This window comes from Typopeltis vanoorti, chromosome 2 (assembly GCF_054136105.1).
Source record: "Typopeltis vanoorti isolate ZY-2024b chromosome 2, IOZ_Tvanoo_1.0, whole genome shotgun sequence".
NCBI lineage: Eukaryota > Metazoa > Arthropoda > Arachnida > Uropygi > Thelyphonidae > Typopeltis > Typopeltis vanoorti.
The window spans coordinates 132,973,893-133,262,250 of NC_143550.1; the positions used below are offsets into that span (position 1 = coordinate 132,973,893).

The 288,358-nt window shown below is 36.4% G+C and overlaps 1 protein-coding gene across 3 annotated transcripts; it reads right to left on the minus strand.

The window, feature by feature from the left end:
* Positions 1 to 27,266: 27,266 nt before the first annotated feature.
* LOC150109444 (ribitol-5-phosphate transferase FKTN-like) lies at positions 27,267 to 198,876 on the minus strand. Of its 3 annotated transcripts, XR_016549824.1 has the most exons (8): positions 198,488 to 198,876; positions 143,739 to 143,972; positions 128,484 to 128,752; positions 105,809 to 106,068; positions 95,565 to 95,704; positions 83,895 to 84,019; positions 38,112 to 38,404; positions 27,267 to 27,493 (listed from the first exon to the last, which is right to left on the minus strand). XR_016549824.1 is itself a non-coding variant. In XM_090408350.1 (7 exons), exons 1-7 carry the CDS (start codon positions 198,614 to 198,616, stop codon positions 38,194 to 38,196), a joined length of 1,368 nt encoding a protein of 455 aa, XP_090264476.1. In that variant the 5' UTR covers positions 198,617 to 198,876; the 3' UTR covers positions 36,518 to 38,193. The 3 variants fall into 3 exon arrangements, 2 of the variants coding, with proteins under 2 accessions (XP_090264476.1, XP_090264487.1); XM_090408350.1 differs by lacking the exon at positions 27,267 to 27,493 and having other exon boundaries at positions 36,518 to 38,404; XM_090408361.1 differs by lacking the exons at positions 27,267 to 27,493; positions 198,488 to 198,876 and adding an exon at positions 186,140 to 186,183 and having other exon boundaries at positions 36,518 to 38,404.
* Positions 198,877 to 288,358: the final 89,482 nt, after the last annotated feature.

Here is a 288,358-nt window from a genome sequence, read left to right on the forward strand (position 1 = left end):
CAACTATCTTTTTTGTGCAAAATAACCAGTAAATGGAATACAGAGGGTACTAAAGAGCCAGCTACTTCTACACAACTCGTAAGTACCCATAGTCCTTCATATCAGTTATTTTTCAATCAAAAAAACAGCCACGTGAAAGCGCCCGATATGCTTACCATGCAAAGTAAAGATGGCGACAAACAACGAAAGATTACTTCTAGTCCCATCAGCGTAGCGCAGCCGATAGCCAACAAACCGAAAGACAATACGAAGTGCCGCAGTTGTGAAACCAAAGATACCGAAAGGGAAAAAGGTATATCGTGCGATTTCTGTTGCAACTGGCTACATGCTTCCTGCGTGAAAATAGATGAACCGGCGCTCAAGCTTTTTATCGAACTGAACCAGCCTTTTTTCTGTTCGATGTGCCTTCCTTCTATTAAACAGCTGCTGAACCTAGGCAAACAAGTTGAAAATCTTGAACAACACCTTAATAACATGATCGATATTTTCTTGTCCAAAATCCGAAAGCTGGAAACAAAGCTCGAGATACTTGATGACCAGTGGCCGATCGCAAGTGCATCTGTACCTGCTAACGAACACTGTGATTTAATTGCATCAATGGTACACGTGTCGCTAGAGGCCGAAAACAGGACTCTCAATGCCGTTATTCTAAACTATCTGGAGGAAAACGGTAAATCTTTAAAAGAAGAAGTTAGCAAACTAGCAGGTGAATGCAACTTCGATCCCAGGAATATCATCAAATGTCATCACTTCAGCCCTATAAACAAAAGAAAGGACGGAACAAACTTTCCACGTCTTGTGAAAGTGATCTGTGATACACCGACAAACACTTCCAAATTAATAATGACGATAAATAGCAAGCTAAAAGACAGTTGCCCAAATCGCGTGTACGTGCTCGACCTGACTTAACCTTTGAACAAAGACAGCAACTCTGAAGACAGCTAGAAGAAAAATGCCAAAATGGAGATAACAGCTGGACCATAGACTACAAACAAACCAAACTAGTTTAAAAACCAAGTGACGCCACTAGTAGCCCAGTATGCAGGCACTGCATAGGGAACGTGCAAGCCCCTTACGGTCAAAGCCATGCCCCACAGACCCTTGCATATCCACTACACCAACATCCGTGGTCTCAACTCCAACCTTAATAGCGTTCACTATCATCTACAGTCAACCAAGGCACCATCCAACTCAACCATCCAAACTATTCACTATTTAACTCCTTTCGACCCAAGGGTGGTGTGTGCGCATATACCACTCTGACATACCCTGCCAAAGAGCACCTAACCTAGAATCATCCAACTTTGACTAAAAATATCCCTCCCCAACTCAGTAAAATTCATCCACTGTGTTGTCTATCGCTCTCCCAGTACCACCAACCACTCCGAGCTCTTTAATTTTCTCTTCTCAAAAGTTGATTTCCTCCATTCCCACTATTCTAATAGTGAAATCATCCTCCTAGGTGATTTTAATGTCCATAACATCAATTGGCTTTTCTCTTCCAGTTATACAGATCCTGCAGACAGAGACGCTGAAATATTTGCCATCACCAACGACCTTACACAAATAGTTCACAAGCCGTCCAGAATACCAGATAACCCAAATCACTCCCCAAATACCTTAGATCTCTTCCTTACCAATGGCCCTTCCAAATATACAGTGAATGTAGTGAGCCCCCTGGGTAATTCTGACCACAATCTTGTGCTCATCTCCTGCCCCATGCAACAATGCTTACACAGTCACACCAGCACAAGAGTAGTCTGGCACTATAAGAGTGCCAAATGGGACAGCCTCCGAGACTACTATGCTTCATTCCCATGGTTGGACTATTGTTTGCAGTCTTCCAATCCAAATATATGCACTGAACACATCACCAAAGTAATCCTCACTGGCATGATAACATACATTCCCCACACCACTCTGAACTACCATCCCCTATCCAAACCCTGGTTCTCCAAAGATGTGCCAAGGCTGTACTAATGAAAAACCAGGCATACCACAACTGGCTCAAATTAAGAACTCCATCCTCCTTCAGTGCCTATACTGAAGCTCGAAACAGATGCAAAAAAAAAAATCATCAATGAGTCCAAAACAGAATTTGAACAGGAAAAAGTAAGTGCAAAGTGTAAAAAACAGGCTTGCAGCCTGTCCTAGTGGCAGGCATGCCTTTTGGTCCCTTGCCAAAGCAATTTGTCGCAACTTTTGCTCTACACTACTCCTGCCCCTATCCTATGCCGTCTGTATACACTATCTTACTCCACTGGTATATATATCCCAAAGCTGGGAAATTGACCTATATTCAACCCATTCCCAAAAAGGGAGACAAATTGCAGCCATCTAACTGCCGCCCTATCTCACTCACCTCAATCCTATCTAAAGTGATGGAGAAAACCATCAATTCTCAACTACTACTCTACCTTGACGGTACCCAGCTGTTAAGCGACCACTAGTACACATTCCACCAATGCCGATCAACAGGTGACCTGCTCTCGTATATCACCCATCACTGGACATACCATGGAAAAATTTGGCGAATCCCAAGTAGTTGCACTCGATATCTCTAAAGCCTTTGACCAGGTCTGGCACAAAGACTTACTGAGCAAACTTCCATCATTTGGACTATCTCAGGACTTCTGCAGATGGATTACTAGCTTCCTGTCTGGACGCACACTATGTGTAATGATAGATGGCTCCCTATCCTTCCATTATCCAACTAATGCTGGGGTCCCACAAGGTTCAGTTCTCTCACTGACCCTCTTCCTTCTATACATCAATGACCTTACTTCAGTTGGCCTCCAACCCAATACACAGTTTTGCAGATGACAGCACAATGCACTCCTCCCTTTCATTTGAAAAACCTTACCCTACGCAATTTACTTCAACCCACAGAACATCAAACACAACTTCCCTTAACACAGACCTCCAAAACATCCTCCGATGGGGCTCAGATAGCCCTCGTCAACTTCAACACTAGTAAAACCCAGTTCTGTCTTATTTTCCACAAAAATCCCACAAAAAAAAGAACCATTTTTCCCCCAGCATTATTTTTGATAACACTCAAATCCCCCAATCAAGATGAAATTTCTCTTCTCAGAATTACCATGACATCAGGCCTCTCCTGGTATAAACACATCACAACCATTGCATCCTCAGCTTCCAAAAAACTAGGCTTTTTTTCTTTCACTCAAGACGTTACTTCACTTCAAAACAGCTGTTAACCTTATACAAATTGCAAATCCGCCCAGCTATCGAATACTGTTCTCACATTTGGAGTGGGGATCCTAAAAACTCCCTCAAAATGCTTGACTCAATACAGAGGAGAGCATTTTATTATTATTAAATTGTACATATTTGGTCTGATGTATTAAAATAAAGAACTTTTATTGTTAAAAGACCAGAAGATAAATGATAAAATATACATAAAGCCAACAAGTTTCACTAGCCACTGTCTACAATTTTCAAGGCTGAACTGGTGAAAACAAATGCATTAAGTTACATGTAAAACATACACTTTAGTAACTGTTAGGCCGTTACATTTGTTCATTCATGTTCGATGGTGTGCATGCATTCGAATGCTTCAGTCAGAATCTGGTACATGACCACGTATTGTGTAGTTTTTTGCATATTGTAGTTCTGTTGAACTGAGAGAGAGAGATGAGATTTTTCCATATGTCTTTAAGAATAATACCTTGATTTCTATTTAAATTATTGCCTGTGCGTAGTACCACAGCTGCTTCTTTGAAAGTTCTGTGTCTGTAGTCATTCTCGATGTAAGGCATAGAACTGTTTTTCCAATCTATAACATGATTTGATGTTGAGAAATGATGAGCTAAACCAGATGTGATGATTCTATTATGATTGACATTCCACACATGTTCCTTCTGTCTTATTTCAAAACTTCTAGAAGTTTGACCATTGTAAGAAAGACCACATGTGCATGGAATTTCATATACTCCAGGACATTTGAAGAAATGTACCTCATCTTTGGGTGATCTTATTTTTAAACCAACTACCATGATCAGATAAATCTTAAGATCACCCAAAGATGAGGTACCTTTCTTCAAATGTCCTGGAATATATGAAATTCCATGCACGTGTGGCCTTTCTTACGTTGGTCAGATTTCTAGAAGTTTTGAAATAAGACAGAAGGAACATGTGGGGGATGTCAATCATAATAGAATCATCACATCTGGTTTAGCTCATCATTTCTCAACATCAAATCACGTTATAGATTGGAAAAACGGTTCTATGCCTTACATCGAGAATGACTACAGACACAGAACTTTCAAAGAAGCAGCTACGCACAGGCAATAATTTAAATAGAAATCAAGGTATTATTCTTAAAGACATATGGAAAAATCTCATCATCTCTCTCAGTTCAACAGAACTACAATATGCAAAAAACTACACAACACGTGGTCATGTACCAGATTCTGACTGAAGCATTCGAATGCATGCACGCCATCAAACACGAATGGTCAAATGTAATGGCCTAACAGTTACTAAAGTGTATGTTTTATATGTAACTTAATGCATTTGTTTCACACCAGTTCAGCCTTGAAAATGCTAGACAGTGGCTAGTGAAACTTGTTGGCTTTTTGTATATTTTATCATTTATCTTCTGGTCTGTTAACAATAAAAGTTCTTTGTTATTATTATTATTATTCAGGCCTCCATAGATTCAAAAGACTCATCAATGGGAGGTCCCCCCCCACAAGAAATCTATCATACCACTCCTTGAACTCATTGACCGTTCTCGCTCTCACCACTCCATCAGGAAATGCATTCCATGGTGCAACCACCCTCCTTGCAAAGAAACCACTCCTCACCCTCTTGCTCACAGTTTCCTTTCGTACTTTCCATGGATGGCCTCTTGTCATCACTCCTTCCCACTGTTCAACCAAGCGAAAGAACTCCCCAGTGTCAACCCTGTAACCACCTCTCAACAGTTTAAAAGTCTCAATCATAATCACCTCTCCTTCTTCTAGCCACCAAACTTTGCAGTCCACATTCCCTCAGCCAATTCTCATTGTACAGTCCTGAAACCATCTTTGTTATCTGCCTTTGTACCTTTTCCACAGTTAATTTATCCCCTTCAAATCCTGGGGATCAAATCTGAGCACAATAGCCCAAGTGTGGTCTGATCAGGGTCTTATACAACCGAATGATGACTGTTTTATCTTTGCAGGTCAGTGTCCTCATTATTGCAGCAATCCTCTGTCACCTTCACCACCTTTGCAATATGTCCCCTAAATTTCAGGTTTCTATCAATCATCAATCAATAACTCCTCCCATAGATTATGCAGTGTCCCATCGATGCTTCCCCAAACCTCAAGACCTTACATTTTGCTGCATTAAACCGACACCCCCATACATTTGTTTGCCGATCAATCTAGCTTATTCAAATCCTCTTACAGGGCTGCTGCATCTGCACTATTACTAATAATCCTTCCCAGCTTCACATCATCTGCAAACAACTGAATATCCTTCGCAATCCACTGACAATGTCATTGATTTAAAGGTTAAACAATATATAGGTCCCAGTACTAAGCCCTGTGGGACCCCGCTTGTAACCCTCTGCTTCCTTGAAACTGCCCCACCATACACAACTCTCTGATATCTATCGGACAGCCAATTCTGAATCCAGTTGACCAATCTGACATCCAGACCCACGTGATGCAACTTAAATATCAGCTTATCAAGTGTCACCCTGTCAGATGCCTTCGCTAAGTCTAAGAAAATGGCAGTATATGCCTTTCCCTCAAAGGACATTGTTGACTCTCACAGATAACATTACCCTCATCTGCCCAATGCTGTATACGGTCCTTCACTACTTTCTCCACGATCTTACTAACTACTGATGACACACAAACTGGTCTATAATTAGACACTTCCAGTCTGCTACTGCTCTTATGCAGTGGCACTATCTTACCTTCCTTCCATTCCATGGGCACCTTTCCAGCAGCCAGACTTTCATTGAAAAGCCAGGTCAAAGGCACTGCAGTTCCCTAGCACATTCTCTCAAAACTCGTGGTGAAATACCATCCAGTCCCACAGCTTTACTGACATCCACAGTACTCAATATTTGAAACACACACTCCTCCTGTCCATCTCTTACCACCTCACTCTCCCCACTTTCACATAGACGTTTAGTCTCTGCAATTTGTATATTCTACAAATATTTTCATGGAAAATGCTGATCTCAAACAACATCAATAATTCTCCCACTCTGTACTAAACCCATTGGAACACGTACAGTCACCTCCCAACATCCCTTCACAGTACACCTTGAAAACCACAGAACAAGTTTCTTTTCCTCCTCCTTCATCCCTGCTACTGCTGTACCGTGGAACAGGCTACCCCCCCCCTGAGGTATTTCCCAAGGAATACAATATACAGGCTTTCAAATTACATGTTAACAAGTTCCTCCTTTCCCAACCCACTACCCATATGCTGTACTAAAGTACTATAGGTTGACCAGCCAACCTCTCGTATATGGGTCCAACATAAAAAAAAAAAAAAATTAAAAAAAAAAAAAAATTCTGACATAAGAATACATACGTACATACATACTACTCTTAATTGTCTCCTGGCACTAATTTCAGCCACACCACTCTCACAACCACTGAAACCAGAGATAGTGATATCAAACTCGCCCAGCTTTTCCCGTTGTCCACATTTCATGCAAACATGCACTCCCTCATTTCTTTTTTGCCACATTTTAAATTGATGGAAACCCATACATACATACCACAGGCACAACATACAATAAAATCTTGTTCAATACTGCACAAAATATAAACTTGGAATGGCATGGCTGGGAAACAGTGAAGGAGTAAATGGAAGTATTGTAGCTGCCATAATCAATACGCATTACAGTATATATTCACAAAACTAGTTTATTATTATTATTATTATTATTATTATTCAGGCCTCCAAGGAGTCAAAAGACTCTCGAGGGAGGTCCTTCCTAAGACATAAAGTCTGTCAAGACTCATCGAGGGGAGGGCCCCCCCCCCCTGAGAAACACAAAGTCTATCATACCACTCCTTGAACTCATTGACCGTTCTCGCTCTCACCACTCCATCAGGAAATGCATTCCATGGTGCAACCACCCTCCTTGCAAAGAAACTACTCCTCATCCTCTTGCTCACAGTTTCCTTTCGTACCTTCCAGGGATGGCCTCTTGTCATCACTCCTTCCCACTGTTCAACCAAGCGAAAGAACTCCCCAGTGTCACCCCTGTAACCACCTCTCAACAGTTTAAAAGTCTCAATCATAATCACCTCTCCTTCTTCTAGCCACCAAACTTTGCAGTCCACTTTCCCTCAGCCGATTCTCATTGTACAGTCCTTAAACCATCTTTGTCATCCGTCTTTGTATCCTTTCCACAGTTAATTTATCCCCTTCAAATCCTGGGGACCAAATCTGAGAGCAATAGTCCAAGTGTGGTCTAATCAGAGACTTATACAACGGAATGATAACCCTCTTATCTCTGCAGGTCAGTGTCCTTCTCATAATAGCAGCAATCCTCTGTGTTACCTTCACCACCTTTGCAATATGTCCCCTAAACTTCAGGTTTCTATCAATCATCAACCCCAGATCTCTTGTCTCCCCTACTTCCTCCAGTATAACTCCTCCCATAGAGTATGCAGCATCCCATCGATGTTTCCCAAACCTCAAGACCTTACATTTTGCTGCATTAAACAGACATCCCCATTCATTTGCCCATCTATCTAGCTTATTTAAATCCTCTTGCAGGGCTACCACATCTGCACTATTACTAATAATCCTTCCCAGCTTCGCATCATCTGCAAACAACTGAATATCCCCCTGCAATCCACTGGCTATGTCATTGATATAAAGGTTAAACAATATAGGTCCTAATACTGAGCCCTGTGGTACCCCACTTGTAACCCTCTGTCTTCTGGAAACTGCTCCACCATACACAACTCTCTGATACCTATCAGACAGCCAATCTTGAATCCAGTTGACCAATCTGACATCCAGACCCATGTGCTGCAACTTAAATATCAGCTTATCATGTGGCACCCTGTCAAATGCCTTCGCCAAGTCTAAGAAAATTGCAGTATATGCCTTTCCCTCATCTAATGTTCTTGTAACTTTATTATAAAAGGCTAGCATATTGCTAAAACAAGAGCGTCCTTTCACAAATCCATGTTAATTTTCACAGATAACATTACCCTCATCTGCCCAATGTTGTATACGGTCCCTCACTACTTTCTCCAAGATCTTAACTACTGATGACACGCAAACTGGACTATAATTAGACACTTACAGTCTGCTATCGCCCTTATGCAATGGCACTATCTTACCTTCCATTCTATGGACACCTTTTCTGCAGCTAGACTTTCATTGAAAAGCCAGGTCAAAGGCACTGTCAGTTCCCTAGCACATTCTCTCAAAACTCATGGTGAAATACCATCCAGTCCCACAGCTTTACTGACATCCAGAGTACTCAGTATCTAAAACACACTCTCCTCCAGACCTCGAACCAGTCCTATCCCTCTAGCATTAAAACTGACTCCTCTAGGATGAAATAATCCAATAAAGTGTTCATTGAACAATTCCACTATGTCCTCTGCATCAGTCACTCTATTTCCATTTTTATCCCACAATATCATTCTTCCACAGTCATTTCTCCTCCTACTGGCCACATAGCTAAAAAATTCCCTAGGATTTTCTTTGGATCTTAGGCCCAATCTCCTCTCATATTCCAGTTTCTCCCTCCTTACCACACTAGTCACTCTTCTGGCCTGTGTCTTATATTCCTCATGCATCTCTTCACCTGTCTCCTTATATCTCTTCCATAGCCTCTTTTTGGCATGCAATTCCTGTTTAATATTGTTTGTCATCCACTTTACTCCAAATTGCGTCCTCTTCTTCACTCGTGGTATACAACTTACCATTGCTGATAACAAATATTCTTTCACAATTTCCCACGCACTAGTGATATCCCGCCCTTCCAATTCCTCCCTCCATGAAACTTCCCGAAGTTGACGTCTAAGACTATTATAATCACCTGCCTTATAATTCCACATAAGTTCCCGTCTCTTTGATACTCCTGCATGTCTATTCATTTTCCAAGTCAACACCATATGGTCACTCTCTCCAACTGGTGGGAGAGACGTGAACTCAGTTATTATCAACTCTTCTGATGCTATAACCAAATCCAAAACTTTTGAACCTCTTGTTCCCTCTGTTACATGTTGCCTAAGACATTTGTCCCTCAAGAATTCTAGAAATTCCATTCCCCTATTGCTACATGCATCTTCCTCTCTCCAATTTTTACTACTGAAGTTAAAATCTCCCATAACAATCATTCTTCTTGCACTTGCCAAACAGCTGTATAAACATCTCCTGATCCCCATCCTCTGTGCTCCTGGGTCTGTAGCAATACCCCACTAAATATCCTGTCTTGCCTACCTCTACCTCACACCATACGCTCTCAAAATCATTTGTCTCACTTCCTTCCAAATTCTCCACTCTTAGAGGACATAGGTCATCACTTATCATAAGCAGTACCCCACCACCACCACGCTTTCCCTGCCTATCCTGACGAAAAATGCTATACCCAGCGACTTCTATCCTGTTGTTATATCCCCTTCTGTCAACCACGTCTCAGTGATCGCAATAATTTTTGCCCAGGCTGATGCTATCATTCCTCTCCCTTATTCCGGATACTCCTGGCATTAGTATAAAGCATATAAATGCCATTGTTTCTATACCCAGCATTATCCCTTCTAGACTCCACTGGGCTCAGTGTTACCTGACATTGTCTCCCTTCTCCTAAGTATCCATTCCCACAAGAGGCCACCCCTGCTATCATCCTCCCTGGGACACACTGACTCATTCAAACTCAAAACTTCAAAATGCAGACAGACTACTCTCACTCCCAAATAGCACATGCTAAATTCACTTTAAATTTATACTAAAATCCCTAATAATTAATATAGCACACTTTTTTCTTTCACCTCTTATTGCACAACATCTAGCTTGCATTCTAGCACACTGTAGATGCTTTTATAGTGTATCTCTTCCATAAGACCATTTGTTTTAAATGCAAAAATCTCTATTTTTAAGTATACTATTACTTCTATACTCTTGTTTTACTGTTATTTTCTTATACATCTACATGGTGTCAGGGGCTCATAGTAGAAGACCCGTACTAATCATTATTTACACAATACCTATCATATACTTCTCCTTGAACTCATTCACTTACAGAGCACTTACATCTTCTTCTGCCAACCTATTCACATCATACTCCAAGTAAAATGTAGTCCACGTACACAGTATCACTAAGTAGCTATTTTCTTTATCCATCTTAATTGTCACTTTACTGTAATTAGTGAATTACTAAAGTCCTACTTTTCATAAACCATGCTATCCTTCTTTCTCCCCCCCACCCCCCAAATCACATTCCTGTGTGCCCATTCTAGCATTATGCCATTTACCAACATCTCCATTACCTTAACCACCACTCCTAAGACACTTATAAGTCTATAATTTGCTACAATATCTTGGAGCACTTTAAGTAACAGGGTTATTTTGTCTTTCCACTCACTTGACAGCTTTTCAGAGCTGAGAATTAAATTAAACAGCTTGATCAGAGAGCATTTATATATGTATATATATATAGAGAGAGAGAGAGATCAATATAGATATATTGATGCCACACACATAAAGGTCAGAGGACCTATATAAGCATATCAGTGCTGTGTCGGGGATATATAGGTGAGGATTCAGCTAGAAGTTTATTGATTTTTTTTTGAAGAGTTACAGGAAGTTTTGAAGAGCCTAAGCATCTCCAATTCATCTCTCGAATCATTCAGTATCACATCTGACACTGCATTATCTCCACAGTATACCCTTGCAAAATGATCACTCAGTAATTCAGCTATTTTGTCCTTTCTACTAAGTTGTAAATTATACTTACCAAGAAATTCTTGGCAAAGAATTCAAGTATAAGCAAAGTCTACACATGAAGTATCTTCACGACTAGGCTACTTGTACATAAAAACTGTTGACCTGATATCTGTTGCTTTATTATTCCATAAAGTAAAACACATATTTCCATTTTACATGTATACTGCTATGCATTATAAGAACAGCCACAACCCAAAATACTTTTGTCCTTTATTGAAGTCTCATCAGTGGAAGCAAAACCCGGAAAAAAGAAGTACATCATCTTTTTACTAAAATACTTTAGATCAGAGATATTATTATTATTATTACCCCAAGACCCCATGGAGTCAAAGACTCATCTGAGAGGTCCTTTTATCACAAACACAGGTCCTTTTATCACAAACAAGGCATGGTATGATGCCTTGAACACATTCAAACTCCTTGCAGACACCACACTCTCAGGCAAGGCATTCCAATCATTTACAACTCTGCACGAAAAAAATCTGCCTCTCACTCTCCTACTCACACCCTCTTTATACAGTTTCCAGGGATGACCTCTAGTTCTCCCCCAATCTCCCACTATTTTCTGGATTGATCCTATAACATTGATCAGCATTGATCCTATAACAACCTCTTACCAACTTGTAGGTCTCTATCATATCTCCCCTCTTCCTCCTGTCCACCAGACTCTGCAAATTACATCTTCTCAATCTTTCCTCATACTCGACATTCCAGAGGTCAGAAACTACCTTAGTCAATCGCCTTTGGACCCTTTCCAACATCTCTTCATCCTTCTGAAAACCAGGTGACCAAATCTGGGCACAATAGTCCATGTGTGGCCTAATCAAAGCCCTTATACAAGAATCTCTCCGTACTTCTACACTTCGCAATTTTGGCAAGGTGTTCCCTAAATTTCAGATCCTTATCCACTATCACCCCCAGATCTCTTATTTCTTCCACCTCCAACAATATATCCTCACCAAGCATAAATTCTTCATCCCATCTTTGTTTTCCAAATTTTAAAACCTTACATTTTACAACATTGAACTCAATCCCCATTTCCGTGCCCAATCACTCAATTTATTCAAGTCTTCTTGTAGGGCCACAACATATTCTCTACTCTTCATGGTTCATCCCAACTTTGCATCATCTGCAAACAACTGAATATCTTCACCTATATCGTTAATATACAAGTTAACAGTAATGCCCCCAAAACAGACCCCTGAGGCACTCCACTAGTGACTTTCCTTTTCTTGAATATCGCTCCCCCATACATAACTTGTTGATACCCATCAGATATCGCTCCCCCATACATAACTTGTTGATACCTATCAGATAGCCAGTCTCCATTCCAATGCACTCATCTAATATCCAACCCCCATCGGCTCTAGTTTGACTATCAATTTATCATGAGGTACTCTATCAAAAGCCTTTGCGAAATCCAAGTATATTACTGTCCAAGGAAGCAGTCACTTTATTGTAATAAGTAAGTATAATACTAAAACATGACCTCCCTTTAGCAAATCCATGCTGTCCATCAAAGATAGTACAATTGTTGTCAACCCAACATTCTCGTTTTCACAAGTTTGGATTCTAGTTCTCACATGCTTCTCCAACAACTTAACTACAACACCTGACACACACTGATAGGCCTATAGTTTGATTCAAAGTATTCTTCAGTAACCCAGTGATCTGATGAGGTGCTTAACCCACTTTTGCTATGTATCCCCCTATACTTTAACTCCCTATCCACTAACACTCCAAAGTCTCCACCTTCAATTTCCACTGATGTGGTATACAGCTAGTACTCTTTTCATCCCAAAATGCATAACCTTACACTTTGCCATGTTAAACTGACATCCATTCTCCTTTGCCCAGTCTGCCAATCTCTTCTCGAAAGGCTTAGATGTTGGTTATGCATTTTTTAACTAAGTAATTTAAGGAAATTACAACGTCACTAGGATATACATTAAAATAAATTTTAATATACTTCGATATTTCGGCAACGTCACGTTGCCATTTTCAAGAAACTTAAGAACAAGACACGTGCATGCAGGCACAACAAACAGTAAATGAGGAAGGAGCAGGAAGCTATTATTTCTCCTAAAGTTCTGATGTGCCCCCTAGTAGGCAATGTTGGTATTCTTGGGCGATTGGGCTGAAGGTCTTCTGATGTAGGTTTCCCAAATTTGAGGCAGTCTCATGCAGCCAAATTTGTTGAGGTTCGGATTGTTTCTTAGGGCTGAAGCTGATTCCATGAAAAGCCTTTCATACTTGCATTTACTACGGTGTACTATCGTGGCTTTCTTCCACCATATTCTATGGCAGGTATCCAGTGCATGGTCAGCAAGACCAGAGTGGCTGTACTGGTGAAACTGGATGTAGTCCTTGTGTTCTGAAATTCTGATATTGGCTGTCCTGTTTGTTGTGCCTGCATGCATGTGTCTTGTTCTGAAGTTTCTTGAAAATGGCAACGTGACATTGCCGAAATATTGAAGTACATTAAAATTTATTTTAATGTATATCCTAGTGATGTTGTAATTTCCTTAGATTACTTAGTAAAAAATCTGCCAATCTCTCCAAATCGTACTGAAAAATTTTGACATCTGTATTAACTATTGCTCTACCCAACTTTACTCCATTGGCAAATAATTGAACAGTTCCTCTCAGATCCTTGCCTATATCATTAATGAACAAATTAAACAGTAGCAGTCCAAGAACGGAACGCTGCAGCATGCCCCTAATCACAGGCATTGTTTTGGATTCTACTCCTGAATAAACTACTCTCTGACATCTCTCTATCAACCATCCATCTCACCAACCCTATATCCATCCCCATCTGCTGCAGTTTGCTGATTAGAATTCCATGTGATATCCTGTCAAAGGCCTTTGCAAAGTCCAGCAGTATCTCTGTAAATCAATTACCTTTATCCAACTCAGCTCTCACTGTATTATAAAATGTGAGCAAGTTACTGAGGCATGACCTACCCTTCACAAAACCATGCTAATCCCCATTGACCAGCTTTTCCAATACTTTGACAACTCATGATATGCTAATCGGTCAGTGATGTGTCTGTTTTATGCAATGGAACTATTCAGCATTCATTAAAATCATGCTGCCATATACATTCTTTCTTTTACTTGCAGTATATCAAAAGAACTGTTTGAGATTCTCTTTAGCCTGCATTGCTAACTTCCTTACATAATCTGCTTTTGCCTTTCTGCCACATGTGCCTGCAGGTCACCTTTCTCCTTAAATTCCCTCCATAATTTTTTTTTTCAGCTCCAGCTTAATGATGATATTCTTTCATTTAACTCCCACTTGATTTACTCTCCTGACTCTAGGTATGCAGTCTGCCATTAACTCCCTCAAACATTCCTTTACCACTTCCTATGCACTATCAACATCCAGCCCTTTCAGTTTTACGTGCCGTAGCACCGATCCAAGCAATCTCCTAAGCTTGTCATACTTACCAGCCATGTAATACCACGTCTTAACTGAAAATTCCACGCATTTAGCCGCCTCTCAAGTTAAGACCATATAATCACTCTAACCAATTAGTGGCAACATGGTCATATTTGTTATAGAACAAATTCTCAGATGCAATTACAAGATCGAGCACTCTCGAACCCCCGGTATATTCCAACACATTGTCTCAGGTAATTATCCCTTAGTAACTGCCTGAATTCCATTTCTTTCCTCACATGTCCTCCTCTCCTTCCAATCTATGTTCCCATAGTTGAAATCACCCATAATAATTACCTGTCCTCCACTCATTGAGTCTATTTGCCGATGCATACTACACTCATCATCTTTTCCATCCCCTGGTCTATAGCAGCATCCAGCTGTATATTTTGTTCTGCTGGCCTCAGATGTGCTATTTTTACTGGCCTGCAGTTGAACCTCTACGCTCTTTGGTTGCAGTTAATCGGCTATCATCAGTAACATTCCCTCCCTCCCCATTCTTTTCTCTCTGTTCTCCCTGAACACACTGTATCCTTCACATTCTATCCCACTGTATCATTTTCTATTAGCCATGTCTCACTAATGCCAATAACTTTTGGCCAGGATGAGCCAGCAATACCAACAATTCCTCCTGCTTGTTTTGCATGCTCCTGGCATTAGTGTAAAGTGCAAAAGTCCCTTAGGTCCACTGCTACCCTGACTCTTTATGCTAACTATCCCATTCTGATTGTTACAGGTGGTACTAACTTAGGCATATTATACACATACTTACACTCAACTACCTCAATGATGTCTGCATATCTACTCAACAACTTCCCCTCCCCCCCCCAAAAAAGCTCTAGTTTCCGAACACCAAATCCATTCAGATGCAAATCATCCTTCTTGTATAAGCCCTTTTGCTCATCAAACTAACTCCACACCACTCCTCCTGCATACCCTATGCATCAAGGCATTCACTATTATGGCCCTCCTCAGCTCTGTTCTGTCATACACGGCCACAGACTCATTATCTGAACACTCTCACTCTTTTTATGGACATCTGGCTCATCAAACCTCACAGATCTGGCCTAGCACAACACAGTAGCAAAAGGATCCAATAGGAAAATACCAAACTATTATTACAGATCCATGTATAAGCATAAATGTCTATACAAAGAAAGTGCTGAAGCCCTACTTCATTGACCTAACCTCAAATGTAATGAATGCTTTACCATTCCTGAAGTGTAGGAAATTGTTATCTTTAACTATGTTAAATAAATTTGTATTCATAAGTTCCAGTTTTTAAAATCAGATTATCTAATTTTCTTTTCAGCTCAATAGTTTTGATCCAACAGACACTAGACACTATACAGTATATATATATATAGAGAGAGGAATTTCAATGTAATGCATGCACTCTGTTTCTTTTATTCCCTTTCATTTCTGAATTTTTTTCCTTATTTCATCATTTTTAGTAGAATATTCTCTAGTTCCTAAGTCATATCATCCAGTGATGTATGATTATATGTCCGCAATTCTTACTTTTTTTTTAAGAAGTATAATTAATATTTACTTCATGACTAATATATAATTAAAAAGTGTTATATATTACTATGTTACATATAACTAAAAAGTGTGCAAAATGTGTGCACAGTTTTTAGTTATATGTTCCTTGTTACTGATTATTCAATGGCTACTTTGTATGTGACAGCATCATATCTGAAACAATGTACACTCTATGCTCTTATACTATAATTATCTTAAACATAATGCAAACTTTTACGTGAATAAAAGAAAAGTTATAAGATTATTTTCATTAATAATTTAGATTTAATTAACTTAATAAATTCACATAATTTAAGAAAATAATTTTAAGTTATTGAATTATGAATTATATTAAAAACTAGGCATGTGTTTTTTTTACATTTTTCTGGAAAATGAGGCAACCAACTGTTGTGAATCTACCTTGTTTTGTGTTTTAATGAATTGTTTTGGTTTAAATTCCACAATTATTCTAAATTTCTTCAGAATACATAAAAGTTTGTATTCCCCAAACAAATGAGGATGTCTGCAACTAAAAATAAAAAAAAATTGAGAGTGAAAATTGCATATTTCAAGAATGATGGGGGGAGAGAGAGTATTTTATTATTATTATTATTAACATTTGACCTCCATGGAGTCAGAGACTCATTTGTGGGAGGTACATGCCACCCTCCTTATACAGTTTCCAGCAATGGCCTCTTGTTCTACCCCCCCCCTCTCCCATTCTATGAAAAATCTCTTCGATGTTGACCTGATAACAACCTCTTATTAGCTTATATGTCTCAATCATATCCCCTCTCCCTCTTCCTCCTATTCCACCCTCCTTATACAGTTTCCAGCAATGGCCTCTTGTTCTACCCCCCCTCTCCCATTCTATGAAAAATCTCTTCGATGTTGACCTGATAACAACCTCTTATTAGCTTAGATGTCTCAATCATATCCCCTCTCCCTCTTATTCCACCCTCCTTATACAGTTTCCAGCAATGGCCTCTTGTTCTACCCCCCCCCCTCTCCCATTCTATGAAAAATCTCTTCGATGTTGACCTGATAACAACCTCTTATTAGCTTATATGTCTCAATCATATCCCCTCTCCCTCTTCCTCCTATTCATGACGCTCCAACTTACATTCTCTCACACGTTTCTTTTAAGGTTACACGGTGATCGGCACTCATATTTGTAGATTTAGGGACACAAAAACAGACGTGCTGAACAGATTATTTTATTAATTACTAATAAAATAAAACTCGACATTTTGACCTCTATATCGAGGTCATCATTGGAAGAATACAACTGTATAAGGAACCAAGCTACATGTTCATGCCTTGTATACCGGTAAAACTAAATCTACGTAGTTAATAAATCCTTTTTCCTAGCCTGACCTCTAGTGATAAAAAAAATATATATATTATAAATAAATAAATACAACTACAATAAACTGCTAAAGTCCTGATGTATTAATATTCTTCTGGATAGTTCTGATTGTTATTAAATGATTTCTTTCAGTTGCTGTTGAATGTTCAAAACATTTCACCAGGTTGTCTTCTTGTAGTGGGATTTTTCTAAGGTTAGTTTAGGATGTTATACAGGTTGTAGATGTTCTCTCAGTCTGTCTTCGTGCTCCACATTCCAAAAACCACTGACCACCTTTGTGAATCTTCTCTGGATCCTTTTCAACATATCCTCATCACCAGTGAAACCCAGCAACCAAATCTGTGCACAATAATCCATATGAGGCTTTATCAAGGCCTCTCTATTTCAGTATGTCAAGGTCCTCTGCATCACTGCGATTATCCAATCTGGCATCTTCACAATTTGTGCAATGTGGCTCCTGAATTTCAGGTCCTTGTCCACCATCACTTCTAGATCTCTCATCTCTGGAAAACCATGCTTTTTGATTTGTTCTCAGAAGACATACTGGTTTACATTAGACAAAGTATTTCAATTATACAGGAGAATGCAGGATGACTTTAGTAAAGAAAAATAAAGTCACAAACCAAAGGAATATCTGAAGTGGGGTTCCACAGGGCTCAGTACTGGGACCTATATTGTTTAACCTTTATATTGACATTGTCCGTGGATTGCAAGGGAATATTCGGTTGTTTGCAGATGATGCGAAGCTGGGAAGGGTTATTAGTAATAGTGCAGATGTAGTAGCCCTGCAAGAGGATTTGAATAAGCTAGATAGATGGGAAAATGAATGGGGATGTCAGTTTAATGCAGCAAAATGTAAGGTCTTGAGGTTTGGGACACATCGATGGGATGCTGCATACTCTATGGGAGGAGTTAAACTGGAGGAAGTAGGAGAGACAAGAGATCTGGGTTTGATGATTGATAGAAACCTGAAATTTAGGGGACATATTGCAAAGGTAGTGAAGGTAACACAGAGGATTGCTGCAATAATGAGAAGGACACTGACCTGCAGAGATAAAATGGCTATCATTCCATTGTATAAGAATCTGATCAGACCACACTTAGACTATTGTTCTCAGATCTGGTCCCCAGGATTTGAAGGGGATAAATTAAGTGCAGAAAGGGTACAAAGGCAGATAACAAAGGTGGTGTTGGGACTGTACAATGTTAGTTATGAGGATCGGCTGAGGGAATGTGGACTGCAGAGGTTGGTGGATAGAAGGAGGAGGGGTGATATGTTGAGACTTTTAAACTGTTGAGAGGTGGTTACAGGGTTAACACTGGGGGAGTTCTTTTGCTTGGTTGAACAGCAGGAAGGAATCATGACAAGGGGCCATCTCTGGAAGTTACAAAAGGAAACTGTGAGAAAGAGGATGAGGAGTGGTTTCTTTGCGTGGAGGGTGGTTGAACCATGGAATGCATTGCCTGATGGAGTGGTGAGAGCAAGAACGGTCAATGCATTTAAGGAGTGGTATGATAGACTGTGTTTCCTAGGAGGGACCTCCCTCGACAAGTCTTGATAGACTTGTGTGTTTCTTAGAAAGGACCTCCCACGATGAGTCTTTTGACTCCATGCAGGCCTGAATAATAATAATAATAATAATATTGCAGTCTAGTTGGCCGAGTGGTTAGCACGTCCGCTCTCCGCCCCAAAGGCTGCTGGTTCGAATCCCACTGTGGGAATGGATGTTTGTGATTGTCCATGAAAGTACTAGTGGCGGTAGTCTGCGGTAGATGGCGTTGGTGTTAGATGAAGGTTGGTAGAGTAGTGAGACAAAGAGTTGTAGAATAGATGCCCTCCCTTAATGAGTCTTTGGACTCCCTGGAGGTGTGATGTAATAATAAACATATTTACATTTGTAACAAAAACTGAAAAGGAATCTGTAATCACCTTGTTTGCCATTCCTGAAAGAATAGCTAAGGCAAAGAAAATATTCTCTGACAGAAATTTAATTAAAATTGTGCTGTTGACATTGCTATAGCTTTTAGTGAAAATGAATTAGCCAAAAACATTTTGAAAGTTTCACTTTCACATTAAACTATAGGCCACCATGTGACCCAGCTGGACAATCATGTTAGTGTAAACTATAAAAATTGAGTTAAGCCTGCTGTTATTTCTGTGGCATTAGATGGGTCTGCTAATGTGTCTGATACTAGTCAAGTGCTAATATTTATTAGAAAAGTAGATAATACCCTAATGCCTTATGAATTCTTGAGTGAAATGCCCATGACATTAAAAAAGGGGCACTGCTAAACGAAAGCAGGCAAAATAGCCATAAAAATAATAGTTTTTAAGAAAAGTAACATGGAACTTTTCCCAGAAATAATACCTAGGTAATACCTTTTCCAATAATAATTGATCTGAAGTTTTTAAGATTAGCTTCATGACATGAAATGTAACTAACTTAAATCCACTATCGTTGTAACTGATTGATCTGAATGTGTGACTGGGGAAAACATTGGATTTGCTGGGGAAAAAAAAAAAAAAGCTGTAATCAGATCTCAAAAGTTACATTGTATACTAACAAATATTTATTTAGAAAATTTAAAGCATATTTAGATAAATTTGATGCCAGATATTCTTACATGTTTCTTCCCAAATCCATTCCATCGGTTGAGTGCTGTAAAACTCAACCAATAGTGTTTAGTGAGATTTTTCAAACTTCAAAAAGAACATTATTTCTTTTCACTGGAAGAAATAAAATGTGATACTGATCTAACTAATGGTCTCAGTGGTGTTGTTTGCCTTATCTCACCAGGTTTGTTAACTGATGTCACATGGTATTTGAATATGTTAAATATTGCTATACAAGTGAAAGACAAAATATCCATAATTTAGTCACATAGCTGATTTTCGTAACGAACTGCCATTGTTAAAATCAAATCTGGAAAGAGCCAGTTTGATTCACTTCGAATCCTGCAAGGAACTTTTTATGAAATGACAATACCTTGTAAAGACTATAGATTTTAAAGTATTTGTTCCACAGCTTTACACTTATTAGTATTTATAAGAACTTTGATGACAGGTATAAATACTTTAATGAACTCAAACCAAGAATACATCTGTTTAGCAATCTATTGAATGTTGACATTGCAGATGAATTCATTAGTTTAATCAGAGACTGGAGCAGATTTGTTTCAACTCTTTTCCACTGAGAAAAGAGTTGAAACCAAACTAAATATCTTGTTTGGATATCCTAAATATCCAAACAAGATATTTAGGATTAAAAATTATTTCAATGTTTGGAAGTACTTATACATGTGAGTGGGCATTTTCTGACATGAAATACATAAAGTCAAAACACAGGAACAGTGCAAATGACTAACTCTTGAACAATTGCTTCGACTTTCAATGACAAGCAACAATTTTTAGTGGAGTTTAATCATCTACATTTCTCTCATTAATTTCTTTTTAATTTTAAATTTCAATTGTTTTAATATTAATTAAGAGCTTAAAGGTAAGATAAATTAAGCAAGACATCTTATATTTCAAAACTTCAGCCTGTCATCTAACCCTTAAAAATCTTGGCCTGCAGTTCTGTGGTGTTAGACAGCACTGGTCTAGGTCATACTGAGAACACATTAATATATCTTAGCTAGATGAAGTCTTTAAAAGCATACTCTTGACATCCCCATCTATCTGGCTCATATATATATATATATATATGTTCCCAATTTAGCCTAGACATATTCTGCTGTGACTTATCTGATATGCTGCTAAGAACTTTGCATGCAAATCTTTTATTTTCCAGAACTGACCAACTTTTTGAGTCTACCACGATGTTTCTGAGTTTTTAATTCTTTCAGACAGCTTCACCACATGCTTCCTTGACTGAATTAGCCAATGTTTAGTGTTGTTTAGATATTGCTCGAGTGTAAGATTTAGTTCTTTTCAAAAACTTAAATTTTTCTCCAATAACATTTGTATATTTCAGCCAGTGTATTTTTGAAAGCTGTTCAAGCTGATTTTTCTTTTCGATGTCATACTCATTTTTATTCTGCTTAAAATTAAATGGCGATTTTCTTATATAGTGAAACCTGTAGAATATTCATAACTATAGAATAACACAGATGCCACAGTAAATAATTTTTTTATTATGTAAATATTTTTGTCTTATGTATCATAAAGACATCATCAGTAAAATTATCAAAGAACTCATTCCTGTATATCTGAGATTCATTTCTTAATCTGCTGATTAGTCTCCAACAAGAATCATCTTTTCCTTATTCTTTGTTAGCTTTCATTGATTTGTTATGTCCCGTAATCCTCTGTATCGAGCCTTGATAAGACCCCATCTCAATTACTGTGCCCAGATCTGGGCGCCAGGGTTTCTTCTTGATGGAGGAGGTGGAGAGGATCCAGAGGCGAGTGACCAAGATTATAGCAGGTCTATGAAATGAGCCTTATGAGAACAGGTTAAAGATTTGTGGGTTGCAGAAATTGGTTGATAGGCAGAAAAGGGATGATATGATTGAGACATTCAAATTACTGAAGGGGTTCTATAAGATTAATTCAGAGGATATTTTTCAGAACAGGACTGGTGGTGGGAGGACTAGGGGCCATCCATGGAAACTGGGCAAGAGTGTGGTTAGCAGGGGTGTAGAACTAGGTTTTTTACTTGGAGAGTAGTGAATGAGTGGAATAAACTGCCAGAGTCTGTTGTGGGTGCCATGACTGTGAATGAGTTCAAGGCAAAGTATGATAGATACTGTGTGGATGTTGAATAGTTGTTCTTGACATGATGTTTAGGGCCTCGGATGAGTCTAAGGACTCCTTGGAGTTGCCCATAATAATAATGTCTCGTTTGATAATTGTGCTACTGACGATGTCTTATGAGATATAAGACAAAATATTTACATAAAAAAAAAAGTTATTTACTGTGGCATATGTGTTATTCTATAGTTAAGTGGTGATTGCTTCTTGTTCAAAAATCATGAATACTGTTGTATCCTGTATCAGTTTGAAGATGGTCATTATCAACGATAAAGTAATGTATAAGTAAGTAATCTATAAAATAATGTTGCCAACCTAGGCTGGCCTAGTGGTTAGTGTATCTGCTCTCCAATTAAAAGGCTGTGGATTCGAATCCTGCCATGGGCATGGAGTTTGCGATTGTCTTTGGAAATACTAGTGGTGGTAGTGGTCGGTGGTGTTGTTTCGGTCAGTTGGTGGATTGAGTGGCAGAGACAGAATTGTAGAGCAGGTGCCCTCCCTCTATTATTATTAGACACCTCCAGGACTCCCTGAAGGTGTCTAATAATAATAATGAGACTTATATGTGAAATTGTACACATCTGTGCATTGGTGTTAATAATGATTAGTTCAAGTCCTGAATAGAAGAGATATCCAGCAGTTGGATTACATTATTAAGGAAGGTGTGAACAGAGGGGTGAGGAGAAAGTTCTTTGCATGGAGAGGTGGAATGCACTGCCTGAGTGTGTTGTGAAAGTAGCCACATTAAATCAGTCTAAAGCACGGTTGGATGAGCATTGTGTGCAATAGTATGTACCTCCCACGAAGAGTCTCTGACTCCATAGAGGGTCAGATATTAATAATAATTAACTTTTCTCCAAATTTTTCCAACTCATTTCTGTATATCTGAAATTCATTTCTTAATCTGTTGATTATCTCCAATAAGAACCATCTTTTTCTTATTGATTGTTAGCTTTCATTTCTGATGTTAATAAAGCGATAGAATTTGATTACATATCATGTGTTTTAAGGGAAGGTTCCAGGAAAGAAACTAGCAGTAGCATTGGCATGCCTGTTTAATAAGTCTTACAACAGCAGCAGCAGCACAGGTTCCAAGAGAGTGGAAAGATGGTAAAATTATTCCACTACATAAGGGACTGTGGCTACAAATTACAGCCTTACTTATCCTCTTCACTTCCTGCAGAGCATAGGGCCTCATTCATTGTTCTCCATTAGACTCTACTCATTGCATCTTTCTTGATCTCTTTCCAGGATTTTTCCCATCTGTTTCATCCCTGCTTCAATTTCTCTCCTCCAGGTTATTGTGGGCATCCACTTCTTCTGCTTCTCTGTGGGTTCATTCTATGGCTATTTTTGCTATATCCTTATCTGGGTTTCTGATTGTGTGGCCTTTCCACTTCCATTTTCTTTTTATTATTTCTGTTTTGATGTCAGATTGATTTGTTATGCCCCATAATGTCTTGTTTGAAATTCTATTCCCTGTATTTTTCTAAGATATCTGTTTATGTAAATCTGCAGTTTATTTCAATTCCTTTTGGTTAATCTCCAGGTTTCAGAGTCTTTATATTTGTATTGAAGAGTCTTATTTTTGTCTTGAGATTAATTTCTTTACTTATCCATATATTTCGTTGTGTTAAAGACAATTTGGGATTCTTGTATTCTTTTCATTACCTCTTTTATTCCTCACCAATGATCCTAGATAAATAAAAGTGTCTACCTGTTCTAGTGGTTCTTCCATAAGTTGGAGTATTAGATTTTGTTTGGGATTAATCTTCATTATTTTGGTTTTCTTCGGTTTATTTTTAAGTTGCACTCAAAGCTCCTAGATTTAGATTATCTATTTTTCTTTGCACATGTTGATGCTTTTGAGTTAGCAAGCATATGTCATCAGCAAACTGCATGTCATTTATTTGTTCATACGCAGTGCATATTAATGCTTTCAGAGCCTCCATAACTCAGTCGGTATAGATGAAGCCCTTTTTTTTTTAGAAAGACCCCACCCATGATATGAGGTACTTTATTTAGTTTCTTTCAACTAAAGGTGAGTTAGCCAGTCTCATACAGTGGTAGAGGGGAATTTTTTCACCTGGAAACTCAGGTATTTCATCCATCAGAACAGGCAAACTGGCCTGTGAACACACTGATCTGCAGTCATAAACCAGGCTTTCTGCCTGGTGGTTTCTCTAAGAGAGATTTCACCAACCTGCATTATTTCCTCTGGCGATTCTTCAGCAGAACTAATCCAGTTTCTCTCAATACTTGAGGTTTCTGTAGCAGAAGATTTTTGATGTATTGTGGTTGCTACCACAAGTACAACCCTCCTACTTTCTCGTGTTGGCTTAGAACTGGCAGTTTTGGTGAGAACTGAGAAATATTATCAGAAATGGGTTGATAACAGACAGTATCATCTGCGATTGTTAGCATGGGTTTGTTAAAGGGGAATCATGGTTTACTATTTATAATAACAATGTGACAAATGCTTTAAGTATACAGTGGTATACTTAAATTATGCAAATGCTTCTAATAGACTGGCACATGACAAGTTATTGTCATGTGCCAGTCTGAACTGAAGCATATTGGATAACAGACTAACGAGTAGGATCTCTAACTGACTGTCAGATATGTATCGGAAATTGTATCAGTATCCGGAACGAGGAAAGTCACTAGTGATGTATGCAGGGATCTATATTATTATTACACCCTCCATGGAGTCCACAGACTCATTGTGGGAGGTTCATTCAACTGACAACATATTTATCATATAGAATCTTAAAGTCCTTAAACTCCTTGCATTAGTAACACATTCTGGTAATGCATTCCGTTCACTGACAATTCTCCATGTAAAAAATCTACTCCTCACACCCTTCTTCACCACACTTTTACATAACTTCCAGGAATGACCTATGGTTCTTCCCCTCTCACCTTCTACTCTTTTCATAATCCCCCCCCCCCCAGATTAATCTCATAAAATCCTCTCAGTAACTTAAACGTCTCTTCATATCATCTCTCTTCCTCCTATCCACCAAACTCTGCAATCCACATCTCTTCAACCTCTCTCCATAGCCAGCATTCCAAACTCCTGATATTGTCTTAGTCACTCGTCTCTGGATGCTCTCCAATGTCTCCACATCACATCGAAAACAAGATGACCAGATCTAAGCACAGTAGTCCAAGTGTGGTCTGACCAGTGCCTTATACAGTGACACAACCACTTCTTTATCCTTGCATGTTAGAGTACTTCTTTTCATAGCAGCACTACGATGTGCAACACTAGCAATATGCCTTCTAAACTTCAGTCTACTGTTGGACCATCACTCTCAAATCTCTAATCTAATCCACTTCCTGCAGTATGGCACCATCGATATAGTACACAGTCTTATATTTCTGCACTCCAAAATGCAACACCTTGCACTTATTGATATTAAAACTACAACCCTACTCTTTTGTCCAAGTAAAAAGTCTATTCAGATCTTCCTGAAGGGATTCAGCATCAGCAGTGCTACTTATAATTCTTCCCAACTTTGCATCATCAGCAAATAACTGAAGATTCCTAGTCAGTCCACATGATATATCGTTTACAAACAAGTTAAACAGCAGGGGCCCAAGAACAGAACCCTGGAGCACACCACTGGTTACCAGTGTTGCCAATTTAGCTCTTTTGGAGCTAGATCTAGCTCTTTATTTTCTTACCTAGCTCCAAAATTTTTAATCTAGCACCTAGTACAAATCTAGCTCCTTCAGAACTAGTTTCAGCTCTTTTCAGTTGTTTTTATAACTCACTGTTAAAGAAATTGTTTTAAAAGTTGACCAGATGTTTGTATTTGATAAGAAATTGTATTGTAAGTTGGTGTGAGCATCGCACACGTTTCAAATGCATGATGACGTCAGTCAGTCACATGGCCCAACAGTCTGCCATTTTATTGCCTTAAAGTTGATAGCACCGCTACAAGTTAGTCTTTGCATAGTGTTCTGATTGGTAGTTATGATAGCGAGTGGGAAGTTTTCAAAGACTGATCGTAATTCGTTGCAGTAAAGAGTTGTATACTCTTCTTCAAAAATGAGCAAAGAAAAAAATAAAGCTTACAAGCAAAAATTTAGGAGGGAGTGGTTACAAATGGGAATGTTTAGTAAATGGTTGTGTGAAGTTCCTGGTGACGCTACAAAATGCCACTAAGTTTTGCAGATGTGATATAGCTGCTAAATATTGTCAGCTTGTAAAGCATAGCGAAACTAAGAAAGTTTCTTGCTGCAGTTCCATATAAGGCTGTTCCTGTTACAAATATGCTTGTGAAAAAGTCTGATGAGACCACGAACTTGGAAGGTAGGTTAGCATTATTTCTTTATTATCACTCATCGTTCAACAGTTACGATCATCTAGTAGATCTTTGCAAAAATATCATCCCAGACAGTCATATTATGCAAAAGGTAAAAATGCACTGAACTAAGTGCTCTGCAGTTGTAAAGAATATTCTAAGTGAGCATTTTGAAGAAGATCTAGTTGCAGACATTGGAGATGAAAATTTCAGCTTGCTAATAGACGAATCAAATGATATCACAATGAATAAGATTTTAGGAATGGCCATCCCACAGTAAGTCTCAGACTACATGGTCAGATGTTAATGATAATAATTAAAAAACATTGTCTACTTCTTCTGTACAGAATTGTCTTGTTATTATTATGTGACACCTCCAAGGAGTCCAAAGACTCATCGAGGAAGGGTACCTACTCTACAACTCTCCATCTCCACCACTCCATCCACCAACTACAATGAACTGCAACTACCACCGTCATCATCTACACCAATGCCATCTGCCGCCCACCCACCACTAGTATTTTCACAGAAAGTCACAAACATCCATGCCCATGGCAGGATTTGAACCCATAGCTGTTTGGCTGGAGAGTGGATACACTAACCACTTGGACAACAAAGCACAATTGTACTATAAGCCAGTATCAGTGGCTAAATTTTCCCATTTAGAAGTTTGTTCTTGAAATTGTCTGCCAACTAAAACTAATAAGTCTACTACTCGGTTCTCTTCATTCCTTTGACTATGTGGAGGTCTCCTCACAATTATCTACATTTTTTTATTCATAAGCAAGTTGCATTTAAGCATATCTATGGTAAACTGTACAACTGCATTTTGTAAGCATACATCCAAGTCCTTAAAATTCATTTAATGAGAAAACTGTGCATGTCTAAATGTAGTTTTAATCAGTCCTGAACTCCTCTTATATAAGTGATATACATATTCAACCTCACACTGGTGGTCTAAGATGTTCCAAGTCACTTCTTATCTGGCATACTAGATGTACGTTTTCCTAAGCTTCTTTTGCAGATGTTCTTGATGATGGTCCCTTTGAAACACTTGAAATTTCCCTAGACCTGCATATCTTTATTTTTATGATCATGGACATACACTCCACTTATTCTTGAGAATCAATTTCCAGTTCCTGGAAGATTTGTGGAGACTGAAATTTAGATTAGCACAACAACTTCGAGATATATAATTAATAATACATATAACATATCTTTTCAATTTCAAAAATATCCAGGGATTATTATTATTATGTGACGCTTCCAGGGACTCATTGTGGGAGGCACTCTACTCCACTCTATGACACACATCTAAAAGTCTCTCGTAATGTTTGTGTCACAGTAGCCTTACCTCTCTTCTAGAATAGCCCTTTCTTTAAAATTAAGAGACAGTGGTGGAATGAAAAACTTTTTTTTTCTCATTTTAGGACCAATTCCAAGTTCTTTACTTCCAGCAGTTTTTGGATCTCTAGAAGCAATTGATATCAATAATGGACCATATAAAGTCCTTACATATGACTAATGGATTGAAGTTATGATTGCCTCCAAGTCAGGAGATGCTGGTGAAAATAATTATCAGCAAGGTCAACTGCAAAACATTTAATACAAATAAATAAAATTTTATTTATAACTACATTCTCTTGCTTTTGCATAATAACTTCTACAATACTGTAACCTAATTATGATTAAAATATTAGTTGACATGATAATTTAGAACAGTAAACAATAAAATTTTATTTATGACTACAATCTTGCTTTTTATAGCTCTTTAATAATTTACAGAATTTTGAGTAACAAATATCAGTTGACTTGGTACTCAACATTTAGAGCAATAAGGAATAAAATACATAATTTAAAGGAAACAAAGAATGAAGTGATATTCAAGAAATGATGGGCATAAGATATACTACAGGGTAGCACATGAAATGCCAGTGCATTGAAATGTTTCATAAAAAAGTATTTATTGGAAAAGAAAAACCTTCCTTTATATAATTTTTACATCTTGAAGGTGTATACCAATGTTTAAAATACCCCACCCCATGACATATTCTTGACGATCTTGTGAAAAGTGAACAATCTCAGTTTCATTTCCATGAAATTAGTAAACTACTTCAAGAATCATTTCCCATTCATGAATCTATCATAAGAAAAATTCAGGTGTTCAAGCTGAACCTAAGAGGGTGGCTGGAAATGCTTATAGGTGTGCCAGGATTATCATTATTATTACTATGTGACAACTCCAGGAAGTTCGAAGACTCATCGAGGGAGGGCATCTACTCTACACCTGTCTCCACCACTCAATCCGCTAACTACATCAACATCATCTACTGTCCACCATCACAACTAGTATTTTCACAATCTCAAATATCCATGCCCATGCATGGATTTGAACTCTCAGCCTTTTGGCTGGAGAGTGGATACGCTAGCCACTCAAATAACCCTCATGGATATTTGAGATTGTGAAAATACCAGTGGTGATGGTGGACAGTAGATGATGTTGGTGTAGTTGCGGTTCGTTGTAGTTGGTGGATTGAGTGGTGGAGACAGGTGTAGAGTAGATGCCCTCCCTCGATAAGTCATGTGCATAAAATCAGTACATTTGTTATACTTGTGATGCCATGTTACATAAACTTTGGGTATTCAGAGACAGCAAAGTCGCAATAAAAAGTCATTCTAGCATAAGCAGGTATCAACTGAAGTTTTACAGGTTCCTTGAAGAAGCTGGATCCAATTAAACTATGACTTGGCATTTCTTACTATATAGTCACTTTCAGGCCATGGCTACTTTTTCCATGAAATTAGTGGAATATTCTTTTCCCCAAACATCAGGTGGTTTGTTCACTATCTTGTCTAAATGAACCGTGAATAAAAGCCAAGCATTGTACTTTTTTCTTCTGATGTGGTGAAATGAATTTTTTTTTTATTTTAAAATAAAATATGCTAACACTTTTTTAATTCCCAGAGGAAGTAGATGAAACCATTTAGCCCCAACTAACTTTCAGAGACTAGCAGATAATCTCATTGCCACTTAGCAGTCACAGAAAGCTGGTGCCCAAGACTCTCAGTGATTTTAATTGGCATCCAGTGATTGACTTACTTGGGAACTGGTCAAAGAAAGGCTATGAAAAAATTTGTCTGGTTGGCAACTGTGTTGAACCACCAACTATGTTAGCAACTAGTTGAATGGAATGCATTGCCTGATAGTGGTGAGAGCGAGAACAGTCAATGAGTAGTATGATAGACTTTGTGTTTCCTAGGAAGGACCTCCTGTGATGAGTCTTTTGACTCCATGGAGGCCTGAATAATAATAATAATAACTAGAATCAAACTACAATGGTCTTTCTTTGAGTGGCTTAATACTATGGATGCAAACATCATTTCTACAGGCCACTTTTTTTTTTTTTTTTAAATCTTCTGATGCTTTCATTTCCCAAAGTGAGTAGGTAAGGTTCTTTTATTCCTAACTTCTGAAGACTAGTAAGGCAGCCACTTTCTACCTTTAGCTGATCACAAAAAGCTAGTCTAAGACTATCAATGATTTTAATTGGCATGCATCCAGGGAGGAGAGTACAGATAACTGCTCCATAAAATAGTTTTTTTTTTTTTAAATCATATTCAGGTTTCTGCAATACTGAAAATTTGTTCAGTGTTTTCATATCTTTATGCACATTACACAGATGGTTGGCCTCCTCTGTAATGTGCCTAAAGAGATGGTTGGCCAACAGGAATTAGCAAGTTGTCTCTTGAGATATTGCTAAGCTTAAAGTTTTGCTCTAGGAGTTGGGAGATGAAGGATATGGGGATGTGGTCAGAAAATAAGGAGTTGCAGCTCAAGGAACACATTGAAAAGCGGTTAAGACTAGCCAAAAAATTGCTCCATAATGAGAAGAATGCTAACAAGTGGGGATAAGGGTTCATAATCAGGGACTGTTGATATTGACTTTATGTACATATCAAAACTCATTTTATATTATCACTGTCATCCGAGCTAATTTTCTGTTACCTATAAAAGTTTCGCATATACTTCACACATGAAAAATCATGTTATCAGGCTGTGGTGTGCCAGTATCGGTAAGTGGTGATATTATTTGATCTATTCTACGTTAAAAAATTTAACCCTGAGATGGATAAGTGGCTGATAAACAATAAAAAAAAATTCCTGCGAACAATCAGAAACAGACTCAAAAAAAAAGGACAGTATTTCATATTTTACCAGAACAGTCTGCATCATCTTCAGAACCAAACGGTAAGAGGCAAAAAAAAAAAAAAATGTAATATATGCATTTGATTTTTGCAATATTCGCTGTGTATGTTTTGTATTGAATATAAATACAATAAATATTATAATAATATATCTCTCTATTACGATTTTTTTTCGAGAGGGGCCATGAAATATTTTAATTTTTGTAAAGGGGGCCCTGACATCCAGAAGTTTGGGAAGCACTGGTGTAAATGACAGAAGTAGTTGTTGGAAACCGAGAGCTGTGGAGTAGGTGCCTCCCTCGATGAGTTTTTGGACTCCCTGGAGGTGTCATATAATAATATATAAGAAATATAAAAATCATTGAAATAAAACTATTTAATTTTAATGGAATATTTTTTTTATTTCAAATACTTATTCAAAGTATATACATATGTATCTCTCTTAAAGAAAATAGTGTCACTAATAAAACAGAAATTCAAAAAGGCCCAAATACACCTGCTGCATATGGTTATTACTTAAATTTTATTTGCCAACACTTTCTGACAGTAGCCACATTCTTTTGTGTTATACTGGAATTAAATCACTTCCATCACTTAAAACACTTTGGCCATCCTGTTCATGCCGAAACATTTTCTTCAGTAAAAGGAACTAAATTTCTGAAGGTTGATTTTTTATTTTTTACCACAAACTCGCTAATTAATCATTGGGATTCTGTTTTGACTAGATCTTTGTATAATTCTGCATATTGCACCATATATGACTTTTAAACTGTTCATCTCATTCAGTATTTGGATCATGTGTAAGAAAATGACTTTGCAATTTACTAGCCATTTGAAGCCCTTCTTTAATTAATCCTGCAGTGAGTGGAATCTCATCATCACTTTTTTGTTTTTCATCGAGATTCTCAAGGACAGCTTCTGTTATTTCATCATCCCTAACAGCCTTGTCAATCATTAATTCTTCAATATCTGCAGATGAAAAATCATCAAATCCTTCTCTGCCAACTGCGTGTGCTAATCTGATGATATTGGGATATTCAGTTGTATGCAAAGGTACAGGGTTTTTCTTTTTAACACATTCTGGCCAAGTAGCTTTTAAAGTTGATAGTTTCAATTCTGATAATGCCAATTTAGCAATTTTGATGCAATCCAAATAGAAAATTTCTTCCATACATCAATAACCATCAGTAAATTACCTTTATCTAGTTTATCCAAAATGTATTGGACTGTTCTTCTTATGTAGTAATTTTTGAAGGTAGCGATCTCATCCTGGTCTAGTGGTTGTATTATGTGGCAGAAAACAAAATTCTGCCACATAATACAACCTGATTTAGAACACATTTAGGTGTTCTAAATCAGGATCGCCAGGTGTATTGATCAATAAAACTTTAAAGTCCAGATTTTTTTCCATCAAATAGTGTTTAACTTCTGGAACAAAAATTGATTCTGGAACCATTCATTAAAAATTTCTTTTGTAACCCAAAAGAAAATTGTTCGTCTTCCAGTGCACTAGTAATGTGTTAAAATCTACACCTTTCATTGCCACAGTCTTAGGGCTCAATTAATGAGTAATGGTTTTAATATACGATCTCCTGAAGCGCTGCTGCAAAATGATAGTCACACAATCCTCAGCTGCTTTAAAGTGCACACTTTTGTGATTTTGCTATATAAGTTCTACTTGACATTTTTTCCCAACAAAGGCCAGTCTCATCTGCATTCAGAAGTGTTACCCCCATTTTCAATAATTATGAACAGTTTTGAAAGAAATTCCCTTGTTGCCAACTGATGTGCAAATGCAGCTTCTCCTTTTATTTTTACATTATGAAGTACGCATCTTTTGAGAAATTTTGTAAGCCAACCTGTGCTTGCAGAAAAATCACAATTGTTGTTTGATGTTGTTGGCTCCTTTTCCTGAATCTATTTGTACAACTGCAATGCTTTCTGTTTGATGACATTTCCGTCTAAAAGGTATTCCTTTTTGTGGATAATCTTCTATCCATATCACTAGGGCCTTTTCCTTCTTCAAAATTTAATACATACCTGTATAATTATTGCAGAGACAAAACGTCATGAACAAAACACAAGATGTGTAAACATTTCGAATTGTAAACAAGAAATGATTGTTTAGCAAACAGCTTAACTCCTTCCAAGCAGCTTTACATAGGTAGGTCTCCCATATCAGCATAGCACTCTTCTGCTTCCGGGAACCAAAGGCAAGTGAATATAATGGATCGTGTGTTGGCTTAACTTCGGGGAATCTTAATTACAAAAATTTATTTATTTATTTTTTTTGGTGTTGCCACAGTTATTTACATTCTGTAACGTAGAGTAATCCCTGATATTTAAAACATCAAGGGGGGGGGGGTCCCAAAATTCAAGTTTAAGTACATGTGTACTGTTCTAGGAAATTATAATTATAATGAAAATACCCTTTTGAACAGAACTGAATTCAAACAGAAATTTTAAAAATAAGTGCCATTTGAACTGTGTTAAATCAAAATATACCATGTAAAAATAGAATTGCTTTTGTTTTCTAAACAGTGTTATCTCTAAATCGTGTAAAAAAGGCCGTGTAAAAAGATAATTACCTGTATACTACTGTGTATCCATTTCTTTTGTCCAGTGAAGCTGTCACCTTATTGTAATAAGTAAGTAGATTATGATTAAAATATGACCTCCCCTTTAGCAAATCCACGCTGTCCATTAAAGATAATACTAGTTATCAACTCAATTCTCGATCCTGGTTCTCACCAGCCTCTCCAACACTTTAACTACAACAACTGACACACAAATAAACCTATGATTTGATTCTGGAGCTCTTTCACCTCCCTTATGGTGCAATCTTGCCTTCCTTCTGCTCCTTTGGAACTTGACCCACTGTAAGACTCATATTAAACATATATGTCAAGGCAGATGTCATCACCCTATTACATTCCTTCAAAACACATGGTGATGTATTATCAAGTCCCACAGCCTTATTAAAATCAAGTTTGCACAATTCCCTATATACCTCTTACTTGCATACAGTCAGTCTCTCCTCCTCATCATCAACTGCTCTCAAACACTCCATGATGTCACATTCATAAGAATGAAAGACCTTTATAACTGCTCATTAAGTATCTCAACTATATCTTCCACCATTTTCTCCAATCAATGTCATGCTTCCATAATCTTTTTTTTTTTTTTTTGCTGGCTACATATCATAAGAACTCCCTAGTATTCTTTTTGGCTTCATTAGCTAACTGCTGCTCATACTTCACTTCTGCTAGCCTTACCAACCAAGTCACCCTCCTTGCCTGTTCTTTGTCAACTGCATGGAATTGATTATTACCACTTCTCTTATGCTCCTCCATAATGCCTTTTACCCCTGTATTGCATGCTAATATCTTCATTCATGCATTTCACACCTACCTTATTTAACCTTCTGACCCCTTGGAATGCATTTAGACATTACTTCTATTAAGAATATCCTGAATATTCCCCAAACTGCATTGATCTCCTTTCCAACTACTTCCTCATTCCATGCTACACCTGCAAGCTGTCTCCTGAGCCTCTCATAATCACCAGCCTTGTTAAATTCACACACCTTTTCTTGCAGAGATTCTCACACTATTGGCAACCATCCAAGTAATCATTTCATGGTTGTTCTCACCTACTGGAGGGTGATTTGACACCTCATTTATAATTACATCCTCTGATGAGAATCCAAGACCCTCAAATCCTCGTGTGCTTTCTGTTTCATACTGGCTGAGATAGTTGTCCCTCAGAAACTCAAGAAACTCGTTTTCTTTACTTCCAATTGCTATCTCATCTTCCCAGTCTATATTGCCATAATTAAAATGGTCTATAATGATCACCATTTTTCTTATTTGCTTGCCTAATTTGATTATACATTTCATAGTCACTACCATCCACATTACCAGGTCTATAACAACATCCAACTAAGTATTTCATTCTGTTCACCTCTATCTCACATCATACTGCCTCAAAACCACTAGCACTATTTTCCTCTTGCATCTCTACTTTGTATGGACATAACTCTTTCTCTATCATCAATAGCACTCTTCCTCCCTTTGTACCTTTTCTATCTTGACGAAACACATCATACCCTTCCATCTCTATTCTAGTCAGGATGTTGTTCTCATCTAACCATATCTCCCTTATTCCAACAATTCTTGGCTGAACAGACTCAATTAATGCAACCATTTCATTTGCCTTGTTTCTTACACTTCTAGTATTTGTATACAAATATAGCAGCTCATTCCTGGATCTAGTTCCATTGATACCACTTATTTGATGTGACTTCTCCATGCTTAACTGAAACCATTTCTTTTTTTTATTCATCTTAAAACCTTCTTCAAATCCATCTGTTTTCCCTTGATCCCAGGTCATCCCCTTCCCTTTTTTTTGACTACACATGCATTCACATCCTACTCTAGCATCAACCTTTCTCATGCTGTGTTCCCCTGGCCACCCTGAGCCTTGCCGTTTCCCTGTCTGTCTTGCACACCTGTTCTCTCATTCTCTATACTCATGCCATTAACTTCATTCATAACCACCTTTTCAATCTCTGCTGTCTTTCCACTTGATCAGATTAATTCTTTGCACTCACTTCTCTACCTTCCAGCAGCTGTCTCTCAAAGTGACTCACACCAAAACCATTGAAATGCAGTCCATCACTCTTATACAGTTCACTTTGTCCTTCAAACTCATTCCACACATTAACAAACTGTACTCCCTTCTCCTCACACTGCCTCAAAACCACTTCTAACATATCATTCATAATCCTTGCTCTCCACCTCATCTCACCACTGTCATACCTGGGTAACAGCTTCCTATCACACTATTATGTCTCAACAACCTCCTGATATCCAATCTGATGTGTTCTTTGTTCCCAGTCAAGTCAAGTCATTTGTCTCTATTACAACTACCAACTTACTCACTTACTTCTCATATCCAATGCTTCAATCACTCTACTCATTCTACCTCCAGGAAAACAAACCTTTTGCATCCTCTCATCCTGCATACCTTTAATAATTGAATCACCATACAATGCCATTCGCAGGTCTTTCGTTACCTCTTTTATACCAATATTATTTGTTTTCATCATAATTTTCACTCTTCTATACGTATCTCGAATTCTCTTAACTTCATTCTGCATTATTTAATCTCTTGCCTCATCTTAACCAACTCAACTTTCAAATCTTGCATCATATTTTCGCTTTCATTCACTCTCTTGATTTTGTTGCCAGTCACACACACTTGTGTGTAGTCAATGCTGCTTACCATCTTACCTTTAACTTCACATTGTTTTTTAATTTCTGCTACATTCATATCACTTTTGACTTTCTTTCCATCATTATTAAGTTTCTCAAATTGCTTGTTCTCTTTTTCAAAACTTTTTTATAATTTTTTCGCTACTCTTTTACACTGTCCTTTTCTATCTTCATCGCGGCATTCTTGCTAACACTTTCAATTATCACCATATTAGTACTCATCAAGTCCTCATTCAGCTCACACTTTGCACGCATCCTTCCATCTGCCTTAAACATCCACAATTTATCTATATAATTGAACAAATACATATAGCATACCTCACATTTCACGAAATGACTGAAATCAAAATTAAATTCCTGAATAATGGATAAAGTGAATTATACAAGTGAATATTATGCAACTGAATAATAAAAAATAATATATTCCAAGTTATGGTAGGTAAATAGTTTACATAGTATGTTCTAACTATTCTATCAAATAGAATTTTACACAGTATGTTCCAACTACTTAATCAAAATAGAATGTTTCTTATTCTCTTCTGTAGATTTTACTTTTAAGTATAAGGAAAGGAAGATAAGAGTATTATATATTGCAGCAATAAATAAAGATTTTTAGGATGACTAGAAATTTGTTTTACGATGACTAGAAATTCATTCATTTTGGTACCTTCAACTATTTATTTTACAGATTTCCATTCTCACACCATTAATTACTGTGCTTCTTTTACTACATGGTATGAATTCATTTCTGCATTGTACATTGGAAGTAATTCATAGACACATAACTAATTATTTATTATTATTATTCAAACACAAGATTCATACTGCTTTAGAAATTAAATCACACGTTGATATTTTATGAGATCAACAAAGCTTGGCAGAATGAAATTTATCCCAGAACCTTTCTTATGGCAAATAATTTAGTATATCAAGTGTTTATCTTTAGTATGGTACTTGAAGATATGAAATTTATTAAACAAGTGAATAAAAAGAAATATTCCAAGTTATGGTAGGTAAATAGTTCACACAGTATGTTCTAACTACTCTATCAAATAGAATTTTATGAATATGTTTTAAATACATGACACAGTATGTTCTAATTTCTGAAAGTTTTATGAAATAATTTGTGAAAGTTTTTTTTTTATAATTAGTGGGGGAAAAGATGATTTTTGAAATTAACAGTTTAATATAATTTTGTTTTGATTAAAAATAAAATAGAATTTCAGGTTTTTTAATACCTAAAGAATAGTCAATGCTAAATGAACATATTAGTGAAATTTATAAATATAACTGACAATTCACTATTTTATGAAACTCAAATACAGCAATTAGAATTTACTTGTGTTCCAAATAATCAAGTTATTCTTAGTTTCTTTTGTCCACAAATTCGTCATGATGCATCTCCATAAATTTCATTATTACCATACATAAGTTTATTTCAAATTCAAATAGCAAAATACAAGCTATTAAAATGACAAAGTTATAATGGAGAAAGCAAAATCACCAACTAATGCAAAAAAATGCAGCAGGCAGGTTCAGCAAAGGTACATTTGCAATAAGACTAGAAGAACGGTGAAGATAAAAGGAGGACATGCAGTGTTATTGCATTTAAAGTAAAGTATCGATTTAGGCAAAAGTAATGTAGCCATGGAGGTGTTTTCATCACCAAAGACTGGTTAAAAATATTCAGAAATCTTAGCTATAGCTTAGCCTAGATAGTGACAATACACACTGAAGTAGCATCTGCAGATTGCAAGGCAACAGGTTTTTTTTTTTTTTTCTGCTCTCCCACTTGTTTTTAATCATGCAGCTTACTTTCTCATACAGCATGCCTTTGACAAATTTTGAAAATGTTTCATTTACATTATGTTGATATTTTCTAGGAATATCATCACAATGTAAATGAAGAACTGTCTATATGATTTCTGTCATAATCACAAAAAATAAACAAAAATATAAATAGCATTCAGGTCACCCTATCATTATTAAAACTGATGAAATATCAGGATTTACATAAATATCAAAATAAATCACAGATAATTCTTATAAGAATATTAACTATGCAACTATGACTATTAAATAAAAATATTGAAGTACGCAATGAAAATAATCTTAAAAATATAAGATTATTTTTATTCTTATTCCGAACTTCACATTAGTTGATGTCATTTTTGACACTTGCAAAAATTGATTGTTGAAAATAAATGAAAATTTGAGTCATTTCAGTTATGTTACATAATAAATACTCTATGTAATTCAGTTTTGTGCGCGTTACCTCATTAGCAAAATATTATCACAGCTTTGTTGTCTACTGTGCATCTTGACATAAGGTAATTATTTTGAGCTTCATGTATACCCTAAAGAGATTGATATGAGTGTTCTTGTTCTGCATCTGTCCACTTTTTCCTGTCTTCAATATTTAGCGCTGAGGAATCATATCTCCATTTCTTTACTGGAACTCTCCAATTTCCATATTCTGTTTCTATCACAGCTTCTGGTTTGCATGGTACATGCACTTTTTCACCCAACAACTCTGCAGAACATAGAGTAAATAGTGGATACATGTACCTATAAATAAAAAAATTATTATTCCAATCTTTAATACATGTTACAAGCTCTTGTATAACTGAAAAATGCTATTCAGATGTTCTATATACTTTAATAAATTAAATACATGAACTAAATCCTTTAGATTAATAAAAAAAAGAGGACTTTATTATGTTGAATTTTTTCTTCACAATTATTCATAAGACTATTACACTTTTTTTATCTAATCTTTGTCAAATTTCTCAAAACATTTTATAGATAAAATAAAAAACATCCCTATTTTTGAAGAGGATATACTAGCAAGCCTGGACATTACATCTCTGTTTACTAACATTCCAGTGGTTGAAGTCATCAACATCTTAGACAACTTGTTCCCAAGAAACATCACTACTTTGTTCAATCACTGTTTAACTTCTAACTATTTTATTTGGCAAAAAACGATCTACAAACAACTCACTGAATTAGCTATGGGTAGCCCCCTCTCACCTCCTTTGTGCTAACTTATTCATGGAAAATCTAGAGAAAAAAATCTTAACCCAGATCATTCCAAAACCGAAAATTTGGTACAGATATGTAGATGACATCTTTATCATTTGGGATCATACGAAAGAAGAACTAATGAATTACCTCAATCAAATCAATAGTTTCCACAATACCATCAAATTCACATTAGAAATAGAAAAAGATAAAAAAACTGCCTTTCCTTGACATTTTAATAAAGAAACAATCCAATAATAGTATCGACCTATCTGTATACAGAAAACCTACAAATACTGGACGTTACCTCCATTTCAACTCAGCTCATTACATAGCTCAGAAACTTAGCATTATCCATAGTCTCAAGAAAAGAGCTATACAGTATACGACAGACAAGGATGACCTACTAACGGAATTAACCACAATATCCAGAGAACTTTCTTTAAATGGTTACCCAAAAAGACTCTATAACAAGATTCTCTTTACTGATATACCACATCGACAACATGATGACGTCCAATACATCAGTACAATTACGATTCCTTTTGTCAGCAACCTTTCCAAAAAAATTAGCTAACCTTTTAAAACCACATAAGATCAGAGTGGCATTCAAACCAATCAACACTATTCGGAAATTTTTAAGATCACCGAAAGATCCTCACCCATTCTACAAGTACTCTGGAGTATATGATATACTTTGCTCATGTGGTATTAGTTACGTAGGTCAGACCTCTAGAAGCTTTGAAACGAGAAAGAAAGAACACATAGGATATGTCAGAAATAACAGACAAGACATTTCAGGCTTTTCATGCCACTTTGCCTCTACTAACCATCACATTGAGTGGGACAAGAGCCTTATGCCATACATAGAAGATAACTACCATTCAAGAACCTTTAAAGAAGCAGCTACAGTCGCCCGTAAAACTGAAAACCTAAACAAGAATCAAGGTCTAATTTTAAAATCAAGGTCCCAGAAATTTGGAAAACTTTTATCAGATCATTAAACATCAAAGAAATTAACTTTCCGTCATGAGCCATAACAAATAAATCATGTTAACGAGACGCACAATACCAATTTTTTGTATGAATTAGAACCATCGGTTATAACCTAGTCTGTAACCTTCATTTTAGCTTACTAGTTTGTATTCCCTGAGGATGCCAATAGAAAAAGATTGGCGAAACATGTAGGAGGATAAAATAAAGCTACTTGACAAAGATTAGATAAAAAAAGTGTAATAGGACTTTATTATGTTTTCAAGTGAAAGAAAAAATAGTTATAAAAACTATTGGACTATAGTTCTCCAATTTGGACCCCAGGATTTGAAGGGAATAAACTAAATGTGAGAGGGTGCAGAGGCAGATAACAACGATCGTATCAGGACCGTACAATGTTAGTTATGAAGACAGGTTGAGGGAATGTGGACTGCAGAGTTTCGTAGATAGAAGAAGTGTAATAGGACTTTATTATGTTTTCAAGTGAAAGAAAAAATAGTTATAAAAACTATTGGACTATAGTTCTCCAATTTGGACCCCAGGATTTGAAGGGAATAAACTAAATGTGAGAGGGTGCAGAGGCAGATAACAACGATCGTATCAGGACCGTACAATGTTAGTTATGAAGACAGGTTGAGGGAATGTGGACTGCAGAGTTTCGTAGATAGAAGAATGAGAGGTGATATGATTTTTATTATTATTATTGTTATTACATGACACCTCCAAGGAGTCCATAGACTCATTGAGGGAGGGCACCCACTCCACAGCTGTCTGTCTCCACAACTCAATCCACCAACTACAGTGAACCGCAACCACCATCATCTACACCAATGCCATCTATTGCCCACCACCACTAGTATTTTCACAGACAATCGCAAACATCCATGTCCATGGCGGGATTCAAACCCGCAGCCTGGCTGGAGAGTAGATACGCTAGCTGCTCGGCCAACCAGGCTGGGACTTTTAAACTGCTGAGAGGTACTTACAGGGTTAACACTGGGGAAGTCTTTCGCTTGGTAGAACAGGGGGAAAAGGAGCGAGGACAAAAGAAAGCTGTAAGCAAGAGGGTGAGGAGTGGTTCCTTTGCATGGAGGGTGGTTGAACTGTGGAATGGATTGCCTGATAGAATGGTGAGAGTACAAATGGTTAGGATGGGCCTCCCATAATGAGTCTTGACTTCATGGAGGCCTGAATAATAATAATAATAATAAAATTACTAATTAATATAACTGAATTTAAAAACTGCTCAGGTATTAGTTTTATCTTAACATTTGGCATTACAATTCTGTGAGACTGTTACATTAGTAGTCACATATACAGTGATATCTTGTGTTAGTGTCAACTACCAGAACTATGTAATTATACCTTCACTTATTCAACCCTTAAATTATCCAATTGCTCTCTGCTGTGGTTGGATAACTGAGGGATTACAATAACACTTTGTACTAACATTGCCTTTTGTATTGTTATTGAATTTTTTTAAATTTATGTTTGCTGCAGTGTGTGTGTGTGTGTGAAATGGTCATTTAAAATGGCTAAGATGGCACAAATCTTTGCCATTTCAAATTGCAAAGATTTGTGCAAGGAAATCAAAACAGGTGAGTGAATACATAGGAAGCAGCAGTGCCAATTATGTGGAAAGAGTGAAACAATATAGACAAAAGTCAGGAAAATGTTAATATCAGAAGAACAAAAAGGACCTCATGAGAGAAAGTACACTTACATGGAGTCTTCATAAAACCAAGTATAAGATCACACAATAGTAGAAATGTCAGGCAATTGAAAAGAGAAAAAAAAATTTATGATAATTCTATAATAAGAGTACTTGAGATTGTGAATAAATTTTATTTCCACAGTATGAAAATTAATATTTGTGAAGTTATCAGGATGCAGAGGGTAAAGTAAAAGAATGAATTCTTTTGGCTGACACTAATGAAGTTTGAAATTTTTGTGTATAAGATAAGATATGAAAGGGTTACTGGAAGAAGCACAAAAAATTAGGGCAAGAGAGAGTGAAGATTGTAAGCCTGCTGCCATGCTAGGATAGAGATGAGTTGAGGAGGAGGGAGGAGGGCAGTGATTGCAAATGAATCAGTGCAAAGGCTGTACACAAGGAATGATGTACACTTTGTAGACCTATGTATTGAATTTGTAGGACAGAAGGACTTATATAATGCTAATAGATTGTAGTTAAATGGATTTGGAGTTAGGAGTCTTGAGAAAGGATTGTTCACTGAGAATGAGGAAGTAAAAAGAGAAATGAGAGCTACTGGGAAGAGGGAGCTATAGGTACCCATGAAATGCGAGTATGAGAATGACCAAAAAATATGGAATCTGTTCTCTCATAACTGACAAAATTAAATGGATTAGTCAATACAAGGTGCATAGTATTTTCAGGAGGGATAATCAGAATAGGATGGGAAAGTGGTACTGCTGATGATAATAGATGAACTGCATTCAAAAAAAAAAAAAAGGTTAGAAGATCATTGGAAAGATGGATATAGAAGTTAGTTCATTTGATGTAATCTGGTGTGAAATAAAGGTCAATAAGGAAGAAATATACAGTTAATTGTCGTTATGGAACAAGGGTGCAAGTGAATATGTGAAAGACATGCATCTGCAAATTTGAATGATTATTATAGGGAATTTCAACTGTGGAGAAGACTGGAAGGAACAGAGATCACATGGAGGAAACAAAATGGATTTTATTCGCCTTCTAAGAGATAATTACTTGAAACACAAAATGTGATGAAGGGGACTCAGGATTTGAATGTACAGGATGTAGTCATAAGATCAGTCCATAACCAAAATTGCTTCTGACATTATTTCCAATTAAGAAGAGTGGCATTAAGATCTTGACATAGGAGGCTCCCAAGTAGAGCCTTATGTGGAATTTTCCATTAAGAAGAGGTATGTGTGGAGCTATTGTGCAGGTGACTGTGACAGATAAAAATATGCTACTGGGGAAGCATAGCTTTGTGAAGTGTAGATTACACCTTAGTAATTTAGTAACTTTTTATAACAGAGTGATGACTGAACCGGATAAAGAGAATGACAACACAGTGATACAGCTGGATTTTGTCAAACACCTTTGTTTGAATATCCTTTCGAACAAAGGTGTTTGACACCTTTGTTTGAAAGGATATTACATGGAACTCTTACACAAACTGAAACAAATGGGAATGGATATGAAGCTAGTGATGTGAATATAAGGATGGCTGAAAGACAGTTACCAAAGAGTAGTATATGAAAGAGCAGAATCTAGGAGACAGCAGGTAACTAGTGGTGTGCTTGGACCACTACTGTCTAATTTGTACATAAATGATATTGGAAAAAATTTGTAGGAAATATTCAGTTGTTTACTGATGATGCAAACTTGGATTATATAATAATTAATCAAGGCAACAAAGGATGTGCACAGATTTAATCATCCAACCGGCCATGACGTGTATATATACGTCAAGGTTACCATGGATGTGAAGTGCATATTAAAATTAAAATATCATTGATATTACATTAAAATATATGATGGATACGAAGTGTAGAGGAGTTATGTATTTTATCCATATTGATGGTGACGGGATAATAATCAGACAGTACAGGCAAAAAATAATAGTGCCAGTTTAAAGAAAAGTGTAAAGCTATGCATTTTGGATGAAAAGATTACAAGCTGTGTACTACACGGATGGAATTGTACTCCAGGAAATTGATGAAGCTAGGAATTTGAGGTTGTTTGTGGATACAGAGTTGAAGTTCAGAGTTCATATTGCAAAAGTGATCAAGGTAGCTCATAGCACTTGGTTATTGAAAAAAAAAAACACTAACAAGCAAAAGAAGTTATCATTCATCTTTATAAAGCTTTGATATGGCCATATCTGGATTACTGTGCTCAGTAATTCTCTGAATCATCTGGATTTCTTGGGAATGAGGAAATGGCAGAGAGAATACAGAGGCAAGTGAACAAGATAGTGAATGCTTCTCATGACAACAGATTTGAGGGATTGTAGTTGCAAAAGTTGATTCACAGGTAGAAAAAAGGTAGATAGGATAGAAACACTTAAGTTACTAAAAGGGTTTTAAAGGATTGATGCACAGGAAAAAAAATTTTCCACACTCGACCAGAAGGAGCAAGAACAAGAACTCTGTAAAAGTGTAACACAAGTATGAGGACTACATTTTTCACTTAGAACATGATCAGATCCAGAAATGAAGTGATAATTTGCCGTATTTTAGTAATCATGTAAATATGAAGTCATTTTACAATGAATTTTTACATACTGTTATTGATTTTAAAACAAGGAAGGATTAATAAGCAAAAGAGATTTAAAAAAGAAAGAGGAAAGCAGATAATACTTTTTTCCTCTTTAGGATAGTGATGAAATCAAAACAGAGCTCATGTTATTTCCTTCATTTATTTGCAGTATTTTTTTTTTTTTTTTCGCTGAAATAAACAAAATGAGTAAAATGATGAGGAATGGCCAATAGAGTATTCCTCTAAGAGGCTCCAGACTGAGTTGACTGATAAGCTACCACTTCCCACCCATGAAACATTTACATGATTGTATGTACATTTAAGTACATGTGTGGCTTGATTAAATGATCCTTTTCTAGAACCAAACATCAACTTTAACTTATTTCCACCTCAGCTTGGCGTTGTATGGCGATTCCATTATTAAAGGTGTACTGGATGAGAGGATGCACAAGGTATATTTTCCAGGCAGTAAAATGAGTAGAGTGATTGAGGCATTGGCTATGATGAGGGAGCGAGCAAAGGGGTTGATGGTTTTAATAGGTACAAATGACTTGATAAGGGACAAAGAGCATATCAGAATGGATATCAGGAGACTGTTTAGACGGATAAAAGAGAACAGTGTGACAGGAAGGGTAATAAGCATGCTGCCTAGGTATGACTGTGGTGAGATGAGGCAGAGAGCAAGGATTATGAATGATATGTTAACTGAAATGTGTGAGGAGAGGGGAGTACAGTTTGCTAATGTGTGGGATTATTATTATTTCGGGCAACTCCAAGGAGTCGACAGACTCATCCAGGGATGCCCTAACATCATGTCAAGAACAACTATTTGACATTCACACAATATCTGTCATACCTTGCCTTGAACTCATTCATGGTCATAGTACCCACAACAGACTCTGGCAGCTTATTCCACTCATTCACCACTCTCTAAGTAATAAACCTAGCTCTAACACCCCTGCTAACCACATTCTTGCCCAGCTTCCATGTATGGCCCCTCTAGTCCTCCCACCACCAATCCTATTCTCAAAAATATCTTCTGGATTAATCTTATAGAAACCCTTCCGTAATTTGAATGTCTCAATCATATCACCCCTTTTCCGCCTATCAACCAATTTTTGCAACCCACAAATCTTCAACCTGTTCTCATAAGGTTCATTCCACAGACCTGCTATCATTTTGGTCACTCGTCTCTGGATCCTCTCCACCTTCTCCCCATCAAGAAGAAACCCTGGCGCCCATATCTGGGCACAGTAGTCTAGATGGGGTCTTATCAAGGCTCGATATAGAGGAACAATAACTTCTTTGTATCTGCTTTTTAAAGTATTTTTCAGCAACCAAGTGATTTGATGAGCTGATTTAGCCACTTTTGCAATGTGCCCCCTAAACTTCAACTCCTTATCCACCAACACTCCCAAATTCCTGGCCTCAATCTCCTTGAGTACGGTTCCACCAATGTGATATACTGCTGCTAATCTCTTCACTCCAAAACGCATAACTTTATACTTTGCCACATTAAATTGACATCCATTTTCCCTAGCCCGGTCCTCCAAACTATCCAAATCATCTTGCAAAATTTTGACATCCTATGCACTCGCAATTGCTCTACCCAACATTGCATCATCTCCATCATTTGCATGGAATGAGTTTGAAGGATGAAATGAACTGTATGGGAGCAATGGACTGCATTTGAGTGGTTATGGTGTGAGTCATTTGGAGAAACTGCTGCTGGAAAGTAGAGAAGTCAGTACAGAGAATGAAGCAGATAAAGTGGGAAGTGATGTGGAAGAGCAGGAGAGGTTGAAGAGGTGGTTATGAATGAGGAAGTGAGTGGCATGAGTATGGAAAATGAGAAGATAGGTGTGCAAGGGAAACAGGGAGGCTCAGGGTGGACAGGGGTACACAGCGTGAGAAAGGTGGATGCTCCAAGAGGATGTGAGAGCATGTGTAGACAGGAAAGGAATGGGATGACCTGGGATCAATAGGAAACAGTTGGAATTGAAGAGGATTCTAAAATGAATAAGCAGAAAGGGAAATGGCCTCAGTCGAGCATGGAGAGATCACCTCGAATGAGTGGTATCAGTGGAACTAGCTGTAGATCCAGGAATGAGCTGTTGTGTTTGTATATAAATGATAGAAGTGTAAGAAACAAAGTAGATGAAATGGTTGCACTAATCGAGTCTGTTCACCCAAAAATTGTTGAATAAGTGAGACATAGTTAGACGAGGATGACATCCTGACAGGAATAGAGATGGAAGGGTATGATGTGTTTCATGAAGATAGAAGGGGTAAAAAGGGAGGTGGAGTGTTATTGATGATAGAGAAAGAGTTATGTCCATAGAAAGTAGAGATGCAAGTGGGAAATAGTGACAGTGGTTTTTAGGCAGTATGGTATGAGATAGGGGTGAATGGAATGAAATATTTGGTTGGGTGTTGTTATAGACCAGGTAATGTGGATGGTAGTGACTATGAAATGTATAATCAAATTAGACAAGCAAATAAGAAAAGAGTGATCATTATGGGTGATTTTAATTATGGCAATATAGATTGGAATGATGAGATAGCAACTGGAAATAAAGAAATTGAGTTTCTTCAGATTTTGAGGGATAACTACCTCAGACAGTATGTAACAGAGAGCAAGCAAGGATTGAGTGTCTTGGATTTGGTCATCTCATCAGAGGATGTAATGATAAATTAAGTGTCAAATCACCCACCAATTGGTGAGAGTGACCATTAGGTGATTACCTGGGTGGTTGCCAGCAGTGTGAGGACCTCTGTAAGATAAGGGTATATGTGGAACTACAAGGGGGGGAGGTGATTATGAAGAGCTCAGGAGACAGCTTGCAGGTATAGCATGGAATGAGAATCCCCATGCAATGCAGCATGGGGATTTTCAAAAACTATCTAATAAATGCAATGTTTAAATGTATTCCAAAGGTGAGAAGGTTAAATAAGGTAGGTATGAGATGGATGAATAAAGAAATTAAGTATACGATACACAGAAAAAGGATATTATGAAAGCAGCATAAGAGAAGTGGAAATAACCAATTCCATGAGGACTACAAAGCCCAGGCAAGGCAGGTGACTTGGTTGGTGAGGGTAGCTAAAGAGAGGTATGAACAGCAGTTAGCTAATGAAGCCAAAAAGAATCCTAAGGAGTTCTTTCGATATGTATCCAGCAAAAGAAAGAATGATTATGGAAGTATGATATTGATTGGAGAAAATGGTATAAAGACAAATGTTGCAGAAGGTGTATTGGAGATATTTAATGAGCTGTTCGTAAAGGTCTTTCAATCTTCTGAATGTGACTTCATGGAGATATTGAAAGCAGTTGATGATGGGGAAGAGAGACTGGCTGGTAAGTGAGCAAGCGATGTATTGGGGTTGAGAAAACTAGATGTAAATAAGGCTGTGGGACTTGATAATATATTACCATGTATTACGAAGGAATGTGGCAGGGAGTTGACGCCGGCCTTGACATATTTTTTAATATGAATCTTGCATTGGGCCAAGGTGTGGAAGGAAGGCAAGATTGTGCCACTTCATAAAGGAGGTGATAGAACTTAAGCATCAAACTATAGGCCTATCTGTATTTCAGGTGTTGTAGTTAAGTTGTTGGAGAAGCTTGTGAGAACTAGGATCCAGAATTGGGTTGACAAGAATGGTATTATTTTTGATGGGCAGCACGGATTTGGTAAAGGGAGGTCATGTTTTAGTAATCTACTTACATATTACAATAAGATGACTGCTTCCATAAACAAAGGAGAAGGATACACAGAATATACTTAGATTTTGCAAAGGCTTTTGATAGATTACCTCTTGATAAGTTGATAGTCAAACTAGAGCGGATGGGGTCAGATATTAGATTGGTACATTGGACTGGAGACTGGCTATCTAATAGGTATAAACAAGTTATGTATGGGGGGAGCGATATCTAGGAAAAAGAAAGTTACTAGTGTATAATAAATTTAGTTTAATCCTTTATCCAAGTGTAAGCAAACAAAGTTTGCATCTGAAAATATCTTCAGGACTGAGATAAGGTGGTACATCCCTTGGCAACTCGTAGCAAAGGTAGATCAAACTCTCATCACTCCTTGTCTCAGTATCTTCCATAATGCAAAGCACATCTCCTTGTGGAGATGTATACTGCTATGCATTAAGGGAAGGGCCACTACCCAGACTGGTTTCGAACGTTATTGAAGTCTCGTCAGTGGGGGCAGACCCAGAGTGGTGATACTAAGCCAGAAGCATTGGAGAGGTCATATGTACCTATACTGAGACAAGGAGTGATGAGAACTCGATCCACCTTTCCTACAAGTTGCCAGGGGATGTACCACCTTACCTCAGTCCTGAAGATATTTTCAGGCCCAAACTTTGTTTGTTTACACTTGGATAAAGGATTAAACTAAATTTATTATAGTCTAACCAAGTGCAAATTAAACTTTCAACATCTTTCTCTAAATCCAAAGTAATTTAATAATAAGGTGGTACACCGGTTGTTAACTCGTGTAGGTAAATATGACCTCTCCAATGCTTCTGGCTTAGTATCACCACTCTGGGTCTGTCTCCCACTGACAAGACCTAAATAAAGGTCGAAACCAGTCTGGGTAGTGGCCCTTCCCTTAATGCATAGCAGTATACATGTCTGCAAGGAGATGTGCTTTGCATTATGGGAGATACCGAGACAAGGAGTGATGAGAGTTTGATCCACCTTTGCTACGAGTTGCCAAGGGATGTACCACCTTACCTCGCTCCTGAAAATATTTTCAGGTGCAAACTTTGTTTGCTTACACTTGGATAAAGGATTAAACTAAATTTATTATAGTCTAACCAAGTGCAAAATAAACTTCTAAAGTTACTAGTGGTGCCTCAGGTATCTGTTTTAGGGCCATTGCTGTTTAACTTTTATATTAATGATATTGGTGAAGATTTGGATGGAGATATTCAGTTGTTTGAAGATGATGCAAAGTTGGGATGAACCATGAAGAGTAGAGAAGATGTTGTGGCCTTACAAGAAGACTTGAATAAATTGAGTGATTGGGCATGGGAATGGAGATGCGAGTTCGATTTTGCAAAATGTAAGGTTTTACGATTTGAAAAACAAAGATGGGATGCAGAATTTATGCTTGGTGAGGATATATTGTCAGAGGTGGAGGAAATAAGAGATCTGGGGGGTGATAGTGGATAAGGATCTGAAATTTAGGGAACACATAGCCAAAATTGTGAAGACAACTGAAAGGCTTCTGGGAATGATGCGGAGGACACTGACTTGTAGAAGTAGGGAGATTCTTGGTCTGTTGTATAAGGCTTTGATTATGCCACACATGGACTATTGTGCCCAGATTTGGTCACCTGGTTTTCTGAAGGACGAAGGGATGTTGGAAAGGGTCCAGAGGCGACTGACTAAGGTAGTCTCTAACCTCTGGAATGTCACATATGAGGAAAGATTGAGAAGATACAACTTGCAGAGTCTGGTGGACAGAAGGAAGTGAGGAGATATGATAGAGACCCACAAGTTAATAAGGGGTTGTTATAGGATCAATGCTGGAGAGTTGTCAATGATTGGAATGCCTTGTCTTAGAGTGTGGTGTATGCAGAGAATTTGAGTGTATTTAAAGCATGGTATGATGAGCTGTGTATGTATGATAAAAGGACCTCCTAGATGAGTCTTTGACTCCATGGGGTCTTGGGTAATAATAATAATGAGCAGGGTGCACAATGAAAATGCAACAAAATTGTCCACCACAAAAATTTTCACAAACATTCATTATACAATAGGATTCAAACCCACAGACTTCTGGCTGAAGAGCAGTTGTATATACTGTCCATTCTGGCCAATCAAGCTGGGAGTATGTCGTCAGAGAAATGAGTCCTGGTTTTTATTTTTTAATTATTTTTATTAGTAAATACTAATCCTTTGGCTACTTTTCTAAATGTTTATATGAGAAATATATGATTGCTGCACTACTTTTTAACCTTGGTATCTCTTCTGGATCTGGCTCCCACTGATGAGACTTCAATAAAGGTCAAAACCAGTCTGGGATAGTGGCCATTCCAATAAATCATTGCATTACATATGTCAAAAAGAGGGTGTGTTTTGCATCATAGGATACTAAGGCAATTGATGTAAAGTCATTAGCCTCTATATACAAGTAGCCCACTCATGGAGATACTTCATGCATAAACTTTGTTTGCTTAAACTTGGATAAAGGATTAAACCAAGAATATAATTTCTTGGCATCTTTAATTTATGGTTTAACCAAGTGAAAAGACTTTCACTATCTAACATAGGATGCGAGATCTAATAAAAGCATGCTCCACCTGTGTGGCTGAAAGAATCATGCAGAATGTAGTTTGTACAGAATGTACTGAGTTGAACAATAGAATAACAGGACAGGCTAAGTTGTCTGTATGTAGTAGTGCACAATGTTTATGTTCAAATTAAGACCACAAATGCTAGTGAGGTAGAAGTGTGTTATTTGGAATGATTAAGCATTAGAGAAGAATTAAAGAGCAGGAGTATGCAGTGTGAAAGACTTATAAAAATGTTTCCTTTCTTTTAGTGTTGATTGGTGAACAGCATTCATTTTAAAAATTATGGACTTTACAAGTGTTATAAATGACTATTTTAATTTCCCGACATTTTGACCTTCATATTAAGGTCATCATCTGGAGGATATAAAAATATACAAGGACAAGCTGAGTTACATTTCACACAATAAGCTAAAGAAACAATGATTTGATCACCGGTTATTCTACTGGCATGACCTCTAGTGGGAAAAATTAAATTTATTATTAATCAGATTAATTGATTATTTAGAAACTACATCAAAGCTCAATTCTGTTTAAGATAACATGAGAGAAACATTCTTTCTTATAGATAGTTTTCTTACAGTAACAATGATATCCTGCTTTTAACATTACAATTGTTATATTAGATTTAGGATTCTGGATTATCTACAGTCCTGTTTATAGTTAACTCTTAGGGAGAAAGGTTCCGTGGGTAGAATATGTACCTTCCATATGCTTGCGATTTTTAGACCATCATTAATGTTGAGATTGGAGTGGTTGATAAGAATCTCACAGGCTTCCTTAAATTTGCATTCATACCATGTTTTGGTGTGATGTAAACAACTGGTGCTTTTCCAGTCAATTCTATGTAAAGTGTTCAGGGCATGATCAGAAAGGCCAGCTTCATCATGGTGACTTTACATAGAATTGACTGGAAAAGCACCACTTGTTTACATCGCACCAAAACATGGTATGAACGCAAATTTAAGGAAGCATGCAAGATTCTTATCAACCACCCCAATCTGAACAATAATGATGATCTAAAAATCCCAAGCATATGGAAGGCACATAATTCTACCCATGGAACCTTTCTCCCTAAGAGTTAACTATAAACAGGACTGTAAATAATCCAGAATCCCAAATCTAATATAACAATTGTAATGTTAAAAATAAGACATCATTGTTACTGTAAGAAAACTAAAAAAGAATGTTTCTCTCGTTATCTTAAATAGAATTTAGCTTTAATGTAGTTTCTAAATAATTAATTAATTTGTAATTTTATCTGTATTTTTTTTTTCACTAGAGGTCATGCCAGTAGAATAACTGGTGATCAAATCATTGTTTCTTTAGCTTACTGTGTGAAATGTAACTCAGCTTGTCCTTGTATATACTTCAGATGATGACCTTAATATGAAGGTTGAAACGTCAGGAAATCATCATCATCAAATTCCTGCCACCTCAAGGGGTGTACAGGATATGACAGTACTACATGAAAAAATTACATCATTGCTAACTTCCTATCTACAATTTTCCTCCAAATCAGTCTGTTACTTGTCAAGACTCCAACATGATCAGATCTTATATTTCTATCGTCTAAGGCACTTTGTACCGTATCAATCCACTTATATCTTGGTCTTCCTCTGGGTCGTTTTCCTGCCAACCTGGCAGAGAACACTTGTTTTGCTAATCTTTCCTCTCCCATTCTATTTAAGTGACCATACCATCTGAGATTAGCTCTGCTAACGCATTCCTGGATGCTGACAATGTCAAGTTCTTTCCTAATATCCTCATTTTTAATATGATATTGCCATTGATGCCATCTGTTCACACCTCTAACCTTTCTCAGGACTCTCATATATGCGGTCTCTAGTCTTTGGTCAAGTGTTTTACTTCTGACCCAGCTCTCAGATCCATAAGTTAAAATTGGTTTGAACACAGTCTTGTATACAGCTAATTTAGTGTTCCGACTAATTTCTTTCTTATTCCATATGAATTTATTCAATTGACTTCCCACGATACCAGCTTTGCTGATTCTGTTGTCTATTTCTATATTTAGTTTACCATCTTCAGTAAAAATTGTGCCTAAGTAGCTGAAATGTTTTATTTGTTCCACAGGTTCTCCATTCACAACACAGTTGACATTTTCAATGATTCTGCCTATTTTCATTGTCTTTGTCTTTTTATTGCTGACCTTCATACCATATCTATTACAACAGCTATTCAATTTAGTCAGAGAATCTTGCAGACTTGTAGCGGATTTATTTAGAAGTATAACATCATCTGCATAAAGCAAAGAGCTGACATTAACATCTCCAATTTTGATATCAGGTTTAATACCACATTCCTTCATAATGTGATCCATATAGATAATGAATAACAGAGGGGATAATGTACATCCTTGTCTCACACCAGATTTAACATTAAACCATCTTCCTGTACTTCCTTCAATTCTAACTGCTGACTCACAACTCAAATAAAGACTAAGTATTGCTTGATATAATGCCCCATTGACACCATATAACTGCAGCGTATTGAATAGCTTCTCTCTTGGCACCTTGTCATATGCCTTTTCAAGATCGACAAAACTTAAATACAGATCTTTGTTATATTCCCATGCTTTCTCGACTGTTTGTCGTAAAGTGAAGATCTGATCCTGAAAGCCTCTGTTTGGCCTGAATCCAGCTTGTTCTTCACCAAGCTTTTCTTCCACAATTCTTCTCAACCGTTTCTCAAGTATACTTGCATAGATCTTGCCAGGAACACTCAGTAGGGAAATACCTCTGTAATTCTCACATTCAGTTTTATTTCCCTTTTTATATATGGGTACTATGAGAGCTCTACTCCAATCATCGGGAATTCGTCCCTCTGTCCAGGCTTTCTGAACTATGCAGTGCAGCCACTGTAAGACTCTTATACCACCATACTTCAGCATTTCTGGTCGAATATCATCTACTCCTGCTGCCTTTCCACATTTCAAGCCTTTGATGGCTTTTTCTACTTCAAGTATGGATATGTATTCCTGACTGCATGCCTGGTCAGTGTTTTTTTTATCACTGTGCTGTCATCACTGCTTGTTTCATTTAGCAGTTTTTCAAAGTAATTACTCCATACTTCAAGGATATCTTTTTCTCCTGTTTTCCTTTCACCTTTATCATCTCTAATTCCTTTTACAGCACTCTTTCTTCCATTCCTAAGCTTCTTCAACAACCTCCAGAATATTTTGCCACCTTCTTGATATTTATTTTCTATATTCTTGCCAAAGTCCTTCCATGACTTTTGTTTAGCTAGTTTTACACATTGTTTAGCTTTCTTACATTTGTCTCTGTATTCTGTAAGAGTAAAAGCTGACTTATTTGCCAGGAACTGTTGATATGCTTTCTTCTTTTCCTTCTCTGCCTCTTTAACTTCCTGTGTCTACCAGGGAGTTCTGATTTTTTTATCCTTGCACACAACCTCACCACATGCCTCTCTGGCAGAAATGTTTCCTTCAGAGTTTGCCACTGAATCTCCAAGGTTTGATTCCTGTTCTCAAACTCTTTCATTTTCTTTTCAATAATATTTCTGTATTTTAGTCTACAGTTCACATCTGAGAGCTGCTCAACTTTTATTCGCTTTAAAACTTTCTTACATGTTATTCTTTTCAATATGAAATTCAATTTTATCCTGCTCAAGACTAAATAGTGATCACTTCCAATTTCAAATCCTCCGTACACTCTGGTGTCCTGCAGCAGGGAGAAAACATCACTATCAACAATAACATAGTCAATGAGACTTTTCTTATTCCTAGCCTCTTCTCTCCATGTGAATTTGTGCACATTTTTATGTTGGAACATGGTGTTAGTAATAACCAGTCCATGTCCTGAGCTGAACGTCAGGAAATTAAAATAGTTATTTATAACACGGTTGTAAAGTCCATAATTTCTAAAATGAATGGACTTGCAGAAATGATCCCCCCCCCCACACACACACAGAGTACTCAGTATTGTGGTGGCCAACAACGGTGTCCTCTACAAACCACTATGATTGGCCTCCCTCCCTCCCTCCAGGATTAATCTGGCAGAGGAAGTGACAGCTTGCTGGATTATTTGCTAACTGATCAGAAAGCTTCCTGATTATCATTATCATCATATATTTGGTCCCATGTACCATCCAACAAAGCTAGTTGTTTTACAGCTGTACCCTTATAGGGGATGGGTGGGTGGCTTGGATACCTATGGTGTGTTTGGCATACCTTTATAGAATTATACCCACAATGCATGTAAGAAGTGGGAAAAGGTAGAAACCAAAGAACCTGGTCTGGATACCAATCATGGCTACAGCCACTTCAGCAAACAAGATCATATATTTCAGAGTGGTGAAAGTAACCATCTAGATATCTAGTTGGCATTTCTTCCAACTAGGGAAAATATGCATTTGAGAGAGCAGTACATAGCAAGTATAAGTTCTGATTGTTAAAATGAGCCACACTGTGAGAAGGGGAGGGAAGGTGAGGTTGGTTATATGTTGCATATTACCAGTTTAACCACTTAATAAGGTTACATATCACTCAGAAACTACTGTTTAAGCAGTAAGATATACTTTTATCTTTTCATCAAAAGACGAAATCCATCTGCTCTGATACAAAATGTACTAAATATACTACCATATGTCTGTACAAACTTTCATATTATAGGGAAGACTGAGAATCAGCATCCATACGAAAAATAACATAAATGAATAGATTTGGAAAAATGCTTACAGACAACATACATGGAACCTTACATTATTATTATCCAGGCCTCCATGGAGTCAAAAGACTCATCATGGGAGGTCATTTTTAGGAAATACAAAGTCTATCATATCACTCCTTGAACCCATTAACTGTTCCCACTCCAACCACTCTCTCTGGCAATGCATTCCAAGGTTCAACCACCCTCCACACAAAGAAACCACTCCTCACTCTCCTGCACACAGCCTCCTTTTGTAACTTTCAGGGATGGCTCCTTGTCATTGCTCCTTCCATTCATTCCACCAAGTGAAAGAACTCTCCAATGTCTACCCTATAACTGCCTCTCAACAGTTTAAAAGTCTCTATCATATCATCTCTCCTTCTATCCACCAAACTCTGCAGTCCACATTCCCCTCAGTCGATCCTCATAACTCATATTTTACAGTCCTGAAACCAACTTTGTTACCTACCTCTGTACCCTTTCCACAGTCAATTTATCCTTCAAATCGTGAGGACCAAATCTGAGAACAATAGCCTAAGTGTGGTCTGATCAGGGCCTTATACAACCTTATATGACCTGCAGAGATAACCCTTTTATCTCTGCAGGTCAGCATCCTTCTCAGTATTGTAGCAATCCTCTGAGTTACCCTCACCACCTTTGCAATATACTCTGAATTTCAGTTTTCTATCAATCATCACCCCTGATCTCTTGTCTCCCCTACCTCCTTCAGTACAGCTCCTCCAATCGAGTTCTCATCCTCCCATCAATGGGTCCCAAACCTCAAGACTTTACATTTTGCTGCATTGAACCGACAACCCCATTTATTTGCCTATCTGTCTAGTTTATTCATATCCTCTTGCAGGACTGCCCTATCTGCACTATTACTGATAACCCTTCCCAACTTCACATCATCCACAAACAACTGAATGTCTGTCCCTTTGCAATCCATTGACAATATCATTGATATAAAGATTGAACAATACAGGCCCCAGTACTGAGCCCTGTGGAACCCCACCTGTAACCTTCTGCTTCCTTGATATTGCCCCATCATACGCAATTCTCTGATACCTATCACTCATCCAATCCTGAATCCATTTGACTAACCCGACAGTTAAACCCATGTGCTGCAACTTAAATATCAGCTTATCATGTGGCACCCTGTCAAACTCCTTTGCAAAATCCAAAAAAATTGCAGTATATTCCTTTCCCTCATTAACTACTCTTGTCACTTTATTATAAAAGACAATCATATTACTAAAGCAAGAACACCCGTTAACAAATCCATGTTGATTCTCACAGATAACATTACCCTCATCTACCTAACAATGTATATAGTCCCTCACTAATTTCTCCAAGACCTTAACAACTACTGATGACACACAAATAGACCTATAATTAGACACTTCCAGCCTGTTACTGCCCTTATACAGCAGCACTATCTTACCTTCCATGCCCTGGGCACCTTTCCTTCAGTCAGACTTTTATTGAAAGGCCAGGTCAACGAAGCTGTCAGTTCTTTAGCACATTCTGTCAAAACCCATGGTGAAATACCATCCAGTCCAACAGCTTTATTGGTATCAACAGTACTCAGTATTTGGAACACACCCTTCTTTTGCACCTCTAAACCCTGATCCTGCCCTATCCCTCTAGTATTAAAACCTCCTCTAGGATGAAATACTCCAATAAAGTGCTCATTGAACAATTCCACTATGTCAGTCACTCTATTCCCATTTTTATCCTGCGATGTCATTCTTTCACAATCGTTTCTTTCACAATCGTTTCTATTGGCCACATAGCTAAAAAATTCCCTATGATTTTTTTTGGATCTTAGTGCCAATCTCTTCTCATATTCCAGTTTTGCCTTCCTCACCATTCTGGTCACTCTCCTGGCCTGTGTCTTATATTCTTCATGTATCTATCCTCCACCCCTCTCCTTGTATATCTTCCATAATCTCTTTTTCAACTGCAGTTCCTGTTTGATATCGTTTGTCATCCACTTTACACCAAATTGTGTCTGCTTCTTCACCCGTGGAATACAGCTTACTAATGCTGCTAACAAATATTCTTTCACAATTTCTCAAGCACTAATGATATCCTGGCATTCCAATTCTTCCCTCATGGAACTGCCCCCTAGTTGATACCTAAGACCACTATAATCACCCACCTTATAATTCCACATACGTTCCCTTTTCTTTGATAAACCTGCATGTCTGTTTATCTTCCAAGTCAAAACCACATTGTCATTCTCTCCAACTGGTGGGAGAGATGCCATCTCACTTATTATCAGCTCTTCTGATGCTATGACCAAATTCAAAACTCTTGAACCTCTTGTTCTCTCTATTACATGTTGCCTAAGACATCTGTCCCTTAAGAATTCCAGATATTCCATTTCCTTATTACTACATGCATTTTCCTCTGCCTAACTTATACTGCTGTAGTTAAAATCTCCCATAACAATCATTCTTCTTGCACTTGCCAAGCTCAACTGCCTAAACATCTCCTGGTCCCCACCCTCTGTGCTCCCTGTTGTATAGCAACACCCCAATAAATATCTCGTCTTGGCCACTTCTACCTCACACCATATGCTTTCAAAACCATCTGTGTCCCCACCTTCCAAAGCCTCTACTCTAAGAGGACATAAGTCATCACTTATCATAACAGTACTCCACCACCACGTTTTCCTTTCCTATCCTGCCACTTCAATTCCGGTTATCATATCATCCTCCGTCAACCACGTCTCAGAGATCCCAATAATCTTTGCCAGGTTGATGCTATCAGTGCCACCAATTCATTTCCTTTATTTTGGATACTGCTGGCATTAGTATAGAGCATTAAAATGTCACTGCTTCTATACCTATCATTGTCCCCCTCTCGATCCCCCTGGGCTCACATGTTTCCTGACATCATCCCCCTTCTCCCAAGCACCCATTCCCACAGTCCTGAGGCCATTCCTGCTACCATCCACCCTGGGAATTCTAGTTTCCCTGCATTGACACACTGACTCGTTCAGAAAACAACAGTCTTTCCAGATGCCTTCGTTCTTCCTCATTCAAATGCAAGCAGTCTCTAGCATACATGTTGTTTATTATTTTAATGGTATAATAGAACACAGAAACTAAGTAAATAATTAATTTATTAACTTGATGCTGATATTTCGCTGGTATTATAACCAGCATCTTCAGAGCACAAAAACACTGTTTGTCACAATACGTGAGACTAAAACAACATGGTGTACTTAAACAAAATTGTAGCAGCAACACAAAGACTAGAGTCCTGATTTTGTGAAAAAAAAAAACAAAAAAAAAAGCTATCATATATTACTAGAGTCCTAGAAAAGTGCTAGTTTTTTCTTAATATGACTGTCTCCCAGATCTTCGGCAAGTTAATACAGCCATATTTGTTGAGATTTGGAGTGTGTTTTAGGGCTTCTGTCGCCTCTAAGAATAATCTCTCTGATTTATACGGGTTTCTGTGTAGTACTTTTGTTTTTCCAGTTGATCCTGTGTGCAGGGGTATCCAGAGCATGGTCTGCAAGACCCGACTGCCCATAATGATAATTCCGGACGTATCGTTTATGTTCGCTGATGCGGATATTCACAGTTCTTCCTGTTTGACCATAGTAGGTTTGATTGCATGAGCAGGGTACTGGGTAGACTCCTCGATGTGATAAAGGAGGAATGCTGTCCTTGGGTGAGCGGATGAGGGTGGCTAATTTGCTACATGGTCTGAATGTAGTGCGTAGTTTATGTTTATTGAGAATTCTTGAGATCTTTTCGGATGTGCCTTTAATGTAAGGGATGGTGACTGTTTTGTTGTAGTTCTCTGTGGTGGATGGTGGGAGGGGTTTCTTAGGAGTGTTTAGTATTTTGTTTATTTTATGTGGATTGTAGCCGTTGGCCAAGAAGGTGTGGCGTAAGTGAGTCAGTTCAGCAGTAAGAGCCTTGTCATTGGAACAGATTGCTCTCGCTCTATGGGTTAGCGTTTTTAATATGCCATATTGTTGAGAAGGATGATGGTGTGATTGTTTGTGTAAGTATCTGCCTGTATGTGTGGGTTTTCTAAAAACTGAAAATGATAAGGAACCATCTGGGAGACGTGTGATGAGTGTATCCAGGAAGGGCAAACAGTTGTTGGCTTCTAGTTCCATAGTAAAGTGGATTTTTGGATGTTGGCTATTTAAATGTGCTAAGAATGTTTTCAATGTCTCAGGGCCATGTGGCCAAATAGCAAGAACATCATCAACATAGCATAGCCAAAGTGTTGGTTTGAGAGTAGCTGTATTGATTGCCATGGGACAGCCATGGGCTCCCCCCCCTTCCCCCCCAGGGGAAGGGGGGGAGCCCATGGCTGTCCCATCAATTTGTTTGTATATTTTCCCTTTCCATGTGAAATATCCTGCATGTATTGTGAATTTGAATAGCTCAAATATATCAGGGGGGAAGTGTGACTTCAGTAGATTGAGGGTTTCTATTAGTGGTACATTTGTGAATAGTGAAGTAATGTCAAAGCATACTATTAAGTCTGATCTTTTTAGGGTAAGGTGTTGTAAGATGCTTTTTAGGTGTGCTGAATTTTTGACAAAGGAGGGAGAATTGTTAGTGAGAGTGGCTAGTAGCTTCGCTAAATGTCTAGCCAGTTTGTATGTGGGACTATTTATACTGTCCACAATTGGGCATAGGGGTGTGCCTGGTTTGTGAATTTTTGGTGATCCATAGATCCTCAGTGTTTTAACATGGACGGGTTTGAGTACCCTTCTACTTAGTAACTAAGTAAATAAATTAATTATTTACTTAGTTTCTGTGTTCTATTATACCGTTAAAATAATAAACAACATGTTCGACGAACACATAAGTCTGTCCACAAGTCTCTAGCATACAGTTCCCTTCTGTCTTCAAATACCCTCCAAGCATCCACATATTCCAACCCTCTCTTCTGCTCAGCTTCACTATCATACCTGGCCAACAACACACACACAATCCTCCCTCTCTGTGTTTTCTTTTGCACAACTTCAAGCAAGAATTTCAGATCTCTTGCTGCCCGATTTACACTGCCTCTTAAGTCATTCATGCCCACCATCACAATCATCTCATCCATCCTTTCACCCCTCTTAATTGCTATAGCCACATTCTCTATTGTTCATCCTAGCAAACGCTCCTCATGCATCTTATTTTGCACACCACGGATCACTGGGTCACCATACATTACTCCTCTCACCATTCCCTCTCTCCTACTGTTTTCATTCTATCCTCCTCCATCACTCCCTCTCTTCCACTTATCCTATTCTCTCCTCTTGTGTTATTCCCATAACTCTCTCTCATTTCCATTCTCTCCTCTTCTATCATTTCCCATACATCTCTCTCATTCCATCTCCTCTACTGCTCCTATTCTCTCCTCTTCTAGCATTCCCATACCTCTCTTTCATTCCCTCTCTCCTGCTGCTTCCATTCTCTCCTCTTGTAGCATTCCCATACCTCTCTCTTTCATTCCCTCCCTCCTGCTGTTTTCATTGTCTCCTCTTCTATCATTCCCAAAATGCTCTCCTCTCTTATATGATTCAGAAATGAAAGACTATTTTTAACAAGTTCGGTCATAAAAAGCTAATAAAGATCTTAGAAACCGTTATCCTTCAGCAGAATAAAGTAGTTATCAATGTTTCTGGCCGTCCACTAACAGACAGTGAACGTTTTGCTTTATTAAAAGGACATAATTTCGCCGTTGCCCCAAATAAGGTATCCCTGATGGATTTTTTTTTCATAACATGGACAAAAGGTATTCGATCCTTATCCCAAAAAACAGCCAACAGGACGTGCTTTGAATGTCCCCACCCTCTTGGCATTAAAAATTCGTTTTAACACAAAGCCTCCTCGTCCTAATCTATCTTACTCTGAATTTAAAGCACTGAAATCACTGAAGAATAATAATAATTTAATTATTACAAAAGCTGAGAAAGGAAAGGCTGTAGTTATTCAAGATAGAAGAGAATATGAGAGAAAAATGTCTCTATTACTCCGAGACTATTCAACTTCAATTCAATTGAAAAGACTTAATTCTCTTATAGATAATGTATCTTCATGGGATGAAAAACAAAAGAAAAAAACTTAAAACCTTCTTCGGTCATCCACCTAGATTGTATGGTCTTCAAAAAGTTCGTACACCAGGTATTCCATTGAGACCAGTTGTAGATTGTATAGGTTGTCCCACTTATAAAATTTCTAAATTTTTATCAAATTTACTCACTTCAACTAGAACTGCTACTTATATAAAAAATACTTTGGATTTCAAAAATAAAATTTCAGATCTTCATTTGGACGTTTCGGATATTATGATTAGTTGCAACAAGAATTCCCTTCAGACGTAAAAATATTTGATTTTGTAATACGTTCTGGTTATTTTCCCTTTAAAAACAAGTTATATCAACAAATTGAAGGAACAGCAATGGGCAATCCTCCTTCTCCTACCATTGCCAACTTCTTTATGGAGCACTTTGAACAATGTATTTTGACAACATTTCTCCTAGACCTACATTGGTTCAGATATGTAGATGACATTTTTGCTATTTGGAATGGCTCTTCTGATGAACTACAACAGTTTCGCTCCAAATTAAATACACTTCATCCAAAGATCCAGTTCGTCCTCACGCATCCATGGTGACGTCCTCACGCATACAGCGGCTGCCAATTGGACACCGTGGCTACGAACTGCTTTTACATGGCTTAAAGTTTGTTCTAGCTTATACACATTTATTTGGCAATTTATACATGATTTTATATTTTAATTCACTTACAACTAATTTCTACTTAACTCATGGGCTAATTTAACATTGTCTAGAGCTCATACATTTGGATATTTACATGTTCTTGGATTGTTAAATGGCACATTCTCTGTCCGGAGGCATAAGCATGTCCTTATACTCTCCTTATGAGGTAACTTAGTGTTGGGTGGGAAAAAAGGATGACTCATCATTTTATTCCGACACAACAATCCATTCTGAATCTCATCACCATCCCACTCAAAAGGCAGAAACTATTAAAACACTGGTTCATCTGGCCCACTCCTTTTGTTCTTCGGACGATCTAATACAGAAAGAATTGCAATATATTATTTCCTTCTTTTTATCTAATGGATATAAGAATTCCTTCATCAAAAGAGCTCTGAGTAGTTTTGATATGTCTTCCTCTTCAAATACAGAAGAAATAACGTGTATTCCTATCCCTTATATGCAAGGCATTAGAGAACGCATAGCAAAAGTTTTAAAACCACTAAATATTTTTTTGCCTTTCGTCCATTCAGAAAAATCTCCAACTTTCTCACTTCTCCAAAGGACACGCTTCCACATCTCAGTTATCTAGGTGTCTACCAGATTCCTTGCTCTTGCGGATTATCTTATTTTGGACAAACAGGAAGATCTGTCTTTATTCGACTAGAAGAACACCAGTCTTATATAATACCTTGAACCTGAACAGTCTGGGCTTGCAGAACATGGCATCAACACTAGACAGAGTTCATTGGAACAAGACAAGAGTCCTTCACAAAAGTCGGTTCCTCAAGGAACAGCTTTATAAAGAAACATGTGAAACTTTACTTCACTCTCCTAACTTAAACAGATGCAATGGATTACGTCTATTCCCCTTGTGGGAGATAGGAAAGATTAGCTGATTTATAAAGTACTAACTTATTAGCTACTTAGGTGATGCCTTTTGGAATTGTCAGTTATTGTTTAGTTAGTTTATACATGTACTGAAGATGCCTGTGATACTCAGGCAAAAATTAAACCAATAAATAATATTTTACATGAGTTAATTCCGTTATTGTAATTTTAATTAACATATTTGGTTTAATCCTTTATCCAAGTATAAACAAACAAAGTTTGTGCCTGAACTATTTTCAGGACTGGGGAACTCATGGCAAAGAGGTGGTATAACTTCTCATCACTTACCTTAATATCCCATAATGCAAAGAACATCTCCTTGCAGACAGTATGATACTATGCATTAAGGGAAGTGTCACTACCCAGACAGATTTCTTTTATTGAGGTCTCATCAGTGGGAGCCAGACCAAGAGGTGGTGATATTAAGGTGGAAGTAATGGAGAAGTCATATTCGTAGCATAGCCAAGTGAGAAAACTTCCATCAACTTATCTCTAATCCAGAGAATTTTAATAATAAGGTATAACACCTTTTGGCAACTCATATATGGAAATATGATTTCTCCATTACTTCCAACTTAGTGTCACCACCTCTGGGTCTGGCTCCCACTGATGAGACCTCAGTACGAAACCGGCCTGAGTAGTGACCCTTCCCTTAATGCATAGCATCACACATGTCTACAAGGAGATGTGCTTTGCATAATGGGATACTAAGGCAAGTGATGAGAAGTTATACCACCTTTGCCACGAGTTGCCCCAGTCCTGAAAATACTTCAGACGCAAACTTTGTTTGCTCATTCTTCAGCTATTTTAATGTTAACAACTGCATCTAATGTCCCTTTTCCAACTTCAATGATCTCATTATTATTATTACTATTACCCAAAGACCTCATGGAGTCAAAGGCTCATCTGGGAGGGCCTTTTTTCACACACATAGCTCATCATACCATGGAACACATTCAAACTTCTTGCAGACACCACATTCTCAGGAAAGGCATTCCAATCATTTACAACTCCACATGAAAAAAACCTGCCTCTAACTCCCCTACTCACACATTCTTTATACAGTTTCCAGGGATGACCTCTGGTTCTCCCCTGATCTCCCACTATTCTCTGCAGAACTTCTCCACCATTGATCCTATAACAACCCCTTACTAACTTGTACGTCTCTATCATATCTCCCCCTCTTCCTCCAGACTCTGCAAATTACATCTTCTCAATTTTTCCTCATACTCGACATTCCAGAGGTTAGAGTTTACCGTAGTCAATCGCCTTTGGACCCTTTCCAGCATCTCTTCATCCTTCTGAAAACTAGGTGACCAAATCTGGGCACAACAGTCCATGTGTGGCCTAATCAAAGCCCTTATACAACTGAACAAGAATCTCCCTACTTCTACACGTCAGTGTCCTCCGCATCATTCTCAGAAGCCTTTGTGTTGTCTTCACAATTTTGGCTATGTGTCCCCTAAATTTCAGATCCTTATCCACAATCACCCCCAGACTCTTTTTCTTCCACCTCCAACAATGTGTCCTCACCAAGCATAAATTCTGCATCGAATCTTTGTTTTCCAAATTTTAATACCTTACATTTTGCAACATTGAACTCACATCCCCATTTCCATGCCCAATCACTCAATTTATTCAAGTCTTCTTGCAAGGACACAATATCTTCACTACTCTTCATGGTTCATCCCAACTTTGCATCATCTTCAAACAACCGAATATATCCATCCAAATCTTCATTTATATCGTTAATATACAAGTTAAACAGTAATGGGCCCCAAAACAGACCCCTGAGGCACTCCACTAGTGACTTTCCTTTTTCTGGATATTGCTCCCCCATACACAACTTGTTGATACCTATCAGATAGCTAGTCTCCAATCCAATGCACTCATCTAATATCCAACCCCCATCTGCTCTAGTTTGACTATCAATTTATCATGAGGTACGCTATCAAAAGCCTTTATGAAATCTAAGTATATTACTGTGTATTCTTCTCCTCTGTCCAAGGAAGCAGTCACTTTATTGTAATAAGTAATTAGATTACTAAAACATGACCTCCCTTTAGCAAATCCATGCTGTCCATCAATGATAGTACCATTGTTGTCAACCCAACTCTGGATCCTAGTTCTCACAAGCTTCTCCAAGTCGTTGTAGAAGCTTGTGAGAACTTCCAATGACTTGGAGAAGCTTGTGAGAACTAGGATCCTGACACACAGATAGGCCTATATTTTGATGCTCGAGTTCTATCACCTCCTTTATGAAGTGGCACAATCTTGCCCTCCTTCCACTCCTTAAGGACTTTACCAAGTGCAAGACTCATATTAAAAAAATATGTCAAGGTGTCAACTCCTTGGCATATTCCTTCAAAATACATGGTGATATATTATCAAGTCCCACAGCCTAATTAGCATCTAGTTTACTCAACTCCCCCATACACCTCTTGTTCACTTACAGTCAGTCTCCCCTCCCCATCATCTACTGCTCTCAATCTCTCCAAGAAGTCGCATTCACAAGATTGAAAGACCTTTATGAATTGCTCATTAAGTATCTCCACTACACATTCTGCATCAGCTGTCTTTATATCATTTTCTCCTATCAATGTCATCCTTTCTTTTGCTGGCTACATATCGAAAGAGCGCCTTAGAATTCTTTTTGGCTTCATTAGCTAACTGCTGTTCATACCTCTCTTTAGCTACCCTCACCAACGAAGTCACTGCCTTGCCTGGGCTTTGTAATCCTCGTGGAATTGGTTATTTCCGCTTCTCTTATGCTGCTTCCATAATATCCTTTTTCTGTGTATCGCATACTTAATCTCTTTATTCATCCATCTCATACCTACCTTATTTAACCTTCTCACCTTTGGAATACATTTAGACATTGCATCTACTAGATAGTTTTTGAAATTCCCCCAAGCTGGATTGATCTCTTTTCCAGCTAATTCCTCATTCCATGCTACACCCACAAGCTATCTCCTGAGCTCTTCATAATCACCCCCCCCTTGTAGTTCCAGATATACCCTTTTCTCACAGAGGTCCTTACACTGCTAGCAACCACCCAGGTAATCATCTCATGCTCACTCTCACCAATTGGTGGATGATTTGACACCTCCTTTATAATTACATCCTCTGATGAGATGACCAAATCCAAGACCCTCAGTCCTCACGTGCCCTCTGTTACATATTGTCTGAGGTAGTTATCCCTCAAAACTCAAGAAACTTATTTTCTTTACTTCCAGTTGCTATCTCATCATTCCAGTCTATATTGTCATAATCAAAATCGCCCACCCTTTTCTTATTTGCTAGACTAATTTGATTATACATTTCATTATCATCACCATTCACATTACCTGGTCTATAACAACATCTAACCAAATATTTGAATCCATTCACCTCTATCTCACGCCATACTGCCTCAAAACCACTGACACTATTTCCCTCTTGCATCTCTACTTTCTATGGACATAACTCTTTCTCTATCATCAATAGCACTCCACCTCCCTTTTTACCCCTCCTATCTTCATGAAACACATCATACCCTTCCATCTCTATTCCTGTCAGGATGTCATCCTATTCCAATCATGTCTCGCTTATTCCGACAATCTTTGGGTGAACAGACGGAATTAATGCAACATTTCATCTGCCTTATTTCTTATACTTCTAGCATTTGTATCCAAACACAACAGCTCATTCCTGGGTCTACAGCTAGTTCCACTGATACCAGTCACTCGATGTGATCTATCGATGCTTGACTGGGGCCATTTCCCTTTCTGCTTATTCATTTTAAAACCCTTTTCAATTCCAACTGTTTCCTCTTGATCCCAGGTCATCCCATTTTTTTTCTGTCTACACATGCTCTCAACTTCTCTCGGGGCATCCACCTTTCTCACGGTGTGTACCCCTCTCCACCCTGAACCTCCCCGTTTCGCTGCTCCTCTTGCATACTCATTCTCTATACTCATACCACTCACTTCCTGATTGGTAGAGAAGCTGAAGCTTTTTTTATTTGCAATCAGCAATTGAAACAAAAATAACATGCAGATCTGGTTGCCTAGGGCAGTGCTTCCCAAACTTATGGACGTAAAGGCCCCTTTTGGAAAAATTAAAATATTTCACGGCTCCCCCCCCACAAAAAACCAAAAAAAATCTTAATACAGACATATTATTATAATATTTATTGTATTTATATTCAATACAATGTTATTCAAGATTTTGCATTTGTAAGCTTTTTTGTGCTTCTTATCAATACCTTTGAAATGAAACTTATATGATTAAGCAGATATTTACTAATATTCATTAAGTGCCAAAATATGCAGGAAGCAAAATTTGTGAGCCAACACCAATGTGTGATTTTTTTCCATTAAAATATAAAAAATAACAAAATAGGAATAATAAATAATAAAAATTAAATACATTTCTTTTAAGATTAAAAAAAAAAAGAACTACTTAATCTTAAAATATTTTAAAATTGTTTTCATTATTTAATGGTCCCCTCAACAAAACTTATGGCCGCCAAGGTGGGCCACGCCCCACAGTTTGGAAAGCGCTGGCCTAGGGGATGGGAAAGTGGCAGAGGATTTAGAGATGTTTGCGAAGATTTTGACAGGTCTATGGATTGCTCTTTATGAGTATAAATTAAGGATCTGTGGATTCCTAAAGGGATTTTACAGGTTTTTACATATCGATACAGCAGATATTTTGCCGTACATGACAATAAGCAATAGAATGTTAATCCTAACCAGAAAAGGTTACTAAATACATTACACGTTTAATATCATGGATACTAAATTTCTGCAAGCATTGCATAAGCAAATCTGAAAATATTATTATTATTAAACAAGACCTCATGGAGTTCAAAGACTCATCTGGGAGGTCCTTTTATCACACACACATCTCATCATACTGTGTCTTAAACACACTCAAACTCCTTGCAGACACCACACTCTCAGGCAAGGCATTCTAATCATTCACAACTCTGCATGAAAAAAACCTGCCTCTCACTCCCCTACTCACACCCTCTTTATACAGTTTTCAGGGATGACCTCTGGTTCTCCACTGATCTCCTACTATTCTCTGTAGAACTTCTCCACCATTGATCTTATAACAACCCCTTACCAACTTGTAGGTCTCTATCATATCTCCCCTCTTCCTTCTCTCCGCCAGACTCTGCAAATTACATCTTCTCAATCTTTCCTCATACTCAACATTCCAGAGGTCAGAAACTACCTTAGTCAGTCGCCTTTGGACCCTTTCCAACATCTCTTCATCCTTCTGATGAAGAGATGTTGGAAATCTGGGCACAATAGTCCATGTGTGGCCTAATCAAAGCCTTATACAATGGAACAAGAATCTCTCTACTTCTACACGTCACTGTCCTCTGCATCATTCCCAGAAGCCTTTGTGTTGTCTTCACAATTTTGGCGATGTGTCCCCTAAATTTTAGATCCTTATCCACTATCACCCCCAGATCTCTTATTTCCTCTACTTCCAACAATATATTCTCACCAAGCGTAAATTCTGCATCCTATCTTTGTTTTCCAAATTTTAAAACCTTACATTTTGCAACATTGAATTCACATCCCCATTTCCATGCCCAAATCACTCAATCTATTCAAGTCTTCCTGTAAGGCCACAACATCTTCACTACACTTCATGGTTCGTCCCAACTTTGCATAATCTGCAAACAACTGAATATCTCCATCCAAATCTTCACCAATATCATTAATATACAAGTTAAATAGTAATGGTCCTAAAACAGACCCCTGAGGCACTCCACTAGTGACTTTCCTTTTAATGGATATCGCACCACAATACACAACTTGTTGATACCTATCAGATAGCCAGTCTCCAATCCAATGCACTTATCTAATATCCAACCCCATCTGCTCTAGTTTGACTCTCAAACTATCATGAGGTACTCTATCAAAAGCTTTCGCGAAATCCAAGTATATTACTGTGTATCCTTCTCCTCTGTCCAAGGAAGCAGTCAATTTATTGTAATAAGTAAGTAGATTACTAAAACATGACCTCCCTTTAGTAAATCCATGCTGTCCATCAAAGATTATACCATTGTTGTCAACCCAACTCTGGATCCTAGTTCTCACAAGCTTCTCCAACAACTTAACCACAACATCTGACACAGAGATAGGCCTATAGTTTGATGCTTGAGTTCGATCACCTCCTTTATGAAGTGGCACAATCTTGCCCTCCTTCCACTCTTTAGGAACTTGACCAAGTACAAGACTCGTATTAAAAAAATATGTCAAGGCAGGTGTCAACTCTCTGGCACATTCCTTCAGAATACGCGTTGATATATTATCAAGTCCCACAGCCTTATTTATATCTAGTTTACTCAACTCCCCATACACCTCTTGCTCACCTACAGGCAGTCTCTCCTCCCCATATTAAACTGCTCTCAATCTCTCCATGAAGTCACATTCACAAGATTGAAAGATCTTTATGAACTACTCATTAAGTATCTCCACCACACATTCTGCAACAGCTGTCTTTATACCATTTCCTCTAATCTATGTCATCCTTCCATAATCATTCTTTCTCTTGCTGGCTACATATCAAAAGAGCTCCCTAGGATTCTTATTGACTTAATTAGCTAACTGCTGTTCATACCTCTCTTTAGCTACTCTCACCAACCAAGTCAACCTCCTTGCCTGGTCTTTGTAAACCTCATGAAATTGGTTAATTCCACTTCTCTTATGCTGCTTCCATAATATCCTTTTTCTGTGTATCGCATACTTAATCTCTTTATTCATCCATCTCACACCTACCTTATTTAACCTTCTCACCTGTGGAATACATTTAGACATTGCATCTACTAAATAGTTTTTGAAAATCCCCCAAGCTGCATTGATCTCTTTTCCAGCTAACTCCTCATTCCATGCTACACCTGCAAGCTGTCTCTTGAGCTCTTCATAATCACCCCCTTGTACTTCCACACATACCCTTTTTTCACAGGGGGTCCTTGCACTGCTGACAACCACCCAGGTAATCACCTCATGATCACTTTCACCAATTGGTGGATGATTTGACACCTCATTTATAATTACATCCTCTGATGAGATGACCAAATCCAAGACCCTTAATCCTCGTGTGTCCTCTGTTACATACTGTCTGATGTAGTTATCCCTCAAAAACTCAAGAAACTAATATTCTTTTCTTCCAGTTGCTATCTCTTCATTCCAGTCTATATTGCCATAATTAAAATCACCCATAATGATCACCCTTTTCTTATTTGCTTGGCTAGCTTATTTGACTATACATTTCACTATCACCACCATCTACATTACTAGGTCTATAACAACATCCCACCAAGTATTTGATTCTATTCACCTCTATCTCACACCATACTGCCTCAAAACCACTGGCCCTATTTCCCTCTTGCATCTCTACCCGTATGGACATAACTCTTTCTCTATCATCAATAGCACTCCCCCTCCCTTTTTACCCCTTCTATCCTCACGAAACACATCATACCCTCCATCTCTATTCCTGTCAGGATGTCGTCCTCATCTAACCACGTCTGACTTATTCCGACAATCTTTGGGTGAACAGATGCAATTAGTGCAACCATTTCAACCGCCTTGTTTCTTATACTTCTAGCATTGGTATACAAACACAACAGCTCATTTCTGGATCTACAGCTAGTTCCACTGATACCACTCACTCGATGTGATCTCTCCATGCTTGACTGGGGCCATTTCCCTTTCTGCTTCATTTTAGAACCCTTTGCAATTCCATCTGTTTTCTCTTGATCCCTGCCTACACATGCTCTCACCTCCTCTTGGAGCATCCAGCTTTCTCACGCTGTGTATCCCCCTGTCCACCCTGAGCCTCCCCGTTTCCCTGCTCCTCTTGCACACATTCTCTCATACCACTCACTTCCCCATTCATATCCACTTCTTCAATCTCTCCCGCTCTTCCACATCACTCTCCTCTCGATCTGGTTCATTCTCTCTATTCACTTCTCTACCTTCCAGCAGCAGTCTCTCCAAGCGACTCACACCATAACCACTCAAATGCAGTCCATCGCTCCCATAAAGCTCACTTGTTCCCTCAAACTCATTCCACACATTAACAAACTGTACTCCCATCTCCTCATACATTTCAGCCAGAATATCATTCATAATCCTTGCTTTCCACCTCATTTCACCACAATCATACCTAGGCAACACACTGACTACCCTTCCTATCACACTATCTTTCCAAGCAGCCTCCTGATATTCATTTTGACATGCTCTTTGTTCTCTGAAAAATGATTTGTACCAATTAATACTATTAACTCTTTTGCTCGAATGAAATCAAATATGAATGAAGACGTGATAGATTCAGAATATTGTGGATTTTGCTGTAACATGCAGTAGTAAGAACAGTTCCAAAACTGAGGGGAAGATGATTTTCAGGTTTATACCTATCTAATAGTGCTGTTAGGAGTTAGAAGAAATATATATTTACTGCAATGGTGAATGCATTTTACCAAAAATATATAGCCATTATCAAACGCATCCACTTTTATTTTTGCTATATACTCTTAAAGGATATATGAAATATGAGTCAAAAACAATTATGATTTGATTACTAGTTTCTGATCAACCTCCATTGAGGTTAAAACGGTCTGTGTAACGACCCTTCCTGTAACATTTTTGCATTACAGGAAAGGTCACAGGCTCTATATACATGTAGACTTTTCTTGATTATACTTCATGTGCAAATTTTGTTTCCTTATATAGTTTTTACCATGGTTTATTATACGTTAAAGATACCAAGAAATTTTATACTTGGTTTTAATCCTTTTCCCAAGGATGCAAAACAAAGTTTTGAGCATGAAATATATTCACGTCTGAGCTACTTGTATATAGAGGCTAATGACTTCATATCACTTGCCTTAGTATGCATCCCATAATGCAAAGCATGCACCCTTTCAGAGGTGCATAATGCAATACATAATGGGAAGAGTCACTACCCAGACAGGTTTCAACCTTTATTGAGGTTTCATCAGTGGGAGCCAGACCTGGGAGAGATACCAAAGTTGAAGTAATGCAGAAGTCATATTTTCATATATGAGTAGCCAAAAGGTGCCACACATTATTAAAATACTCTGGATTAGAGATAGTTTTTGGAAGTTTTCCCATTTGGTTATACTATAAATTAAAGATACGAAGAAATTATATACTTGGTTTAATCCTTTATCCAAATGTAAACAAATTAAGTTTGCACCTGAAGTATTTTCAGGACTGGGGCAACCTCGTATATGAATATATGACTTCATTACTTCAACCGTAGTATCACCTCTGATACTAAGAGGTTATTGAGAAGAGTGAAAGATAACAATGTAGTGAGAAAGGTTGTCAGCGTGTTGCTGAGGTATGACAATGATTAGATGAGATGGAGAGCCAAAAATCATGAATGGTATGCTAGCAGATCTGTGCGAGGAGAAGGGAGTACAATTTGTGGATGTATGGCATGTGTTTGAGGGAAGAATGAAATTATACAGGTGTGATGGTTGCATCTGAATGAATTTGGAGCGAGTGCACTGGAGAAAGTGTTGCTAAATGGAAGCATAGTGTTTGATGTGTGCAAAATATCAGAAGCAAGAGATGAAATGAAAAAGTAGGAGAGTGGTATTGAAGAGACAGAAATACTTTGCAGTGGAAACAGTAGTAGTGTCAGAGATGAAGAGAGAGAGAGAGAGAGAAAATGGGAATGCAAGAGGAACAGGGAAATGGGGGGGAGGCCGGGTGAAAGGGAGACATGGCATAGGGAGAGTGAATGTTTAAAGCGGCAGTGAATGTGTGTATGGAGATGGAGTATATTGCAATGTGGGTGGGAAAGTTGAAACCGAGCAAATATGTGGTAAATGATGATAAAGGTGATTGAGCAGGTGTGGTGGAGAGGTCACAACTAACAAGTGGCTTAGATAAGACTAGTTATAAATTTAAAAATGAATTACTGTGTTTGTTTACGTATGCCAGAAGTATCAGAAATAAGGGAGATGGAATGGTATCACTGAGTATATTCTCCCCAAAATCATTGGAATAAGTTAAAAATGGTTGAATGAAGATGATATTTTAACGTGAATACAAATAGAAGGATACAGTATTTTTCATGAGGATAGAAAGGGAAAGAAGGGAGGAGTGCTGCTGATGATAGCAGGGGAATTATGTCTACATAAGGTAGACATGAAAGAGCGAAATAGTGGCAATGGATATGAGGCAGTGTAGTGTAATATGATAGTTGACAGATAGACATTTAGTTGGATGTTGCTATAGGCCCTGGAATGTGGAGAGTGATGATGATGATGAAGAAATGTATAAACAACTTGGATTAGTGAACAAAGGAAGGGTAATTATAATGGGTGATTATAATTATAGTGGTATAGATTGGAATGAAGAGCAGCATTTTGGGAATAAGAAAAATGAATTTTTTGAGTTCTTGAGAGATAACCATCTCAGGCAGCACATAAAGGAGGACATGCGAGGATTGAGAGTTTTAGATCTGATAATTTCATCAGAGGATGTAATTGTGAGTGGGGTTTCACATGTTCCTTCAGTTGGTGAGAGTGATCATGAAGTGATCACTTGGGTTGTAGCTAGCCATATGCAGACTTCTGTGAGGAAAGATATGTGGAATTATAAAGTTGGTGATTATGACAAAATTAGGAAACAACTTGGAACTATAGCATGGAATGAGGAGTTCAGCAGCAAATAAATAAATGCTGCTTAGGAACTGACAAATAAATACATAACAGCATCAATGTGTGAATGCATTCTGAAGGCCAACAAGCTGAATAAGGTAGGAGTAAAATCAATGAATGAGAGAAAAATCAATGAATTTTCCTTACAAACAGTGACACAGTTTGTAAGGAAAACAAAAGTGCAGTATGAGCAGAAATTGGCAAATCAGGTGGAAAAAAAACCTAGAGGGTTTTTTTTTTTAATTTTTATTTTAGATATGTGGCAAGTAGAGGGAAGAATGATTATGGTAAGATAATATTAATGGATGAAAATCAGAGAATGGTAACTGCTGCAGAAGACATCGTTGAAGTATTCAATGATCAAATTATAAGGGTGTTTCATCCTGATCAGGGTGGAATCATGAGCAACTTAAGTGTAAAGGACATAGGAGAGGATGGCTTAATTGCGAGTGAGTAGCAGATATTTGAAGCATTAAATACCTGCTTGATGTTAATAAGGCAACAGGATTTGATGACATATCACCACACATCTTAAGGAAATGTTCCAGGGAACTGGCAGTAGCACTGACATGCCCGTTTAATAATCTTAAAACAGCACAGGTTCCAAGGGAATTGTAAAATTGTTCCACTTCGTAAAGGTTATAAGGGCTGTAGCTTTAAATTATAGGCCAATCTGTATATCTGGAATTGTGGTAAAGGTACTGAGAGATTGTTGAGAAGTAGGACACAGAAATGGATTTATAACAGCAGTATTCTCTGTGGTTATCAGCATGAGTTTTTAAAGGGAGATCATGTTTTACTAACTTACTTATGTACTAGAACAAGATGATAAATACCTTGGACAGGGGGAATGCATATACAGTGGTGTACTTGGATTTTGCAAACGCTTTTGATAGACTGCCCCACAACAACCTGTATATAAATTGAAACAGATGGGATTGGATAACAGACTTTTTGAGTTGGATCAGTGACTGACTATCAGATAGGTATCTGAAAGTTGTATATATGAGGGTGTAGTATCCCGAAATAGGAAGGTCACTAGTGTTGTACCGTAGGGGTCTGTGTTGGGACCGTGATTGTTTAATTTGTATGTTAATGATATTGGGATGAGGTTAACTAGTACTATGCAGCTGTTTACAGATGAAGCAAAATTGGGCAGAGCAATGCAGAGTCAAGTGGATATGAGGGCCTTACAGGAGTACTTAAATAGATTGCACAGAATGGGCATGTAAGCAGAATTGTCAGTTCAGTGTTGCAAAGTGTAAGGTTTTGAGATTTAGTGAGCAACGATGGGATGCAAGCTTGGTGGGGAAACTTTAAAGGAAGTAGAGGAGATGAGTGATCTTGCAGTGATGGTGGACAATGACCAACCTGAAATTCAGGGACCATATTGCACAAGTTGTAAAAACATCGCATCTGGTAATGGCAATATTGTTATTACCAGGATCCTCTGTATTGCAACAGTGCAGAGGACCCTGATGTGCAGAAACAGAGAGAGGTTATGTTGCCATTGTAATAAGGTCTTTATCAAGCCTCATATGGATTATTGTGCACAAAATTGGTCACTGGGTTTTCATGGTGATGAGGATATGTTTGAAACAGTCCAGAGAAGATTCACAAAGGTGGTCAGCGGTCTTTGGAATGTAGAGTACAAGGACAGATTGAGAGAATGTAAGTTGCAAAGCCTTGTGAAGAGTGGGAGGGATATCATTGAGTCATATAAGCTAGTGAGGGGTTGTTATAAGGTTTTACATGGAAGAGATTTTTCATAGAATGGGAGAGGGAGAGCAGAACAAGAGGTCATTGCTGGAAACTTATAAGGAGGGTGTGAGCAGAAGAGCAAGGAGCAGGTTCTTTACAATAAGTGGTTGGTGAGTGGAATGCATTGCTCGAGTGCATTGAGAATGTAGACACATTAAAATCAGTTTAAGGCATGGTTGGATGAGCATTGTGTGCAATAGTGTGTGCCTCCCACGATGAGTCTCTGACTTCATGGAGGTCATATGTTTATAATAACATTCCATCCAATTCCACAGATTCTGCAATGACTCCATGCAGGTCATATGCTAATAATAATATTCCATCCAATTCCACAGATTCTGCAATATATTAAGTACCTCCAATTCATCGACTTCTGTTCTCACATCAGTCTCTGTCACTTCTGTCATAACAATATTTTCACTTGAATGATTATACCCTTGCAAAATGATCACTCAGTAGCTCAACAATTTGATTTGTCTCTGTTGCCACTGTACCATCTGCACTCAATAAAGTTATCCTTCCATAGTCATTCTTCCTCCTACTTGCCACATAACAAGAAAAACTCTTTCAGATTTCCTTTCAGCTAATTTTGTCTCATGAACTGAGTTTTCCTTCCTTTCCATGCTGGTCACTTTTCTTCCCTGATTCCTGTACTGTTCATGAGTTAACTGATCATCTTTCTTCTTATATACCCTCTATAAAATTTTTTTTTTTCAGCTCATGATTAATGATACTATTCATTCCATCTAACTCTTATCTGATCTACCCTCCTGACCCTAGGTATACAGTGTGGTATTGCTTCCTCCAACTATTCCTTTACTATTCCCCATGCACTATGAACATCCTCAAAACCACACCAAAACATCCAGAATATCCTTATCTTCAGTTTTTAAAATCATAGTTTGTGATCTGATTCCTTTTGTTGTAATTTTTCCTCCATTTCTGAGACTTCTAAGTATCTCCTCCCCCCCCAGACATTATCATGAAGGTGGCATATTTATGTACTATATCTTCCTCAAATCCTCCAGTTACTCCCATATGGCTACTTTTACAAATAACTCTGCTTTCCTATTTCTGTGTTATTGAAGACCTCATGCTGCCTTACTATTCAGGAAACTATTTATATACTTTTTTTCTTTTAATGAATTACATCTGAGATTTAAATTAAAGAGCCTCTGACTAAGCTCTTTAATTTAAATCTCAGCACTGGTAGAGTTCGGAGGAAGTGGAAAGGGGGAAAAACAATTCCCTTGGATAAAGGAGGCTAAGATCTAAGATTGCAGTAGCAAATTACAGACCAATCGGTATCTCAGGAGTTGTTGTAAAGGTACTGGAAAAATTGGTCAAAAAGAGAATTCAAGAATGGATGGATAGGAATATGATACTCTATGAGGGGGAGGGAGCATGGCTTTGTGAAGTGTTGGTCATGCTTTAGCAATTTACTAACTTTGTTTCATTAAGGAAATACCATGAATAGACATTTAAATAAATTATAATACCAGAATAAACTCACGTAAAATATTCTTTTATTAGTATAATTTTTGTCTAAGTATCAAAAGCATCTTCAATAACTATCAATTTAAAAGGCAACACCTAAGTAGCCAATGTAAGATAACTAAAAAAGGTCATTAAAAACCGGAATATTTTTGTTGCCTTTTGCCCCATCAGAAAAATCTCCACCTTTCTTGCTTCTCCTAAGGACAAGCTTCCACATCTCAATTATCCATATGTTCTAGATTCCATGCTCTTGTGGGTCATCTTATTTCGGACAAACAGAAAGATCTGCTTTTATTCGGCTAGAAGAACAAGTCTTATATTCAGTACCTTGAGCCTGAATAGTCTGGACTTGCAGAGCATTAGACAGAATTCATTGGAACAAGACAAGAGTCCTTCACAAAAGTCGGTTTCTCATGGAATGGCTTTATAAAGAAACGTGAAACCACTGTCCTAACTTAAACAGATGTGATGGTCTACATCTATCCCCCTTTGTGGTAGATAGCACTTTTGAAATCAGCATTAAATAAAATTAATTTTCTAAATTTATTTTATTTAATGGTATAATTTTTTTTAATAAGTTAGAAAATTTAATGACCTTTTTTTAGTTATCTTACATTAGCTACTTAGGTGGTGCCTTTTGAATTGTCAGATTTTTACATATACTGAAGATGCCTTTGATACTTAGGCGAAAATTATACTTATAAAATAATATTTTATGTGGGTTTATTCCAGTATTATAATTTATTTAAATTTACCAACTTTTTATAATAGAGACAGCTAAGTTGGATAAGGGAAATGGCTACACAAAAAATCTTCTGGATTTTGCAAAGGCATTTGACCGAATACCACATTGATCTGTTATGCAAATTAGAACAAATGAGCATGGTCATGTGGATAAAAGGTTGGCTGCTGGGGAGATATCAGAAAGTGGTATATAAAGAAGCAGAATACAGACAAAAGCTGATAACTGACGGTGGGCTGCAAGGTTCAGTGCTAGGATCACTAGTGTTTGGTACATAAATGATATAGAAAATAACCTGAAAGGAAATATTCAGTTGTTTGCTAATGAATTGCACAAAATTAGGTCCAGTAATAGTGAATCAAGGTGGTAAAGAGAGCTTGCAAGATGATTTAAATAGACTGGCAGGCAAAATATAATGGGTATCAGTTGTGAACTGATACCCATTTATGGCTACTGAAGAACATACTAACAAATAGAGATAAAGAAGTTGTTATAGCTCTTTCTAAAGCCTTGATATGACCACATCTGGATTACTGTACTTAGGTCTTGTCTCCTGGAGTTCTTGTGGAGGAGAAAGCAGTGGAGAGGATTCAGAGGCAAGCAGCCAAGATAGTGAGTGGTCTGTGGAATGTTCTTTCCGAGTATGTGTGGACTATAGAGGTTGGTTAATAGGGAATATGATAGAAACATTTAAGTTACTTAAAGGGTTTTATAGAACTGATGCAGGGGAAATGTTTCAACACCTAGCTAGAGTAGGCAGAACAAGAGATCATCCCTGAAAGTTGAGTAAAAGTGTGTAGTTAGTAGTGACATGAGGACTAGATTTTTCATTTGGAGAGTTGTGAATAAATGGAATGATGAATACCAGAGTCAGTTGTTAGCACTCTGTCTGTTAATGGGTTCAAGGAGAGGTATGATAGACTGTGTGGATAAACTGAGTCTTCTGACTCCATGAAAGTGCCCATTCAATAATAATACCAAAGATGTTATGAGTTAGTTTTTGGCATTACTTACCTTAACTCAGTTAAAAAATGATAACCATGAATGAGACTTGTTCACACAAGAGGATATAGTGAAAGAATAGAATGCAAGTATGGTATTTTCAGATAGTTTAGAGAGAGAAGAGGACAGAGAATGATATTGTTCATAATGACAGAACTGCAACAATGAAAAAGATAAGTTCAGCACAGAAGGAGGATCGCATGCAGTGCATTTCATTTTATCTATATAATGTGAGATAGAAATTAGTCAGAATATATGTAACTCATGGACACAAGGTAAGTAATTATTATGAGAAATTTCAACTATGCCAACATACATTGAAAGATATAAGACACATGAGAGGAAGAAATTTATCCATGTATGAGAGAGAGAGAATTATCTAAAATAGCATGTAATGGAGAGGACTTGGATTTGAGAATGCTGGATCAGGTGATGGCATCAGAGAATTTGTCCATAAACATTTTGCCTTTGGATGGCAAAAGTGATCCTGCAATTTATAAATGAAAATAAATAAATAAATTTACAACAATGATCCTGCAATTTGACAAGGGAAGTGACTAATGGGCTACTTAATGTGCAGTATCTAGCCTCTCCCAGTGAGGTCAACCCCACCTTCTTGATATGTGGCCTGTTTTTACCAAAGCAGAGATAAGCCACACATCAAGTGTTATCAGCGAGCAATCCTGCTGTCAACCTTCCCTAGTTGGAGGAAATGCTAACTAGACTTACTAGGTAGTAGATAACCTTCACTACCAGTGAAGTAAATTATGCTATCTTACTTATGGGGGATAGAAGTGATTAATGCTATATCTGGTCCCCAGAGCACAGATTCTAGCTTTATTTCCTCCCCCTCCCTCCCTCCAACCTTCTAAAATGTGATGGATGCACTTCAGGGGCATGCCAAATATACTGTGAAGATCCAGAATCTTTCCATCTTCAAGGGTACAGCAGTAAAGCAGTTCCAACTGCTGTCCACCAGATAGTGTACGAGGACCAAATGTGGTGTAATTCATTCATTTTCAAATCTAGTCAGTGCATGGTACAAATGGAACTGTTATCAAATGAGCCCCCAAGAACTTGACTTCAATTGCAACTGGAATTAACATTTGTCCTAGTACGAGTTCTGGATGGTGAGGAAGACCACATACGCAACAAAAATCACAAACTGTATTCTAGGAAAATCTGAATCTGTTTGTAAGCACCCATTTTGAAAGATGGTCAGTGACTTGCTGCAGCTGTCTTTCTATGATTCTCTTCCTCATCTTTGGTATAGGGTCAGGAGAGAGTGGTTCAAACTCATAAATTTGGTTGGATAAAAAATTCTTGATAAAAAGAGTGAGGTTTCCTCTTAGACTAAAGTTGTGTAGATCTTTTGATATTCCAAATCTCCAATCAGCATCATATGATTTTTTTCATGCTAATGAAAACTAATAATAAGTGCTTACATTTTAGATAGGCATTTACAGTGCATGCTTGCAGCTGGACTAGATGTTTGCAGAAGCCAGATTGTGTTCTGGAAAAGAAAAGGTTGTTTCTCTCTGGAAACCACTACAGACAAAAGTTAACCCATTTTTTTTCCAGAATCTTGCACAAGAAGCTGGTCAGAGTATTGGGTTGCCTTTTTGCCAGGTTTCAGGATAAATGTTCTCACATAACTCTCACATATGTCCTCTAAGAGTGGAGACTTTGGAAGGCAGTGACACTAATGATTTTGAAAGCATATGGTGTGAGGTAGAGGTGGGCAAGACAAGATATATTTAGTGGGGTGTTGCTACAGACCCAGGAGTACAGAGGGGGGGGGGGGGACCAGGAGATGCTCATACAGTTGAGCGTGGCAAGTGCAAGAAGAATGATTGTTATGGGAGATTTTAACTACAGTAGTATAAACTGGGGAGAGGAAGATGCATGTAGCAATAAGGGAATGGAATTTCTAGAATTCTTGAGGGACAAATGTCTTAGGCAACATGTAATAGAGGGAACAAGAGGTTCAAGAGTTTTGGATTTGGTTATAGCATCAGAAGAGTTGATAATAACTGAGATGATATCTCTCCCACCAGTTGGAGAGAGTGACCATATGGTTTTGACTTGGAAAATGAATAGACATGCACGAGTATGAAAGAGACGGGAATGTATATGGAATTATAAAGTGGGTGATTATAATAGTCTAAGACATCAACGTGGGGAAGTTTCATGGAAGGAGGAATTGGAAGGCCAGTATATCATTAGTGCATGGGAAATTATGAAAGAATATTTGTTAGCAGCAATGGTAAGTTATATACCACGAGTGAACAAGAGGACACAATTTGGAGTAAAGTGGATGACAAACAATATTAAACAGGAATTGCATGTGAAAAAAGAGGCTGTGGAAGAGATATAAGGAAACAGGTGAAGAGAAGATGCATGAAGAGTATAAGACAGGCCAGAAGAGTGACTAGTATGGTAAGGAACACGAAACTGGAATATGAGGAGATTATCCCTAAGATCCAAAGAAAATCCTAGGGAATGGAATTTTTTTTAGATATGTGGCCAGTAAGAGGAGAAATGACTGTGGAAGAATGATATTGTGAGATAAAAATGGGAATAGAGTGAATGATGCAGAGGACATAGTAGAATTTTTCAGTGAACACTTTATTGGAGTATTTGATACTGGAGGAGTCAGTTTTAATGCTAGAGGGATAGGGCAGGTTCGAGGTTTAGAGGTACAGCAGGAGAGTGTGTTTCAAATACTGAGTACTCTGGATGTCAGTAAAGTTGTGGGCTGCATGATATTTCACCATGAGTTTTGAAAGAATGTGCTAGGGAACTGACTGTGCCTTTGACCTATCTTTCAATGAAAGTCTGACTGCAGGAAAAGTGCCCATGGAATGGAAGGAAGGTAATATAGTGCCACTGCATAAGAGCGGTAGCAGACTGGAAGTGTCTAATTATAGGCCAGTTTGTGTGTCATCAGTAGTTAGTAAGATCTTGAAGAAAGTAGTAAAGGACCGTATACAGCATTGGGCAGATGAGGGTAATGTTATCCGTGAGAGTCAACATGGATTTGTGAAGGGGCACTCTTGTTTTAGCAATATGCTAGCCTTTTATGATAAAGTTACAAGAGCATTAGATGAGGGAAAGGCATATATGCCATTTTCCTAGATTTAGCAAAGGCATTTGACAGGGTATCACATGATAAGCTGATATTTAAGTTGCAGCACATGGGTCTGGATGTCAGATTGGTCAACTGGATTCAGTATTGGCTGTCCAATAGGTATCAGAGAGTTGTGTATGGTGGGGAAGTTTCAAGGAGGCAGAGGGTCACAAGTTGGATCCCACAGGCTCAGTACTGGGACCTATACTGTTTAACCTTTATATAAATGACATTGTCAGTGGATTACAAGGGAATAGTCAGTTGTTTTCAGATGATGTGAAGCTGGGAAGGGTTATTAGTAATAGTGCAGATGTGACAGAACTGCAAGAGGATTTGAATAAGCTAGATAGCTGGGCAAATGAATGGGGATGTCTGTTTAATGCAGCAAAATGTAAGGTCTTGAGGTTTGGGACACATCGATGAGACGCTGCATACTCAATGGAGGAGTTACTGGAGGAAGTTGGGGAGACAAGAGATCTAGGGTTGATGATTGATAGAAACCTGAAATTTAGGGGACATATTGTAAAGGTGGTGAAGGTAACACAGAGGACTGCTGCAATAATGAGAAGGACACTGACCTGCAGAGATAAAACAGTTATCATTCCGTTGTATAAGACCCTGATCAGACCACACTTGGACTATTGTTCTCAGATTTGGTCCCCAGAATTTGAAGGGGATAAATTAACTGTGGAAAAGATACAAAGGCAGATAACAAATATGGTTTCAGGACTGTACAATGATAGTTATGAGAATCGGCTAGGGAATGTGGACTGCAGAGTTTGGTGGATAGAAGAAGGAGGGGTGATATGATTGAGACTTTTAAACTGTTGAGAGGTGGTTACAGGGTTGACACTGGAGAGTTCTTTCACTTGGTTGAACAGCAGGAAGGAGTGATGACAAGAGGCCATACCTGGAAGTTATCAAATGAAACTGTGAGCAAGAGGGTGAGAAGTGGTTTCTTTGCATGGAGGGTAGTTGAACCATGGAATGCATTTCCTGATGGAGTGGTGAGAGCGAGAACAGTCAATGAGTTCAAGGAGTGGTATGATAGACTTTGTGTTTCTTGGGGGGGTGGGGGGGGACCTCCCTTTGATGAGTCTTGATAGACTTCATGTTTCTTAGGAAGGACCTCCCACGACGAGTCTTTTGACTCCATGGAGGCCTAAATAATAATAATAATAATTAATAATAATAAAATTCTGTTGAACTAGCACAGCAGTTGATCCGTAATGCCAACAGATATGTGATCATCTCATAACAACAGCCATCGGGCGGCATTGAAGCAAAACAGCTTTAATTTTTTGTTTTGCAAGCAGCCAGTTGTATTCCTCTGTACCACTTGACAAAAAGAGAATTTGTTGTTTTTTGCTTTGAATTTTTAGGCAAAGAACTCAGGAAGATAAGAAGATTCTGCTGATGTAAAAATTTCCCCACGAGCAACTGCTATTTGTTTGGCAATTGTACACCAGTTATGTTCAAGGACTGAGAGTGGGAGGGTGGTATACCCCCTCTTCATTTTCTGGATTATATCTCAGAATTCTTTGCTCTTGTTACAGAAGATGTGTGTTTGTTCCAGAATTCCTTTTGGCTGTAACAGCATGTTGTCTTGCTTGGGCATGTTTGAAAGCAATGCGGTTTGTTGTGATACATCTGCAGAAAATACTCTAGACTTTCTTGTGCTTCCTTGGCTGCTGTGCAAATTAGTGTTCCAACATGATTCAGGAAAAAAAAATGGAAACAAACTGTATGTTTAAGAATTGCTGTTGTGGTTGCTTGTATAATACACTGTCACATGATTCATTGCATTGATCCCCCATGTGACAGAGTGTATTATACATCTGTCACATGGGGGAGTCGCATATTATCATGAAACATCTCTTAGAAAAATCCATATTTACATTATTCTTCTTACACGCTGATCAACAATGACCTTACTCATACTGCCATATTGTCTCAAATCTTAATGATAAAAAAAAATGCACATAAATTATCTTGATAAAAATACCAAAACTGAAACATGTCCAATCAATCACAACACTAGTTAATGTATTTTGCAGATCTTCGAGACCTGCCTTCTTACAACAGCTCTCCTGGTAATCATTGTTTGCATGATCATTGCTCACCATAGTCCTGTATTGGCCAATTTTTGTTTTAATCCACATCTCTCTCTCTCTCTCTCTGAATAGAGAGAGAGAGAGAGAGAGAGAGATTCTGATTAAAACAAAGTTGTTAATCAAACTTCTCTTATAAGTAATTTGTGCATATAATTTAATCTTTGTATATAAACATATAACACATACATACTTAAAATATGTTTTAGCGCTTATCTCATGCCCACAGTACCACGAAGAATTGCTGTCTGTGTATGTGAAGAACAAGTCTACCCGTAAACTGCTCCAGTAAAAGGCATACTGGTAACAGTTATCTGGCTAAAAGAAAACAAAACTATTATTATGTCAAGTATTAATTTAAACAAAATATATAAACTCATAAAATAATGTATTATAACAGAGGTTATGTTAAAAAGACATCTTTAATAAAGTTGAATAAAAACTACAAGTTTTAACAATTCTGTCATTTTTATTAATCAAATATAGAGGAAAAATTCAAGAAACATATAAAAGGATATATATCATGCTAACTCCTGAGTTAATAGTTGATATTCCCAGCCTGATGGAAGTTTTTGCTGGCCTGGTTAGACAAGTAGTTAGCATATTCGCTCTCCAGCCAAAAGGCTGTGGGTTCGAATTCTGCCGTGGGCATGGATGTTTGCAATTGTCTGTAAAAATACTAATGTGGTGATGGGCTGTAGATGGAGTTGGTGTAGTTCATTGAGACAGAGTTATGGAGTAGGTGCCCTCCCTCGACGAGTCTTTGGACTCCCTGGAGGTGTCACGTAATAATATTATTTCCTAAATAAAAATAATACCAACTGTTTTAGTCTTTATTTGGAAAGAACAAGATCTTATTACAGTAGATCCTGGGTAATTCAAAGCGCAGAGGATTGAAAATTATAACTATGGATTGAATGGGTTCAAATTACTTGAACCTGAGCAAAGAAACATCAGGTGACTGGTAGAAAAGAAAAACAGATAAGGTTAGAATATATAACAAAACAAGAGAAGAGTGAGGATAAGACAAAAGTCTTATCTTCACTCTTCTTTTTTAAGGTGATTTTATGATGAGAAGAGTACTGTTTACTGAGAATGTGACTAAATCTTGTTTCCATAATGGGAAAAATATTAATGATTCTGATGGGATGCCAAAAGATAAAGTGAAAGAACTATTAATTTGGCATGCACTAATGACTTGAAAGGTAAAAAATATACAATAGGAGGTATGAAATTTCGGCAATTTAATTACATAGAAAAGTGGTTATTAAAGATCCAACATTATTTCAAAGCCAAATGTTTTGCAAATTTGTGAAAGCTTATGAGAATACAATCCTTGGCATTGGAGTTGCATTAGCTTGTGCTACTTAAAAGAACACAACTGCTACTCAAGTGTCTGTATATTTTCACCTTTTAGTGCATTTGACAACGGTTTCACTGGCTTGACAGCTTTTTTTTTAGCTAGTTGGTTCTCTGTAGACCAATGTATAAGTAAAGGATCTCCAAAAACTAGCAATCCCCCAGATCACTCTAAACTCAATGAGTGACCTGAAAGTTCATTTAACTCGCTGTTCAATCAAAGGCTCACCCTACCATTGAGCAGAACCGCTCATATTTCAGGGAAAAGCATTCACTAAAGCAGGCCCTGATAGAGGTCACCTGGAAAACACCAATTCCTGGAAGATCAAGAGCAGGGGTGTACCGGTCATATGTGCAATGTGTGCGATGCACACAGGTGCCAGGATAGTAAAGGCACCAAAGAGGAGGAAATACTTTTAAAAAAAATTTTTTAAAGTGATTTTTTTATTTGGGGGGGGGGGGGCGATAGGAGCGCCAACTAAAGTTTTGCACACAGGTGCCAGACACTACTGGCGCACCCCTGATCAAGAGCTCCCCTAAAATAGAAACCTTAAGAGAGCAAAAACTCTCATTCAATACTAAAGAAATCCAATGTCAGTGAAATGTATTTTTCATAAGTGAACTCTCAGTTGGTGTATAAAAGTAATTACTAAAGAAAGAGCCATACTGCTTCATTTCAGCGATGTAAATTACATAGAAAAAGTGGATATTAAATTTATGAAATGTTCACAGTTTCTACAAACATTCAGCTTTGAAATAATGTTGGATCATTCATATATATTTTGATATGTAATTTACATTGCCAAAATGAAGACTTATGGCTCTTTCTTTAATAATTACTTTTATGCACTGACTGAGAGTTCACTTACAAAAAATATATTTCTCTGACATTGGATTTATTTAGTACTAAATGAGAGTTTTTGCTCTCTTAAGCTTTCTGCTTTGAGAGAGGTGTTAAGCATTGAGGGATTTGGTTCCATTGGGATGGCCTGTATTGGGCTGCCTCAAAGGATGCTTTTCACTGGAATATGAGCAGTTCTGCTCAGTAGTAGGGTGAGTGTCACTGAGTAGAACCATTGTTGAGTTAAATGATCCTTCAGTTCACTGTTGGGTAGTCTGAGAGATTATCTGAGTTTTCAGCGACTCTCCACATAAACAAGTGGGAGAACTGTTGAGCATCTGGGGATTTGGGTCCGTTGGGGTGGCCTGTATTGGGCTGCTTTGGCTGATGCTTTTCCCTGGAATATGAGCAGTTCTGCTTAGAGGTAGGGTGAGCTTGTTACTGAGAAGAACTGCCACTAAGTTAAATGGTCCTTTGAGTCACTCCATGTTGGATGATCTAAGAGATTTCCCAAGTTTTTGGAGAGGCAACCCTGCACATAAACAGGCTACCTTGGAATAGGGTTTTGAGCATCTGGGAATTTGGTTCTGTTGGGGTGGTCTGTATTGCAGCTATCATTTTGAGCATCTGGGAATTTGGTTCTGTTGGGGTGGTCTGTATTGCAGCTATCAGCAGATGCATTTCCTGCAATATGAGTGGTATGGTAAGCCTGGACTGAGTAGAGCCAACTGCTGTTGGGTTATTCAAGGCTTCTTTTAGTGGTTATACACCATATGAAAGGAATCAATACTTTCAGATAAATCCAAAACTCTTTCTCCCTCTAAATATGTTCCTATAACTTTTTATTGTCAAAATGGCTACTCTTAATGGCTACTCATACTATACTCTTCTCACAACAAAACAATATTCAAAGCCTTCCTTCTTTTAGATTATCTTCTGGTGATCCTACATCATTTGAAAGAAATAACTACTTTCAGATAAATCTATAGGTCTCTGAATACATTCTTATAAACTTTTTCCCTTCAATTATAGCTACCCATAACCATGTTACCCAGCCATGTTACCTTACTGTCTCCCCACACTGCTCTCTTTTTCTGTACATGCATGCACTAGCTTCAAGCTGCTGGTATTGGCCAAAATGTAGTGCAGTACTTGAACTATGAACATTTTTTCAACTCCACATGTTGTCTTCACCACTGTTATGCTGATTGAAAATATTGCTTAAGTTAGCAATACTTTCTAACATAAATTAAAGTTACAATTCATTTTAATAACAACATTTTACAAGATAAGTTACATAACACTGTCTTCAAAAAGAGAACAAGAATTAAAAAAGACAAGTGAATTTAATTATATTGGTAAATTAAATTTCACATTTATTAAAAGAAACATTTACATTACAGCAATATGAGAAAGGGTGAAGAAAATATGTTTAATTAACCACATTTCTTTCTAATTCTTTTATTAAGATTGCTTAATACATAAAGTCACCTAATAAACTAAAAAATGTGGTGTAATGAAATTAAGAAAATTCAGGTCAAAACTATTAAAATAATTCATGATGGCATAAAAGAGTTAACGAAAGATGAGCGAGTGGCGTTGTACGGCGACTCCATTATGTTTACAGGTGGTAAAATAAAAAGAGTGATTGAGGTGGGAGCGAGCAAAAGAGTTAATGGTATTAATTGGTACTCATGATTTGAGAGAGGACAAAGAGCGTGTCAGAATGGATATCTGGAGGCTGCTTGGAAGGATAAAAGAGAATAGTGTGACAGCAAGGGTAGTCAGTGTGTTGCCTAGGTATGACTGTGGTGAAATGAGGCGGAGAGCAAGGATTATGAATGATATGCTGGCCGAAATGTGTGAGGAGATGGGAGTGCAGTTTCTTAATGTGTGGAATGAGTTTGAGGGATGAAGTGAGCTGTATGGGAGCAATGGACTGCATTTGAGTTGGTTATGGTGCGAGTCGCTTAGAGAGACTGCTGCTGGAAGGTAGAGAAGTGAATAGAGAGAATTAATCAGATCGAGAGGGGAGTGATGTGGAAGAGCAGGAGAGTAAGATAGGAGAGATTGAAGACGTGGATATGAATGGAGAAGTGAGTGGCATGAGTATAGAAAATGAGAGAATGGGTGTGCAAGAGGAGCAAGGAAATGGGGAGGCCCAGGGTGGACAGGTGTACACAGTGAGAGAAAGGATGGATGCTCCAAGAAGAGGTGAGAGCATGTGTAGGCAGCAAAGGTATGGGATGACCAGGGATCAAGTGGAAACAGTTGGAATTGAAAAGGGTTCTAAAATGAAGAAGCAGAAAGGGAAATGGCCCCAGTCTAGCATGGAGAGATCACATCGAGTGAGTGGTATCAGTGGAACTAGCTGTAGATCCAGAAATGAGCTGTTGTGTTTGTATAGCAATGCTAGAAGTATAAGAAACAAGGCAGATGAAATGGTTGCACTAATTGCGTCTGTTCACCCAAAGATTGTCGGAATAAGTGAGACATGGTTGGAAGAGGATGACATCCTGACAGGAATAGAGATGGAAAGGTATGATGTGTTTCATGAGGACAGAAAGGGTAAAAAGGGAGGGGGGGAGTGCTATTGATGATAGAGAAAGAGTTATGTCCATAGAAAGTAGAGATGCAAGATGGAAATAGTGCCAGTGGTTTTGAGGCAGTATGGTGTGAGATAGAGGCGAATGGAATCAAATACTTGGTGGGATGTTGTTATAGACCAGGTAATATGGATGGTGGTGATAGTGAAATGTATAGTCAAATTAGCCAAGCAAATAAGAAAAGAGTGATCATTATGGGTGATTTTCATTATGGCAATATAGACTGGAATGATGAGATAGCAAATGGAAATAAAGAAATTGAGTTTCTTGATTTTTTGAGGGATAACTACCTCAGACAGTATGTAACAGAGGGCACAAGAGGATTAAGGGTCTTGGATTTGGTCATCTCTGCAGAGGATGTAATTATAAATGAGGTGTCAAATCATGCATCAATTGGTGAAAGTGACCATGAGGTGATTACCTGGGTGGTTGCCATCAGTGCGAGGATCCTGTGAGAAAAGGGTATATGTGGAACTACAAGGGGGGAGTGATTATGAAGAGCTCAGGAGACAGCTTGCAGGTGTAGCATGAAATGAGGAGTTAGCTGGAAAAGAGATCATTGCAGTTTAAGGGATTTTCAAAAACTATCTAGCAGATGCAATGTCTAAATGTATTCCAAAGGGGAGAAGGTTAAATAAGGTAGGTATGAGATGGATGAATAAAGAGATCAAGCATGCGATACAGAGAAAAAGGGCATTGTGGAGGCAGCATAAGAGAAGTGAAAATAATAAATTTCATGAGGTCTACAAAGACCAGGCAAGGAGGGTGACTTCGTTGGTGAGAGTAGCTAAAGAGAAGTATGAACAGCAGTCAGCTAATGAAGCCAAAAAAGAATCCTAAGGAGCTCTTTCGATATATAGCCAGCAAAATTAAGAATGATTATGGAAGGATGATATTGATTACAGAAAATGGTATAAAGACAGCTGTTGCAGAATGTGTGGTGGAGATACTTAATGAGCAGTTCATAAAGATCTTTCAATCTTGTGAAGTGACTTCATGGAGAGATTGAGAGCAGTTGATGATGGGGAGGAGAGACTGACTGTTAGTGAGCAAGAAGTGTTTGGGGAGTTAAGTAAACTAAATGTAAATAAGGCTGTGGAACTTGATAATATATATCACCGCATATTCTGAAGGAAAGTGCCAGCGAGTTGACACCTACCTTGACATATTTTTTTAATATGAGTCTTGCACTTGGTCAAGTTCCTAAGGAGTGGAAGGAGCGCAAGATTGTGCCACTTCATAAAGGAGGTGATCGAACTCAAGCATCAAACTATAGGCCTATCTATGTGTCAGGTGTTGTGGTTAAGTTGTTGGAGAACCTTGTGAGAACTAGGATCCAGAGTTGGGTTGACAACAATGGTATAATCTTTGATGGACAGCATGGATTTGCTAAAGGGAGATCATGTTTTAGTAATCTACTTACTTATTACAATAAAGTGACTGCTTCCTTGGACAGAACAGAAGGATACACAGTAATATACTTGAATTTTGCAAAAGCTTTTGATAGAGTACCTCATGATAAGTTGACAGTGAAACTAGAGCAGATGGGATTGGATATTAGATAAGTGCATTGGATTGGAGACTGGCTATCTGATAGGTATCAACAAGTTGTGTATGGAGGTGCGATATCCAGGAAAAGGAGAGTCACTAGTGGAGTGCCTCAGGGGTCTGTTTTAGGGCCATCACTATTTAACTTGTATATTAATGATATTGGTGAAGATTTGGATGGAGATATTCAGTTGTTTGTAGATGATAAAAAGTTGGGACGAACCATAAAGAGCAGTGAAGATATTGTGGCCTTGCAAGAAGACTTGAAAAAATTGAGTGATTGGGCACGGAAATGGGGATGCAATTTCAATGTAGCAAAATGTAAGGTTTTAAAATTTGTAAAACAAAGATGGGATACAGAATTTATGCTTGGTGAGAATATATTGTTGGAGGTAGAGGAAATAAGAGATCTGAGATTGATAGTGGATAAGGATCTAAAATTTAGGGGACACATCGCCAAAATTGTGAAGACAACTCAAAGGCTTCTGGGAATGATGCAGAGGACACTGACGTGTAGAAGTAGGGAGATTCTTGTTCCATTATATAAGGCTTTGATTAGGCCACACATGGACTATTGTGCCTAGATTTGGTCACCAGGTTTTCAGAAGGATGAAGAGATGTTGGAAAGGGTCCAAAGGCGACTGACTAAGGTAGTTTCTGACCTCTGGAATATTGAGTATGAGGTCAGATTGAGATGTAATTTGCAGAGTCTGGTGGAGAGGATAAAGAGGGGAGATATGATAGAGACCTACAAGTTGGTAAGGGGTTGTTATAAGATCAATGGTGGAGAAGTTCTACAGAGAACAATGGGAGATCAGGGGAGAACCAGAGGTCATCCCTGGAAACTGTATAAAGAGGGTGTGAGTAGGGAGTGAGAGGCAGGTTTTTTTCGTGCAGAGTTGTGAATGATTGGAATGCCTTGCCTGAGAGTGTGGCGTCTGCAAGGAGTTTGAGTTTGTTTAAGGCTCGGTATGATGAGATGTGTGTGTGATAAAAGAACCTCCCAGATGAGTCTTTGACTCCATGAGGTCTTGAGGTAATAATAATTGCAATAGGAATGGTGTCCAGTTTGTAGACCTATAAATTGAATCTGATAGAAGGATATATATATAAATGCTAATGTATTATCTGTGAGAGTCTAATGGATTTGTGAAGGGGGTGCTCTTGTTTTAGTAATATGCTAGCCTTATATAATAAAGTTACAAGAGCAGTAGATGAGGGAAAGGCATATACTGCCATTTTGTTGGATTTAGCGAAGGCATTTGACAGGGTGCAACATGATAAGCTGATATTTAAGTTGCAGCATATGGGTCTGGATATCAGGTTGGTCAACTGGATTCAGTATTGGCTGTCCAATAGGTATCAGAGTGTTGTGTATGGTGGGGCAGTTTCAAGGAGGCAGAGGGTTACTAGTGGGATCCCACAGGCTCAGTCCTGGGACCTATACTGTTTAACATTTATATAAATGACATTGTCAGTGGATTACAAGGGAATAGTCAGTTGTTTGCAGATGATGTGTAGCTGGGAAGGGTTATTAGTAATAATGCAGATGTGGTAGCCCTGCAAGAGGATTTGAATAAGCTAGACAGATGGGCAAATGATCAGGGGGGGGGGGGGTGTCTGTTTAATGTGGCAAAATGTAAGGTCTTGAGGTTTGGGACACATCGATGGGACACTGCATACTCTAATGGATAAGCTATACTGGAGGAAGTAGGGCGAGACAAGAGATCTGGGGTTGACGATTGATAGAAACCTGAAATTTAAGGGCCATATTGCCAAGGTAGCGAAGGTAACACAGAGGATTGCTGCAATAATGAGAAGGACACTGACCAGCCGAGATAAGAGAGTTATCATTCCGTTGTATAAGACTCTGATCAGATCCCCAAATATAACTGACATTAGTAAGACTTGATTGACAGTAGCTGTAGATTCATGAATAGAATGTGTGGTGAGGGAGGTAACATTTTCAGGGAAGAGAGAGGGAGATATTAAGATGAGGAGCATATTGCTGATGACAGCAGATGAAATGCAGCCAAAAAGAGGAAATCGTTAGAGAAAATGTTTTGCAAAAGTGCATTCAAGGTAATCTGGTACGAGGAACACAACATAAAGTTGGTTACTGCTATAGGGTAAGGGTGCAAGTAAAGATGTGCAAGACACAAATCAGAATGATGAGCATTGTTTCATCAGTTATTTTGGGGAACTTCAACTATAGGGACACAGATTAGGAAAAGGAGTAAAAACAACATGGCAAAGGAAATGAAATTTCTCAAAACAGCATGTGATGAAGAGAACTTAGAATTTAAGATGACTGGATCCAGTTTGTAAGATCAGAAAATCTGTTCATAACCATGATAGACATATTGTCTCTGATTTGGGAAAGTGATGCTGAGATCTTGACTTGGGAGGTTGCTAAACATGGAATTTTCAGGTAAGAAGGGATATATTATTATTATTATGTGACACCTTCAGGGAGTCCAAAGACTCATCAAGGTAAGGCACCTATTCCACCACTCTCTGTCTCCACCAGCTACAACAAACTGCAACTACCTTCATCGTCTACAACAGCATTTCTCGAATTTTTCCTATGATGGAACACTTCTCAAATCCTGAAATTTTAACGGAACACCTTGGTTAGAGTCGAGTATCATCGGTCTCGTATTCAATGTAAAGCTAAGTGCACACTATCGGCGAAGCAGGCTGTGTCACATTGCAAAAATGCGACAGCGCACACTACAGGTGTGCCGGGCTGCATTGCAGCGCATTGACCATGCTTGTGACTATACGTTTCCTAGAATAGATACCTCCGTACTTCACTTTCACTCGGAGGTGTCGACCACCGCTGCCATCTGTCAGCCAGCAGCCGAGTCAAGAGCCAGCGTGTGCTGGCCTTAATAGCACAATTCATACACAAAATGAGGAGTGCCTGATTTTCAAACATGTTTGAACTTGTCGCAGCATTTAAAACCATTCCATGATAATTTTTCATGGAACACTATTCACTTTCCATGGAACACAGTTTGAGAAACCCTGATATACACCACCACCATCTACCACTAGTATTTTCACAGACAATCACAAACATCCATGCCCACGCTTGGATTCGAACCCACAGCCTTTTGGCTGGAGAGCAGATAGAGGGAGGGGGGGGATAAGGATATATCTATCTGAACTACAAAACAGGCAACTATGAAAAGCTTAGCAGGCAGCTCAATGCTGTGTCATGGCACAAGAATCTGAAAGGGAAGGATGTTAAACATCTGTAGGTAGTTGGTCAAGAGGTATATGAAAGAAGCAATATTAGACTATACCCATGTCACAAGGATACATCAGATGTGAGTTGGATGGATGAATAGCATCATGAAGCAAGAGCTGGGGGGGGGATAAAAAATGTTGTGGAGAGTATATAAGGATAAAGACAAGCTCGTGAACAGACAATGTACAAACACAAACGATGACCAGCATGTTATGGAAGAAAAATAAATAAGATTATGAGAAGAAATTAGCTGAACATTCCAAAAGAAATTCCAAAGGGTTCTTTTCAATATGGCAAGTAAAATAAAGAATAACTGTAGAGGGATAATTGAGTCCAATGGTAGTGAGGTGACAGAATGAGTGACTACTTTTCAAGGTTCTTTCATGTGTGAGGATACTGCTGTGACAGGGCCTGATGCCAGAACAGAGGTTAAATTGGAAGTACTTAGGATATTGCAGAATTTCAATGCAAATTCAGATGTGGGATTAGATGAGAATATCAATGCACATATTACAAGAAATGCAAAGGTGGTAGCCCGCTGACAAGGCTATGTAACTTAAGTCTCAGCTTTGGTAAAGTCTAAAGGGGGTGGAAGGAGAGCAGAATAGTTCTGTTGAATAAAACAGGCTCCCAAACAGAGGTAGCAAATTATAGACCGATCACTATCTCAAGAGTGGTGGTAAAGATACTGGAGAAGTTGGTTAAAGACAAAATTGGTAGATGCAAATGATTCTTTATGGGTTGGGTATCAAGACTTTGTGAAGGGAGGTCATTCCTTAGTAGTTTACTCACTTTTTATAACACATTGACAACTGAATTGGATAAAAAGAAATATCTGTACAATGATACTGTTAAAATTTTTAAATGCATTTGATTGGCTACCACTTGGAATGTTGTTACACAAACTGAAGCATATGGGGAGAGAGAAATAATATGAAGCTAGTGATCATGAATTTGAGTGTGTCCAATGGACAAATATCAAGGAATAGTGTATAGAAGAGAAGGCAGTGACTAGAAATCTGCTATGTGTTTGAGCCACTGCTATTTAAATTATTCATCAATGACACAGGAAATGGTTGGAAGGGAAATATTCAGTTGTTTGCTGATGTTGTAAAAAGGTAGTATAATAGATAATAGGCAACATAAAAAGCCTGTAGAATGATTTAAATGGACTGACAGCATGGACCAAAAAAAAAAACGAGTATTGGTTTAATGTGGAAAAGTCCAAAGTTGTGTATTTGGGGATGAAAAGATTACACTTTTTGTACTACATTGACATGAACTGTACTCTGGAAAATTGATGAAGCTAGGGATTTGAAGTTCAGAAGGCATACTGCAAAAGGGGCAATGGCGGCTAAAGATTATTTGGCTATTGTAGGTCACACTAATGGCAGAAATAAGAAAGCTATTATTCCTCTTTAAAAACTCTGAAACAGTCACATCTGGATTACTGTGCACAGATCTAGTCACCTTGGTTTCTTGAAGATGAGGAAGTGGTGAAGAGCAACTAGAGACAACTGACCAAGATGATGAGCAACCTGTGGAATTCACCCTGTGATGATAGACTAAAGGTTTATGCTGGCGCATAAACCTTTGGTCTATCATCAGTCTAAACCTTTTGTTGCAAAAGTTGGCTGATAAGCAGAAAAGGGTCAATATGATAGAGATGTTTAAGTTACAAAAGGGTATTATAAGACTGATGCAGAAATTTTCAGCACTCGGCTAGAGGGCAAAAACAAGGGGTAATACCTGTAAAATAAGTAAGAGCATAGATAGCAAAGGGTGTGGGGACTAGATTTCTTGGATAGTGGTGAATGAGTGGAATGGATTGCCTGTCCATTGCAAGTACTCTCAGCAATGCAATCATAGAGAGCTATGATAGATAATGTGTGGATAGCATAGTTTCTGGGATGGGTCTTTGCACTCCAGGAAGCCTCTCATGCAGTAATGTACAGAGAGACAAAATTTAATAACTTTAGTTAATTTTTTTTTTTTTTATCAAACAGTCTATTTTATTTTCTTGAATTCATATTCTGATTACATATTTCAAAACAAACTTAATTTCCTTCTTCCAGAAGACATGTATCATGCTTCACTCTTCTTCACCAACTGAAATTTCATTCTTCTAGTAATTCTAAATTCTAAAGGAATTCTAAATTCTTGAATACAAAATACCAGAAAGCTTAAATGGGATTATCCACACATGTGCTGAATTTAATAATAAATATAATAAAACACAATTTACTAACTTACAAATCCATAAATACGCTCGAGTTTCAAGTATGTATGAGATTTCATAGCATATTCAGTCAAATTAGGCTGGAAAAGGTGAGCCCAAGTAGCAAAATCAACATCTGAAGTGTATGGGATTATACTACACTGCCTGTACCAACCTGTAATCAGAGTTGCAATACAATTCTTTTTAGCAACAGAGAAATATTATAAATACATTTTCCTTTTATAAAAACAGTATATCGAAATCAACAATATAGAATACAATATCTATATTTCAGTTATCACACTTCTAGTGAAATCGTAGGGCCAAAAACATAGTGTTATAATTATGTAAAATTTTATACTGAATTTCTTTTGGCATAGCATTAATACCATAGTAGTGCTTTGTTTGGGACTTTTGAGTTATTATGATTCAGGCCTCCATGGAGTCAGACTCATCGTGGGATGCCTACCCCTAGAAAACACAGTCTGTCGTACCACTCCTTGAACTTACTGACCATTCATGCTCTCACCACTCTCAGGCAATGCATTCCATGGTTCAACTGCCCTCCATACAAAGAAACCACTCCTTATCCTGTCGGAAGTTTTTCCACTTGATTATACTTCAAGTGTAAGCAAACAAAGTTTGCCTCTCTATATGAGTTTCCCAGTCCTGAAGTAACTTCAGGACTAGGCAACTCATATATACAGGCTAATGACTTCACATCACTTGTCTTACTATCCCATAATGCAAAGCACATATCCTTACGGACATGTAATGTATAATGCTATGCATTATTGGAAGAGTTAAGACCAGTTTCGACCTTTATTGAGGTCTCTCGGTGAGAGCCAGACTCAGAGTATAACCAACTGGAAAAACTTCCACCATCTATCTCTATTCCAGAGTTTTTTAGTAATAAGGTGTGACACCTTTTGACTACTCGTATATGGAAATATGACTTGTGAATTACTTCAACTTTAGTATCACCTCTGGGGTCTGGCTCCCGCTGATGAGACCTCAGTAAGGGTCAAAATCAGTCTGAGTAATGCAACGCACATATCCATAAGGATATGCTTTGCATTATGGGATACTAAGGCAAGTGATGTGAAGTCACAGACCTCTATATACGAGTTGCCCAGTCCTGAAGTTACTTAAGTGTAAACTTTGCTTACACTTGAATAAAGAATTTACTACTTGCATTTGAATGAAGAAGGAGGCATGTCATATCTTCCTGGGAAGTAGATAATTATATAGATGTTTCAATTAGAACAGGTTACATGCTGAACTACAAAGCCGCAAATTATGACCACCTTAGGAGAACACTGTCTTTGGTATTAGTTACTGAATGGGAAAGATCAGCAATGCATGTAATCTTTGAAAAAGTACTTAAATGAAACAATATCTGAATGCATCCCTAGCATTCGGAGAATAAATAGGGTGGGAGTGAAATGGATATGAAACCATATTAAGCAAATTATTATTATTATTATTTAACACCTCCAGGGAGTCCAAAGACTCATCGAGGGGGGCACCTGCTCTACAGCTCCATCTCCACCACTCAAACCACCAATGCCATCTACCGCCGACCACCACCACTAATTTTTCCACAGATAATCACAAACATCTATGCCCACGGTGGGATTCGAACACGCAGCCTTTTGGTTGGTGAGTGTATATGCTAACCACTCAGCCAGCCAAATCCCCTGGTAATGGTTATAGTCTGGTATATTGCTTTTATCTATGACTTTCTGCAGTACTTTGTAAAAAGGTTTTAATGTCTTCTTTCCCCTGTTCTGGTGCATATGCCCTGATTATTGTTATTATTACATGACACCTCCAGGGAGCCCAAGGACTCATCGAGGGAGGGCACAAGCTCTACAACTCTCTCTCTCCACCAATCACACTGAACCGCAACTACACCAATGCCATCTGCCGCCCATAATAAGAACATCCATAAGAAGAACATAATCTCTAAGGAATATTGTGAGAGGATTTATGAGATATATTGATGCAGGCCTAAAATCAATTTGGAAGAATTTTATCATTATGCCACAAGTAAAAGAAAGAATGAATGTGGAAGAAAACTTTAGGGAATGCAGATGATACTCTAGTGTCAAAAGCTAATGAGATTGTTCAATTAATGAGTGCTCACTTTGCTAATATATATCAACTAGGTATATGAAACATGGTGCACGGTGCTACTACTATGCTGGGTGAAGAGTTAGAGGTACATGGTAATGAGGTTGAAGAGCTGCTACATCACCTGGATACGAATTCAGCAATAGGGACAGATGAATATCAGCATGTTCAATCAAATTAGCTAGGCTTTTGACACATTTGTATAACTTGAGTCTCAGCTCAGGAAAGAAACCACAGGAAGGAAAGAATGTATGATAGTTCCATTGTACAAAAGTGATACAAAAACTGATGCATCTATTATTATTCAGGCCTCGATGGAGTCAAAAGACTCTCATGGGAGGTCCCTCCTAGGAAACACATAGTCTATCATACCACTCCTTAAACTCATTGACTGTTCTCACTCTCGCCACTCTATCAGGCAATGCATTCCACAGTTCAACCACCCTCCATGCAAAGAAACCACTCCTCATCCTCTTGCTCACAGCTTCGTCTTCCAGGGATGGCCCCTGGAAGACGAAGCTGTCTTCCAGGGGCCATCATATCACTTCTCCTTCTTCTATCCACCAAACTCTGCAGTCCACATTTCCTCAGCCAATTCTCATAACTAACATTGTACAGTCCTAAAACCATCTTTGTTATCCGCCTTTTGTACCCTTTCCATAGTTAATTTACCCCCCTTCAAAACCTGGGGACCAAATCTCAGAACAATAGTCTAAGTGTGGTCTTATCAGCTTCCTTCTCAGTATTGCAGCACTCCTCTGTGTTACCTTCACCACCTTTGCAATATGTCCCCTGAATTTCAGGTTTCTAGCAATCATCAACCTCAGATCTCGTCTCCCCTACTTCCTTCAGTATAGCTCCTCCAATAGAGTATGCAGTGTCCCGCCCTATTCTCTCCTCTTCTATCATTCCCATAACTCTCTCTCTCATTCCCTCTCTTCTACTGTTCCTATTCTCTCCTCTTCTACCATAACTCTCTCTGTTACCAATTATGTTAATTACCAACCTATCAGTATCTGGTGAAGATTTTAGAGAAGTTGGTAAGAACCCACATACAGTCATGGGTAGACTGTCAAGCATATACTCTGCAAGGAACAGCATGTGTTTACTAAAGGGAGGTCACGTTTAGCAGTTTGCTCATATGTTATAACAATGTTATGGCCGAGTTAGATAAAGGCAGTGGATACACTATGATACTCATAATAAAGCTTAATAGTATAACTAACACCAGGAAAACATTTAACAGGAAAAACATTTATTGAACTTAGTAATATTTGATGGTTTTTTACCCAGCATCATAAGAGCACAACAACTGTGACAGCCGCTAAACCATGTGTCTCTCAAACCAAGCACTAAACAAGTAATTGTAGAAACAATTTAAATTGAAACTGATACCTAATGTCCTTATGCTGTGCCCTCTATGGATCAGATAACTACAAAATTAATTCAGAGAAGTCCAGCTATTAGGTCTTAAAATGATAGTCTCCCAGAACTTTGGTGAATTAATGCAACCATACTTATTAAGGCTGGGAGAGTGCATCATAGCTGATACTAATTCTAAGAATAGCTTTTCAAATCTGTAATGACTTCTATGTAATAAAGATGTTTTTCTCCATCTGATCTTATGTGAAGGAGTGACCAAAACATGATCTGCAAATTCCAACTTGCCATATAGACAATCTCGGGTGTAATTTTTATGTTCTTCAAGACATATGTTAACTGATCTACCAGTCTGTACAAAGTAGACTAATGAGTGGAATGGTTTGCCTCTTAAAGTGAGTGCATCTAGTGTGAATGAGTTTAAAGGAAGTTTATAATTACTGGTTCAGGTAATGTATAGCCCCCCCCCCCCCCTGATGAGCCCTTGACTCCCTAGAAGTCTCAGATAATAATAATTATTCCGTTGTTATTATAATCAAATAAGTACTTCTTGAAGAAACTGTAAATTACATAATAACTTATTACTACAGATACAAAAATCTAAAATTCAAATATTCAAAGCAATATAAATATTTATCCTTTTCACTTGCAAGTGCCAATTTTTGGATAAATATCCAAAAATTGGCACTTGCACAGATGATTTGTCAAGATGCAAGTGCTTTTTTTTTTTTTTTTTTTTGTATACATTTTAGGAATTACATTTCATTATATTTTTCAAGATCCAAACAGCACTTAAGATATCTTTCAAATGGACCAATAGTAGCATCAGTGTATTCTCTCTCACACACATACACATACTTTATGGAAGTAAAGTGCAAGTTCTTTGGTCTCATTATTCTAATTCTATAAAAAACTTTAAATATATTTAATCATTTTCCGCTATTGTTAGCAGTATGAAGGTCAGATACTACATTTGTCAGCTAATCATCCTGTAAGTGGTAGCTAATCATCCTGTAAGTGGTATGGCTCAAATTTTCAACCTTGTTTAAAACTATTGTGTCAACTATGTAAAATCCAAGGTAGATTTTGCAACTCACAAACCACCATAGGGAGCATTCAATAAACTTGCTATTATCTAGATCAGTGTTTCTCAACCTGTGGTCTGGAACAATGGGACAGGTGGTCTGCAGGCAGAATTAAATAAATATACATTTTTTAATTATCCAAACAAAACAAATTAAAATTAAGTAAGAAAGTAAAAGTTATTGAAATAAAATGGATACTTAAAAAAACCAACAAATAGTGGCAGTATTAGACCTTTCACTGTGCCAGCCTGGTTGGGGTATCCGCTCTCCAGCCAAGACACTGCAGGTTCAAATCCTGCCAAGGGCATGGATGTCTGTGATTGTCCTAACTAACCAATTACCATATGTACTGCTATGACCTGTGTTCTGGCACAGTATGACCCTTGATGTCTTTGTGCCGCAAAAACACAAAAAGCTTTCACTGCAATTTTTCCTTTTGCCACACTTTACTTCCATAAAGCATGTGTGTGTGAGAGAGAGAGAGAGAATACACTAACACTACTATTGATCCATTTGAGAGGTATCTTACTTCAGTACTGTTTGGCTCTTGAAATCTAGTTTGCTTTTGTCATAATCAATGTATTCAGTTGTTGAATGATATATTTTCATGTATCACTTAGAATTCTAAAAATTATTTTCTTGGGTATCCCCATAGAGTCAAATATTCATCACAAGAAACTCACACTAACCATTATTTACAGAGCACTTATCATACCTCTGAACTCATTCATCAAGACTAACTTCAGTGACTTATTCACCCAATCATCACTCCACATGCAAAAAAAAAATTAGTCCTCACATCCTTGATAACTACACTCTTAACATCTTCCAGGGGTAATCCATTGTTTTCACCCTTCCTACAATGTATTGCAAATTTTTTGTAATAATGTCAATTATGTAAAATCCAAGGCAGAGTTTGCAACTCACAAACCATCAGTCTATCCTCATAGGGAGCATTTCATAAACCTGTTATTATCTAGATCAGTGTTTCTCAACCTGTGGTCCACAATGATGAGACAGGTGATCTGCAGGCAGACTTAAATTAAATAAATAAATATTTTTTAATTATCCAAACAAAACAAGTTAAAATTGAATAAGAAAGCAAAAATTATTGAAATAAAATGGATACTTAAAGAAACCAACAACTACCAACAACCCTGACTAGCTTATATCTCTCAATCATAACCCCCCGCTTCCTCCTATTCACAAGGCTTTGCAACTTACATTCTCTCATTATGTTCTCGTACTCCACATTCTAAAGGCCACTGACCACCTTTGAGAATCTTCTCTGGACCCTTTCCAATATATCCTTGTTACCATGAAAACCCGCCAACTAAATCTGTGCACAATAATTCATATGAGGGCTGAGCAAGGCCTTATATAATGGCATCATAACCTCTTTATTTCTGCATGTCAGGGTAATCTGCATCATTGGCATTATCTGATGTAACATCTTCACAACTTGTGCAATGTGGCTCCTGAATTTCAAGTTCTTGTCCTCCACCACCACGTGCAGATCTCTTCTCTTCTCTCTCTTCTACCTCCTTTAAAGTTTCCCCACCAAGTGCATACCATCCCAGTGATGCACTCAGGATTTGATCTGGGGGGAGGGGGAGCATCAAGATTTAATCTTAGAGGAGGGCAAGTTGAGTAGACAATTTGAGAATAGACACTATGCATTGCATATGACCTATGACTGAGCATCTGCAGTGATCGCCAATTCAAGAAACCCATGAACTGGTGATCATGGGGTATTCCCGAGAGCTATAGGGTATTCCCACCTTATGTTACCGCTAATTCATAAGTAGTATAGAAAAGAAGACCCTACACAACATAAATAAAAAAATAATTAATTTTAATTAGAAAAAGATTTTTGGAATATTTTCTAGTGTTTTTTTTTCTTTTTTTTTGGGGGGGGATGCCCACCCCAGGTGTGTGCTAGTATTGCATAACATAAGCCTAGGTGCTCTGCTGGCTTGTCTGCTGCTTTGCCAAGTGAAGGCCTGTTTGTGCTGGGCTGAGGTTCGGCTTGTAATTAGTGGCCAGATTGATTTGAAAGCACGGTGTCGTCTGATCACTGAAGTTAAGCAAACCAGAGCTCACTTATTACTTGGGAGGGCAACCACCTTGGAACCCTGGATGCTTCCGGCATTAAATTTTTGCCAGACTGGTTGGTTGAGTGGTTAATGTATCTGCTCTCCAGCCAAAAGGCTGTAATTCTAAAAGGTTAGAATCCTGCTGTGGGTATGGATGTTTGTGATCATCTGTGAAAATACTAGTAGTGGTGGTGGGCAGTAAATGATGTGATTCAGTGTAGTTGGTGAGTGATGGAGACAAAGAGTTGTAGAGTACTTGCACTCCCTTGATGAATCTTTGGATTCCTTGGGGGTGTCATGTAATAGTAATAAATAAAACAAAAAATCCAAGTACACCACTGCATATGCATCTCCCCTGTCCATGGTATTTATCCCTTTGTTATAGTACATAAGTTAATAAAAAATGACTTCCCTTTAACAAACCCATGCTGATAACCAGAGAATACTGCTGTTATCAACTTATTTTTGCACCTACTTCTCAACAATCTTTCCAGTGCCTTCACCACAACTCCAGATATACAGATTGTCCTATAATTTGAAGCTACAGCCTTATCACCACTTATGCTTTGGACAATTTTACCCTCCTTCTGCTCCCTTGGAAGCTGTGCAGTTGTAAGACTCTTATTATACTATATATATATATATATATATATATATATATATATATATATATATATATCCATTAGCCACCCTTACCCATATCATCAGCTTTGTGTCTATCCCCATTTGCTCAGAGTTCCATGTGGCATCTGGGGAATGCCTTTTAAAAGTACAGCAGCATCATGTAGTCATTTCCATTATTGATGCCAGCTATTGCTTTATTATAAAAAAAGTAGAAATTACTAAAATCAGGCCTACCTTCCCATTCATATATTCCTGAGCTTTTTTTTCTAAAAAGCAAAGATGGCACCCAATTATATTTCTATAATTGGGTGCCTCTATCTGATCAAGATAGAGGCACCCAATTATAGCATTCATTGTACAACAGAAGTATTTTGTTTCTTTCTACTCTCTTGGTACCTCACTTAACTGAGAAACATACAGACTGGTCAGACGAAATGTCAATTTACTAGCAAGTTTCACATTATAACTAACTCGCATATTGAAAAATTAGCAAAACAGAACATCAGATTATGTGGTTGTTGAACACAACAACAAGCAGGAATAGGGAGGTTAATTGTTCTCCTATATAAGGCTTTAATAAGACCACATTTTGACTAAGTGATAGAAAGGATCCAGAGGCAAGTGCAACATCACCCACAGAAAAAGCTAACCTCCTGGCTTCACACTTTGCCTCTAATGCACACATAATCAACAATGGCAAATATACTCCAGTCATTCCAACTGCCCAACATACAATGCCCCCTATATCCTTTTGCAAAAAAGAGATCATAAACCTGTTGTCTATATTAGACACAAAAAAGTCCCCTGTCCCTGATGGCATTCCTCTAATCATCTTGAAGATCTGTACACTAGAACTGACTCCTATCCTATACCGTTTGTACATACTCTCTTACTCCACTGGTATATATCCCAAAGCCTGGAAGCTGGCCTATATTCAACCCATTCCTAAAAAAGGTGACAAATCACTGCTATCTATCTCACTCACTTCAGTCCTATCCAAAGTGATGGAGAAAATCATCAACTCTCAACTCCTATTCTACCTTGAAGGTATCCAGCTATTAAGCAATCACCAGTACTGATTCCGTCAATGCCGATCAACAGGAGATCTACTCTAATACATCACCCATCACAGGACAAATGCCATAGAGAAATTTGGCAAATCCTAGGTAGTTGCACTTGATATCTCTAAAACCTTTGACCTGGTCTGGCACAAAGGCTTATTAAGCAAACTGAAGAAGTGATAGAAATGATGGACTGTCTCAGGATTTCTGCAAATGGATTGCCAGTTTCCTGTCTAGATGCACATTATGTGTGATGGTAGATGGCTCCCTATCCTCTCACCATCCAACTAATGCTGGGGTCCCACAAGGTTCAGTTCTCTCACCAACCCACTTCCTTCTGTATATCAATGACCTACTTCAGTTGACCTCCAACCCAATACACAGTTTTGCAAACAACAGCACATTGCACTCCTCATTTTCATTTGACAAACCCTACTCTACACAAATCATTTTAACTCACAGAGCATCAACCACCACTGCCATTAATTCTGACCTCCAAGCCATCCTCCAATGGGTCTCAGATAGCCTCGTCAACTTTCAATGCTAGTAAAACCCAGTTCTGTCTTATCTCTCACAAAAAAGAACCATTTTCCCCCAGCATTATTTTTGATAATACTCAAATTCCCAGACAAGATGAGATTTCTCTTCTTGGAATTACCCTGACATCAAGCCTCTCCTGGCATAAACGCATCACAACAATTGCATCCTCAGCTTCCAAAAAATAGGTTTCTCTTTCGCTCAAGTTGTTACTTCACCTCTAAACAGCTGTTAACATTATATAAATCAAAAATCTTCCCAACTATCAAATACTGCTCTCACATTTGGAGTGGGGCTCCTAAAAGCTCCCTCAAAATGCTTGACTCAATACAGAGGAGAGCAGTTATTGGTAAATGACCCATCTCTGACCAACTTGCTACCCTCACTCTCACATAGACGTTTGGTCTCTGCAATTTGTATAGTCTATAAATATTTCCATGGGAAATGTTCATCCAAAACAGCATCAATAATTCCCCCCCACTCTGTATTAAGCCCATTGAAACACATACAGCTGCCACCCAACATCCTTTCAGAGTACACCTTGAAATCTACAGAACAAGTTTCTTTTCCCTCCTTCATCCCTGCTACTGCTGTACTGCTGACATATTTCCCAAGGATTACAACATACAGGCTTTTAAATTAAATGTAAACAAGTTTCTCCTTTTCCATCCCACTACCCATATATGGTACTAATGTACTATAGGTTGACCAGCCAACCTCACGTATATGGGCCCCAACTTAAAAAAAAAAAAAATTAGTGAGAAAGATTGTGGCAGAGCTATGGCATGCTCACTATGAGAATAGATAGATCTGTGGGCATCAAAACTAGCTGATAGGCAAAAAAGATGGAGACATGATAAAAGCATAGACGTTATTAAAGGGAGACAGGAAAAGAGAGAGAACAAGGGGTCACCCATGAAAATAATTGTGTAAGAGTGTGGTTAACAAGGGTGTGGAGACTAGATTTTTTGCTTGGAGGATGGTGAATGGGTGAAATGCATTGCTAGAAGTGGTTATGAGTGCTTCATCTATGAATGAGTTTAAGGAGAGGCATGATAGGTATTGTGTGAATAATGAAGCTACCGAATTGTGTAAATAATGGTTACTGTGTGAATAATGGATCTCCCACAGTGACTCTTCTGACTCCATGGAGATACCTGTGTGTGTGTGTGTGTGTGTGTGTGTGTGTGTGTGTGTGTGTGTGTGTGTGTGTGTGTGTGTGTGTGTGTGTGTGTAATATATTATAATATAATAATCATTTTTATTGATATGATTTCTGACAGACATTAATAAGATATGACATCAACTACAAATTTTATACAGCAAAGTGAATAAGTAATAAAGAATTATTTAAACTCACCTAATAGTGTACCACTTGCTATCCAAAAAGGTGTTAAAAATGACTTTAGTAAATACTTCAATTCCCCGAGAGCATTTTTGAAATTCTTGTTGAATCGTTCATTAGGAATTGTTAATTCAGAATACTTGGTATAGAAAGTTCTACACTCTTCAAAATTACACTCCAGAAAATTAGATATGGGCAGTTCCATTATGAAAATTAATGGATCTGAAGGAATTCTATAGTCAAACTTTCCATTATGAACTATATTCGTATGAAATCTAAATGGATAGAAAAATAAAATAAAAAACATTTAAAATAAACTAACGATTAATTCTATCATGTCAAATATGAAGCAAATATATACGAAGTAAGAAAACAATACAGCTATATACTCAACTGTTCTTCCCAATAATACTCTTCACTGGAATTTACACATTTGTGTAAATTTCAAACATGGTTTTCCTCACTTCCAACATTGTTCTAAAAATAGTTTATTTGATGAAGATTAACTTACTGTGTGCCATAATCTTATCTCTTCTTTTCCTCCTATTTATTAAGCTCTGTCAATTACATCTAATGCAGTCCTCATAACTGACATTACTATATTTTGATTACTCTGTGATTCATTTCATCTCTGTATTGAAAACTAGCTGATCAAATCTGACCTATGAACCAAGTGAGATATAGGCTAGTGAAAGCCTTATAGTGCTGTATAACCCCTCCTTATTTACTGGCAAATTCTTTTCATTTTGTATTAATATTATCTTAGTTATTATGCATAATATTTTATTGTAATGGATATATGAATATCAAAAACAACAGGAATAAAGGTAAAGTGTTCTGAATATTAGTAGAGATTGCAAGACAAAAGAGGACCAAAAATTAGTGACATTAGTGATATTTGGCTGACAGAGAATATCATTACAGGAATAGAACATAACAAGTTCAGTATATTCAGGGAGGACAAATAAGATAGTAAGGATGACGAACGTTAATGATTGGAAAACCCAACCGGAGTAAAAATTTCCAATGGTAGTATGAATGATACAGGTAGTAAGTTTGAAGCCATTTGATGGGAGATAGAAATTAACAAAACTAAATACAGCTGGATGCCACTACAGACTAGGATTATCTCAACAGGACTATGAGCTGCAATGACAGAATAAATCTTATGGATACAATGAGAAATGTCATTATGGATGATTTGATCGATGGGGTTATAGACTGGAAGGAAGAGAAAGCATCCAAGTTGAGGAAAAAGAATTCATAGAATTACTCTGGTATAACTACCTTAACCACCTTACCGGCCATTATGGATCAAATACACATCATCATGCACCTTCGTATCCATCATATATTTCAATGTAATATCAATGATATTACAATTTTAATATGCACTTCACATCCATGGTGACCTGGACGTATATATACATCTTGGCCAGTAGCATGGTTAAGCAGCATGTGAAGGAACTTGTGATATAAGAACATTAGATCTGGTAATATAATCTGAGAATCTGTCTATGAATGATGAAAAGTGTTGAAAGTTTATTTTTCACTAGGTTAGACTATAATAAATTTAGTTTAATCCTTTATCCCAGTGAGAGCAAACAAAATTTGCACCTGAAAATATCTTCAGGATCTCCTGAAGATATTTTCAGGCACAAACTTTGTTTGCTTCTCACTGAGATAAACATCGTTCTCTAAATCCAGAGTAATTTAATAAAAAAAAAGGTGGCAAACCTTTTGGCAACTCCTATAGGTAAAGATGACCTTGCTACTGCTTCTGCCTGGTATCTCCAACTCTGGGTCTGGCTCCCACTGAAGAGACCTCAATAAAGGTCGAAATTAGTCTGGGCAGTGGCCAATCCCTTAATGCATAACAGCATACATATCCACAAGGAGATGTGTTTTGCATTATGAGAGATACTGGGATAGGAGTGTTGGTAGCTCCACCTTTGCAATGAGTTGCCTGGTGTTGTACTACTTACCTAGGTAACATAGTACAACACTATATTCAGTCCTGAAGATATTTTCAGGCACAAACTTTGTTTGCTCTCACTGAGATAAAGGATTAAACTAAATTTATTATTGTCTATAAATGAGTTAACCATTATGTTTTCAACTGGTGACAGTGATTACACAGTCCTGACTTGAAAGGTGAAAGCTCTGAATAAGAAGGACATATGTGGAATTATAAAGGCAGGTTATTAATGTTTGAAGGAAGCAATATCTGACAGCATCCCTAGAGCTTGGAGAATAAGTTGCATAGGAGATAAATGATGAAAAAATAATTAAAAGCACAAACTACTTAAAAAAAAAAAAAAAATTCTAATATCATGAAAAAGTAGTGATGAGGCTCAGGAGCAGATTACAAACAGCAAGCGTGACAGCCATAGTGAGGAAGGCCAAATCAGATTAGTATTAATTCACTAAGGATATTCTTAAAGATATAAGAATATCCTTAGTGAATGCAAATAGCAGGAAAGTGTCAGCTCTACTATAAACAGCTGAGCTGTTAAGTGTTTTAGTAAGACTTTATAAGTAAGGTATCCATTTCAGTCATACTGATTAGCTCTCTGGTTGTCAGAGACAGGGGAATGAAATAATAGAGGCAGAGATATGAAAGCTATTACAAGAGATTGATTCAAATATGCCAGTCACAACAGATATGATAACAACACTGTGCTGGTATCTTGAGATTCCACTTGAATCTCAAAATAGATAATTCCAATATACAAGGGTGGAGTTACGACAGATTCAGCAAATTGTGTGTCAATTAGTATCTGGTGTAGTCATCAAGTTTTCAGACAGGGACAACTTAGAAATGCATCCAGAGCTGGTGGACAACACTAGGATCCTCTAGGGAGGGCACTATGAGTTTGTTAAAAGTAGATATTGCTTTAGCAATTTATTCAACATTCAATAACAGATTGACAGCAGAGTTAGATAAGATGAAGACATATCACAATACTTCTAAATCTTGCTAAGGCATTTGTATAACAAGCTTGTATGATAAATCCTGTCAAACTCAGAGGGACAAATTTGCAAAATAAATGAGAGTGGCTAACTGAAAGGTATAGAATTCGATGTAGCTTAGAAATATCAAATATTTATGTCAATATTACAGAGGTCTAGTCTCATGAGAACTGTAAATAACCTTGATTGTTTCTATGTATATTTTGCTAAATATTAATGTAGTTAACCCTATGGGAAGTGACTGTATTTACTGTTTTAACATCAAAAACAAAGGCAATGCTTTGCCATCGGAGCTTTGTATATGTGAAAGAGCACAAGAAAGTTGTTTACAATTTTTGTGTGTTTGTGTTTTGAAAGTTGTTTGTAAACTCTGCGCATTAACACCTTCAAAGCTAGTTTTAGAGAAGTTTCCGCTGCCCGACAAGACAAGGAAAATATCAAAGAGGCCCACTAGTTTTAGAGAAGTTTCTGCTGCCTGGCAAAATACGATCAAAAGAGTGCACGGAGGAGAACAAAGAGCAGGTCGAACTTAAAAGAAGATGAAAGCGTCATGCCGATTTTCTTCACAGTTTACAACCCTTAGTGTAAGGTCTGGAGAATGGAAAAATAAAAAGGGACTGAGCCGAGCATAAGGGGCTTCCAGTCATCAGCAGAGGAGAGGCAGTCAGAACCACAGCAAGAGGACAGTCGGAACAAGAGAAGTGGCAGCAGAGAACAAGGAGAGGCAAGGCCCCAGTTACAAAGGAGGAGAGTCCAGGCCCAGTTGCCGAGAGAGGAGTGTCCAGGTCCAGTTACTGACAGAGGAGAGCCGAGAGAGCAAAGGCGAAGAGCTGTTACTGAAGAGAGCCAGTCAGTGGCAGTTACAGTCATTGGCAGTTAGAGGCACAGTCATCAGCAATTAGTAGCAGAAGTAGCAGCAGTTAGAAGCAGAGAAGTCAGCAGTTAGAACTAGAAGTTCCTGAAGTAGGATCCAGAGGAGAATTTGCCCATATGCTGAAACCTCTTGCATGTGCTATTCGAGTACTGCAGCTTGCAGTCCAAAAGCCCGCCAATATCCTGACTGATACCGTTCAAGAAAGACACTCCTGAAGGAAGCTTAAAACTCTAGATAAAAGAAACGCTATAAAAACTCTAGTGCAAGACTCTTGACTGAATGTGCGATACAGCCTCTGTAAGTTCCATCCTTTTGTACATTTTCTCTTCTAATCTAGGAGATATGTTATATATGGACTGTTAAGAATTAGTTTAATAGTAATAAGAAGTGTCCATAAGAGAGTTAATTGGCATGTTAGAAGTTGATATCAAGTTTGTAAAAATGACTTAACAGAGTTAGCTAGCCTCTTTGCGAGTAAACTAGAAGTTTAATAATTAAATTGTAAGCAGAGAGTAAATAAGTTTTTGAGTTAAAGAGATTGTTCAGTGTTGAAGCAAAACGGTTCTAATTTTATGCTAAAGATTTTATAGATGGGTAAAGAAAGCAATCTTCCTATCGTTTGATTCATGTATATTTCATTCTAATGTAAATAAATGTGTATTAATTATTTGTTAAAAGAGTGCTGCCTGATCTTTTATTTTACAGTGCACTTTCTAAAAATAATCGGACTTGTGAACAGGAAACAACTAAGGCATTTAAAAGCGCAGTTTAATTACTTAAGAACGACTGTTTATATAAACTTTGTTGAAGGAATTTACGCTAGTAAGAGAGAGAGTGATCTACCGGACGTTTAATTATCTTATGCCGATTATTGATATATTGGATGGCACAATCTAACAAATAAATTTTCCAGTGTTCATAGGCATACGACAAGTAAATACAGAAGGTGGATTAACATAATATGCAGTAGAGTAAGTGAGAAAGATTACGAGAGGAAAAGCACGCATTGCTAATTAGTAATAAATAATAAATGAAGATATTACAATAATGCGGCAGACAGCATTTCGTTACAATGACACGGTCGACAGGATAAAATCCACAGTAATTAAAATAAAAATATAGTTGATTGGAACGGTTTTGTAAATAAAGAACAAGCAAATAAATAGAAAGTGTAAATATATAGTGTAAGAAAATTTTTTAAGAACCATGAATGTGAACAGCAGTAACTTGGGAGCCACTAGTACTAACAACGATGGGGGAGAGGGGATGTAGAATTCTTTATAACAGTGAATCCTCACCTAATCATCCCTCAATTCTCTGGAGAGGACCACGATGATGTGTTGTCTTTCTTCAAGTTTGTAGAGGAGCTGAGGAACGTCGGAAACTAGTTGTTGGACTTCCAGTTTCTAATAATCTTAAGGAATAAACTGATTGACAGGGCCAAGAATTTTTTGTATTCCTCTCCCATATTGAGAGACACTTTGGAATACAATAAATTCAAGGATACCCTGATATCTCAGTTTTCCAAAGTTAAAAGCGTAGGCCGAACCCGTGGAGGCTCCAAAAATGCAGACAAGAAAAGCAAGAATCCATCGCTGATTATTATAATAGACTGCTCACTTTAGCTAATAGTAACTCCTCACTAGCTTGAGCATGTCTAGTGAGGAGAAGAGCCATCTTGATTGGGCAGCATTCAACCAATTCTGGTTAGGAGTAAAAGAGGAGTATAAAGAGACAGCGTACAAAAGGAAAATAAACACCTTAGAAGAATGCCATCAGGCCATAAAAGAAAAAAGGCTACGCGATCTTCATCCTGAATTCAGTGCCAGCCAGATACACAACATTACTGAAGTGTCAGATCAAAAGAGAGAGAGGTTAAGAAAGAGAAAAATCCAGGGAATTCTAAAGAAAAAAGTAAAGACAAACTGAAGGGAGAAAAAGAGGATAATAAGGCCACAGAAGTAAATAAAATAGACCACAATAGATTGATGGTTGCAGAGTCTCTTAACATGGAAGAAATACACTCTTATATAAAAAAAGAGGTAGAAAGACTGCAGCAGCCCTTGATGGAGAAACTCTACTCCATTCTAAACCAATTAGGGGAGTTCAAGAAAACCTCCAAGGAACAGCTGGACTCTAAACAAGAGTGTACTGAAAAGAAAACAGGATGAAAAAACCTCAGTGCTATAGATGTAATAAGTTTGGGCGCATTGCCAGAAATTGCTATAGCAGTAGAAGAGACTCAAATAGAAGGATGTAATGGGAATCTAATATGGTAAAAAATCTCCGCCATCACACGAGGTGCAAAGAGAATGCAGAGAAACATTGGAAATCAGCATGAAGGATCTATGACTATGATACAAGGAAAAATAAGAGGGCTACAGTGTAAAGTTTGGCTAGACTGGTTCCCAAGTTTCAGTGATTACCGGGTCTTTATTTAGGAAGCTGAAATATCTGGTGCCCAACTGTATCACTATGCTAAAAAGGCCGATCACATTAAATGGAATTGCAAACTCCTCTGTTCATGCCTCAGAGAAACTTAAGGTAAATATGTGGCTGGCTGGTTTTGAGCTGACCATCTCACCAGAGCTTTTAATATTCCCAGAAACCCCTAGAACTACAGAAAAGATAGTACTTGGAACTGACATTTTAGAGAAACACAGGTTCTCCTGCGATTTCTCTAAAAAGAAAATCTCCATAATGGGTATTACGCAGTTTGCCCAGAAGAAAGATACCCAAGGACGTCACGCTAACAAAGAGATTGGTGAGAATAACACAAGCGACTGTTCCCAGATAGAAAAGGGGGAGCAAAAGAAAAAAGAAAATTTGATCAAAAAGACAGGGAAAATTCTTTGCCTGATCCCCCAACTGTTAGGGATACTGAACAAGTAAAAAAAAAGGGGGGGACCTTTCACATCTCGAGTGTCAAGGTGGTGGCAAATGAGACAGAAGTTATAGAAGCCAGAATAAAAAAATTTAAAGAATGCCATTTAAGTAAACATTAAAGAGAGAAGTAGTAATAAAATTCACCGCCCAGGCAATGGGAGAATTAGAAGGAGAGCAGGACATCATAAAGAGGTAAATTACCTGAGGGATAATATCAAACATGAGTCACAGTGCCAGTCGCATCAAGAAGATGCTCACAGGTCAGGCTGACGGCACTCCCTCCTCAAAATTAAAAGACAAATCTGAGTATTGTCTGACCCACAGAAAGCATGAGACAGAAACAGATTAAAGAAAAAAATTTTTCATGTCTTAAAAATTTTTCATAAAGGGGGTGGGCCTTTGTAAAATTCGATGTAGCCTAGAAATACCAAAGGCTTTCCATCAATTTTACAGAGGTCAAGTTTCGTTAGAACTGTAAATAATCTTGTTATTTACATGCAAGAAACCTCTTGCATGTGCTATTCGAGTACCGCAGATTGCAGTCCAAAAACCCGCCAATATCCCGACATAATACTGCTGAAGCAAGACACTCCTGAAGGAAGCTTAAAACTCTAGATAAAAGAAAAGCCATAAAAACTTTAGTGCACGACTCTTGACTGAATGTGTGATACAGAGCCTCTGTAAGTTCCATCCTTTTGTACATTTTCTCTTATAATCTAGGAGATATGTTATATATGGACTGTTAAGAATTAGTTTAATAGTAATAAGAAGTGTCCATAAGAGAGTTAATTGGCATGTTAGAAGTTCAGTAGCGGCCCATGAAGTTTTGAATGGGGTGCTGCCTATACAAAATAATTTTAAAAAATTCTTTTTTTCCTAATTACCAACCAAGTTATTAATAAATAAATCTGTAGATTTATTAATTAATAAATTGGTTACTGATTAGGAAAAAATAATTTTTTTAAAATTATTTTGTATAGGCAGCACCCCCATTCAAAACTTCACGATCCGCCACTGTAGAAGTTGATATCAAATTTGTAAAAACTACTTAACAAATCATTAATAAATTCAACTTATTAACTTTAATAAGTTGAATTGTAAGCAGAGAGTAAATAAGTTTTTGAGTTAAAGAGATTGTTCAGTGTTGAAGCAAAACGGTTCTAATTTTATGCTAAAGATTTTATGGATGGGTAGAGAAAGCAATCTCCCTATCGTTTGATTCATCTATATTTCATACTAAATGTGTTTTAATTATTTGTTAAAAGAGTGGTGCCTGATCTTTTATTTTACAATGCACTGTTTCAAAAAATAATCAGACTTGTGAATGGGAAACAACTAAGGCATTAAAAGCGCAGTTTAATTACTTAAGAACGACTTAATTAAACTGCTTATATAAACTTTGTTGAAGGAATTTATGCTAGTAAGAGAGAGAGAGAGAGAGATATACCAGACGTTTTATTGAGTCTTATGTCGATTATTGATATATTGGATGGCACAGTCTAACAAATAAATTTTCCAGTGTTCATAGGCATACGACAAGTAAATACAGAAGGTGGATTAACATAATATGCAGTAGAGTAAGTGAGAAAGATTATGAGAGGAAAAGCGCGCACTGCTATTTATTAATAAAGAATAAATGAAGATATTACAATAATGCAGCAGATAGCATTTCGTTACAAAAGGTATCAGAATGCAATGCTTAGTCCAAGAGAAGAACAGTGATGTGCTACAGGGTTCTGTACTGGGCAGTTATTGTTTAACTTATAAATCAGTGATATTAAGATTGACTACAGGGTGATATCCCGATTGTTTTTTGCAACTCTTGTCCACAAAAAGTTGTTAACTTATAGTACCTTAATATTGTGGGTAGGCAGGATTTTTTTTCCAATTTTTATTAATTTTATATATATATATATATATATATATATTTTTTTTTTCTTTTTTTTTTTTTACATAATCCAGAAGTGCTACTTAAGAAACTAAACACAGAAGTTTTTCAAGCCACTTCAGGCCACCAATAAGCAGGGAGGTCTTATACCATGCAATGACATTCATCTTATTCATTTGCTGATGATGCTAAGTTTGGACAAGTGATAAGGACATATCTAACCTGAACAACTAATTCTATGGAAAAATGTTAATGGTGATAGTTTAATGCTCTAAATATATGATTATGCAATGTGGATGAAGAACATTGCAGTCAGAGTATCATTACTATTATTATTATTTGACACCTCCAGAGAGTCCAAAGACTCATCGAGGGAGGGCATCTGCTCTACAACTCTCCACCAATGACTGCAACGACACCAATGCCATCTAGCGCCGACCACCACCACTAGTTTTTCCAAAGACAATCATGACATCCATGCCCATGGCGGGATTCAAACCCGCATCCTTTTGGCTGGAGAGAGCGGATATGCTAACCACTCGGTCAGCCAGGCCGGCAAATTCAATGGTATTCAATGCATGTATTGAAGGTATTAGGTATTCAATGAAACTAGAAACTTGGTAGTTATAGTAGACAGTAAGTTAATTTTAGGGACCACACTGTTAAGAGACCCCTTAGCAGTGTGGTCCCTAATTAAAGGTCCTTAGTTAAGTTATTGCATTGGGTAACTGCACTGTTGAGAAGAATATGTGCAAAAAAAAAAAAAGGAAAATTATTCTTCCACTTTGAGCAAATCTGGAGTACTGCATGCAGATATGGTCACCTGTTTTCTAAAGAGATGGATAGATAGTTGGATAGATCCACATGCAAGTGACTGAAATGACAACTGGAAAAGGAAATGCACAGGGTGATATCCCGATTGTTTTTTGCAACTCTTGTCCACAAAAAGTTGTTAACTTATAGTACCTTAATATTGTGGGTAGGCAGGATTTTTTTTCCAATTTTTATTAATTTTGATTTTGAGGCAGATTGAGGAATTACAGTCTTTAAATTTAAGGAATAGACAGAGGAGAGGAGATATGACAGAAACATTATTTATATGGGTACACCATGGAGTCAAAAGACTCATTGTGGAAGACCACACTATCCATTAACACAATACTATCATACATCTCCTTAAACTTATTCACTACTAGGGCACTCACAATCCATCTCCAGCAATTCATTCCACTCATTCACCACTCTCCAAGTAAAGTCTCTACACACTTGCTAACCACACTCTCAGACAACTTCCAAGTATTGATCCCTTGTTTTCCCCTACTCCCCATGTATTGAAAATTTCTTTTGCATAAATCTTATAGAATCCCTTTAGTAACTTATAAGTTTCTATCATATCCCTAATCCATCTGTCAGCTAAACTCTGCAATCCACACCTTCAATCTATCCTCATAAGGAACATTCCACAGACCTGTCATAAGCTTGGTCACTTGTCTCTGAATCCTTTCCACCACTTCGCAGTTCCCTAGAAACACAGGTCACCAAATCTATGCACAGTAGTCAGCTTGCGGCCAAATCACAGCCTTATAAACAGGAATAATAACCTCCCTATCTTTACTTGTCAATGTGTTCTTCAAAAATCAAAGTGATCCTTTGATATATTTTGCCAACTGTTGCAATATGTCCTTTGATTTTCAAATCTCTGTCCACCATCATCTCCCAGATCTTTAGCTTCATCGTTTTCCTGTAATTAGTACCATCAGTGATAGAAAGTATGTAATTCTTTCATCCTAAAGTTCATTAATCTTACATTTTACAGCATTAAATTGATAACCATTGTCCTTTTCCCACATTGCCAATTTATTTAAATCATCCTGGAAGACATCTATATCACCTCACCTTTATCAATTATTGTCCCTGATATTCCTATCCACCTATTCCTGAATTTTATTTTTAACCAAATTTTCCAATGCTTCAACCACCACTCCAGATGTTTATTGGTTTAAAATTTGCTATTTCTGTCTTGGCACACACACACTTATGTAATGGAATCATCTTACCCTCTTTCCACTCCCTTGGAACCTTACCAGAGCTGAGCCTCAGAATAAACAACTTCGTCAGAGGCACTGCCTGTTCACTTGCACATTCTTGTAACACAAGCTGACATACTGTCCAGGCCCACTGCTGTATTCACATGGATATTTTTCAATATACTGAGTACCTCCAGTTCATCTACCTCAATTCTCACATCAGTCTCTGCCATGTCAGTAAATGCAAAGTCACTGCCTGGATGATATTATTATTACACCCTCCATGGAGTTGACAGACTCATCATGGGAAGTTCATTCAACTGACAACATATTTATCATATAGAATCTTAAAATCTTAAACATTCCTTGCATTAATAACACATTCTGATAATGCATTCCATTCGCTGACAATTCTTCATGTAAAAAATCTACTCCTCACACCCCTCTTCACCAACACTAACTTAAATGTCTCTCTCATATTACCTCTCTTCCTCCTATCCACCAAACTCTGCAATCCACATTTCTTCAACCTCTCTCCATATCTAGCATTCCAAACTCCTGATAGTGTCTTAGTCACTCGCCTCTGGACCCTCTCCAATGTCTCCACATCAGTGAAAACCAGGTGACCAGATCTGAGCAAAATAGTCCAAGTATGGTCTGACCAGTGCCTTATACAGTGGCACAACCACTTCCTTATCCTTACATGTTGGAGCACTTCTTATCATAGCAGTACTACGATGTGCAACACTAGTGATATGCACTCTAAACTTCAGTCTACTGTCAACCATCACTCTCAAATCTCTAATCTCATCCACTTCCTGCAGTACAGCACCATCGATATAGTACACAGTCTTATATTTCTGCACTCCAAAATGCAACACCTTGCACTTATTGATATTAAAACTACAACTCCACTCTTTTGTCCAAGTAAAATGTCTATTCAAATCTTCCTGAAGGGAATTAACATCAGCAGTGCTATTTATAAATCTTCCCAGCTTTGCATCATCAGCAAACAACTAAAGATCTGCAGTTAGTCCACATGATATATCATTTGCAAATACACTAGCAAAGTGATCACTTAGTAACTGAACTATTTCTTCTGCTTCTGTCACTTTCTTATCATCAGCACTAAGTAAAGTTATCTTTCCATAATCATTTTTTCTCTTACTACATAGCAAAATAAACTTTTTGGATTTAGCCTGCTTAGCTAATTTTCTTTCAACATCTGATTTAGCTGTCTTGACCATATTTGTTACTCTTCTTGCTTGTGCCTTATATCAGGCATGAGCATACTGATCACTTTTTGGTTTATATTCTTTCCATGTTTTTTTCCTTTGCAGCTACTGCTTTATATTGCTACTCATCCACTTAATCCCTACTTGGTTTATCCTCCTGACCCTTGGTATGCAGTTTGATACTGCCTTGCTCAAACACTCCCTGACCAGCTTCCCATGCACTAATGACATTCATTGCACGTAACTTCTTATGCCTTGGAGCAGTTGCTAAGTGTCTCATAATAATAAAAAATAAATAAATAAATAAAGTTCTCTCCACTTCTTCAAATCAGGTAAAATTTGCAGAATTCCTATTCCACATGAAAAGATCAGAACATGCAGCAAGGGTCTTCAAGAAATTGCATCTTACTGCCACTTTAGAAGTTAACCAAATCCATTGGCTATTGCTTCCTTCTAAAGACAAGCTCACTCACTCTCTCTCTCTTTTGCAATTATATGGTGTTTATCAAGTTCATGCTCCTGCAACTTGTCCTGCTTCAGTCAAACAGGCTACTGAATCCAAAAACTTATTTCCAAAACATCAACATTACGTTTAGTTCATTAAATATGATAAGTACAGATTAGCCATGCATGGAATTGATGCCTGCCATGGGATCCTATGGAAAACCATAGGATATGTCAAAACTTTGCTGCATAGAAGCATTTTCAAGATTGAACATTTATTCAAAGAAAGTGCTTTATCACCTCATCCAAATCTTAATCACAATGATAAATTCTCTGATGGATAAACTATCTTTAGCAAAGGGCAGTAACTAATGGATTTGGTTGATAGGTTTTAAAATGGCAGCAAGTTGAAATTTCTTGATAATTCTTGGAAAAGGTACCTCAGAACATGTTCTGAGGTACCTTTTATTATTATTATTACGTGACACCTACAGGGACTCCAAAGACTCATTGAGGGAGAGCACCTACCAGCTCTGTCTCCACCAACTACAAAAAACTGCAACTACACCAATGCCATCTACTGCCCATCACCACTAATATTTTCACAGACAATCACAAACATCGATGCCCATGGCAGGATTCGAACCTGCAGCCTTTTGGCTGCAGAGTGGATATGCTAATCACTCGACCAATCAGGCTGGCTGATTTTTTGTTTTTTTTTCATACTCTTAATAGTGTTATAATTTTAAACCTATATGCTTAATAGTATTATAATTTTAAACCTAGACACATGTGACATCTAATGTCACTTGTGTCTAGGTTTAAAACTCTGGAAGTTTATCTGGTAGGAATATTGTGTAAAAATAATTCTGTTAGTTAAATTTTGCATTGTTCTTCCTCTACCTGGTGAAGATGTTTTGTGAAACATAAAATGAAATACTTGTGTGTAAATTAATGTTCGATAAAATTAAATCATTTCATCCTTCACTGCAGTTGTGTTTTTCCTCACATAGAAAAATCTGTTCAAAAGTGTTCTTAATATAATAAAAATGAAATGTAAAGAATTAAGAATAACATTAATGTAATTCATGATTTAATTTATTGAGCTAAGCCAATTTAATTATTTTTGAATCATACTTGACTGTAGGCAGAGAAAGAAAGAAAATGGAGAGAATTTTAGATGCTTCAATGAAGATCCAATCTATATCATAATAGGCTTACAACCATTCATAGATGTGAAAAAAACGATAAACTTCATTTGGCAGATGCATGATACTAAGTAAATTACAAAAGTATGTGCAAATTCAAATGTTTTACAACTGATTATATAAAATTATAAAACAGGAAGAGTTTGTTCGTTGGGAACAATCTGAAAGAAGAGGGGCATAGCTTTAGAGGTGAATTTGTAACTGATTGAAAATGTATGAATGGTAAACAAATGAGACTACCAGTTCAATATTACAAAGTGTAGGGTTTTGAAATTTTGGAAGGCAATGATGGGCTGCTGAGTATATAACTGGTGGGAATATTGTGAAGGAGTTGAAGAAAATAAGAGAATATTGAATGAGGTAGACAAAGACCTAAAATTTGGGGAGCCTGCATTGCCAAAATTGTGTAGACCTCATAACAGATTATGGAAATAATCATGATACTGAAATGAAGTAAAGAGGTGTTAATTCAATTTAAACAATAAATTTCCTTTCTTTTTCTTAAACTTTATCATCTTAAACATTATGCAATTTTCAATATGCAAATTTCATAAAATAAAACTTTTTTTTTTTTTTTTTTTTTTATGTATTTTGCATTGATTACTGAAAATCTTGAAATGGTACCTAATGTATTTACCCACCCCATTATATTTTTGCCACATTTTACACCAGAAATCTCAGGAATTTAACCCCAGCATAAACCGAGTCATATTATATTATTACTAGCGTACAAGTATTATTAGAATTGTAGTTAAAGCTTGAAAAAGTTGCAAGAATTCAAATTCAATCAGGAATTTGAATTCTTGCAAGAAGGCTGGGATATCATTAGTGCTTGAGAAATTGTGAAGGAATATTTGTTAGCAACAATTGTAAGCTGTATTCCACGAGTGATTGTGACGGCCTATGCCCTCTAAGAGTGGAGGCTTTGGAAGGCTGTGACACTAATGATTTTGAAAGCATATGGCATGAGATGGAGGTGGGCAAGACAGGATATTTGGTAGGGTGTCGCTACAGACCAAGGAGCACAGAGGGCGAGGACCAGGAGATGTTGATACAGTTGAGCGTGGCAAGTGAAAGAAGAATGATTTATGGGAGATTCTAACTACAGCAGTGTAAATTGGGTAGAGGAAGATGCATGTAACAATAAGGGAATGGAATTTCTAGAATTCTTGAGGGACAAATGTCTTAGGCAACATGTAACAGAGGGAACAAGAGGTTCAAGAGTTTTGGATTTGGTCATAGCATCAGAAGAGTTTATAATAACTGACATCTCTCCCACCAGTTGGAGAGAGTGATCATATGGTTTTGACTTGGAAAATGAATAGACTTGCAGGAATATCAAAAAGACAGGAACGTATGTGGAATTATAAAGCAGGTGATTATAATAGTCTTAGACGTCAACTTGGAGAAGTTTCATGAAGGGAGGAATTGGAAGGCTGGGATATCATTAGTGCTTGGGAAATTGTGAAGGAATATTTGTTAGCATCAATAGTAAGCTCTATTCCACGAGTGAAGAAGAGGACACAATTTGGAGTAAAGTGGATGACAAACAATATTAAACAGGAACTGCATGTGAAAAAGAGCCTATGGAAGAGATATAAGGATATGGGTGAATAGAAGATGCAGGCCAGGAGAGTGACTAGTATGGTAAGGAAGGCGAAACTGGAATATGAGAGAAGATTCGCCCTTAGATCAAAGGAAAATCCTAGTGAATTTTTTAGCTATGTGGCCAGTAGGAGAAGAAATGACTGTGGAAGAATGAATAAAAATGGGAATAGAGTGACTGCTGCAGAGGACATAATAGAATTGTTTAATGAACACTTTATTGGAGTATTTCATCCTGGAGGAGTCAATTTGAATACTAAAGGGATAGTGCAGGTTCGAGGTTTAGAGCTGCAGGAGGAGAGTGTGTTTCAAATACCGAGTACTCTGGATATCAGTAAAGCTGTGGGACTGGATGATATTTCACCACAAGTTTTGAGAGAATGTGCTAGGGAACTGACAGTGCCTTTGACCTGGCTTTTCAATGAAAGTCTAGCTGCAGAAAAGGTGTCCATGGAATGGAAGGAAGGTAAGATAGTGCCATTGCATAAGGGCGATAGCAGACTGTAAGTGTCTAATTATAGGCCAGTTCGCGTGTCATCAGTAGTTAGTAAGATCTTGGAGAAAGTAGTGAAGGACCGTATACAGCATTGGGCAGATGATGGTAATGTTATCTGTGAGACTCATCATGAATTTGTGAAGGGGTGCTCTTGTTTTAGCAATATGCTAGCCTTTTATAATAAAGTTACAAGAGCATTAGATGAGGGAAAGGCATATACTGCCATTTTCCTAGACTTAGCAAAGGCATTTGACAGGGTGCCACATGATAAGCTGATATTCAAGTTGCAGCACATGGGTTTGGATGTCAGATTGGTCAACTGGATTCGGGATTGGCCATCCAATAGGTATCAGAGAGTTGTGTATGGTGGAGCAATTTGAAAGAGGCAGAAGGTTACAAGTGGGGTTTCATAGGGCTCAGTACTGGGACATATATTGTTTAACCTTTATATCAATGGCATTGTCCGTAGATTGCAAGGGGATATTCAGTTGTTTGCGGATGATGCGAAGCTGGGAAGGATTATTATTAATAGTGCAGATGTGGTAGCCCTGCAGGATTTGAATAAGCTAGATAGATGGGCAAATGGATGGGAATGTCAGTTTAATGCAGCAAAATGTGAGGTCTTGAGGTTTGGGACACATCGATGGGATGCTGCATACTCTATGGGAGGAGTTAAATTGAAGGAAGTAGGGGAGACAAGAGATCCGGGGTTGACAATCGATAGAAACCTGAAATTTAAGGGACATATTGCAAAGGTGGTGAAGGTAACACAGAGGATTGCTACGATAATGAGAAAGACACTGACCTGCAGAGATAAAAGGATTATCATTCCATTGTATAAGGCTCTAATCAGACCACACTTAGACTATTGTTCTCAGATCTGGTCCCCCAGGATTTGAAGGAGATAAATTAACTGTGGAAACGGTACAAAGGCAGATAACAAAGATGGTATCAGGGCTGTGCGATGTTAGTTATGAGGATCGGCTGAAGGAGTGTGGACTGCAGAGTTTGGTGGATAGAAGGAGAGGTGATATGATTGAGACTTTTAAACTGTTGAGAGGTGGTTACAGGGTTGATTGGGGAGTTCTTTTGCTTGGTTGAACAGCGGGAAGGAGTCATGACAAGGGGCCATCCCTGGAAGTTACAATAGGAAACTGTGAGAAAGAGGGTGAGGAGTGGTTTCTTTGCATGGTGGGTGGTTGAACCATGGAATGCATTGCTTGATAGAGTGATGAGAGTGAGAACGGTCAATGCATTTAAGGAGTGGTATCTGAGAAACAAGTATCTTGGTATCTTGATAGACTTGTGTTTCTCAGAAAGAACCTTCCACGATGAGTCTTTTGACTCCATGGAGGCCTTATTATTATTAATAATAATAATAAAGTGTACTTCTTATTAGAATCCTGAAGTGGCTTAAAAATAGTTCAGTGTTTGGTCTCTAGAGCAAGGTGGATTATCTTAGCCCTTAGCTCACCCACAGTAATATACTAGGATCCAAAACCTAAGGATGAACACTATTTCTGAAGATTACAACCACAAATTCAGATGAATGAGCTTGTGGCTGGGTGTCTACTGCATGCAGTAGTGAAGATGTGACCTTATTAAAGCATTATATAGGGACAGTAACCTGTCTATCCTTGCTTGTTAGTGTGTTCTTCAACAACCACATCATCTGATGTTCTGTTTTGGTTAGCTTTGCAGTATGCCCTCTAAACTTAAAATCCTTGTCTGTGATCACCCTTAAATCCCTGATCTCATCAGCCTTCCTGCAGTTTAATTCCATCAATATAAGTACACAGCTTGCGATCTCTTCCCAAAGTGCATCACCTTACACTTGGCCACATACTGCAAAGGTGAAGCAGAGAGAGAATGATCTCTCTCTCTGCTTCACCTTCACTTACTATTGCTTTTCCCAGTTTAGCATCATCAGCAAACAACTGAACATTTCCTGTCAGATCATTTCCTATATTATTGGAATTTCCATATACAGAATGAGGAATAATCCCCTCATTCTCATTCCTCCTACCATGTACTGAAAAGGTTCTTCTGCATCTGTTCAACATGTGTGATAAATATCACATGTGGAGTTATGCCAACCACATTAATTTAAAGGTAACATTAGGTTTATTGGTAAGCTCTCCATAGAAATAGCGGAATTAAAGCAGATACTGCAGAGAGTAATAAGTAAGACCAGAATAGCACAATGTCTGATGGTGTAAGCTTTGGGTGTAGGTCACTGAAGGTTATCCAGGTAATGGAATATCATTTAAAGATAGAAACTGTATCACTGCAGAAAACTGCTTGGGAGTAGATGTTTCAGTGGCAAAGTTATCTAGAGAACTGATAAATGCAATAGAATGTGTTTTAGTAGAGGATAAGCTCCTATACTGAAAGAAATACAGATAGATAATACTACTAACTATGAGCAAAAATAGTTGACTTTCAGCAGATGAATCTGAGAATACAGGATGATGATTATAATAAGAGACCCTCCCCCTTGCTTAACTGTGTCAGATTCCAATTTAAAGATTCACATGGGAATATGGAAATTCCAAGTTAAGAGGGAATATTTTAGGATATATTTTATGTATTCATAGATTAGATCACAGCAATGTTACTAATATGTTTCTTTACCTGGACTAGTGATTTCCATAAAGTTATATACAGAAGTGACAATTATTATGAAATTGTTTATGTTAGTGAGAACAAGTGAACTAAAACTGCAATTATTTGAAAGACTACAGGAGAATTTTTTTTTGTACTTATATTAATCGCTGACTTAAAAAAGGTTAATTGTGTTAATAATGCTTAGATTTGGGATTTAAGAGTCCATGGTTGGAGAAATAGTAGCTAATTCATTTCTAAGTAGATTATATGCTACTTACATATGACTGGGTTTTATCAATTTTCTAATTAGTTAAGCAGACCAAAGGAAATCTAAAAGATTCTTCTACCTATGTACTGAGTAAGAGGAAAATGATTATGGAAGGATAACTTTAATCAGTACAGATGGCAGAATGCCACATAAGCAGAAGAAATAGTTGAGTTACTAAGTGATCACTTTTGTAATGGTGTTCCATGTGGGAACAATGGCAACTGCAATGTGCAAAACTGATTTAAGAATTGAGATAGATGAAGTGGAGATGCTCAGCATAATGAGAAATATTATTATTATTAAACAAGACCTCATGGAGTCAAAGACTCATCTAGGAGGTCCTTTTATCTCACACACATCTCATCATACCGCGTCATAAACACATTCAAACTCCTTGCAGACACCACACTCTCAGGCAAGGCATTCCAATCACTCACAACTCTGCACGAAAAAAACCTGCCTCTCACTCCAATACTCACACCCTCTTTATACAGTTTCCAGGGATGACCTCTGGTTCTCCCCTGATCTCCCACTATTCTCTGTAGAACTTCTCCACCATTGATCCTATAACAACCCCTTACCAACTTGTAGGTCTCTATCATATCTCCCCTCTTCCTTCTCTCCACTAGACTCTGCAAATTACATCTTTTCAATCTTTCATCATACTCGACATTCCAGAGGTCAGAAACTACCTTAGTCAGTCGCCTTTGGACCCTTTCCAACATCTCTTCATCCTTCTGAAAACCAGGTGACCAAATCTGGGCACAATAGTCCATGTGTGGCCTAATCAAAGCCTTATACAATGGAACAAGAATCTCCCTAATTCTACACGTCAGTGTCCTCCACATCATTCCCAGAAGTCTTTGTGTTGTCTTCACAATTTTGGCGTTTTGTCCCCTAAATTTTAGATCCTTATCCACTATCACTCAAGATCTCTTATTTCTTCTACTTCCAACAATATATTCTCATCAAGCATAAATTCTGCATCCCATCTTTGTTTTCCAAATTTTAAAACCTTACATTTTGCAACATTGAACTTGCATCCCCATTTGCTTGCCCAATCACTCAATTTATTCAAGTCTTCTTGCAAGGCCACAACATCTTCACTACTCTTTATGGTTCGTCCCAACTTTGCATCATCTGCAAACAACTGAATATCTCCATCCAAATCTTTGCCAATATCATTAATATACAAGTTAAATAGTAATGGCCCTAAAACAGATCCCTGAGGCACTCCACTAGTGACTTTCCTTTTCCTGGATATTGCACCCCCATACACAACTTGTTGATACCTATCAGATAGCCAGTCTCCAATCCAATGCACTAATCTAATATCCAACCCCATCTGCTCTAGTTTGACTGTCAACTTATCATGAGGTACTCTATCAAAAGCTTTTGCGAAATCCAAGTATATTACTGTGTATCCTTCTCCTCTGTCCAAGGAAGCAGTCACTTTATTGTAATAAGTAAGTAGATTACTAAAACACGACCTCCCTTTAGCAAATCCATGCTGTCCATCAAAGATTATACCATTGTTGTCAACCCAACTCTGGATCCTAGTTCTCACAAACTTCTCCAACAACTTAACCACAACACCTGACACACAGATAGGCCTACAGTTTGATGCTTGAGTTCGATCACCTTCTTTATGAAGTGGCACAATCTTGCTCTCCTTCCACTCTTTAGGGACTTGACCGAGTGCAAGACTCGTATTAAAAAAATATGTCAAGGCAGGTGTCAACTCTCTGGCACATTCCTTCAGAATACGCGGTGATATATTATCAAGTCCCACAGCCTTATTTACATCTAGTTTACTCAACTCCTCAAACACCTCTTGCTCACTTGCAGTCAGTCTCTCCTCCCCATCATCAACTGCTCTTAATCTCTCCATGAAGTCACATTCACAAGATTAAAAGATCTTTATGAACTGCTCATTAAGTATCTCCACCACACATTCTGCAACAGCTGTCTTTATACCATCTCCTCCAATCAATGTCATCCTTCCATAATCATTCTTTCTTTTGCTGGCTACATATCGAAAGAACTCCCTAGGATTCTTTTTAGCTTCATTAGCTAACTGCTGTTCATACCTCTCTTTAGCTACTCTCACCAACCAAGTCACCCTCCTTGCCTGGTCTTTGTAGACCTCATGAAATTGGTTACTTCCACTTCTCTTATGCTGCCTCCACAATGCCCTTTTTCTCTGTATTGCATGCTTAATCTCTTTATTCATTCATCCATCCATCTCACACCTACCTTATTTAACCTTCTCACCCATGGTATACATTTAGACATTGCATCTACTAAATATTTTTTGAAAATCCCCCAAGCTGCATTGATCTCTTTTCCAGATAACTCCTCATTCCATGCTACCCTTGCAAGCTGTCTCTTGAGCTCTTCATAATCACCCCCCCTTGTAGTTCCACGTATACCCTTTTTTCACAGGGGTCCTTGCACTGCTGGCAACCACCCAAGTAATCACCTCATGGTCACTTTCACCAATTGGTGGATGATTTGATACCTCATTGATAATTACATCCTCCGATGAGATGACCAAATCCAAGACCCTTAATCCTCTTGTGCCCTCTGTTACATACTGTCTGAGGTAGTTATCCCTCAAAAACTCAAGAAAGTCATTTTCTTTACTTCCAGTTGCTATCTCTTCATTCCAGTCTATATTGCCATAATTAAAATCACCCATAATGATCACCCTTTTCTTATTTGCTTGGCTTATTTGACTATACATTTCACTATCACCACCATCCACATTACCAGGTCTATAACAACATCCCACCAAGTATTTGATTCTATTCACCTCTATCTCACACCATACTGCCTCAAAACCACTGGCCCCATTTCCCTCTTGCATCTCTACCTTGTATGGACATAACTCTTTCTCTATCATCAATAGCACTCCCCCTCCCTTTTTACCCCTTCTATCCTCACGAAACACATCATACACTCCATCTCTATTCCTGTCAGGATGTCGTCCGCATCTAACCATGTCTCACTTATTCCGACAATCTCTGGGTGCACAGATGCAATTAGTGCAACCATTTCATCCGCCTTGTTTCTTATACTTCTAGCATTGGTTTACAAACACAACAACTCATTTCTGGATCTACAGCTAGTTCCACTGATACCACTCACTCGATGTGATCTCTCCATGCTGGATTGGAGCCATTTCCCTTTCTGCTTCTTCATTTTAGAACCCTTTGCAATTCCATCTGTTTCCTTTTGATCCCTGATCATCCCATTACTTTTCTACCTACACATGCTCTCACCTCCTCTTGGAGCATCCACCTTTCTCACGCTGTGTATCCCTGTCCACCCTGAGCCTCCCCGTTTCCCTGCTCCTCTTGCACACCCATTCTCTCATATCAATGTGAATACTGCAGTAAGATTGGATGGCACTGCAACCAGTGTTATAAAAATGTGCAAGAGGACTAACATTACCTCTGACTGAGATGTTTAAGTCTTAATGCTGACAAGATTCTGACAAAGTGGAAACAGAGTAAGATAGCTCCAGTTACATAAAGAAGGTTCCAAGACATTAGCAGCAAATTATACACCAGATAGCATCTCAGAAGTAGTAATTAAGGTATTGGATAAGTTGGTTAAAGCCAGAATTCAGGAATGTGAGATATAAGTATAATATTCTATGGTGGGCAGAATCGTTTTGTGAAAGCAGTTCATGCCTTAGTAATTTACTCATATTTTATAACAGAGTGACAACTAAGTTGAATGAGAGGAAATGGCTACACCATGGTATTGCTGAATAATTCTACAATGACATTTAACAGAATACTGCAATGAAAACTGTTCATTTGAAGCTGGTTGAATGGATGGGGGGGGGGGGTGATAGCCACACACCAGGGGGGTTTTCAAGAAGTCCAGTTACTTGCCATGACAGGTCATTGAGGCTAACATGCAAGAGAAAATGGGATGAGAATGGAAAAACTTTCAGCAATCTACATAAAAAAAATTCATTGAATGTAGATGATAGTGGTAGTAGAGGTTCAGAGTAGTAGTGGAGACTGAGAGCTGTAGAGTAGGTATCCTCCCTCGATGAGTCTTTGGACTCCTTGGAGGTGTCAAGAAAATAATAATAATAAATAGCACAATTGCTAGAAATAATCTCTAATAGTTTATATTGAATTAGTTTCTATAGCAACTCACCTTTCAAATGCTGCAGGATATGATCCAAGAAGAAGATGTTTAGTGGAAATCACAGACATGTTTGGTGGAAAAGATTTCACCTGACCAATCCAGAAATAACTGTTTCGCTGGATGAAAACTACAAAATGAATTATGTGATTTTTTTTAACGCAAAAATAGTGTGTTTTAATGTTTACTCTCCTCGATTTACTGGGATCCCAATGTAACAAACGAGGATCAACATTTTCTGTAAAGTGGAACAGTTTGCATGGATATTTCATTTGGGCTTCCTGAAAAGAAATACTATGAAGAAGCACATTGAAACAATTCAACAAAGCTCTGCAATTCATCTTTTAAAGTGATAAAATACTATTAAAAATAAAAAAAGTACAAAATCTGTTAGGAATTATATTTATTATTATAAAAACAATAATCTATGTTATTGACAGACCTCTATGGCTCACAGCACACTCTGGGACACAATCTACTCACTGCCAGTTTCCACAGCTCAAGGTGGAATTCCACTAACGTGGAATCATATGAACTTAAAGAGTGGCACTCTTTTTCTTAACTCTCCCAAAATTTGAATCAGCAATAAACAATTGCACATCCTTTATCAAACCACATGAGATATTAAATACATTGAATGGTAGAAACCCAAGAACCTTTCGACTCCGACTTCTTCTTTCACTATGCGTTATTCCCGCTTCCAATGCAGGATCCACGTGTTACTTAGATGCAACTTCTTGTTAGTACCACTCCCAACCGACCTGTCGCCTAGCCTGCCGCCAGAGGGATATATTTTTGACTATAGCAGCGTATGTTCACGGGGCCAGTTTGCCTGCTTGCGGGATGAAAAACGCCAGATAAATTGGCGGAAAAAACCCTACTGCCCATGCCCAAGACTGGCTAACTTGGCTATGGCTGAGGAAGATCCTCAAATTCCTCACGTCTTCGACGGGAATCGAACCTAGGGCATTCCTTCCCCAGTCATATGGTTGTGAAGTGCAAAGCCACTAGGCTAACTACGCAGACAACCTTTTGACTCACACTGCACTTGAATAAATTGGGAGTAACATGCCATGAAAAAGTTTTATTCATCGAAAGAATGGAAAGGCAAAATTAGAAAGCCAAGGATATTGGGGATGGGGGGGAAGCATGTATGTAGGTACCCTCGAGGCAAGTGAGTGCTGATTTCTCGCGTATAAATACCAAATGAGATGCTCATTATGTGCAAGTGAACATCTTGACTCAAAGAGATGTTGCAGCATATTCATACTAATGTCAAAAGCATCAGAAACTAGTATGAAGAGTTTTGGGCTTTGGCTAGCTTGACTTAGGCAAAATCATGGGTATTAGACTTGGTAATGGAGGAAGATATTGTTACAGGGATAGAATGTATTTTTAGAAAGGAGAGAGAAAAAGCAGGACTGGAAATGATTGGAATCATTAAAAACAAAAGAATTGCAGCTAGCAAAATCAGAAAAGTAGAGTTGAGGAAAATAGTGCTTTTGAAGCTATCCTGAATGAAATAAAAGCCCACTGGACAAAATATGCAGTTGGTTGTTGCTAATAGGCCACAAAATACAAAAGGATATGTATCAGCCAATTAACTTAGAGTGTAGGGCAACTAATCATTATGAGGGATTTCAACTGTGGGAACAGAGATTGGCAAGAGAAAAGGGCACATGAAGGGAAAGAAATAGAACTTTATGCATCCACCAAAAGAAGATTACCTGAAACATCATGTTGGAGAAGGGACCTGCACTATCTGGAGTTATGGCAAAAGTAACTAAGGCTATGAGGTCAATGTGTTATATTGTTCTTTTAGCTGGTTTGTCTGTTTTACAGGATAAAAAACTTGAGCTTACGGGAGGGGAAACACGTCATCTCTGCATGAGACCAGCAAACTCACCTTGAAAAGCACTTATAAAGGTGTCTGGTGAGTGTAATCATATATTCTTGACCTCGACAATGGTTAAGAATATGGAATTTATATTTGTAATCACCAACTTCCAAATATTACAAGTATATTTGGAAGTTGGTGATTGTGACAACTCAAAGGACAGCACATGAAGGAACACTGGGTTATAAATTATGTTTTGAGTAGAGCAGAGTTATTGAATTATTTAATCTTTAGCCTACTGATACTATTAAATGCACTACAGATTATCAACATTTTGTTGGTAGGATTGACAAAAATAAATAAAATAAAAAATACCAAAGCCATATTATTTTCAGATATCCAAATTTTGCATATGCCAGTAATCCTTGTGTAACCTGATGGGAAATGAAACACAAACTAGGAATCATTATTGAAAATTAACTATTATTTAGATATTGGTCAAGTGTAGGTGAATAACTAATTTAATTGCCAACTAGTTTCACCGGCTTGTGCTGTCCGTTTCATCAGCATACAATCAGGAAAGCAAAGACACAAAAATTATAAGCTAAACATTAACTGACAATTCTATTTCAATAACAAAGTAGTAGTGCGCGTGAAACAATATGTGTGTCGCGGATACATGATTTACTTTTTGAGATGCATTTTGTAGTTTGCACTGAAGTTCATTTCTTGTGTGATCTAATTAAAGTCTTCAATATATCTGGTAGGATTAAACCTTGGTACCTGTTGAGGTTATTTGTGGAACGAGTGACTGAAGCAGCTTCTTTGAAGATTCTGGAACGGTAGTTTTCTTCTATATATGGCACAAGACTTTTATTCCATTCAATAATGTGGTTGGTTGTAGAGAAGTGGGAAGAAAGGCCAGAAATATCTAGTCTGTTGTTTCTAACATAGCTGATGTGTTCCTTTTGTCTCACTTCGAAGCTTCTAGACGTCTGACCAATGTAACTTACATAGGAACAGGGGATGTTATAAACTCCTGCATGTTTGTAGAAAGGATTGAAATATTTTTGTGATCTTAGAAATTTCTGGATAGATTCAACTGGCTTGTAGGTCACGCTAATATTTTAATGTCAAATCATCCACCAATTGGTGAAAGTGACCATGAAGTGATTACCTGGGTGGTTGCAAGCAGTGAAAGGACCTGTGAAAAAAGGGTATATGTGGAACTACAAGGGGAGTGATTATGAAGAGCTCAGGAGACAGCTTGCAGGTGTAGCATGGAATGAAGTGTTAGCTGGAAAAGAGATCAATGCAGCTTGGGGGGTTTTCAAAACCTCTTTAGTAGATGCAATGTCTAACTGTATACCACAGGTGAGAAGATTAAATAAAGTAGGTGTCAGATGGATGAATAAAGAAATTAAGCATGTGATACAGAGAAAAAGGGCATTGTGGAGGCAGCATAAGAGAAGTGGAAGTAACCAATTTCATGAGGTCTACAAAGACCAGGCAAGGAGGGTGACTTGGTTGGTGAGAGTAGCTAAAGAGAGGTATGAACGGCAGTTAGCTAATGAACCCAAAAATAATCCTAGGGAGTTCTTTCAATATGTAGCCAGCAAAAGAAAGAATGATTATGGAAGGATGACGTTGATTGTAGGAAATGGTATAAAGACAGATGTTGCAGAATGTGTGGTGGAGATACTTAATGAGCAGTTCATAAAGATCTTTCAGTCTTGTGAATGTGACTTCATGGACAGATTGAGAGCAGTTGATGATGGAGAGGAGAGACTCACTGTTAGTGAGCAAGAAGTGTTTGGAGGAGTTCAGTAAACTAGACGTAAATAAGGCTGTGGGACTTGATAATATAGCACCGCATATTCTGAAGGAATGTGCCAGAGAGTTCACACCTGCCTTGACATATTTTTTTAATATGAGTCTTGCACTTGGTCAAGTTCCTAAAGAGTGGAAGGAGGGCAAGATTGTGCCACTTCATAAAGGAGGTGATCGAACTCAAGCATCAAACTATAGGCCTATCTCTGTGTCAGGTGTTGTGGTTAAGTTGTTGGAGAAGCTTGTGAGAACTAGGATCCAGAGTTGGGTTGACATTTAACAATGGTATAATCTTTGATAGACAGCATGGATTTGCTAAAGGGAGGTCATGTTTTAGTAATCTACTTACTTATTACAATAAATTGACTGCTTCCTTGGACAGAGGAGAAGGATACACAGTAATATACTTGGATTTCGCGAAAGCTTTTGATAGAGTACCTCATGATAGTTTGAGAGTCAAACTAGAGCAGATGGGGTTGGATATTAGATTAGTGCATTGGATTGGAGACTGGCTATCTGATAGGTATCAACAAGTTGTGTATTGTGGTGCGATATCCATTAAAAGGAAAGTCACTAGTGGAGTGCCTCAGGGGTCTGTTTTAGGACCATTACTATTTAACTTGTATATTAATGATATTGGTGAAGATTTGGATGGAGATATTCAGTTGTTTGCAGATTATGCAAAGTTGGGACGACCCATAAAGAGTATAGAAGATGTTCTGGCCTTGCAAGAAGACTTGAATAAATTGAGTGATTGGGCAAGCAAATGGGGATGCGAGTTCAATATTGCAAAATGTAAGGTTTTAAAATTTGGAAAACAAAGATGGGATGCAGAATTTATGCTTGGTGAGAATATATTGTTGGAGGTAGAGGAAATAAGATATCTGGGGGTGGTAGTGGATAGGGATCTAAAATTTAGGGGACACATAGTCAAAATTGTGAAGACAACACAAAGACTTCTGGGAATGATGCGGAGGATGCTGATGTGTAGAAGAAGGAAGATTCTTGTTCCATTATATAAGGCTTTGATTAGGCCACACATGGACTATTGTGCCCAGATTTGGTCACTGGGTTTTCAGAAGGATGAAGAGATGTTGGAAAGGGTCCAAAGGCGACTGACTACGGTAGTTTCTGACCTCTGGAATGTTGAGTATAAGGAAAGATTGAGAAGATGTAATTTGCAGAGTCTGGTGGAAAGAAGGAAGAGGGGAGATATGATAGAGACCTACAAGTTGGTAAGGGGTTGTTATAATATCAATGGTGGATAAGTTCTACAGAGAATAGTTGTAGATCAGGGGAGAACCAGAGGTCATCCCTGGAAACTGTAAAAAGAGGGTGTGAGTAGGGGAATGAGAGGCAGGTTTTTTTTCGTGCAGAGTTGTGAATGATTGGAATGCCTTGGCTGAGAGTGTGGTGTCTGCAGGGAGTTTGAGTGTGTTTAAGACATGGTATGATGAGATGTGTGTGTGTGATAAAAGGACCTCCCAGATGAGTCTTTGACTCCATGAGGTCTTGTTTAATAATAATAATATTGTGTGGTTTTAGGAGGCGAGCTAGTATTTTGGAGATGATACCAACGTATGGAATAGTTATAGTAGTTATTTATAGTAGTTATATTTGGGTGTCATCACATTATCGTTGTGGTATATCAGAGAAGAGAATCTTGTTAACAAGTCATTTAGGGTAGCCATTTAGGAGTAGATCATTTTATATTTTATTTAATTCTTCTTGTAGATCATTATGGTCTGTGGTGAATTGTATAGCTCTTTTCTTTAGCATATGAATAATGCTGAGTTTTTGGGAGATGTGGTGTGATGAGCTAAAGTTTAGATAATGTCCACTATTTGTTGGTTTTCTATAAACTGATAAGTTGACACTGTTATTTTCTTTTTTCTTTATTATGATGTCTAAGAATGGTAGTTGTTTGTCCTTTTCAAGATCTAGTGTGAATTTGATAGTATGTTGGAACATGTTGATTTTGTTTAGGTAATCTAATAGCTCTTCATATAATAAGTTTAGTTTAATTCTTTATCCAAGTGTAAGCAAACAAAGTTTGCACCTGAAAATATCTTCAGGACTGGGGTAAGTAAGTACAACACCGGGCAACTCGTAGCAAAGGTTGAGCAAATTAACATCACTACTATCTCAGTATTTCCCATCATGCAAAACACATCTTGGATAAAGGATTAAACTAAATTTATTATAGTCTAACCAAGTGGAAAATAAACTTTCAACATCTTTCTCTAAATCCAGAGTAATTTAATAAAAAGGTGGCACACCGTTTGGCAACTCCTATAGGTAAAGATGACCTGCCATTGCTTCTGCCTGGTATCTCCACCTCTGGGCTTGGCTCCCACTGAAGAGACCTCAATAAAGGTCAAAACTAGTCTGGGTAGTGGCCCTTCCCTTAATGCATAATATTATACATTATACAGAAAAATTAAAAAAAACATCTCTATCTCTGAAAATGACAAACTTGCCAGCCTTAATGTCACTTCCCTGTTTACCATCATTCCAGTGGTTGAAGTTATCAACATCTTAGACAAGATGTCTCTTCATTGTTTAGCCACTGTCTATCTTCTAACTATTTCGTATGGAAGAAAACCATTTACAACAATTAACCGGATTGGCCATGGGCAGCCCTCTCTCACCCTGTTGTGCTGACTTATGGAAGATCTTGAAAGTAAAATCTTATTTCAAATTAATCCAAAACCTAAGGCATGGTTCAGATTTGTTTATGACATCTTTATCATTTGGAACTGCAAAAAGGAAGAGCTATTAGATTACCTAAACAAAATCAATATGTTCCACCATACTATCAAATTCACACTAGATCTTGAAAAGGACAAACAACTACCATTCCTAGACATTATAATAAAGAAAAAAGAAAATAACAGTGTCAACTTATCAGTTTATAGAAAACCAACAAATAGTGGACGTTATCTAAACTTTAGCTCATCACATCACGTCTCCCAAAAACTCAGCATTATTCATATGCTAAAGAAAAGAGCTATACAATTCACCACTGACCATAATGATCTACAAGAAGAAGTAAATAAAATATCAAACGATCTACTCCTAAATGGCTACTACCCTAAAGGACTCGTTAACAAGATTCTCTCCTCTGATATACCACAAAGATAATTATGACACCCAATATATAACTACTATAACTATTCCATATGTTGGTACCATCTCCAAAAAACTAGCTCGCCTCCTAAAAGCACGTAATATTAGAGTGACCTTCAAGCCAGTTGAAACTATCCAGAAATTTCTAAGATCACCAAAAGATTTCAATCCTTTCTACAAACATGCAGGAGTTTATAACATCCTTTGTTCCTGTGGTGTAAGTTACATTGGTTAGATGTCTAGAAGCTTCGAAGTGAGACAAAAGGAACACATCAGCTATGTTAGAAACAACAGACTAGATATTTCTGGCCTTTCTTCCCACTTCTCTACAACCAACCACATTATTGAATGGAATAAAAGTCTTATGCCATATATAGAAGAAAACTACCGTTCCAGAATCTTCAAAGAAGCTGCTTCAGTCGCCCGTTCCACAAATAACCTCAACAGGAACTATGTTTTAATCCTACCATATATATGGAAGACTTTAATTAGATCAATAAACACACAAGAAATGAACTTCAGTGCAAACTACAAAATGCATCTTAACAAGTAAATCATGTATCCGCAACACGCATATTGTTTCACACACACTACTATTTTGTTATTGAAGTAGAATTGTCAGTTACCGTTTAGCTTGTAATTTTTGTTTCTTTGCTTTCCTGATTGTACCCTGATGAAGCCAACAGCACAAGCCGGCGAAACTAGTTGGTAATTAAATTAGTTATTCACCTACATTTGACCAATATCTAAATAATAGTTAATTTTCATTAATCTTTGTGGTCAAGAATTAACAATTTCTAATAGGAATCATTATATTTGATTTGATTTGCTTCGCATTAGTATCTCATTACTCTCTTGTTCTTTCATTATATTGTCATGCAACCGATGTGAAGTCAACTGCCTCTGTATACAAGTAGCATAGTTATGCAGATACTTCATGCACAAACTTTGTTTGCTTATACTGGGGTATAGAATTAAAACAAGAATATCATTTTGTCTATTATAATTCACTTGAGGGGAAAAAAAAGTTTATACTGTTCTCTGTTATCCAGAGTATTTTAAAAATATGGTACTTGAGCATTATACTTGTACACTGCTTGGAAAGAAGTGTCAATCAACAGACAGCCCCATGGGCAAGGTGTATCATGCCATGTAACAAGTCACATGTTTGTAGTCAATATAAATTGGTGAATATGATGTTCCCAAGTCACTGCAACAATGTCCAGTGAAATGACTGTGAGAAGGGAACTAACCGAGTTTTAAAGAGGAATTGTGATAGGATGCCATGTTGCAAGCCTATCTGTTTGACAAATTGCACCATCCCAGATCAACAATGTGATACCATACTGAGATGGACGTGCAGGGAGTATCACAGATTGTTGATCTGGGATGGTGCAATTTGTCAAACAGATTGGCTTGCAACTACAAGTGCTACCCCACAGTGGACGACCCACCACACTCACTGAACGTGACTGCGGGATTCACTTCTACTGAGCAGACGGAGAAAGTGTGGTAAATGTCTGGTGAACATCTCTTAACAGAGTGCATAACTCTAACTATGAAATTCGGAGGTAGTAGTGTGATGATATGGTCCTTCTAGAAAATGCAATGCTTCCTACTTTGTAGCATTTCTACACAACTGACCATTGTCTCTTTTACCAAGACAATGCACCATGTCATAAGGCTGCTGTTATAACTGTGCGGTTTATGGACATGAACATCGCTACACTTGACTGGCCTCCACAGAGTCCTGATCTCAATTCTACTGAGCATCTGTGGGTTGAACTGGAGCATTGGGTGAGGCCAAGGGACATCTATGCCACAATAGTCCTTGACCTCATTATATGCCTACAGGAAATATGGTCCAAAATTTCCACTGATTGCTATTGAATACTCTTGAAAAGTATGCCCCATTGGAATGCTGCAGTTATCACAGGGAAAGGAGGTCCTACATCTTATTAAGGTGGATGCCATGGCTGTTTGTTCCTCACACTATGGTGTTGACTTCTCTTCAAGCAGTCTATATGGTAAATATGACTTTGAATCTGAGTGCTGAAGCTTAAGTGCTGTGAATTCATGTTGAAAGTTTAATGGAATATTATCAGCACTGAGAAAGGATTAAAACTAATTTTAATGCTTCCAATAATTTTCATTATATTGTATTTGTATGTGTTGTTGCAAAAAAGTTATTTGTAATCCCTGAAGATGTCTCTGTGACACTGAGATGAAATATTGGAAGCTTTAAAATTAGTTTTAATCCTTTCTCAGTGCTGATAATATTCCATTAAACCTCCAACATGAAATAGGACTTTGGTTGATTTGACCTCAATATCTTCCTGGGTCTACCTCTCGCTGAGGAGACCTTAAAAGATCAAAATCATTCTACGTTGACTGTTCTCATAATGCATAGCAATATACATTTCAAAAAGTTAGTGTGCTTTGTATTATGAGATACTAAGGCAATTTATTTTATATATAAGTAGACTAATTGCAAAGTTGCTTCATGTGCAAACTTTGCTTGCTTATTATTTTAAATTCACAATAACGTTTCCTTTTTTATTCTCATCACTGTTTCACTCTCATGCATTATCAACTTTGCTCTTTCCTCATATCTATCCTCCACACTCTGCTTCTTATGCTAATGTAGTGGCTCTCTGCTCCTTAACTACATTCAGCATAAATTAGGAGCTGAAACTGGAACAAAGAATGTTTAGTTCTGTCTGTTAATGGGTTCAAGAAGAGATATGATAGATTGTGTGGATAGATTAGATTGGGTCTCTGCAATGAGTCATCAGACTGAATGGAGGTGCCTGTATAATAATAACAATAATATAACTTGATCATCCTTTTCTGTTCTCTCTCTCTCAAGTTGCCAAATGCAACACAACCTATAGAAATGCAGTTCATCCTTTTTAAACTATTCCAATTTCCCTTCAAATATGTTCCATATATTCAGAAATTACACCTTTTGCTCACATAGCTCAGCAATAATTGTATTCATCATTTATGTTCTCCTCAAGTCACTATTGTCATAACCTGAACAAAACATTAACTACTTTCTCAATTGCACTATTATCTGTTGCCAACCTAGTTGGCTGTGTTGTTAGAATATTTATTCTCCAATCAACAGACTATGGGTTCAAATACTGCTGTGGTTATGGACATTTGTGCTGGTCTTTAGTGGGATGAATTTCATCACTTGGTGTAAGACCACAGCCCCACTTATTGGATGAAATGGCTTGGAAAAAAGTTCAACGTTTGGTCTCTAGAATAGGGTTTCCAGACTACGTAAAAAAATAAATAAAAATACAAAAAACTGTTGAGAGATGGTTACAGGGTTGACACTGGGGAGTTCTTTCGCCTGGTTGAACAGCAGGAAGGAGTGATGACAAGAGGCCATCCCTGGAAGTTACGAAAGGAATCTGTGAGCAAGAGGGTGAGGAGTGGTTTCTTTGCATGGAGGGTGGTTGAACCATGGAATGCATTGCCTGATGGAGTGGTGAGAGTGAGAACAGTCAATGAACAGTCTTTGCGTTTCTTATGGGGGGGGGGGGGAGACCTCTCCTCGATGAGTCTTGATAGACTTTGTGTTTCTTAGGAAAAACCTCCCATGATGAGTCTTTTGACTCCATGGAGGCCTGAATAATAATAATAATAATATAACATCAATAAAAAAAATAAAAAAATCATTAGCTTACTCACAGTGCTAGTGTATTATAAGCTAACAACATTTTTGCGAGTGGGAATCGCATAAAAATCTTTCACTAGTTGCAACTTCCTTTCAAAATTTTTTTTGCTGACCTTTCAAAATCAACCTCAAATTCCAAAACTCCATTTCCATCAATGTCATGTACAGTTTAATCTTTTGATCTCAAAGTGCACACATGAAACATGCAACTATTATCCTTTGCCCATGCTGTCAGGCTATGTAAATCATCCTTAAGATCTCTACATTCTCTGTTTTAATTATTGCTCTCTCAAATTTTACATCATAAGCAAAACAACTGGATATTTCTCCTCAAATTGTTCCCTATATCATTAATATACAAATTGAATAACAAGCCAAAGTGCAGAATCCCCTAGCATACCATGTCACCTGCCTTCTCTTGGATTCTACTGCTATTTATAAAAATTAAAAATGCCTTAATTGCCGTACTAAGGCTGATGATGTGAAGTCATTAGCCTCTATATACAAGTAGCACAGTTGTGAAGTTACTTCACTTTACACTTGGATAAAGGATCAAACCAAGAATATAATTTCTTGGCATCTTTAATTTAAATTATTTTCTAGTTTAAAGAGAATTTTGATATTTCAATGTAGCTGTCCACAGAAGGCTTCTTCATGGCTTTCAATCTTTAGCAAAGTTTATTCAACAATTCCTATTTGTGGTATCTTTTTCCCTGTAGTACTGTATAGCAGCCTGTCACAGAAAACCAATTTCCTCTGCATGACTAATGATTATTATTACGGGCAGCTCCAAGGAGTCCTTAGACTCATCGAGGGAGGCCCAACATCATGTCAAGAACAACTATTCAACATTCACACAGTATCTGTCACATTTCACCTTGAACTCATTTACAATCATGGCACCCACAACAGACTCTGGCAGCTTATTCCACTCATTTACCACTCTCCAAGTAAAAAACCTAGCTCTAACACCCTTGCTAACCACACTCTTATCAAGCTTCCATGGATGGCCCCCTAGTCCTCCCACTACCAGAGTTATAAGATCCTTGATTTATGATTCATGAGTTGTGATCTATCGTCTCATAGAAAACTAAGATGGTGTGAGCTCTAATATCTGGTCTTGCAGTGTTAGTCATTACAATCATGTCTGTAGGTTCTCATACTTGAACTTTGATCAACTGTCTTTGGCTATAAGCAAGTACTGAAATGAGCTGCTTCCCTATACTAGGATTTCACTCACTACTGCTGGTCTGGCTGAGGGTATAGCAGTTCCAGTTTTCAGTCAATACGGGGTAATTTAACTTCATCTTTCAGTGCAAGTTCACTGCATAGTTTATTGGAAACCTGAGGTGGCTGAAAAAAAAAAAGTCCTGTGTTTTGGTCTTTATAGCAGAGTTTCTGAATTGTCTAACCCTCAGCCCATCCACAGTATACTAATGTACAATAGGTTTTCAAACTTTCTTGGGTGAAATTCACAAAAGATTTTTAGGAGATCCTGCAAGTCCTTGCTGCTTAATATGTTAAGGCTTAAGTGTTGGGAGTACATCATGTTGGAGGTTTAATGGAGTATTAACAGCACTAAGAAAGGATTAGGTTAGGTTAGGTTAGAAATATTTAAATTTCTTCCATAATATTTTCTTCCAATATTTTGTGTTCATCTTCAGGGAGTACAAACTTACACTTGTAACACACACACACACACACACACAATACTAAATGAAATGCATGGTCATGATCCCTAAAGTTCAATTTAGGTGGGGCATCCTCTATGAAAGTTTGTAAGAAGCCTAGGTTGTAGGGATCTCTGAGGTTAATAATTCCCAAATTTTGGGAAGTTTCATACATCAGTATTTATTTAATTCGGTTAATTTCTGAGTGCAGTTGCAGATTCCAAAAACAGTCTTTTTTAAATTTATTATGATGGAGCATGGTAGTTTTATAAATTAAAGATACCAAGAAATCATATACTTGGCTTAATCCTTTATTCAAGTGTAAGGAAAACAAAGTTTGCAACTGAAGTATTTTCAACTCGTATATAGAAGCTAATGACTTCACATCACTTGCGAATGGATTAAACCAAGTATATAATTTCTTGGTATCTTTAATTTATAGTAGAATAAAGTGGAAAAACTTCCACCAGCTATCTCTAATCAAGAGTACTTTAATAATATGGTAGTTTTATTTCCAAAAGATCCTGGGCACTGATATCTGATACCATGGTCCTCAAGACCAGATTGACTATAGTCATGATTGCAGATGTATGTTTTATGTTCATTTATGTGGCCAGCGGCTGATCTACCTGTCTGTTCCAAAATATACCAACTTACAGGAACAGGGCACTTTATATACTCCAGGCACTGAGACAGTAGGGAGCAGTTCTTTAATGAATGGATAAGGGTAGCAAGTTTCCAGTGGGGCTTAAAAGCTGTACAGAGGTTGCATTTTTTTTTTTTTTTTTTTTCTAGATATTAAGTAGCAGGTTGTTAGTGGTGGTGGTGGGCAGTAGATGGCGTTGGTATAGTTGTAGTGGATGGAGACAGAACTGTAGAGTAAGTACTCTCCCTCGATGAGTCTTTGGGCTCCTTGGAGGTGCCACATAATAATAAAAAAAATAATAATAATTAAATGACCCAACAAATTTGAATAGCGACTTTAAATACCGAATTTAAATTTGGTCAAGCCAAGGACAAATTATAATTTCAAAAACTGCCAATAAAAAATTATAACTAACATACACAATCTTTTATTGGCAGATTTTTGAAATTATAATTTGTCCTTGGCTTGACCAAATTTAAATTCAGTATTTAAAGTCGCTATTCAAATTTATTGGGTCATTTAATATCTAAAAAATAGCCAGGTCCTTAAAAAAAAAAAAAAGGCAACCTCTGCACGGCTTTTAAAGCCCCACGGGAAACTTTAAGACTCGCATGGGGAAAAAAAAAAAAAATTTTACTGCACAGCAACATACTCACAGGACACTGTTTTTGGTACTGAGTTTGTTTATATATATTACAGTTCAAAACCATTCAGAGTTGAATTCAGTATTTTATTGTTCTATCATAACTAACAAAATTTTTGTTATCCAAATAGGTATATTGTGTGGTAGTAGTAAACTTTGTAAAAAAAAAAAAAAAAAAAAACCTAAGAGGTGTGTCAAAGTTAGTTTTAAATGTTCAATTGCTTTTATATTCTGCATATAATTTGTATGTTTGCTTTTTCCATCAAAACTAAACAGACTTAACAAATTTTAATAAATATCCTAAATACCAAAATTTTTTTAATCCACCCAGCTGGTGCAGAATTATCAGCAGCACTAAAAAAATAATTCAACTGATGTAAAAAATTGAACTACACAACATTTTTGTGTACATCTTAAATTACAATTTTTTTTTTTTTAAGTTTCATCCAGCCACGCATAATTTTAAGACTTTCCAAACTTTTGTGCTCCATCAAATAAGGTCAATTGGAACAAAAATGCATGTCAACAAATTTTTTTGCAAGGATTCCAAATTTCAATAAAATTTGTCTGGCTAGAGCTGTGGAATAACTTGCATACAGGTAAACAAAATAAATCTATCAGGTACTTGCACATTTTGCAAAACACTTATGCCAAAGTCTAAGGCCATAGGATGAGTGCATTGTCTATAAGACACTTATTGTCAGGCTGGTTTCTTTTTGTGCAGAGAGAAACCAAAGTTCCATGATGAATAAAACTTATTACTCCTACATCTCACTCACCTTCAGCTAAAAAATCACTTATGTTCTGAGAGAGACAGAGGGGGGGGGGATTCAAACCTAGTGTCCTTTTTGGAAAAAGTCTTTCCAATATTCATTCAGAATTTTGGAATTATAGAATATTAGAATTATGGCCTGAGTAACCAAGGTTCAGTATTTTGTCTCATAATTAAATGTGTTCTAGTAGTCCGTCTGTCTGTCTGCTTGCTTTTCTGCTTTAAAAGCATGAAAAATATGAATTTCCAGAAGGAAAACATGGTACCTTCATATTAAATCAGTTAATCAACTTTCAATTAAAAAGCTCTTATAAAGTGTCCTCATTCCAGATGAGTTTTGAATCCAGATTTTTCTGATCACTGGGAAAATGTCATTTGTTGTCACAATTGCATATGAAAGAGAGAATAATGAATGCATGAATGGTAAACAACTACTAAAAAATATAATCCCAGGAATGTGTTGTCAAAGATTCAACTTTGACAACTGAAACTCAAATGAAATGAGATTGATTCAGTTCTGATAGAGAATTTAGAATAAATACTTTCTTTATTCACAAGAGTCAACATGATATAACATGGAGGAGAAATAAAATATAGCACAACAGACTTTATAGTATTTAATGATGAGTGTGTGCAGGGTCTGTGATAATACAAGTTTGCACAGATAACTGCCCATGACTATATTTTCTTTATATATTGAGAGCAATTTACTTCACTATGTGTTACTCTAGGCATCTGCTATGGTCAATTCTACACTATCAAAATTGCTATTGTCAAAGGACCTTCCTTCTCTCTTTTCCTCCAATATTGGTTTCTGGGATTAAGTCTCCTAACTTCTCCTTCTTGAATGGTAATTCCCATGTTAAACAAGATCAGCTCAATAATCAGTGTTTTTTTTTTTTTTTAAATAAATAAGATAATTATTTAATTAAAAATTATGAAGCATGAAATAAAATTATACACGTAAGAAGATGGACTCTGCTATACAAATATTCACGAACTCTCCTATGCAAATATTCACGAACAGATTCATATATAACAACAGTGTTTACCTCAAGGTATGAAACATCCTCTTCCGTTATACCAACTGTTGTCAAACTGGAAAGTCTTTTGTTTCTAGTGAGATTGAAGTGCCTTTTTAAAATCAGCAGTCTTTCCTGCTTGCTTAAAGACATCTTAATAACTCTTGGTTCAATACAAAATACCCTTGCTCCAAGATGTTCCATGTAATTAATTAAATCATTCCATGATTCTGCAAAGGGCAAGTTCCATACCAATTTGGATTCCTGAAAATAACAAAAGTGTTACAGAAAACCAAGTATGTTGTGAGATTACTTTTGATATGATGTTTTCATTAATACGCTAAACTATGCATCTCAAAAGTATTTATTATTATATTATTATTAATAATATACGGGTACTCCATGGAGTCAAAAGACTCATTGCAGTAATCCCACTGTTCATTAACACAATACCTATCATACATCTCCTCAGTACCATCAGCAGGGTGTAGCATAGAGGCAGCCTGTCTCATGGCGCTGCTTGATTAAGGCCGCTCGTTCAGCCATATTGCAGTAGGTGCCATATTAGGACAACAAACAAACTCTCTTCTTTATTGCATCCAAGAATATATAATGTAATCTGTTTTACTATGGACAGACAGGAAGATCTGTTGACATCTGCCTTGGAGAACATAAAATGATGTAGATGCAATAGATTTATTTGAAGAATTAAAAATTCTCTCAAAAATAATACAAGAGAAAAGTGATCCTCACCAAATTTTATCATATATATATATATAAAACCAAAATCTTAGAAATTTATCCCAATATCACCACCCTAAGGATATTGTTAATAATTCCTATTAGTGTAACAAGTGTGGAAAGAAGATTTTCCAAGTTTGAACTGATTAAAAATTATTCACAAACAGCAATGACCAAAGATTCATACCAAATTCAGACCAAAGAAAGACTGGTTGAGTCTAGCAACTATATTGATAGAGGCAGATATAGCTTATAATTTAAATTTAGAAGAGCTTATAAAGAGTTTTATTGTGTGATATCCCTGTAAGAGCAAACATTTAATTAATATTATTATTTTTTTTTTTTTTTGCATTAATGTTTCTATTGTAATAAAAACAAAATAGCAATTGGAGATTTTCTTATATTTTTGTCTTATAATCCATCAGGGGCGATATTTAATTTTTTGTCTCAGGGCAAGATGTAATCTGGTGACGGCCCTGCATCTCCTTAAATCTATTCACTGTTGGGGCACTTGCAACTACCTCTGACAATTCATTCCACTCATTAACCACTCTCCAAATAAAGAACCTAGTCCACACATTTACTAACCACACTCTTAGACAACTTCAAATGTGACCCTCCCCCTTACTACCCTATATTGAAAATTTTCTTTTGTGAATCTTATAGAATCCCTTTAGTAACTTAAGTTTCTATCATATTCCCTCTCCTCTGACTGTTAGCTAAACTCTGCAACCCACACACCCTAAATTGATCCTCATAAGGAACATTCCACAGACCTGTCACTAGCTCTGTGACCAAATCTGTGCGCAGTAGTCAACATGTGGCCCAATCATAGCCTTATAAAGAGGGATAATAACCTCCTTATCCTTAATTGTCAACATATTCTTCAACATCAAAGTAATACTTTGAGATATTTTGCCAACTGTTGCAATATGTCCTCTGAATTTCAAATCTCTATCAACCATCATCCCCCAGATCTCTAGCCTCATCAATTTCCTGTAATTAGTACCATTAGTATGATACAAAGTACGTAATTCTTTCATCCCATTATCCTTTGCCCACACTGCCAATTTATTATTATTACGTATTACGTAACACCTCCAGGGAGTCCAAAGGCACATCAAGGGAGGTCACCTACTCTACAACTCTCCGTCTCCACCATTCATTTCATCAATCGCAACTGTTTTCATCATCTACCGCAGACCACCACCACTAGCATTTTCACAGACAATCACAAACATCCATGCCCATGGCGGATTTCGAACCCGCAGCCTTTAGGATGGAGAGCAGATATGTTAACCACTCGGCCAACCAGGCCGAAATTATGTGAATATTTAAGTCATCCTGTAAGACATATACATCACCTTTATCAATTATTGCCCTCCCAAGATTTGCATCATCAGCAAACAACTCTTTAATGTACAAATTAAAGAGTAGTGTCTTAGCACAGAACCTGGGGCCTCCCACTAGTCACCCTAATTTGCCTTAATTCCACTCTACCATACTAGCTCTGTCTATCAGCTTCCCTGGCAAATAAATTTCCAATATTTATTCGTATTAATTTAAATATGCACAATGTAGCTTCATGGCAGTCTGCTTTTGGACTAGTTTCAGAAGCTCTGTTATGGAAATGAATCCCTTTTTCCAGAAGAAAGGTTCTGAAAAATGAATGAAAATGTAAGTGCAATTTCTAGAACTCTCTTACAGGAATATAAATTTATCATGGATCTGTGGGAATTTTAATTTTCTAATGGAATGAAAAGAGGAAGAAAATATGATGCAGAGATTTTTCATCACAGTTAAGGAGTGAAGTGCCATCTGTGAGAAAGGTATAACTGAATCCACATGGAGTCAAAAGACTCATTTCAGAAGTTTCCATTAATTCACCCATTCTCGTGCCTATCTTGACATTCCATTGACTTATGAGTATAATAAAGTGATACACCTTTTTACTACTTGTATATGCATTTTCCTTCACATGCAAACTCTGTTGAACAGCAAGTGAAATAAAATAAATATATTAATTTTAAAAAATATATAAATTTCCAAGGGCCTATTTCATTATGTAAATTTATATCATGTAATAAAGTCGTAATGTAATATAATATTTAAATTGATTTTATGGAAATCAATTTAAATAGAAAAGCACGCGTACACACACACACACCTTATATAAAAGATGAAACGAGAGTATTATTTGTTAGGTATGACTTACTTTGTAACCAAGTGAATAAATTTTCTACAAAAAGATCCAACCAATTATTTTTTAAAAAAATTATGGGGAAGTAGCCATTTGTAAATTGCCACCTACTTTTCTTCACTTTACATAAATAATCGTCTTAGCCTAATAGAATTATTGTGGAAATGACACTATACAAATCCTCATGTATGCATTTATTTACTGAACAGCAAATGAAATAAAATAAATATATTAATTTTTAAAAAAATGTAAAATTCCAAGGTCCTATTTCATTATGTAAATTTATATCATGTAATACAAGGCATCAAATTCTGCAGCATTTTATGGAAATCAATTTAAATAGAAAAGCACGCACATCTTGTATATTATAAAGAAAATCTTTTGAACGCCTTTTTATTTCTCAAAGGGGAGCAAGTCTGCAGTGGTTTAGCCTTTAAACGTTTAAAAACAATGCTCATCTGATTCCTAAAGTTACATCATTGCGTGGTTTGGTGGATTTCTGCTGCATGTTGGATCAAATGCGATGTTCACATCCTAACTAATATTAATTTCTATGTACTCGTGTGTTCTACGATCGATTTCTAAGTTTTCTTCGGATAAAAACACTGCGCTTACCTACAACAAAGATTAACTCTGGAATTGGCTGAAAACAAAAGCTTATAAACTTCTCTAGTCAAAATTGAACAGTCTTTCGATAAACATAGAATCATGGGATTTACCAAAAGGGAGCCAAACAGGGCCGACTCTAGGCTTAGGTAAAAGAGGCATTGGCCTATGGGCGCAATGACTTGGGACGTCTTAATGCAAAAATAATAGCATTAAGACGACTAGAGAGAGTCGAAGCGTTAGTGGTACGAGCAGTGCCCTCCAAAATGCTCTATACATTTTTTTTTTTTTTTTTTGGCAATAACTAAAAACTGCTTTTAACAATAAAGAATTTTATGCTTGTCTCGTCTTACAATGCGTTGATAAAACTGGTCTACGGCGCCACATACCCTCGAGCCAGGCATCCCACTTGTTCTCTCTTTTTTTCCAATGTGTTGCTTTATCACTTTCGTGATAAAGCAAGACATTGGAAATGTTTAAGTGAACATTTCCAATGTCCACTTAAACTTAAATGTTTAATTACTGCAAATGTTTAAGTGAACAACATAATAGTCCTTGCTGCCGAGTGTAAACTACTGAATCAGTACTGATTATGAGTTTTCCTTTATAGGTCTGATTTCCATGCCTGCATTGCAAAATATGTTTGGCCTATTCGCAATAAAGGTACGTACGATTCTTAGAGTTGAGGACGAATTGGACGCAAGCTTAAACTGATGAATCACTGTTAGCAAAGATTCGGGTACGATTTAAGCAACGAGTATTAGACTAATACCCGTTGTAAATATATATATATATATATATATATCCATAAGCACTGACCAAATGGATGAGATGAATTCAAGAACATCTCTGCATTTATACAGAAACGTGTGCTTAATAACTTTACGTGGGTTATTTTATATATCTCCAGTGCCGTGCTGTGGGTAGGAGGCGCCTTGTGCAAAACTTTTTTCAGCGCCCCAATAAGTTTCCATGAAAAAGTTTTGCGAAAAATTTTACTCTGTTAAAAGTACAAAACAGTTTATACGCATACATAAAAATAAACTTTATTTAACAGTAGTAGAACATTGTAATCACTGAAATTCATTAATAAGGAATTTTTAATAATAAAAATTTTCAAAAATGTTTATTCCTTAATATATAAATACAACACAAATATATATATATATATATATATATATATATATATATATATATAAACAAAATTATTTTTATTTTAATATAAAAAGAAATATTACATAACAAAGATAATTTGGAGATATCCTTTTAACTATATAACAATTAGTATAAATCTACATTTATTTTACATATTTATCCGTCTTGCTTTAGCCGCCACAAAATTTTTAATAATATCTTTAACGTCTAATGAATCCATAATATTATTTTCAATTGATATAATTGATAAATCCGTTAGATGCTCTCCAGACATTGTTGACCGCAAATAATTTTTTATTAGTTTCAGTTTTGAAAAACTTCTTTCTGCTGATGCTACGGATATTGGTAATGTTAAATAAATACGCATCACAATCGCAGTATTCGGAAACATATCGGTTAATTTATTTTCGTGTATATAATTTAAAACATCCTGAGGACCGACTCTTTTTTTAATAAACATTGCAAAGTTTTTAATTCCTCAAATAAAGTCATACCATCAATATCGCGCTTGTCGGAATCTTGATTGTCACTCAGTTTTAAGTGCAGATCTTATAATGTTTCATTAAATCTTCATCGCTCTAATCTTTTAATTTGCTAATGTCTCTTATAACTTTCAAGTCCTCACTATGTTGTTTTAAGAGTATGAATCTTTCCGTGACTGAGTTATTGTCGTGTCGAAAATCGCGAAGAAAAAAAATAGGATCAATATTAAGATCGTTTTCTACTGCAAAAGAAGTAGAAAACGATCTCAATATTAAGATCGTTTTCTACTTCTTTTGCAGTTCTAATAATATTTTCAAAATATTGGTCTGTTCGGCGAGTATTTAATTCTTGTATAACATAATCAAGATTTTCTGTAATTTTTCCTATATGCATTATTTTGCTTGCAACATTTATGAGACTTAAGATTTCGTACCAAACATGAACAGAGCAAATAATTTTAAATTAATAAATCTTTGAAATTAAGTTGAACTGTAGAGTCGATATCTTTAGTTTCATCTTCCGTAATATCAAAAAGAGCCTGGTAAATTTCCTTGATATTATTTTTAAGTGGTTTTATTGCTTCTACTCTACTTTCCCACCTAGTAGCAGAAAGTGGTTTCAAATTTAAAACACGAATATGTTTGTTTGTTTGTTGTTTTTTTTTAATATAGCCGAACGCTTCACAGATATTGAAAAATTGTATAATTCCTGTATTAGCATAAAAAAATTGCAGTTTCACAGGATATCTTAGCTGCATCATTAACTACCAAATTTAATGAATGAGCAGCGCATGGAATTAAAATAAAGCCCTTGAATTTATTTCAAGGATTTTTTTCTGCAGTCTATTATGTTTACTTTGCATATTTGAACAGTTAACATAAGCTTGGCCGCGTAAATCAGAAATGTTAATATTCAATAATTTTAAATTTTTTTTATAAATTGATAGTCCTTGCCCAGTGGTATCTTCTGCAGATTGAAAACCCAAAAAATATTCATGAATTTCTGCTATATTTGTATCTTTATTTTGATTAACAAATCTAATAACAATAGATAATTGTTCTATGTGGCTTATATCCGGAGTAGTGTCAAGAATTAATGAATAATATTTCGCCTCTAACTATTTCTAAACTTTTTTGATTTATAGCTTCAGAAATTATACGGATGATTTCATTTTGTATTTTATCACCTAAATAATGAGCAGTGTTCCTTTTTTTGTGATGTTTGGATGCAATGTAAGTGTTCTGCCATTATCGAATCAAATTTAGCGACAGTTTCTACTAACTTTAAAAAATTGCCGCTATCATTTTCAAAACGTTTTTGTGAAGAACCTCTAAAAGCTATACACTGTCTTGATAAATATTGTATTATGTAGATTAACCATTCTATAACAGATTGCCAATATTTTTTCTCAGTTTCGTATAATCTTTGTTGTGTGCAATCAATAATGTATTTCTTAATCAACATGACATTTTAAGTTCGCTGTATTTTGAACAGTTTTTATTAATGTGCGTGGAACTTGTATTTTTAGTATATGACTCAAATGTTGCCAATCGTTACAACCGTATTCGTTAGTAAGTTGTGAATTTTGACTACCAAATATTTTGCAATAATAACAGAAAAGAATTTCGTAATTCTGAATAACTTCGTAAATGTTTTTCTCCATTTGCTAAAGTTTGATAATAGTATGAATCGGAAAACTTGCAGCCAGATTCATCTTTGGGAAATTCTTTTATTAAATTGCAATAATAACAGAAAACCGAATTTCGTGATTCTGAATAACTTCGTAAAAGTTTTTCTCCATTTGCTAAAGTTCGATAATAGTATGAATCGGAAAACTTGCAGCCAGATTCATCTTTGGGAAATTCTTTATTAACTACTTGACGCGGGCAATGCTCACCTAAACAATCTCTAACTTTTGTAGTTATATGATTCGGCCAAGTACCTGAATCATTAACATTTAAAGTAAAATTTGAAGTTTCGTGTTTCGCTGAATCGGAATCCAATATTTCTTCTGCTGCAACTTCTGTAGACAGGCCAGTTTCATTTTCGCATGTAACATTTATTTCTTCATAGTTATCTTGTGTCCTCTTTTTCTGAAGTAGAGCTACACGGAGTACTTTCTTCGTCAGAACTTTCTGTTCTTCGTTTTTTTATGTGGTCCTGAAGTTAAAAATTTATTCAGCGATCCAGCCAATTTATTTTCCAGTTGTATTCGTTGCAATTGTCTTTTCCTGATTTTTGCACCAGATAACTTCTTTGGCTTTTTTTCCCGACATCTGAGGATTAACACACTTGGTTAGACTTTAAAATAAGAAGAGCGTTAAAAGTTGTTCACCAAAATAAATAATAATTGCTGAAATTTTCCCTTAAACTTATTTTTTAACCCCTATTATTTTTAAGGTGAATGGCCAAAAACTGACTATTTTTTTTACTACAGAATTTGATTTTTCAGATGTTTTGAATAATAAATATGCTTACATTTTAGGTATTTTTTTTTGAAAATTAACATGCAGAGATATTAGGCACTGATTGATTTCTCAGTGATATTTATTTAATATTTTTTACATTCTGGTAATTGTTTAATATTTTAATTTTAATATTCTAGAAATTAATAAATTTCTAGAATATTAAAATTATTTATTAAAGAAATTAGTAAAAGGACCCCAACCCCAATGTCTTCCAACCAGAACAAGAACAAATATATAAATAAATCTCTTATTGAAAATTATTTATTTTCTAGACGTCTACCCAACATAAGATAAAAATCTTTTGTTTTCAAAATAAGATAATTAACTAAAATGAAACAGATTTCAAACTTAGCAAAAATATAATAGACGTACTTACTTTACGTGAATAATAATCTAAATTCACAAAAACAAGTTAAAAATTGTCCAAAGTCACTTAAACACAGAATACACTCAATATGTTTCACATTCAAAATTGAAATGACGCTGAAAAAAATGTAAGAAGTTCGATAGGTATCAGAGTTATGTATGGTGGAGCAGTTTCAAAGGAGGCAGAGAGTTACAAGTGGGGTCCCACAGGGCTCAGTACTAGGACCTATATTGTTTAACCTTTATATCAATGACATTGCTAGTGGATTGCAAGGGGTTATTCAGTTGTTTCCGGATGATGCGAAGCTGGGAAGGATTATTAGTAATAGTGCAGATGTGGTAGCCCTGCAAGAGGATTTCAATAAGCTAGATAGATAGGCAAATGAATGGGGGTGTCAGTTTAATGCATCAAAATGTAAAGTCTTGAGGTTTGGGACACATCGATGGGACGCTGCATACTCTATTGGAGAAGCTATACTGGAGGAAGTAGGGGGGGAGAGAAGAGATCTGGGGTTGATGATTGATAGAAACCTGAAATTTAGGGGACATATTGCAAAGGTGGTGAAGGTAACACAGAGGATTGCTGCAATTATGAGAAGGACACTGACCTGCAGAGATAAAAGGGTTATCATTCCGTTGTATAAGTCACTGATCAGACCACACTTAGACTATTGTTCTCAGATTTGAAGGGGATAAATTAACTGTGGAAAGGGTACAAAGACAGACGACAAAGATGGTTTCAGGACTGTACAATTTTGGTTATGAGGATCGGCTGAGGGAATGTGGACTGCAGAGTTTGGTGGAAAAGAAGGAGAGAGAGGTGATATGATTGAGACTTTTAAAATGTTGAGAGGTGGTTACAGGGTTGACACTGGGGAGTCCTTTCGCTTGGTTGAACAGCAGGAAGGAGTGGTGACAAGAGGCCATCCCTGGAAGTTACGAAAGGAAACTGTGAGCAAGAGGGTGAGGAGTAGTTTCTTTGCATAGAGGGTGGTTGAACCGTGGAATGCATTGCCTGATGGAGTGGTGAGAGCGAGAACAGTCAATGAGTTTAAGGAGTGGTATGATAGACTTTGTGTTTCTTAGGGGTGATCTCCCCCTCGGTGAGTCTTGACAGACTATGTTCTTAGGAAGAACCTCCCATGATCAGTCTTTTGACTCCATGGAGGCCTGAATAATAATAATAATAATATTTGAATAGACGCTATTTCGTCTATCCAAATTCGAAGTTGAATTTAAGAAAACGAACATCGTACTATACGCCTATGTTTCAGACTAAATATTTGGATAGATCAGTGTTTCTGAAACTTCAGATATCTGTATACCCCCCCCTTCTTTAATTTTCATTATTACCAAGTACCCTTTCAAAATGCTCTTATCAAAATAATAATAATAAATAAAAACATTTCATTGTAAATGTCTGTTTTATTTGAATTTAGATGTACATTTAAACAAAAAAAAAAATATGATTTATTTTTAATAGAACAAAATTTATAAAGATACTATACATTTTTACTTAATATAAATAATTTATCATCAATGAGACAAGTGAAATTGCTTTTTTCTATATCTGCTATATTGCTTTCTTTTGTGCGTTTTATAAATCCAGTCTTTAACCAATGATCCATACTTGACAATTTGTAAGCTAAAAAAATTACCGTATTTACTCGACTATAACTCGCACTTTTTTCCCAAAATTAAATCCAAAAAATCATGCTGCAAGATATATGCGGGGATTTTCGGGAACTAAAGTTTTCAGAAAAAAAAAATTGAAAATAGGTATGACTTACCAAGAAGCTTCTATTCTCCATCACTTCCTCTGTCCTCGAGAGCGGTTTCCTTGTGTGCAATCAAAGTTATCTACCCAAATAGAGTCATCTTCTTTCCCATTATATCAAGCGAAAATTACCAGTAATTTAGGACTTGAGATACATAATGAACAATCCTTGACAAATTACTAATGAGAAGTGAAAGATGTGCGCAATTGTAGACCAGTAGAGAAAAAGCAACTATTAAGAAGTGCATATGATTGGTGCGATATTAACAAAAGAAGCTAACAATTGAATTGAAATGCTAATTCTCTTAAACCGATTTCCATAATCTGAAATGCATTCACTATATATTTCTTAGTTTTAACACGTTCATGGCGGGGTATCGTCAAGCAAAACCATATGTTGCACCTGCAACATGTGGTTTGCTCCAGTCTATACAGCAGTTTCTGTTGGAGGGAAGATGCTATTATTAGTGTTTATATATTCCCAGTTGTCTCTAATTGCACTATTTGTTGAGAAATATATTACAGTCTGCAAATGTCTGTGAACCTTATTCAGTGACATGATGAACTAATTGCTTTTCGTGTTTTTGCAGCATAGTTGCTGTTGTGGAGGGCGTATTGTTTACTGCAGAGAGTAAAATGTGAAAGTTGGGGGCGATAGTGATTCGCAATTTGAATAGGAGAATTCATGCATAATATAATTTAATATATTATATATATAGACTATAAACGTTTATGAAATTCACATCGTATGATACTTTATGGGCTGTTTCCTTAAGTATCTAATAAGTGGATTTCAAAATGTTTAGTTTTAGTATGTATGACTGTAATTTTTTTATTAATAAAATATAATAAGCACATTAACTGTCAATGGGAACTAGTACCGTTTTTATTTGCTAAACTAAACTGTATTTTTGTAAAATATTATGTTGCCGTAATACGGCCCTTATTAAGCAGCGCGTTAGGCAGGCTGCCTCTATGCTATACCCTGTCGACTGTATGAATTCACAGTCTGCCTTAAACTAACAATTTCCACTAAAAATATAATAAACAATCGAGAATATTTATACAATTTTCGCTGAGTCGATGCTTACTCTGTGAAATAACATCTGTGGTAATATCGATAACGTTTCACTTCAAACAAATTATAATAAAACTGGTGATGTATTTAAGTTAAAAATGTTGTTAGATTTACAATTCATAATAATTTGACTGATTTAGAATTTCATTTTTATTGCATTAACTGCAATTTGTAATTGTGATATTTATATAGTGCGATATAATTCAAGAATAAGAAAAAAAAAAAAAAAAAAAAATATATATATATATACATATATATATATATACATATATATACACACAAACATTCATACATATACACACATGTATATTTTTTTTATAATTTCCCGTCGTGAAATGGCGCCCCTATCTTCAAGCGCCCTTGTGCCGCGCACAACCGCACGGCTCGGCCCTGTATATTATCTCTCTCACACACACACTTTTGCATAAATTTCTTCTCCTGTCTCTACATGCTAGTTACTTATAGGAGACTGCATAGCTCGGGGGGAAGTGGGTGTGTCCACGCACTAAGTTTGATTATATTCACCAACCAGAGGAACTTATTCTGAGCCTTATTTCAAACCCCCCCCCCGAGTTAATCGATCTGTGGCACGGGCAAGCCAGTTTTTCTTCTGGAAACTCGAGCTTTTCGTCCCATAAATTCAAGAAAATCGACCGTAGAACCCACAGCCAGTAAACAGCGTTAGGATCATAATACGTTTGGTTTAATCCTTTATCCAAGTGTGAGCAAACAAAGTTTGCGCCTGAAAGTATCTTCAGGACTGACCTAAGGTGGTACAACACCAAGGCAACTCGTTGCAAAGGTGGAGAAAGCTCTCATCACTCCTATCTCAAACTTGGGTTCCAATTTTATTTTAATATTTGTGTTCATATATATTTTATATTTATCTTCTGTTCTGACTTACCCCCTTAAGTAATTTCTTAATCTAACATCAGTGAGTCATGTCTTAGCTATCAATCTAGGCCGATGAGCAAACTTACAAGATGTGCACGTGGACTATGAAGACAAAGGAAATGTCGTTAATTGGCGCCAATTCCTTTGTTTCAATTCTGGTACTGGTTCTTTTTTAATTTTAGGGAAAATTTATATTTATACTGCACCACCCTAAAATGTATTTGATGAATGTTTATTCATGGAACCAAAGTCTAGATAAGCACACTGTCGTAATTCTTAAACACTTAGCAGAGTATTCTATTAATCTCACTGTTAGGATTTATCTCGCAGTCGTAGCCCTCTTTTTTTATGTTTGTTATTCTTACCACCCGCCTTGGTTCGAACTTTTATGAACGGTTCAGTAAAATGAAAATCAGGCAAGTCTTCATATTCATTTCAAAAGAAATTAACATTTAATTCACTGAATAGACATAATACATGTTATAAGAAATTTTTACTGACATAAATTTAATCTTGATAATATTGGGAAGCGAGTAGTTTCACTTATGAATGCTAAATCTCCTTTAACATATTAAGATCATAATTTCATACCATTAATTCTAACAAAGATCTAACTCTCATCTATATATGACACCATTAAAGGTTATTCTTCCTATAATTCACATACATTCACAATTATTTTCACACTATTATTCCAATTAAAGTATAGAGTTCCTAAGTTTCATCAGCATAACTCCTATAGTTCTTTTAATGAGGGCTCAGTCCTGAGTTGAAGATTTTACCTATATCTAATTATTGTCCCCTACACAATTTTACATAACAAATAAGAGTTTACATTACCACTAGGTAATGTAAACTTTACATTACACACTAGGCCTTCATGTGTATCCCTACAGCACCTTCAATTTCCAGATTTACCTTGGCTTTTCTACACATCAATTGAATGCGGACTTGACACATCACTGACGGGGGAAGCAATTCTGGCTACCCGCTCGCTCATCAATCGGCTGGGCATGGGTCTTCGGTCTCCGGCGTGATCTGGAACGTTACCATGTCAGGTCATTCCATAGCCTAGAACTGCCCATGGATACTGCCGCTTGCTGCGATGACCTCACGATGGACTTCTCCGCCGGTGACCACTCCAGTATAGGGAACAAGAAGAAAGCCACGAGCTGGCGTTGCAACACCTTAGGTCAGTCCTGAAAATACTTTCAGGCGTAAACTTTGTTTGCTCACACTTGGATAAAGGATTAAACTAACGTATTATAGTCTAACCAAGTGAAAAATAAAAAAAAAATTCAACATCTTTCTCTGAATCCGGATTAATTTAATAATAAGGTTGTAGACCTTTTGGCAACTCCTATAAGTTGGGATGACCTCTCATTGCTTCTTCCTTGGTGCTTCCACTACTGGGCCTGGCTCCCACTAACGAGACCTCAATAAAGGTTGAAACTGGTATGGGTAGTGGCCTTTGCTTTAATGCATAGCATTACACATATCCGCAAGGAGATGTGCTTTCCATTATGGGAGATACTGAGATAGGAGTGATGAGAACTTTCTGCATCTTTGCAACGAGTTGCACCACCTTAGGTAAGTCCTGAAGATACTTTCAGGCGCAAACTTTGTTTGCTCACACTTGGATAAAGGATTAAACTAAACGTATTATAGTCTAACCAAGTGAAAAATAAAAATTTACTCTCAGCGTTAGAATCAGGAACCACGAGGTGGCGGCATTCGTCAGATGCCTTTCTTCACCAAATTGGTGAGATTGAACTTCCTCTGTCTCCAAAAGTTAGATAGGGCTAAAACGGCGTCGCCAGCTCCCTATAGGGGAATAAACGGCGTAAGAGGATTTATATTTTATTTATTTTTATGTTCCATTTACACAACTGTCGCACCCTAACATATGACAGATCCAAGAATATGGCAAACTGCGAAGTTTGCAACATTATCCTTCACAAAAAGAGCTTCCTTCAAACACTATTCACTTAGCGCAGTCTTTTGACTTATCCTTCGAAATTTTGAATGTGTACCCACTTTCTACTCGAAATCGTTAGCTATTCAAATTGCCACAAGTTGATTCGTCTGAATTTGCGATTGTAATCTTCAGAAATAGTGTTCGCCCTATTTCTGTACTACCAGTGCAGTACTAGAAATGGTACTTGCTTTATAACAAACTGCCTTCCAGCAAGCTATGCAATATCACAGGTTGCTTATTCTATCAAAAGGGAGCTACATTATAGAAATCAAATCACTATAAAATCAAATCAAATCAAATCAAATCATTGTAGAAATAAAAATCACAAGGTACAGTTAAATCTTGAATAATATGGTACATTATTCCCATCAGGTGTCAGTATATCCTAATGACCAGAGAGATTGGAGTCTTTATAACAGTAGAAGTGTCTGCCAGAATTATCAGATAACTCTAGGAAAATAAGACTCATCGATCTATGAAATAAGACTCACCCAGCTATCATACATTCCCTTAAACTCATCCACACTACATGAACTCACCAATTCAAGAAGCAAATTGTTCTGCTCACTCAGTAATGCTCTGTGAAAGAAAAATCTAGATCTCACCCATTTCTTAACCATACACATGCTTAACTTCCTCGTATTCCATCAAACGAAAAATACCACAGAGGTATCATATGGCATCCTTTCAAAAGTTAAGAGGACTAATACCATCTCTCATTCTTCTGTTTCCCAATGTCTCAGTCCTCATAACTCAATATGTTTTCATCATCTACATTTCCTAATCAGATATCTTTGAAGCTTTTTTTTTTTTTTTAAACACCCTCTGCACAGCTTCAATCACTCCAAACCTGACCAAATCTGTACAAAGTCCTATTGCGGCCGTATCAAAAGCTTGTAAAGAAGCAAAATTACTTCCTTATCCTTACAGCTCAAAGTTCGTTTCAACATCGCAATTATCCACGTAGTTGTATTTGCAAATTTTGCTATGTGACTTTTAAACTTCAACTTCGTATTCACCATAGCTTCAAGCTCCATAGCTTAATCCCACCAATACAATATGCTGGAGATCTCACATACCAAAATGCATTACTTTACGTTTATTAACAATGAATTCAAAATTATAATTTGCTCGAAGTTTCACCATGTTAAAATCATTCTGTAAATTATGTACACAATATCAGTAGCATCCCTGATTTCCCCACACATATTTGCAACTGAACATCCTTGTAGGTCCTTCCCAATATTATTAATGTACAGTAATGCCCGCTCAGGGCCGTACTTACAGTTTTCCCCAGGTGCTAGAAAGCTTTGGAGCCCTTAATTTGGCCCTAATTTTCTCGGGGTTACAGCTAGAGCCTCGTGCGCCTGTACAAAAGTATGGCCCTGGCCCCGCCTTACGACGATCCGCTCATTTTACGCTTTTCAATTATAACCAAGTCCATTTATATCACACTGCATTCATTCGTACGGTTTTAGCCACATGAAACTCTTGAATCAACCGATGCACAGTTTTCATAAACTGGTTTACGACGTCGCGTGCAAATTGCAAACTGTTGATAACTATTATTTTCTGTTACCGTTCTTAATAATGTCAGATGAAATGCAAAGTAAGAGTGCTGTTGTTACCAGTGAAAGGAAGTAGACGCATTAATTAGATTACATGCAAGATTAAAAGTATTAGTGAGGATAGCGTATCGAGCACTAAGATAGGTCATAGGCCAAATTGACCTCACATTATTGTTGTTACAGCAGTTATTTACAACAAAGATAAAGTTTTTAGTGAAGTGAAAACTGCTATACTAGTTAATACTCTGTAAACCTAACAATCTTGTTGCAGGAAAAGAAAAAAATACTTAGTGGTGTACATTGATGACCAGACTGGTTGCCGTGTTCCCTTAAGCCAAGCTATGCTAAAACTTTTACATCTGAAAAAATGATTCTATTTCGTTTGCTTATCTGACATAACAAAATATCTTATTTACATCAGTTATGCACATATATGACTGCCCGAAAAACGTTATTAAATAATTACATGCACTACAAGTTAAAAAAAAAAAAAGAAAAAGAAAAGTTATTCGCTTTACGACGGTGGTCTGGAACCTAACGTGTGTGATGTAACTTGGGTATGCTTGAATACAATGAACAACAATGGTCCAAAAACTTATTTCCTGGAGACCACCGCTAGTCACCTTAAATTTGGCAGATTTATGCCTTCCATATATCACTTCCTCATACCATTTGTCCGTCAGCCATCAACTTATACAAGTGAATTTTTTTTATTCCAATCCTATATTCTCTAATTTATACAACAACCTTTATATGGCATCGTTTTAAATGCCTTAGCAAAGGCCAACAGTATCATCCTAGCTATCCTTCTCATCCGTACCTTAGGACGGATTGAGTTCTCCCCTAATGAGGGGCTTATGAGGAATTAATGCAGCCGGCTCGTCACTCCTCTGCTGCATCTCTAAGGGCAACCGTGTGTGTACTTGCGGGGCTGGTTTGCCTGTTGTGGGCGGATGAAAAGCCCGAGTTTCTGGGTGAAAAACCTCCTGTCGCCGTATGCCACCTGCTAACTCACTTTTTTGTCGAAAGAGATCAGATAAAAAGGTTCCTCACATCGCTGACGGGAATCGAAGCCAGGTCTTTCCGACCAAAGGGCTTCGTCTATACCGACTGAACTACGGAGGCTCAACAGTATCATATTATGTCGATTTCCTAAATCGAACTTAACAGCAAGATCATCATAAAATATGAGCATATTGCTCACATGAACAATCTTTATTTAGTAAAGCAATGCTTGTGCTTGAAAAGTACAGCTTGTCTGTCAACTCATTTCTTCATGCGAGTTCTCACAAACCTTTTCAAAAATCACCATCACTACTACAGTACTGATAGGCAAGTAGTTATACACCTATCAGTACTTGCACCATCCTTGTAATGGGAGTATCATATTTTTTTTTTCCATCCGGATGGAATCTTTCCTGAGCTGATACTCAAATTAAACAACCGGATCAAGGGCTTAAGCAGTTCAGCTGAACAGTCCTTTAGCATACGTCCTGATATCCCAATTGTCTGTATTGCCAAATCTCGACCAGATTATGGTACAGCTCTAGAATTTCCTCATCCTCATCCAATATTGTTGTAGCACTGTGCGCTAATGTTGCATGCACCAGGCTGATAGATCTCAGTGAAGCGAAGTCATTATTTGAAAAGTCATGTGCTTCTGACACAAGTATCGTTTGTATTCAATAAAGTTAATTAAACACATCCATTCTTTCCTTTACATGAAGCATAACGATAGAATTATTTTGAGTTGCTTTTAGCTTTCAGAGCTAATTCCTTTTCACACACTCACCTCATTCTCACGATGTTTCTTCCACATCTTATGGATTTCTTAATAAGGTTGCACATCCACTTTACTTCTCACCCTATTTGTTCTTCGAACTCTAGGAATGCATTGAGATGTTATATCATTTAAATGTGTTGTTAAAGCTTCCTGCACACTGCTAATATCCTTCCCAGTCAAGTAACAGATACCATGGCGGCGAGTAGAGTTAATTTCAAGCGTGTCATAATTTCCAGCTTTGTATTTCCGCTAGTGACCTTTCCTAATTGGAACCTCTATATACTTATTTCCGAGATCAATACAGTATATCTTTACCCTCAGTAAATGGTGGCAAAACAATCATATCCATTGAAATCTCCCCGAGCATTTAACAACATGATCAAATTTAAGACCATTTATTATTATTTATATGGGCACTCCATAGAGTCACTGTTCACTGTTGGGGTGCTCAGAACCACCTCTGGCATTCCATCCTCTCCAAGAAAACAAAAATCTAATCCGCACACCCTTACTAACCACTTAGATCAGTGCTTCCCAAACTTCTGGATGTCAGGGCCCCCTTTGCAAAAATTAATATTTCACGGCCCCCTCGAAAAAAAAATCGTAATAGACAGATATTATAATATTTATTGTATTTATATTCAATACAAAACATACACAGCGAATATTGCAAAAATCAAATGCATATATTACATTTTTTTGCCTCTTACCGTTTGATTCTGAAGACGATGCGGGCTGTTCTGTTAAAATATGAAATACTGTCCTTTTTTTTAGTCTGTTTCTGCTTCTTCTGATTGTTCGCGGGAATTTTTTTTTTTTTTTTAATCAGCCACTTATCCATCTCAGGGTTAAATTTTTTAACGTAGAATAGATCAAATAATATCACCACTTACCGATACTGGCACACCACAGACTGATAACATGAAATTAGTGAATATTACCTGAATAAGGGAATCCCCCCCCCAGACCAGGAACATTTTTCTCTTTTGTGACTTTTCTCCCTTTACCGTAATTAAGCCTAACGCGAAACAGACAGCAAAGGCAGGTTATTAAAACGTGCATATGATTGGTGCTGTATTAACAGAAGATCGTGCAACCGAAAAATAAAAGCATAGGCTGACAATTGAGTTGAAATGCTAACTCTCTTCAACCGAATTCCATATGTGAAACTGCCATAACATTCATTATATATATATATATTACTTAGTTTTAACACTTTTACGAATTTTAACACGTTCGGTTGAATTTTATTGCTGCCTTGGGAAATCGAACTCGCACACATCTAATTAATAACAATAGATTTTAGTTAGATACTGTGTTTGCCCATGCAACATATGGTTTTGTTTCAGTCTATACAGCATAGTTTCTGTATGAGGAGACATGCGATTCATTAATTAGTGTTTTTATCCCAGTTGTCTCTAATTGTAATTGCACTATTTATTGAGAAATATATTACACAGACTCCTCATACCTTATTCACTGGCATAATCAAATTATTTGTTTTTATTGCCTCTGCAGTATAGTGGTTGTTAGGGAGGGCGTGTTGTTTACCACCACATGAACTTGTTTAAGCTTTTTTTCATGTGTGAAGTATATGCGAAACTTTTATTGGTAACAGAAAACTAGCTCGGATGATAGTGATAATATAAAACGAGTTTTGATATGCATATAAAGTCAATATCAACAGTCCCTGATTACGAACGCATAATGAAAGGGTCAGGAAGATTCGGAGCTTCCCTGGAGAGCATTCGAAGTAAATACAATTAACCACTGCTTTGAAATGAAACATATGAATAAGCAATATTTACTAATATTCATTAAGCGCCGAAATACGCAGGAAGCAAAGTTTGTGAACCAACACCAGTGTGTGAATTTTTCCATTAAAATATAAAAAATAACAAAAAAGAAATAATAAATAATAAAAGTTAAATACGTTTCTTTTAAAATAAAAAAAAATCTACTTAGTCTTAAAACATTTTAAATTTGTTTTCATTATTTCACGGCCCCCCTCAACAAAACCTACGCCCCCCAAGGGGGGCCACGGCCCACAGTTTGGGAAGCGCTGACTTAGATAGCCTCCAAGTGTGTGACCCCCTTGTTTTTCTCCTACTCCCCATGTATCGAAAAATTTCTTCCCTTTTAGTAACTTTTCAATACATCATTTAATATGATAGAAACTTAAAAAGTTATTTTCAAGTTTCTATCATATTTCCTCTCCTCCGTCTGTCGGCTAAACTCTGTACCCACACACCCTCAATTAATCCTCATAAGGAACATTACAAAGACATGTCACTAGTTTAGTCACTCGTCTCTGAATCATCTCTGCCACTTCCCGATGCCCAAGAAACGCAGGTGACCAAATCTGTGAAGTCAAAATAGTCAACATTTGGCCAAATCATAGCTTTATATAAAGAGGAATAACAACCTCCCTATCTTTACTTCAATGTGCTTTTCAGCATCAAAGTAATTCTCTGAGCTATTTTGCAAACTTGTGCTTTATGTCCCCTGAATTTCGAATCTCTACCTATCATCACTCCCAAATCTCTATCCTCATCAATTTCCTGTAAACTAATACCATATATATGATACGAAGTGTGAATTCCTTTCATCTTGAAGTGTATTACCTTACATTTTACAACACTGAATTAATAACCATTGTCCTTTGCTCACATTGCCAATTTATTTAAATCATCCTGAAAGATATCTACATCACCTTTATCAATTATTGCTCTTCCTAGTTTTGCATAATCGGCAAACAACTGGATGTCCCCCCCCCTTTCAGATCTTCTTCTATATCATTAATATACAAATGAATTAGTAGTGGTCCTAGTACAGGGCCTTGGGACACTCCACTAGTCGCCCTCATTGCCTTGATTCATCTCCACTATAAACTATCCTCTGATGTCTGTCTGTCAGCCACTCCCTTTTGCTCCAAATTATATAATAGTTTTCCATGTGGTATTCTGTCAAATGCCTTTGCAAATTACAGTATTATGGTGTGCCATTTCTTTTGTCCAATTTCATTGTCACCTTATGAGGTAGGACCTACTTTTGCAAACCATGCTGCCTCCCCCCATAGAGTATCATATTCCTATTCCCAATTCCTGAATTTTACTTTTAACCAATTTTCCAATACTTTAACCACCACTCCAGAGATGCTAATCGGTCTGTAATTTGCTAGTTCTGTCTTGGAGCCACCTTTAAAGGAACTATCTTACTCTATTTCCACTCCCTTGGAACCTTGTCAGAGCTGAGACTGCCAATTCACTTGCGCATTCTCGTAGCACACGAGCTGGCATACGGTCTAGGTCCACTGCTGTATTCACATTGATATTTCAATATACTGAGTACCTTTAGGTCATCTATCTCAATGCTCACATCAGTCTCTGTTACCTCAGAACTGCAGTCCACCTGGATGATATACCCTTGCAAAGTGACCACTTGATAATTGTACTAATCCTCTGCTTCTGTCACTTTCTTATCATCAGCACCAGTGGCGCACCCAGAGGGGTGGCAGGGAGCCTGTCCCCCAAAGAAAAAGGGGGAAAAAAAGAAAAATTTCCAAAAATCTTTTCCTAATTAAAATTCATTTTTTATTTATGTGGTATCGTGTCTTCTATTTCTATACTTCTTATGAATTAACGATCATTGCAGCTGCTCAGTCATAGGTCGTATGCGATGCATAGTGTGTATTCTCAAATCGTCTACTCAACTCGCCCATTCCCCCAAGATTAAATCATGAGTGTTCCTGATCAGCACTGAGTAAAGTTATCTTTCCATAATCATCTTTTTCTTACTTGCTACGTAGCAGGAAAAAAAAAAAAAAAACTCCTTTGAATTTACTTTGGTAGCTATTTTTTTTTTCCTCGAAATCTGATTTAACCTTCCTTACCCTTCTTGCTTATGCTTTATACTGCTCATGAGCCCATTGACCCATAGTTCCTTCTTTCACATGCTTCTTGAGAAAGTTGTCTCGTAACAGTTCAATAAATTCTTCAGTTTTTAATTTGTCTTTGCTACCCAATCAATGTTTCCGTTTATTGCACTTCTGGTATACCCAAGAGGGATATTTGGCGATTCATTTCATCGTCTCCTAGCAACTGAACCCTCATATCTATAGCAACATTCTACTGTATTTCATCATTTTAGTCTCCACTTCACAGCATATAGCCTCGAACTCACTACTATATGGAATATTATTATTTTGAGTTTCTATTCTGACTGAACTCAAATAATCAAATATTATTGGATTATTTGAGTCCAGTCAGGATAGAAATCCAGGCTGGACTCAAATAATCCAATAAAGAGTGTAGTATTTTCAGGAAGGACAGAAGAGATAGATAAGTACCTTACTTATCTATCTCTTCTGTCCTTCCTGAAAATACTACACTCTTTATTCTCGATTCTAGCTACACCTGACTGAGAGCCAGGTTTCACTAACGCCAACGATCTTAAGCCGCAAGTTATTCGCCAATGAACCTCAAATCCGTTTCTTCCTAATTCTCCGGGCATTTGTGTAGATATAACAAGTGAATGTCTGTCTTTTTTAGTATACTTAAATCTGCAGTCTGCTTAGCCCATTTGGGCAATTTTCTCGTTCCCATTTCCAAACACTAAGAGTTCAAACTCATTCTTACAGGTCCATCCGATAATCATAACCATGCTCACTGATATTCATATTATTACTTTTGCATACCTAACTACACTAGCACGTTCTCACCATTCATCCAACGATGATCTAGTTTCTCTGCCTATCTGCATTACGTGTCACCCAAATAAATAATGTCTCCAGGCTTCTGATGCCAGATTCATTTATGTGCAGGCGATCCTTCTTATGCAAGTCTTCTACCATCAAACTCCCTCCATATGTAAATTCACAACCATTTCTTCTGCACAATCTGCGCATCAACTCATTTGGTATCACAGTACTCCTTAACTCAGTGGTATCATGTACCTGTAAAACACACACACATACACAAAAAAAAAAGTATTCATAATGCCAACAGTTTTCACCCCCCCCCGTCTCTCTCTCTCTCATACTCTATTACTACTCAAATCATTTGTTTTTTCGAGCACCATCTCTAACTTTCTGTTTCTCGACTGCATTTGACACATTCTTAATTTTCGCACCTGAAACTTAACTGCCAATCTCTTCCGTAAAACAGTTGCGTACAAAAATCTCTAAAAGAAACTCTCGTTTTTTTATTAATAATTTCTCTTTACTTGATTATTCACGGCTGTTGTTTGAGTTGAAATTGGAAGGGGCATGAAATATACTGTAATGGATTATTAAACTATACACATGTCGGTTTTAGCTTAGTATGTTTCCCACAGGTTGGTCATTTCGCAAAAAAACAAGCCGGAAGCCATCAATAGGCTCTCCGTATATTAACAGTACACAGAAAAGTAACTAGATTTCTGGCGTCCTTGGTAAATTTCTAATTATGCTCTTTTTTTTTTTTAGTGTGACAATTTCGATAATTGCTAAAATATCATGCCACAGCCCTTGGCAAATGCTATAATGACATAGCGTTCCTGCGCTAATGACAGTACACTCTTAAGTATCCCTTTCAAATCTGAGAATTGCATATCGCAACAAACTTGTGATATTCGATTCCTTAAACACACTGCCACGTTTCCTGTGATCTAGCATAACTGTTCGTGAAACCCTGCAAAGACAGATGAAGCCTTATGAAAGTGCAGTAGATTTTACTAATAGCTTCTTGGCAACGAATCGTAGTCAGTACTGCAGTGTAACTGAAAATAACTAAGGATTTCAGTTTTTTTCATTACGAATATCTTCTGATTTGTGGGAGAAAAACAATTATATTTACTTGTCGGGGATAAGCTGATCCTTTGTTACTGCATTTCCTTATTGTTGTAATAATGCTTCTCCCCCCCCCTCCTAAAAAACTAGTTTCATGCTAGATCATTAAGGCTTCTATAATTTCATTCCGGATTTGAGCAAGATTTTATTTTGTTGTCCTTGACATTCAATGACGTCACACGAAACGTCACTTCTCTGACATATTTTCACAATCATGTGTGTAACCTAAGAGCAACAGCTCATCCAGGTTACGATATGCATAAAGTTACAAAAATTTATGTAATTCATTTTCATTATATACATATGTACATTCATATAATATACATATTATTATAATATAATTACATAATAAAATCGCAGATAAAATAAAATTTCATCATACAGAGAAAGTTGCATAATAATTAATTAGGAACAAAATAAAACAAAGCAATTAATTGTATTTATATTTTACGTTTTACACATAAGACTGGATCGTTGAATACAAATATGATAAAAAACAATAATTTATATTATTATTTTCAACAGAGCTTTTTCATTTCTGTGGGAAAATAAATACTCTTTGATTAGAGTTTTGTATTTGTTTGGGTTAGTTTCATTTCTTATTGTAAAAAGGTAGTGGGTTGAATACTTTTGGCGATAAATAAGTGTAATGTTTGTGTATTGCTTCTTTATTTGATTTCGTTGTGCGGAGGACGCTTCCCGCTTTTTGAATTTGTAGAATTTTATGAAATATTCCAGAGTAAACCAAAATTAACAATACTGCCAGGAAACGGAAGAAAAAAAAAAAAAGAGTAATGCCAGGAATGCGCCATTCAATGAAACAACTGAAAACAAATGGCATGAGATCGCTTCACTTCAGATAACAAATTTAGAATAGATACTTTTTTTTTTTTTTTTGTTCATAATAATCAGCATAATATAACATGCGGAAATAACAGATGACAAATGTCTACCATAGATTATATAATAAACAAACAGAACAGTAAAACTAGATGGAATATTGGATATTACAGTTCAAATATCTGATTATATGAAAGTGAAACATGGACAACTGATGAAAAAATTTCGCTAACAAAATATAAAGTTAAAAATAAAAATAAATAAATACAATAAGTTTAATTATTACACGACAGCATAATAAGACTTTACCAAAAAAAATAGACTAAAAGAACAGTCTCATAATAATAATAAATCAGTAATGGAGAAAATATAGATGCTCATTGTGGAAAAATTCAACAAGCAGCATATTCAAGCAATTGGAAGAAACGAAAAAGCATAAAAAAACAAAAATTATGAAAATTATCAAAGGAAAATATGAATAAAGACGAAATTATGAGGATGAACAACAAGGATTCGTAAAGGAAGATCGTGTACTGATGTATTTATTATAAAGTCAATAGAAATGCCTAGAAATTAACAAACCAATATTTGTGTTTCACTGACTTAGAGAAAGGTTCAGGATATCCTCTAATCAGGGCCGCACCGTGCGGTTGTGCCCCGCACAAAGGCACTTGAAGATGAGGGGAGCCATTTCATCACGGGAAATAAAAAAAATTTTTTTTTTTCTTATTATTCTTGATATATCGTACTATATAAGTTACACAATTACAAATTATAGTTAATGCAATAAAAATGAAATTTAAAATCAGTCAAATTATTATGAATTCTTAATAATCTAAAAATATTTTTAACTTAATACATCACCAGTTTTATTATAATTTGTTTGAAGTGAAACGTTATCGATATTACCACAGATTTTATTTCACAGAGTAAGCATCGACTCAGCGAAAATTGTTTAAATATTCTCGATTGTTTATTATATTTTTAGTGGATATTATTAGTTTAAGATATTAAGTGAATTCATTCTTACGTTGTGCTTTGCCCTTTGTGGATGTGTGATTGTGACTGGAACAGTGACATTGTTCTGCAAATTTGGAAGGCAAGAAACTATAACATAACATAAAATAAAAATAATTTCTGTTTATATATATATATATATATATATATATATATATATACACTCTGTTGTATTTATATATTAACGAAATAAACATTTTAGAATTTTTGTTATTAAAAATTCATTATTAATAAATTTTAGTGATTACAATGTTCTACTATTGTTAAATAAAATTTACTTTTATGTATGCATATAAACTGTTTGGTACTTTTAACAAAGTAAATTTTTTCGCAAAAATTTTTTATAGAAACTTATTTTATGTTTTATGGGAGAGCCGAAAAAGTTTTGCACAAGTGTGCCTCCAACCCACAGCGCGGCACTTCCTCTAATCTCATTCTATCGAAAGTAATAGCATCAAGAAAGATACCACTGCAAATTATCGAAATAATCAAAGATATACATTGCTTGGAAAGAAGTCAAAGGGCATTCCCATGGGCAAGGTGCATCCTGCCATGTAACGAGTCACGTGTTTGCAGCCAGTATAAATTGGAGGAATATGATGCTCCCAAGTTAGTGCAACTGTGTCGGATGAAATAGCTGCGAGAAGGGAACCTGCGAAGTTGAAAAGAGGCGTTATGATAGGATGCTGCCATGTTGCAGGCCTATCGTTCGGCAAATTGGGACATTCCAGATCAACTATCAGTGATATCATACTGAGATGGAAGCACAGGGAGTCAACTGCGAGTGCTACCCGCAGTGGACGACCCACCACACTCACCAAATGTGACCAAAAGGTGCTATAAAGAATAATATGTAAAAACTGCCATTCGTCGTCCGACACGTTGAATGCGGAGTTCTAGGCATCGGCTGGAACACGAAGCTGCACAAAAACATTCAGAACCGAGGCTAAACATGGGTTTCCATGGTCGGACTGCAATATGCAAGAGTAGTAGGGGAGCCACTAGTGACCAAATGCTTCCGGTGAGCGTGGCTTTTCCCTGAGGGTATATGTGTCAATGGCTTCAGCTCCTAGTAAGGGAGCCACTAGTGACCAAATGCTTCCGGTGGGCGTGGCTTCATGAGTCATGAAATTCACTGAGGGTATATGTGTGAATGGCTTCAGTTCTTGTGTTTTGGTTCGCATATGGAATTATGGGTGATTTTTTTGGTTCGCGTATGGAATTATGGGTGATGGTAGAGATAAGGATTCGTGTTGTGATTGGTGGGACACTTTAAACCAAATGCTTCCGGTGTGCGTGGCTTCATGGGTGTGGAATGTTTGGAATTTCCCTGTGGGCATGTGTGTCACTGGCTTCAGTTCTTGTGTTTTGGTTCGCGTATGGAATTATGGGTGATGGTAGAGATAAGGAATCATGTCATGGGTGTGTGTTGTTTTCAGATGTAGATACGTGACGTCATTTGTTATTTGTAAATAAGTGACGTTGTTGTTTTGAATGGAAAGGATGATATTAGTGGATAAGAAATCGTGTCGTGATTGGTGGACATTTTAAACCAGATCAAGATCAAGATAAGATAAGGAAATGTGAGGTGAATATTTGTTGTTAGTTGTAAATAAGTGACGTTATTGTTTTGAATGGGAAGGATGATTTTAGTGGTTAAGTAATCGTGTCGTGATTGGTGGGACACTTCTGACAAGATCAAGACCAAGATAACATTAGGATTCGTGACGTGAATGTTTGTGGTTATTGAGTTTGGAATGATAATTTAATTTAATAATATTCTATGTCACACAAACATACAGTTTTTTTTTTCTATAGATGGTTGTACTAATTTTCCAATACATTTTAGGTATATCTTTCCTGTTAAAGTGTGGGAATTCTTAGAGAAAGTCGTGATGGCTCTTGTGTTTCGAGCTTTTCTGAATAATTAATTATATACTTAAAGTACCTGTCCTTAAACACACACACACACACACACACATTAGACATAAAAAATCGCTAATGTGTCCATGTTGATACTCTAATATATACCCTATGATTATTCTTATGGAAAAAAAAAACTATTCAGTATTAGAATTACACTTACCAAACAACATGCGATCAGTTATGTATAAGTTTAAAAACTACTTACAGCTTTCCAGATGACTCTTCTAAATACGAATATTCCAAAATAGTTCAATTTTATATCCACAACATAACACAAACACAAAAACCACAAAGAATGAAATTTCTGTAAATACTGTAACCTGAACTAGTTACTTCATCCTTTACATTACAGACCGTAGATGCTGGGGTTTCGTCATTTGTAATATCCCCCAGCGAGCGGTTTTCTTCAAAGGGATGACATGAGTCACATCCGTAAATTGGGGTATTGTTCAAAAGGTAGCATTTCCTCAAGTTTGGATATTTCTCAAATAATTACATATGACTAAGGACTTAGTATCAAGATGTTTGAATAACACATATCCTAAAATTATTCATTCTTCGTTACCGTCGGAATTCATTGGTGTTGTAAATTAATGCTTACATTTAATTTTAATTTAGAGTACTATCCGATTGGTTGTCTGTATTAATTCTTTCCCACTGTTGTCCAACTTTGGTGGGAAAGTCTATGCACTTTTGTTTAGGGTAAGTGTTATTTCCGGTTTCGATTTCCGATTGCTGTTAGAGTATGGAATTCAGACAAGTGAAATTTTTTTTTTCAATTGATTCGTTGTTTTCTGTATTTTACTTTTACAGGTCATATTCTAACACAATAACTGAGCAGAATTAATAAATATATAAAGTATAAGAATTTATTTTCCAACACTATATTTCTCATTAAGTCTTATCTTTAAAAGGTATCTATCTTATCCGGTCGCCTTTTGGTGTACGTAGGTGAGAAATCGTGTGTTTTGTTTCGAACTCTTGGTTTCCGTTGGGAAATTACCAATATAACTATTAATTTTACCTTTGATTCCTTGTACTCTTAACCTATTTCTGTAAGTAGAATTTATTTGTGAATTATTTTCCCACACTGTTAATTTTCATTCATTAACCTTGTTTGTAGATAACGAACAATAAGACTTTTAATTCAATGAATCAAAAAAAAAAAAACTCTCTGGTTACTTTGTGGCATGAAATTTCACAAGGGAAAAAAAAATGTTATCTTCCTTCTTAAATTCGTATAACACATCTACCACACCCAATTTGTTCATTTAATTTACACATTTTATTGAACGAAATATTATTTAGAAATATTACTTTTGCACAGATGATTCACAGACATGTTTCTACATGGTTTTGGATAAACCATGACGAAAATGACGGATGTGTGTCACCCTGGGAAAATTCCAAGATATCTTATCTCAAAAACATCACCCACAATTCCATAGCCAAACAAAACATGACAACAATGTTATGTGTTTGGATATTTCTGGGGAACATATGTCTCTCATTCTGTGGTATCACAAAATGTGCAAAAGTTTTTCATTTTGGAAGGAACGGTCAGGGTTAAGGGTCAGGTAAACAGTACTATAAGGAAAAATAAATGAGTCAAGTGTCTTTGCAGTTACGACAATTCGTTCATCCTGTGAAGTTATCGTATTGTGTTGTGGTGATTGGTATCCAGGAAAGTAAAGTAAAATAATGGGTGAGCCACAAGTCATTGAAATTTTCTTTCTTCAGGAAAATAGCACGAGAGAAAACTCTTCACCTAGCTCTAAAAGGATGGAAACCGATTATTATTTTAGAAGACACGTACATTGTGATGTATTTATCCAGGACCACTTGGGAAAAATTACGCAGGAAGTGGTCTGATATCCTCGGCTACTTGCAAAGAAGAGTTGACTATGAAATGGACCTTGGTGAGTGTTATATTCTGAAATGCCAAGATGGGGAACTAATACTTGATGATACAGGAACTGATGGAAGTAAGGTTTTTTCTATTAGTTGTGAAGAAGCTGAGAGATTTTCACCAAAACTGTATGACATTGATAATCATTTACTATTTTTGGAAACTGAATTACCATCTGTTCGTATAATGGGAAAAATTATCACTCAACATTTAAATTCATCAATGGTGAAATTAGACTTTCAAGATTTTATCCATTTCGATAAAGATTCTTTATTTTGGGACATTTACGAACATTTTACAAAAACTGTTTGTGTATATTTGCTGACAAATGAATACACAGAATGTTTAGTGAGGCATGGTGTCATTTCCAGACTGACACAATATCAAACGTATGGAAGTGTGGTTACCATGGTATCTGATTTAAAAATTCTTTTGTGTGACCAGCTATTTTGATGTAATGTAACCAAGAAACAGTGAGTAACAAAAATTTTATTCATTGAACTCTTTGGAAAATGTTAAGAGTCTAAACTAAATATTATGAAATATTTTTAGGTAATTACATGTTTCGAATTTTTCTCAGTGAATATACTTGTAAATAGTATTTCAGCAAAATAAAATGTGCATTTATAAACTTAAATGAACAAAGATGTATGTTTTTGTTGTTGTGTTTTTCCAGAGTGAATTTTTACTCAGTTATTCTGATTAGATCTTGATATTTAAATCCACAACTTTATATCTTAATGCAATTCTGTTTAATTATTTTAAAAAAAATCACAACTGTGAAATTAATGCCAGGACAGGGAAAAAAAAAAAAGTATTGAAAACGAATATCCATGTATTGATTATTTTAGAAATTGTCTAATGCTACCTATTAATATTATTTGAGTTATCTGAAAACAAATCGTTCACATAATCGAAAATCCGAACTGTTAGAATTTGGTTATTTTACAGAGAGAGAAAGAGAGAAGCACCTAATTAAACCAACAAAACGTGACTTTAACACTTCTTTAAAGTTTGGCATAGAGAAAATGTTTGTACGCTACAGATAACACATATACAAATTTTACCTTTCCCTACACAAAAAGTAAGATAAAAACATACCAACAGTATATCCAACAGCATGTGAAAACATGTCGTTGAGTCATCTGCGCAAAAGGTTCATTTTTGAAGGAACGGTCAGGGTAGGGGATGGTAAGTGTAAACAGTACTATAAGAAAATACCATAGAGTCGAGTGACTTTGGACTTAAGGTAATCGTTCATCCACTGCAGCTGCTGTTTTGTGATTTGTGTTTGGTAATGCAAAAATAATGGGTGAGCCACAAATTCTTTGAAAGTTTCTTTGTGAAAAGTTCTAATTGTTTAGAATTTTGTAAACCAATGTTACCATAAAGTATACGATCAGAGCTAATAATCAGTGAAATAACAATAAATAACTATTTATTTGTGGTGCCATATGAAGTAATCTAAGAAGAAAAAGAAGAATGAAGGAAAACGATTATGAAAAATCGACAGTGGGTGAAAAATACGAACTTTCAGTTATCATTGGGATAATTGATGTACAATTTTTGTTGAATAAGAGTTCAAATTTATTTCCTAAAGAAATTTGTATTTCTGATGGAATTAGTGTAAGATATGCAGTGACAAAATCACCTTGTAGTTGGAAAGAATTACCTGAAAGAGTTAAAAAACAGAATTCTTGGTTAATAAAATATAACCATCAGCTGAAGTGGGAAATTGGTTCACTAGCTTTGGACAAACTAAGAGATTGGATGATAGAACCAACATGCAAATATCATATATTACTTGCCAAAGGAAGAGAAAAATCAAAAACATTAATGAAGTTAATAGGGAGGGCTGTTCTTGATTTAAATGAAATTGGATGCCCAAAACGTGAAAACATAGTGTGTACTTTTAAATGCTTTTGGAAACATAACGAAAGATTCTGTGCTTTTAATAATTCTCTGAAGTATACGTATTGGATTCGAAAATATAAATATGCAACCCTTAATTTTACTACTACAGTAATAAATTCCCAACAAACAAACACCAAATGAAAATTAACTTTCAGATGAGAGTCACATTGTCAAAACCATACGATGGCAATTCCACAACCATGGAAGAACCTTTGATGTATTTTTCAATTTATTTATTTTCTGTATTGTTAGATTCAGTAAATACAATTTGTAAATAATATTTCATTCAATAAAATGTGTAAATTTAAATGAACAAATTGGGTGTCGTATATGTGTTATACAAATTTAAGAAGGAAGATAACATTTTTTTTTCCCTTGTGAAATTTCATGCCACAAAGTAACCAGAGAATTTTTTTTGTTTTTTTGATTCATTGAATTAAAAGTCTTATTGTTCGTTATCTACAAACAAGGTTAATGAATGAAAATTAACAGTGTGGGAAAATAATTCACAAATAAATTCTACTTACAGAAATAGGTTAAGAGTACAAGGAATTGAAGGTAAAATTAATAGTTATATTGGTAATTTCCCAACGGAAACCAAGAGTTCGAAACAAAACACACGTTTTCTCACCTACGTACAACAAAAGGCGACCGGATAAGATAGATACCTTAAAGATAAGACTTAATGAGAGATATACAGTGTTGGAAAATAAATTCTTATACTTTATATATTTATTAATTCTGCTCAGTTATTCTGTTAGTATATGACCTGTAAAAGTAAAATACAGAAAATAACGAATCAATTGAAAAAAAAAAAATTTCACTTGTCTGAATTCCATACTCTAACAGCAATCGGAATTCGAAACCCGAAATAACACTTACCCTAAACAAAACGGCGCATAGACTTTCCCATCAAAGTTGGACAACAGTGGGAAAGAATTAATACAGACAACCAATCGGATAGTACTCTAAATTAAAATTAAATGTAAGCATTAATTTACAACACCAATGAATTCTGATGGTAACGAAGAATGAATAATTTTAGGATGTGTTATTCAAACATCTTGATACTAAGTCCTTAGTCATATGTAATTATTTGAGAAATATCCAAACTTGAGGAAATGCTACCTTTTGAACAATACCCCAATTTACGGTTGTGACTCATGTCATCCCTTTGAAGAAAACCGCTCGCTGGGGGATATTGCAAATGACGAAACCCCAGCATCTACGGTCTATAATCTAAAGGACGAAGTAACTAGTTCAGGTTACAGTATTTACAGAAATTTCATTCTTTGTGGTTTTTGTGTTTGTGTTGTGTTGTGGATATAAAATTGAACTATTTTGGAATATTCGTATTTAGAAGAGTCATCTGGAAAGCTGTAAGTAGTTTTTTTAAGTTAAACATAACTGATCGCATGTTGTTTGGTAAGTGTAATTCTAATACTGAATAGTTTTTTTTTTCCATACGAATAATCATAGGGTATATATTAGAGTATCAACATGGACACTTTAGCGATTTGTTATGTGTAATGTATATGTATGTGTGTGTGTGTGTGTGTTTAAGGACAGGTACTTTAAGTATATAATTAATTATTCAGAAAAGCTCGCAACACATGAGCCATCACGACTTTCTCTAAAAATTCCACACTTAAACAGGAAAGAAATACCCAAAATGTATTGGAAAATTAGTACAACCATCTATAGAAGAAAAAAAAACTATGTTTGTGTGACATAGAATATAGTTAAATTAAATTATCATTCCAAACTCAATAACAACAAACATTTATGTCACGAATCCTAAAGTTATCTTGATCTTGTCAGAAGTGTCCCACCAATCATGACACGATTACTTAACCACTAAAATCATCCTTCCCATTCAAAACAATAACGTCACTTATTTACAACTAACAACAAATATTCACTTCACATTTCCTTATCTTATCTTGATCTTGATCTGGTTTAAAATGTTCACCAATCACGACACGATTTCTTATCCACTAATATCATCCTTTCCGTTCAAAACAACGTCACTTATTTACAACTAACAACAAATATTCACTTCACATTTCCTTATCTTATCTTGATCTGGTTTAAAATGTCCACCAATCACGACACGATTTCTTATCCACTAATATCATCCTTTCCATTCAAAACAACGTCACTTATTTACAAATAACAAATGACAACATTTATTTACAAATAACAAATGATGTCACGTATCTACATCTGAAAACAACACACACCCACGACACAATTCCTTATCTCTACCATCACTCATAATTCCATACGCGAACCAAAACACAAGAACTGAAGCCAGTGACACATATGCCCACAGGGAAATTCCAAACATTCCACACCCATGAAGCCACGCACACCGGAAGCATTTGGTTTAAAGTGTCCCACCAATCAAAACATGAATCCTTATCTCTACCATCACCCATAATTCCATATGCGAACCAAAACACAAGAACTGAAGCCATTCACACATATACCCCAGTGAATTTCATGACTCATGAAGCCACGCCCACCGGAAGCATTTGGTCACTAGTGGCTCCCCTACTAGGACGTGAAGCCATTGACACATATGCCCTCAGGGAAAAGCCACGCCCACCGGAAGCATTTGGTCACTAGTGGCTCCCCTACTACTTGCAAGCTCCACACATTACCCGAACCAACATGCAGCTTCGTTTTCAGTGGTGCAAAGAGCGTGTACAGTGAGACGTGAAAGCTTCAAAGCAGCGTTATGGAAAACGATGAATTACGCTACACCCTCTACCGAGCAGATGGACAGGTGTGGCGGATGCCCAGTGAACATCTCTTACCAGAGTGCGTAACTCAACCATGAAATTCGAAGGTGGCAGTGTATGGGTTCTGTTTTTTCTGGTTTGGCCCTCTATTTGTGGTGCCACGAACATTAAACTCCGAGAGGTATTCGAACATTATGGACAATGCAATGCTTCCTGCTTTGTGGCATTTCTATGGAATTGACCATTGTCTCTTTCAGCTAGATGATGCACTGTGTCCTGAGCTGCTGCTGTAACTGCATAGTTTGTGGAGATGAATGTCACCACAATTGACTCGCCTCCACAGAGCCTTGATCTCAACTCTATCGAACATCTCTGGGATGAACTGGAGCTTCGGATGAGACCAAGGGACGTCTATCCCACAATAGTCCAAGACCTCATTATATACCTATAAGAAGAAAATGGTCCCAAATTCCCATTGATCGCTATTGTACGCTTGTGGAAAGTATGCCCCCTAGGCAGTGGCATAGCTAGGGGAGGGAGCGGTCCGCCCCGGGCGGCACTTTGAACCTTTTGGAACTTTTGCAGTTAATTCTAAAATACAGTCTCGAGAACTGTTCCAAATATTGTAATACTATGGCAAATTTTCTTCACCATTGCTGTAAGTGTTGCTAGTTGTGAGAGGAGTTTTTCTAAATTAAATTTGATTAAGAATTACGTACATTACTATGAAATAGACTTCGCCAATGTCATCGACGATTCTGCTAACAGAAAAGCAAGAAAAATAACATTTTAGAATGTTGAAATTAAAGTTTTATTTCAAAAATAAACAGTATTTTAATTTATTTCCCTATACGTCGTTTTGACTTTTTGTAGTATTTTTGGTGTGTATTGAGAGGGGTGGCAACAGCTCTAACTATGCCACTGCCCGTAGGACTGCTGCAGTTATCGCAGTGAGAGGGGTCCCTAATCTTATTAAGTGGGCGCCATGGCAGTTTGTTTCACACACTATAGTTGCATGACTTCTTTCCAAGCAGTGTATATCTTTGATCATTTCGATGATTTACAGTGGTATCTTTCTTGATGCTATTACTTTCGATAGAATTAGATAAGAGAATATCCTGAACCTTTCTTTAAGTCCATGAAACACAAATATTGGTTTGTTAATTTTTATGGCCTTTATAATAAATACATCAGCATACGATCTTCCTTTACGAATCCTTGTTGTTCATCCTCATAATTTCGTCTTTATTCAAATTTTCCTTTGATAATTTTCATAATTTTTGTTTTTTTATGCATTTTTTTTTGTTTCTTCCAATTGCTTCAATTGGAAGAAACAAATTTTCCACAATGAGCTTCTATATTTTCCCCATTACCAATTTATTATTATTACCAAGCAGTTCTTTTAGTCTATTTTTGGGTTTTCTTATGCTGTTATTAAAGTCTTCTTATGCTGTGGTGTAATAATTAAACTTTAAATTCATTTATATTTATTTTTATTTTTCACTATATATTTTATTAAATTCGAAATTTTTCCATCAGAAACACCCGAATATAAGAAACAGAAAAGTAAATGATATAAAAATCAAAAACGAGCATTTGAATCTGATTGGATTATGAAACTAATGTATTAATTGCAGAAAATACAGATGTTATCCAAAAGCAATTGTCTAAGTTTCAACAGGTATGCAATGTTTTTAACATGAAAATATCAACAGAGAAATCAAAAACAATTGTAAACGAACCAATAAGATGCAAACTGGAAGTAAATGTGGAAAATACTGGAACGAAATTTAAATACTTAGGAATAACTGAATCCTTACAGTGAAAGTAGAACAAGGAATGAGGTGAAAGAGCAAATCACTGAAGCCTAATAAAATATCAATATTAGAATATTTAAATGCAACTATATGGAAAAATAAAGATCCAACAAAATAAACAAAAGTGAGAATCTATAAATCAGTAGTTCGACTACTATGAACTTGCGTATGTGAAAAAGAAAGAAAGATTAGAACGGAATTGAGTTAACAAGCTAACAGAATGAACGCAAAAAGGAACAGTTAAATTAGCAAATAAACCCAAGCCAGATACAGAAAGATCAACTGGTAGACAAAGAAACCGATGGAAAGACTGCCTGCAGCGAAGTGTTAAAGATGCAACAAGCAGAAGCTTAAAGCAAAAAGAAGATACTGATTGATTGAAAGAAGACTGATTCATTCAATTTTTCCCTACTCAGATTCTCCATAAAGCCATCTTTCACTTTTTAAAGATGGCTTTATGGAAATCTTAAAATCGCTTGCTGTAAACTACTGAAACAACTAGAAAAAAAAAATTACATTTTAAATTATAAACAGAAACATTACTGTCTGCATGTTTAAATGCAGGCACAGACAGCCTGTTGGCAGAGTGGAGACATTGCAGGTTTTTTTTTTTTTTTTAAATCCAACATGCTGTGCGTTAGGATCCCATTTAGGCATCGATGTTTGTGAATCTTTAGACAGATGAATTTCATTGTCTGGTGCTGAACACTATTTTCCTGTGGCTTGAAAAGTTCCATAAAGTAGGATTGTCTCATTATCTAATTCTTAGCCTACATCGGTGCTAATGTAATACAAGTTTACAACTTTTCGTGGGTGTGTATTCATAAAAGATTTTTCTGGCCTGGTTTTATTCTGTCACTTTATGTTATGAAAACATGAAAAACTGAAGCACTCTAAAGTGCTCCAGTGTTCAGCTCATAAACTTCACTTGATGTCAAGGGAGTAGCGGAGGAACCATAGAAAATGCAATGCAGGAGATGTTACATTTATTCCGGTAAATAGTAGTGTACAAATTTCTATTAAAAACGTGTTTTACGTTATTATGCGTATCTATATGTTTCGTCTTCGGATTCCACAAACGAAAAAAGAAAAATAATCTGGTATCCAAATTAAGGAACAGAAGGAAGTGTTAATTTTTGTTTGAATTTCTTTAATTTCGAAAATTTTCCAAACTTTAAAAGATTAGAGTAATCGAAGACAACATCTCTTCCTGAGCCGAAATTTCAGCATATCAGTAAACAACTCATTCTGAAATAAGATTGATTCAGGATTAAACTTTTATTTTTCATTACATAATGCAAAGTATAATTATTTGAGATCCTTAAACCGTATGTCTATAATGATAATAATTATTATTATTACGTGACACCTCCAAGGACTCATTTCGAGAAGACTACTCCAATATGCACAAACCCATTTCCTCTACTTAATCTTCCGACTATTACTACCATAACAACACTTCTTGCATGATTACGCAACGCCATCTATAGCCTACCGCTAGTATTTTTTTTTTTTTTTTTTTTTTTGTAAATTGCGTGTGTTCTAATGGCCAATTTTTCATCCCAACTGTACGCGGGATGAAAAATACGAGAAGGGGAAAAAACATTGCTGCCTCCGTATGAGATCGGCTAACTTATCTTGGTGAAAAATCCCATGATTCCTTTCGTCACAACAAGAATCGAACTCAGGTCTTTTCCATCGAAGGGCGCAGTGTCCCGTTGTTCTTCTAGTTGCGATACGGAAGCGCTTAATGATCATATGCACATTATAGAAATGTTTTATAGATCTAACATTCTGATATTTTTATTTATATATGGAAAAAATAATAAAATAAATAAATCCTAAAACGCTTGGGATAGAAGCCCCTTTACGTAATTACGTAGCATTGCTGTGAGTTTGTGCGTCACATTCTTGCTGTAGAAGTAAAGAAGGAACTGTATGTGTGTAAAATTTTGTTAACTGTCCTCAGTTCCAACCGTTAAGGAGAGTATGTCTATGTAGTTCTTTGTTCCTTTATTCTGTGATACTAGAGATGTTGTAGGTTCTGTCTCGTAATGTTTTTATCATGCTTATGTTCTACAGTGGGTGGTAGCGTGAGGCAGCACGAAGGAATCTCCCAGTGGTGACTGGTTTTATGTATACCCAGAAGTTTGGTCTTTTTTCTTCTTTTTTTTTTTTTTTCATCCCTTCTTCTTCAGTTACTTCCAAACAGATGTCAAGGAAGGATAATTTTCTGTGCTTCTCAAGTTCTAGAATGAATTTTATATAAAGAAGACTCCAAAACTAGTGACGTTTTTATATCTGATCTTGTTGATCGGATGAGAGAATGTATTCTGAGACTTTCTACAGATATGAGAGAGAATGATATCCCCACGCATTCCACTACCAAAACAAAGTTACTAATAAATTAAAAATCAGTAACTATAAATACCTATTACAAGGCGACTACACTAGAACAAATAGCCAGGAATATCTAGCGCTAATTTTAAAAAATTTTGCATACTGCAGAGTACGTATGCGAAAAGATAGCCGTTGATACTCAATATGTTATCTACTATCTGCAGTCAAGACATAACCAGAACAAATATTATAACTTCTGGATAAAGGATTGTAAACTCTTCATATAGTACCTTGTACATATGGCGGATAAGGCGCGAAGAAAACAAAAGAAAAATTTAAAAATGAAATAACATAACGGATTAATGATGGATGTTGTGAGTGCTGATAATTGTGAAGTTACTGACGATAATTCTCTTTGATCGCTTAAAGATACACTAAAGATTTTTTTTTCTTTCCAACAATGAACCTACTTGAAAAGTTTTTCATGTAAACATGAGAAGCATAAGAGATAAATTGGAACATTTATCTCTAAATGTTAAATAACTTAGATTATAATGTAGATATCTTAATTGTTACAAAAGACGGATTAAAGAGACAGAAGCTGATTCCAACTTGAGGTACTACTACAGACAGAACTGTGGGATTAATATTCTTTGTATGAAGAACTAAAGTTAATCATATTAGTAGTTTAATAATGAAGAAAACCTCCCAGAATGTCAACGTTTACTTAAAGAATTACAATTACTACATAATGGCTATTTACATATCTCACTCTTGCACGCCTTGTGGACAGTATTTTCTCTCCGATATCAGTTATGATAAATTTAACTGCGAGATAAGCCCTGATTTGCTAGGAGACAGCCGTTAATTCTCTGGATTACACGGACTTATTATCCCTGTATGATCATGCGTGATACATAAATTTGCCAACGAGAGAAATCAATGGCTTACATCGTGCCGGTATGATGCAGTACTTGGGACACAGAGTAGAAGCGAGAGAGAGATTTAAAAAAAGGTCTTAAATTATATTTTTCCTTGCATCGATAAATGCCTAACCATATTAGGAAGGCTTTTTTTTTTTTAATTATTTTATTTTGAAATCCACTTTCGCTAATATTAATTACATTTTTACACAACCAACGTCAACTTTCCATCTACGATTTAGAGAGCTGAAAGACAAGACGCATTGAAGTTAAAGGTGAGATTGAAATCTTTATTGACAAAATTAAAAGGAGACAAAATGATGAATATTTACCTGCACTCTTCTGACAAGTTATTGTAGCATTCGATTAAATGGAATACATACAAGAATGAACTAATCCTTTCGAACAATTGAATTCCGTGTCTCCGACAGCACTAAATATCATAAAATTGCAAAGTGGAAAAATGTCGTCAGTAGCTTGACAACGATAAATAAATTCAGTATCCATATTAGCATAAGTCATGGACCAAGACAATTTACTTCACGAATCCTACTATCACTATAGTTATACTAAAGGAAATATGAAAATCATTGTTGATTTTATTTTCACACTACCTGGTTCTATCGTTTCAGCAGAAAGAGTTTTTTCCTTTAGTGATTTTTTTTTTTTAATATAGAACAAAGAATTGGAATGATTAACATATTTACGCCAACTGAGTGTTCTTAGTTCGGTTATAAATCTTAACTATACGCTTTCTTCTCAGGATGAAATAGAGATAATAAGCAAAGGTTTAAATCATAATTCCTCCTAAATTTTCCTAGAAAAGAATACATTATTGAAGCACAGACTAAACTAAGTGATCAACAGGGGTGTGTGTATATCTGTGTGTGTGTAGAAAGAAGCAATATCAAATAGTAAAATAATTTCTAAACCAAATCTCTCACCCGTATCTTTCATAGACTGTATAAAATTAAAAATATAATCCTAATGTTATCATCAATAAAGCAGATAAAGGCAATATTTAATTGAACAAACTGATTACGATAATAAAATTTTAGACGTTGTTAATAAGAACCAATACTTATAAAATAATCACCGAAGTCTCCTCCTCCAACGTTACAAAACAAATCGAAAAACGTTTGCGTCACAACCCGAAAGCAAAAATAACTAAATACACCTTTTAAAAAAATCACCCCTAGTCTACACACTATTTTTAGACAAGAAACGATACATAAACCGGGCTATTCCTCGCGTTCCATGATTTCACAAAAACAGTATAACAGTCTCCCTTGTCAACATTTATCTTACAACTAATAAAACCATTACTAAAAAAATCCAAAATTTATTATACTTAAAAAAAAATACCGAAATTCTCTTTAAGCACATTAAACAAACTGACAATAAGCTCGCTTCTTTTGAAGCCTCTCTTCTATATAAAAACGTCGATGTGTCCAAAATCTTGGACATCGTTTACAAATTGCTTATAATAACCTAATAGAACTAATAATATAATAACTACCTAATAGAACGAACAAAATTGTCCCTCCCGGATATCCTTTCACTAATTAAAGTGATAATCTCGCATAATTAGTTCACAAGTGGCTATGAATACTAAGAATCTGCGTTATTTGTTGTTTTTCTTATTACGCTAAACAAAAACCTGCTTACTGCATACCTGTTTGTGTTATGAAACTGCCATCAGCAAAGTATTAGCGATCAACTTGATTATTTTTTTTTCTGAGTCATATGGAATCAGTTCTTAGCTGTCCCTCTCTCTCCCTAGTCAGATCTCTTACTTTGGTAGGTAACAAGAATGCCATAAAAAAAAAAAAAAGCTATTTCGTTATTTGAGCACCTTTAGGTGCTCAAATTATAGGTGGGGTCAAATTTAAGAAGTTTATAGATCTAATATGATGATAAATCTATAAACTTCTTAAATTTGAACACAGCTAGGTCAGATTATCATATAAGTACTAAAATATAAAACAACCCCACCCACAAAACATTGAAAATTACTTGCATTTCTCCTCCGATCACCCCTTCTGTATCAGAAGACTTCTGATATTAGCACTTCATTAATGTCTACAAATATTCATCCTGAATCACTGCTTAAAATCAAGAAATCGAAAAAAAAAAAAAAACTTCCATTCGCAACAACATCCCCAACAACTAAACAAGTTGTTATTTATTCAGTCCGAAATCGCACCTTATTCTCAGAAGGAATAAAATTCCCATATATGCATAACATCTACAAGCCTATCAAGCGCATCTTCAAATATTCTGATTCCAAAACTGTCTTGTCACCAGTAACAAATATTACTAAAACATAAAATTATGTAAGTTAGCGGTAGCCGATTATAAAAATGGGTGATTTTAAGTAGTCATATTGATTGGGAACAGGAAATTGCACATGCCAGTAGCAAAACGAGCGAGTTACTCAGTTACTTAACACAGCATGTGGTTAAGAGAACAACAGGATCCTAAGCGTTAGATTTGCTAATAACATCGCAGGTTGGTTTGGTGAATAAAGTTTCTGTGTAGTTTACAATTAGTGAGTGATCATATGGTGCTATCAAGGGAAGTGGGTAGGCACATAACTGTTCCAATTAATGTACAATCCAATTAAAGGATTGTGGAATTAAAAAGCTGGAGAATATGAGAGACTCGGAAAACAGCTAGGAGTAGGCGTTCTTGGAACAGAAAAGGGATAAACAGTGCTTGGGAATGGAATTGTAGAAGAACACTTGAGAATAGAGACAGACCATTTCGCGAATTAGGAGAAAAAGATAAAATGGATGTAAAATAGATGAATCATTAAACTCTGAAGGAAGTCCATAACAAGAAAATGCTTCGGAGAAGCTATCGTATTCTTTGACTAGTGATGAACTTCATTATTACAACAATTAAACCTATTTTCTGTTTTAGGTTTGCGTTTATGTGGAACTCGCACCTCCTCAGTTCTAATTCCAAAACAAAGTCTGCCTAGACTTTGTTTTGGAATTAGAATCAATAACAAAAAAATCCTAGGTGTTCACTTTTTATATTAGATATGTTGTTATCGAAGAAATCCGTTACGAAGTGCGCTTTATGGTTGTCCTCGATTATTTCTTTACTCATTATTTGTCATATATATATATATATTACAAAAATTTCATATATGAAAAAAAAATAATAAATAGCAAGCGACACAGTAAAAATGTCTCCAAAACATCGTGCTATCAGAATACCACGAATTGTAACCCACGTCAAAGTTGATACTAATCACTTATAACAGATCCAGTCCAGATTGGAACTTAGAACGTGAGAACAAGCGGATGCTCTGAGAGGAAGCACCGCGCTTATTTCCCACTTATAATAATAACAAATAGCAGCGTAATTCTAAACATTATGAAACCAAACGCACATAATCGCAGAAGGCGGAAAGGAAGCCCTTTCAATGCGCTCATAAAACCGAGTCATAAAAGACATGCAGATCAAACTTAATGAAGGAAAAAGAAAGAAAGAAATCAGTCAAATTTATTTCAAACGGCCATCTATAACTGTCGCAAGAACTTTGCTTCAAGCAATTAAATCTAGTACTTAGCTAACAGATTATTTAAATTAATGACCAGTTAATTGCAGCTTGGTTGGTAAAATGGTTAGAATACCTGCTCTCCAGTCAAGAGATTAAGAATTTGAATCCTGTCTTAGGCATGGATCTTTATGTGTATTTAGATGGGAAATTTATTTCATCGTTGCGAGACTACCATCCCGTTTAGTGAAGACCTGAAGTGACTTAAAAAAAAATTCAGCTGGTCTCTGGAGTAGGATTCCCGAATCACATAAAAATGAATATAAAAACTTATTTTTTATAAAAAAAAATAAGCCCTTAACCCACTTAGGGATAATGTACTGTAGGTTTAAAACCTTTTGTGGTGGGAGTTACAAAAATATTCAGGTGAAGATCCATTTAGCTACGGATAAAAATTAATGATTAAGGAATTAACTTTCATCCACTCACCAACCCACGCCCTTGCTTTCTTATTAATTATTGACAACCGAGACATTAATTATAAATTATTACGCAATTCATACCTTGGCTAACTGTCCTAAATGGTTCCATTGCCGCTACAGTGACCTGACCTTGATATTCGACGTTGATATAATTGATCAACATAATATTAGCATTATAACATTAAAAATGTGTCAGTTGGTCGAGATCTTTTATTACTCAAATACCCTGAATTGGCACTTATTCTGGTAGAAAGATCACGTGCTTTAAGCGTATCCAAGCAATTAGCATTGACGAGCGAATGCTCAAACTTTCCTCTGTTTTTCACATAAAAAAGACATGCAAGGATAATGAATAAATTATAATCCACTATTCATGAACAAAACAGTTTAAAATAATAGCTTGAAGTCATATCAAATAATAATAGACATCTGGTTCCTGTTTTCGATGGGTATGCTTTGTTCCACTAATAAGTCTCTTGTAGAGAAGAAAATGAACACTTCCTCCATGTGCCGTTGGAATTTTGCCAGTTGTTGCACGGTACGACACACATCATATTTTCTCCTACAAAGCAAAGCACGTTATCATATAGATAAATCCGTAATGAAAAAAAAAAAAAAAAAAAAGAAAAGAAAAAGAAAGAAACGCTAGTCAGGTTTTCTTGGAGGCTTTTATGCAGCTGACTTAGGCTTCACTTCTCCCACGACAAAGTTAAAAATGTCATCGTCTCTGTACGAATAAAAAAACGTTTATTCATCTTCCAACGAATATGAAGTGATTCTGAGTTACTTCGCTGGTCGAATTCTTAGTCTAGTCTATTTTGAGATTAATCTCTCCTGCTCAGTTTGTCTGCTCACTTAAAAAAAATGACCTTTAAATGTAGAAACTACATTTAAAAGGTCAGTATCTAGGCATCAGTCACAAAACTTACTAGAAATAGCTGACGCACTTCGATACGTGTAGTTTAGTTCACAAGGAGGTTGCTATGAATAATGAGAATCTGTGTTGTTAGGTATTATTATTATTACACTAAACAAAACCTACTTACTGATTAAGTAGGTTTTGAAACTGCGCTGCGAAACTGTGAAATATGAAACTGCGAGCCAATGTTTACTGTTGTTTTTCTAGACGCATTCGCAAATTTATTTTAGCTAGAATGACATATCATCACATGCCTCAGAAATTGTAACAAATGGTTAAAAACGTAACATTTAAAATTTTAACTCGTTTAATATTTATTTTCCAACAATTCTCAATACAAAACGTACAGAACTATAGAATATACGCTTTTTCTTATAGTTTTGTTTCACAAACGTTTTCAGCAAGTATCGTTATAGAAATTTTCAATACCAGTGTTCACTTTAATGAGTCCACCATGGTTTGTTTTCAGAGTTTTAGCGTTGCTTTATTATCAATAGCAAACTTCAATACTTCATTAATAAAAGTAGTTTGTAGGTTCAAAAATAACTCATATTCAGCATCTTATTTCTTTTATTAATTATCTGTAATTTTAGACTCAGTTATATTGCTATCTATATTCAAGAGTAACATCAAATATACAAATGAAGCAGCTTATAATGCTAAAAACAGTTGAAGGTCAAGCTGTAGTTAACAGTGGAAGGCATTGGAAAGTTTATTGACACAGATCAAAAACAGGGTGAATCAGGGGGGGGGTGTAACGACGACGATTTGTAGATCCTCTTCTTTCCCCTATAAATGAGCTGATCGTTGCTTTCATCCCATTTTTTTTTTTTTAACATCGAAGGAGTAAGCGATTATTAATACTAAGTCAAAAAGGTTATTAGTAGTAGCGTGCCATGCAGAAATAGGACGTACAAGGACTGTCATTAATGATAAATTAAGAAATAAGTTTCTGACAGAAAGCATCGTATGAACTTATATACTGATCATCCCGACACACAACAGGTTTTGAAACCTTATAGCACAACAGTGCCGTGTATGAGGAAGTGATTAAAAAGAAACTTATTGATATATTTCTTAAACAGCTGAAAGTCAGCTGTTTAAGAAATAGAGAAGCCTGTTCCAAAGAACAGAAGTAAATGGAATGATAGAGCAAGGTAAGAAGTTGGTTCGGCAAGTTTGAAGCTCACGTGTTTGGATGTTGAACAGCAGTGTCTCATTCATACTTAGTGGGAAAGGAAAGATCGATGGTGGCCAGTTCGGTTGAGAAACGTGTACAAACATACTTAAAGAAAGTGAAGATAAAAACAGAACACATATATGAGAAAGTGACTGGGATGAGTATATGTGTGAAAAAGAGAGAGTATTTAAGGCATTTTTTATGGGAGATCTTTAAGTTGAAGCATTCCAGCGCTATAAAAGAATCGAATTTAGTCGTAGGAGGAAGAGAATCAGAGAAAATACAGAACATTCGGGTATTTTGGCATTGGTAGGGGAAATCTAAAGAGGAATCCACTCTTTTCTACCCTATCAGACTTTGATCTTCCAAAACTAGTTTGACCATAAATAAAAATAACTCGATGATGATAATGATGGCTCTCCGTCATGGTGCCTGCTTGGCCAAGTGGACGACATCTCTTTTCAATACAGAATTCCACTGTGGCATGGATATTTTTAAGTGCTGGGTACTTTGCATTCTCTGGTGAAAGAGCTATCATCCAGCTTACTGGAGGGCTGAAGTGCAACTCGAAAAAGTTGCCGTGAGTGGTATCTATAGTAAGATTTCTTTTAGTCCTCAGTAGGTTTACCATAAGATGTTTACACTATTCGGTTTATGCGACTATCAAAAAGTTATATCATTCATTCGAAATTTTATGCATTTTCATAGCAGAGAGAACAACTTCCTATCGTGAAACAACAAAGTAGAAGCACTACTTGATATCGCGTTTCCCCTTCACTTTTTGTATTATTATTTTATTTATTTTTATGGCAATCCCGTCCATGAAAATTTCTAAATATGCCACTTTTATCAACTCGTTTTAGATCTACAGTAAACAGGATGCTGCGTCTTACACAGGAGTGAATATATTCATCTACTAAACCAAAACATCCGTACCAGAACGGAATTCGAATCCACAGCTTGTTCATTGGAAAACGGAAATGTTATTTCGAAGTCAGCATAGCGTTATCATAATTTGTTCATCTGCTTGCTACTCGCTTCTTGGGGTTGATTACAACAGCTTTTTCCATGGTAGTTGAATTTGAAAGCTATTTTCGTATTTCTTTAGAGACGTTTGGTTGCTGTGAAGAACAGTTTGCAAATGGGAGAGCAATTTGTTCATAACGACCGGAATTTTTTTTTTTTTTTTGCATTTATCGGTTAGTTTGTCCAGGAAGATTGGCCTAAACTGCATTTTATCCTTGTTGGTTAATGAGAATTGGGAATTATTATGTATTATTTCTTGTAGTGAAAGTGATGAAGCCTGTTTTGGAAAATAATACGTTGTGATTGGAGAAACTAATAGATTAATGCAACTGGTTTTGTCGTTTCGTGATGTGTCTGTATTGCTGTAAAATATAGTGAGCTTGGAAATGTGTAGTACGATGCGTGTCAAGCTATTGCTAATATCAGAATTAGTCATTTTTTTAATCTTTAGTTGTTGAATTATTTATCATGGTCATGTTTAAACAAAATGTAAACTTACTTTCATGCATATATATCAGTCAAAATAATAGATAAAATTTGTGAAGAAGGTGCTGTTCATTTCAGTTTCTCACCACATTGCATTAAACAATTTAATAAATAAAAATAATATAAAAAAAAAACGTTTCAAATATAAACCAAATTGGCCTCTTTGGCAATTTTATAGAACGAAGAAGTTTCTCGGTATCATTATCTGAACAAGTAGTTTTAGCACGAGACTGCCTGTTGTTTCCTCAACACTGTGGGTATATCCGGTCTATTGAAGAGCAAGCACGCTCATCTCAATTTTTTACAGAAATTCAGCCGTCAGATCAGCACGCAAACGCATTTTTTGAAGGAGTGGCGTGTAAGTATACAATGATGAGATGTAAACCCTTGACTAGAATATCTGCAAGAAGGCAACACCAGAAGACAATTTACGAAATTATATATATATTCAAGAACGAGTATGACAGCTGATGCGTGTAGTATGTGGCCTCCCCTCGATGATTTTCTGAATCCCTGGAGGTCTCTATTAATAATAATAAATTATAATTTCGTAAATTGTTTTTGGTTATTATAATGTTTCTTATTTTTTTGTTTTAAGCTTCAGTTTTCCTCATTTTGAATACGCATGCAGTCTATAGACTCTATTCATCGTTTTCGTGGTCTGCCGATTGATTTTTTCTTCCCCCAAATCAAACCTTCTCTTTTTTTATCCAATCGTATATGAGTTGTAATTGCCCCCTTCATTTTCGTTATTCTCTCGAATTTTGTTTTCTGAACTATTTTTATGAGCGTTTTTTTTATTTTCCAAGTACTTTATCTGTTGTATTTTTGAGTTTCTATTCTTTCGCATACGTACGTTAATTGTGGTCGGTCAGATCGCCGATTTACAGATTCTTATTTTTATTTATTTTGTTAGTTCTTTATTTTTTTCCACCCTGATATTTTATTATCTTTTGGAGATTTGATCTTTTAGTTCGTTCTGTGTTATATTTTCATTGTTCAGTTTTTCGTAGATATTTAAATTTCTTACTTGTTCCAGTAATTTCCAATTTAGTTCTCTTGCAATTACCATGGTTTTTGATTCATTTGTTCATTTTCTGCAAGTAATACTAGCCTGCATTTCCTACCAAATTTAAATTTTCTTCGATTTTTATTCCATTTAATTTCCATTCCTTAAATTCTTATTATTTCGTTTATAATTAGGTTAAACATGGACTTAAAGATTTGATAATCTCTGAAATTAAGACAAAGATCAGTCTTGTCTAATCTTTATCCTCATAGGGATATTATGTGTATTTGTGTTATGATATACTATTACACATTCAATTTTAGTGTGTATATATATCTCAATTTTGTGTATATATCTTTGACCAGTGTCCGACAGAATCTGTCGAAAGTTTTCTCTAAGTTAGAGGTTCTCAACGTGCGGTACGCTGTGAGCTCAAAAGTCGCTAATTGGCAACACTGACACTGATTAATTTCTGAGAACTGAGTGACGAAACGCGACGCTGTAGTTCATGTCTATACACGTTGGTTAAATTGTTAATGTCATTCTTTGTGTTTATCGATATATGTAATTTATGAATACAAAATTTAATATTTGTGTATATATGTTTTATTTTATTTCCATTGTTATACTATAACTATAGTGTTATAGTATTATATCTATATCTATACTTCAGGGGTACATGAAGCATAAAAAAAAAAAAAGGTTGAGAACCACTGCTTTAAGTCATTTAAACACAAATAGTGGTTTGTTAAATTCTATTGTATTTTCCATTATTTGCATTACAAATTATCATCTATACATTGTCTTCCCTATTCATCGTTAAAATTGCGTCTTGATTCTTGTTTGATAAGAATTTTTAGGTTAATAGACAATAGGTTTTTTCTTCGACAACTTTTGGACTTCAATTTCATCTGTGTTTTCTGCCTGTAGTATTTCTGACTCTTTTTTTTTCTTTTTCACCTTGATATAATTTGATAAAATAGTTTTCCCACTGTTCTCTTTTTCTTTCTTGTTCTCTATCTCACAAATCTCTTTTCTTTGATTTTGGATCATTCTCCATACTTGTTTCTGTGCTCTGTTGACGTCGGATCCTAACTGTTTAGAGTAACCTTTCCAATATGTTTGCTTTATGAGTCTTATTTTGTTATTTCTTATACTCTTCATATTTGGCCACATTAGTCTTATCTTGTGAATGTTAATTAAATACTTTTTTCCCCCTTTCTGATAGTGCTTTTAACTTCAGTATATCAGGGAGTCCGCCTTGTTTTGCATTTTCCAGTTTGCTTCTTCATATTACTCCTCATTTCTGATTTTTTTTTTTTATTCTATTTTGGTAAAGCATTCTTATGCTAATATCTAATATTTCATCTGGTGTTTCCAATTCTATTTGTTGTTATATAATAGATGATACACGTTTGTCCTTTGTTATTTCTCCACGTTATTATGTTTGGGTTGCTCTTCTAATAAAAGCGTTTATTCTAAATTTGTTGTCTGTACAAAATTTGAAGCAATCTTATTCTATTTGAATTTTCACTTGTTTTACTGAACTTCTGATTTTGTTAGTAAAACAGTGCAGTATGATATATTGCACTGTTTTCATTCCTTGCATCTTGCTCCTCAGCATTTTTAACAGCTCTCTGAACTCTTCATAAAATTCTTCAGTTTCTGTTTGGTTTTTCTTCTTCGGGAATATAATAATAGACACTGATTATAATTAAGTTTTTATTTGCCAATTTTATTTTTATTCTCAGCATTCTTTCGAATGTATACACATTCTTTGATTCCATTTGGAAAATCCTCGTGTATTATTATTCCTATGCCTGCTATGGGTCTTACTCTGCTCCACTGGAAATGTGATATTTATTTATTTAATTTGTGCATGCCTTTACTTTTTTTTTTTTATTACTCATGCGATTTTTATATTTTATTTATCTAATTCTCCTAATTAGTTGATTTAAGGAACAATTGTTCGAACTTGCCATCCTTAATATGTTCTTTCAAATCCTTTCCTGGTGTGGACAGTCTGGATACATTTTTTTTTTCCCCTCTGAATGTTTAATTTCTACATCGCATAAGCGGTTTGCTAATCCTGTTTATTGATGCCCCTACTTCCGCTTTAGCCGGGCATGTTGATGTGACCTTCATATCTAGGGCGGCCCTTCTGGTAGTTTATACTACCATTGCATACATCATTCGTTCACTTTCTCACCATGTTATAATACTATATAATGTACCATAAATTAACAGATAGAATAGTGTTTTCAGTCAAGATTCCTCAATAAATAAATTAAAATTCCGTGTGATGATACAGCGTTCCCGGTACCATCTAGTCCCCCCAAAATTTTATCCGGGCTCCGGGACCGGCATAGGCTGATGAATCAGACCTATGGCTAGGTCAGTATTCCTGACTGTAATCCGTGTGTCCTCGGACCGATTGGCCTGCTTGCAAACTGTCAGAAAAAACCCTGCTGTCTACGCCCAAGACCGGCTAACTTGGCTATGGCAGATCCTTAAGTTCCTCACGTCGTTGACGGGAATCGAACCTAGGACACTCCCCCAAGCATATGGTTGCGAAGCGCAAAGCCACTAGGCTAACCGCGCGGACTAAGATTCCTCAATAACAATTAGTAACACACACTGTATTACTATGAATATGAAAATAAAAATTCGAAATTAAGTGAAACTTGGACAATTTCTCAATGAAATATAAAAAGAACATATGCACGCGAAACCGCCGGTTTGCAGGCCACATTATTGAAGAGTAAAATTGCAACTTTATTTAGTTAAATAATAATAATAAACACTGGTTTCGTAAGTTACTCGACTTGCATCGTCAGGTTATATTAACGGTTTAAAAAATAAATTAAGAAACGAGAAAATAATTACAAAACAACGGTAACTTCAAGAGTATAACAAAATGAAAATCACTTTAAACTAGAATTTAATCTGAATGTACTCTTGAAGTTCCCCACGTTTGGTAATTTTTCTATTTTTGCAATATGTAACACCATCCTTCTGATAATGCAGAACCAGCGAGTAACTTACGAAAGTACTGTAGTTACTTTGGTGTGTGTGTTGGGGGGGGGGGGGGGGGGATGAAGCAATTTTACTTCTTCGAATAATGTGGTCTGCATGCCAGTGGTTAGACGTGCAATTGCAAAACCATAGAAATCTAAGACTGAAATAAAAAATAACAGAACAGATGCTAGAAGAAAAAAACGGCACAATAAATGCAAGTTTACTTGTAAAAGGGAACAGGAAAATAGGAAGAATGAACACACCTGCCATAGACGTTGCCTAAATGAAAGAAGAAGAAAAAAAATCACTCACGGAAAAGGATTTACAGCTGCCGTAACGAATTGAACTTTTTACTCCGCCCACGATAATATATATATATATATATATATATATATATATATATATATATATATATATATATATATATATATATATTTTTTTTTTTTTTAAATTAAAACATTTGGATTTTTTTTTATGAAACTGAATGTAAATTTCTTAATTGTATTATTTATTGTCCAATTTTCGAAATAAGATGTCAAACAATCAGGGCCGACACTACCATTTAGGAAAACTAGGCAACCGCCTAGAGCGCAAAACTTCAAGCTATGCTTTATTCATACTTTACTAAAATATCAAAATTAAATAGTGATATATGATTTAGGTATCGATTCTTTTTCCATATCCCTCACACTATTTTACTATTTAACTCTTGGTTCTTTTTTTTTTGTTCCTTACCTAAATGATTTGAACTTACTGCTATTTAAAATTCAGTTAAGATAAATATTTTAAAACGTTAACGTTTTAAAATATTTTAACGTTTTAAAATATTAAATTTTGGTATTTTATAACTTTATTTTTGTAAATGAATTATAACAGAGATTTTTTAAATTAATTAAAAAAGAAAATAAAAAAGCCCTATTAATTTAACCTGAAAGACAATTTTATTTTGTTTAATGTCAATTAGAAACATTTTAGTTTATGAAATAAGGGGCGCACTTGTAAACTTTGCCTGGGGCGCAAAATAACCTGGCACCGACAGTGCAAATAATACCAGTAAGAAATGGTTCAGTTTAAAATTTGCTTCTAAATAATTTTCTCGAGACGATTTTGGATAGGTCCCCGTATAGTTATAAATCGGCCCTTCAGAACACACGCAATTTACAGACAAAAAATACTAGTGGTGGTAGTAGTGGGCAGTGGATGGCGTTGATGTAGATGATTGTAGTGGTGAAGGTGGAGAGATGTGCAGTGGGTGTGCTCCCGCGATGAGTCTACGGACTCCTTGGAGGTGTCACGAATAATAATAGGTATGAAAATGTGCCGTATGATAACATTCGACAGAACTGGTGTAATCTAATTTAAACGCTTTTTTATATTAATTCCATGCACAATATATTGCAAAAGTGAAGCATATCCGTCGTGGACTAGTAGTAAAATAAAATCAAAACTTACCAAGGGCAATCTTGAATAGCCAGATGCCGTAACACTTGGTTGGTGTATATAGTGTATAATAAATATTCCAGAGCTAAACGGGATGAAAGAAAAAAGGTGAGAAGATGGACTGTAAATGGATGCATACCAGCAGCTGCTAATGTGGTTTTATCGATTTAGTAGAAAGTGAAAAAATTGTGAAAACCAGTCCGGTTGAACATTGCCTACAAAAATACTCATAGAAAAGGCAAACAAAAGGAAATAAAACGCCTAAGAGAAAGTCTGTTTGGAGTGAGAGAGGACCATCAATCAATCGATCAACTTAGATAGTATCAACACTTTACAAAAGGTTTTCGATGCACAATCTTCATATGTGAAAACAATACTTGCGAATATGGGATTCGAATAGATTTAGCAACTGAACAGATGAGAAGTATCTTGAACAGAAAAGGACATCAAGATATTTAGAGGGCGATGTATTTGTGCTACTGCCAAGAAGAGAAATTTAATCTTGTCTCAGGAGCTAGTATTGTCGAAAGATTAAGGAAGGTGAAATGTTTGCTACATAATAAGCAAAAATATAAATATAATTAACTGTTAAATTTGATTGTTTTTGGTGCTTCTAGCCCTCTTGGAAATACTCGCTTCCATAGTGCTAAAGCTTGTTATTTAGGTTTATATTCTAGTTCTCCCTTCAGTTGGGTCCAAGATAATCGATTTCTGCACTGCCAAATAAAGCTTTCTCCGGAAAGTTGGATTCTTAACTCCAGCGTTTCAAAATATCGTCCGTGGAATTCATATTATTACAGACAATATGAATGTTAGGGTTTAAGGCACTAAATGGGTCTCAGTTATCTTCCTGTACTCTCCAGCCACCTCTAAGAGTTTTGGGCCATTGATAGCTTGAGTTCGTTCACTATCAGTGAAGGCTGCCCACTTCCGCTCTTAAATGTTAGGACTAAAGGAGCTCCGCTTACTCCCTTTTGGAAATAAAGAGGAGTTACAATATATATGACACCATCCTCGAAACCTCATTTCCTTTCAGTTTCAATAAGAGAGGCATGCGTGATCGCTAAACATATAAAGTTTCAATGGTGAGATTCCACCGAGATCGCTAAGCGCACAAGAGCGAAAGTCGGACACGTTGCAAGCGTATGTTATTTATAAAGATGGAGAAACGAATAATCTGCTCGCTGTTGTTCGTGAATGTCATCGAAGTAAGCTAAAAGCAAAACTTTTGTCAAAAACGTTCGACATCTAAAACAGCGGACTGTGCGGAAGAGTGTGGGTGGAACCGTTGGAACTGCTGTGGTCATGATACAAGACTTAATTCGTGTTTTCTCCAGCCGGTTTTGCGAGAAAAAAAATCCCGGGTGGGGAACCGTTACCACCGAATGAGATTAACCGACTCGTCTTCAGAAGAAAAATCTTATAAAAGATTATTTGCATCCCACACGAGATGCGCAGATCTTTCCATCCGCAAAATTTTCTCGATATTTTAGATGGAGATTGCGGCTCACTTAACCTCACAGGAACAACGGTTTATTTTCCAATGTCTCTGCAAAAAACATAGAAAGCGTATTGCAATAACTCGTTGAGCCAATGTTTGCTTTTTTTTTTTTTTTTTTAAATGGCAAGCGTTTCAAAAAGAGATCTAGAGGGACATTAACAACTGTCTTAAGTAAGACAGACTTGACTGTTAATGACCTTTCGTTGATCAACTACGGCACCGACATCAGCACGGATTCGGCAATGCAGAATTGCAACTATTTGTCAGCATATTATTGTTAACATAAAAATAACTAATAGCTATTTGAAGACTTATTTCATCTCAATTCAGCATTTAAATTATGGATGCCAGGAATGTATGGGGCAAGGTAAAAATCAAAAGAACAATAAGGGAAATAGGGACTAAAATTCCAGAATCTCTTTCTAGTTACATTCCAAGTCAATTTAGCTTGATAGCTTTGTTTCTACTTCCACTTGATCAGCTGATATATAAAAGAGATCAAGTGGAAGGGGATATCCGAATCAAATTATACAGTACTACTTTTCACAGGGAACACAGTAGTTTATCAGCTCAGACCGCTTTATTTTTTGGAAAGGAAGGGGGGGGGGGGTGGAAATGCTTAGTCATCTCTAGGTGACCGCGGCACCGTTTTTCATATTATTTATCAAAATCAGTTGATAATTTCGCAATATATTTGAGAAAAGAAACGAATTTTGGTAGATAATAGAACCCTCGCTACTTGATTCCGCTATTGCTGATCCAGGAAGCAGATCGCTCCCATCAAAGGTCAGAGCGAAAAACTTTAGGATAAATAATAAAACCTTAATAGGTTAATTTTAATACAAATTGACAGTAGTTACGTTAATAAAAATTCTTAAGCTGAATGCATATTGTTCAGTCGATGCTCTTTTTCCTACCGATAAATAAATAAAAACTAATAAAATCTAGATCACCCCGCATTGCACTCAGAAAAGAAATAGTGCGTACGTCACTGAGATATTCTATAAAATATTAGCTCATGTATGGAAAACTCTCAAAATCAACTCATATGTACATTGATAGCTTAAGTTCTATATGAGGTTCAAAGTCTACTACAAAATAAAAACAAACACACATTACGTTTAAAGATTACTATGTTATTTATAAAATATTCTTGCAAGAAGTTGCCGAGAAATTTGAGTAATTGCCAGCTGAGGGAGAGAAAAATCCCCGCCCCCTAGAATGCAGTTACTTGAAGCAATATCAGGATGCATAATATTCATTATAATGATGAACCAGTGCGTTTCTACAATAAACGGAATCAAAAACGTCTTGGGGGTGGAGGAAAAACATTATGTCTTACCAATTTCAGTAAATAAAACTCATCAGTTTTATGAATCTATGTAGTTTCACCATCATGATCGGATCAATTTTAATTGTAATTAGCCTATAGTAGACGATCCCTCAAAATACAAAGAATGGAACAATCCTACATTCTATTGAGTGTGTTATGCAAGGGTCATAAACTTTAGAAGCAAAGCACGTGAGTCTGTTTCCGTTAAGTTTCTTTAAGATTGTTCATTTAATTGTCTACTTGTAGAAAGTCAAGTAGCTAAATACAGGAGAATAACAACTTGTGTATTTTTTATAGCTTTATCACTAATCACTTACAGAAGTTGAGATCTGAAAGTCACACGTCTTTAAAGTCTTCTAGCACCTACCCGAATTTTCCCTATACCCCTCCCCACCGAAACCATACCAGTACTAGATAACATTTTTATCTTGTGTCATCCACACGTATAAGATGCTAAATAAAGTCTCTTGAGAGTTCAGAGCGCTTTCCAAGTACACAGCCTAATGTTAGCACTTACCTCTTCGGACGGGGGAAGTATCTTGTGGAACACTTCGTTGCTTTGGTAGCCAAAAAAGAAAACGATGCTCGTAGTTGCCAGCCCTGTTACGAGCAGCAGAAGTTGACGACTCGATTTAAAACACAACATAAAGAACAAGTGCAGAAAAAATAAACAATTGAAGTAAATGTATGTCGTATCCTTAGAGTATGAATGTCCAAACGGTTATGCTGCACTTCATCTCAGAGAGCGGCGATAATCCTCGTGAAAGATGTTCTTGCTTAGCCAATGGGGCTGGTAGCGTCACCTTTCTGTCAAAGTGTGCAGCAAACAAACGCAATTTAGCAATCATCGTCCGTACCTAACTGCAGAACTACAACGGGTACACTATCCAACATATTGGTTACCTTGAAAACTTGGATACCGTCTCTATTGTTTGCAACAACAGAAAATTACAAACAAAGTGTTGCCAAGTTTACCTACCCCCCCCCTCCCGACCTCTTCTTCAATAAAAAGTAAACTCCACACGCAATCACATACAGCCTCCTATTCATTCGATCATAGACTGTACAACTTTACCGGTGGTTCCCAGAGTAACAACTAAACTTAACAGCTCCGAAGCATATAATGTAGTCGTTCTTTTGCTAGGTGACGTCATCAGCCAGAACTGGACTAGAATGACTGAGCCAGGTAATTCTGATTCCTTGACTTGTTTTGCGCGTATAATACCCCAGACGAAAGACACTGACTTCCGTTCCTCGTTACCAACACTTCCCGTCTTCGCAGTATGTATATTGAAGAGAAAGGGTCATGTTCGACTTAGATCAAATCCCACACATGACAGGTTTCAGACTCTATCGCACATTAGTGCCGCATGTAGGTAGTGATATATATAAAATCAATTACGCAGATTGATATAATAATTATGCCACTAATTATTATAGAACCAGTTACAGAGGCGTCTTCGAAAAAAAGTTAAGCATATCCCTTCGTTCTCTTTAAATTACACTTATAGAAGAAAATGAGGGAATTTCGTAAAATGTGACGTATTCCAAAGGAAAGAATGACTTGCCTAGAAACGATATACACAAGGAAGTTAAATCTTTTTTTTTCCCTTTACTTTTGTATATTTCAGATCAATACACATTAAATAGTAATCAGTACTTAATATCGTTATGTATTTCATTTTATTTTATTTTTTTCAGTTTACAAATCGAATTCCCGATGTTTTTCTCTAACTATAAAAAAAAAAAAAAAATAAATAAAAGAGTTCCAAATAAGAATCACGGCTTTATCTACATGACGTGTAGAAATCCTTAATCACGTCTTGCAGTACCGGTTTTCGGCTAACAGCACTAATTTGCCGTGAAGCAATGCAAGAAGAGACAGCTGATAGATGGCATAACATATTCAACACGAGAACAGAAATAATTTATTGTTCTATTATCAATGGATCGTGCTATATTTTCGTATTCATTTTTACCTGAGATTTATTTTATTTGAATTTTTAATAGCTATACTGGAAAAAAAAAAGTTTTTAAAATACTGAAACTTGCTTGAAATTCAAATTTGAATTAAAATGAAATGAACATTTCAGATTTTCAAAATCAAAATGTTTATGCCAAAATGATAATTTATACAAACTTTAAATAATTTTATGCAAAATTTAGTTTTTAAAAAATTTATCTATCTACTAGACTGTATTTTTCTTAGTTTCTTTAGCTTTATCTTCAAGAATTATCTTATTTTTTATTAATGTTTTGAAGAACTATCAGAATGTGTAACATGTGACACTTTTAAAAAATGTAAAATTTATCGGATACAATTGCATCTGTGAGCAATCTATTGCATTAGCAATGTTTACGATCTGTTCTTTATCAGTATTTCAGGTAAATAAGGCTCTTTGGTGCATTTGGTCAAAGTACTTTTATCTGTCTATTATCTGAGTACTTGACAATGACAAATATTTTTCCAATTTCGTTTATGTTTTAAATTCCTTATAAATTCTTCACGTAAATTTTTAGTTGATAATGCCCGGGTTTATATGCTCAGTATTCATCATCATCATACGTATCAATGATTTAGGCCTAGTATGGCCTGTTCCGGCCTTAGAAGTCATCGTTGAATCGTTTAAGAGGACGTCCTGGTTTTCTTTTTCCTAATGGCTTGTACTTTATGGCTTGTTTTGGTAATCTTTCTGTTTTCATTCTTTGAACGTGTTCCATCCATCTATGTTTATATTTTTTAATTTTTTCAATTACTGGTTCTTGGTTTAATTCTTTCATAATATCTTCGTTTCTTTTGTGATCAAATATGGTATACTTTGCAGTTTTTCTCATAAACTTCATTTCTGCTGTTGTTAATCTTTGTTTGTCTTTTTGTTTTATTGTCCAGATTTCGCTTCCATACATTAAGACCGGTAGGGCTAATGTATTGTATACTTTTAGCCTGGTTTGTTTTTGAACTAGGTTTGGTTTAAATATAGAGTTAATTACTCCTGTTATTTTTATGTTTATATCTTTTTCATTTTCATAAGTGATCATACATCCTGGGTAGTTAAATGAATTCACCTGTTCTAAGATCTTGTTATCTGATACTATTTTAGTTCTTGCTGGATCTTGTCCTTTAAAGGCCATAGTTTTTGATTTTTCCGTTGATATTATCATCCATAATCTTTGGATATCTCATTTAGATTTAAAATAGCTTTCTGTAAAGTTATGTTCAGAATTTGTAATTATTATTTGGTCGTCTGCAAAGAGGAGAGTGTTTAAGTTAGGTGAAAGTTTAATTCCTTGATGTAAATTTTTACTCCATTTTATTATTATTTCATTTAAGTAGATATTAAAAAGAGTTGCTGAGAGGGGACATCCCTGTAGGACCCCTTGGTTTATCTCTCTTGTATATGATAGCTCATGATTTAATCTTATTTGTATTTGATTATTTTCATATATACTTGTGACAGCTTTTAACTTTGTCAAATGTTTTTTCAAAGTCAATAAATGCAATATGTGTTTCTAAATTATATTCTCTTCTTTTCTCTATTATTAATTTTAGGCAGAAGGCTGGGTCTATACATGATCGTCCTTTTCTAAATCTATTCTGTACCTCTAGAATAAAGTTTTCGGAATATTTCATTAGTTTCTTATTTAAGATTCTGCTGTATATTTTGTAACATGAATTTAGTATACTGATACCTCTATAGTTTTTAGGGTCATCTCTATTACCTTTCTTAAAGATAGGAATCACAATTGCTTTTTTCCATTCTATTGGGGGGATACCAGTTGAGTAAATTTTATTTAAAAATAATAAGAGTCTTCCTTTGAATCTTGTTCCTGCGTATTTATATAGTTCTGAACCTAGCTTATCTTCTCCAGGTGATTTTCCGTTTCCTGTTTCTTTCAGGCTGATTTCTAATTCTTCTTCAGTTATTTCCTTTTCATTTTCGTTAATTGTTTGCCAGTTGTCTTTTTTAAATTTAAAGATTTAAATTTAAATCTTTTAAATTTAAATTTAAGAAATTTTTTAAATTTCTTAAATTTAAATGCTCAGTATTACTCCTCATAAATGTCTCATAAAAAATCTTAATGCTCACATATCAGATTTCAATCAACTTAAAATTCCTCAAGTAATTATTCTGAAAGATTTGGCCTTTGGAAATAGTTCTCCAATTAAGCTGATCTAAACGTAATAAAGTGAGATCTCTTGACGCATGATCTCAAGTAACATTCCTGCCAGTCAGGATAAGTGGAGAATCAGGTCCCTTATACAAGAATGATTTTATCGTCATAAAATTCTGTCCATTTGTAAACATGCTTTTACCAAACATGGTTCTGTAGTACTTAATTTTAATAGATATTTCTCATCTTTCCCGTCATAATTCTTCTTCTTATTGTGCTATCTTCTATCGAAGGTCAGCGACCATCTTGGCGAACAAACTGCGCTCTTGTGCTAATCTGAGCAGTTGTGCACTGCTCTTTCCTGTCCACGTCTTGATGTTGTCAAACCATGATATTCTTTTTCTTCCTCTAGTTCCTTCGCCATCAATTCTTCCTACCAAAATAGTTTGTAGAAGTGGGTATTTGCTGTTTCTCATGATGTGGCCAAGATATGATGTTTTTCGTTTCTTGATTATTTGTACAAGATGTTTAGCTTTGTCAATGGATTTTAAGACATCTTCATTGGTAATTTTTTCTGTCCATGATATCTTTAGCATTCTTCTGTATAGCCACATCTCAAAGGCTTCGATTTTCTTCATGGTTGTCGCCTTCAATGTCCATGTTTCAACTCCATAGAGCAGAATAGACCACACGTAGCATTTCAGCATTCGGCATCTGACTGACTCTTTATTGCAGAATAGTGTTCTGCAATAAAGTATCCCCGTGCAATAATATATCCCCGTCATAATTAAATGCCGTTTTCTCTTTACTATTTTTTAACTTTAATAGTCGAACACAAATCTTCAAAAGTAAGGGACTTGTTCACTTCCAAAATATATTATAGTTTTCACAGTCACATTTTCAGTTTCAAAATTCCATCGCACAGGTGGATCACCTCTTTCAAATCATATAAAAGTACAAATGGACACCAATTACAGTTTTAAGAACTTCCAACTGCTTGTTAAACATATACTTTATAACTTTCATTTTCTTTACTAAAGTAATATAAAATCTGTATATTTTTAACCTGCGTAAATTATGTTTTCATACACTCTTAGGCCACCCTATAAAAGATAGTTATATGTTCCTTTCTCATCACCAACTACAGGAATTTTTTTTTTTTTTTTTTTGGCATTTTTCCGACCAGTTCCCAAAGTTAGTTCATATCTGGCATGGACAGGTAGGGTTATCCCCGAAAAATTCGGGTATTTTATCAAAAAAAAAAAAAAAAAGACAGAACTCATACTATTTGAAATAGTGTGAGTTCTGTGATCGATTACGGACCATGACAATTTTTTGTCTTCGTCCCTAATAACAATAATAATAGTGTTAGAGACGCGGAAGTTGTCTGCCATACTTTCCTCCCTTGATGCCAGTTGAAATCATTGAAAGTCATGAGGTAGCTATCCGTGATTGGCTAAAGATGGAGATTGGCTGCCTACTGGTCTTCAAAATTGATTAGTTGGGGTCAAATGGCCTCACCATTTGGCCTAACCATCCGTGTGATACTAAACAATGATTTGCTTTGTTGTTTGCATTTAATTTAGCTGCTAATAAATCTCTGTAATATATAAAGTAATCGAATTCACCAATTTTAAAATTATAACCTTCGTTTAACTTCTTCTGGTATGGAGCAACATGTTTCTTAATGAGAATTACATTTTATTGAACTAAACAATGTAACCCAGCAAGTTTCATAAGTCGTTGGGCTAACATCATCTGGAATACAAGACGTTTAAAAAATATATAAAAAATAGCAGATTTTTCACGGACATCAGCAGTCTGCAACAAAAAAGGTTGGATTAACTCATGTGCAAAGTTGTCATGTTCTGCGGCATAAAGAGTGTATATTCCAGCTCTGTGGTTGTTAGATCTTTGATAAATGCAGACCAAACTTGGTGTAGAATTAAATCTTGGTTTTTGTTGCACTATAATTATATATATCCGCGCAGTTAGCGAGTGGCTATGCGCTTCGCGACCATATGCCTGGGAAAGGAGTGTCCTGGGTTCGATTCCTGTCGCTGACGTGAAGAGCTTAGGATATTTCTCAGAAACAGCCAAGTTAGCCGGTCTTGGGCGTGTACCGCAGGGTTTTTCTCCCCAGTTTATGGGAAGAAAAATCCTCGAAAGCAGGCAAACCGACTATATATATATTATTTATTTATTTTATTTTTATTATTATTTTTTTTTTTTTTTTTTTGAGGAGGGAATCATTTCTGAGGCTTCTTTAAATTTTCGTATGTAACAGTAATGACCAATATGTGACATTTCTGTTTCTTGCCAAACTACTTGCTGGTCTTTTTTTTTTTATGTTTGTTTGTTTGTTTGTGTGTGTGTGTGTGTGTGTGTGTGAGAGAGAGAGAGAGAGAGAGAGAGAGAGAGGCTAATCCGATCTGTGATTACTTTTCTTTTCAACGTCGTTTACGTGTTCAGACATGCGAATCTCTCCAGAATGTTCCATCTGACCTGCTTAGCAAAAGCCACAAGCGCAATGAATTTTTGTATGCACACCTGGTTTATTTATGGAAGGATGTAAAGGTTTTGGTGGATGTAAGAATCTAGAATGATTGTAAAAGAAGCCACTTTAACTTTGCAATATGAGGCAACACTGCAACTTTGTCCATAGCAAAAGGAACTGTCACAACCTCAGTTTTAAATACTCTTCATCTCTAGTCTACAAGACCTAGTTAAACAACTTGCAGATGTCTGTTCCTATCAATGCTTATGCAAATATCCTTGCAGATACTTAATAAATTCGAAGTGAACGACCATACAGTTATCCTTTCATTATTATCACCTCCATGATTAGGCACATTCGTAGCATTAACAGCTGCATAACTTAGTTATTCTTATCTGCATAGATTCCGACTCATTCCTTCCATCAAGATATAGTTTCGCTTACTCTCAGTATTAGGTCTCGTGCCAATAAATACTTTCTCCAGACTCCTGATAAGAAACGCATTCAAGTGTAGACCATCCGTTTTATATAAATCTGTTTTATATAAATTTAGATTGAATTTAAGGGAAAAATTCCTTAAATTTAATCTACGTATACAAAAAATAAAGTGTTGATTTTTTGCCTGCGTACATACATACTTAGGCATTGTTGTATAAAATTATTTAAATATCTTTTAAATCGACATTTTTTAAAACAAAATAATAAATAATAATAATAATTTGTATACGTAGCGAAATTTTTGCATAAAAATAATTTAAATTTTGTAACTTTTTTGCACAAAACTTTGAATTCTGGAAATTTGTTCGATTTTGTTTAATCACACCAAAAGTGTGATTAAACAAAATCGATTTGCTATTGTGCAAAAAAATTATTGGACAATAGCAAATCGCCCAATGTTATACAGTTGGAGCGAGTCTGTAAAAGACAAAGAGAGAACATCATTTAGCCAGTGAGGCAGATACAGCCATCTTTCTGGCTGGTTTGTCTAATTGCGAGACGAAAAAACTCAAGTTTCCAGGAGGGAAAAAAAAACTGCTAAATCCGTATGAGATCGGCTAACTCATCTTCAGTTGAACAGCTTGATAATAGCCTTCTTTGAGTTCTAGCCAGATTCGAACCAGGTCTTTCCAACAAAACGATATTGTCAAAACCGACTGAGCTACGGAGGCATTAGAAGACCATGAAGCTTTGGATATTTGAAAATTGAAAAGTTTATGAAATGAATAGGAGGAATGGGCCTACTACCAACAGAAAAACTATGGAGAGGATGTAAGCTAGTTGAAAGAAGGTGATTTATGTATTTATTGGTAGAAAATCTAAAGTACAGTCCGCCATTATACAGAAGAGAGAGAGAGAGAGACAGAGAAACTGAGGACTTAAGTACACGTTTGTTGGTGAGCAGTCGTCCTCTATGCCGGGTCCTCGCATATGCATTGGAAATGCCAACTGCAGTAGCATGGCTTTCGCCAAACCTAGGTTGTTTCACTTCAGTGATATATATCCAGAGCAGGGGAGGCTCGTGCATAGGCACTGCGGAACTACAGCATCCCCAATTTTTCTGGATATATAAATATATTTATTAATTTATTTATATTTGCCTTGTAATATTTAATTTTATCATCAACAATCCTATACAATTCTCTTATTTTGTAAAAAAAGAATAAAAATTCATCTTGTAGCACTTAGAAGGGCGAAGACGCTAGCGGCACTGTGTTTTCCACAGTGTCATATTACTATGCGCGCACAACCATATGCATACGAGCATATGCTTGTGCGCGCGTATGCATATGAGATGCGAGCTATTAGCGTAATGCGGCACTGTCCGTCGCGCAGTTCCACTGTTGTTTATATGCAGTTTGCACTAGTAGTTTCCGGCTGTAGCACCAATAGCACCGGCAGTGAAACATGTTTCATGTTCCATGTCACTGCCATAAGTTAATGCTAGTATGATGTGATTATTGAAAAGATGAGCTCTTATTTCTATATCTATGTTACCAGCATTAACTTATGCTGCCAAAACTGCCAAAAAATTGGGTTGGTAATTGTTGATTTTATTTTGTCGAAGGCTATCCAAGCAGCTCTTTTTCTCCTTGCTATTTCATTTGATATATCATTATTCATTTTTATGGACTGGCCGAAGTAGATGTATTCTTAAACTTTTTCAATGGTGTGAGATTCTAGAGTAATTGTATGATCTTTACAGTATTTGTTTTTCATCCATCTTGTTTTGTCCGGGTGTATTTCCAATCCAATTTTTTGGCAATTTTGGCTTATGTTATTCAGCATTGATTCTAAGAGTTTGGGTGTATGAGATATTAATACCACATCATCGGCGAATAATAGGATATTTAACATTTCACCATCGAAATGTTTAATATTCCATCTTTCATGTCAATTTTTCGAATGATGCTGTCCAGAGTAGATGTGAAGAGATTAGGTGATAAGACATCACCCTGACGTACTCTTCTACTAAAGTTAATTTTAATCGGGTGATTGAAAAGGGTGATATTTGTTGTGCCGTCTTTGTAGATATCTTTTATGAGTTGGATGTATGCATTTTCTACGCCTTGTTCTATTAAAGCTTGGAATACTGCGTTATGCTCAACAGTGTCAAATGCCTTTTTTAAAATCTATAAAAAGAAGACAAAGTGGGATCTGCTATTCTCTGCATCTTTCTGTTAGCTGAGTAATAGTTTGAATGTGATCTATTGTTGAAAAGCCTTTTTTGAAACCAGCCTGTTCTTTGCAGCTATTTTCGTTGATGGAGGTTTGTATTCGGTTTAGGATGATTCTGGCGAATATTTTATGTGTGTGCGCTAATAGACAGATGGGTCTGTAGTTATTGATGTCTTCTTTATTACCTTTTTTAATGCAGAATTATGCAGAAAACTTATTTAGCTAACTAACTTGGATGGGATTGACATTAGAATATCTGTTAACTTACAATGCATATATGGACCCAAAACAAATAGTAATACAAAACAACAGTTTTTCTCTAAAATTCGACAGATGTGCAAAGCTACTATAGATATGTACACAATAAAAATAAGAACCATGTTGCAGTTTCTTTTTACACATTTAATACCATAGCCAGAAAGACGTGATATTATTTTCTATTTATATCTTACATGAAAATTGAAAGATATAAGACATATAAGACTATTTCCAGTCATATTGCAGTTGACCCCTAGTCCTATCATCAATGTTTCTAGTGAACCTAGAAAATCAAAGGACACGGAAAGGGCTCTCTCCGCAAAGCTAAACCAATTTATTAAAAGCTGTTGATGTTACGAAGTTAAAATACAATAATGAAATTCTGTAACATAATCATAGCTTGAAGTACATGAAAGCATTACGAAAGTTTAACCAAACGAACAACACTAACAAGGAAAATACTCTCAAGCACAGACAATTTCAAGAATTTTTTTTTTTTTTAGAATAAATCTGATTTTTTTTTTTTTTTATCATATAACGTGATTTACGTTTAGAAGACTAAGAGTTGTTCCACTGGCAGTGGAGTGCGTGCAACACGCTAAAATCAAAATGTTTCTTCCTATTTCAAAAGAATATTTACGACATAAATTGTATTCAAACGACGAACGTTGGTCACTAAGTAACCGTACATCGTTACTAATAAATAAATAAAAAAAACAGAACCTGTTGCTGTCATGGAAACATGATGTCGCGTGTTGTTGTTTTGTTGCAAACGATTTTTCATTTTTGTACATAGAGTATATGCGAACTCAAATCTTAGCTCTTTTTTTTTTTTTTTAGATCAAGTACAGCTGTGCATTAAAGCTAAATGACAGACAAGCTTTTTACAGGTCATTCTAATAAGTTGAAGGAAAATATCGGAAATATAGCGAGAATGCTTTTATAAGAGTTGTTTAAAGTTAAAATTCACTTGCAGACCATATTGACTGAAGTGAGACAATGTTTAAACAACATTCCACAAATTGTGGCTATCTTTCAGTTTCAGTAAATCCAACCAGTGATGTGCATAGCAAATAATCCGTGTATAGCAAACTTGTCTGCATATAATAAAACACTTGTTTGTTTGTTATCGACTAAGACGGATATGACGTTATGTTTCCATGACAACAGTAGGTTCTGCAAAGCTTTTGATTGTGTGTGTGATTATTCCTGGATTCACCGAAACATATCGTCAGTAAATCTCTCTCTATTTAAATGTTTGCTACTGAAAGTTAATTAATTGCAAGTGATTAATTAACTTTCAAACAGTATAAAGCACAGTATAAAGAAGAAGAAAAGATAAAGAGAGGTGTCAGTATTATACGGTGCATTCATGATAGGAGCGAATACATTGCCTGCCAAGCAGTTAACGGACACCATAGTGTGAGAAGCAGCCATCACGCTCACCGCTGCGATGACTGAAGCAATCTTACTGGGCATACTTTCTACAAGCCAACGATAGCGATCAATGGGAATTTTGAACCATTCTTCCCGTGGGCATGTAATGAGATCCTGGACTGTTGCGGGATGGACGTCCCTTGACCTAACCTGGAGCTCTATTTCATCCCACAAATATTCAGTTGGGTTGAGATTAGGGATCTGTGGAGGCCAGCCAAGTATGGTGACGTTCATGTCCACAAACCACGCAATTAGGCAGCAGCCTTAAGTGCATTGTCTTTCTTGCTAAAAGAGACAATGGTCATTTCCATAGAAACAGTACAAAGTAGGAAGCATTGCATTGAAAAGAATGTTCGGATACCTCTTGAAGTTCAGTATTCGTGGCATCATAAACAGAGGTCCGAAGCCAAACCAGGACCATACCATCACACCACCACCTCCGAATTTCATGGTTGGGGTAACGCAGTCTCGTAAGAAACGTTCCCCCGGTATCCACCACATCCACATCCGTCTATCTGTTCGGTAGAGGGTGAAGCGTGATTTGTTGTTCCATAACTAGGGCCGGTTTTATCATTAGGCGAACCTAGGCAATCGCCTATAGGTACCAAGACTTCGGAGTGCCAGATTTTGCTACATATAAAACTAACAGGAACTCCTCTATTCCATAAAACTCATGTATGTAAGCATACCATTTGTTTGCTGGACGTATATACACGTCCAGCAAACCTGGATAATATTCTGTCCACCTGCTGAAAGAACATGGATAAGAAGTGTAGTTTGACAGTCATGTCCATTAGAAGGGGAAATCATCTTTCACGCTGAAAAGAACACTTAACTAGATTACTTGGCGTATGTAGTAGCTATGTTCATTGCCGTTTGCTCGGTAACCGGAATCTAAGTTATATCAGACTAAATACCTATGAGTTATATTCATTTTGCTGCTTGTTTTTATCGTATAATTATAGTTTTTAATGCCAGCGCAAAATAAGAAATCCTTTCACACTTTCTTCACTTCATATTGTATCACTATGGAAGATCAATGTCACTATCAATTTTTGGCTAATTATTTTAATCACCAATACATTTTAAAATTCTCTCAGAACTTGATTGAAGATAATTATTTTTGTCAAACAATTATTTTATAAATTCATGAAAATCCGAATCTAAAAATGAATAGAGTCTCCATCTGTTCCAAATTAAGTTTACTTTTTTATTCATAATCTTAGTTCGAAAGTTAGTTCACAGATTGCGCGAAGGTTGGCACTTTTAAATTTTGCTTTATAGAGAATCATATGTAAATCTTGAATCATATCATGTAATGCATACTTTTTATAAACGTAATCTGTAGGTTTTTACATTTTCAACTTTCTTGGTTCCCCCCAATCACTCCCTACAAATCGAAATAAACGACAGTTATGAAGTCAACTGTTATGTCAGCATATTTTCGGTATTATGCGACAATTTTGAAGTAGCGATATTTTCCCTACACTTTATCCTTAAGTGCATGCGTCAAAATGAAATTTTATTTCCAAAAATTTTCATAACAGAATTAATCCGCCTTTAATGGTTAACTCCTCCCTCCCCTCCCAAAATTATCACCACACACACACACACACACACACACACACACACACACACACACACACACACACACACACACACACACACACACACACACACACACACACACACACACACAAAATACTGCTAGATAACATATGTGCACTTTCTTTCTGTTTGAATTCGTTATTTTTCCTTAAAACTGCAACAGTACAACAGTAATTGTACTGTTGCAATTTTAAGCAAAAAACAAAGGCGAAGAATCTCCGATAAGATACCATTGGATATAAATTTTTGATATTAAAAAGACTCGCAATCAGAAACCCCCGAGTAATGCAGTTTAACATCATTTGTTGTTCATAAAAAAAAAAAAAAAAGAAAAAAAAGAAACATTCCTAAAATTGAAATGTGCGACCCATATAATTTTATTTTGCAAGGAAAGAAAGCAAAATGCCATATTTATTTCAATAAATGTTATTTAAAAATATATAAATATTTGACATAATATTTCCAATGTAAGCAAACATTTTGATTCTTTGCACATGTGAAATTCGTTTTTATTTGGGAAGAGACACAATAAATAAATTGTGCAGCAAAAAAGGGTCAATTATCGTAGGACAGTAAAGAAATTCCAAGTAATACAGTGCACATAAAGACAATAATCCGTTAAGGGAGGGGGGGATTGCACTTTAACAGATAGAATGCTGACGAAGTTTCATCAGCATTCTACATTTTTATTAGGTCAAAGGGATTTTGAGTATACTGTATTTGCAAACAGATATATTCAACATAACTTAGCCAGTTTTGTTGTGAAAAGTGCCACATTTGAAGAAATATTAGCGGCATAATAATAAAATAGCAAAATTCATAATGCTTCAGAATAATTTGATAATTTTGATAATACCAAAACAAGATGAGACACATCTGTAGAAATCTATTATTATTATTATTATTATTATTATTATTATTATTATTAGAGTCCTTTTAATTATGAACTCTATAAAGATATATTTAATAAATTGGTTGTATTTTTGTGTTTTTAATTAAATAAACTAGTTTCATTTTGTCACCGATGGTTTTCGCTTCTGAACTACCTGGACTATTGTTCTTATCAATTACTAAATTCCAATCTCCTTCTCTAGAAATTTTCTCTTACTAAATGTTTGACTTGTGTTGACCAATCACTGACTTAGCAGTTTAATCCAGAGATTAAATATATGGTCAGTTTAAATCCATAACATTCTTAAGAATATTTCACCTGGTGATTTCCCAGAATCCTGTTAGGAAAGAACAGATCGCTGAGTATTGAACTCGCGATCATTTTGAAACACGTTTCTGAGACAAAAGAGGTTTTTTTTGTGTGCTGCTGCTATTTGTATTAATTAGTCGGTAAGAGCAGTTTCTATATCACATAAACAGAGCATTTAATTTTTAAGTTTATTATTATTTATAAATTAAATTGATTTTTCAATTCATTTTTTGTGCGTCAAGATTCTACTAGTTATTTTAGGGTAAAATGTCGAGTAAAAAAAGTGGATGTTAGCGAGCATAGCAAGTTATCGTTACTATTCATTGCTTCTACGTTATATATATATATATATATATATATATATATATATATATATATATATATATATATATATATATATATATATATATATATATATATAACACCTAAAGTTGGGTGGTTGGACGTTAACCATTCTGTCAACCAGGGAGGCATACTGTGCATGTTACTGCAAACTGAAACGTTTTACATTTATATTTAGATCCATGTTGTAATTCCATAAATATAATGATTTTTGCTACAATTTTTATTATCGTAAATTCAAAATTTTTATTTTTAGTGAGAATATCTGAACTTTACATTGATGAGCCTATTTTTACCTTGATTAGCAAGCTTAATTGGATTGCATTTAATTTCTTTTCTTTTCTTTTTTTTTTAAACTTTTATCCTTATACAATTATTTAAGAAGCAACTTGCACCAAAATAAAACAAGTGGCCTGTCGTTATTATGCATTGAATCAGATATAATGGACTCGATTAAGTATGATGACATTATAGATATATTTGCTAAAACCAAAGCCAGGAAAAAAAAAACTTTTAGTTACTGATTTTTTTATTTAAATTTGAACTGATTTATTTTTATACTTTTTTTTAAAAAAAATGCAAATATATCTATACCAATGTTGTATTGTGTTATTAAAATTAGTTATCATGGAAATATTGACTTTTATTTTCAATAAACTAAAAAAAAAAAGTGCTTATTTTTGAGGCCTCATAATGATGTTGCGCCTCGGGTGTCCAAAAGTATTAATGCTTCCCTGGCACTGTCTGTTTGTAATGCTAGCGGTGAACGCTCATTTTCTGTACTTACACGCATTAAAAATGTTTACACAATTCCTTAAGTCAGATGCATTTCAGAAATTTGTCAATTATGTTCATAAAAAACAATATTGTTGAATTATTAGATTATAAATGTTATAACTATTAATAACATTTTTTTGATAGATAAGTTATATAGTTATAACTTATAAGGTATGTATAATTGATAAATACTTCATTAAGTAAATGTATAAAAATTTATTTGTGAATTACTGGATAGTTTAAAGTCCATATTTTTTTATAATTAAGTTTATTTTTATTTATAAATATTGGTTGCTGGATTTTGAAAATGGATAAAAAGAAATCGGGTTTTTAATATCACAAACGTAAAGTGGAAAAGGAAGAAAGTTTGAAAAAACAAGAAGGTGCATTTTTAAAATATCTTTGCCGAGAAGATCGTAATCGCATACAAGAAGAAAATCTTCAAGATTATTCGTTGGATAATTCGTCTATAGTTTCGATTAATGAATTGGAGAATTCTACAGATACCAAAAATTGGATTAAAACATCGAAGGAGAAATCTCCTGATCATATGAGTATTGTTGATTCTGAAGCTGGTTGTTCTACAGATCCAATCATAAAAGGATTTGATTTTACAAATTTAAATTATAATGATCCAGCAACTTGGTGTCCTGTAAAATTTTCCAATATCAATCAATTACGTCAACTATTAGTTGAACATGGACCTGAACAGATTCATAATTTTGATTTTCCGAAAGATAACAATATAGAAGATTTTCAATGACTCGAATACTCGAAAACTATTTAACATCGAGACAATGCAGAGTTTGTGGTTATTGTATTCAAAATCCACGGATTCTGCATTTTGCTTCTGCTGTTTATTATTTGATCAATGGCGGATTTACCTTGCTGATTCTGGATTGAGGGACTGGAAAAATGATTCTTCTATTTTAGTTGCTCATGAAAAAGGTCAAAGACACGTTGAAAATTACCATAAGTGGAAAGAATTAGAAATTCGAATAAAAGAAAAGAAAACCATTGATGAAGAGAACTTGCTAGTTATTAGAAAAGAAGAGAAACATTGGGTGCAAGTATTAGAACGACTCTTTGCTTTAGTTCAGACGTTCGCTATTCAAAATGTATCATTTCAAGGAACAAATGAGACATTGTTTTCGCATGGAAACGGAAATTTTTTGAAATTTGTTGAATTTCTAGCCAAGTTTGATCCAATAATGAATGAACATCTTCGAAGAATAACAGATAAAGATACATATGTGTATTATCTTGGAAAAGATATTCAAAATGAAATAATAAACATCTTCGCCAATGCGATAAAAAAGAAAATTTTAGAATCTGTTGTTGCCGCAAAATATTTTTCCCGAATTATTGACTGTACGTCCTACATTGGTCACACGGAAAAAATGAGCATAGTACTTCGATTCGTAGACACTATAGCACGGTTTCTATAAAAGAACACTTTTTGGAATTTATAGAAATAAAAAATATCACTGGAGAATTTTTATCAAATGAAATACTAGGAACTCAAGACAAATTTTCATTACCAATACAAGATTTACGAGGTCAAGGATACGATAACGCCAGTAATATGAAAGGTGATGTAAAAGGTGTGCAGCGACGAATTTCAAATATTAACCCGAGAGCAATGTATGTACTCTGTAGTTCACATTCATTAAATTTAGTAGGGAATTGCACTGCTAATACTTTAAATGCCACAGCATTTTTTCACGCGGTACATCGTCTATAGGTATTTTTTTCCGGTTCGACTCGTCGATGGGAATACCCCAAAAGACACGTAAGTAATTTTACACTCAAACCAGTCTGTGATACACGATGGGAGAGTCGAATTGACTCATTAAAGCCCCTAAGATATAATTTGTCCGATGTCTGCAAAGCACTGCAAGAAATATCTCAAGATGATAGTTTATGTGGATTAAGTGGAAATACCATGAAATTAGACGCAAGTAGTCTTCTTTAAAACTTTAAGGAAGTTCAAATTTATCGCATTCTTAGTAATGTGGTATAATATACTTTTTGAAATAAACTTTACAAGTAAACAACTTCAGAATATAAGCCTTGATATAAATGGTGCCATAAATTGTATTAATGATACAAAGAATTTCTTAATGAAAATCCGAAATGAGGATGAATTTGAAAAGATGTTAGCAGATGCAAAAAAAAATCGCTGAGTCTTAGGTGTAACGCGCCTAATTTTGAACAAGAAACAGTTAGACTTAGGGGGGGGAAAAAAGAAACGATTTTGGTATGAAGCAGAGGATGAATTCATAACAGATTTTAAACAAAAATTTAAGGTACATTTTTATTTTTCAATTATTGATACCACAATTGCATCTGTTGATGAAAAATTCAAGCAATTAACGAAAAGTTTGGTTTTCTTTTAAATATACAGTATATGAATTTCATATAATTACTTCAGCAGAACAAAATGCTTGATATTGGAAAATTATATAATATATGATAATTCTAGATATATTGACGGAACAGATTTATGTAGTGAATTACAAATAATAGCAAGGCGAATTCCAGAAAACACTTCCTCATTAGATGTCCTGTCATACATATACGAAAATAATTTAGAAAATAGTGTTCCAAATGTGTTTATTGCTCTGAGAATTTTTACGACATTGCCAGTATCGGTAGCAAGTTCAGAAAGGAATTTCTCGAAATTAAAACTTACAAAAACTTACACTCGCTCTGCGATGGCTCAGGAACGACTCACTGGCCTAGCAATAATATCTATAGAGCATGAAATTGCATCTACAATCAATATAGATGAATTAATTCAAAACTTTGCCAGAATAAAAGCCCGAAAGATTAATTTTTCATAATTTTTGTATTTAAGGTGTAATAATTTTCTTGCTATACAGATATTAGAAGTAATCATATATGTATACAAATGTATTGGTTTTGATTAATAAATTTTATATATAAACTTTTATATATAAATTTTATATATAAATGTTCATAACGATATTATTATAAATATCCACATGTGTAGGTGTACGTGTTCTTGTGTGAGTATGACAATATATATATATATATATATATATTCTACTTCCTAACAAAGAATTGAGCTAACGTAGTTTGGCGGCCATTTTGTTTCTTTTTTTCATGCAACCGACGGCATGGCCCTATTGCCTCTTCTACTCTTCTGCAAATGTTACTGCTTCTCTATTCATCAGGGTCAGCCTCTGACCCTGATGAATTAAAAACTTCGCTTGTACGAAAAATATTATTATAATCCGCTTGCAGGCAATTTTTATGACCGATCACAAACAGCGGTATTCTCTTTCCCAAATGTTGAAAGGTTTCGATGTGTGAAAATTAAGATACACAAATGTTATTAGGCGTTCTGGATTCGAGCTTTTCGACATATTCTCGAATATTATTCTCCTCAGAATATTTCCACTATAAAATATTTATTCATTAAAAATGCTTAGAAAACTAAAATGACAAATTCCAGGAACTTCTCGCGGAACACAGTTTGGGAAACCCTGGTATTTTATATACATAGTGTACATGGAAGTGGTGTAGTATGCCGTTAAAATTAACTTTGTAAAATGTTTTAAATCGGTAACTAAATTATTTCATTCTGGTGAGTGATTTTTTTTTTAATAGTTAGGCATAAAAATGTATAGACAGAAAATTTTTAAAATCTGTAACATTTATTTTTAAGATGTATATGGGCGCACTAATCGAATTTGGGTATCGAAAAAAAAATGACGCACTAATTACTGCATAGAGACATTGTATAGGGGCGCCTAAATTTTCTTTGCCTAGTTGCGTCAGTTACTCTCGCACCGGCCCTGTCCATAACACTGCTTTCCAAGCTTCCACGTCCCATTCGCTGTACACGCTCTTTGGACCACTGAAGACGACTGTTGGTTCTGGTAATGTGGGCTTGCATATTGCGATCCTACCATGAAAAGAAACCCACGTTGTGAACCTCGGTTCTAAATGCTTTTGCGCAGATTAGTGTTCCGGTCGATGCCCAGAACTCTGCATTCAACATTTCGGCCGAAATGGGGGGTTTTTGCATATTATCCTTCGTAGCACACTACGGCAGTGGCGGATTTAGGCACAGACGGAGGAGGCGGCCGCCTCGGGCTCCGCAAGGCTAGGGACCCCCGGCCCACACTATATTTTGCTTAGTAAAAATTTGAAAAACTAATATTCCATTTTGTTTCGATTTTGTCTTAATTCTTGGAACTACTGTCTGTACTGTTGTTTAATTGTAACTATATAATAAAATAAATTCTATTTTCATTTTTGTTTTCCAAATCGACCGCTTCAAATAAAAGCAGTATAAACGGTTAAGGAACCAATGAAATTCTTGTAACCTTCAGTATCTTTTGTTGTGGTTCGGTTGTTGTAATTGTAATTATAAAATAATTGTTTTGAATATATATGCATATTTAATATTTTAGCCATGAAACGAACGTACTTGTCCGGGGCAGAAAAAAAGAAAACGACGAAAGGAAAAAGAAAAATTATCGCTCTCTCAAAAAAACTCCTTGGAGGTTTTTTTGACTTCATATTCATCTAAATTTCAGAGCAACGAAGATCGTCAACCAACACGTGATGAACGAGACGAAAAAGAAGAAGATAGTCTAAAAAATGATAACATAATAGAAAACGCTAAACGAAATGAAGAAAATTCGGCGAAGGAAGAAGAAGGTGCCAAATATGACGAAACAACCGACAATGCTGAACTTGAACGAGATGTGCAAGACACAGAGGAAAATGCCGAAGAAGAAAAAGAACCAGGTGCTGATGCAGATCAACATAAACAACCAGACTCCGATAAATTTCCAAAAGATGTCGCTTTATGGCCGTGCAAAATATCGGAGAAAATGGTAAATTACTTTATAAATAATAAACCGTGCAATATCGGAGACATAACATCTTTAAAAGTTGAATATAATGACAGAAATCAGACGTATTACAGAAATATTTCGTGTTCATTTTTACTGTGAAAAAGCAAATGGCACAAAAGAATATCGAGAATGGCTTATTTTTTCAGAAAGTAGCAAAATGATTTACTGCTATGTTTGCAAACTTTTTACACGTTCTGTTACTAAATTTAGTACAGGATACAACGATTGGAAAAATCTTAAACGCGTATTGAAAGACCCGTGAATGCTCTAAAGAACATATTTCCTCAATGTTGATTTAAAAAAAAAAGATTGTCGATAACTGGACGTATTGATTCTCATTTGAGTAATCAGATTAATATTGAACAATAATATTGGCGAGATGTTTTAAAAAGAATTGTAGCCACAGTAAAGTTGTTAGCAAGTTTGGGCTTAGGATTTCTGGGGCACAGAGAAGATGAAAGTGTTGGTGGTGTTAACAAAAGAGGAAATTTTATAACTTGTATAGAATATTTATCACAGTTTGATGAGTTTATTAAAAATCATTTAACAAGATATGATAATATCGGAAGCGGGAAGGTTAATTACTTATCTCATACGATATGTGATGAATTTATTGCTTTAATGGGGACTGAAGTAAAGGAGAAATTAATTTTGGAAGTTAGAGAAGCTCTGTATTATTCGCTGATCGTCGATTCCACACCCGATGTGAGCCATATAGACCAGTTAACGTTTATATTGAGATATCTAAATAGTAAAGGAGATGTGCTGGAACGGTTTTTTGGTTTTCTGCAATTAAATAACCATTACGCAAAAAATTTAGAGGAACTCGTTTTTATCAATTTAAATGCTCTATCTTTAGATATAAAAAATTGTCGTGGCCAAACATACGACAATGCGGTAAATATAATGGTCTACAAACAAGAATTAAGATGTTGAACAAATCAGCAATTTTCATTCCATGTTCCACTCACACACTTAACATTATTGGAAACTCTGCTGCAGAAGCTTGTTCAAAGGCTGTTTATTATTTCGATTTCGTACAGAAACGTATATAGTTTTTTTTTTCTAAATCTACGCAACGATGGAATTTACTTACAGACAGTTTTGCCGATACAAATTCCAAACATATTAAAAGAATCAGCGACACAGGATGGGCATCACGAGCTGATGCCGTATCTGCTTTGCGATTAAATTATAAACATATTAAAACTGTTCTTATTAAAATAAGCGAAAATGAACTCGAAAAACCAGATAATAGATTGCAAGCCAAAACATTTTCAAAATATTTCGATAAATACGAAATTGCAGTGTTAACAATATTATGGGATAGATTATTGCAGAGAATAAATAACACAAGTCTTTCGCTTCAAGAAGTTCAAACACGTTTGTAGCAATGTGTAAAACTTTTAAAATCTTTGCATAATTTTATAATGGATGTACGAAATGATTTTGAAACCATAGAACGACAAGTAAATCTATTAACTGATGAAACAAATTATGAAATAAACCGGATCAAGAAACAAAAAAGACATTTTGATGAATTAAATACAGCATCAAATAACACCAACGAGACAATTCTGACAGGTCGCAAATTGTTCATCGTAGAAACTCATAATATGATTTGTGATAGATTGAGTACCGAAATTTCCACCAAAATGTATTCTAATGGTTAAGTCATTTTAATTACTTTTTGATCACGATGTGAGTAAAGACGACATAAACGATTGCATTTCTAAATTGGGAAATATACAAGAATGATATTAAAATTAGCTATTTCAATGACGAAATACATCATTTCTTAAAATACATAAAAGAAGAAAAATCACATGTCCATTTCAAATGTACAAAACAATCATTAACGGCTTGCAATCAACTTTTCCAAATGTAGAAACAATACTAAAAAAATTTTTAACAATGCCTATTTGTAATGCTTCTGCAGAAAGATCTTTTTCTGTCCTTAAGCGTGTCAAGAATTATTTAAGAAATTCATTGAGACAAGATCGACTATCAAATTTGTCACTGATATTTATTGAAAATTCTGTATTACAAGAATTAGAATTTCATTTATTAATTGACAAATTTGCTGCTGCAAAAAGTAGAAAAGTGCCAGTATAATTTCATAAAATACTTATGTACAAAACACAGACTGTACCTGAATGTGATTATAATATTATCGAATTGTTCCTATAATAGGTAATATACAATTAAAGTTACCTATTTTCATATTTATATGTATACAAAACATTTTATAATTTTTGTTGTGAAGTAATTATTGTTATGTATGTATGTGTATGCATTGTGCAATTATACATAAAATATTTCTAAAAAAATTAAAATGAATTGTTTGTAACTTAAGGGCCCCAAAAATCGCAAACGCCTCGGGCTCCTTAATGACTGAATCCGCCACTGCACTACGGTCAGGTTCGGTGAGTGTAGTAGGTCGTCCACTGCGGTTAGCACTTGCAGTTGGCTCCCAGCACTTCCATCTCAGTGTGGTGTCACTGATGGTTGACCTGAGATAGCCTAATTTGTCAACGATTTGCCGAACAGATAGGCCTGCGATATGGCATCCTATCACAGCAAAACTCGGTCGGTTCTGTTTTCGTAGTCATATCACCCGGACGCAGTGGCACTGATTTCGGGATCATCATATTCCAACAATTTATACCAGCAAGAAACACGTGACTCGTTACATGGCATGTTCACCCTTTCCCATAGGGGGGTGTCCGTTGATTTCTATCCAAGCAGTGTATGATGAGAATGTAATGCGAAAATGTGAGTCATGCTATTATACTGGTGTCCAAAAACCTAAGGACGAACTACATTTTTACCAGCACATGAAAAAATTTTCATCACTACAGCCAAATGTGGACATACAGGTATTGCCAGCATATAACTAAATTATATTACACAAAAAATGTGTTATAAATTTGATACAAATTAAATTGCAATGCATTTTTGTCAAAATTACAAATTTCCTGAGAACGTAGTTAAGGAATTAATGTGCAGTGCTTACAGAAAACTGTGCGGAGAGACATTTCAGGATGGAATATATCCATCCCAAACTGCGATGCAGCTCTCGCAACATCGTACCATTCTTAGCACCAAATGATTCATGATTTCTTGAGGCAAACTGGTCCACTCCTCCTTCAGATTTTTAATTTTCAATAAATAAGGAATTGTATGTTTTCTGGAGGGGAATTTCGAGCAGCAACACATCTCCTTAATGCATCAATTAGACCGTTGGTGTCTTCTCCAATATTTATGGATATAATATCACGTACTCTACAAATGAGCTGTGGATAAAAGGAAGCAGACTATTGGCCTTCGGGCGTATAGGCCTACTTATCGCAGACGTCTTGCCTCAGTTTGTCGGGATGCGCATTCCTGTGCTTCGATAGAACAGACTTGCAAGCTGACCGGCTGGTGCGTCGATTATATTTTACTGTTACAACTAAAAATCTGTCTTCATTCTCCATGGCAGAGCGAGGGAGCCCTCTTAGCAAACGTAAGGAACATATTCCATGTTTGAAACCCTTCCCCAGAACCTGGATACAACACTCTGTGAGATTCCAAACTCTCTGGCAATATCAGTAATTCTGCGGCCTTCTTCAAGTTTTCTAATAATTCTTCCCCGCTTGAAATCATCTAGATGATTCATTTAGATTAAATCATCTAGAAGACATCATCTAGATGATTTCTTTGAGATATTACAAGACATCCAAGTTTGCATCTTTATTCCTTCATGAAAAGAGTTTCCTTCAACACAATTCGCTTAGCACGGCCATTTGCCTTTTATCCTGTTGAGAGCTTCCACATGATCCCCTTTGCGCGATTCGAATATTTGAATCTGTACCCACTTTCTATTTGAAATTGTCAATTATATAAATTGCCCAAGCTGATTCGTCTGAACTTGCGGGTGTAATCTTCAGAAAGGGTGTTCCTCCTTTGGTTTTTGACACCAGCGTAGAATGCAATACGATAAAATGTATCAAACCACGAACTCCACAAATTTAGTGCTTACATGTTTTTTTTTTTTTGTGTCTGACATACATATAACAATACTCTGAAATGTATTCTATCTCGGTTTTATGTTTATGATGAAAAATCTGGAGTATCCGGAGAAAAACAACACTTCTGCTACAGTCCGAAGTCGTCACAATTCTTTTCTCGTTGTCATCATCAAAACAAAATAACAACAACAAAAAAAAAAACTAATAACTGCGAAACCGATTCATATAACATAAGATTCATCTACACTGCAAATAGATTAGCTTGTTTATATTCCTGCTTGCTCATAGCTTAACTTTTCTTTCTCTTTTCCATTCTCAAGTTCCTTTCTTTTTTATTTTTTTTAAATAAATAATATTCTAACTTTTTTTTTTCATTGCTTAGAGGGAATAGTCTCCACGTCTCACCATAGGCGAGGTTGTGTGTATTCTCACAGCGTGCTTCATAAGATCTGTAATTCTTAATCTTAATTAGGACTAAAGGTCTGTGTAGTAAACGCCTGGTATGTTGTAAACGTAGATGCAATCCAACGCCTTGTGGAATCTGTGACAAGCCGCATATGCGCCGTAATTCGGGCTAAAGGAGGTTCAACACGGGAATAAATATAATGTTCTGATTTAATGGCAGGTATGTGTAGAAAAATTTCCCTCTAAAGAATTATCATCGTCGTCATCTGGGAATTAAAACCGGATCTAAAAATGAAGACTCTGTGAATTAAACGTACCATCTTCTGAGCTCTGCCATCAACTGACAGAGCTCAGAAGATGGTACGACCAAAATCAAACCCAGATCATTCCAGATAAAGGGCATCGTCATACACAGTAGCAATGATTGAGAGAGCAAGTTTTATTTTCGCTTCTATGCACATACCATTCTCGCTAAGCATTAGTATTCAGTAGGAAACATGGACACCTTGGCCTAGGTGCTTTATACTTGGTGAGGGTATGATGTGCCAAGCATAGAAGGCAATATTTGTGTCCCGAATCTGTTATTACTGCTGGAGCCTTTGTAGTTCAAACGGTAGAAGCCTGCTATGCTGATGATTAGATGTTTTAAAGAAACATGCGACATATTTAACGGAACATATGATTATTTTTAATAACGACTGAGACATGAGAAGAAAAACAGAATTTATTAACTTCAACATATTTCTCCCTTGTTAAAAGGACATCATCAGGGACTGAAAACATTCAAAACATGAGTCACTAGACCTGAATTACTTGCTGGTGTCACAGTCATCATAGCCTAGTAAACAAGAGAATAACTATTACAGATCAAATGGAAAGAAACAATAGTTAGGTTTCGTATTTTAAATTCAAATGATATAACTTATTCATTATTATTTTAAAAAATTATGAACAGTCAATCGCGATTAATGTAAATTCCAAAACCTTTGAGCGACTGACATCCAATCAAAGTGCTTAAAATGACGATCTCATAAACTTTCACAAGTTTCAAGAAACAGACCACAAAATTTAAATCTACTGGAGTGAACAATCTTGGTTTGATTCCAATAGAACTCTGGGTCTAATGTGCATGGCATCGTGAACAACGCCAGACTTATTAGATTTCAAGAATTTGGTGCACTTCTGATGTTCTTGGTTCTAGTCTTAGCAGACTGTACAAAGGTCCGTCTGTACAGTCGCTCAAAGGTTTTTTTACACAATTATAAAATGGTGTACAATCTGTACACCATTTTATAATCATCTAGGAAACTGTCTTCTTTTCTAGCATCCACCAAGGATAAATTGTCACTCTTCTTGCTTAGTTTATGTTTCCTGTTATCTTCACTTCGTTATTTTGGGTAAACGAGCCGTTCTGCCCAAATTAGAATCCAGCGGTATCGGGACTACGTCAAATTTCTGAAATCTGATTATTTGGCCTCGCTGCCACTAACACTAGACACAAAGAGATCTTTGGAATTAAGATTCTTTACTCCGTCAGTTTTCTATGAAACACTTTACGGCATCATCCGAATCTTAACCGGTTTGTTTGCATGCTTGTCTCAGCATTTTGAAAAGTATCGCAATTAACTTATTCATAATTTTTAGTAGTAGTGCATAAGCTATGTAACGCTGTATTTGAATTACAAAAGTTAACCATTCTTTCGCTTTGAACTCTAAGTAGCGTATTCTCCTGTTTACTCAGCTGCGGTGAGACACTAGCCAGTAAGCACATGTTACGTGATCGATGTCTTGCGACTCGTGATTTCAATGTTTTCAACCTATGTTCTGTTCTATGCTGTCCTGGTTTGCCGAGTGGTCAGAGTACCCACTCTATAACCAACAGGTCACAGGTTCGAATCCCGCTGCGGACATGGATGTTTGTGATTGTCTTTAAGTGCAAGATTAATTTCATCATCCGGTGTGATACTTCCCCCGTTTATTGCATGAAGTGGTTTGAAAAAGGTTTCATGTTTGGGTTCTAGAGTAGGATTTCTAGACTATAAAAAATAAAGAAAAATCCAAAAAAATTAAAATTGTTTATATATAACTTTATATATATATATATATTGTTCACATATTTTAAATCAAAACTTAATGATTTAAAATAAATGTTTAAAAAATCTAGAGGTACGTCAATGCACAGCATTAAAAATCTCTTTTTCGATAGCATAATGTTAGCATCCATTAAACTTCTATCATTAATTGGATTGAAATTGAATTGAAATGAATTAGAATGAAAAAGTCATTAACTCCAATATTTTAAAGGTCTCTTTAAAAAAAAAAATCTCTACTCTGACGTTTCACTTGCACAACATAACATAGCGGAGATATCCAACTACATTAACTGCACTGGAGAACCGCCCACAAAGTCAAGAGCGACAAAGGACGACACAGTTATATATATAATCAGCTCTTGATAGCTCAAGCACACACGCATACAAAAGAGCAAGTGCGCACGCACGCACACACACACACACACACACACGCACGCACGCACGCACGCACAGATTAAAATGCTAAATAATGCAGATGTGGTTTTATTTTCTACATGTTCCACTGCATACTGTACCATAAAAATATATTTATTTGCGCTTATACGAGTTTTAATTTATATTTTGCATTCTTATATTTTTATTTCGCATATATAAATTCCATTAATCGTGCTAATACAAATAAATCTATTACAATTTTATTTAATTTTAATATTTTTTTATATATTTTATATATTTAACTATGCTTAAGTTTGTTTACATAACATATACTATGCAAAAATAAGTATTACGACAATATTAAAGAAACCTCAATTTCACACACACACACACACACACACACACACACACACATCAATAAGCTGTGGATACTCTTTTGTTCATTACCACGCTTCCCACCCTCCTAGACATGTGAGCAACCCCAGTTTGTGATACACTGAATCAAGATATTTTGGACCACTCTTACTCTAGCGTGAAAACCAGTCCATTATAGTTGTTGTCTATTAGTCCGATGTTCTATTTCGTGCAGACCATTGAAGATTGTCATTATCCTTAAAACCACATATCACAATAGAACCGTATGACCTGGTGCATCATCTTGTTGAAGCGGCAAGTACAACGTCACCAAAGCGACATGATTCAATTCTATACTAGTAAAACTCCGTTGATGTAGGAGGCATTACATTTTCCAAAACTGTTGGATAATCGTCGGCATTCATTCTTCCAGACACTGCTATATATATATATAAAAAAAAAAAAAAGTTCGAATCCATACTGGAAGAAACACCTCTGGACCAAAACACCTTTGCAACAAAACTTGACAGTGGGGATGATGCAATCACACACATAATCCATCCCGTTTCTACTCACATAAGTACAACGCTACCAAAGCATGGATAGCTTAAATAAATAAATAACTCTGTTTCTCATGGAAATAATGAAGGACGATCAGGAAAACAATTTTTTGGTAACATTATCTATTATGAAGGCTTACCTTTCTGGCTGCTTTAAGAATAATAGCTACTAAATATTTATATTAATAAATGATTAGTAAGGTGTTAATTAATTAATATATACTAATTATGAAAACAGTTATTCATTATGCAAGCTTACGAACAGAATGAATTATTGGCAAGCTCATAAGCTAAAAGCAGCCGACAGATGTCGGCAGTGTCGATAATTGCAAACTGTTCTACATAAAGGGATTAATTACTTCGTTTTCCACTCTCCTTGCCTAGTTGGATGGAAGGATACAATTTTGGGTGATTCATTTTATCATTTACAAATATAATAACCATGCGTTATTTAAACATAATGTTAAATTAACTTTACTATTTCAAGGCTGTTATATTATAATGATTTCAAATTTTTATAATTAATTAAAGCTAAAGATCCCTCTACCGAATTAATTGCAATTTATATATAATAAACTGATGATATTGCATATTTTTAAATCAGACTGTTTAAAGAGAAATCTATATTTGCATCTCAGGCAGCTGCATAATCATGTGATATTCACCCCGGTCGTTACAAGTAACAGAACTGCCTAAAAATTGTTTTCAGTTTTTCTTTTGGAATAATCTGCCTAGGATTAAAAATAGACAGCTTAGGTTGCTGTCTATTTTTAATCCTAAGTAGGTTATAGTATTCACGTTTTCTATCTTCATACAGTTACAATTTTGGTTACTTTTCCAATTCCAGTTATGCAGGAATATACGAATAGAATAAATGGCTTTACTATTAGGTGTATTTCTGAGTTTAAAAATTATAAATTTTGTTTTTCCAACATTGAGAGTGAGTTTGTTCACATGAAACCAATTTGCCACTATTTGAAACTAATTTGTCACTAAATTACATATTAAAAAAGCATGCAACGAAGTAAGATTTATGCTATCTCGAGTCTTCTTCTTCTTAAAAAAGATTCCTAACTCTGACAATGTTAAGAATATTATATTTTTTCGCCTGGATACAAACTGTTATAATGTCTACGGGGTTAGCCTAGTGGCTATGCGCTTCGCAACCATATGCCTGGGGAAGGAGTCTCCTAGGTTCGATTCCCGTCGACGACGTGAGGAGCTTAAGGATCTTCCTCAGCCATAGCCAAGTTAGCCGGTCTTGGGCGTGGATAGCAGGGTTTTCTCCCCAGTTTATTCTGGGGTTTTCCTCCCGCAAAGCAGGCAAACCGGCCCCGTGAGCACACGCGTCGACAGACACACACATATATATATATATATATATATATATACAGTATATAAATTCTCTAAATAAATCATCAGTATTTTTGTGTAATATTTACGCTGTGTAATTGTAACACTTCTTATAACATGGATGAGCTCTTGGGTTATACATAGGATGCATTGTTGTACAATTTTATCATTTTGAGAGAAAATTTAAATGAATGAGATGCCATGATGCTATGTAATGTAATGATAACTCAATAATAAAAAAAATAAATTAAAAAAATAAGAAAAAATGTTTTTAAAGTACGTTAAAAAATTATTGATTGTAAATGAGAAATTCCGAAAGCAAAAAAAAATTATGCGCGAAATTATTACGCATGTGCGATCTCTTTTTGACCGCTGTGCACGCGCGCACACGCGCACAACTTAGAGGGAACGTTGGTTGCAATACTGTCATTTCCATGTTTTTATATATATCTGATCCACACACACAAGACCTTTGGAACATCAGTGCTGTGTGTAGGCAAGAAGAATAGAAGAAAGGGGGGGGGGGAATCGCTCACATTTTGCTTGAACAGCTGAAAGTTGTAATCTTTGAGGAAGACAGAATGGGGGAGACTATTCCAAAAAAAAACAAGTAAATGGGTGTTGGTTAGCAGTTCTAATAATTTTGGAGAAAGTTGAGAAATAACAGTGGCCAATTCAGCAGAGCACTTTCCATGAGATTATCTGTAGAAACGTCAAAGAAGCTGAACACCTGTGAGAGAAAAATCATTAATTATCCGGATTGCCTTCTTCCAGATAGAATCAAGCATCATAGAGAAGATTTTGATGTACCACCCCAAATATAGGACAATATTCCATGATTGGGCGCATTTGGGATTTGTATACAGTTAGCAGCTGTGAAGGTGTGAAGTAGTGTCTTGTGCGAAAAAGTAAGTTTTTTTTTGGCGGCTGTAGCAGCTATAGCTGAAATGCAGTTGTGCCAGTAATGATCGTAGGTGCAGGTGATTCCAAAAAAAGAAATCTGGTCACGTTTGGATATCTCAGTATTACTGAATGTAAGAGGGAAGGCCGCCCGCTTTTTTTTGCGAGAAATCGGGCAAGACTGAGTTTTGGTGGCATCGAAGTTTACAAAGTTATCCCACTGGGATATATGGTATACGATTATGATTTTGATTGTGGTCAAGCTTTTCTGATTCTTAAAAATTATAATCCTTTCTTATCGTAGAGTAAGAAATAAGTGAACATTAAAATAAATTACGTCTTTACAGTTTAGAAAATCAGTCTTGTGTTCTGACTACAGTTTGGTAAATATTCATTGATTCGTGGCATTAATTATGATTGGAAAAAAAAAGTTTTATTCTATGCAAATTATGATGGAAAAGTTATTCTGAAAAGTAATCTTTGACAGAATTGGTTATCGCATTACGATATGATTGAACCGATTTCGAGAAATAAAATTAATCTGGACACAGGAAAGTTTCTTTTCGCAATCGAAATTTTGTCAAACGATTATACTAATCACTTTCTTAATCAAGCCTTATATTCCTCATGACAACTGTTCTTCATCTCTCTTTCTCAGGCTTTCTATAACTTCCTTTTCATCTGCAATTACTGTTTGATTGCTGCAGTCATCTATTTTATTCTAAACTGCTTTATCTTCTTCACCTTAGGATACAATCTGCCACTGCTATCATCAATTGTTTCTTAAGTATCTCCCGTGAACTGCCAACCTCTCTTCTTTTGAATTCTTTCATCCATTGTACTGCTTCAGGCTGGTTTCTAAATCTAATGACAAGATAATCTAACAATATGATAAGATAAGATAGTTGTTTCTTAAGAAGTCCAAAAATTTAATTCTCTTAGTATGCTGCTTCCTCTGCACGTTTGCATCTTCCAAATTTCAAAAAGCATATACTGAATTAGCATCCCACTTAAGACAGTCTATTAAATCTACTTGTAAAGTCACATCTGTTCAATTATTCTCTCCAACTTTGTATCACCCACAAACAATTCGTATCTGCATTTAAACCATTACCAATATCATTAATAAATGAAATACACAATTCACTTGTTAAATGATATAAACATATAAGACATAGAAATCACCCCTGCAGCATACCATTATAACAATTTATACCTTGTTCTGTACTGATGGTAGGCATTTGTTTAGCATAATGGATAGCATCGTTTCTCTCTCCAATCAGCAGATTATGAATTTAAATCCCACTGTAGCATGGCTGTCTGGATTCACAAGTAGAAGATATTTTTCATATCAGGTGTGAAACCATCACACTACGTACTGGAGGTCTCAAGTTGCTTGAAACAGTATCACATTTAGTCTTAAGAAAGCAGAATTTTGAGGTTATCAAACTCTGCACATGGTATTATAAGTTTCCTGCCTTTTATGGGTGGAAATGACAACAAACATCACATGCTAAAGATTGTTACTGTAAGTTCTTGGTCACTTTGTAAAATTTCAAATTTTCAAAGGCATCATCGTACATCTTTCCATTTCAGTTACACATTGAATCCATTTGCGTTAAAAGCAATATAAGGTATTTAAACCATTACCAATATCATTTGTAATTTGCAAAACAACTCTGCTTGTAATTTTTTTTTTTTTTACTAAGTGGAACTCAGATTTTGTATGCAGTCAAATTTGAAAAGTAAAAACGTAGTTTTTACTTTTCAAACTACCAAACCACACCAGGATACATTAACTGAAACTTTACAATAATAAATAGTCATTCATGTCTCTCATAAATTTTAGATTTTCAGTTTGAAAAACAAGTGAAATATTTTACTCAGAGTATCCATTGAGAAAACTAAAACTAGCTGAAATGTCTAAAACCGAATGCGTTAACAAAAATACCTGTTAAATTTTAATTTTACATTCCTAAACACAAGTAAAATAGTTACATAGAAATGTTTACAGTAAACGAAAAGTCCATTCCATTATGTAGCGACAAGACCTAACGGCATTTATTCAGTTCGACCAAGAAGAAGCCTTTTTGCTGATTTGTCAACATTACGCCTGGACAGTTTCCCTTTATGAAATTGTAAAGGACTTTAGTGAGCTAATAAAAGTGAACTGGTTACAAAGTAGGTTTAATTGTTTTCAGATTTATAATGCTGAGATGGCAATGCTATTTAAAAAAACAAAAATCACATTTGACGTTCGTAAACGCCGTATGGTCACTGCCATGGTTTTAGCAGAAGACATCATTGCCCAAACCATGGCAAAGACATTTATTGCCATGATTTGGGTAATGATGTCTTCTGCTAGAATAAGGAGAAGAATTAGGAATAGAATAACAGAAGATTAGGGAATCTGCGACCCTAATCTTCTGTTAGGATCGCAGATTCCCTTTCCACACAAAGTTTGTAGGACAATCACAAACATCCATGTCCATGGCGGGATTCGAACCCACGGGTTCTGGACTGGAGAACAAACATGCTAATCACTCGGCCAACCAGGCCGGCGGCAATGCTATTCAAGTTAAAAATTTTAAAACCATTTTAATTGATTTGTTACTCTGTAGGTTTTGAGTTTTTGGAAATAAACAGGTACGCTAGATTACACTTGCTCTCTTCTGTGTCATACATGCTTTTTAATTATAGTAATTTGTTTCTGTGGTTCTCACTATGTCATTTTTTGCTTAAGTACGACAATCGATACCACAATAAAAACATAATTAAATCCGCAAGGAATAGAACACCAGTGCATCTGAACATCAATAAAATAAATAAAATTTATAATTTAATTACATCCTTACCAATATTCAATTCTACATTTAGAAAAATCTTTAAATCCTCAAGACATCAATGAGAATCGGAAATAACTGAACCATCTTCTGCAAGAAATGCAAAACCCAAGAGTGATATTTGTTTATCCAAAACATCAATGCAATCTAACTGAGCATTAAAATAAGTAAATAAAAAAATGTATGTACGAACAAAAGTAAATAACTCATCCCTTCCAAAAAACGCGAGAACAACATACTCACTCAAACCACAAGATAAAGGAACAACACTTGCGCAACTGACAACCCAACTATTCTCCCCACCACACAAAAATGTTATACGCATAGAAATCTATACCAACATCCCGCAAAAATAGATACACCCTCCAGAGAATCCCCCGCCGTGGCTAAGGGATACAAAAAACATTCCCCCCCACACACACACAACCGGTAAAACACTCAAGGGCATAGAACACGTACCTCTGTCATTCCTCTCCCCCCTCTCTCCACATCCCTGCTCTCCCTCCATTCCTCGGCTCTCCTCTTCCATGATACTTCCTCACACGACCGCCTGGTACCCGCGGGCAACGAACACATACCCTCCCCGAACACAAAGTGTGGGTGATCCTGAATCTTGTCATATTCCTCTCTCTGTGATTTCAGAAAGCAGAGTCCATGCCACTCACCAGTGGAACGAATTTTTTTCTCAGAAAATTACTAAATGGGTTGAAATGTTTTTTTTCTCTCTCTCTCTCTCTCTCTCTCTCTCTCTCTCTCTCTCTCTCTCTAAAAAATATATCTATCTAGATAGAGCAGCCAGCCAAGGAGATTCCCAGACGATGAGGAAACTGTACTTACACATGACGACCTAGAAGAAGAGGAAGCTGAGGGGCGAACTTCCCCACACTGAGGGTCCCCTAACCATGAAGCAGCTGTCATCCTTCATACAGAAAGTGCGAGGCTCTCCTCACAAACTAACTATAGCCCTTAAATACACCACAAGAATCCCGGAACTAATATCTCAACTTCAGGACCTACGCTCGAAACTGAAATGTAAAAAGAGCAGAGCAGAGGTTAACAGTAGTAAGCGAATCTACTACCTAATTAAAGGGCTACAAACACAGTACCAGGACCAATATTAGATTAAACTTACAATCAAACTTTCATAAACCATAACATCTATAAGCCTTTTCTGCTTAGAGCAGAGGCACATCCTCAATGCAAGAGGATGTGCCTCTGCTCTACGCAACAGAATAGTCCTTGACCAGGTACAAAAATATCATATAGACCTAATACTTCTGCAAGAAACAAACATCAACTCCTCCTCCAATTTATCCAGAAGATGGGCAGAGTGGCCTTATGACTTACAGCACTCTGCAACCCAACAACATCATGGAGCAGGAGTTAGCTTAGGTGTACATCATAGATCTCCCTACGAACTAAAAGTGATTGCTGATATACCAGGATATGCCTTGTATGCTCACATAATAGCACCCAACAATAATACCCTGCATGTGTTGAACATCTATATATACCACAGCAGGATGCCCTGGCGTCACAAATCCTGGATTTCGTTCAAAACAATCTTTCTAGTATAGACCAAGAACATATCATAATAGCTGGAGACTTTAATTTTACTCTTGACCAAGAAAAACACAGACTTCAGTGTGCTGAACATCGTAGCCAATTAATAAATAAACTTCAAACACTGGTAAATGATAATGAACTCATCGACGTCTTTCGGCATCTACGTCCTGATAAGAAATCCTACACATGGAGGTCAGCAATCACAGCGACAAATAGGTCACTCTACCAAGCACGACTGGACAGATACTACATTTCCAAACACACCTTGCCTCTAGTTAGAAACATCTCACACATCCCTTCCTACATTTCAGATCATTGCTTCGTCAAGCTTCAACTTTCATTATCTTTGGAAGCATCCAAATCAGGAAGTGCCTATTGGATCTTCAACAATATTCTCCTGAAAGATCCAGATTATATAATAAACACTCAGGCTTTAATAACCAACCTCACTCACTCGAAAGTGGATACAGAACCAATGAAAATGGTGGCCCCACTTAAAATCGCGAATAAAATCCTTTACGCAGATCTACAGTCACCAGAAAAATCGACAGAGGAACATTAGAATCCGACAACTTGAAGAACAGCTCAAGTATCTCCCAGAAGAAAGCCCTGAACATCATTCTGCCTTCCAAGCCATGCAAAGACAGGCAGAATTATCGGCAAAAGGTGCCCTACTTAGATCGCGGCATACACAAATAAATCTTCCAGACTCCCCCACAAAATATTTTCTCTCTTTGGAAAAAAAAAAATGCCAGGCAGCAAACTCCATCTCTGCTATCAGACTTCAAGATGACAGCATCACAGAAGATCTAAGTAAAATCACCTCTGAAATCCTACAATACTACAAGAATGCATACAGCACTGCAGGAACATCCCATCATGTCATTCACGAAATACTGAAAGAAACAAAAAAAATCTCTGCAACAGATCGGAACCACTTAGAAAACAAAATCACGCTAGATGAACTGAAAACCGCATGCACATCTTTGCCAAAGAACAAATCTCCTGGCCTTGATGCTCTCACGTCAGAGTTTTTCCAAGTCTTCTGGAATCAACTCGGACCACTTCTCCTCAAAACACTGCAAGAAGCCTATATCAATGGCCTCCCACAATCCGTCACGACCTCAGTAGCACGATTGATACCAAAGAAGGGAGACCACACGGATATCTGAAACTGGCGTCCAATCTCCCTAATTAATACCGATTGCAAAATCATTACCAAAGTTATAGCAAACCGAATAAAGCCAACACTGCCTGAAGTTATTGGCCATCATCAAACGTACTCTGTCCAAGGAAGATCAATACATGATAACCTCCATTTAATAAGAGATCTCATCCACATCGCAAACAGCCAACATGAAAACCTAGCACTCGTCAGCCTTGATCAGGCTTTCGACAGGGTAGAGCACGAGTACCTTCATGAAGTTCTAAAGGCATTTGGCTATGGTCCTCTCATCATTGAAACAGCGCAATTGCTTTACAGAGATGCACACTTCTGTTTAAATCAAAAACAGGCTCACTCGCACTTTGTCATACTCTCGAGGGATCAAGCAAGGATGTCCCCTCTCCGGTCAATTATACACATTGGCCATAGAACCATTCTTAAAAAGAGTACACGACACCATCATCTCCAAACGAACCAGCATAATAGAGCCACATCAAGAAATTACCCTATCGCAGGGGTTCCCAACCTTTTTGTTTCCTAGAGTACATTCTAAAATACCGATAGGGCGACGGGCACCATCTATTTTTTCAAGTAAATTTTTTGAATTCGTTTGTTAAATGAATACATACAAAGTTTACATTATAATCAAATGTTTTATTACTTAAAAGTTTACATTATATAAAATTTTAAATATATATATGTAAGTTAGTGTGATCTTTGGCATTGCATTTCATTGGCCAGTGCTTCATAATTAGGAGAATACGATGATATTCCAGTTCTTAAACTGGAATCAACAACAACTTCGAATGCGCGTCTACTTTACATTGTATGCGTTTATTATTTGTCATGCGTCATTAACGCATGCGTCATATAGCATGCCATGAATTGTTGCGTGATTATTTCAAACTATACGGCACACGGCTGAACAGCGACGGGCACACACAAATTGGTCGACGGACGCCATGGTGCCCGCGGGCATAGGGTTGGGAACCCCTGCCCTATCAGCATATGCCGATGACGTCACTGTAATAGTCCGAAATGAAGAAGAAATGACAGTAACTGAGGAAGCTCACAGACTATATGCACAAGCCTCAGGGGCCAAATTAAATTTGCAAAAACCACGGGCTTGTAGTCAGGCAGATGGCAGTCTAGAAATGATTCTCCGATCGAATGTACCTGGTCAAGCGAAGGACAAAGATATTTAGGTGTACACCTTGGCAACACCAAAATATATAACACGCTGAACTGGACACAGCTGCACAACCGTTTTAAACAGGTGCTAGGTAAATGGAACAGCGTTCGTTCCATGTCTTCACTTAGAGGAAGAGTACTAATAGTTAACCAGATAGCTGCGAGTGTCTTATGGCATACCCTCAAAGTACTCACACCTCCTGAAGAATTTCTCTAGCACATTCAAAAGGAAATCAAACGTTTCCTCTGGAACAAAACTCACTGGACAACATACCTTCAACTCTGCAAGCCACTCAGCAAGAGAGGTCAAGGCCTGATTTCCCTTGAAAACAAGATTAGATCCTTCAGGATAATCCACCTTCTAAAGACACTTCAATGCAATCACACTTATGTAACCACCTTCGATTACATCACGAAATCATCCACCAGAGGACTTACACTTTCCACAATCCTCCGAATGGCCAGTCCTGCACCAACTCCTCCTAAACTATCTCATTTTTACAAAGATTCTCTACAGCTGTGGAAAAACACAGGACTTCATCACACACTTTTAGGATCAACAGAGTCAGCTGTACTTACAGAACCACTATTTTCGAACAGAAACATAACAAGTCTCACAACTGGCCAGCCCTTTCTTTTCCCTACATGGAACTGGGCAGGAATAAGAGTCATAGGGGACCTCCTAACCCAGACCCTAAAGTGGAAAGCATTCACAAGCCTACTAATGAAGAACCCAAAAACTGAAAAGCAATATCAATAGCTGCAAGCCTCCATTATAAAAGCCTATCCAGATATCGCTACACCTCAGGAAATCCTTATTCCTTCTAGAAACTGCTCGGGGCCGATATTTCATCTTGTACAATCTGAAGCCTCATTTCCAATCCTTCCCTCCAACTACAAGAAAATATACCACTTCCTCATGTCAGTGTCTCCATCCTCGCCCTTCTTATATTCATCTTTAACCCTCTCATCTACAAGGCTGCATATGCCACTCAGTTTTCAGTGGGATCTGCCATATAAATCGAAGTGTGCCAAACCAGATTCCGACAAACAGTGGAGACTATGGCATAACATCTTGCCAACTCCTTCTAAGCTCTACAAATTTCAGCTAAGAGAAACGGATCTGTGTCTATTCTGTGACGTTTCAGGTACCTTGGAACACACATATCTAACCTGTCCCGCAAACAAAGTGATAATCACCTATGCCCTGAATACTGCCTCTAGCACCTGTAACTACGCACACAGCCAAGAAAACTACTGAAATTTAGTCCACACAGAAGAAAACAGACACAGAACATGCACTTTCCTCTTCATCTGCGCTAAGGCCGTCATCTACAGCTTCTACCTAAAACAGACAAGAAATAACCAGCACCCATCCATCACTGAAACTGCACAAACCCTCATATATATCCTCCGTCTGAAACTAAAAAGCAGGCTTTCACTGGAACTTGAGTACTTCAAAGAAATAAAAACTGTCGCGAAATTCATAGAGGAGTGGAATCCTACTGGTACCCTCTTCTGGATTTACGACGACAATACGCTTCATCTGAAAGATAACTCAGACTGAAACTGAACTGTAAATTTTGAATTAATTTGTTGCATTCTCTATTGTATACCCGAAAGGAAAATGTTTCTTTCTCTGTAATATATATACTTATATACTTATAATGTGTAAATAGTCCTTGTTACTATCATCTAATGTATATTTTAACAAGTCAAATAAAAAATTAAAAAATTAAAAAAAAAATCTTGCAGACGTTGTATCTAACACAACAGTCGAACCAAAGCACTTTACTGGAAAATCCTACATCATCTGATCAAACATTATTTCAATGGCACCTACCATATCGCACAAGAGCCATCAAACCTGACGCAGATATTCAGTGGAGAATGTGGCACAATGTATTACCCACTCCAACTATATTACGAAAATTTAACTCAAACGTCTTCTGCTACCAATCAGGAACAGTCCGGCATATCTACTTGGAATGCCCAGTCAACACTCAATCAGTTTGTCTCGGGAAACGGCAGCTCTCACCTGTGGTAGTCTTCATACAGAAGAGGTGTATTTCAATCTCGTCCATGCGGAGTCAAATAATCATTCATTCTGCAATTACCTCTTCATCACCGCGAAAGCGGTAATATACAACTTCTAGCTCAGACATACAAGACCAGACAGCACAGCAACTTCACAGAGAGAGGCAGCCTGACTAACTTCTTGCAGCCTTCAAACAAAAGGTGAGAAGTCGGATCCTACACGAGCATCGCCACCATAGGCAAAACAACACCTTAGATCTTTTCCACCAATACTGGAATTCACGGAATCAATTCCTGGCTGAGCAGGGCGACTGCATCATAGTCCACTTTCCAGCATAGAAGTGATGTCATCCACCCCCAAAGAAAGGGGGGGGGGGGGGTAAAAGGATTGCTGTGCTTAACAGTGCGAAAATTAATCAGCTGGCCCTCTCATGTAAATAGATAATATTGTGCTATAGTAGCTCTTATGTTCTTCCACATACATGTCAGATTTTATGTTCTTCTACAGAATCATGTCAAAAAAAATAACTGTTAATGGCTTTAATCTAAAAAAAAAAAAAATATAAAAAAATGTAATTCCCCTTATAAGTGGCTTCGATGTAACATACCTCAACAAGAGTATGAGCATGTAACCTCTCTGCCTGACTGCAGAGAACTAAAAACCGGTTAATCCTGTATATAAGATTTTTATGTTTAAAATAAATAAATAAATATATATATATATATATATATATATATATATATATATATATTAGGATAACCAAGTAATTTTATAAACTTGGTTATTTTAACTCCTAATCCCAAGTATGCAAACAATTAAGTTTGCGCCTGAAACAAAGTTCAAGTCTAAAGATGTTACAACACCAGGGCAACTCATTGTAAAGATAGATGGGTAGAGCTCTGATCACTATTCTTAGTATTTTCCCATAATGTAAAGCACATCTGGTGGGGTCACTACCCAGACCGTTTTCAACCTTTTTTGAGGTCTCTTCTGTGAGTAGTTGGACCCTAAATACCAAGGTTGATTGACAATTGACATTTATGTCTTTAAGGGTGAAGCAAGATGCTTTTCATATTCCCCGCTATCTGTCGTGGTTACAGTGAGGGTAAAATTTACGAGCAGTTTGCTCGCCCTGAATGGGCATGGAGATTATGCATCGTTATAGGAGGCTAATATAGTTTTTGGTCTTCTATATTTGAATATGTCCGTTGGCTCATATGCTGCAGCTTGTTGAATCAAATCATTGGGGTGTGTGGACGTCTTTAGAAAAAACTTGGAAGCTAAGGATTGTAGATAAGAGAGAATATATGGAATATTTGTGTCTCTATGGAGCTGGCTGTTTCTAACATACCACGGGGCGTTCAGAATCATTCTCAAGCACTTGTTCTGCACACGCTGAATCTTGATAATGTTAGCGTTAGAGGTGTGGCTCCAGGCTGGAGAGGCATAGGTGATTATGGGACGAATCGTCATCTGGTAAAGTTGCAATTTGATTCTGTTGCTGAGCTTGCTATTTCTATTAATTAGCGGGTAAATCTGAGCTATGGCTTTAGATGCTTTTGCACATGCAGACTTGATATGTTGGTTGAAAGATAGCTTTTTGTCGAGAATTACACCCAGGTAATTTGTTTCTGTCTGCCAGGGAATTTTAGTATTGAATAGTAACACATCTCCTGCAGGAGACATTGGCCTTTTTGAGAAAAGAACCGCTGAGCTTTTCAGGGGGTTGACTTCCAATCTCCACCTAGAGAACCAACCCTCCAGCTTTAGAATGTTTTCTTGAAGCTTTCTAGTAACGAAGTGGGGTCTGAGGGATCTGGTTAGTATTGCCGTATCGTCCGCATACAGCGCTAAAATGGAAGTCATCGGATTGTGAGGGATGTCTGACATGTATACAGAAAACAGCAATGGAGCCAGTAGAGATCCCTGTGGCACTCCAGCAAAGATATGGCGCTGGGACGATATAGAACCGTTAATTTTAACTTGCATTGTTCTATTCTGAAGATATGAACGGATTAGATGAACCATTTTTAGTGAGATGCCGGCTGAGATAAGTTTGTGCAGGAGTCCAAAATGCCAGATTTTATCAAATGCTTTAGATAGGTCTAGGAAAACAGCTCCTGTGTACTGGCGCCAGTTGTAGCTGGTGATGATATATTCCACAATTCTATGGATTTGCTGGGTAGTACTATGGTGTTGCCGAAAACCAAACTGTTCTTTAGGGAGGATGTTTAGGTCATTTATTGAGGTTTGGAGTCGTGAGAGGATGACCTTCTCTGCAATCTTACCCAGGTTGGAGATGAGACTGATTGGACGATAATTCTGCGGTAAGTGTGGGTCTTTGCCTGGCTTATGTATAGGAATCACATCAGCCAGTTTCCAGGTGGAAGGAAAATAGTGAAGTCTTAAGATTGCATTTATTATACTGGTCAGATGCACTATAGCTTTTCGAGGCAGCAGCTTGATCACCCTGTTTGAGATGCTGTCTGGTCCAGGAGCTTTATTGTTCTTAAGTTTTTTAATAATATCATATAATTCAACAGGTGATGCGGGTGCAATATGATCAGCACTGGTATCCGGGAGGTTTAGTGCATGTCTAACCTGTCTGTGGATTTTATACAGATGATTGAAATCAATGTTGTTATAAGATGGTTTGCACTGATCCTCAAGATTTTTAAGTATGGCTTCTGCCTTATCTGCATCTGTGTGGATTAGGCCCTGGTTTGAGATTATAGGGGGGAGGGATCTGTTTTTGTTTTTGATGTTTCTCAGTAGGCCCCAGATAGAGTGATCAATAGGTGAGATAGAGGCTAACTTTTTATCCCAAACTTCGTTTCTATGCGTTTTAAGTGCATCTCTTACTGCTCCATTCAATCTATTAAGCACTGTCTTATCCTGAGGAGCGCGAGTGTTACGAAATCTCTTCCTAGCTCTGTTCTTCTCTCTGATCAGGTCCATAATGTCCTCAGGCAAACGATCAGGCTTGGGAACAGGTTTCTGGAAGGTTGCAACCATTATAGCGGACTTAATCTGTTGGGTGAGGCTAGTCACTGCAGAATCCACATCTTCTGGTGTGCATATGTGTGGGACGGGTCCTATTTGATCCCGAAGTGCTTTAGACAATCTCTCCCACGATATGCCTGAATGAGGAGGAGACAGGCATTCTTGTTCTCCCAATTGCAGTAGAATTGGGTTGTGATCCGACGACAGCTCGTTTAGTGATGTAAGGCTGTACTGTAGTTTAATGTCTTGCAGGATGGCTATATCCAAGATGTCAGCAGTGCCAGATGTACTGAGATGAGTTGGTTCGGTAGGTCCAGCCACAACAGCATGGTTTAATCCTGTGTAGCTAGAAAGGATACGACCATTTTTGTTAGTGGATTTACTGTTCCAAGCAGGATGCTTTGCATTGAGGTCTCCAGCGATGATGATCGGTCCTTTTACTCCAAGGATGGCATCCAGATCTGAGGTCAATAATGTCTTTAATGGAGGGTTGTAAGCAGAAAAAATTTTGAGGTTCCCAATTGAGTTTGTGAGAACATTGATTCCTGTGATTTCGAGGTTGGTGGTAGTAGGGTTGGTTATTGAGTGATGATTGATATAGCTTTTGATAAGAGTGGCTGTACCTCCACCTCTATACCCAAGCCTGTCGTTTCTGTAAATCTGATACCCTCTGATTTTCAGGGTGTCAGCAGGCCTCAGGTGAGTTTCATTAATTAGCAGTATATCTGGGTTGTATCTATTATTAAATTCCTGGATTTCTAATAGTTTGTTTTTTATACCGTTGGCATTCCAACCGATAATCCTAAGAGAGTTTGGGACGATTTTTTTCCTATGCATCAGAGAGTGCAGATAATATGGATTGGGTTTGCTGTAGGAATCTTTTTGTGACACTTAAGGATGGATTTGAGTTGCTGAAATCCTGGAGCATGTTTGCAAGAGAAGAGGTGATAACAGCTGATAGATTTGAGTGTGGAGTATTCCGGTTCTGGGTTTGTACTATCTGTTTGGAGCGGGCCACATCAGCATATGTTCTTACTTGATGTTGAAGATTCGTTTTCTTAAGGGGCTCAGTTAATGATGGGCGAGCACCAGTTGTCATGTTCTCACTCTTGGAGAACTGAGTAGCCTGAGCTTCAGGAACTCTCGCATTAGATGACGAGGTAGATTGATGACTGGGATCATTCCATCTGTTTTTGGGATGATGCATACACCCTCTATAATTAGCAGGGTGGGGACCCCCACAATTAGCGCACTTAGCCGGGGTGGTTTTTGGCTTGGCGCAGGTGTTTGTGGGGTGATTCTCGCCACATTTTACGCATCTGAACTGAGCTTTGCATAGCTTCTGGGCATGGCCAAATTTTTGGCACCGGTGGCACTGCCCAGAAGATGATTTCTTTCTCAATGGTTCTGTGGTGATTTTGAGTCCACAGATTGATTTTAAATTATAAATGTCTTTGTAGATGTTATGAATTTCTACTAAGACTAAAGGCATAGGTGTCTTATTTGATCTAAACATTCTAGTGACCTTTATGGGGGGTAGTTCCTGTAGGTTAAGGTCAGTAACTATTTCATCTGTGTCAATATCCTCAGAGACTCCTCGTAAGACTACTTTCAGATTTTTTTCAGAGGCAAGTGAAAATGTGTGATATTGGGTTCCTCTAGTATCCAGTTCCTTTGTAAGGTTTCTATAGTCAGCCACCGTGGTGGGCTGAATTCGTATTCCCTCGTCTGCATTTTTAGCAGACGTGTAATGAATTTGTGAATTTGCCATGATGGTTCTGAGTGTTGTCCATCTCTGCTTTTCCCTTAGGATAATCGGTGGCACCTTTTCATTGTGGGAAACAGAGGGATCTGAAATGGGAACATCCTCTTCCATACCAACAACATTTGTTGATTCAGCAGCAAGAATTTTTCTCTTCTTACGTGCGTGAGTTTCTTCTTGATCAGAAGGATTAGAGGTAGAGACAACTAGATTGAGTTTTTCCTCCACTTGTGGGGAGTCTTCATTTTCCTCAACTTCAACTTCAGGTGAGGAATACAAATTTAAGTAGCCGGGCCAATCCCGTTCAAACTTTTTGAGGAGCTTTTTAATAAAACTGAGTGCTAGCTTTTTATCGAGTGACTCAATAATAGTGTCGGGGTCAATCATGCTAGTAGGCCATGTCAACTTGAACTTCTTTTGTAGTTTATCAATGAGTTCAAGAGCTGGCTCTCTTTCGAGCAGATCAGCAAATACGTCCAGGTCAGGCACGCTCATATCGATTTAGTTGCGTATGTGCGTTAATAAAATATCCCGCAGGTCTAAAGACCTGCCAGCAGAAGTTTTTGTAAAATATCCCGCAGCCGCAAAGGACTACCAGCAATATCAAGCATAGGCGCGTCAACTAGCAACAAGATGTTAAAATACAACAACGACACTAATGGCAGTAGGCCTAGCGTATCGCCTTTGCGAAGTCAGTTGACTTACCTTGTATGGGAAATAAAATGTAAAATGCCTGTTTATTGCGGCAAGCAAATAACTGATATTACTAATGAATATAAGCATAAATCTCTGAAAACTTATCAGTCAAATACACAATTCACCATCAATAACACACGACACAAAACACTAACACGCGAGCCGCCATTTTTCCACTCAGTCTCATCATACCAAGGTTTTAGTAATACGGAGCTTTATCAACTTTACCTATAGAAGTTGCAACAAGGTGTTTTTATTTTTAATAAAAATATCTGGAGGAGATATAGATGTAATATTTTTTTTAACTTGGGGATATTGTATATTAGGATAATCAAGTAATTTTATAAACTTGGTTATTTTAACTCCTAATCCCAAGTATGCAAACAATTAAGTTTGCATACTTTGCTTAAAAAAGTTTTTTTTTTCTTCTTTTTTTTCCCATTCGATGTTTAAACACTTTGTAATATAGAAACAGCCGGCTTGGTTGGCCGAGTGGTTAGCGTATCCGCTCTCTAGCCAAGAGGCTGCGGGTTCTAATCCCGCGTAGGCATGGATGATTGTGATTGTCCTCTCCTACTATGGATTGGTCATAATGGGAGTAGTAGACCCAAAACCTCCCGTAATGGGAGAGGCCTTCACCCTGTAGTGGGTAGAAATGTAGGCTGAAATAATTTTATTATTTTTTTTTTCAAAATCAGACAACTGCAGTATTATATGATGGAAATTTAAATATACCTTACAGTATCACCTCACGTATTTGAAAATGTTACACATTAAAGCGACCTTATTTAAAAAAATTGTTAACATCAGAGCACAACACATTTAAATGCCAGTCTGGTTGGCAGAATCGTTAGCCATATCCGCTCTCTGCCCAAAAGGCTGCAAGTTCAAATCCGGCCATGGACATTGATGTTTGTGGTTGTCTTTGAAAATACTAGTAGTGGTGATGATGGGCGGTAGATGTAGATGATGATGATGATGATGGTAGTTGCGGTTCGTAGTAGTTGGTGGAGACGGAGTTGTAGAGTAGGTGCCCTCCTTCCCTCGATGAGTCTTGGGACTCCTTGTGGGTGTCATGTAATAATAATAATAAATGCAACAACTAAGGCAATGAGGTCAGTGTACCATGTCTGTAAACAAGAGAAAAGCCAAATTGGTTATGGACACTACAAATTATAAGCGACAAATATCTCTTTTACTACAGGATAGATCGACGTAGGAAATGGATCACCATCCACCAACAGTCAACTCAGAAAATTAAACTCATTGTTAAATAAGTCGTAGGCCTTAATGGAGATGCCATACACGGACGTAAAACGTATTTTGCTAGGACCCACTCGTTCCTATGATCTGCCAAAGATCCACAAGGAAGGCAATCCTCTTCGTCCAATTGTTGACTGTATAAATTCTCCGATATATCGAATAGCAAAGTTTTTGGCACATTTATTAAAAACTTATATTGGTAATTCCTGCACTTTAATAAAAAAAAAAAAAAAATTCGTCTGACTTTCCGGATAGAGTGAAAAAAATTTTTCATACAGCCTAGGGATTTACTGGTTTCTATATTGAATAATATAGAAACCAGTAAAAAAAAAAAAAAAAAAAAAAAAAAAAAAACTAATTTAATTGCTCTCTATTCGACTTCGTCAATCACGTTGGGCGCTTTCTTTGTTAAAACCGAATCTACAGGCAAATTAAAGGAACCACCAGGGGAAATCCACTCTCTCCAACTTCTATTTGGATCATTTAAGACATTCTTTTCTCATCCATACATCTATTTTTCGCATCAATCCGTTGTTCGCGTTCTACCATGTGTTTAAGCCACTGATGAAAGCTTGTAATTTTCAGGCAAATATATGGCTTTGAATAAATATTATCCGTTCCTTTCTTTGTGTTCTCGTGTGAATTGATAAAAGTTTCAAAACAATGTTGAAAACCTGAATGAATAATTATTTTTCGGGAAATGTTAATGGGTGCGGCTCTCTGACTGACTAGTTTCGTTTAGCCGAACCTGGCCTAGACGAAGTAGTCCAGTTAAGAAAATAAGATTATGAAAGTCGTTATTTTGCGAGGCTTGACCAGTAGGCAGTAGTCTACTAGAAAACGGAAATGTAGGTTAGGAAACAAAAAGATGAAAAATAAAAAGTAAAGAGGCAAAGGAATAAAGGTCACAAACACAAGCAGGTTGAATATTAAGTAAGGAAAAACAAGTTCAGAGAAGGCGATCTCCTTTAGCGTCCTTAATAAATACTACAGTTGAAAATTGGGACTTTATTCGTATCAGATATTTTTACAGCATTTTAAGCTTATCAACCAGGATTTGGCTATAATAATCAGTTAAATAGTCTACATAAGACTGACAAAAGTATTGTAATACTATGTGTTTCTCTTGCTTATGATTTCTATTATTTTTATTTCTATTAACTTTACTCTTTTTTTTTTTTTTTTTCTAAACTAGAAAATTTGTCTCCTGGACAAATTCCAGGAAAACTTCGCGCGGAACTCTTATTCACCTTCCTCGGAACACAGTTTGGGAAACCCTGTTCTAGACTATTCCATCCCGTTTGTCAGTCAAGAATCACACTTAATTCCTTTCCTTTTTCTTGTTTTACATAATTCTGAAGGATGCTATCTGTTACAGGAGGTTTTCTAAAAAAAAAACTGCAAATTTTTCTAATTTAGGAAATTGATTTAATTGTCAGACAACATGGGGAATCCACAGTCCTTATCCAGATCAAGAGAATTTAAAAAATCCTCGCCGTAGTCACATTCACACTGTGTGTCATCTTCCGATCGTCGCTTGTAGCATATACATCGGTTTCAAGTCAAAAGTTAACGTCTTTAATTAAATAATTAATTAATTTTTACATATTAATTCTAGTATCGAAACCCGTTTTTTTTTTTTTAAATTTAAAAACCTGTTTTCAAATTTTGCAAATTTATCCTCCTCCCCCGCAAAAAAACGGTTTTTATACCCGGTTTTTAAAAACCGACAAATCCTACTGCTATTATAAAAAAAAAAGAAAGAGAAATAAAGAGAGAGAGGGGGGGGGGGGGAAGGAGGGAAAAGTGAAGATGCTATTTTATTAACAATGAGAACAAAGCGAACACTTCCAAGATTCCCGTGGAACACAAAATGTAGAGATAGGAAATTAGACGTTTTCTAGATATAATTATGATTTAGTGATTTAATGTTTTTTATTTTATTTTTATATTAATATGTAGGTTTGTGTAGGTATTATAAATGTGGCCTTTTTAATACCCTTAGGAGAATGGTGACAGTAAAAGTAAGTTATGAAATATGATCATACCCGAAAAAGCCGGAATTCTTTTTCATGAAGTATGAAAATAAACCAACTAAAAAGAAAGATTAATTGGAAATAATAAATAAACTGGGAACGATAATGAAATTACATCAAGGGAATTTTAACTTACAATTGTGGAAATGAAAGTTCTGAAATTTCGTAAAAAAAGCAAAGAATTTAACAAAGCAGACGGAACAGAAACATGGACAAGAAATGGGTACTGGTTGGAATTGCACTCAAATCAAATACTTCTGAGGCTACTTTAGTATGATCTTCCATAGCGCAATTCTGACAACGCATTTGTCACGGTTGGAAAGACTTTAGTTCAAATTCTTTCTAAGACGCGATGAACAATTATGGGCTGAAACCCCTTATAAGGAAATGTAGACGTTCGTACAAAAGGAGAAACATTCATCTCTTCAGAAATCTCTTTCGTTCCCGAAAACAAGAACCGAGAACGCACCTTAATTAACGGACATGATATAAGGAATGTCAATTGGATGTCTGTCCTAGTCGGTTTTCTTGAAATTGGTTAACTTATCGGCATTTTGTAAAAACCTAACACAGGTTCCTGTCATGCTACACAGGTCGAATTGCGATTCGCAGAACAAAGGCGACCCTTCCCGAAAAATAATATATAATTGAGAGAGGAGAAAAGAAAAGAGATGAATGAATGCAAGCAAGTAAAATGAAATAAGACTCACAGAAAAGTTACGTAGAAAATTAAGAAAGAAAAACAGACTGAAGGAAAGAAGAAAAAACCAGTGTAAAGTAACATGATAATGGATCAAAATATACACGTATGTGTGTGTGTGTGTGTGTGTGTGTGATAACAATACAGATCACATGAATAGTTGTAGCTTGTATGGAAGGCATTACTTCGTTTTTGGAGATTACAAGATTTTCTATAATCATGTAAATGTCGAAGACTAGGCGAGAAAGAGGAAACGGAGAAGGGAATGATAGAATACTGTTTGGTAGAACATCGATTCGATGGTTTATTAAAGACAATTAATTATTTCCTGTGCTCAGTTTTATTTTCAAAGCCCTCACGCCGATATTTAAAATTTTCCCAGTATTGTTGCCATATAAAAATTAAACAAGGAAACGAACGATTGGAGTCAATCGTAAAAGGTTGTGCAGTCGTGTTCTCGTATAGAATTATTATTATGATAATTACTACAAAAATGAATTTGGCTATTTGTTTTAATGACATCATTTATGTCCCAAAATGGTCCGACTGGAATTAAAATTTAAACTAATTAAAGAAAATGTAACTGAGATTCTAAATAGTAAAATTTCACCAAATTCTATTATTATCATCTTGAATCCCTTCGCAAGATTTGGCCAAGAAAGATAATACAAATGATCCGATCGTATTCAAAAGACAAATTAATACACGGCTTCACAGTCTTAGTTGTTTCTGCCGTAATTCAAAATAACCACTTCCAAATGTGTAACATTCGAGTCCAACTTGACCCATAAATATCACGGAAGAAACAAGTTTGTGGCATGTTCGCAACAGAAGAAGACATTCTAAACTGAACGAAAACTAAGAAATAATAAGGGCTGCAGTATATACTTAGTCGGAATGTTGCTAAGACCTGAGTCTGAGTACTGTTTTCATTTTGAGAACACTTTTTTTTTTGTTTGTTTGTTTTGTTTTGTTTTGGGTTTAATTTTTATTTAAGTATTCTGTCATCAAGAGTTTGTGCAAGAATTCATGCACATTTTATGCGATAATTTCGTAGAAGCCAAAAAAATATTAGAATTATGAAAAAAGAATTATTTTGCATGCCTTAAGTTGAAACTTGGAAATATAAACCGTGGACAAGAACCCATAGCACATAATGGTTGTATATAGAGCCCAAATCTACTCATATTTGCAACCTAGAATCGCTTACTACCAATCGGAATTGAATGTCAATATAAGCGATAAATGTGATTCTCATCAACCTGAGACCGACAGTAAACTATAACAGTTCTCAAATTAAATGATTTGACGAGATATGATGACCTACTAAATGATTCTGTACAATTCTAGAAATGTTAATAACCTGTTTGCTTCACAGAACTAAATCTTACTGTAATCATGAGAATAAATCAAAATCTGGTCTCTCAGGAAAGGCATAAAAATATTTTTTTTTTTTTTTGCGCAGAACCTCCTTTGAAAATTTTAGAAAAATCTAGCCTTCACACCCTTCTTGGTGGCCTTCATTCTCAGCTTCCAAGGATGCCCTCTCGTCCTTTCTCTACCCTCCATAAATTGAAAATCCCATCAATTGAAATCCTGTATGACCCTTTCAGAAGTTAGTAAGTCTCAATCCTATCACCCCTCTTTCTCCTGTGTGCTAGTGTCTGCAGTCTACAAATTCTTCATCTGTCTTCATAATCAGTATTGCACAATCCTGATATCATTTTTCACACCCTCCTTTGTACTCTCTAATATATCAGAATCAAAACGGAAACCAGGAGACCAGACCTGCGCACAAAAGTCCAAGTGAGGTATTATTAAGGCTTTGTAAAGAGACAAAATAACATCCTTATCTTTACATGTGAACGTTCGTTTCAGCATTGCAATTATCTTTTGAGTTATATTTGCAATCTTTGCCACATGACCCCTAAACTTCAACTTCCTAACTATTAACACTTCAAGATCCCTAGCCTCATCAGTTTCTTCTAGCCTAATCCCACCAATATAATACGACACTGGATATCTAATCATGCCGAAGTGAATAACTTTACATTTACTGACATTGAACTGACATCCATTTTCCCATGCCTACAATTCCAGCCTATTCAAATCATTCTGCAAGTACTGCATACCGACAGTATTTCTGATTACCCTACCTATCTTTGCATCATCAGCAAATACCTGTATGTCGCTTGTCAAGTCCTTCCCAATATCATTAATGTACAGGTTGAATAACAGTGGACCAAGCACTGATCCTTCTGGTACACTACTAGTTATTATTATTATTTTTTTTTTTATTATTAATCTTTGTGCTGGGTATGGAGAGTACTACCCTTACATCACGTCCAGACATTTCGTCCAGACTTGATATAGGCCTAAGCCTTTACAAGTGTTTCACCCAATGCCTGTTCTAGTTATCATTGTAGTCATTCTCTGGTAGCAACGTCATGCCTCCAGTGTGCCCTGTAGGGCCTTCAAGGAAAGAATTATTATATCCTTCTGCGTAAGCCCAAGCTGTTTTAAGTCCTTATAACTATCTGCGCTCCACACGCCATGTAAAGAGATGATGGCGCTGGTAACCTCGGAGTTGTCATATGCTCCTCCCGTATCTTACTAACAGATCTGGGTTATTTTTATAGTAGTTTACTTTATTATTATGTGGATAGGATAGTGGGCGCCCTGTTCCCACCACCTGGGCATCAACTATCAAAATGGCACCATCTCTTTTAATCACTAAGTCTGGCTTACGTAAACCCGCAGAGGTCCTATAATGTGGTTCCACCGCGGTCTCCCAACCTTTGTTCCTAAAGCGGTTGTTCAGAAGAGACCACGGCGTCATGCCTCAGCACGCGGACCCCATGGTGCGGAAGCAACACTGGGCTATATGAGACAATGTCTCACTGTAGTGGCAGCCAGCCCTACAGTTTGAGTCGTCACTACCTCATCGAGCTGTGCGGGCTCGAGTAGGCAGGACATTGATCCTCGTCCTGATAAGGTCAATATACTCGAACCCAGGATTCCTTACCCAATCATGCTGGGAGGCCCCAGATATGACTCTTTTAAAGGAGCACCATCTACAGAACAGTGCAACAGAGATGTCCACCTCTTGTGTTCTGCAGGTGCTGACTCAATTAAGGTACCTTCATAATGGGGACCAGCCTTTCGCCCGCCTAAAGCCTTCTTGTATTAATGGGCTATAGAAAGCCTCTCTGCAGATAGGCGAAGAAGATAGTTCTAACTTCGCGATTCTTGACAGCCGCAGGGGTGGGATCAGCCATCTAAGTGATGGAACCCCGAGCCCACCATCCTTCACCCTCGTGTGGAATTATGCAGTAGGGGTGTCAGACGGCAGTCGGAGCCATGATCTCACGGTTGAACGGATAGCCCTGTCCATTCGGGACAGTACCAAGATATATGTCCTACCAAGCACCAACTTGTGGTAAAAGCGAGACAGGAGATAGGGAAAGGAGAAACAGTCTTTGCTGGGGCTTGAGAGGAGCTTTCCTCAAAGAAGCGATCCCAGCTTATAGGATAGAAGGGACAAAGACCTTTCCTTTGGGGTGAACATGATACCGAGGTATCTCCACTCTTCCAGGATAGTCAAAGCATGCAACGGCCTCTTGTGCAGGGAAAATATAGTCTCGACCTAAAGCTTCTTGTCACGACCAGAGGGGACAAGAGCAGGACTTCCCTAAATTAATAGAAAGGCCTCGAATAGAGAAAAAGTCAACTTCCCGGTCAAGGAGGTCCTGCAAACATATCTTAGTAGAGGCTAAGAGAATAAGATCATCCACAAACGCCATTGCATTAAAAGAAGAAGTGCCTAGAAAGTAGCCTATATGGCTAGGAAGAGAGTGAAGAAACTCATCTATGACAGTTAAAGAAAAGGGGAGATAGAGGATCACCCTGGCGAACACCCCACACTGCGAGAATAGAAGTTGCACGGGACCCTGTAGTGATAGTAATGGAGCTACCCAAAGTATAGCTCCGTAACATAGGAAAGAAAGGGCACTGTCTATCCAGCAATAGACAGTGCTCGAAGGAGAGCAGGAACAGAGACGCAATCAAGGGCCTTTTGGAGGTCCAGTGACGTCATATATAGAGGCTTAAGGCGGCGTCGGGAATCAGAAAGAAGACAAGAAAGAAGATATATATTCTCGATTTTTCCAACAGTCTTTGTGACTTTGGTTTTCATCATTAGGATTAGCCGAGAAAAGGATATGACTTGATAATGCACTGGCTCGCTGTCTCTTGTAAGCAATGTCCCTCATGTCGAATGAGGGACATTGTCCTCATGTCTGTCTGCCCAAATAAGGAATATCACAATCACACAATATTTTATATACACCAGGGTGTTTATCAAGTCATATCTTTTTCTCGGCTAATCCTAATGATGAAAACCAAAGTCACAAAGTCTGCTGGAAAAATCGACTAACATCTTCCGTTGCAATGATGAACTAGAGAGAAAAATCGATTAAAATCTAGAGAAATCATCTTCAATCCTGTTCATCTAAATAATAACTTGAGCTACAACCTCCCAGATTGTCATTCAGCTGTAATCATGTACTGGCGTTCACGAGATGCTACTACCACGCACTTTCCCAACAATACAACTAACGAGAGAACAGCTTTAAATACAACCACAACGATTTAATGTCAATTATGTATAGAGACTCTCTATGATGTTATGTTCATAGTTTATTTAAGCTTCAGTGTTTTAGTGTTTTTTCTTTTTTCTTTCTTTTATAATGTCACCTGATGAAGGCTGTTGCAAGCCGAAACTAGTCGTGTTTTTATATTAAAACCTTTTTACTTAAATCTCGGTTTTAGTCATTCAATTCTTTATAAAAAATATGTATGTTAACCGAGTTAATGATCATTCTTTCATATGTATATAGTACCGTCGATAGGGTGTAGCATAGAGGCAGCCTGTCTCACAGCTGTGTTAGCGTAGCAAGTGCGGAAAGACGTTTTTCCAAGCTTCGTCTGATTAAAATTATTTGCAAACAGCAATGACCCAAGAAAGATTGGTATGTCTAACAGTTGTCTAGCAACTACATCGGTAGAGGCGGACATAGCTTATAAATGAAATTATGAAGAGCTTATAAACAGTTTTATTGTGCGATATCCCCGAGAGCAAATATTTAATTAATATTATTATGTAATAGTTTTGAATTAATGTTTCTCTTGTAATAAAAACAAAATAGCAATTGGACAATTTCTTGTATTTTTGTCTTATAATCCATCAGGGTCGATATTTGTCCTGTGATCTAATTTGGCAACGGCCCTGTATATATATATATATATATATATATATATATATATATATATATATATATATATATATATTATATATATATATATATATATATATATATATATATATATATATATATATATATATATATTTATATATATATATATATATATACAGGGCCGTTGTTATTAGGGCCGGAAATTAGAAAAATTTCCTCTAGTCTTTCGACTAGAATCGAAAAGCAAGTCTTCCTTCGTGCGGTTAAGCGCAGTGGTGTGTGTGTGTGTGTGTGTTAAAGATACCAAGCTATTTTAAACCTGGTTTTACTCCATTTTCCAAGTAAGCAAACAGACAAATAAGTCAAGTTTGCGCCTGCACGTAATGCAAGGCTAGCTGACCCTGCAGGTAGTGCAAGACCAAGATAACTCATGGTAAAAGTAGAATAAGCTCTGATCACTAATCTTAATATTTACCCACAATGCAAAGCACATCTCCTGGAGGAGATGTATTCCATCATTTCCTTCACACAATGGACAAAAATAGTCCAAAACACACACACACACACACACACACACACACACACACACACACACACACATAGTTTCATAGCTCTAAGTGCACATGACTGAAATTTTATTTCATCTTTTTGAACTGAATACTGCTGTGGTCAGACTATCTATTGTTGTTCACATTTAATATACCCAAGGTAGTAAAATACTTTCTACACACACACACACACACACACACACACACACACACACACACACATATATATATATATATGTAAAATACTTTAGATATATATATATATATATAGGTAAAATACTTTCTACACACACACACACACACACACACACGCACACACACACATATATATATATATATATATATATATATAATCACTAATCTGTGCTTTCTGTTTCCTCTGCTTCCCAGTTTCTCTTAATAAGTGTTCAATGTTTGTCATTTTCAATATACATCGTTACTTTGATTTTTTTTTCACATTCATTCATCTGTTTTCCATAGTAATTTATTATTATTGTTATTATTATTATTATTAAAATGAGTTAACGCCTTTTATTCCCCTATAGGATGTAGAGAAGCATTTTAATCCTATCTAGGTTTTTGGAGACTGAGTGAGTCGTCTAACTGCTTTTCCACAAATTAGGAGTCGAGCCTTAACTAACTTGTTGAAGATGGAAAAACTCTTCAGGAAAAAGAACATGGCAGACAACTGCCGCCATCTCGTGGTTCTAAATACTAACACACGTATTAACTGTAATATTGTCTGTAATACTGCGAATTGTCTGTAATTATGTTATTGCCTCTAATGGCGGTGTGGATTTTTCCTCTTCTTCTTCTTCTTCTTCTTCTTATTATTATTATTATTATTATTATTATTATTATTATTACGACTATGCATTTCTTGTCCTTCGCTATTTCCTCACCATAGATAATGAGGCTTATGCTTGGGATCAGCATGGTGCAGTAACATGGCAACAGTCAAGTTTAAATTAATACCCATAGAGGTCCATATGTATTTGAGTGTTTCTGCATAGTAAGAGGTCAGTCGAAAAAGCTACTAGCCTGAAGTTAATTAAAAAAAAAAAAATTAAACTCGAAAAATATTTTTCTTTCGAGAAGAATAAGTCAATAAACAGACATACCAATTCTTATTTTTTTTTAAAAAATTCAGCTTTTCATCATTAGGCTAATGTTTAACATGAATAATGCTATAACATGAATGAGCATAAAAAGTGTTTTAGAGTTGTTATTCCAAAATATTCCATCATTTCCTTCACACAATGGACAAAAATAGTCCAAAACACACACACATAGTTTCATAGCTCTAAGTGCATATGACTAAAATTTTATTTCATCTTTTTGAACTGAATACTGCTGTGGTCAGACTATCTATTGTTATTCAGCTATCTGAAACCAGTCGTAACAGGATTAGCTGCTACAGCAAGGGCTAACCCCCCCCCCCTCCAACTGCTGCCCCTCTGAAGCCCACTTAAAAAAGGACATATTAACAGCAGTGAGCGAACTAACAAAGGCATTTAATAAATGAAAAATGCAACTAAAGTATCGATAGAACAACAGACTACTACCAACAACCATGGACAGCCTAACTTAGTTCAGCCTACTCAGCTATACGCGCAAGTAGTTAAAAACAACGGTAAAAACAAAGACGAATCCGAAAATAATCCTTGCTATAAATTAATAGTCAAACCGATAGCTCAACTAAACAGCGAAGAAACCGAAAATCTTATAAAAGAAAAAATAGACCCAACAAAAATAAAAATCGGAATCACAAAAATGAAAAGTATTAATAACGGGGGAGTCTTAGTTGAATCCAAGGAAAAGACCGATATAGACTTGCTGCATAAAAATATCTAAGGAATGCGAAGACACGTTAGTAGCAAATTCCAGTAAGAAACGTCTTCCAAGGCTGATAATATATGATATTCCCAGTGAAATAGATACGAACAACACTATAGACTCAATCCGCATGCAGAACGAAGAACTCTTCATTGGCAACACGAAGATGACACAGAAACTTATCATAACAAATAAAAAAAACGAACAAAAGAAACTTGATTATAGAAGTCGACCCAACGGTGAGGACCAAACTACTGAAAACAAGTGTCAAAATCCAATGGAGAATTTGCCGTTGCGCAGATTATGTAAGCGTTCTAAGATGCTTTAACTGTAATAAATTTCTGCTCTAAAGGACATAAGTTCCGAGTGCCCACGAAAGTCCGAGATGAACTGCATAAATTGCCAAAATCACAACAACATGCCAAAACCAAAAACGATTGCAAACACATGGCATTAAGCAAAGACTGGCCGACGTATAACTACCACAAACAGCTCCAAATCCAAAATATAGATTATGGAAAGCAATAATAAAGCTTATAGAAACAGCACTACTTCCCTGGCATGTCTTCAAATAAATCTACAACACTCTATTTATGAGTTCTGTTAAGTTATTGCCATCTCTATCAAGATGGCAATAACTTAACAGAACTCATAAATAGAAAAAATATAGGACTGGCATTAACACAAGAACCCTAAACATCAACAACAAAATATGCGGCTTTTCAAGTAATTATAAAATATTTTCCAAAGGATCAGAAAGAAAGAGAGTTACAATGCTCGTGGTAAACCCTGAAGTCGAGGCAATATTAATTACCCAGCACAGAAACGATGAGTACGTATCTTGACTATCACACGGACATAAAACACGACATTGCGGAGTTTAACACCAACCACGGCCTAATACTTGGAATAAATAGCAACGTCCATTCGGTATTATGGTTTAATGAAAACACAAACAATAGAGGGAAAAATTTGGAAGAGTCCATAGCATAGAATTCCCTACACATACTAAACTACGACTGTAACACACCATCATTCGAAAATACTAGAGGAAGCAGCTTCATCGATCTAACAATGGCAAACAACGCTATTTTACCCTGCGTTTCTGAATGGAATACGAAGAAGAGGAAAGCTGTTCTAACCATCGTATAATAAGTTTCATCATCAGTAACAAAAATTTAAATGGAATAGACAACAAAAACCACCGCATTAACGTCAAATACTTCCAATAAAACCAACCTAGAAAAATTTATAAAAGCATTAAAAAGAGAATTTTCAAGCTTAATCTCGGAACATCACTTTAATGCGAACAGCGAAAAACAACTCAGCTTAGACAAAAACCTAGTCATCTGGGCATCAGAACAAACCAATATAGACTTCCTTGCTTCTGCACTTTCATCAGGTCTGAAAAAATCCAGCGATCAAACACTCAGGACAACCAAGAAGCTACACGTCGATGGAAGAAAATCAGTACCGTGGTGGAACGACGAACTAGCAGTCCAAAGAAAACGTGTCAACGCACTCAGACGACTATACCAAAGAACATACAATAACCAAGATTTAAGAGAGAGCAGAAGACAGAACTACTATAAAGCCAAATACAGCTATCAGTCCAAAATTACAAACGCTAAAACAGAATCACGGAAAAACTTTTGTACAGTTTCAACAGTATCGAATCCTTGGAATTGCACGTATAAATTAGCAGCAAGCAAGAACAAGACAACACCTATACCAATGGTCGGCAACCTTTTCAGGATCGCGGGCCACATTCACCTTTTATTTTTAATAATCGAGCCGCAAACATTTAATTAAGAGAAAATAGTGAGTGAAAAAAAAATACTTAATCAATTTTTATTATATCAATCTTAAAAAAACACAGAAAATTGTAAAGTACGAGATATGAAACTCAATGAAAAATTATTACCACGTAAAAACAAAGTAATATAATTTATGCATCGCAATATGCGTGTCTCCTTGCTTAATTTGACTTTTATGATTGTTTTCCCTTAGCCAAATTATCTCGATCCACTCTATAACCTGAGGTGCAAATTCGAATCGAAGCATGCAAATATTCATCAGTCAGTCGAGATGAAAGTTTATTTTTTCTAAAACTCATAGCAGAAAATGCTTGTTCGCAAAATGTATGTGCCTCCAAATGCGACTATCATCTTCTTTGCGAAATGGATTAATCCTTCAAATTGTTTTGGTAAAAGCATTGATAAAATTTTTGGATATTTTCTAACGAAAATGTGTTCTTTAATGTTTCATTGTGTTGTAATTCCAAAACTTCCATCTGCAGTTAGTTTGGTACGTCGTCGATGTCGACATTAAAAGGGTTCAAAAATAACCGCATTTCGATGCTATTTTTATGAAAATCCACAAATCTTGTTGAAAATTCCCTTTGTGAATCTTCATTAATACCAACAAAACTTTCTTTTTGTGTTTGCCATCCAACGGTAGATGCAGATTTGCAACATATAGAATGATGTAGATTTTCTTCCATCATATGTTTCTCAACAGACATAGTTTGCCTTCAAAAGCTTTTGTCAGAAAACAGTTCTGCTATTAACTCCTGGAGAAGACGGAATAAGCAGCGACATACTCTTAACAGCGTTTCTCGAATTCCCCGAATTCATAACAACAGTTTACAACAAATCCCTAAAAATATTTCCTTTCATATGGAAACACTCAAAAATTATACCTATAATCAAACCAGGAAAAGAAACATCCGACGAAATTAACAAATACCGACCAATCAGCCTCATAAACGTTGCTGACAAGGTACTAGAAAAACTTCTCATAAACCGAATAATGCACTATGTCTACTCAAGAAACTTATTAAACAGCAGTCAATACGCATTGAGACCTCAGTTCAGCATAGTAGATGCAATTATCGGGGTGAAAGAGTTCGCAGAACACAGTCTACAGCAAAAAAAAAAACGTACTACTGATCTAACTCGATGTACAAAGAGCTTTCGATGCTGCGTGGTGGCCAGCCATAATCAATCAATTCTTCTTCTTCTTCCTTTCCAGGCGTATAGGCCAAGCGGCCTGTTCCGGACTCAATTCCATCTTTTTAAGGGTCTTCCTCTGCATCGAGTACCTTTTGGGTGGTAATTTAGAATTTGTTTAGGTATTCTGCTTCTATTCATTCTTAGTATTTGTTCTTTCCATTTTTCTCTATAGCAAATAACTGTTTTATTTAGGGGGATTGTAATTCCAAGTATTTTTCTGATTTCGCTGCTTTTCATTTTGTCCATTATTGTCTCCTTCAGTTCTGCGCAGAAATTTCATTTCGGATGATTCAATTCTTCTTTCATCTGCTTTTTTTATTGTCCATATCTCACCGCCATAAAATAAGGTTGGTTTAGCTACTGTATTGCAGATTCTTATTCGTGTGTGTTTTTGTACATAATTGGGTTTAAAAATTTTATTTATAATGCCTGTTGCTTTTAAAAAGTTTGATATCTTTGGTTCTATATATCAGTTTCGTTTTCATATGACATTGTGCAACCTAAATATTTGAATGTATTTACTTGCTCTATTATTTTGTTGTTTATTACTATCTTGCTTCTTATTGGATTAGCACCTTTGAAAGCCATGACTTTTGTTTTGTCTGTTGATATTTCTATACCATATGTTTTTATCAGATTATTTAGACTACATAATGATTTTTGTAGTTCATCTTCATTATTTCCAAGGATTATTTGGTCATCAGCAAAAAGAAGAGTAGCTAATCTGGTGTTACGGTTTATCTTGAATCCTCCTTCATTAGTTATCTTCCATTCTTTTATGATTTTATCTATGTATATATTAAATAAAACCGGTGAGAGAGGGCAACCCTGACGTACTCCTCGATTTATTGGTTCCAGTTTGATGTTGAATTATTGTACTTCACATATATTTTATTATCTTGATAAATATTATATAAGGCTCTAAAGAGTTGGTTTGGTATTTCATATTCTTCTAGGATTTCCCATAGTTTTTCTCTGATAATTTTATCAAATGCTTTGGTGTAATCTATAAAAGCTATGTGTGTTTCTATGTCATTTCTCTGTGTTTTTCAATTCATAATTTTAACGTAAATGCAAAGTCTATGCAAGCTTGCCTTTTCTGAATCCATTTTGTTCTTCTATTAATTTTGGGTTTATTATAGTTTAAGTTTATATGCTAAGATTTTTGCATGTACTTTATAACAGGTACTAAGTAAGCTGATTCCACGATAATTGTTACAATCAGATTTATGTCCTTTTTTGTACATGGGAATAACTATTGCTTTGGTCCAATCTTGTGGGCATTTTCCTTCTTTCCAGATCATATTATAAAAGTTAAGTAACCTGAGTGAGAATTCAAGTCCTGCATATTTGATAAGTTCCAAGTTTATATTGTCTTCTCCTGAAGCCTTTCCTGTTTTGCTTTGGGTTAATGCTTCTGTTAATTCTTCTAGGTTTTCCAAGTTGTTTACAAAGGGTAGTTTTCTGTTTTAAATGTTTTCATCATACCATAGATCTTGGTAGTAATTTTGCCATGTTTCTATTTTAATGGTATTAATATCGGCTTTTTCTCTAGTTTCATTGTTTAGATCTTTGAGGATTTTATATGCATTAGGTCTTTTGAGCGTACAATCTCTCTTTCTAATTTTGTTACAAAATTGTTCCATCTGTTTCTGTTTATTCTCCTGCATGCTGCTTTTACTAGTGCTTTTTTTTTTTCTGCTGTATTCGATTTTTGATTCTATTGTTTTTAGGTTGAGCCAGTTTTTATATGCTTTTTTCTTTTCTTCAATAATGCATTTAATTTCATCATCCCAATCCCTAAGACCTCTTTTTCTTTTCCACTTTTGCTTTGTTCCTAACCTTTCTTTTGCAGCTTTTGTCATTATGGTTTTTAGGTTTGACCATTCTTCTTCTATGTTCTGATTTTGTTTTATACTTGTCATCCAGTTCTTTATTCTTTTTTGGTACAAGTCTTTAATACTACTGTCGTCCAAAAGTCTAACTTCGAAAGATTCAAAATTTCTATTTTCCTTATGCTTTTTTGTTGTTTTCCATCTTGGTTCCCATTTTATTTTTCCACTTAAAAGGTAATGATCTGATCCTATTTCAGATTTTCTATATACTCTTGTATCTATTATCATTTCGGACATTTTGATATTGCTGATTATGTAATCAATAATGTTTCTTGTGTCTCTTGCTTCCCAGGTGTATCTGTGGATGTCTTTATGTTTGAAGGTGTTCATTATTTTAAGGTTATTATTTATAGTAAAATCTCTTAATCTATTTCCATTTCTATTACAGTTAAATTCTCCGATAGGTCCTATGTTTGGTTTATATGGTTTATTGCCAATTCTTGCGTTGAGTAATCAATCAATTAATAGATTTAAAATGTCCTAAACACTTACTCTACCCTACAAAAAATTATTTTTCAGACAGAAGAGCAACTATGACACTAAAAACCACAACTGTAATAAAAAAAAAAAAAAAGTCTAACGAGGCTGTCCGCAAGGTTCCTGCTGTGGGTCAGGTTTCTGGAACAGCCAGTACGACTCGCTTTTAACACTTTCTGTCACTACTGAAACAAAAGTCATAGCCTTCGCCAATGATGCGATGATAATGATTCGGGAAGGCTACGGCTTACAGTCAGAAGTAATAGCCAACGAAGAATTCTTTAAAATTGCAGAGTGGGCACGCGAGAAGAAAGTGATCTTCAACAGCACCAAGTCTAAAGTGCTCCACATCTCACGAAAAAAATCAAAACAACCTGTAACAGTCTTCCTAAACGGAGTAGTTCTCGAGGTAGTCAGTGAGCTAAAATACCTCGGAGTAACAATAGACGAAAAATTCACCGTCAATAAGCACATCTCATATGTTGCCGAAGAAAAGCTTACAAATAGTAAACCTCCTAGCTAAGTCGGCAAGGATTAAGTGGGGATTAGGCCAACGACCGCTGAAAACGATATATACCATGCTATACTACCACTGATATCTTATGCTGCACCTGCCTGGAAACATACACTAAAATCAAAAATAAACCGACAAAAAATAAACAGAGTTCAACGCCTTATAGCCATACGCACAATTAAAGGATACAGGACAATATCTTTCGAGGCAGCTTGCGTTATTGCAGCTCTAACACCGATCTGCCTAAAAATACAGAATTATCTGTTATATATGAAGTCACTTCTGCAAGATATATCGAAAGTTACAACAATGATCCAAATTGCTACGAACGTCCGCTTCACTACAGTAAGTGGCCTCACCCGGCAAAGCAAACAAATATTAAGTAGAACGAAAGCTCTGAAAGTGACGAATTCCAAATATACACTGACGGAAGCAAAACCGAAAGGAACGTCGGTTGTTCTTCCACTGCATACAACAGACAGTCCGTTTTACAAGAACGCTGCTCTAGAACGCTGCATCCTCTCTGTTCCAACAACCAAGCAGAACAACTTGCTACAGTTCAGTTACTTACATATCTCCAGGAATTAGAACTCAACAACTATCAGCAAAAGACAGCAACAATTTACAGTGATAGTAGAAGCACTATAGACGGCATAATAAACCAGAACAACCATATTGCATTAATAGAACAGAAAAGAAATCTGGTTCGAAATCTCACTCTAGATGGATGGGAAATCAAGTTCTGCTGGGTTCACATTGCACCCAAGAATTATTTCCACAGTTATCTGAAAAAGACCATGATAAATCTTGTTGCTGTAAATGAACCTTGAAACACGCTTACCGGACAGTCAGTCAAACATTCATCTTTGCATCTTATGTATTCTAATCAATTTGGTATTAAATCGCGCTTCCCAAGAAACCCAATGAGACTAACACAAAATGCCCGAACTAATCAGAGTAAAGAGGTAACCAGTGCAACAAAGTTTTTTGCAGCTTGAAGTGATTATCCAAAATAGTGGTCCTAACCAAAATGTTCTTACATGCACAAAGAGTATCTACTCACCAAGGAAGAAACTATAACGCTTAAGAAACTGAAGTATTTGAATGTGACAACTTCTATAGCTTAGTCCAATTATGCCATGAGCCCCCCCCCCAAAAAAAGGCAATATTTAAAAACACAAATGCCAAGAATATTTTAGACAATCTCTATAAAACGTTTGGTTTCGGAGAGAGAGAGAGAGAGAGAGAGAGAGAGAGAGAGAGAGAGAGAGAGAGAGAGAGAGAGAGAGAGAGAGAGAGAGAGAGAGAGATTGTTTTAACTTTCTCTGATTATACACAAGAGTCGTCAAATTACTCAAAATCCTACTATCCATGAAAAAATATCAATTCACCCCTTGGATTTGTGGAAGTGTACACACTTGCACATATTCTTTGACACTTCTTGAAAGAGTGAAAATCCTGGAATTTTACATTTTCTGACTGGTCGCGCATATTTGAAATCTCCATGCAATCTTTTTAGAAATAATTTTATGACATGTTTTCAAGGATGGGAAAGTGGAGAGAGTTAATGCAATGTACTGATTGACTGCTTCCTGTCTCATAAATACCTGTGAATTCTTAATCCACCGAAATTGTACTTTTTTCTTGCCTATTAGAGTAGGCGTTTAAAGTATTTTTATTCATTGCTCAGATATACAGTATAGATTGAAGTTTGGGATGGCTTCTCAGTTAAAATTTGTTTTTCGAGGGTGTTGTCTTGCTTGCTGTTAGAATGCGATCTCTCAGTCTTTTTCTGGCAAATCGAGCTATGATTGGTGGCAATCTGTTTATTTTTTATTGTCTTCTATTAAAAAAAGTTATGTCCGTGGTTGTGAATGAAATGTATATACTTCTGCCAATCAATTGTACTATGGAGCATAAACCTTCTGTGTTTTTGTTTGGTATTCCCTCTCTTTCTATTTCTTTTCTTTTTCTATCTTTTGGTAGCAAATTCTCGATTTAGTACTTGAGAGTGTTTACACGTTTCTTCATTTTGTCACTTGAGGGTTGTCCTGCACTTCTATTGCTATCGTTGGTTTAAAGTTTGTGTCTAGCACTGTTCCAAGTACTGCGAAATTATGGTACTGTATGTATTTAATGTTCCTACTCCTGGAATGTTTCCTTAATTTGTTCCATGTGAGCATTAAGCAAGTCTTCAAACATGAGTTTGCTTGAATCTAAATTGTCTCTAATCTGATTAGTAAGGGATTTACTCCTCAACCTAATGATTGGTGAGATAGCTACTTTAATAGGGAATAATTATAGACGAATATGGCTTCCTATTGTCTTTCGTTTCCGATAACTGTTTGATGTCCGTATTATTTTGTATTCATGGAACTTAGAAGAAAAGTTCAACCATCTCCGTATTAGGCCTGCTAACTTACCCTAAGTTGAAGAGGACTGATAAAAATTATGCTCGTCGAATATGAGATTCCAACCGAAGTCTTTCTAATTAAAGGGCTTCGTTTATACCTACTGAACTACGCAAGCCACATTTGGAGCTACAAAGAAACTCCGTGTCGAAATCATGTATTACAATAACTCTCTGAAATAGCGTAAATCGCAGAATTCGCCAGTACAAGAAGCTGCAAAGAAGTTTCGAAATGATATTAGTAATTCTGCTCTGGCTGGATGACAGTTTATGAAATTTTATAGTTAATATATATACAGTATATATATATATATATATATGTGTGTGTAAGTTTTCATTTCAGTCTAACTAGTGTTATTATGACAATATTTGGAAGAGAGAAATTTGTTCTGTATAGATAAATCGCTATCTGCACAATGAAGTGCTATGTACACTTACATAAAATGTTATAAAATGCAAGAAAATAATTATTACGTTTCAACGGCCACTTCCATATGTTGTCCGTATTACGAGTAACGTTCCGTATCGTTACTGAACATTTTTAAACAATAGTTTGCAAGAAAAATGACTTTTCGAAGAATTATGAATGAATTCATCGAACATTTTGTTTTTTCGATGAATTGCATTTTCGACGAATTGTCGTTCGATGAATTGGTCATTCGATGAGTTGCCTTTTCGACGAATTGCCATTCGATAAATTGTCGTTCGATGAATTGTTTACTCGGCGAATTGCTTTTTCAATGTATTGATGTTCGATGAATTGCATTCGATGAATTGTGTTTCGATTAACTGTTTTTCGATGAATTTGCCTGTAATCCCTCTATCTGCCCTCACCAATATCTGACTGCTGCCAACTCTCTCTTTCGACTGCCGAATGGGTTCCCTCTCTCTTCGACGACTGGAAGCTCCTTATGCACGGCTCAGTCCCTTTTTATTACGCCTTCTCTGAGTCCTCGCACGACGGGTTGTAAACCTGAAGAATTCGGCATGACTCTTTCATCTTCTTTTAAGCTCGACCCCTCTTTGTTCTCCCGCTATATGATCGTATATTGCCGGGAAGGGGAAACTTGTTTGAACCATTCAGATCTCTCAGCAACTGACTTTGGAGTTGTTTATGCGCAGAGCTTCTAAGCACTTTCTCATACACTAAAAACGTAAACAACTTCCCCACGCCCTCATATAGAGTATTTTGCCACCAGGTGGCAAAACATTGCCTTTGTTTTTGTGCTAAAATATTCTTGTTAAAGGAGTAAATACAGTTAATTTCCATAGGGTTATTTACAATAATATCTAGCACAAAATATACAGAGACAAACAAGGTTATTTTTGTAACATTCTCATGGGACTTGACCTATGTAAAAATCGATGTAAAGCGCTTTGGTATTTCCAAGCTGCATCGAGTATTTACACTACTGAATTAACGTTTTGAGGCCAAGGATATTTCACTAATTGAGGTCTTAAAGGCCCTGGAGACCGAAGATGAAGAAAAAGGAGGAAGCGTCAAATCTGGATTTTTCAGTTTGCTAAATCATCACTTATAGACAGCCATATTGAAAATATTTCATCGTTTTCAAATAATCATTTCAGCTGAAATCCTTTTATCGTTTTTGTTTATAATATATTATACAGATGAAGCGGAAATAGCAGAGGACACGCAACGTTCTCTCAAATAATCTCAGAACAGAAATTACTTTCAACGATCCCAAGAGTCTCATATTAATCAAACGATATTTGTATGTAAGAAGCAGATCAGAAGCAGACATATCTCACTGTGTAGACCAATATTTGATGAGAAAATTTCATTGCTAATCGGAGGAAACAGGATCCAAATTCGTACATTGTGTACAGTGCTGCTGACAGATGGACGTGTGCTCAAATTTTCCTGACGGTTGATAAGGATGACAACGAAGTTGTTGACAACTATCTACCATATTCTACTTACAGAAAGCATTAACTTCAACGTAGAAGGAAATTCATTTCTTACACTCACTTGAGATGTGGATAAAATTTTCCATTAGTCCCCAGTATCTTCAATAGTCCTCAATTTTCCGTAAGTCATCAACGTCAGTGCTGCGACACCTCATCTGGTCGCATATTCATAAAAGAAAAACAAATTAAACTGAGAACTTATTTTAAAAAACAACGTAATCTTGTAACAGTTTCTAAGTGCTTAAGATGAGTAAAAAGTTAATTTTCACGAATACGAAATTCGTAATATTTACTCCTTTTCCACCACAATCTCAAATTTGTTTTATGAGAACCGTGGACTGAGCCTACTGGGAATACCACGCTGAAAAAAGCGCGCCTAATACTCTATCTCACAGGTGGTGTGGAAAAGAGTACACTTGTGGCTGTGTTGTTCATGAATTGGTTTCAACGGCACTGTCGATCAACAGAGACCTCTTAGTGAATGTTTAATGCTCGTTAGTAAACAAACTGTAAAATAGTTACAGAGTGACACCTAACGATTAATTTTTAAAATTCCTTCATGAAGGAATTTGTAAGACAACGATGGTCCCTAACCATTTCCGTCTGTTGCAGAACCCGTATTCTAAGGTTCCATGAAAATTCATCGAAAAGGCAATTCATCGAATGAATAATTCATCGAAAGACAAATCATCGAACTACATTTCGTCGAATATGAAATTCATTGAAAAAACAATTCACCGAAAACTTTTCGATGTATTCTTTCATAATTCATCGAAAATTCAATTTTCTTGTAAACTACTGTTTAAAAGAATTCGAGAACAATATCGAACGTTTCTCAAGATACAGACAAAATATTGAAGAGGTCAGCGAAAAGTAATAATTATTTTCTTGCATTTTATAAAAGTTCATGTAAGTCTACATACTAATTCATTGCGCAGATAGCAATTTATCAGTACGGAAAAAATTTCGTTCTACCCAAATTTTGTCATAATAACACTAGTTAGAGTAAAATTCAAATTTTAATGTATATCTTAACGGGCCCACTACCCGTTGGGGAAGGTGTTTAGGGCCAGTGCAAAGAAATGGTTCTGCAAAAGGACGGAAATGGCAACGACAACGGCACCAGACTATGGCTTTAGGCAACTGGAACATCTTCTCTCTGACAGGGAAGGAGTTGGAACTGGTCGAGGAAGCCAAGCGCTACCGACTGGACTTAGTCGGGCTTTCTTCGACCAAGAGGAGAGGCTCTGGAACTGTCGACCTGGATAAGGGGGTGGAAGCTCTACTATTCTGGTGTGAACCCGACAATGTCTGCTCAGGAGGGTGTGGGGATACTCACAAGCCCCCAGCTGTCAGACTGTGTTGCTGAGTGGATCCTATTGGGGAATGGGTATGTGTGTGTTAAGGCTTCAGATGAAAAACCATGTTTTAGCTGTGGTGCAAGCCTATGCACCTAATCTGGAGTTGGAATACTCTGCCTTCCTAGAGGAAGTGGATGCTGCTTTTGACAGGGTGACAGACATTGAATAAGTCCTGCTAATGGGTGACCTCAATGCACATGTTGGAACAGATAACCAGATATGGAGGAGTGTGGTTGGGAGGAACGGCGCAATTGACCTTAACGCGAATGGGTTGAAATTATTGGACTTCTGCTGTACTAACAGCTTGTCCAAAATGAATACCTTCTTCCAACACCAAGAAGTCCATAAGTATACCTGGTACAGGGATACACTAGAACAAAGGTCTTTGATTGACTTCTTTATAGTCTCAGCAGACCTATTTTCCTTATTGTTGGACGTTCGTCTGAGAAGAAGGGCAGAACTGTCAACTGACCACCACCTTTTTGTGTGCACTCTATGGCTTCAGAAACCAGATGCTACCATCAACGCTGGTAGGCCTAAGCAGCTATACCACGTGAAATGGGAGGCATTGGAAAATGAGGCTGTGAGCAAGAATTTTGCAGATGACATTTCCTCCAGGTTCAAAGAGATTCCCAAGTATACTGCAGATGTTGAGGAGGAGTGGAAGCCGTTCAGAACAGCTGTCACTGCCTCTGCACTCTCATGCTGTGGCAGAAAGTGGCTCGGCGTGGCAACGGACAATGAGAAAAGGACACCTTCTTGGAACCAAGAAGTCCAAAAAACTGTCCGTGCAAAAAAGGAGTCCTACCTAGTATGGCTTAGGGTCGGGTCACCTGAGATGCGTTTGCAGTATGCTGAGGCATGAAAAACTGCTGCTGAGGCAGTAAAGCCAGCAAAGCAGAAGGCTTGGGAATCCTTTGCTCAACCTATGCAAATGCAAACAAAGTATTCTGGCAGACCATCCGCCGCTTTCGAGGGAGGAAATTGTGCACAGCAAGGGCAATTAAATCCCCTAATAGTGCACTTTTAACAACCGATAAGGATATCCTCTACAGATGGAGGGAATACTTTGAGAGCCTTCTTAACCCAGGTGGCCCAGCAGTTGTGGACATCCAAGAGGTGCAGATCGGGGCAATGACTAGTCTCACAGCAGAAGAGGTCCATTTAGCAATAAAATCGCTAAAATCGGGCAAGGCTGCTGGCGATGATGAAATTCGGCCCGAAATGCTAAAAGCCTTAAATCGAGACGGTGTTCTCTGGCTGACTCGAGGGTGTCAGGCTGCTTAGATATCTGGGTGAGGACCAAAGCAATGGCAGACAGGCATAATAATACCAGTCTTCAAGAAGGGAGACCAGAAGGATTGCAGTAATTATCGTGGCATCTCTCTGCTCAGCCTGCCTGGGAAAGTGTATGCTAGGTGCTTGGAAAGATGGTGCAGGAGCATAGTTGAGTCACAATTCCAGGAAGAACAATGCGGCTTTTGTCCTGGTAGAAGCACAACTGACCAAATCTTCACTTTAGGGCAAGTCTTTGGGAAATCTTGGGAATATGCCAAGAATGTCTACACATGTTTTGTGGACTTGGAGAAGGCATATGACCGGGTTGCTTGGGATAAGCTTTGGCAAGTAGTACAGGAGTATGGACTGGATGGCCAACTATTAGCTGCCATCAAGTCCCTGTATGAATGCCCAGAGTTTTGTGTCAGAGTAAACAGCACAAAGTCTGAACCTTTCACAGTCTCTGTTGGCCTCCACCAAGGGTGTGTTCTGTCACCCCTCCTTTTCATAATATTTATGGATTGGATTGATAGGCACAGCCGAGGCAGTAAGTGTGTCAGAATTGGAAGATGTAGCATTGGACGTCTGCTTTTTGCAGATGACCTAGTTCTGCTTAGCTCTTCCACAGGTGACCTCCAGCAGACCCTGGATAGGTTTGTAGCTGTTTGTGCAGACACCGAAATGAAGATCAGTGTGGCCAAAACTAAAACATTTGTGGTCTCAAGACAACCATCCGATTGCACTCTACATATAAGTGGAGTCCCAATGAGGCAGGTGGAGAAGTTTAAATACCTTGGGTCCATGTTCACGAATGATGGAAAATGGGACGTAGAGCTAGATTCTCGAATTGGCTTAGCAAGCTCAATATTCCGGGAGCTTGACCGTTTGGTAGTATTGAAGCGAGAGTTAAGCCAGAAGGCAAAGCTGGCTGTCTTCAATACAGTCTATGTCCCCATTCTCACCTATGGTCATGAGAGTTGGGTAATGACCGAAAGAATTCGGACACGAATCCAAGCGGCTGAAATGAAGTTCCTTCGAGTGGTTGCGGGGCTGACAAGACTCGACAGATCAGAAACTCTGCAATTCGGGAAACCCTCAGTACTCATCCGCTGCTTTTCCGTGTTGAGAGATTAGTTACGTTGGTACGGATACCTGGTCAGAATGCCACAAGAGAGGCTCCCTCAGCATGCCCTCTTTTCCAAGCCAGAGGTAATATATCTTCCTTTTCCATTCAAATCAATAACGTCACTTATTTACAACTAACAAATTACGTCACTTATCTTCATCTGATAACAACACATCCAAGACACAAGCTTCGCTTCCCCCATTCACCTTATCCCTATTTGGTTTAAACTGCCCCACCAATCACGACACGAGTCCTTATCTCTACCATCACCCATAATTCCATACGCAAACCAAAACACAAGAACTGATGTCACTGACACATAGACCACCAGGGAAATTCCAAACTCATGACGTCACGCAGACCATGACGTCATCAGCTTATTAGCCAATGACGTCACGATCCCTTATCTTATCTTGATTTTGATCTGGTTTAAACAGCCGACCCTACTACTATTGTTGAATCGACTTGTGAATCTCTTCCGAATTGTTATTGGAAAGCACAAAATAATATTTGTGAACCAAATCTTTATTATTTTTTTTTTATTATCTTTGGACTGTCTAGTCCAAAGAACTCCGAGACATCGAAGTACAATATCCTGGAACAGGTGCAACGAACCGTTAATAGAAAAAGAGGAAGACTACCCTTCTCTGGCTCCAAAAGACGACTACACTCCCAGTGCTACGGGATCTCGGAAACCTTTTGAAAGCAAAGGGAGATAGAGCTACCAAACACACCAAAAACCGCTTTCTACAACGCCTTGAGAAAATGAAAAATAAGAAACAGCCACTAAACAAAAGCAACGATACACTGCAAGGTATCGTACCCTTACTAATCAGATTAGAGACAAGGCAAACTCATGGTTAAAGACTTGCTTAATGCTCACATGGACCAAATTAATAAAACATTCCAGGAGTAGGAACATTACATACAGTACCATAATTGCGAAGTACTTGGAACAGTGCTAGACACAAACTTTAAACCAAGGATAGCAATAGAAGTACAGGACAACCTCAAGTGAGAAAATGAAGAATTGAAGAAACGGGTAAACACTCTCCGTACTAAATCGAGAATTTGCTACAAAAAGATAGAATAAAAAAAAAAGAAATAGAAAGAGAGGGAATACCAAACGAAAACACAGAAGATTTATGCTCCATAGTACAATTGATTGGCATAAGTATCTACATTTCATTCACAATCATGGACGTAACTTTTTTTTTTTAATAGAAGACAACAAAGCATAAACAGATCGCCACCAATCATAGCTCGATTTATCAGAAAAAGACTGAGAGATCGCATTCTAGCCGCAAGCAAGACAGCACTGCCGAAAAACATATTTTAACTCAGAAGCAATCCCAAACTCCAATCTATATATATATACAGGGTGTTCGGGATAAATTTGACATATTTATAATTAATTATATTTTTCCGTAAGTTACATGTATTAACACACACTTCTCTTCATTTAAAAGTTTGGACCCTTCTTCATTCATATACAAGATGTCAGAAAGGATGGATAGCTGGAACCCACCTGAATCATGGAAGAGAATAACTTGTATCATGATGATTCGTGCCCGCCATCAAAATAAGGATATTACGACTGCTGCCCAATGCTCCCTGAATACAGTAAAAACAATCAGGCATGAACTAGAGACTTGCAATGGTGACTACGAGGATGTAGCAAGAAGAAAGATCCCTAGCAGACGATCTGATTGCGTTCGTACAGCAGAATTCCTCGCAAATCTGCAGGAACAGGTGTTGAAGAACCCTGGCATTGGAATTCGGGCTTTGTTCGTGGAGTTGCTAACTGTAGTCAAGCCCTGGATAACAAGGGTAGCCAATGGTAGGCCGTATGTATGGCAGCAGGATTCGGCCCCTTGCCACACCTCTGGGAAAAGTCAAAAATGGTTGTCTGAAAATTTCTACGACTTCACCAGTCCAAATGTTTGGCCTCCAAACTCCCCAGACCTTAACCCCATGGATTATTTTGTATGGGGCGCAGTTGAAAAAGACACCAATCGCACTTCCAGTAATACAAAAGCCCAGTTAATGGATAAAATTAAAACAGTTTTTGCGGCCCTTCCCAGGGAGACTGTAGCATCAGCTTGTTCGAGGTTCCGAAGCAGAATTGAAGCTGTGATCGATGCTAATGGTGGTTATTTTGAGTAAATCTTGTTGATAGTATTGTAATTAACTCTGCCTGTAATGATTTTTTGTCAATTCATTAAATTTAATAGATACAAAGAAGATTTTCTTTTTCCTTACGAAACTGTCAAATTTATCCCGAACACCCTGTATATATCTGAACAATTAATAAAAATACTTTAGACGCCTACTCTAATAGGCAAGAAAAAAAGTACAATTTCGGTGGATTAAGAATCACAGGTATTTATGAGACAGGATGGAAACACTCGAGTTTATATAATTGCAAGAGAATCCCACCTAAGCAGTCAATCAATATATTGCATTAACTCTCACCACTTTCCCATCCTTGTAAACATGTCATAAAATTATTTCTAAAAAGATTGCATGGAGATTTCAAATATGGGCGACCAGTCAGAAAATGTAAAATTCCAGGATTTTCACTCTTTCAAGAAGTGTCAAAGAATATGTGCAAGTGTGTACACTTCCACAAATCCAGTGGATGTATTGATATTTTTTCATGGATTAGTAGGATTTTGTGTAATTTGACGACTCTTGTATATAAGAAGAAAACGTTAAACGATTTCTCTCTCTCTCTCTCTCTCTCTCTCTCTCTCTCTCTCTCTCTCTCTCTCTCTCTCTCTCTCTCTCTCTCTCTCTCTCTCTCTCTCTCCCTCTCACTCTCTCTCTCTCTCTCTCTCCCCGAAACCAAACGTTTTATAGAGCTTTAAATATTGCCTTTTTCGGGGGAGGGGGAGAAACTAATGGTGGACTAAGCTATATAAGTTGTCATTGTCATATTCAAATACTTCAGTTTCTTAAGAGTTATTAGTTTTTTCCTTGGTGAGTAGATATTCTTTGTGCATATAAGAACATTTTGCTTAGGACCACTATTTTGGATAATTATTTCAAGCTGCAAAAAATATTGTTGCACTGGTTAACTCTTTACGAGTGGTGAAGTACATAAGCACTGCGACACTGCAGCACCCCCTAGGAAAAAATGAAAATATTAAATTTTGTTTGCGTTTATAAATAATAACAATGCTTACAACATTATATAAATGCAATGCAACTTGTTAAAGGTTACAGCTTATGTTTCGACATTGAGCGAATAGTTAATAATTGGAATTGTTCGATTAACGCTTTAGATTACGGAACAAATACACTGCGATCTAACGCCGATATTCGTTTTGCACTTGTGATTGCACGGTACATCATTAGATACACTTCCCAAACGGCAGTGTATCTTTAGTATATTTGCGCCGTTATTTCTGTGAGATATGAAATTTATTATTGGTGCGTGTGCATGACGAACTATTTTTTTGTAAATCTTATTTTATTTTGTTAAAATAGCACATAATTATTTATTTATTATAGATACAAGGCTGAATTATGACGAGTGTCACTGTTAAAAATATGAAAACAATTATATTTTCTCAATTATCGTTACACGAAACAAATGCACTGCGATCTTCGTTTGCTGTGTTGCACGTTACGTCATTAGATATACTGCCGCTTGGGCAGTGTATCTTATGCCTGCGCTCGTTATTTTTGTGAGATATGAAGCGTTTATTATTGGCGCGTGTTCATGGTGAACTATTTTTTTGTAAATCTTATTTTATTTTATTAAAATAACATATAATTATTTATTTATTATAACATACAAGGCTGAATTATGACAAGTGTCATTGTTGAAAATATGAAAATAATTATATTTTCTCAATTATCGTTATAGGAAACAAATTCACTGCGATCTAACACCGATATTCGTTTGTGCTTGTCATTGCTATTGATAAGAAACTTTTATTATTGGTGTTTGTTCGTGGTGAGGATGAAATATTTTTAATAATGCAATTTTTAATATGTAATTTTAATTATTAGTAAATTCGTTACTAATTAGGAAAAAATAGTTTTTTTTATTATTTTTATTTTTATTTATTTTATTATTTTTTTTTTATGCAGCACCCACACTTAAAATTTTCATCGGCCGCCACTGCTCTTTATTCTGATTAGTTCGATCATTTTGTCTTTTGTCTTAAGGATTTTGGGAATTGCGATTTAAAACCAAATAAATTAGAATACATAATATGCAAAGATGAATGTTTGACTGTCTGTCCGGTATGCGTGTTTTAAACACCTGTTCTAATAGGCAAGAAAAAACTTACAGCAACAAGATTTATCATGGTCTTTTTCAGATAACTGTGGAAATAATTCTTGGGTGCAATGTGTTCACATTTTGAGATACTGATTAACCACCAACCTCATTGCTAATTCTGCCAAACTTATTCTCTAACATCACCATGTGACAGGATGATATTAGATTATGACAAGCTAACAGGAACCCCGTAACTTCTAGAGCTTGGGTCTTGGATAGGGAGCCCACAATGTGTGTGTGTGTGTGTGTGTGTGTGTGTGTGTGTGTGTGTGTGTGTGTGTGTGTGTGTGTGTGTGTGTGTGTGTGTGTGTGTGTGTGTGTGTGTGTGTGTGTGTGTGTGTGTGTGTGTGTGTGCGTGCTCCGAATATATTGAATAAGGAATAGTGGTATGACGGGGCCATAAGGGACAATCATCTTGATTGCAAGTGAAGTAGCATTCCCATGGTCCACTAGCTGGATTATCCTCTTCTTCTTCCTCTACTTTGAGGAAGTTCCACGTAATATAATCTTTCCTATAAGGCCTTATCACCGAACTCCTCTTATTTTATTATATTTTATGCTATTAGAGTACTCGAGGGACATGGGGTCTTTACATTTCTAATTTACGTCTCTCTCTCCACTCTATAAACCTCTACTATAATTCGAATCTATTCTTATATAATTTATTCTTTCCCCTTCAATATACCATATTCCTTCTATGGGTTTAAATTTGAAAGAAGGCTAGTTCAGAAGCCTTTAGATAACAGCCCTACCACTGGACTATCCATCGCCATGTTAGTCACCTGACATGGAGAATATTTTTCTACTTTTAAGCTGACAGAGAAAGGTAATCGGAATGAATCCATGGAAAACGACCCTGTAAAGGAAACGGTAAAGCGAAAATGGAACCGAGAAAATATAATACATATAACAAACTGGAACGTAACAGGAATAGAATATAAAGAAATAGAATTAGACCAAATATTAGATGAAAGAAATTTTCACATAGCAGTAATCACTGAAACAAGAAATAAATTTAAAAAAAAAAATGGGAACTGAAAATTTTAATGTAAAATATAGTGGAGTTAACTGCGACTAAAGAGAAAGCAGGTATTATGATTTCGATTCAAAATTCCCTTTCAAACCAGTTAAAACCTTATAAATTATCGAATGAAAGAATAATAGAAGCTAGAGAAAAATATATAGAGGTTATTTAACAATAAGTGGTTCATATGCCCCAGAAGAAGGAAGAGAACAGGATTATATTGAATTTTATAATCAGTAACGAAATATATATAACAAAATAAATAAAGATGATTATGTAATATTATTAGGATACTTAAAGGCAAGAATTGGAAACACGAAAATTAGTAATAATATAGGAATATATGGAGAACATACTCTGAGAACAAAGAATTAATCAATATTTAGATAAAATAAAACAAAATGAAGAAAGAGAAAGAGAATGGCATATTATATTAAAATATAACCACGGATGAGTCCCAGTGTGTGTTTGTCGATTTTATTGCCAAACAAATAACAAATCAATGTTTGCTTTTGAAACGTACTCTATAAAAAGTTTCGTAAGAGAGAGAGAGAGAGAGAGAGAGAGATCGTAAGTTGTTTAACTTTTCTCTGCTTATTCACAAGAGTCGTCAAATTAAGCAAAATCCTACTATCCACGAAAAAATAAATACGCGTGCAACCCCCCCCCCAACTTCGCCCAATTTTTAATGATATGTTTATGTTATTTCCATAATTTGAATCCCATGTTAATAGAATGGCCCTTCATAATTACTTCTATTCGTGGGTGGTTCAGAAAGCATTTTGTTTAGAAATCTTTTCTTTTTATTAAATATAAAAATAATTTATTCAGACTAGTCTGAATCTGCTTGCCAGCTTGAAAAATTAACAAAAAATAACCATGTATGATTTGGTGTGTGTGTTTGTCGACGAACCTCGCCCACATACTGTATATACATTTTGCTTTCTTTTACCCCCCTAAAACATACCGAACAAAAATACGGAAGATATCTTGACATATTCACTTTGAACTTCATCACTGTATATTTCGATCATTCTTTATGTCGTAAAATTACAAACCACAACTTTAGAAAACAATACTACCGATGGAAACTGAATGCAGAGCATTTTGCTTTCAGAAACAGCTCACTCTAGTTTAACCACAAAATGACGAATAACCAGATGTGGCTAAATTCCTATTCTAAGTAATCACGAGAAACGGACTACCTCTGGTTCGATATGTATAATCTAATGTCCAATGTCGATGACAAGAGCTGCAACACCTGATCCTACTGTCTGCATCTATTCGCCATTATCTATCTATATTCTACCCGAGATCACAGAGCTCACTCTCCGGTTTTTCATAAAGTATTGGTCTTATATATATACATCGGCGTACCAATCACAGTATATACGTCATAATATGAAGCATTTTTTTTTTTGCTGTAAATAATAATAATATTTCAGCAAAATAAAATATGCATTTGTACTTAAATGAACAAAGATGTGTGTTATTGTTGTGTTTTCCACAGTGAAATTTATACTCAGTTATTCTGTTTAGAATTTGATATTTAAATCCACTACTTTATGCCTTAATGCAATTCTGTTTAATTATTGTAAAAAAATCACTACTGTGAAATTAATGCCAAGAACATGGTAAACCTGATATCCTGTAATTAATTAATTATATTAGAAAATTGTCTAATGCTACCTATTGACATTGTTTAAGTTATCTGTAAACTTTTCGCTCACATACTCGAAAATCCGACCTGTTAGAATTTGGTGGTTTCACAGAGAGAGAGAGAGAGAGAGAGAGAGAGAGAGAGAGAGAGACAGACAGATAGTTTAACCCAAACGTGACTTAAACTCTTAAAGTTTGGTACAGAAAAAAAGGTTTATACTCTCCAGATAACACATGTACAAATTTTGCTTTTCCCCACACAAAGTAAGATAATCTCACATCAACAGTATATCCAGCAACATGCGAAAACATGTCCCTGAGTCATCTGCACGAAAGTTTCATTTTTGAAGGAACGGTGAGGATAGGGTAGAGTAAATAGTACGATAAGGAAAAACAAATGAGTCGAGTGACTTTGGACTTAAGGTAATTGTTCATCCACTGCAGCTGTCGTATTATTGTGTTGTGGTGTTTTGTGTTTGGTAATGTAAAAATAATGGGTAAGCAACAAAATTCTTTGAAACTTTCTTTGTGAAAAGTTCTAATTGTTTAGAATTTTGTAACAGAAAGTTACCATAAAATATAGGATCAGAGCTAATAATCAGTGAAATAATAATAATAATAAATAACTATTTATTTGTGGTGTTAAATGAAGTAATGAAAGAAAGAAGAATTGAAATGGGTGAAAGATACGAATTTTCAGTAATCATTGGTATAATTGATGTACAATTTCTTTTGAATAAGAGTTCAAATTTATTTCCTAAAGAAATTTGTATCCTGATTAAATTATTGTAAGATATACATTGACAAAATCACCTTGTTGTTGGAAAGAATTACCTGAAAGAGTTAGAAAACAGAATTCTTGGTTAATAAAATATAACCATCAGCTAAACTGGGAAATTGGTTCACTATCTCTGGACAAACTAAGAAATTGGATAATAGAATCAGCAAGCAAATATCAAATATTGCTTGCCAAAGGAAGAGAAAAATCAAAAACATTCACAAAGTTACTAGGCAGACCTGTTCTCAATTTAACCATGCTACCGGCCAAGACTTCTATAGAAGTCAGGTTTATCATGGATGCGAAGTGCATATTAAAATTGTAATGCCATTGACATTATATTGAAATATATGATGGATATGAAGTGTAAGAGGATGCCTATTTGATCCATAATGGCCGGTAAGGTGGTTAAAGGAAATTGGATGCCCAAAACGTGAAAACATAACGTGTACTTTTAAATGCTTTTAGAAACATAACAAAAGATTCTGTGTTTATAATAATGCTCAAACATATATGTATTAGTTTTAAAAAATCAAAATGTAACCGTTAATTTTACTACAGTAACAAATTTCCAACAGTCATAAATGAATAAACTTTCAGATGAGAGTCACATTGGGGAAAACCACATGAATAAAATGTGTAAATTTAAATGAACAATACTATTCCATTAGGAGAACATAAAAAAAAGACAGATGTGATATCTGTCTTTTTTTTTTCAACTTGCAGTCACTTGATTTTAAACTTTTATCATGTACAGAACTGTCACTTTTGCAAATATTGTAATATGTGTATTGTATATATATATATGTATTATAATATGTATATTGTAATATGTAATATTGTAATATGTAATATTGTAATTGTAATCGTGTCTTTTGAAATCAATAAAGTACAAATGGATTTTTTTTCTTGTGAAATTTCTTGCCACAAACTAACCAGACTTTCTTGAAAATCCACTCAGTGAATTAAAATTCTTATTTGTTCATGCAAGCCCTCAAATATTTCAAAAATCTGTGTCAACTCTTGGAAGCAAAAGGAATTAGATATTAAATTAATAGCCAGAATTTTTAGTGGAGAAGATTTCACTTGAAAAGTGACAATTCTGTACATGATAATAGTTTAAAATCTTTTCGACTGCGAGTCGAAACTTATTTCTCAACTTTACCACCCATACATTCTATGTGTTGGGGAATTAAAACAGAGACCATAGCAAATAATGGAATTGTAGTTTTGTGAATAAAATACTAATCAACTGAAGGGTGACAATTGGTTAACATATCTGTAGATACCCTCACCAGACTAGAAAAAAAAAAAACAGTCGTACCAAATCCTGACAATACAACTGTTAGAATTTGATTATTTTACAGAGAAACAGCAGATATTTTAGCCCATCACGTTACTAAAATTCTTAAAAAGTTTGCTGTAGAAAATAAAAAGGTATCGTCCTGTGCTTAAGAAAATGTGAACAAAGAGTTCTAACCTAAACACATGATTTCTCTTCTGGATACACAAATTTGCACCCAGAAAAGAGACATCTTTAAGATAAGACTAATGAAGTATCTACAGGGTTGGGAAAATAAATTCACGTGCAATTTATTTATTTTTTAATTTGCTCAGTTATTCTGTTAGAATATGAGTAAAACTGAATTTAAAAAGTAAAATAGAGAAAAATAACCATTCAATTTGAAAAAAAAAAAAGTTAGAGATAAATGCCTTCAGCAAGAGCCCTTAGGGATTTTACTTATCATGCTGAAGACATGATGAATAAAAGGCGTTAACAGATTCTTTTATATTATTGTTATTATCAAGCATTTGAAATAAAGATAAAACTTTAGTATCTAGTATCGTTAGAAATTAGAAATTTACTCTAGGACTAGAGTTTTGGCGTGATTTTTATCTAACATGTATAGTAATCGTAAAATGAAAATAAAAAGTATGAAATTAGTTTCCATAGGCTTTTTTATGATGGGATATGGATAGATGTAAATCAGTACAGAATGTAGTATACATATTGCGGAATCCTTCAAATAACAGTCACCTATATTCAATTTTATGTTATACAACATAGCAGCTGCTGTTTTCTATGTAGTTACATATTCTTTAAGAGTGTATAAAAAAAATTACTAATTTATTATCACATTTAGCTACCAGACACCAAAACTGGTGCCCAAAATTAGCACTGCTGAAAAACTGAAATTGATTTACTGTAATTAAAAAAATTTTAATAAAAATAGAAATAATAAAACTGAATAAACCTAAAATGTCAGTTTTTTCCCCTAATATCTGTCAACTCCTGCTTCTCCTCTCAATGCAAAAACAGGATCCGTCCCCTATCCTGATGGATGATGGCATAAAAATCATCATGTAATGCATCGGTTGTGTTTGTGTAGATCCTTGAATCATATCGGTCTCTGAATAATGAAAATTGCAAAGAGTTATTATATAAGTAATGTAACATTGCAGACCTTTGGCAATATTAAGATATTTCTTAGAGACCATCAATGATTATAATAAGCTAAGGCCTTTTATTCCCTTATAGGGAGTAGGCGAAGCCGTTAAACTTTATCCAAGTTTTGGAGACTGAGTGGGTAGTTCAATCTCCACCGGTAGCCAATCAGAGATAGCTGGCCAATATCTATCACTAATTATAGGCGGCCACTTATGATTAAACTGGCAATCAAGTGCTGCCGTCTCTTAATACCTAACCCTAACAGAATATGTAACTGTCTGAGATAATGTGGATTCTGGGGTCGATTTTTTTGAGTTTACGGAAAGAAAAACCCGAGTTTCCGGGGGAAAAAATCCGCTTGCCTGTGCTAGAGATCGACTAACTCGGGAACCAGTGCCAAAGAAAGGTTCTACTAGTTGGAGACTAGACTTGAACCATAAGTCTATCTTTGGAAGGCCTAGCACAGAAGATGCAAGCACTACTTCCACCATTAATTAATAAACCAAAAAAAAAAAACGATTAGTGCAACATTAACTTTCAAGTAAAAGCAATTAAAATTAACAGTACCTTTCATTCTGTTCATTTTACTAAGCTACATATGCACTGAGAGTCATGTTCATGACGCTCACTGCATGTGTAGCTTAGTGGAAGTGACGCTTGGTCGCTCGAAGTTAGACTTAAGTTCAAGTCTAGTCGCCGACAGAAAGAACTATGTCTAAGCCTTTCTTCGACTTCCCGAGTTAGTCGATCTCTGGCACAGGCAAGCGGATTTTTTCGCCCAGAAACTCGGGTATTTCGTCCCATAAACTCAAGAAAGTCGACCATAGTACTTACATTATTTCAGACACTAACATATCTTGTTAGGGTTATGTACCAAGAGATGGCAGTACTTGTTTGCCAGCCTCTTCATCGATCGCTGCTGTAATTAGTGATAGACATTGGACAGCTATCTCTGATTGGCTACCGGTGGAAATTGAACTGCCCATTCAGTCTCCAAACGCTAGATAGTATAAAGGCCTCGCCTATTCCCTATAAGGGAATAAAAGGCGTTAGCTGATATTATTATTATTATTATTATTATTATTATTATTATTATTATTATTATTATTATTATTATTATTATTATTACGTGACCAGTGGCATAGCTGTTGCTGCCTGGGGAAGTCCCAGGGGTTTGCCGGCCCTCTTAATACACACCAAAAATACAACAAAAAGTCAGAATGGCGTATAGGGAAATAAGTTAAAACCCTATGTTTATTTTTGAAGTAAAACTTTAATTTCAACATTCTAAAATGTTATTTTTCTTGCTGTATTTTAGAATAAATTGACTGCCTCCTCCACACCCCCTAGCTATGCCACTGTACGTGACACCTCCAGGGAGTCCAAAAACTCATTGAGGAAGGGCACCTACTCTACAATTCTCTGTCTCCACTATCAATCCACCAACTACAACTAACTGCAACTACATCAACGTCATCTACCACCCGCAACCACCACCATCACTAGTATTTTCACAGACAATCACAAACATCCATGCCCACGGCGGAATTCGAACTGCAGTCTTTTGGCTGGAGAGCAGATACGCTAACTGCTCGGCTAACCAGGCATTACATCACTTGTCATGATGAAAAATACATTTTTATCTTTAAGCTGTGATTTTTACAAATGCGTGAATTTCTCGGCAGTTTCGTTCCGTTTTAAATATTAAGTTCCATGAAAGAGCGCCTCTGTAGCTCAGTGGAAGGACATGTGTTGTCCACAGCAGGAAAGAGTGTCGTAAGTTCAATTCTAGTTCCCCGACTAGAGGAAGTTTCACTAAGCCTTATTTCGACCGGTTCCCGAGTTAGTCGATCTCTGGCACGGGCAAGCGAGTTTTTCTCTCCAAAACTCGGGTTTTTCATCCTGCAAACTCGAAAATCGACCATAGAACCCACACTATTTTCAGATAGTAAACGTAGTTTTAGGAAGAGGGACCACGAGATGGCGGAATTTGTCAACTGTATATCTTCACCGGTTCCACTGGAGACTGAACTGGCCACTCAGTTGTAACTTTGAAAGCAGCCTGGCCGCTTACACCCTTTGGAGAAAAAAAATTACTTAGATGATTTATTTATAACATGCTTTTTCTTAGAACAGTAACACCCGCTAGTAAGAAGTGTTATTATTTGTTGATTTTGTCAGCTGAGTGGATAGTACGTTCGCACTCCAGCCATCAGGATGTCAGCTCGAATCTCATTATAGCATTGATATATGGGAAAGTCTTTAGGTGACAGATGATTTTCATCACTCGATGTGAAACCACTCTGCCTTGAGGGCTTAAAAAGGCTCAAAAAAGTACTTAACCAACCTGACTGGCCAGGTGAAAAAATGATGCGCCTGATCACGAACCAACAAACTTGGGTTTGAATTCCACTGTGGTATTGTAAAATCTCATATGATTAACGATGTGTCATGTTCCTTTTACAAGTTTTGTCCAAAGAAGAAAATATATATTGACTTGTCATTGTGTGTAAAATTACTAAAACTTCTGTATGTAATAATTTTATTACGAAAATGTGCTAATCAAATATGTATCGAATTAAGTGTGACGTCATCATTTCCCGATGTTAGCGCATCATATATGAAATCTTGAGCCACGCGCATGCGTGCTATGTGACGTCGGGGCCTATATAAGCTCTCGCGACAGGAAGGAAAGTGTCTCGGAAGTCAAATACCTTGATGTACTACTGGACAGAAGACCAACTTTCAGGCCAAGGCTCTCTGTGCAAAGGCATGAAAAGCCATTGCTCAAATCTATCCTCTGATCAACAGGAACAGTAAACTAAACACCAGAATCAAACTATTTATCTACAAACTAATGGCTCGTCCTATATTCACTTATTTCTCCGGTTTGAAGCCGTACCGCTGATACTAATATTCTCAAATTACGAGTGCAAAATAAATGTTTACGAATGATCCAAAACGCTCCATGGTTCGTCAGAAACGTGCAACTCCGTCGGGACACAGATGTCCCTTATATTTATACTTTCCTGCAAACTATAGCAACAAAGTTCTTTTCAAAAGCATCTGTACACCTCAGCAAATCGGTTCAATTAGCTGCAAATTACGAAGCAACGGATTTCTTCAAGCATAAAAGACCAAAAGCAATCCTAAACTCCAATTCTGATGTTGAATCTCCAAGTCCGTTCAGGGCGAGCAATTTGCTCATAAATATTTCCACTCACTGTTTCCCTATCAGATAGCGGGGAGTATGAAAAGCATTTTGCTTCACCCTTGAAGTCAGAAATGTTAATCGTTAATCGGAAAGGGTCTTGGGTCAGTAAGTTCACCACTAGTACGTTTTATAAATTTTTTAGTCTTCTAGTACGTTCACCAACATATCTTGTACTTTCTTCCTTCCGAATAATAATAATAATAATAACAATAGCAACAACTTGAAAGTTAGACATATGAGTTTAATATTTTTCTCTTCTCCCATCTCCCAATATGTCACATTCTGTGACACAAGCATGATTTCTCTTTTTTTTTTCCTCCCCCACTCACGCAATCCGATTGGCATTAGCCAATGAAAATAATTATATTCTTCACTATTCAAAACACTTTTCGCGCGTTATAAGATCATTGCAACAATGAAAACGAGTGGAAAAATTAAATAACTTAATATGAGTAACCACCTTTTATTGATGCATAGCGTAATTTAAACCCCATTGTGTAAAAATTTTGCATCAAATTTAAAATATACCACATGACAATGGAATTGTAGGGATATTTAAATAGTCAGATGTTTACAGAATTTCAAACTTCAATAATGAGGTTTGAAGTCCAGTGTTTTTATTCATTTTATTAACAAAAACTCGTTCAGTTCTTCAAAAATATTATTATCTAGATTTTCCTTTTAAACATGGACAAGTGGCAAGAAAAACTTTCTGAATTTAAATTTGATTCTAAATCTCAGGGGGAAAAGGCGTGGTGCATCAGTCATTAAATTACGTAAACAAGCCATTGAAAGTGCAGATATGAATGCCGGCCCTTTCCAGTCACAAGAAACCACTTCTTACACAGGTAATTCAGATAAAAGAGAAAGCGGTGCTAGTTATGATTCAGATTCAGGTTTACAAGGTTCTTCTAAAAAGATAAAAAATTCAAAGAAGACTGGTTGGAGGATCTTGTTCTTAAATCCTGGATCAGTTCAGGTAAAAGTAAAGGACACACACACTGCTTATTGTAAATTTTGTGATATCGGCATTAACGGTAGCAAAAGTCTGTTGATTCGTCACGCAATGAATAAATACTTCCAGTGTTTTCTTGCGAGTGATGACCCTTGTATATATATAAATAGCATATTAAATAACTGAAAATTTAATGTTACATTATTTACATAAAATGACATAAAAATTTAGTTTTTTTTTTTTTTTTTTTTTTCAGATTTAGTGCCTTTTTTCCTGCATAAGTTGGTACAAAATATTTTTGCTGGGTGGTCACCCTGTCTTGGTGTGCTTTTCCTTCCCTGGGTCTACAAGGAAGGAAATTTTGAAGAAGCCTCAAACGTGTAGAAACGTGCTTATGTGTTCGTCGTACATGTTGAGTAATTTTGACGGCAATATATCAGAACACAGAAAGATAATTAAATTATTTATTAATTTATTACTGATATTTCTCTGGTGTTAAAAACAGCATCTTCAGAGCACAAAACATAGTTTGTCACAGTACGCTAGACTACAACAACATGGTGTACTAATGGGACTTTCATAATAATGGAATTTTATCTTAGTGTAAAATTTGTGGAAGTGATGGGGTGCTCACCACATATCGTTTCACCCCTAGTTAACCATGAGTCACATCATGGTGTCAACCTCCTAGGTAGGAGATGACACTTGAATAAATACAGCAATACCTCGCATAGTTCGTCTTCGATCAGTCCGGATTCACTATAGTCCGGTTTTAAATCCTACAAAATTAGTACACAAAATTATTTTTTTTATAAATAAACGTTTGGTTTTTTCCCTTTATACAGTCAAGTCTCTTTTTGTGCGGTTTATTTTTATGCGGTTTTAAATGCGATACGATATTTCAGTTTTTTCGGGGGTTCCCCGTTGTATATGTATGTACCTAGACTCGGTGAGAATGTAAACGCGGCATTATGTTCAACGTCGTAATGTGTAAGCTATGTATAGTACGCAGGGCCGGTCCGAGTGTGTCTGACATAAGAAAATTTAGGCGCCCCCTATACATCGTCTCTCTCTCTCTCTCTCTCTCTCTCTCTCTCTCTCTCTCTCTATATATATATATATATATATATATATATATATATATATATATTGTCATACTCACGCAAGCACACGTACACTACATCTTAAATAAGTCTTAGCATCCCCTAGGCGATTTCCCAGTTTCGCCTAACGGTAAAATCGGCCCTAATAGTACGAGTAAGCAGTGGACATTTGTGAACTTTAATGTTGAATTAACTTCTATGTCTATCGGTTTTCGATGCGCAAATCTACAGTCAAATGGAAATTCGAGTCATCAATAGTCTTCAAGTCTTTACAGTGACTTGAAGACTATTGATGATATAGAAAACGAAGCTGAGGTAACTAATGAAAATTTCACGGTAAGTCGTGGGTGGGTTTTTCGTTTTAATACTTTCATTGCCAAGCTGAAAATTGGAATTTCGTGTGGTGGCCAAATTTTTTTTTATTTTTTTATTTAGTTAGCGACGTTCACGTGATCGGCCGTTTGGTGCGAACTCGCATCCCGCGATATCGAGTGATGGGCAATGAACATGTTAAGCAACGAACTGGTATTCATAATATTCGTGTTGTTGGCGAATCTGCCAGTGCAGATAAAGAGGCTGCTTTAAGATATCCGAAGGAATTGAGTGAAATCATACAAAACGGTGGCTACAAAGATGAACAAATATTGAACGTTGAGGAAACGTTCATATAGTAGCCAATGGAAAGTCATGCCCTGGATATAAAACTTCAAAAGACCATCTCACACTGTTATTAGGTGGAAATGCAACAGGGGATTTCAAATTAAAACCGACGCTTGTGTACCGTGCAGAAAATCCTAGAGCTCTTAAAAATGTATCAAAAAATAATCTCCCAGTGTTGTGGCGTTCAAATAAGAAAGCATCGGTCATAAGAGTTTTTGAAGATTGGTTCGCCAACTATTTTTGCCCTACAACAGAACGTTATTGCAGAGAAAAAGGGTTAGATTTTAAGATTTTATTGATCTTAGATAATGCCCCCGGTCATCCGACTGGTCTTTGTGATTTAAATGAAAAGATACAAATAACGTTTCTTCCACCAAATACGACGTCGGTGATTCAACCAAGGGATCACCCTGTCATTGCGACATCTAAGGCCTATTATTTGCGCCGCACTTTTTCGCAAGCCATAACAGGAGGAAATGCGCCTACTTTAACGGAATTTTGGAAGAGATACACCATCAGAAACGTTATCGAAAATATAGGCGAAGTATGGCATGAATTAACGGCAAGCAATATAACAGCAGTATGGAACATATCATACCACATTGCGCAAATGAAATCGATGATATGGAACATATCATACCACATTGCGCAAATGATTTCATTGGTTTTGAAACGCATTTTGCTGAAGTCACTAATAACATAGTGGAAATTGGGCAGCAACTTGGGTTCAAAGAGTTAGATTCTGTCAACGTAATTGAGTGCATTGAATCGATCATTAATGAACTAGATAATGAAACACTTATTAACATGGATGAACAACGAGCTTATGAAGAGCGGGAGGACAACGACGACTGTGTTGAAGTGTCTGCACGAGAATTAACAGCTGCACAACTATCAAAAATTATTGGAATGGTTGAAACCTTGTCAGAGCATATTATGGAAGTTGATCCCAATATTGAACGTAGCCTTACAATTCGCCGAACGATAAACAATGCAATTCGTTGCTACAAAGAAATGTACGAAGAGAAAAAAAACAAAGAAGAAAAATGTGCAGACATCGATGTTGCAATTTTTAGAGAATAAAAAATGAATTACGAAAAACATGAACTTTTTGTTTAATTATTTTTGATAAAGACATTTGAATTTTTTTAATCTCGTTTTATTTATTGAAAAACATGGAGAATTTATTTATTTTTATTTTTATTTTTATTTTTTTTGGAACCGATTATCATTTTTTGTATGTATTTAGTTCCTCGATTAGTCCGGTTTCAAACAGTCCGAGATATCAGTGGAATTACCCGGAATATGCGAGGTATTACTGTAATGGAATTTTATCTCAGTAGTTCGCTATTTGCCTCGATAGATGGCAGCACATGCATGGCGACGTTATGCTTTTTTCTGGGATATGCGACTGCACTGCGGACTACTGACATGTTTTTCATAAAATAAAAGATAAATAAATTTTACATTTTTGTTATTTTCTAGAAATACTTTTTTTCATAAAAATCATTTCTGTCGCTCAGTTTTCATTAAAAAAAAAGTTAATATGCTTATGAATGCAAGTACATATGTAGCTTTCAAATCGTGTAATTTTAAAAATATTATATATCAGTAAACACCAAAAAATCCCCACAATTTTAAGGACATGCAGAATAATATTAGTAGCATATTTGAGAGCAAATACAGCTATACATTAGTGACGAATCACGGGTAGTTTGTGGAGAAACAAAGGAGACATTGAAAAGCTGGAGAAAGGAGTTTAAGTTTATTCCCGCAGAAAACGATTCAGAAATACCTTTATAAATAAATAAAATAAAATAAATTTCATGTTTTTAATATAGCTGCTTTCTTTTTTTAACATATAGAATTTATTTTAAAAATTTGTCATAATTCCAAAACATACAAGTAAGGTTTTTTTTTTTTTTTTGTTGTTGTTATTGTTTATTTTCGGTTAAATATTAACAATTTGTTAATATTCTTTCTGCTTCTTTCAAAATAAAACCATCTTCCCTATGGCTGAACCGCCACTGCCATTAATGTCATAATATTTAGTTCATACTGATTCAAGTTGATTCAGCGTCACAATCGAGCTAAATTATTCCATAACCTTAATTTCGATATTCATAATTATACATATTTTTTAGGAAATATGTATAAGTAAGTAGGGGGAAATAGATGGGATGAGAAAAATACCCTAAATGCACTATAAATAATATAATACAAAGAAGGGGGGAGGGTAAAATGCACCTAGTTCCCACATACGTAATAACATTAGTTCAAAAACATACCAGTAGATGTCGCTATCGTGTCGCCAGTGAATCAGTATTGTAAATAACGATCGATTTGCTCTGTTCAGTGTAAACTAGAATACTGCAGATGCAGAATTTGTTTATTAGCGAGATGCTAAATGCGAAACTTAATCAAGGAAAAATAAATTATAGAAATGAACCTGAAACAAATAAAAAAATAATAATAAAAACATTTCACTGTAGTGTTCTTGCATATAATTGCATACAATTGCAAATGAAGCTAAAGAGGATTTTTGTGGCGTATGTGGGTAGTCAGTTTATTTATTGACATTTCTAGCCATATTACTTTGCGTCATTAGGAATAGCTTTGCCTACTTTACAACTAAAACGACGAATTAATCAAAACGAACACATTATTATAGATTTTATTGAAAATGCCTAATACAGATTTTATTATCTGGTCAGTCAGAGCTGAGTTGTATTTCGTACATGTATAGACAAAGAAAGCTTTAGGCATTCGTAGAACGCAAGTGAAAAAAGAACTGCTAAGTGAGAATATTTTTCTTCCGAATATTACTCCTCATCATATTACAATAATATGTTTTCGTTTTATTTGGTTATCTCAAAAAAAAAAAAATGTAATATTATATTGATGAATTCTTTAAATATCTGGATAGACTTGCCAGTGTCTACAGCTTTAACTACCACTATGGATTATAAATTGGACTGTAACTAAATTCTTTGCTTTCACTTCTTCTTCTATATCACTATAACTTTAACTATAATTCTATAACTATAAAAAAAACTTGTTTCTTTGCTTTGCTAGAATCTATATTCAGAAGCAAGGCTGGCACTAGGCACTATCAAAGTAAAGACATGCTTGTGGCGACACAATTATAAAGCATTCCATCAATATACAATACGTAAATAAAATCAAAAATAGACATAATAATAATAATAATAATAATAATAATAATAATAATAATAATAATAATAATAATAATAATAATAATAATAATAAATAAAAATTAAATTAAATATAAATATAATAATAAATAATAAAATGTTTTTAAATCTTTAATTATAATTTTGTAATTGCCATTATATTAAAGTAAAAATATACTAAAAGGCATTAGGTATTTTATTTATCTATTTTGTTCGTTTTGTTTTTTTAATAAAATTAACTATATTAATAGGAAAATTTTTATTTCCTGAAATGCAAAAATCAACAAAATGAGAGAGCCTAAAATTTTTGTTTAGGGCTGAAAAAAAAAAAAAAAAAAGAAGAAGAAGAAGCTAGCGCCTGTTCTATATATTATCTTATGCTTATTTATTTCTGTTTGTCTTCTCAGTTCGTTCAATGCATGTTTTTTACCTGTATGACAGGCTTTGGCAAACATTCAATAATTCAACCATTTTATGTTCATTACTCACTGTCTTACTATCACTGGACCAAAAACGGACAATAACTGTTGTTCTTTTTGAAAAAAGAATAAGAGAACTAAATATTAGAAGTATAATACTGATGGAATTGATATTAAAGCCAGCATAGTTTAGATTCGTGCTGAAATTGAAGTCCACTACAACAATCCAACATGTGCAAACATTATTCACGTTGGTTGACTTGTTAACAGTTTGTATATATCGTACTACAAATCACCAGATTGGAGGAAACTGTCTTCGGATGAACTAACGCAGGCAAATTTACAGGTGTGGTGTTCACACTCCTCGATAATAATACATTACTAAAGAACAGGGGAATTTCGTTGTTCATTGAACACATCTGAAGATTGGAGACTAATTATTATTATTATTATGGAGTCAGTAGACTTATCGTGGGAGACCCAAACTATCCACACAATATCTATCATACCTCTTCTTGAACTCATTGACAGACGAAATGATTGAATGAATAGCATAGCAGTAATGCTTTAAAGGTGTTCCGGGTCAGACAGTCAATAATATTATTGTCACTGTTCTGCAAAGTGTTCCAGGAAAGAGGCTGAGTACCGGTATGAGAGTTACATTGCTGAATCCAGATTTGTTAGAAGGGGTGAGTTAAATTCTGAATCCATAAGTGAAATTCCATGTAACTCACAATTTCACTTACCTTAATAGCAACCATTAAAAATTAAGCAAAGAGAAAGAGATTAAATGTTGAAAGTGACCAATCTCCTAAAACTCTCCAGATGAACTTTACAAATATACTGTCCGACCACAGATGCGAGAACTTTGGTTGG

Coding starts and splice junctions, on each gene's coding strand:
- LOC150109444 (XM_090408350.1), bottom strand. CDS start 198,616: ATGTTGTGTTTTAAATCGAGTCGTCAACTTCTGCTGCTCGTAACAGGG. Junction 143,973..198,487: donor TACTTCCCCCGTCCGAAGAG/GTAAGTGCTAAC, acceptor TGTTATTTTCAG/GAATCCAAATTGGTATGGAA. Junction 128,753..143,738: donor AGGATGTTTCATACCTTGAG/GTAAACACTGTT, acceptor ATTTCTTTTCAG/GAAGCCCAAATGAAATATCC.